At 41.7% G+C, this 288,358-nt stretch overlaps 5 protein-coding genes, 2 long non-coding RNA genes and 2 pseudogenes across 23 annotated transcripts in view; 7 read left to right on the plus strand and 2 right to left on the minus strand.

Moving 5' to 3' along the window:
- Window positions 1–1,662, plus strand: part of LOC147267559 (uncharacterized) — a 4,206-nt gene extending 2,544 nt beyond the window's left edge. The window contains exon 3 of the long non-coding RNA XR_015112258.1: window positions 1,522–1,662. This is a non-coding gene — a long non-coding RNA (uncharacterized LOC147267559). The remainder of the gene's footprint in view (window positions 1–1,521) is intronic.
- A 2,438-nt stretch (window positions 1,663–4,100) lies between these two features.
- Window positions 4,101–137,633, plus strand: itpr1b (inositol 1,4,5-trisphosphate receptor, type 1b). 14 transcript variants are annotated; one of them, XM_086198470.1, is made up of 64 exons: window positions 4,103–4,312; window positions 6,374–6,487; window positions 15,683–15,753; window positions 31,650–31,765; window positions 33,067–33,153; window positions 34,232–34,390; window positions 34,769–34,867; window positions 35,249–35,332; window positions 35,452–35,598; window positions 35,747–35,851; window positions 35,986–36,030; window positions 36,138–36,167; window positions 36,641–36,795; window positions 47,895–47,994; window positions 48,083–48,243; window positions 48,483–48,624; window positions 48,710–48,868; window positions 48,948–49,120; window positions 49,429–49,548; window positions 49,629–49,820; window positions 49,948–50,199; window positions 50,292–50,433; window positions 50,519–50,672; window positions 53,057–53,250; window positions 53,355–53,493; window positions 53,581–53,635; window positions 53,733–53,898; window positions 54,016–54,183; window positions 54,303–54,371; window positions 54,454–54,591; window positions 54,693–54,818; window positions 54,920–55,120; window positions 55,220–55,471; window positions 56,471–56,596; window positions 56,785–56,913; window positions 57,049–57,066; window positions 57,548–57,574; window positions 57,894–58,014; window positions 58,729–58,913; window positions 62,697–62,845; window positions 64,004–64,115; window positions 66,424–66,459; window positions 73,933–73,968; window positions 75,888–75,935; window positions 77,529–77,658; window positions 79,409–79,593; window positions 89,855–90,038; window positions 92,770–93,032; window positions 93,427–93,627; window positions 95,430–95,540; window positions 96,537–96,632; window positions 96,710–96,844; window positions 97,336–97,443; window positions 98,395–98,626; window positions 111,007–111,129; window positions 116,880–117,055; window positions 117,425–117,589; window positions 119,665–119,854; window positions 120,121–120,213; window positions 121,413–121,561; window positions 124,582–124,747; window positions 125,568–125,728; window positions 133,358–133,519; window positions 135,097–137,633. In XM_086198470.1, the coding sequence occupies exons 2-64, from the start codon at window positions 6,396–6,398 to the stop codon at window positions 135,181–135,183; spliced, it is 8,397 nt and encodes a 2,798-aa protein (XP_086054596.1). In that variant the 5' UTR covers window positions 4,103–4,312; window positions 6,374–6,395; the 3' UTR covers window positions 135,184–137,633. The 14 variants fall into 14 exon arrangements, 13 of the variants coding, with proteins under 13 accessions (XP_086054608.1, XP_086054596.1, XP_086054601.1 ...); XM_086198475.1 differs by having other exon boundaries at window positions 98,395–98,587; XM_086198471.1 differs by having other exon boundaries at window positions 53,355–53,481.
- LOC147267561 (uncharacterized) lies at window positions 9,880–12,003 on the minus strand. Its single transcript, XM_086200603.1, has 3 exons — window positions 11,656–12,003; window positions 11,455–11,547; window positions 9,880–10,869 (listed from the first exon to the last, which is right to left on the minus strand). Exons 1-3 carry the CDS (start codon window positions 11,713–11,715, stop codon window positions 10,561–10,563), a joined length of 462 nt encoding a protein of 153 aa, XP_086056729.1. The 5' UTR covers window positions 11,716–12,003; the 3' UTR covers window positions 9,880–10,560.
- A 907-nt stretch (window positions 137,634–138,540) lies between the features above and the next one.
- LOC147267562 (class E basic helix-loop-helix protein 40-like) lies at window positions 138,541–141,759 on the plus strand. Of its 2 annotated transcripts, XM_086198485.1 has the most exons (6): window positions 138,541–138,802; window positions 138,949–139,026; window positions 139,124–139,187; window positions 139,269–139,376; window positions 139,650–139,773; window positions 139,843–141,759. In XM_086198485.1, exons 2-6 carry the CDS (start codon window positions 138,950–138,952, stop codon window positions 140,691–140,693), a joined length of 1,224 nt encoding a protein of 407 aa, XP_086054611.1. In that variant the 5' UTR covers window positions 138,541–138,802; window position 138,949; the 3' UTR covers window positions 140,694–141,759. The 2 variants fall into 2 exon arrangements, with proteins under 2 accessions (XP_086054611.1, XP_086054610.1); XM_086198484.1 differs by having other exon boundaries at window positions 138,541–139,026.
- A 26,363-nt stretch (window positions 141,760–168,122) lies between these two features.
- Window positions 168,123–172,416, plus strand: LOC147267563 (N-acylethanolamine-hydrolyzing acid amidase-like). Of its 3 annotated transcripts, none has more exons than XM_086200604.1 (11): window positions 168,123–168,358; window positions 168,655–168,819; window positions 168,902–169,025; window positions 169,356–169,467; window positions 170,056–170,141; window positions 170,228–170,400; window positions 170,473–170,535; window positions 170,618–170,684; window positions 170,779–170,807; window positions 171,927–171,996; window positions 172,087–172,407. In XM_086200604.1, the coding sequence occupies exons 1-11, from the start codon at window positions 168,186–168,188 to the stop codon at window positions 172,156–172,158; spliced, it is 1,134 nt and encodes a 377-aa protein (XP_086056730.1). In that variant the 5' UTR covers window positions 168,123–168,185; the 3' UTR covers window positions 172,159–172,407. The 3 variants fall into 3 exon arrangements, with proteins under 3 accessions (XP_086056730.1, XP_086056731.1, XP_086056732.1); XM_086200605.1 differs by having other exon boundaries at window positions 169,377–169,467; window positions 172,087–172,284; XM_086200606.1 differs by lacking the exons at window positions 170,473–170,535; window positions 170,618–170,684; window positions 170,779–170,807 and having other exon boundaries at window positions 172,087–172,416.
- A 2,232-nt stretch (window positions 172,417–174,648) lies between these two features.
- Window positions 174,649–185,022, plus strand: arl8bb (ADP-ribosylation factor-like 8Bb). Its single transcript, XM_086198486.1, has 7 exons — window positions 174,649–174,896; window positions 177,833–177,913; window positions 178,034–178,107; window positions 179,005–179,098; window positions 180,826–180,893; window positions 183,278–183,348; window positions 183,447–185,022. The coding sequence occupies exons 1-7, from the start codon at window positions 174,774–174,776 to the stop codon at window positions 183,494–183,496; spliced, it is 561 nt and encodes a 186-aa protein (XP_086054612.1). The 5' UTR covers window positions 174,649–174,773; the 3' UTR covers window positions 183,497–185,022.
- Window positions 185,023–192,326: 7,304 nt separating this feature from the next.
- LOC147267565 (uncharacterized) lies at window positions 192,327–195,208 on the plus strand (annotated as a pseudogene).
- A 1,159-nt stretch (window positions 195,209–196,367) lies between these two features.
- Window positions 196,368–204,927, plus strand: LOC147267566 (uncharacterized; annotated as a pseudogene).
- Window positions 204,928–287,462: 82,535 nt separating this feature from the next.
- LOC147267567 (uncharacterized) overlaps window positions 287,463–288,358 on the minus strand; it is a 1,286-nt gene continuing 390 nt past the window's right edge. The window contains exons 1-3 of the long non-coding RNA XR_015112259.1: window positions 288,328–288,358; window positions 287,843–287,936; window positions 287,463–287,566 (exon numbers count right to left, since the gene is read on the minus strand). The exon at window positions 288,328–288,358 is cut by the window's right edge and continues 390 nt beyond it. This is a non-coding gene — a long non-coding RNA (uncharacterized LOC147267567). The remainder of the gene's footprint in view (window positions 287,567–287,842; window positions 287,937–288,327) is intronic.

Raw genomic sequence — 288,358 nt, forward strand, 5'->3', positions numbered from 1 at the left:
TAAACTTTATCTATTAATTTATTCACACATTTACCAAAATCTGATAGAATTGAAATATTTTGAATGATTGTCACTGGCAAAATTGATTTTTGTATTTCATTACACTAATTTATTTACAAATTATTTTTGCATAGTAGATTTCCAACTGTACCATTGCCTATGGAATGTTTTCAACTTGGCATTAAACCACTATTTCCCATCTGTGAAATGTGGCTTGCAACATCTGAGTCTTATGTGTCTTTTAACCACTTAAATGTACTTTTGTTGATGTCATTCTTCGCCCCCCCCATACGGTTTCACATTATCCTATTATTGGCTAAATGTGCAATTGGGTCACTTGTACCAGATGGTGTAAATATAACTACATTTTGATTTAAGACAAAATGTGAGGAACAAAAAAATAACAACTGTCTTTTTTTAACTGTCGTTGCTGCATACATACAAGTAGCCATTAACTGCTGATGTTAGACCAAAATAACTCGCCAATCTAAATAACCTGAACTTTTGTTTAAATGCTTTTATGCAGATGTCTCTGGATAATTCATTGACAGATAGTAGGCATCATATTTTGTTTTAAAGGAAGAAACAAATATTTGTATTCAAAAATACTAAGAAAATTTTGTAATTTTTGGCATTATTGTTAAATAAGTGCACAATGTGACCAAAGATCTGAAAAAAAATGGGTCGGACAAGCATTTTCCTTAAATGTTAAGACTCATCTATATAAAGCAAGGTGTCAAGTGAGAGTGAGGCTACCCATCGTACTGATCCTAATGGATTACTGGTTTAAAGCAGCTTACAGCACATGTTCTCTTGGTTAAATAGGTGACTTCAGACCACTCCCTCTTTGGAAATTACTCCCCCTTCAGTGAGATTAACTGAAATAGCTGAGCATTAAAGGAAACCCAGTGGAGAATTGTGCTTGCACCTGTTCTTACACCTGGCAGATTGTTGTCCTGGCTGTATGCACGGTTTGGCATATTTATGATCCTGTAACTAAGGGATGTGGTGAAAGGGTCGTCAGCTCTATCCATATTGTTTATGTGGAGGGTGACCTGTTGAATGCATCAATTCTGTTTTAAGCTTGTTGAAAATTCCTTTTTGAAACAACAAAAAATATTGTTACACAGTTTTCATGTAGACTGACACACAAGTTCCAGCCGAGTCCAAGATGCAGCTTGAAATGTGAAACTTAATTTCCTACATTGGTAACAAGTTATACAGAAAAATTCACAAGGCCTAATTAGCTATATCTGCAGCTAGTCTAATCAGTGTATTTCCACCGGGAATATGCAGGCCATTACAGCAGCATAATTGTCTTTTATTTTTAGTGAGTATCTACCTCACAGAAGATATCATGGTGTTTTGCAGGCAAGACAAGGGAAGTGACCTCTCTTTAGTAGGGGAGCACCAAAATGCAAATATCAGTTTTAAAAAACTGCAGATTTACAAACAAAAAAGTAAGCATGGGTTGTCCTTGATTGTTCAGGTGAATAATTCTCAATCCCACTTCTTTCACAGAAAGTGCAAGAGAAGAAAAGGAGCTCCATGATTTCTTGAGAAAGGCTCAAAATTTTGGCAAAGTGCTTGTTCATGTATGAGCATAAAGAAAGCTAAAACTCTTAAGCTTTAACAGTGCAACTGATGTGACTGCACAGGGACATTATGTACGGCTTGGCAACAATAAACTCTTCAGCTCTTGACTGAGCAACAAACATGACTCAATAGAGACACAATGTAATTCACAGTTGGTAAATGTCACAGACCACAAAGGCTGGCAAACAGAATATGACAGTTGTTTGTTTATTACTTTGACACGATGCTTGAGAGTCCTGTGTTCTGCATGTACTACCAGTGTGTGTTCGCATGCTCTGTAATGTATTGAACGTGATTACATCTCGACTCATTGTTCCTGTTTTGCCGTTGGCTCAACTCTCTAGTAAGAGTTGACCAGAGGAGCAATTGTCAGCTCAGACCATAATAAAAGTCAAATCAGTTCCCCAAATAGTATCCATACTTTACATTCATTTTGAAATACGTCTTTAGTCGGTCACATTATCAGCAGCAATCACATTGTTTATTTCTAAGCAGAGCTGTTCCAGACTGTAGCTTTATATCTTAGTCATGGACATATTTAGTTCTATTCTGACTCTGATGAATGTGAGGATACATTTACAAGCACTGCAAATACATAAAGTACCATCAAAGGCTCAGAAAAGAACTGATAGACAGATACTGTGCCCACGCTTCTGCTTCGGAAAGGCCTGAATCTGCACATGGGAACATTCACTCTAATGCATGCAAAGTCTCTCAATCTGTGCACCCACACAGATGGTTACTGCATTTTTCATCCCACTGTCTCTGCCGCTTTCCAATCATGCAGATGCTCTTTCTTTTGATTTCTTTCTCATCTGGTACATTTGTTGGAGGAAGAGGTTCACATAACACAGTTGAGAGCTTAAGTGACGATCAATCAGGATGAGTCACCCCTCCCTCCCACCTTGCTCATCACCTATTTTACAGTGCATGTGAAAGCAAACTGTCATCTCACCAACCTATCATTGTTCCATCTATCAAACAGGGGTTTTGTTGTGGCCATGTTCTGCAGTTCTCCAAGTTCAGGCAAGAGACACTAATAAAATAGTGACCCTAATCCTGGGAGAAAAAAGGAACATGTCTGTATGCCTAACTATAAATCAAACAACCTCTGACAAAAGAACTGTTAGAATTTACTAGCAGTTGTGTCCATTTTCATATACAACCGATTTTTTTTCGCTCTGTGGTAGAGAGGTAGTCATTTGTACTCTGTATCCATGACAACTGGGTACTCAGTGGTCTGTTCTCAACATCACTTGATGTCAAATTTGACTCAGGCTTCGAAATACTAGATATCACTTTGTTTTGAATGTGCTTCTCATGTAGTTTGATAATGATGACTGACATAAAGCCATTTTAATAAGAACATATTTCTATCCTGATGCCACAGCTGGATTTTACATCTTTCATGAGCTATACCTAAAAGATATGAATCACAGAGTAGGGTTTTGCACTTTTAGTCACTGTTTGACATTAAAATGTGTCCATTTACATCTTAAAGGAAATGGGAAATGCTTTCATTTGAAGCCAAAATAGATACCCTTCTCTCCTCTCTGCATCCATTATGGAGCTGAGACCAACGGAGACCTGCTAACTGCTAGTTAGCGTAACACGGTGAATAATAGTGGGAATTGTTTGCATACCTCCTTCAAAGTTAATCGAACACACTTTTCTGTAAAGAGGTCTTTACTTGCATTGATATAACTAGGGATGGTCAAAATTGTTACTATGAAATAACTTAAAAATGCAAGATTGTATAAGATACATAGCAAGAACTATTTGTCTGATGGGGCAAATTAATTAAATGCGGACCCTCAAAGCAAAATAGATCACTAGAGGACTGAGGTACTACTCACCATGACAATGTAACTTTGTCAGAAATAATGATTACTGAGCTGATCCTGAGCACAAGGTGTTCGTGACTGAATACACAGAGGAGGAAGTACAGGCTCTGGACACTGAAGTGTACGAACCTGCCCCTACTAACCTTCACTGTGCTAAACTAATTTGCTCTCAGCTTCTGTGGGTCTCAGCTCTCTGATGCAGCCATAGTGGAGAGGAGGAGTTGCTCTTGGGAGATAAGCCAGCCAAGAAAATAGATTCATATGACATCTAATGATGCAAAAGCAAAATAAGCACATTTCCCCAATAGTTAGTGTGTTCCTTTAGACCTCACTTTACATTTACTTTTGACATTTTTGTCCAATTTAATGCAAATAAACCAGATTGCTAAAGGGACATTATTACTTTAAGGACCTGACCAAAAACACTCAACACAGAAAAATAATGCAAAACCTTTTAATGAAACACACAGCAACACTAATACCTTGACAAACTATTCAGAAAAAAAGACAATGAGAAAATATCTATTACATTAAATTAGTTCCATAAATGGAATCTCTACAGTATAACAATTTATTTACAGAAAGAAATAACTTGGCATGGCGAACTGCATCTCCCAGAGAGCCTTGCTTCACGTTAAAGACTTAGCAAAGGGGCGTTCCTTCGGTGACATGAGGAGGAGGTGAGAAACGGATTGTTGTTGACGACGCGGTCGCTGCTCGCTCAGCTTTCAGACACAACACCGCTCCAACAGCTTGTTCTCACCTGGGTCTCACCGCCATGGACTTAACTGAAGATAGCGCTTGGGAAATGATCCTGCGCTGATCCATTTGGTACTCTCTCGGTCTCCACTGCCATCCCTCGTCTTTGTCAGGTAAGGTGTTCATATTTCTCTGGTTTTGCCTGGGAACTATTCCTGTCAAAGAAGTAGCCAGTTCTTTTCGTATCCTTCTCAAGGAGGAATTGATGATTTTGTCATTTGTTTGTTAATGATTGATTTTACGTATTTCATATCAGGATTCTCCTCAAACCCTCAAACTTGGAAGGTAATAATTATTGAGGGATGCTACATTTCGAGGACGAATCCAGTTTGTCCCTCCACTTATTTTGTGACTTTATCATTTATATCTCACGAAATGTTCTATTGATCTATATAAAGAAAAACTATCACATCAGTGATTATATCTATTGATATATTTTAGTGTGCATCCTGAAAAAAGAATCAGTGGAACAAAAGATATTTTGTTGTCATAATTTACTGCACAGATAAGTCTAAAAACTTGCGAATATACCCAGTTGTGTGATGATCATATCATAGAGATGTGTGCCTCTGATGCCTCCTGTTCTCCTGCAGGTATTTGTCATCTTGTAATCTTATTCTTCCAGCAGGAATATAATGACACATTTAGCATCAAATTATATATCATTACATTTTATGGCATCGCCAGAGGTAAGCACTGTTGCCTCACAGTGAGAACGTTCCAGGTTCAAGCCCCAGCACCCAGGCATTTTCTTACACTTATCCTGTTGGGGGTTGCGGGGGGTGGCCGATTCCAGCAGCTATTGGGCAAGAGACAGGGTTTGCCCTGGACAGGTCGCCAGTCCATCACAGGGCTAACATATATAGACAGACAACCATTCACACAATACAATCAATACAATCTAATCAGCTGTGCTGCAACTTCAGTACCATGAACCGAGAGTTACTTACTTACAAAGCCACATGAATTCAAACTCACATGTTCAATTTCTCACTGTATCAGGACTTTCCTGATAAACACAAACTTAGAATGCCAAGATTTAAAAAAGAATCTGACTTCTCTGTCAAGGCAGCGGCACCTCAGGAACCCGAGATTATCATGAACTGTTAAGTGACTTGAACTACCTACTACCCACAATCATACCTACAGTCAATTTAGAATATCCAATTAACCTAGTCCCCATTTGCATGTCTTTGGACTATGGGAGGAAGCCAGAGTACCTGGAGAGAACCCACACAGGCACAGGGAGAACATGCAAATTTCACACATAAAGATCCTGTGCCCGAGCCAGAACTCAAACCTGGAACCTTCTTGCTGTGAGGCAGCAGTGCTAAGCACTGCACCACCGTGCCGCCACCTTGTAAGATGATTTACATTATATCTTTTCATAAATTTATACAGTTCTGCTTCCTGTCTGCTTATGTTCCAGAGTAGAAATATGGTGGTTGAGTGCAATTAAGACAATTGTAGGCCCAAGCCAAGAGGGGCTTAGATCTAATCGGAAGGTGTCATGTGTACAAGTAGGGCTGAATATCAAACTTGACCCTTTTGTGACACCGAATAATTTCTTCATATACTCAACATCTTTATAGTAAGCGAGGTTTATTTTTCCAATGGTTCAATCCACTGTTGATGAATGCCCTGTAAAACTTTTTTCTAAAAAAACACAATTCTTTCAGAGACATTGTGTCAACTTTACTACAATAAGGGTGTCAGTTAGCTTGTTGGCTGGCAAGCATACATGCAGACTACCAGATAATATACTCAAAAAGTTGTTTTTTTTTCCCCAAGTACTCGCAAATAGGGGTCTTGGGGTTGTGAAGATGTTTTTGTATTTTTATCTCTGCATTCATTCTTTGTGACTTAAGAATGCAGAGAAGATCCTGCTATATATATTTAACTTGAAGCTTATGGTAGTTCACGCATAGCACAATGTTAGCTTTGGATTTCTAGCAATTGCATTAACGCTTAGAAACCATGAAAGTGCATTTTGTATGATGCTGAACCAAACATGGAAGTCTCATAAACCTGTGTTTGCCACATTGCTTATTTTCTGCAATAATCCAAAACCCTTTAATTTATTTGACTGATACTATTTCTCTGATTGATTCCTAACAATATGCCCATGTTTACGGAGGAGTGCCTACTTGACTTACATGTGTCACTCATGGCAGGAATTGTCAAGCCTGAGGAGCCATGTCGGACAAGATGTCCAGTTTCCTTCATATTGGGGATATTTGTTCCCTGTATGCAGAAGGCTCCACCAGTGGATTTATCAGCACTTTAGGGTAAGTTTGCTAGGTCCTTGCATCTCTTCCTGTCCTCAACTAACTCTAGTAGTATAAGACAATACACCCCAAAGTTGCAATGATTTAGAAAGTGTTGAGCCAAAGACATGTCTGAGCAGGAGAGTCAACATGACCCTTTTCTTCCTCCACATTTTATTGCAAACAATAAATGTGATTGTCAGTAACTACTACAGAAATTTCTTCTGTAAAAAATTGAATGTGCTAACCTTGACTTAATTTTTTTGTGAGGTCAAATCAGGTAAGTTTTATTTGTGTATCACCAAATCACAACAGTTATCTAATGACATCTTACAAGTTGAGTAGGTCTAGCATCACAATCCCTCAGTTAATTTACACCCAACAATTGTCCATGAGCAAGCATATCTTAACAGCAGCGATGAAAACCTTCCTTTTTATAGGCAGGAACTTTGAGCAGATCTCGGCTAAATGGGAACAGCCATCTGCTTTGACCGGTTGGGGGGAATGATAGCAGGAAGGCGGGGCAGAGACAAAGACTGTTCTGAAAAAGACATAAACAAGGAAAGAGAGAACGCAATTAAGTGAGAGAGAAAGAGGGAGAGTGAATAGGCTGGAAAAACAAAGACAAGTGGATAAGACGGGGGCATGGCAAAAGCCATCTTGAGGAGTTTATTTTCCCTCTTGCAAGGTGAAAACAAGCATTGCATGGGTTTTTTCACCTCTCGCCTGCTTAAGTGTTGTCGTCTAACTTCTCTTGCCAGGTCTATTCTATATGAATCTGTGTAGTTTGCTCTGCTCCAAAATGATTGTTGCTCTTTTAATTTTGCTTGTTTGCTTTGCACTGTTTTGCTATGTTTTGCACTGTTTGCCCTGTTTTTAACCTTGTACGGCGACCTTGAGTGTCCTGAAAGGCGCCTTAAATAAAATGTATTATTATTATTATTATTATTATTGCCCCTCACTAGAGGCCACACAGAGCCCCCCAAACCTCTCCAAATCCATGTGCTTTTAGTTGTGCATCACTCACCATGGCAACAGGTTTAAAGCCATGAAACATGCTATCCCACCAATTCTCATTTGTGAAATCTAGAAAAAATTTGTTTTATGCACAGTTATCATCCTCACCCCTCTACTGTGGCCAGGATTAGTTCCAACCAAAGAGATTCAAGTGGAGATGCAAGGATGTAATGATGAATAGCATTATTGTAGATGATGCTGTTACTCATCTGTGGTCAATATTAGCTGCTTTTACAGAGAGACCCTGTGTTAAAGCTGTAGTGGAAGGTCTGCAAATCACCCGCCTTTACCTTTTACACAGCCCTTGACAAATGTTTTGTCTGTGTGAGCTTTTTGTGGCTCAGAGGATTAGATGGTTAATGACATTAACCAGTTATTATGATAATAATATACAGTACATACAAGGACTGAATGAAAAGCACAGAAGATGTCAAATGGTGTCAGTTTATAATGGGCATTGTCATTCAACATTGTCATGCATAAAAAAATTAATCATTTGTTAATAAAATGTTAGAAGATATTTGAAAAGTACACATTTAAAAAGTAGTCATTTATTAAAATAATTCAGTACTCTTAATAATTTTCTCTGCATAAAGTATTTGCTTAATGATCCAGCTGTGTTGTGGAAGTAGGGGTGATTTTTGTGAACCAAAAAGAGCTAGAAATTTGGGAAAGTTATGGAAATTTGCTTCACAAATATACTGGAGTGTTTTTTTTGCACCGAGCATTAGCTGTTATGCTAGTGTATACTATCGGCAGCAGTTGTCAGTTGCAACACCGTGCGCTTAAAAGCAACCAAGTCAGCCATTTGGGAATATTTTTCATGAGCAAGTCCCCCCAGTAAAATGGCAACATGCATACTGTGCAAGGTTTTCCAGGGGTGGCACCAACCTGTGGAAATTAAAAACTGGTGATCTTGTTAGACATTTGAAGATATAATACACTAATTAACACAGCCAGTTCAACAAGGCTAATGAACTGCAGCATTAAACACTGGAAACTGCTTTAAAACAATGCAATAAATTCCACAAAGACAGTCATTTGTTAATATACTCATTCATTACTTTATTTTTCTTTTATCTTTGAAGTTTCTGTTGCAAACAGTTAAAAGTGACAGTACCTATATAAAAAAATCTTTGATTTGCCTAATGATTTTTCTTTCCCTGTATTACCCTTATTTTCATGACTATTTAAATAGTAGATTCTCACTCAAGGCATCACAACGATGAACACATATGGACTTAAAAAAAAAAGTGAAATAACTCAAAACATGTTTTATATTTTAGATTCTTCAAAATAGTCACCCTTTGCTTTGATTACTGCTTTGCACACTCTTGATGGGCTTCATGAGGTTGTCACCTGAAATGGTTTTCCAACAGTGGTGAAGGAGTTCCCAAAGATGCTGAGAACTTTTTGGCCCTTTTACCTTCACTCTGCGGTCCATCTCATCCCAAACCATCTTGATTGGATTTAGATCAGGGGATTGTAGAGGCCAGATCATCTGGGGCAGCACTCCATCACTCTCCTTCTTGGTCAAATAGCCCTTGCACAGCCTGGAGGTGTGTTTGGGGTCATTTTCCTGTTGAAAAATAAATGATGGTCCATCTAAATGCAAACTGGATGGGATGGCATGTCACTGCATGATGCTGTGGTCGCCATGCTGGTTCAGTGTGCCTTCAGTTTTGAATAAATCCCCAACAATGTCACTAGCATAGCACCCCCGACATCACATTTCCTCCTCCGTGCTTCCCGTTCCATGCATGTAGAGACCATCCGTTTACCTTTTCTGAGTTGCACAAAGACACGGTGGGTGGAACAAAAGATCTCAAATTTGGACTCATCAGACCAAAGCACTGATTTCCATTGGTCTGTTGTCCATTCCTTGTGTGTCTTGGCCCAAACAAATTTCTTCTACTTGTTGCTTTCCCTTTGTAATGGTTTCTTGGCAGCTATTTGACCAGAAAGGCCTGATTGGCGCAGTTTCCTCTGAACAGTTGATGTAGTGATGTGTCTGCTGTTGGAACTCTGCATGGCATTTATCTGGGCTCTACACTGAAAACCCGGATAAGTTGATTTTACTTACAATATTTGTGTCAAGTGATTGCCTCAAATAGTTTGAGTTACTGATCGATAGAAAAATTAAATTTTTTAAGTACAGTCTAATTAAATGTACAACATGCAGAATGTGGCATTTATAGTCATGTATACTTAATTGGTTTAAGTAATCAACAATAGAAAAACACTGTGGAGTCTACTTAAAACTACAATAGTCAGAACTCAGTAATGTGAGTGCAATGAACTTGAAATCCTAGTTAATTAAGAAAATTTGAATGCCTTAAAATTAAAATATTTGGAAAATTCCAATGACCACACAGTGCAGTACTTTCCATTCACTTTATTGAAAAACAATATATTTTACTATCCAGGAAATAAGGTAAACATTTCTTTGCAAATATACAGTTTTTTTCAGTCTATGAAAAGTTTTCAAGTTTAGGACAAACCCAACAGCAGCAATATCCAGTGAGAACCAGAGTTGGCAATAAAAACTGCAACATTCTAAAAAACTGGCACTGGAACTTCCTAAATTGTGTCCATTTATACGTCAAGTAAAAGGATAATCACATACAAAATAACTTCCTTCAAGAAGTTCAGTGCAATGTAATATTGAACCAATCCATCCATTGAAATAAAGAATTGTGCCATACATTTATCTTTAGCTACAAATACAAGGATAAAGACACGCACACACAGACAGACAGACAGACAGACAGACACACACACCATGTGGCAACATGTTCAGTAAGTGCAAAAAGAAAAACTGTTCTTTGTGAGCCACCAAACGAAGTAGGCATTAACAACTATCCTGTGAGGACCAGAGGTTGTACAAAAAGACAAAAAAAACCAACCCAGAAACGTTCTCAAATGTGTCCTCTTTGGAATAATGTCAAAAAAGTAATAGACACATCTAGTACAAAAACAATAATAAACAAAATGACTACTGAAAGATAATGTACTCCAGGCTGTGCAACAATCCAGACATGGACTTTAAGGAATTGTGTCATCAGCACAAATGTATCTCACAGTGCAAGGTCATTTTTCAGCTTTTGAAGCTTTGGAGGTAGGGCGCCTTGACCCAGGTTCAGCATTACCTGCTGAATGAAGGTGAAAGTGTTCTTCATGCACTTTGGGTACTGCAGATGGAGCACGTAGGTAAAGCCAAACATGAGACACAATGCTTGAGGTAGGCTGGTGAGTGTTTGCATGACAAGGCTGCCTTCTATGATGAAGCCCAGTCTTGATGGGTTCAGCTGAGATGATGCTGGGCTTGAAGCTGTGTTGTCCTCAAAGCAGATGATTCCCATTGGTATGTCCACAGACTCAAGATCCTACAGTGTGAGGAACAAGACAAAAAGAAAATATTGAGGTTAGCAGCAAATTATTGCATACAATCAGCTGTATGGCCTCTTTAATAGCCCACATAACAAAGCCCGTATGGACAGAAGCCACCGTGTAGACCCTTTTAATGTGTGCTGTGACTCTGTCTTCATGTGTGTTTCTTCTTTTTTTGTCTTTAACTGTCAGTAATATGTTAATTCACATTTCATGTTTTATTTCTGGTTTGTTTAGTTATACAGCATGTACAGCAGTGAGAACAAATTTCCCTCCTGGGACAATAAAGTCAAGTCAAATTATAATTCATTGCGTTTTAGGTCAGTTCTAGATAGGTGTTGTGTAAACAACAATTTTTTTAAAAGGACTCAGCACTATACAATTAATTTGGCATTATTTTCAGATTAAAATTTAATCAACATAACAGACTCGTTAACCCTAATAAATAAAACTAATTTGTTCTGGCTAACAATGAAAATACATTTTAAAGTTAAATAAACTGAGGTACAATGAAACATCTATATGAAGAGAACACAGAATGACAAAACTGATTCAAACACTGATCGTAAAACGTTACTCACCAAACTGCTCTTTAAGAACAAAGACGCATCATCCCCAAGAACGATTGGCAGTCCCCTCAGGACAAGGCATCGAACAGCTGTTGGCTCAGTGCTCTGCAAAGAGATATCACACATTTAAATGTAGAAAAAAAAATCATATTCTGTAATATGAATGAACTAACCATTCATATAATTTCAAGAAAAAAATAACTATCAACCCACCATTGTCTGTTGTAGCAGGTCAGTTAACTGAATTGCAATAGTTCTAATTCTACATTTCATATCGAAATCTATATTGGAAACACATGTAGAGAACTACTCTGGAAAACTAGAATCATCAAATAAGTCAAGCTCAAATTTATGCACACTCAAATGTACATGTTTCAAACAAGAGAAGTTTGGCCATTTCTAATGATAGTTAAAGAAAAATAGCTTCCCTCATTCTCACAGGAAATGGCATCCTTCTTACTGGACCACAAATTTGTAAAAAACAGAAAAATGCAGGCTGAAAATGTTTTGAGTGAGCAAATTTCTCTTCTCCGTGTGAAAGAAAATGGCGCAAAGTTGTCAGTAGCCTCCAACGGACAAGCCCAGACTTGTCTTGAATCATCAGCCAATCACAGCAGGCCACCACTGTGGCCTGAGGTAAAACTTAATAGTTTAAGTTTTTTAAACTAAAAAAACCAAAAACGAGTACACTCATTAACTGTCTCATATCCTACTTTTACACTCATATTATTTAAGTAATGCACCAAAACTTATCAAAACTAAATTTATTAAAGTTGTATGGACTCAAATTATTTGCTTGGAAAGGACTTTTGGGTTTACAGTGTAATCTAAAGGTGCTGTTAACTTGAAATTTCTGAGTTTGGTGACTCAGATGTTTGGTGACTCAGATGATATTATCCTCAGCAGCAGAGGTGACTCTTGGTCTTCCTTTCCTGGGGCGGTCCTCATGTGAGCCAGTTAGGTTGTAGCCAAAGTTTTTGTCATTTTCCAGACTGACTGACCTTCAGTTCTTAAAGTCATGATGGACTGTCATTTCTCTTGACTTAGATGATTGGTACTTGCCATAATATGAATTCCAATGGTTGTCAAAAATAGGGCTGCCAGCTGTGTACAAATCTGACTTCTGCACAACACAACTGATGGTCCAAACCCCATTAAGAAGACAAGAAATTCCACAAATGAACCCTGACATGGCAAACCTGTGAAGTGAAAACCATTTCAGGTGACTACATCATGAAGCTCATTAAGAGAAGTCCAAAGGTCTGCAGCACTGTCAACAAAGCAAGGGTGGCTTCTTTGATGAATCTAAAATATAAAACATAAAACATATTAAGTTATTCAGCAATTGTTTCTTTGCTACATATTTCTTGCTTCATGTATTTGATGTCTTCTGTATATATCTACAATGAAGAAAGTAGTAAAAATAAAGAAAAACATTGAATGAGGAGGTGTGTCCAAACGTTTGACTGGTGGTATATAATTTATACCATTTTGACCAGAAAGGTCAATAATATTCATATTATTATTTTTATATATATATATATATATATATATATATATATATATATATATATATATATATATATATATATATATATATATATATATATATATATATATATATATATATATATATATTTATATATATATATATATATATTATATATATATATATATATATATATATATAATGAATCCTGAATATATGGAGTGAAACTTTGAATATATGGAATGAAACTTTGAATATATGGAATGAAACTCTGAATATATATATGAAACTCGACTGACGTCAGACTTCATGGCAGCGCCTGCGGGCGGCCATGTTTTTCCTTCATAAAAAAGCAGAACTATTAACGGAACACTCTGCTGTGTGTAGAGGTCCATATTTAGATCTGTATGGTTATCTCGATATAGTTTTCAGGTGGTTCAATGAAGGTAAAACAGTGATCGTATTTAGATCTGTATGGTTCGCTTGATATAGTTTTCAGGTGGTTCAATGAAGGTAAAACAGTGATCGGCCGTGCGTAATGGCACTGCGCTCTGACGCGGCACTTCTCCGGGACTGGAGAAGCTGCTGCGGCTGCAGGGATTTCCTGAACTGAAAGGGTAGCTCTTCATATATTGTTCATATACAGTAAGAATCGCCCACATTCATAGACCAATGCAGGCTGAACGTAAGTTTAGTACTGAACATATTTGATGATCGGCGACACATTGTCAGCTTTGGACACGTTACTCACACAGCGGACTGTGGACAGACAGACAAATGCAAATGAGATTTGCCGAAACCTTGAATATATTGAATGAAACTGTGAATATATATGTATGAAACTCTGAATATATTGAATGAAACTCTGAATATATTGAATGAAACTCTGAATATATATAAATGAAACTCTGAATATATTGAATGAAACTCTGAATATATATAAATGAAACTCTGAATATATTGAATGAAACTCTGAATATATATAAATGAAACTCTGAATATATATAAATGAAACTCTGAATATATTGAATGAAACTCTGAATATATATATGAAACTCTGAATATATTGAATGAAAATCTGAATATATGGAATGAAACTCTGAATATATTTATTCAGAGTTTCATTCCATATATTCAAGGTTTCATTCAATATATTCAGAGTTTCATATATATATATATATATATATATATATTCAGAGTTTCATATATATATATATATATTCAGAGTTTCATATATATATATATTCAGAGTATCATTCCATATATTCAAGGTTTCATTCAGTATATTCAGAGTTTCATTCAATATATTCAGAGTTTCACTCCATATATTCAGGATTCATTATATATATATATTCAAAGTTTCATTCCATATATTCAAAGTTTCATTCCATATATTCAAAGTTTCATTCAATATATTCAGAGTTTCATATATATATTCAGAGTTTCATTCAATATATTCAGATTTTCATATATATATATTCAGAGTTTATTTCAATATATTCAGAGTTTCATATATATATATATTCAGAGTTTATTTCAATATATTCAGATTTTCATATATATATATATATTCAGAGTTTATTTCAATATATTCAGAGTTTCATATATATATTCAGAGTTTTGTATATATATTCAGAGTTTTGTATATATATTCAGAGTTTTGTATATATATTCAGAGTTTCATTCAATATATTCAGAGTTTCATATATATATATATTCAGAGTTTCATTCAATATATTCAGAGTTTCATATATATATATATATTCAGAGTTTCATTCAATATATTCAGAGGTTCACTCAATATATTCAAAGATTAATTTCCTGAACGGCATGCCATAATATATATATGTATATATATATGTACTGTAATATTTTAAATGCACTGTTCTTGGATTCTTGTTTTTCGGAGATTCTTAAAAAATTTCTAAAATAAAGACACTTTCTTAAGCATTTCTAGTTGCAGAAGGATAAGGAAATTACACTAGGCCATATTTTGATTTCCAGTAATTATTCAGTCCTGTCTATTAATCCTGATTTTTAATTAATTGCCCAGCCCTCCCATTTCCAATCGCTGCATCAGTGTGATCGCTGTTGTGGCACCTCATTGTCATTGAGATGAATCTTACATCATTAGCGTTCTTTGTCATGTTAGTGCTCCTGTGGTGCAGCGTCAGCTGCAACAAGATGCAGCTGTCTGGCTGGGCTGCACCATCCTATTAAGTCTGTTTTAATGCTTTTCCCAGTATTCAGGGCATAGTATTGGTATATTGCTTAATAAATGCAGTTTTATCAACTTGTTTTGTTGCTCTTGTATGTAGGGTTGCAATGTGACTTGACTCCACATTAGCAGTTGAAGATGGATGGGAGGATGGATATTGGCTGTTAGTTGAGTGATGGAGCTGCTGTATAGGACTGTGTATATGGCAACTTTTACAATACAATTTGCCCCCATTTGGAAACATCTGGGTTCATTCAGGAAATGTTTTCACACACTTTATGATTTTGTAACACTAAATTTGTTCTCACAGATAGGGAGCAAATCTTGATGGCTACTTGAAATTCATATTATTTTCCTCTCTTACCATAAACAACTCTCCAAACATGGCTGTTGAGCTATTGAAAGGGAAATGAAATTAATTTACATGCCCATGTTTATCAGAATGATCAGTATCAATTTGTTTGTGTATTACAGTTCTGTTTAGGTTGTATATGTCTTAAGTGATTGTTTTAAAATGGCGACTGCATCCCCAGGCTTGTGGATGACCGTTGTGTGGTACAACCAGACACAGGTGATCTCAACAACCCACCCAAGAAATTCAGAGGTAAGGCCTCCCACTATGTCTTGAATCTGAGGTACAGTGTAACATAACATTCAAGAGACTAAAATGTATCCTAATTTCACTGTAGTTACATATTACTGTCTATCCCTTGTAATATATCTAGCGTTGTGTTTGTGGTCTTTGCTAGTTGTAGTTAAGATGTTCGTGAAGCAGGCTTTGGGTGAATCTTTTGACTATCTAAAATTCAAGGAGAATGTAAAAAGTGAAGATAAGAAAAATGCTTCCGATTATCAGGCCTTCTGTGAGTCTTTTCAATTTCATGGTCAGGTATATCCAATTGGAATTCCCATCAGTTGCCTTTTATTGTCAGGACACCTTCCAAAAATATCCCTTTAATCTTAGTTATGGTCTTATTGAATTATTTTTAAAAATGCACTTACAAAATGAATCAATGACAGTACCTCATAGTACATAAAATGAATAAAAGCCTACATAAACAGCTACAAAGATGTGATTTAAGGATCAAAGGCTCCAACAGCAGCCATGACTGTTCTTGTAATGCAAGTCTTTTAATCATGCAGTTCTGTATTTTGTGCAAGGTTTTCTTTGCTTTTTTTGGAAGCAAACCAAATTGGGTTGTGCCAAATGATCTAGAGTAAATATCACATGGCACTAAAAAAGTAAAATAAAGCTGAGCAAAAACCTGCTCTTAACCTATCCTGCTTATAAAGGAAAGAAACCAAAGACCCAGAAGAAAGAGCTGGTTTCCAAATGAGTATACTCATTTATAAGAATCCTAGTAATTGGGGGGTTAGCTCACTTTCTTTCCTGTCAGTTGCCCCAACAGTGCTTCACTAAGGTGACATTCTCGTTCAGGTTTTTTGATGTTGATGATGGGACCCTCATTATGAAACACTAAAATGAAGCTGGTCATCCACAAAGTTGCTGGTGAGTCTTGCACTGATGTCTCACAGCTGCAGGCTATCATCATATCTTAGCTGCAAGAAGTTAAATTGATGCTGTGTGCCCACCTTAGGCTCCAGATGTTGCGTGCTTCAGACTTCTTGACATTAGAATTACCTCTGAGCAACAACCTACAGCTAGTCACCAACAGTCCTCAGTGGAAACCAGTTCAACAATAAGATGGAAAAGGAAAAAAACATTCCTACCGCTTTACAAAAAAATCCAAACACATTTGGATACCCCATTTTCTGTTTGGTTTTATCATTTTCTTTTTCATCATTTTCTCACTTATTAAAATAATAAAGACAACAGATATTATCTTATGACCCCAGGAAGAATAGGTACAGCTGTGCTACAGCTAGTGCAACTAAATTAATTTATCTACCCTAGGTTTAACTATCACTGTGAACGACTGAGTGCTAATTAGTCACCTGACTCCATCAATTCATGTAGATTCAATCAACAATACACTTCCAATTTAAAAAAACAAAAAAACAAGATGCCGATGCCCTTCTTCTGGCAAGGCAACAACAGTAGTCTCCTTGCTGGCCCAGCACCATCATCGTCACTTGTCTGTCAGACTGAGAGGGATGGTGCACAAAAGAGGTTTATTGATACTGGAGGCTTGAGACGGGGAGGCTTGAGACCGACGACTTGAGACTGACAACTGGAGGCTGGTGACTGGAGACTCGTGAAACTCGGTTAGTGACATACACTCGCCACAACAACATGCACGACACGCAAAGACACGCGTACAACACGCAATGGACCAACACCGAACAGGGGAAACACATGAGGGAAAACAAGACACAGCTGGTGCAGTCACCCAGGTGAGACACATAAGGTAATCACAGGAGGGAGGTCAGGAAGACAGGACATGACTACAATATAAAACAGGAAACATGAGACAGGGATCGTGACAGTACCCCCCCCCCCCCAAGGGCTGGCTCCCAGACAGCCCAACAACAAAAACAACAACAGGGTGTGTGAAGCGTGGCCAGGAGGCGGGAAAGCGTGAGAAAAAAAAACATAAACGAAGCAACAAAAAAAACTCACTCTTCACGCCCGGGGGCTGAGCCATGAGACAGAGTCACGGGGGCGGCCACGGGAGCGAGAGAGGCGTCAGCCTGGACCCTCTGAGCAGGAGCGAGAGTGGCGTCCGCCTGAACCCTCTGAGCAGGAGCGAGAGTGGCATCCGCCTGGACCCTCTGAGCGGGAGTGAGAGAGGCGTCTGCCTGGACCCTCTGAGCGGGAGTGGCGCCCGCCAGGACCCTCGGTGAAGCAGGAGTAGCGCCAGCCAGGACCCTTTGCGCCGGGACAACAGTCGCGCCCGCCAGGACCCTTGGTGGCGGGACAGGTGTAGCAGCTGCTGGGATTGGGGTGATGCCCGCCAGGACCCTCGGCGCCGGGACAGGAGTGGTGCCCGCCAGGACCCTTGGCGAAGCAGGATTAGCAACAGCCAGGACACCCAACCCCGAGACAGGAGTGCCGTCCGTGGGTGGCAGTTGTGTAGCTGGGGTGAGGGCTAGATCTGACCGCCATGGAGAACGAGAGCGGCCAGCCTTTCTATTTCCCTTAGGCTGGGAGCTCCTTGGTCTCCCGGATGAGGCCGAGCTGACCTGAGGGCTCGCTGCAGCCAGCGAGGGCCCCCCCAGGCCAGCCGGGTGACCGTGAAGTCCTTCACACTCCGTGACTCTCTCTCTTCGGTGAGTCATGCCATTCATTCATCATCTTCCGCTTATTCCTTTCTATTAAGGTCGCGGGGGGGGGGCTGGAGCCTATCCCAGCGTCTACGGGCGAGAGGCGGGGTACACCCTGGACAGGTCACCAGTCCATAGCAGGGCCAACACACAGAGACGAACAACCATTCACACTCACATTCATATCTACAGTCAATTTAGAGAATCCAATAAGCCTAGTCCCCAAATTGCCACTACAAACTACAAAATAAAACAGGAAACACGAGACAGGGATTGTGATATCGTCATTCTTCGCAGAGCGCCCATGTTAAATCTCAGGTCTAAATGGGCCAAGTATCAAGCTGTATGCAGCTGATCCTACAAGGATAATGCAAAACCCTACCTGGAGCCTCTGTTGACACAGCTAAAGCGAAAGCTGTTCCTTCACCATTTGAATGGCCCTCTAACTTGATGACCATAAACCAACTCATAAGGGCTAAATCCCATAGCCGCATTGACAGAGTCGCCGATAGCAAACAAAAGAAATGGCTTCATCTCAGTCGGTTGAGTAACCAACACAATAGTTCTTAATGGTATACTTCAAAGTCTGGTGGTACCGCCTGATTGCAGCATGTTGGGGGCATATTTAGCTTCATTTTGGTATTTAGAAGGCACTTAATCAGTGCACAAACCTGACACAAGTTGCTGAGAGGAAACCTGACACAAGTTGCTGAGAGGCAGTCATGAGACATCTAATTATTCATGTGTGTTTCGGGTGTGACATCACTCAAAACAATCTGAGTGCCTCCTGTCATTCCCTTTAAAGCTTAGGGTACACCAGGACTGGTGTGTTGCTATTTCAGTGGTACACACATTTCAATGGGGGAGAAGCGAGCTCTTCTCATCTGGAGAAATGGACCTTGTGCACCAGATGAAGATGCAGACACACATCATATGTTTATGGACAGATCACCTGGAATCCCCCAAAGCCATTGCAGGTTAAACAGTTCTCAGAGGAGGTGGTAGCCAGTGTTTCTATGTTGTATGTAAACAATAGAACCACATTGCCACATTGCACATCTGCTCATCTGATTAATGCACCCTTTGAATATCACTTGACACATAATGCCATTGACCAAAGTCCAGTCTCTTCTTGGTCTATGACTGAAACATTTTCTTGTGTTCCAAAATTGAAATGCGCCACCGTTGCACCAGAACACATTAACATACTAAAGCACCTGTCGACACAAGTGGAGCGCAAGCTCATTTGTTAGTTAAAGAGCGAGGGCTCCTGGCATGAAAACATCATATACACCAGGTACTAGCAATGATGCTTGCGCTTGACCTAGTCTTAGCTTTCACCATCTTTACATATTATCGGCCAATTATAGCCATTAGAGCATAATTGGTAATCAGCCAAAAGCTGCCCGATTGATGCTGATTTTAACATGTAATTTTCAGTCATAAAATGCCGTTGATATGGTGTTTTTCTTAGAAATTATGTCCTTGTTTTTCCAATGGAGTTTGCTCCAACTCCACTCATGTCACGCTCCACAGCTACCCTACAGAGGGAGAGTAAAGTAGTTTGGAACTGAAAAATCAACAGCCCACACTAGACTAAAACTGAGCAGTTTGCCTCAATGTTAAATTCATAACTAGTAACTAACTAGTTTGTGAAATAAAAAAATAACTTGATAAGTTTCCCATTTCCCATGATATGCCTCATTGCGTCTGTTACTCTTTACTGATATTATCAGTCGAGCATGACATGATATGTTAGCAAGCCAAAGAAAATTAGGATAACCTAGCCTAAATATTAGCTTTTACACATTTTGTAATGTAATGCGCACCAATAACAGCCCTAATATGAATTCTACTTCAATAAATGTTGACACTGTCAGAGGGACTGTTATATGTTTACTGAGATGACAGTGGGTGTTGCCCTTCAATTTAAATCTTTGTAACAAGTGTTTGAAACTATATTTAAGCCATCAGAAGCAGGTATTTTGTCTTTTTTTAATATGGCAAATGTAAAAATTTAATTGGCCAATATATTGGTTATCGTATTTATTTGTTCCCAAATATCAAAATTGGCTCCCAAAAAAACGACGTATAGGTTGGGCCCTACTCCTAGTATCAGATGATACAAATAGAGATAATGGTGTATTTGTTTATCCCAAGTAGAATGTTGGTACACCCACAAGAACTGAGAAGACAAACTAGTAAGCAGAAAGGAAAGCAGTCCCTTAAAAGACATTACTGGGGAGACCAGGGTGAGATGGAGCAATGGAGCTGTGCACATTGGAAAATTGGGGTTAGTTTAAGTTTTATCAAAATGTTGACATTTTTAAAACATTAAAATGTGTTTCCTGTTGTAATTGGAAGTCACTGCTTTAATATATATGTAAATAAACACCCATTATACTTCATGTATGGTGAGTGACATGCACATCTTTGTCAAGTATGGTATTCCAAAAAATACCCATACTAAATAATAGTCATTTGAATATCAGCTGAAATAATGTTTCTTAATTGGAGGGGCCCTTCTTTCTTCTAATCATTAGAATATTCCTTTTCAGCAGCACAAACATGAGATTGTGTCACTGCACATGCAATAAAAACCCCAGGGTGCTGTCTCTCCAAAGCAACATCTCATGGACATCATTTGGTTTTCTACTCACAACAGGTATTACACAAAGGAACTCACAGTTTTAAAGGCATTTAAAAAGGTCTCAGAAAGTAGGTTTATAACCCCCTCAACTAGTAATGACCAACTGGCACCTGAGTCCCTGAAGACAGTTATGGGGGGTCATTTTTATCATCTTACACAACAGAAATCCTAATTTTAATTAATTGTTAATTTTTAACATTCCGATTACCTCTTTTCTTTTGACACTAAGATAACTAGTCAAGTCAAGTCAATTTTAGTTTCTGTAGTGCCAAATCACAACACAAGTTATCTCATTACACTTGACAGGTTGCACTGCACTTCTTCAATTTATTAACTTCCAACAATTTTCCCTGAGCTATTACAGCTTGTGACAGCAGTGACAAAAGCCTTCCTTTTCACAGGCAGGAACATCGAATAGATCAAGGCTCAATGGAAATGGGATATGAACACGATGAGCAAAAAACAAGAGAAATGCTGAGGGAAACTGTTTTTAGACTACTCTTCCAGAACAAGTTGCCTCAGATCTCGGATTATATGGGTGTTCATGCCTGCTAACCAGCTGTCAAACACAACCTCCTGCTACCTTGACTCAACAGTTTGTTTGTTTTTTTGGTTTTGTTTTTGAAGCAGCCTGAACTTTTATCTCTCATACACTGCCAAAACTTCCTTTCCCTGGGCATCATTGCCTTTGTTGTGGTTAGCACCCAAAGCCATATATGCTTCCGAGAGTTAAAACACAAGAGGTAGTTTACAGGCTACCATTTCACAAACCCCAGCAGCAACTTGTGAACTCACATAACACTTGTGAAAACACTACACTCAAAATAGAAAAAAAGATACATGAGCCACGGACAAGTCACATACAACTCCTGATGATGCCACAGCACAAACCAACAAACAGCTTGCAAGATTCAACAGCCAAACTCAAACCATGACTAGCACCGGACATGAGCATAATAGTTAACCAGCCAAATCAAATTTTCATAATCAGCCACAGCTATATCCCTGTTATTTATATTTAATTGAAAGAGATGAACAGAAAGAGCTGGGTTCCAAATGAATAATATTTTGGTGGCCAGCTCACCTGCCTTTCGGTAACCTGGACTGTGCTTGACTACACTGATGCTCTGCCAGCAGCAAGCCCAGCAATCATCTTCTCCTTAAGGTTTTTTTGTTGGTGGTGGGATCCATGTTAAGGAGCAGCTTATGTGGTTTGCTGTAAAGACTTCCTGAGGGAACTTCAGTGCTCTTCTAAGAAGTCAGTCTTGTACTGATGTCTCGCAACTGCAGGTCCCTCTCATGCCTGAGCCACAAAATGTTAAAATGAGGCACTTTAGGCTTTAGAGGTGGTGTTTTTAAGACTTGTGGACATTCGAGTGACATCTTAGCAATAACTTGGAGCTTAGTAAGTAAGTAAGTAGGTAAAATTTTATTTGTATAGCGCTCTTCGCAGTACTAATACACAGAGTGCTTTACAATAAAAACAGATAAAACAGAAACAATGAGGTGACTAATATCACCGACACAAAACAAACATTAATAAAAACCATAGCCTTGTGACATAGGCCGTCCGACATTGGGTGTGAGTGCAGATTCCACCAGCAATAAATAAATAAGAAGACCATATAGCTGAGCAAAAAAAAACAAAAACACTGGTGCCCCAGAGAGGATGTAACCTCAGGCCTACGTTAGGAAGGCTTGCAGGAACAAATGGGTTTTTAGCTGTTTTTTGAAGCTGTCCACGGACTGGGCAGCTCTTAGCGCCTGAGGAAGCGAGTTCCAGAGACGTGGTGCCACTGCTGCAAAGGCCCATTCACCTTTAGTTTTTAATTTAGTGCGGGGCACTGCCAGGAGCCCCTGGTCAGCTGACCGCAGAGAGCGACTGGGGGTATGATGATGGATGAGGTCACAGAAGTAGCTGGGAACAGAACCATGGATAGCCTTGTAGGTGAACAGTAATAGTTTGAACTGGATCCTGAAAGTTAGAGGTAACCAATGTAGGGAAGCAAGTATTAGTGTGATATGACAAGATTTCTTAGACCTGGTGAGTAATCTGGTGGCTGCATTTTGGACCAGTTGGAGACGGTTTATGGATGCTTGGTTTAGGCAAGAAAAAAAGAGCGTTACAGTTGTCGAGTCTGGATGAAATGAAAGCATGTATGGCCATCTCCAGCTCTGAGCACGAGATGATGGAATGCAATTTGGCAATGTTTCTTAAATGAAAGAAGCAATTTCGACTCAGAGACTTTACATGAGTGTCCAGAAGCATTGAATAGTCAAAATGTACTCCAAGGGTCTTGATACTAGGACATGCGTTGTTTTTGAGAGGGCCCAGATGGTCTATTACCCCAGCTGTGACACTATCAGAGGCAATGACTAGCACCTTGGTCTTGGCTGCATTTAGCTGTAGGAGGTTGATGGCATCGTTTCAACCAGCTTATTGAACTCAGACGTGAGGTCTTTGTAGTACAGTCGATGGACTTCCAGATGAGATGCTTTCCAGTCTCTCTCTGTTCTGCGGCGTTTACGTCTGAGCACATAGATCTCCTCATTCATCCAGGGAGATGAGTTTGTGGGGCGGGCAGAGCGAGTGACGAGAGGCGCTACGTCATCTAGGATGGCTGCGCAGTGGGCATTAAAAACACGAACCAAACAGTCAACGTCATCATCCAGCGACATCAAAACATTGCCCTGGAAACTAGCTCTAAAGCTCTCCACTGCTGGGTTGTTTATGATGCGGGAGCTTTTCACACGTTTCTCCGGAACAAAGTCGTTGTCAAAAGATAAGCAAAACATTACACCTTTGTGGTCAGACAACATCAAGTCCACAATATGGACATCGCTAACAGTTAGACCGATAGTGAAAACAAGGTCCAATGTATTATCTCTCTCGTGAGTCGGACTAGACACATGCTGGATGAGATGGAAAGTGTCTGTGAGATTGTGGAAGTCCACAGCAAATGTGTCTGCGCACTTATTTATATGGATGTTAAAATCCCCAAGCATCAGGATTCTCTCGAAGCTGAGAATAGAGGCAAGCAAGCTTAGCAACCAACATTCCTAATTGGCAACTAGTTTGACGTTAAGATGGGAAAGGAAACAACAAAAATGAATAACCCTATATCACTTCTAACACAGAGTGAGTGTCTAACATTGAGTGATTGTCTCCACATAGTTGAAACACGAGTGCAGGAACAGAATAATTCACTCTCTAGATTAGTAGGTTGCACAAGCAGGTTTAATTCAGTTGTAATGGATGATCTGTGGAATCAGACAACAGAGGACAACAGAGGACAAGCTAATTAATTGCTCATCATTGTGTGTGTGCTAACTAGCAAGACTCAGCACTCATCAGCAGCCATGACCTCACAGAGTGAAAAGTCTACGGCAAACTTCTCAACATAAGGTCAAGAAATTTTTAGTATCATCAAGATAAAATCACCACAAATAAGATATAGGAACAAATTTAGTTCTGTCATTTCCCAACTACCAGAGCAGACAATAGCCAAATTAATTATTGTAAAGCTCAATGTAAACATTATAACCACCATGTTACTGAGATTGCTACACAACAAGGTATCCACTGGACCCACTCACTTTTATGTAATTGTATTATGTCGTTGTGATTAAATCCATTGCTATCTGCTCAAACGGAGGGTCTGTGCCCAACTGTGTGCCAGCTATACAGATCATAACACAAACACACATTAAGTTGCTAAGGTGTATGTAGTGCCAATATGCATATATATATATATATATATATATATATATATATATATATATATATATATATATATATATATATATATATATATATATGTGTGTGTGTGTGTGTGTGTGTATATATATGTATATGTGTATATATATATATATATATATATGTGTGTGTGTGTGTACATATATATATGTGTGTGTATATATATATGTGTGTATGTGTGTGTATATATATATATATATATATATATATTTAATCCCTCCCTCCAATCTTTACCATATTATTTAATGGTTCTCTTAAAGGGATCAATGGTTTTAACTAAGACTGCATACAAACAGTACTAGTAACACATATCATACATAGGGTACAGTAATCATCAACACATATTCAAATTACACAGATTTGGGTAAGCTTTAACTAGTCTTGCCTAGTCTTGTTTAACTATTCACCACTCCCCTTTTTTAGTGAAGGGCAGCTCTTTTTTCGCTGTATGATTGGGGTTGTATTTTATATTGTCATTTCAGCCTTTACTACACACATTTGAATATATTCTTGTCTTCGAAGTGCTATTTGAAGAGGGGCTACAACTAAATTATAGCATCCACCCCTATATAAATTGTGCTTCATAATATTCATGTGCTATACAAGGGTTGGCGTTTTTAAATATGTGGAAATTAATGCGATAAGGTCATTTTGATTTCAGCATCTCAATATTAAAAATGTTGAAAAAAACATGAAATGTAACATTTACATCACATCATTGAGATAGCCATAGATTCTATGAACATGAATATACAGTGGTTTATAGATAACTCATGCCAACAATTTGAATGGATTATTTTAAGAGATTTTGAAATCTAGAATCCCAAGATTTTGTAAATATATACATTTTTATATAAATATAGTGTTGTATAAATATGATTATATATGTAGTAGTGAAAGAAGAATAAGAAGGCAGTGATGGATGAATGCATTTCAAAAAAATAAAATAAATACATAGAATATATTCATCAACCTTCACAGCCATCTTTGCCTTCATTGTCATCTCTGCCTGATTTTAAAATGTAGTTACATTGGCCCCAAAATTAGGTACAGGATGTGCCTAAATGTTTACACACTGCATCAATAAAATAATTGAGCACTATTTTGATTTAGAATTAAGTTATTAATACTGGCTTTAGTTTTTCAGAGAGAATAAAAATGATGTTTTTGATGGTGTGGATAATCTTAATATAATCAGTACCTCAAGGTCATTTCTGAGAATGCACTGTATAAATGTAATATGTAGCTGCAAACATAAAAAAAAAACAGGATGGGTACTTTGTGCGTTTTCTATGGTTCATATTCTTTGGATTATAATTTGATTTTTTTTTACATACTCTCTTTAAGGGTGAATATCTGACACAGACTGCATTCATGATATGTTAGTGTTTGGAGGGTATAATCTCTTACATGCATCAGTCACATGATAGTAACTTTCTATAACATTTAATAGCACTCTGACTTGATGATGTTTTTTGCAGATAAACTTGCAGCTATGTGGCTAAGAATACAATATCTTTTGTAGTTCAGTTTGATTGTAGGTTCATTTCAGCATCCCCTCCCCTCTTTACAAACTACAAAAAACTACACTGTTTATCTCCTGTGATTATTCAGCATTAAGATTCTAATTAATGGCTTCTTTGAGACTAAGAGACTGTTCTGTAATGTAACCTATGTTACTGATAATGTGAGCAATGTCAGTCTTTTACTTTCATGTAATTTGTCATTTTTCACATCATAGTCAAGTAAAGTCAAGTCAAGTCAATTTTATTTTCTGTAGTGCCAAATCACAACAAAAGTTATCTCATGGCACTTTACAAGTAGAGCAGGTCTAGTACCACACCTTCGATGAATTTACCCCCAACAATTCTCCATGAGCAAGCACATCCTGCAACAGCAGCAACGAAAACCTTTCTTTGTAACAGGCAGGAATGTCAAGCAGATCCAGGCTCAATGGGGACAGCATTCTGCTTTGACCGATTGGGGGGAAAGACAGCAGGAGAGTGGGGGACAAAGACATAATGGAGGAAGACATATATACAGAAGGAATGAGAGGGACAGAGATCAGGAAGGAGAGAAATGGAAAGAGACTGATGGACAGATGGGGATGTGAGCAGGTGGTGCTACGGGTGACCGCTTGAGCCTCTCCAGGTCTGTAACCTCCTCCAGCAGCACCCGGGATCTGGGATGAGGGGAGTTCAAAGGCTCCGGAGAAGAAGATGAGTTAGTAACACATATGAGTATGATTTATGAATAACACATACTGGAGGACAGAGAGGAAAGAGAGAAGGAGAGAGAAGCCCAGTGCACCATGGGAGATCCCCCGGCAGTCTAAGCCTTTAGCAGCATATCTAAGGGCCAGCCGAAGCAGCCCAAACTATAAGCTTTATCAAAAAGGAAGGTCTTAAGTCTGCTCTTAAACATAGAGAGGGTGTCTGCATCCTAGACCGAAACTGGGAGACAGTTCCACAGGAGGGGTGCCTGATAGCTGAAGGCTCTGGCTTCCGTTCGACTTTTAGATTCTCTAGGAACCACAAGTAACCCTGCAACCTTGGAGCGAAGAGTTCTAGCTGGATAATAGAGGACTATGAGCTCTGTCAGGTATGAAGGAGCCTGACTGTTGAGGACTTTGTATGTTAGAAGAAGACTTTTAAATTCTATTCTGAATTTGACAGGGAGTCAATGCAGAAAATCCAGTACAGGAGAGACATGGTCTCTTTTACCAGTTCTCGTCAACATGCAGGCAGCAGCATTTTTGACCAACTGGAGAGTCTTTAGGGACTTATTGGTGCAGCCTGATAGGAAGGAATTGCAGTAATCCAGCCTGGAAGTGACAAAAACATGGACTAGTTTTTTCTGCATCTTTTTGAGACAGGATGTGCCTGATCTTCGCAATGTTACATAAATGAAAGAAACAGTCCTAGAAATTTGCTTAATGTGGGAGTTAAAGGACAGATCCTGATCGAAGGGAACTCCTGGGTTCCTTACAGTAGTGCTTGGGGCCAAGGTAATGCCATCCAGGGTACCTATCTCATTAGATAGGGTGTTTTGGTCCCAGCACAATAACCTCAGTTTTGTCAGCATTTAATAAAAGAAAATTTTGGGTCATCCATGTTTTTATTTCCTTTAGACAGGCCTTTAGTTTAGTCAGCTGATTTGTTTCATGTGGATGCATTGATAAGTACAGCTGCGTATCATTTGCATAACAGTGAAAATTAATCAAGTGTTTCCTTATATTGTGACCTAGAGGAAGCAGGTAAAGTGTAAAGAGGATAGGTCCAAGCACAGACCCTTATGGAACATGGAATCATTGTGATTGGGCAGCTGCATTTTTACCTTGAGGGACAGGATAACTTCTTCCATCAGCAAGTCTAGCAAGTTTCATGTCAGACAAGTGGACTCTTTCATTTGAAATATGTCCTTGATGGATGATGGATGTTAAATGTTCCATGTAGATGTGTGTGTGCTCTGCATTATGTTCATTAAGTTGAGCATCTCATTTATGAAATAGATTAAAAGGTTAGTCGTGGTAATATTAAACATTTTCTCTGATGGATTTAACTGATGGACATTATCAGCCCAACAGATTATCAGATCATCAGAACATGCCCTCCAGAAATACAACAAGCCACATCCAATATGTGTTTTGGAAATTGCCGTATTTGTTTTGTGTGCTGATTTAATAAAATTTTGTACATAAATTTTGTTTCTATACATGGCACAAATAGGTTTTGCATTCCCTATTTTATGACTTATAGAACGATAAAACATGAACTTCAAAGCCCACTTTGAATAAACAATATATGAAGATATCAAGCTACAGCAACACATCAACTTGGAGTGGTGACTGGCGGAAGTCAATGTTGCTTTTTTCTTTGATTCCTTGTTTCAACTGTCAGCTTTCCTACTGGACCTTGATTTCCCACAAAGTCTTATAATTGCCATCCTCTGCAATTTCAAGTTTCATCAAAGTATGGAGATATTCTGATTGAACTTGATCAAATGGATTTGTCGTTTGTCTCGAGCCCTTGTACACAAGTTTTATTTCTCCTTTTAAAACTAATTTTGTCACCCCATCACACAGATGTCCTTCCATTGCCCCGTTTTCTCTGTTGGAACTTGACCTTCTCTCATCCTGTCCCCCTTCCTCTGTCCTTGCTGCTTATCTATTTCTTTCCTCTACTGCATGCCCCACAATGTGTAATCCCTAGACACTTTTGTGTTGGCCGTGTTTCTGACAGAGGCAGCTTCCATGGCTATTTTTACCTCCATACTTAGAGCTTATTGGATTCCCTGTACCAGTTAAGATGTCGCTGAGTGAGAGAATGTACTGTGTTGTGACCTTTATGAATTTGAACTAGAATGTAGAGCTGGACACATTAGCATGCATAACGTTTTCTAGAAGAAACAAATTGCTGGTAATCTGTCCAAACAAGCCATGAAGATTTAAGGTCTTGAAGTGACTTTTATAATGTGCATGTGTGAATTTTGGCTATTGGTTTGGACTGAATGCATTTTGTATGAATTTGTGCCCCTACTTCTTAACAGTTCAGCTATTTAAAAAAAGATCTGGTCAAGTAGTTGTTGTATTACATCTTCTGTTTTTATGCAGTTTAGATGCCAAACTTAAACAGCGTTTCAAAGACAGATTTTAATATACTTCTCTTGTAATTGCTAAACTCAATTACTATGACTATTAAATGATTAAAAGATGATTAATGTAATTTTTAAGACATTTTCTAATTAATCTAAATTAATTCCATACATCAATCGTGGACATTAGCTATGAAGCATTTAAGATATTTCAATTATTTTAAATACCAGAAACTTTTGTGAGATCTTTTTTTTATTTCCAGCAGAATGCAAACAGATGCATTGCTGCCCTCCACTGATCCCGCACAGCTTGAAATCAGTGAGTGATCAGTGGAGCTTTTTACAAGCTACAGTAAATCCACTCATGGGATCAAGGAGCAAGGTTGTAATTAATTGGGTTAATTTTTTTTCAGGTTTATTTCTACAGTCAATTGAACTAAAGGTATGAGTTCTTCTGCCAACTTTATTGATAGCCTGAATTTTTTTTTTTTTTACAAATCTGTTTATATCTAGAAATGAGTTTCAGCAAGAATGTCCTCACTGCCCTCCGTTGTCAGATTATCCTGACAGCTTGGGCAGACATGTTCTATTTCCTCTACTTGAACAGACAAACCAAAGAAAGACAGGTGATTGTTATCACTGTTTTGTACTGTCTTCTGTTTGGGAAACAATAGAAGGCATATTCAGCTCCAGTTTTCCACCTTTACAGCTAAAACGCATTACGCCCATTCAGGTGAATGACAGAACCTGCATTTTTACTTCAGTGCTAGATTTAGTCTGACTTTAGCCCTAAGGATAAAGGAATTTAGACTTGCTTATTAAAGGTTGAATTCAGTTACCCATAATTATGGCCCCTGTGACAATCATGCTGAGCACAGGCCCCACAAGAGTGTGTGCTCAACTCGCTGCTCTTCACCGTGCTGATCCACGACTGCGCACCAACCTTCAGCACCAACTACATGAAGTTTGCGGACAGTGCAACTGGACCTCATCACTAACAATGATGAAGCCAACTTCAGAAAGAACGTGAGCCAATTGGTCCAGTGGTGTAAAGACAAAAATCTCTTCCTTAAAGTGGGGAAGACCAAAGAGATTGTTCCTGACTTCAGAAGAGGACATTCACAGCATCCTCCCATTGACCATCCACTGCTGTGGAGAGGGTGAGCAGCACCAAGTTCCTGGGTGTGCAAACCTCTGAAGACCTCTCCTGTGCCTACAAAACCACATTGCTGGCAAAGAAAGCTGAAACGTCCTACTTCCTCCACAAACTGAGGAGGGCACGAGTCTCACCATCCATCATGTGATCCTCCTGCGGGGGCACTATTGAGATTATCCTCACTTGCTGCATCCCTGTGTGGTATGGAGGTTGCACTGCCTCCTGCAGAAAGACTCTGCAATACATAGTGAATACAGCCAGCGATGTCATCGGTGCCCCTCTGTCCTCCTGCACAGACATTTATCCCATCTGCCTCAGCCGCAGAGCCATCAGTTTCGCAGGTGAAACCTCCCACCCCTCACACTCACTCTTCTTTTTCCTACCTATCTTTTACTATTTTAGTTTAGCAACCACGTATACTTAATATTAACTGTCTGTCGTAATTACACATGTTCTCATTTTGTCATTTGAGATCCAGTGAGATAGAACCATCTATCATAAGGTAGCATAAAGCTCTGCAGGGAGTGGTGGGTTCCCCCCTACCATAGGGGGGCAACTCTCTAACCTAGGGATATCTATATCAAGCAGTGCAAGGACAAGACCACCAAAATTCTGAGAGACCTCAGCCACCCAGATGGTATGTTGTACATGGTATGTTCTCTCTGCTCTGCTTGGGAAGCAGGTATTGCACACTGGCGGCAAGGACTGAGAAACTCAGAAAAAGTTTCTTCCTCCAAGCCGTCCAATTTCTAAATGGTACTGATGAAGCACTTTTTGAAAATATGCACAAGTAGTTATTATAATTGAGTTCACCAATTTCCCCTATCTGAAATAACCTCTTGACAACTTGAATGCATTGTTTTCTTGTCTTTGACTGTCTTCATGGGTTGTTTCTGTGTCTGTTGTGTTTTTACTTAGCATGGAGCCAACTCTAAAATTTCACTGCATTGTATGTATGTGACAAATAAAATCTGAATTCAAAACAGATGGTTAGTTTCGTTGATTTGATGTCTTGTGATCAATGAGATCTGGTAACCAGTGGTCTTTGTAGATAGACACTGATAGGTTGCCTGAGTAGGTTTTACTCATCACCTTATGTTTCATTGTGTTCTTTCCCAGATTGCCTTTTCAAACTATGTCCTATGAACAGATACTCTGCACAGAAACAGTTCTGGAAGGCGGCAAAACCCGGAGGCAATAGCACCACGGACACAGTCCTACTCAACAAACTCCATGTAAGGTCTCCTCCCCACCTTTGCTTGTGTCAGCTTTGACATTAAAGGTATAATCTGTAAGTGGCTCTTACCTGTTCCACTGATATTAGGGGCAGTTTTGAATCCAGTTTTAGGTATTTCATGTTTTTCATCCTATTACTTTTGCAAGCTGGTTATTACAAGAAAGTACGGGCATACTGAGTGTTTAGCAGTCTGTATCTGCAATGCTGTGTATGAGTGACTTTGTTATGCCATTGAAGCTGTTACTTCTGGACAATCCATTGATTTGAATGGCTCTTTTTAAATTCAAATTTCATCTAGCCTTTACAAATGTCACCTTTAATCAATGATAACTGGTTGGTAACTATGGTCCAGTACTTTTAGAAAGCTTTCATACCTTCCCCTTTGGTCTAGTTTTTGGACTAGAAATTTTGATTCAAACAAAAATCACAGGTGTGAAAATACATGTGGACCAAACATCTGGACAGTGGTTCTCGTACAAAATTTTGGCCTCCATCCATTACCAAGTGTATTTGAGGTGTGTGAAAGTGAAGCCCAATATAGGAAGCAAAGCATGAAACATGACTTTAATTGGCTCATACACACAGGTGATGATGCTGTGAGATGGCAAGGAGGTTGTTGTTTTTTATTTTTTTTATAGAAGTTTAAAAGCAAGTATATAAGCAAGGAATCACTGTTCTCTGTAGAATTACATTCCATTCAGATTGAACTCTATTCTATTCTGACCATTTGATGTATGTTTACAAAGTTATTTGCTTTTAAAGTGACAGTATGAAAGAAAACCAGACCAAATTAAAAATCCAAATTTATTGAAACTTCTCCATCATAAATCCATTGTACTAAAGTTATGAAAAATACCTTAGTATTTGAATCCATATTGGTATGACTACCTCTACTTTTGTACCAGGACTCAAAGGTACTATTTTTTTGTATTTTTTCCATAATAGCAAGATTAAAAATTCATTTTTCTTTTATCCTCAGGCCAAGATATAATGCAGATATTAATATTGTAGAGGCTGTTGTGAGGGTTTGACAAGTATATGCTAAAATGTGTCAGACCCAACATGATCTGTCTCTGTAAATCATCTTATACCGTCTAAAAATTCAGCACTGACTGATTTGGCAACCTTTACTTGGGAAAACAGATGAAATCCCTGTCTATACAGTCAAGTCAAGTCAAGTCATACAGCCATCATCTATCTTTATATGTATTCAATGTATGTGTTGTAACCAGAAACAATATTTTGGAAACAACGCTAAACCTTTATTGTCCATGTCCATCCCTGTTCTTTGTGTTGCAGCATGCTGCTGACCTTGAGAAGAAGCAGAATGAGTCTGAAAACCGGAAGTTGCTGGGAACTGTCATCCAGTATGGAAATGTCATCCAGGTATGTTCGGGAACCTGTGAGATAAGGTCTTTTGTTTGACAGAGAGGCAGCCTTTTTTAAGCACCATAAAACTCCTGAAAAATATTGACTTACTTTAAGAGAAATGTCTCTCCAAAATAGAAGTTTGCTTGAAGGACAGCTTTTTTCATTGCTCAGGGCACGCAGTTGCTATGCTACTGAAACACCTCATAAAGTTCTTGGACACACTCATTAGAATGTGCTTTACCATCAATCTGAAGAAAGCTCTGGCTCTGGTTATTCTGTGGAAATGAGCAGTGAAAAAGTGTCTATTCATCCTAAGGAAAACACAGGAGTTGAGTGTTTTTGTGTATTTCACCCTGAGCACCGCCAAAATGATCTTTCCCTTAATCACCATTGTTGTGCGCTATGAATCCCTCCTCTTACCTGCTATTGAGCTACTTGCGCATTAAATACTTGATTCGTGTGTTTTCTTTCAGCTCTGGGTATTTGGTTTGATTGAAATGTGCCATCTGAAGTGTGCTGGTTTAATCAATTCACTACTGATAACCTTACCACACACCACACACTGGGGCCTTGGCTCTTCCTCTGTGCAACTGAATCCCAATTGAAGATTATTTGAACCCTATTTCATCACCGTCTTGCCTTGTTTGTTGCTAACATTAGTATGTACAAGTACTGAGAATGATTCGGCTGCGCACTCTGGCTGCACAAACAAAGTGAAGGAATGTGATTATGTAACAATTTTTTTTACAAGAAACACAAAACTCAACAATTTGGTTAATGTATCTTCATTAGAAATTACTGTTTTGATTGTATTATTTGTTTTGAAATGTTTCTGACTCGGTCCATTTTCAAAAAAAAAATTCTGGGAGTCCTCCGCATACAGCAAAACAGAAATGTGAAAAGGGTGAGCAGACACTGAAAAAGAAGATATTTTTTTGGAGACTCCTCTTTTTTCCAGCAAGCAGATTTGGAGATAAATATTTTTAACTGAAGCGCTCCCTTGGGTCCTGTTTTCTGTGACATATTTTCATCCATTTAGCAACATTTAATTCTATCCACTGTCTGCATTATGGTATTTCTTGTTTTGCCAAAGCTGCTGCACTTGAAAAGCAATAAATACCTGACAGTGAACAAACGTCTACCTGCGCTGTTGGAAAAGAATGCCATGAGAGTGACTCTGGACTCGGCGGGGAATGAGGGATCCTGGTTCTACATCCAGCCCTTCTATAAGCTGCGGTCCCTTGGAGACAGTGTGGGTAGAGTGGGGTGTGGGACTTGCTTTAATTATGCTCAGTAGGGAAAATGAAGGAAATATTTTTAGACTTTTCAAAGAGTTTGAAAACAGAAGTCATATGAATTAACATGTACCTTTTATTAATAAGACAAGTGAGACTTAAACACTGATTTATGCTGATGTATAGTTTACAAGGTGAAAGTGATATACCTGTTGAGCAGAGCAGCAGCATTTTAGTGTGTTTCAATGATAAGATTTTCCTCATGGAGACTGCACTGTAAATGAAGATTTCAATTAGAAATTGATATGTAGTTTCCATGAGTGAATGTTTTCTTATGGAATCCTAGAGTGTTTTTACTTAGTTTATCTAATTATGAATTTATGCCACTACTCCAGGTTGTCATTGGAGATAAAGTGGTTCTTAACCCTGTGAATGCGGGACAGCCTCTTCATGCCAGCAGTCACCAACTAGTTGACAACCCAGGATGCAACGAGGTACATGAGCATTGTACATTATGCGTGATATTATTCAGGTTCTGCTTACGTTGACTCTAGACCAGATAACAAAACATATATTCACTTGCCAATGTATAAGGCTACACCTACTGTAGATTGTTTCTTTGTCAGCATAAGTACAAAATGACCATAAAAATTATATGAATGCATTCTTTAAAGAAAGTTATTGAAAATTATATTTATAATGCAGAAGAATTCCTTGTAAGGCGGTTGCATTTTTATTTAGGTTAGCCGAAGAAATTGTGGATGTGATTGTAGATGTTATAAATGTTGTCATAATACTGTGTTTCTCACTCTCTCATACTCTCTCTCTCTTGCTCTCTCGATCTCTCTCGCTTTTGCCCTCTTTTTTTCATTCAGGTCAATTCTGTAAACTGCAATACAAGCTGGAAAGTTGTTCTGTTCATGAAATGGAGCGACAACAAGGAGACGATACTCAAGGGGGTAGGTACCTTTGTGTGTCTGTATGACATGAACACCTTTTAAAAATACTTTCATAGAAGATATGATATGAACAACCTCACTTTCTAACATAATGTGTGTGTGTAATTTTGTAATGGCAGGGCGATGTAGTCCGGTTGTTCCATGCTGAGCAGGAGAAGTTCCTTACTTGTGATGACCACAGAAAGAAGCACTATGTATTTCTAAGAACAACAGGCCGTCAATCTGCCACTTCTGCCACCAGCAGCAAAGCCCTGTGGGAAGTAGAGGTCAGCATATCTTCACATAGAGCTTAATACTTTTATTGTTGTGCCTCATAGTCATTGCCGTAAACAACAGCGTCATTTACACTGATTACACTAAGCATTGTTACAGATGCTTTCATGTCTTCTTTTTTGAATATTGTATCATTACCAGGTGGTCCACCATGACCCATGCAGGGGAGGTGCAGGATACTGGAACAGCCTATTCAGGTTTAAACATTTGGCCACAGGCTGCTATTTGGCTGCAGAGATGGGTGAGGTGTGTGTCACCCTCTATATGTCTCACTCTATCTTAATATATGTGGCATTTTAGCTTAAATTCCAGTCTTATTGGGTATATAATCACATTCATTTGAGTGTGGGGAAGATTTGACACCTATGTGTGTTTCTCAGGTGAATCCAGATTTTGAGGAGGAGAGTGCTGAGCAGAGGTCTTCAGTAAGTCAGCCTGATCTCCTTACCTTTAGTCTAAATCATGCTGGTTTGGCTACGGCTGTTAATCCGATCTATTAATTTCTGTTCTGGATCTGTGCTGTCTGCTCCAGGTGGTGGACTTTACACCCTTTAATTTCCAGGTACTGTCACCCTCTTGGCTTCAGACCTACACACCAACTGATAGGCCATCACTAGAATCTGTACTTTGTCATATTTGGACATGTATCATGTGTGTAGTGGTTTGTTGAACAGTTCCTCCACATGGCTGGGTCAGTAGCAGTAGGATACCACTGGGTGTCACTATGCCATCATCACAGTTGATGCATGCCCAACTGGAAATCACCTTTAGTTGGCATAGTTGTACAAACAGCTTATGGTGTGTACATGTAGTTCTAACACTGAGTTAAGGTTTACACAACCTCAGGTCAGGCTGATCACTGGCAGCAGTTTAAACAAAACTTATGAATAAATGAATGAACTGGATACCCTTTGCTATCATTTTTGATCCAGATGGACAGTTTCTTTCTCTCAGTGTTCTCTGTTCAATCATAAACTTCACTGCTGTCTGTAACCAATCACTTGCTGCCTTACTCTGCACATTTTCTTTCTGTAGCTGGATGCAGATAATGAAGCACTCCGTGGTCGCCTGCGAGCGCCCCAGGAGAAAATTATGCACACCCTGGTGCCAGTCCCAGACGGCATGGATATCTCCTCCATCTTTGAGCTAGACCCTACAACTCTGAGAGGCGGGGACTCAATGGTGCCCAGGTATTCTATAAATAAACAAGCATTAATGTTCACAGGAGAAATAGTGGCAGCTTGCACATTCTTTTACAAATCACTCACAGTCACACACTGTCTCTCGAGATGACAGTAGAACATGTAAGTAGAGGAAGTTTAAATGATTGCTTTGGCTGTCAGTAACATTCTTTCTGAAACCAACAAGCATGGTTTAAACCCTTCTTTTCTTTTCTTTCTTCTTTTTTGAAATTTTATTGATTAAATTTATGAGTTATTAAAAACTGTACATGGTATCATTGAAAAGTTTGTTATAGAAAACCTTTTTAACAGCAGACAAGACAATTTCATAGAAAAACACAACTTACTCAGCAGTAGACAATATGGATTCAGATCAAACCACCCAACATCACTTGCTTTAACAGAACTTATAGCAGCTGTAACAAATCCATAGTTACTAAGCCATATGCAGCAGGAGTGTTCATTGATCTAAAAAAAAGCATTTGACATAATTAACCATGAAATATTTATTTACAAATTGGAGAATTATGGGATCAGGGGGGTTGTTTTAAATTGGGTGAAAGTTATTTAGGAAACAGACAGCAATATGTGAAGATGGATGACTATTCCACAGAATGTCTGAATATTGTGTGTGGTGTCCCCCAGGGGTCAGTGCTGGCACCAAAAGTATTTATCCTACATTTTCATCTTTGTCTTCGTCGTCCTCCGCTATATCTGGGTCTGGGTCGCGGGTAGAGCAACTTCAGTAAAGAAATCCAGACTGCCTTTTCCCCAGCCACTTCCACCAGCTTCCGGGGGAATCCCAAGGTGTTCCCAGGCCAGCCGAGAGATATAACCCCTCCAGCGTGTTCTGGGTAGGCCCCAAGGCCTTCTCCCACTTGGGCATGCCCGGAAAACCTCCTGAGGGACGCGTCAAGGAGGTATTCTGACCAGATGCCCAAACCACCTCAAATGACTCCTCTCGACATGGAGGGGCAGCGGCTTAACCGTGAGTCCCTCCCAAGTGACTGAGCTTCTTACCCTATCTCTAAGGGAGAGCCCAGCCACCCTGCGGAAGAAACTCATTTCGGCCGCTTGTATCTGCAATCTTGTTCTTTGTCATTACCCAAAGCTTTTGACCATAGGGGTTGGAATGAAGACTGACTGGTAAATCGAGAGCCTCGCATTTTGGCTTAGCTCCCTGTTTACCACAACAGACCAATTTAACACCTGCATTAGTGCAGACGCTGCCCCAATCCAATCTGCCGCTCCATCCTACCCTCACTTGTGAACAAGATCCTGAGATACTTAAACTCCTCCACCTAAGGCAGGACCTCCCCTGACCTGTAGTGGGCAGACCACTCTTTTCCGGCTGAGGGCCATGGCCTCAGACTTTGAGATTCATGGTCATAAGCCTTCACCAAATCCACAAAACACATGTGGACTTTTCTACCGCTTATCCTGTTGGGGGTCGCGGGGGTGCTGGAGCCTATTCCTGCAGCCTTTGGGCAAGAGGCGGGGTTCACCCTGGATGGGTCATCAGTCCATTAAAGGGCCAACACATACTGACAGACAACCATTTACACTCATAGCCGTGCCTACGGTCAATTTAGAGTATCCAATCAGCCTAGTCCCCTCTTGCATGACTTTGAACTCTGGGAGGAAGCCAGAGAACCTGGAGAGAACCCACGCAGATGTACAGGCAAAACATGCAAACTTCACACAGAAAGACACCCTGCTCGAGCCAGGGCTCAAACCCGGAACCACCATGCTGCCTAAAATCCTGACCAATAACCAAATGGTAAATGCAGTCTCAAAGGGTGTTCAACCAGAAATGTCAATATTTGGGAAAATGCTGATATTTCTTTGATGAACAGAAGGAGTGGAGGTCAGTATTGACTCTGTCAACAAGCATTTTTTAAAATCACAATATACAAGCAGAAACACAAGGATAACTTCTCTTTAAAGTACAAGATTTAACAACATCAATAAAATCCATTTTCAATTAGTATCAGTTCTGTCCAATAAATCCTATTATATTATGTGTGTGTGTGTATGTGTGTGTGTGTGTGTATGTGTGTGTGTGTGTGTGTGTATGTTTGTGTGCATGTGCATGTGGATGCCTTAGGGGAGGTGGAGCAACATGGTGGGCATGACTCGTCACGGCCATGTCACCTAGGGTCAGCCGGGATGAGGGCTGCAGAGTTCAATAGCGGTTCACCAGTAACACATGACTACAGTAAAGGTGAACAACTGAGCAGGAGATTTAAACTCTTTGGCACTCAGATGTATGCACATGTGTATGTGAGATTGAATGTTTATGTGTGTGTTAGTGGAGAGGAAGAGGTAGACATATTCAGCAGCAGTTCTCTGCCAATCGTGGTCAAGGAGCAGTGCCTCTCTGTGTTTCACAGAAACTCGCTCGGCTCAGCTGATGACCAGCATAAGTCTGGACCTATAACTAATGCAGCAGGTATTGCTCTTGACCACAAGTGCAGATTGACAGAAATCTGATCTGCTGCAGATGGATCAAGTCCTAGTTTACTTAAGTGTGGTGACACAAGCAAACAGTTGTAACAACAACATGAACAATATTTTAATATTGTTAACAGCAGCAGTGGATGTGGTAGTCAGAGCTACTTGCCTTCTTACTCTTGTGCAGGTGAAGCGATGAGTTTGGTCTGTCCTCAGTGGCCTTTGTGTTGCGAGGTGGCGTTGGTTAGTGGCTTTCAGTGGCTACCATGTATTCCTGGCGGGATGGCTAGTCTCTGGCGAGGCATCCAATTCTGGCTCACGGTGGGTAATCAGGGATCGGCTTTGAAGAAGTGAGGTCCTGGTTATCCTTATTCTTGAAATGATTAGGCCTTTGTTGGCTTCAGCGTTTTGCATCCGGGCAAGAGGGTCGCTCCGTGGACTTGGGCCAGGCTGGACTGTGTGTCTGTAACTCACAGGCTCCTCTATCGGTGATGGGTTTGCTGTCAGTAACAAGGTCCTGCATCAGAAGAGGGTGAGCTTCTGGGGTTTCAGTGTTGATCTTGCCTTTGGCAACATCACAGTTCTGGATGAAATGTGGCAAGTTTCATTCAATGGGAGTTGTGGAATTTGGGAGAGATAGACATTATCACCTGGCCCACATGTATTTTGTGTCACTCAGCTTGTTCTTTTGTCTTCTCTAGCTGGCAACGTGGTTTTTAGGCTTTGGAATGTGCATGTAGGCCCAAAGACATTCTGTTGTTCAAATGTAGGTCCCTTTGTCTTGAGCCTCTTGGTAAGGCATAACATTCCCCCCTATGCTCCGAAGATTGGGGTGCTGGTTGCAGTCTTTGGATCAATTTAGGGCCGAACAGTTCCGTAAGTTGTGTAACCTGGGTCTGAAAGAGATGATAGTCCATGTGCTCCTGAGAGCAAGACACTGTCCATGTGGTGCTAAGAGTTCAGAGGGCTTTAGCATCTGGGCAGTTCTGAGGCTAACTCTGGGCAGAGTTCTATTTATTTAAGCTACATTCCTAACATCCAATACAACATAAACAATTCATTTACGACTTTTGCATTCTTTGCAGCCTTTAGTTTGTCACGCTACTAAAAGGAAGAAAACAAAGAAAAAGAATGGAAAAAAGGAAGTCAAAAGGTTGTTAAATGGCTTACCCCTGGAAAATATTGGAGGTGAGCCTGTTGGATCAACACAGACTGTTGTGCGAATTGTGGAGGCACGAGATGAAGGATGTCCAGATCTTGTCAGAGCGGTTTGATGTGAATGTGCATGTTGCCTTTCCAGAATCTGACATTTAATACTGACTTAAGTCTGTGTATGTTTTGTCTCTCTGTAATGGGCAAGTAGGAGAAAGAGCTTGTTTCTAGGTTGAAAGGGTCTATGGAGATTAGAATTGTGCTGCCAAGACTGTATGCTAGTTATATTTCTGAGGGCTGCACAACCGTCATAGTAGCAGATCGCAAGACTTATTCCACCAGGTCTCTGTAGACCAGATATGCTGGGATCCTTCCACTTCTCAGACTGTTGACTGAGGAGAAGATCTCTCTGACAAGGTCTTGCATCAGATCCCTGACTATTCCCACGTGTGTCTCTCACTATACCTGATAGAGTCTTGAAGGAATGCCAAGTATTATTTTATGGTGACTATGGTACCCTGGAGAGTTTTACCCAGTCCCTGTTGGATTTCTGGCATTTGTAACAAAATCAGAATTTGGTTACTATTACCAGAAAGGGAAGAAGGGGTTACGAGTTAGTGGAGGCCAGCGCGGTTGAGTTGGGGCATGCAGCATCCTACAGAGCTATTGCATCATGTCTACTTCCCTCTGGGGTGGAGCTGGCTTGGCCCCTTCAGAGAGAGAAAATGGATTTAAGGGCTTGATTTGGCTAGCATGACCTTCCTGTGGTCAGTTGGGATGACCCAGTTGGCCAGGCCCTGGCTGTTACATTGGTGGATCAACAGACCTTTCCCAAACCTGAGGTGTGGCGGCTCCATGTGTGGATCCAACAAAGGGGATCCACAGAAGGGGGGGTCTTTGGTGCACCCTGAGTTGGAGGGTTCATAATGAGCAGTCAAGTGGCTTGGATGTCTTAAAGCATGTTCACACCAAATGCGACGCAAATTTTTTGCGCGACAAGTTTACATGTAAAGTCCATGTAGAGAGGTGATTAGACGTAAATTATAATGCAACACAAATTTTGCGTATTTGAGTCTACGCGCAACTTGAATATTTTCAACTTAAACTTGCACAACAAACTCACGTGACTTTGTGTTGAGAGAGCCTATCAGCATTGAGATTCACCTGACGTCAGTGAAGTCATGTCAACGGTCCTGGCTGTAGTTGATGCCCATCCATGATATCCTGGCACCGATCCTTGCTTACAGGTCATCAAAGTGGTCCCTCGTCAGCCTGAAGTACCGCTGGAAATGGCCATCATCCAGGTGCAGTTCCTGGAGAAAGCAGTGAAATTCTCCCAGCTGTGTGCTCCTCCAGATTCTGTCATGGATCCGGACACAGTGGCATTTTGTTTTCTGTCGTATGTGGGACTTCCACAACAGATACAAGACAGCAACGGTTGTGAGGTCAGCCATGGTTGATGATGGAAAGAAATGGCGGAGATAAATTCTCCTCACAGGGGAAAAAAGTTTGGACGAATGACGCAAATCAAAACATATGATCCAGACAAACATATGATAAAGTGACGCGAAAATTTGCGTCGCTTTATTCTCGCCTTAAGTCTTGTTCTTGCATGGTCACTAGGTCTGCATCCCCAGGTTTTTGACCCAGGTGCAAGGTTTGTGTGCAGGTCTGGAATTTTTCTCTTCATTCGCTTGCCTGCTGGCGGGGGATGGCAATTACTGGGCAAGCTTCTGGGCTTAGGGTGATTTTGCACCACTTGCCTCCCTGGTTCCCTTGTCTGGGCTTGCGCTCAAACAAGTTGGCTTTTCTGAAGCCTGGATTCTTAGGAACCTAGCATCGTCTTTATGTCCTGTAGTAGGACGGATGCACGTCTCCAATGCCAACTGCACCTTTAGACGTCCTGCATGCCGAGGCCATGGGTCCTGCAGTGCATTGTGACAGCATACTGCTGGCTTTTGTGGATGTTGTGGAGGAACAAGGACTAAAAAGCATGGTAATTATCCAGCCCTGGGGTGGTGCGCTGATAGAAGTATGCAGTCTTCAGCCGTCCCAGCTCATGCTTCTTTTGCAAGATTGCAAAGGTGCTAAGGGCGGCAGAGGCTTCGTCAGTATATGGCCAATATTGCTCACGCAGGGCCTGCTACAGTTTTGTGGCAACACAACCTGGCTCAGAGGCGGGACAAAAGATCAAGACCACACACGGCTTTAAACTATAAAATATGAATTCATTTAATTAAACCAAATTAAAGTTTGCCATGTATGTCAGTTCATCAGTAATGTATGGTTGTGTGTGAATGTGTGCAAATGTCAGATAAAACAAAACAACCAAACTCAAACAAATCCAGTAACTCAAACAAGAAAGAGAGAACCAGAGAGAATGCTCAGAGCTCTTTTTATATCAGAGCTTCCACACCAATTCAGGTGTTGCCCATCTGTCCTGATGAGCCACCTCCTGAATACCAGACAACAAACAGAAAGCTAGGTCAGAGGCCAGGAGGCCCTCACAGTGTCTAGTAGCGGTCTCGGGTGTCAGGTGGTAGCGTCTCCATGAACACATGGACGTTCCTTGCAGTGGTCTTCAAGATCAACTTAAGCTTTTCACATGACGTGGTGTTAGGCAATTCGATCAAGCAACATTCGACCTCTCAGAGATAGTCGTTGACATTGGCATCTGAGCCACTTGGGTCAAAGCGCTTTATGTCCTTGGCAAGGGACTCAATCTGCCGGGTGCACAAGCCTCATCTATGGTATGACCACTGACTGAGTGTGAGCTTCCCGAGTCGCAAAGGCTGTTGTGAAGATGACTTCTTCCCAGTGGTAGTGGAAAGGAAGTGTGATCGACACGCGGGTGCTTCGTGGATCAAATAGCTTGCAAGCTGGATTGTGCTCCTGGTCGAGCAGTGCAGAATTCTAAGCACAGGAGGTCAATATTCTCCTGTGCTTGGTCCAGCTCAGCCTGGGTAGTGTGGACTTCCTGCCACAGGCTAGCATTTTTCTTCTTCAGCTAAGCAATCTGTGCTTGATGATCTGTGGCCTGCAGAAGGGTTTGGCACTGATACACCAGGAACTGTTCACCTATATGGGGGAATAGGGGGGTCAGATTTAAAGAAGCAAGGTCCTGTTTATTCTTCTTCTTCTTGAAACAGGTAGGGCTTTGTCGGCTACCATGTTTCACATCCGGGAAAGAGGGTAACTCTGTGCTCTCAGGCCAGGCTATACTGTGTGGCTTTAACTCACAGGGTCTTCTATCGCTGACGGGTTTGCTGTCCGTAACGAGGTTCAGTGTCAGAGAAGGGTGAGCTCCTGGGGTTTCAGTGTTGATGATGACATCACAGTTCCAGACGAACTGTAGCGAGTTTCACCCAATGGGAGCCGTGGAATTTGGGGGAGTGCCAATTGTCCCTTGGTGCACACGTATGTGGGGGGTGTCACTCAGCTGGTTCTTTTGTCTTCTCCAGCTGGCAACACATTTTTTTTAGGCTTTAGGCCCAAAGACAGTCTATTGTTCAAATGTAGGCCCCTTTGTCTTGAGTCTGTTGGTGAGGCACGATAGGAACAAGCCAGAGTATAGCCACAGGCTAATTTTTTCCATCTGTTGTTGATGTTATATGGCCTAGCGAAAACTTCAAATATAGATAAAAATGTAATAATACTCTACATGGCTCAGAGGTAGAGCGGCCGTCTCGCAACCAAAGGGTCGCTGGTTCGATCCTCGACCCCGGTGACCATGTCGAAGTGTCCTTGAGCAAGATACTGAACCCATAATTGCTCCTGAGGAGTAGGTTGGTGCCTTGCATGGCAGCCTCCACCATCATTGTGTGAGTGTGTTTGTGAATGGGTGAATGAGATGACACTGTAAAGCGCTTTGAGTGCCGCTAAGGTAGAAAAGCGCTATATAAAATTGAGTCCATTTACCATATAGACAGACAACCATTCACACTCACAGCCACACCTACGGTCAATTTAGAGTGTTCAATTTAGCTCGTCCCCACTTGCATGTCTTGCAAGCCGGAGTACGCCGAGTGAACCCACGCAGGCACAGGGAGAACATGCAAACTCCACATAGAAATATCCTGTGCCTGAGCCGGGGTTCAAATCCGGAACTGCGAGGAAGCTGCGAGGCAGTGCTAACCACTGCATCACTGTGCCACCAAAGAGGAAACTAATTAGTTCTAAATAGACAGTCAGCATGACCAAGGGTCAGAAAGGGGAAAAAACTACATTTTACAATTCCATGTAAAAGTTTTGTAGTGAAATGAATGAGAGAGTGGATGAGGCCAAAATATTTGACATCACTAATATGCCTTGGAACTGGATGTGATATTTGATGCTTGTTTAAAACAGCTTCTGTCAGTCTGTTTGCTGGCCTTTTGACATCATTTTGCTCTTTTTTCATCCTTGGTGACATTACAGTGTTGTAGGGAATGAGCAAAGTTTAAAGTTGCAAGTAAGTACTTCTACTTGTGTGAAAAGCCTCAGTTGTGTCACACTGAGGTACATGCCTGTGAGCTGCAGGCTACTGTAATGCTAAAACCTTTCATACCTACCTGGAATAACCCTGCTCTTCTACCCTTAGCCAAGGGTGTATTAATGCCTGGGATAACTGGTACACAAAGGTAAGCCTGTTTCAGTTGGTGGTTATGTAATACCTGCCAAGAATATGGCTACTGTCTGCTGTCTTTGCTTAAGGCCTGGCAGGTTGTATATACACTTTGTCATGCACATGTGGAGCAAATACTGGGCTGCGACCTTACTATGTGTAAAGATTTAGAGCTTAACAGAGGACAGATGATGATGTACAGGTCACAACTGGCTAATCTGTTGACACTGTTGTAAGCATTCTCATTTTTACACGTCACTTTTACACGTCGCTTTGGACAAAAGCGTCTGCTAAATGAAATTGTAGAATTGTAGAAATGAAATTGTACTAGGCAGGTTGATTCATAAGTGACATGGTTACAAAAACTAATATGTTACTTTAACCCCTTTTTGGCACTCAAATATTCAAATTCTATAAACATTTATGAGGTATTAGTATTAAATAGAGGGCTAATAAAATGAAGCCAGAGCTGGGGCTCAAGCTGGAGTGAACTGATTGTTGTGCAGATACTTGCATTGTTCAAACTTGGAAACCGAGATTGAAACTTTGGCTGCAGCAATGGCAGTTTTTTCTTGAAGACTTTGCTAAATCTGTCAAGGAAGGTAGACTGTATGGAGGACCAAAACTGCCTAAATTAAAAATAAATAAATAAATAAAAGTGAAAATAAAAACAAAAATGAAAAAACATCCAAAAACTTATATAAATGGAAATAAAAACAAAAATAAAAAGGTCGTGGCCTGATGGAGCTAAGAGGATCACATCATCCATGAAAATTACAGACGAAATCCTCCCGCCACCAAACTCGACCCCCTCCACTACCTGAAATTCTGTCCATAAAGGTTATGAACAGAACCGGTGACAAAGGGCAGCCTTGGGAGCCTTTGTGGAGTCTAACCCTCCCCGGGAACAAGTCCGACTTAGTGCCGGCAATGCAGACCAGACTCTCACTACTCCGGTAGAAAGACGGAATGACCCTACTAAGGGCCATCCACCCCATACTCCCGAAGTACCCCCTGGAGCACTCTGCTCTCATATTTATTTATTTCATGCTGCAGACAATGTCAGCATGAAATGCAGAAGGAAATGTTATTCAAATGAGTGGGCGGTCCTAAGTGTGTCTGTGGTTGAACTGTTTGCCCATTGGTTGATCAACTTTTCATTTTTGTTTTGATTTTCACTTTTATTTATTTATGTATGTTTTATTTATTTATGTATGGTTAATTTTGGCAGTTTTGTTGCTCCATACACTATGTGTAATGCTCGCAAAAGCGCACTGAAAGAAACAGATTTTACCCTTCCAGAGGGAAAAACCATGGAGTAAAATTTTATGTTAATACATCGGAAATTTTCATGTAATGTGCTGTAGAGGCTACTGTCGTCCTAAATTAGCTTGTCTTGCTAATGTAGTGTAGTGGTAGATCCTGCAAGCCTGGTATTGCCAGCCTGTGTTCCCCATACCAAGAGTTGATAGATGCCAAAGATGATTGGTGAAAAGTTTGACCTCAGCCAACATCCAACACATTTTATTTTTGTAAATTGATGTTCATAGTTGTTCAGATTTACACTTTAAATTAATTGTTGGGTTATAGTTTGTTCACTAGTAGAGTTTTGCTCTAATAGATTATTTTGGTAAAGTGATACTAATTTGAATAAAGACAAACAATTGAGAAAACTAATGTACTTCATATTGTAATCTATATGCTACCTTTCTTTACAAACTGAGAGCTGAGGTATTTCTGATGATCTTTTCCACTAATAGTGAAGGAAAGTGTTGTTTCCTGTGATTCTGTTCTGTTGCCTTAAATTTTGATGGCTGTATATATATTATTCCTTGCACCCTCATGATTTTTTAACATCCTGTTACCTGTTAAGTAGCCTACAATGGGTCTGAATTGATCATTGTGTATCAGAAATTAGTTTGTTTTTGCAACTTGTGATATGATGACAGTTCTGTCTGGATGTGGCTTTGGAAGGTGGCGAGTTCAGTGCATTGTTGTAATTTTATCTTTTCTTCTTTTTGAGTAAAATATACCCTTTCTGCCTTTTCTTGGGCCAGAAGGTGCAGATTTGAAAAAATAACAGCACATTTCTACTATATAGGTGACCCAATCTTAATAGACCTTTCACCTCTTCGGTGGTAAAGTCCTTTAAGTGCTCAGAAAAATTTAACATATCATGTAGAGGTGGCATGATTATGATCAATCACTGAAGTTGGAAGATTCATCCTCATGGGAACATTAATGTGCTCATCAAATACCTTGAAAATAAGCTTATGGCCCACTCATCACTGCTTGTTCTACACTGGATTTGGTATGCACTCTGGGGTATTTGTGTCAAAGAGAATTACTGACCAACATTGGTGAGCCTCAGCATTTGCGTGGGTCTTTTATTTACATGAAATAGTGATGTTGTCCGTTTTCACCTCAGTGTCACCTCTCAACACATTTTTCCAATGTCCTAATCATACGCAGCACACCAAACTCCTGTAAAGCTACAGTTTAAATTAGAGTTAGGGAAATTTACTGCTGTTAGGTTCAGGAAGGTAGAGAGAATAGAGAAAATGAACTATAAAGGGATTTGTTGACTCAAAGAGTTAGTTCTATCTTTGTGTTGTCTCTATTCAGACTTTGATGTATCATGGTACCCTGTCCAAATCTAATTCCATTGTGCCTGCAAGTATAAATGCAGTGGGCAGACTCTCAACTGTACAGTTGCTCAGTATTGCATTGTAGTATTGTGGCTGTTTTGTGCTGAGTAGCATTCTTGCAAATATGCACATTTTTACTCCTCTATTTTGACTCAGACACATGGTTGAATAGCATTGAACAATACCAGAATTTCCTATACACTCTGCTTTCCTTCTTTTGATGATCATATATCTGCCGCTTTTACTTCCAGGAGTTCATATGTGAGGCTAAAACATTTGTGCACCAATACATGGGTTCACAGCACCAACAACCCCATTGACAAAGAGGAGGAGAAGCCTGTTATGTTACGGGTGAGTAGTTTGTGGGATGGTCATGTATAATACAGTGGAAATTGTCTGAACCAACACATTGTTTTTTATTGTGTTTGATGTTTTTAAGATCGGAACATCAGCAGTAAAAGAAGACAAGGAAGCTTTCGCCATTGTGCCAGTGCCACCAGCAGAAGTGCGTGATTTAGACTTTGCCAATGATGCAAGTAAAGTGTTGGCATCTATTGCTGGGAAGCTGGAAAAGGGTACAATTACACAGAATGAAAGAAGGTAAAAAAAATGTATGTATGTATGTGTGTGTGTGTGTGTGTGTGTGTGTGTGTGTGTATATGTGTGTGTGTGTGTGTGTGTGTGTGTATATATATATATATATATATATATATATATATATATATATATATACATATACTGTATATGTTTCATAATTATGTTATAAGTTGTTTGATATAGTTTGCCATATTAAGGTTGCAGTTTGCATTGCATTATGTGTTTGGCCCGTCTCTTAACAGGTTTGTGACCAAACTTCTGGAAGATCTAGTTTTCTTTGTGGTAGACATCCCCAACAGTGGGCAGGATGTTTTGGAGATCATGGTTAACAAACCTAACAGAGAGAGACAGAAACTCATGCGAGAGCAGAATATTCTGAAGCAGGTTGGTCATAAATCTGAGAAACGTTTTGTGGGCAGGAAGTTTAAATAATCTCTTTTCAACACTGACTACTTGTCTGTCTTGTCAGATTTTCAAACTTCTTCAAGCCCCTTTTACAGACAGTGGTGATGGTCCCATGCTTCGCCTGGAGGAGCTGGGAGACCAGCGGCATGCTCCTTTTAGACACATTTGCAGACTTTGTTACAGAGTGTTGCGCCATTCTCAGCAAGATTACAGAAAGAACCAGGTAGGTGGATGCAACAGCTCAACTCTAGGTACCAAGTGCCCCTTTCTTGCCGTTAATATTATCTGTTCTCTTTTTTTAGGAATACATTGCCAAACAATTCCGCTTCATGCAGAAACAAATTGGATATGATGTGCTGGCCGAAGACACAATAACGGCTCTACTCCACAACAACAGGAAGTTGTTGGAGAAACATATCACTGCTGCTGAGATTGACACATTTGTCACTCTTGTGAGGAAGAACCGGGAGCCACGGTGAGCCGTGAGGGTTGCTGTTTGTGTCAGATTTGTTTGTTCAAGAAGCTCCTAAGGAAAGCAAATACATGTAAATGTAGTCAAATGTGTGCGCAAAAATATGAGTGGAACTCTTTGTGCATGACATTGACAGTACTTGTAGTTTACTGACAGTGTGTGGTTCTGTTGAGTTTATAAGTCCTGTCAAGTTTTATTGGTGATGTTATGAAGCAGAATGAAACAGAGGTTGAAGTAAAGGAGTTGGTACAAAATTTTTGCTCCCAGTACCTACAAAAAAGAATGTAATGTGCAATGTATTGTGCACACAGGTTTCTGGACTACCTGTCAGATCTCTGTGTGTCCATGAACAAGTCTATACCTGTGACACAGGAGCTCATTTGCAATGCAGTGCTGGACCCTTCAAATGCTGACATACTCATTGAAACCAAGTTAGTTCCACATTTTGCTGAATTCACTGGATTTTTACTAAATTGAACATGGTTTTAGAAATCATTATGATGCTTCCTAGATTGGTGCTGTCAAGGTTTGAGATTGAGATCACAACAAATGGCGACAATCCATTGGAGGCTGAGGATGAGGAGGAAGTGTGGTTGTTCTGGAAAGATAACTGCAAAGAGATTCGAAGTAAGAGCATTCGAGACTTGGCCCAAGATGCAAAGGAGGGCCAGAAGGAGGATCAGGAGGTGGTCAGTTACTACAGGTCAGACATCTTTGTACACTTATAAGATGTTGGCAGTATATAACCACAATATAATTCTAGGGAAAGTGTTCGCCTTGATTGTGATGACAAAGACACAATTCTTATATGTGCATAATATTCCCAACAGGTGCCAGTTGAACCTCTTTGCCCGGATGTGTTTAGACAGACAGTACTTAGCTATCAACAAGATTTCTGGTCAACTAGATGTGGATTTGATCCTGCGCTGTATGTCTGATGAGGACCTTCCCTATGACTTGCGAGCCTCGTTCTGCCGCCTCATGCTGCACATGCATGTGGACCGTGACCCCCAAGAGCAGGTCACACCTGTCAAATATGCTCGTCTTTGGTCTGAGATTCCTTCTCAGATAGCAATTGATGAGTGAGTTCTTTATATTAATTAATTTAATTTGATTATTCTTCCATTCCTGAGACAGTTAGATCTTAGATGTTCTTCTCTGCAAATTTTTCAAGCTATGACAATGATGGAACCACAAGAGACGAAATCAAAGAGCGATTTTGCCTCACCATGGATTTTGTGGAGAATTATCTGAGAGAAGTGGTGTCACAAAACATTCCTTTCTCTGACAAAGAGAAAAACAGGCTTACTTTTGAGGTATTACCCCTTTTGAAATCAAATAACATCAATTTCTCATTGTTTAAAATAAAATGTTAATATGGTTCTGACTTTTTTCCTATAGGTAGTGAATCTGGCAAGGAACCTCATATACTTCGGTTTCTACAACTTTAGTGACCTTCTTCGACTGACAAAGATACTACTGAATATTTTAGATTGTGTCCACGTCAGCACAATATATCCTATCAACAAAATTGAGAAGGGAGAGGAAAACAAAGGTAATAAATCTTGTTGATATCAAGGAAAATAAAGTTTTATTTCAGATAATATCTCAACTTTTTTAGCTGGGAATGTCTTCACTGGTGCAAATTGTTCGTTAGTGTTTTCTTGGATGAATCTAAATGAAATAGATGTGAACTATGAATAAAAGCATTTCAGAGAAGCCAATTACCCAACAATATCTGTAATTGAGACTGTATTTTATATTCATCCAAAGCCACTTAATAAATCAAATAAATTAACTAAAATACTTGTGCTTATGTTGAAACTACAGACAGGTAACCAATGGACAAAAGCATCAACATAATGTCCAGATGCAATGTTTGCCACCAGAAAAGCTTCGGTGCCCCTTGTCAAAGATTGCCACAGGTTTCTATACTTGATTGATAAATGAAGGCCGATGACCTTTGGCCAGAAAGACAACTGGAATGCAGTATCAATATTGTCACAAAACAACATAAAGGAGGGGAGCACAATCAAAGCATGCATATTGCCCTCTTGGCTGAAGTGAGGGCAACAAAATGCATCTTCTTGATGATGAGCATTGATGATGGCTTTTAACCACGAAGCAAACAGAAACCACTGCAGCAGATACTCCTTAAGTGGATGCAGCGTGACCACCTGAAGGGTCCTGCAGAGTCCTGCAGGGAGTCTCAGACCTCCTCATAAGTGGGCTTAAGCATCAGTTTAGATCACGGAATGAAAAAGATTTGTCTTCTTCATCATAATAATAATAATAATAATAATAATAAAATGTGCCCTGAACTTGCATGCTCTGATTCATTGAGACCCCAGTGACTGGAATGGAGAAGAGTAGATCGCACATCCTGGCCATCACAGGGTTTTAGTCACATCTGGGACTGGTGGTAGACTGCGGTGGCCCTGAGGGGCAAAACACAATGACATTTCCCAAAACAATGACATTTGACAAAACACAAAAGCATTTCACGAAATACAGCATTTCACAAAACAAAATAACATTTCACAAAGCACAACGACATTTCAAAAAACACAACATTTCACAAAACACAACAACATTTCAGATTACGGAAAGGATAGGGACAACATTCTTGTTTGTGATTTGACGAACCCAAGTTTGGCGACAGTTCAATTATGTCATTTCCTGTGCCTTTTGCGTACTACTATCAGCAGTGTCCTTGCGCAAATATTAAACTGAGTTTGAAAGGATGGAAGACGATATTGAAATCATAAGGGAATATTTTAAGAAAGGACATTCATAGGACATCATTTTTTATATGCTTTCAACATATCACGACATTAAAATGTCCCGTGGAACTCTGAAACAAGTTTGAAAAATTTAGGACTGAGGAGGTGGGGTGGCTACTCTTCAGCATGTCACATCAGAAGGGCAATTTTATCAGAGCGGCACAAACCTGGACAGATGTTTAAAAACAGGACTATGTGGTTGACTTTAAAGCAGAAATATTTTGTTAAAAGGGACATGGTAATGCAGATGCTGCGAGAACTGAACCCATGCGGGTCCTTGTCGCGGACACAGAGTAGGTTCATTAGACGCATGTACTATTCTATGGGTCCAAATTACTTGCGGCATGTAGACGAGTTTGACAAATTAAAACCATTTGGCATGGCGTTACCTGGCTGCATAGACGGGTTGTCCCGCAGAATCATGTAGCTTAAATGTGGACCTACAAACAACAACCCTGAAGTAATTAAAGAAAACAACTTAATCAATTGTATTAGAAGTGTCGGCGTTATTCCCATGAGACTGCGCACAGACTGTGGAACAGAGAACGGGACAATAGCCACCAACGATTGGCCAGTTGGCCACCCCTCGTTGGTTATCAACGGTTTTAAAATGGTCCCTTATGATTTCAATATCCATCCATCCTTTCAAGTTCAGTTTAAAATTTGTGGAACGATGCTGCTTAGAGTAGTATGCAAAAAGAACAGGAAATGAAATACTTGAATTGTCGCCAAAATTGTGTTCGTCCAATCACAAACAAGTCCAATCACAAACAAGAATGTTGTCCCTACCCTTTCTGTAAAGATTCCGTAATCTTTTGTGAAATGTCTTTTTGTTTTGTGAAATGTTATTTTGTTTTGTGAAATGTCGTTTTGTTTTGTGTAATGTTGTGTTTTGTGAAATATTATTTTGTTTTTTTGAAATGTTGTGTTTTGGAAATGTCGTTGTGTTTTGCCCCTCAGGACCACCGTAGTAGAGTAGTAGTGTGGTAACTGAGCAGAAATTATGCCTCACCCATTTTGATGTTTAGTCTACCTCCTGACTGAGTTGTGAGTAAAAAGGTATTTTCTTAATCAGAGACTTAACCAGTAACAAAGTTACTTTCTAGGTGAAGCATATTTGGCACAGAACTAAAGTGTTGTTTGTCTGTTTCTATAGCTGGTAGTAATGTGATGAAGTCCATTCATGGAGTTGGGGAGTTAATGACCCAGGTAGTGCTACGAGGAGGTGGCTTGTTGCCCACCACACCAACTCATCAGCCAGAGGGAGATGTAGTTAAAACCCAGATTGAGCCAGAGCGAGAGGACATCATGGTCATGGACACAAAGCTCAAGATCATTGAAATTCTACAGGTAGGACATCTGAAGACTTGTTCTTGTTTGAACCCAAACAGCCAGCCCCATTATCTATTTTAAGTTGAGGTTTATGATATGATATTCATTTTTTCTTTTTTCAGTTTATTCTAAATGTACGGCTAGACTACAGGATCTCCTGCCTTCTCTGTATTTTCAAACGTGAGTTTGATGAGAACAACTCACAGATGGATAATGCTGTATGTCAGAATGGAAGCAATTATGTCACAGGTCAGATGCCAGGTATGATGTCACTTGATTTAATGATAATCTAAAATTTGATATTTTACAGAAATTCTACATTTCAAAAACCTTTTTTGTTAACTTCAGGAAATCTTGACTTTGAAAACATTGAGGAACAAGCAGAAGGAATCTTTGGCGGAAGGCAATATAATGCTGTCATCTCTACAATTGATTTTAACAATTGCCAAGCTAAATTAAGGATTGTGTTTATGAAGTTTTTGTTTGACTGCCCTTTATAGTGAAGAGAACACTCCATTAGACCTGGATGAACATGGTGGTCGTACCTTCCTAAGGGTCCTGTTACACTTGACCATGCATGACTACCCCCCACTCGTATCTGGAGCGCTTCATCTGCTCTTCAGACACTTCAGCCAGAGGCAGGAAGTCCTCATGGCATTCAAACAAGTATGGAGCAACCAATTTTTTTAACTTTTTTTTTTTTTTTACTATTGTACATTGCACATATCTGCGTAGAAATTAGGATTTGTGAGAGAAGTTAATCCACAATGCAACTTAAATTAGGTCCAGCTGCTGGTGACCAGTCAGGATGTTGATAACTACAAGCAGATCAAATCAGACCTTGATCAACTGCGTTCTATTGTGGAGAAATCTGAACTGTGGGTTTACAAGAGGCAGGGGGAAGATGGAATGGATGGAGATGGACCTTCAGAGTCTGATAACAAAAAGAAGGTACAGTAGGCTGTCAAACTGTACATACATATTAGTTTAATAGACACATTTTTTTAATTATGTTTTTAATCTGACAGAGGGACAAATACATTACATTTTTTTCATTGATTGTATGACAGGGGGATTCTTTTGGCTCAGACAAAAGTACAGAAGGAACCAGCAATTACAACTACAGGGTTGTAAAAGAGGTATGGTCATTTGTGTTTTAATCTTTTATGCTGGTCTTTGTGATGTGCCAAGAATTAGAATTCTCCTCTTGTTTGTGTCCAGGTCCTGCTGCGTCTTAGTAAGCTTTGTGTCCAGGAGGGCAGCTCGGGGAAGAAGACAAAGAAGCAGCAGCAGAGGTTGCTGAGGAACATGGGAGCTCACAGTGTTGTGCTGGAGCTTCTGCAGATCCCCTATGAGAAGGTGCAATTCTGGGATGGAATATTATCATGCATGCATTTTACACATTTACATAAAATGCAATGTACATACAAAAATAAATCTGTCTTTGTTCTCTGCAACAGGGTGAGGATGTCCGAATGCAGGAGATCATGAAACTTGCTCATGAGTTCTTGCAGAATTTTTGTGCAGGCAACCAACAGAACCAAGCTCTTCTCCACAAACATATCAACTTGTTTCTTAACCCAGGGGTGAATAGAACACATATTCATGGATTAAGGAATTGATTTCTTGAAGTCTATTTGCGTTTCTGCTGCTCAAACTGACAGGGAGGTTCCTTTACCTTCTGCAGATTCTGGAGGCCATCACCATGCAGCACATTTTCATGAATAACTTCCAGCTGTGCAGTGAGATCAATGAACGTGTGGTTCAACACTTTGTCCACTGCACTGAGACTCACAGTCGTCACGTCCAGTATCTCAAGTTTCTGCAGACCATTGTGAAGGCTGAGAACAAGTTCATCAAGAAGTGTCAGGACATTGTCATGGCTGAGGTTGAATCTATGATTTTTCAACCTTAAAAGCAGAAATGTTGAATGCACTTTCACACTGTTTTGTTAATAACCCTCTACTGCTGACTCTCACCCATTCAGCTTGTGAACTCGGGGGAGGACGTCCTGGTCTTCTACAATGATCGGGCATCCTTCCAAACATTAGTGCAAATGATGCGTTCAGAGAGGGATCGTATGGACGAAAACAGCCCTCTAATGTACCACATCCACCTCGTAGAACTGTTAGCTGTCTGCACTGAGGGGAAGAATGTTTACACTGAGATCAAGTGCAACTCCCTGTTGCCTCTGGATGACATTGTGAGGATCGTCACCAATGAAGACTGCATTCCTGAAGTATGACACATAATTTTTAGTCATGTATTTAGATGTTATTATTCACGATGTATTTTGTAACTGGAACAATAGAAACATGGGATGCCAGAAATGTTTGTGTGTGTTGATGTATGATAAAGCTAACATTAAAATCTATAGAAGAATGAAAGACAATGTGTCAAGTGTTGTAATGCCTTCATGGGCAACTGGAAAGAGGGAAAGTTCCAACCAAGATGATAGATATACTTGCTTCATGTAAAAATCCTCTTTTTCTATCTCACATCATTGTCATAAGTGCAAGTGATTCTACGGTGAAGAAAACCTGTCTTTGACATGTAGCTGGTTTTGGTTTAGCTGATAAAATATTAGCCCCTTGGTCAGCTAGTTAACTTTACATGTGAAGACTGTTTACTGACAGTTGTCAAATTCAATATCCAGGTGTACTTTGCGTTTTTAGAACTGTCAGAGAATCCAAATTATATCAGCTAACATGCAAGAAATACAAGAGATATGCAAGAAAAGGTAGAAGAAATATGTACTCTATTCCTTTACGTACTTTTTTGCTATGCCCAAGACAGATCTAACCAATAATCACTGAAAAATAACATGTTCTTTTGGTTTCTGGGCAGTTGGCAAACCAACTTATACTGTAGATACATTGCCACCATTTATTTAGTGATATTATTTGGCTTGCTTTGATTTTTCTCTATGTTTACACAAACCACATATTGAGGAGGAAATACTCCAAGATGAGAGTCATCGCCTGAAGTGTATCATAGCAAAAAACTGCAATTGTTAGAAAAACACAAAATTTGGGAACTTATCCAATCCCCAGCTGCTTGAATGCACTGACATTTCATATTTATCTTTGAATGTACCAGGTTCTGACCTTGTAATTAAAATTATTTCAAGTTCAGGTAACTGAGTGGTTTGTTTAAACATAAAGGGTGAGTCATTTGTGAAAGAATCACTCTCCTTTTATGATGAAAGTGCCTTATAAGGTTTAATTGCACCTTATAGATGAAGATTGCCTATATCAACTTCCTGAACCACTGCTATGTTGACACCGAGGTGGAAATGAAGGAGATTTATACATCCAACCATATGTGGAAGCTGTTTGAGAACTTCCTTGTGGACATATGTAGGGTAAGCCAATGAGTGTTTGATACTTCAGACTGTTACATCATACTGGATTAAAAATGATATCCTGTGTTTATGGAATGCCAAGGATGTAAATGATGAAGTGTGCAATTAACACATGCCTGTCATCTACAGGCACCAAGTATGATACAGTGGCTGCACATTAAGCTAATATCATTTCTCTTTATGTGTAGGTGTGCAACAACACAAGTGACAGGAAGCATGCTGATACCATGCTGGAACGTTATGTAACTGAAACCGTCATGAGCATTGTCACATGTTTCTTCAGCTCTCCCTTCTCTGATCAGAGCACAAGCCTGCAGGTAATCTGGACAATATAGTGTAGAATTGACATGCAAACAGTCACACACATTTGTAGTGCATGTTGGCATATTGTTGTTTTAAAGAGAAATAGTCCTTACAGACACGTAAAACAAGGCATTCTTCCTTCTGCATAGATGGCCCGCCATATGTATGTAAGTAAAAGAGATTCCTCCCAAAATTATGTCTCTCAGCCTTTCCTATTTTCCACTCCATCCCTTAAGCAAGTGTGTGTTTGAGGTATCGGGTGACACTGAATTCTACTCTTGCTTCATTTTGAGGGTTTTCATACTTTCAGCGCTTATTTTGCACACAGACTGTATTGTTCCCAGATTTGAGGGTGTGTTACACAAGGGTTCCCTGGAAATCGGAGCAGATAATGCCCTGATGTAATGTGGAGTTTACATGGTTTCTAAGAGACTGATTTACTGCTGTCTTGCCACCCCTAACAATAGTTGTCCAAATCCTTTGTAAAGTTACTTTGTTGCACAAAGTTACCCATTTTTACTACTTGTTGTGTTTTCTGTACATTTTAACTCCAGCATAAATCATCTTTTATGTAACCCTTAGCAGACTCTGATAATTCATTTTGATGAGGTTACTTATGACATAATAATCGTCTTTCTCTTGCAACAGGCCACCATTCTTGGAAAGATAACAGAGGTATTTATTGTACCCTAAGTGCTGTGGCCAGCTTCTTTCATCGTGATGGTAGAGGCCAGCTGTGCTCTGTTACAGACTGATTAAGTGTGCTGCTATGTTGGGGGTGTACCTTTATCTCACCCAGATCTGTAGAGCCCTTCACCATAGGTGCATTAATATCCTTACACACTAGAACACAGTGAGTTATGAGTTAGACCTTGTAAGGGATGTAATAGTCAATTGGTAATTGAGGCTCACCTCCCCTCTCACCTTTAACGAGCTTTAAACATTTTTTTACTTAACCCAACCTTATGATATTTGTCTTTATAATGTTTTACAGACTCGTCAACCAGTGTTTGTACAACTGCTGCAGGGGGTATTTCGAGTATACCACTGTAACTGGCTTAATCCTGTGCAGAAGGCTTCAGTGGAGGCTTGCATTAAAGTACTCTCCGATGTGGGTAAGATATGAAACCAAAACGATGAGGACGGAAGTTAATGTTTTGGGAGATATGCTTATTGTCTGTCCTCCCCAGACAAGAACATAGATACCCTTCTCTGCTATGTGCTACATTAGGGAGCTCGGATCCCAAGAGACTGGCTTACTGCTAATTACAATGTGCAGCGAATGGTAGTGTTTTGGGAGTTGTCGTATACCTCTGTCAAAAGTCATCAAATACATAAGGTTCAGTATTTTGATTTATCCAGAAGTAATCCTCCAAATACCTCTCTTAAAAAGCCAGCCACTGAGTCATGATAGTGCTTTTGAAGTTCTCTGAAAAGTCACTATACTTGTCAGGAAAGAAGCTTTGATTTTTTTTTTGTCTTAGTCTAAAATTGCTATGTCTCACAGTTGTTATTTCATAGAGAATATTAAGTAAAGCTCTAGTTATATGAATGCTGGCAAAAACCATTTAGAGAAAAGTGTATTAGGTTACTTTTGAAAGACATATGTTACAGATGTCATCCAGCAAGATTCATGACACTAACCGAACTAGCAGTCAGCAATATCCCAGCTCCTTAAGTGCAGCCCAGAGGAGAAAACGCTATATATCTTCTTGTCTGGCATGCTTCTTTAAGCTTTTTTTTTTGCTTTTTGTTTTTAATATTGGGAATGAAATTTTCAAATGTAGAAAGAATTAAATGCATATGTTTTAAATATTATGTCTACATAGCAAAAAGCAGAGCCATTGCCATCCCAGTGGACCTTGACAGTCAGGTGAACAACTTATTTGTCAAGTCAAATAATGTTGTACAGAAGAGCATCCTTAACTGGAGACTATCAGCTAAGAACACTTCCAGGCGAGACTCTGGCCTGACTTCCTCCAAAGACTACAGAAACATCATTGAAAGACTACAGGTAAGTAGACTGACTTGTAATTTGACTAATTTGACTATTAAGTGTACACTCCTCATTTAATAAATGTAATCTATTCAATATGTATTTTGATTTACATTAATTTAATTCAACAATTATAAAAACTAGTTAAGCATCAGCAGTGGGAAAATGCTTATGGAATGCATTTCCACTCCATGTCCTAATTTTTTATGGCATGATATGCTCACTTATTTGCATATGTGTAATACAAACACACACACACACACACACACACACACACACACACACACACACATATATATATATATATATATATATATATATATATATGTGTGTGTGTGTGTCTGTGTGTGTTTGTGCGTGTGTATTTATACATATATACATACACATTTATACACACACATTTATACACACACATATATACATACATACACACACATATATATGTATATGTGTGTGTATATACATACATACATATATACACGTGTGTGTGTGTGTGTGTGTGCATCCCGGGGGCGAAACTGGGAGACAGTTTCACAGGAGGGGAGCTTAATAGCTGAAGGTTCTGGCTCTCATTCTACTTTTAGAAACTCTAGGAACCACCAGTAACCCTGCATCCTGGGAGCGAAGGGTTGTTGCTGGATAATAGGAGACTATGAGGTTTGTCAAATACGAAGGTGCCTGATTGTTGAGGACTTTGTATATTAGACTGCAATGGTTGTGAATGCTCTGTTTTGTTGAGTTATCATGCAGTGCCCTATCTTGCACATGGAGCAAAGCTGTGCTTGTGACTCAATTGGCAAAGCTACGGTATCTTACACCTGTTTAGTTGCAATTTCTGACAGATCTGCAATATAGCTAATGCAATGCACCTGGTCTAGGTGGATGGTTCAAAAATCAAGAGAAACTAGAGGCATGTGTATCTCACATTTGGTTGAGGAGCACATCTCCGCAGTCACAAAAATAAATTCATTCATAATGCATTTTTTCAGACAGGAGTATGAGTTAGTAAAACGTAAATAAGTTATATCTAAGAGGTCCGCCTGACCTGTGCAGAGACACACACACTGGTGCACACACACACACACACTGCTCCCTATCTTAAGTTTGTATGCAAGAAAGTGTGTTCACAACAAACAAATTTTTTGTGATGCAATGAAATTACATACAAAGTGTGAGGATGCAAAATATGGCTCCAAATGCAACAGAGTCAGTAGGCACAAAGCAGAGATGACAGTATCAGTTGTGGCTCTCAAGAAATGGTGATGTGAATTCTGAATTCTGAATATGGACAGGGAATAAGCTTGGCCTGACCAGAAGGGCATTAGATTAATTGGATCATGTGACATAGTCACACAATCATTGCTTAAATTTTTTTTTTACACTCGAGTGTGAACACAGCTTTATGGTGATTAAACGCACAAGCCGCCATGGATTTCATTTGTACAAAATGTGTTGAATCATCATGCACCAGCAGCAGGACTACCATCCAGGCCTGTTCCCTCTTCTGGGCTTCTGACGCAAAGCGAAATTCCCCTGTCAGCTGTGCCCATATGCCTTCACCATTTCATGGACATGTTTTGGCCAAATATGCAACTAACCAATCAGAAAGTCTCTCATCACCTAAGAGGCAGCAGTGCCAATTGTACAACCCTTTTCAGCATAAAGTGGAGCTGAAGCATGAAAAGGAGAAAGAAGACAGTTTAAGATCCAGGAGATACAGTAAATATCAAGTTAAATGGTCAGATATAAGATCTTTATCATCTTTATGTAATGGATTTTTGTTTTTTTTGGGGGGATCTCAATGGACAGACACAAACACTACAATTTACCAGGTGCTATGTTGACTGATCAGTTAAAAAAAAAACCTTGGCAGCTGTGATCCTGTCCTGTATGTTATAGATTGATGTGATTATTATGATAATTATTATGATTTCTATATTTTTAAAAGATATGAGCGATAATGATGTTAGATAGACACACATGCATCTGTGCATGTTGTTTATTTTGATATTTTTATTTTTCCTCCCCTAGAAAATATTAAGGATGGACATTTTACTTATTTTATTCAAAAACTAAATTAAAGGTGCAAGGGTGATTTTGGAAATGTCTGTGTGTGTGTGTCTCATGCTTGGTCTTTTACACCCTGTGCCTGCATTTAGGTGAGGGGCCTGCAGGTCAGAGGCCAGATGCTTTTGGCTAAACATTCTGGGTAATGGTGGTGACTAATACATGTCAGTGCAATAGAGGGTTGCTGGGCAGCAGGACCAACATCAGGGCTGTCATTCATAGACAGCTGATTTGCCATCAGGATGGGGCAATTGTGAATCAGGCTAATCATTGAGCAGGTGAACAGCTCATAGACAAATATCATTTCACATGTTCGTGGTTTGGGTTGCACGGTGGTGCAGTGGTTAACACTGTTGCCTCACAGCAAGAAGATTCCGGGTTCAAGCCCAGGGGATCTTTCTGTGTGGAGTTCGCATGATCTGCCTGGGTTCTCTCTGGGTACTCGGATTTCCTCCCACAGTCCAAAACCATGCAAATGTGGAATAGGCTAATGGCATATTCTAAATTGAGGCTGAGTGTGAATGGTTGTCTGTCTATATATATATTGGCCCTGCAAGTGACTGGTGACCCGTCCAGGGTGTACCCTGCCTCTCACCTGAAAGCTGCTGGGATAGGCTCCAGCCCCCCTAGTTTAACAGGATAAGTGGAAGAAAATGGATGGATGGATGGATGGACTTTTGTGGTTTGGTTTGTCATGAACCTTTTAAAGAATGGATGTGCAGGTGACCTGTGCATATCTGGTATTACTATCACTAGTGGTCAGCCTTAATATCAGGTGTGAACACTCAAGGTTTCTTGAGATAAAATCAATGAAACCACATTTAGAGGTGTTAGTAAAAAGTCTGATCATGTGAAAAGCTCATAGAGAGATATTATTATGGCTGCTTCAACATCTTTGGTGGTGTGATTTGTTGAGAACATGCTGAGAAACAGACCCAGTCTGTATTTGCTGTTTTTTCACATCTGCTTCTAATTTTTGAGGGAACACAGTGAAAGCCACTGGCACTCACTGTCACTCTCTGGTTTAAGAGCTAATGGACGTCATTTTAAGCATGGCAAAAGCTAGCGCTTGTTCAGCCAAGCTTCATTGTTAGTTTCAAGCTGGCGCAAATTACGTTTTCATGCCAAACAGCCTCGCCCTTTAACTGGCACATAGACTTGCACTCCCCTCTGTGCCAGCAGATGCTTTAATATGTTCATGAGGCTTGGTCTAGCGCAGTCTTGGTGCATTGCTGTGCACAAGGAGATCTGTTCCTTCAGATGAAAAGCACTTGCATCTTGAAATTGGTGGGCCACTGAAATAGCAAGGGCGACCTGGGCCTTAAAGGGAATGACACTTGGCACTCTAAATGGTTTGATTGAGGTCACATCCAAAACACACCGAAACATGTTTCATCCATTGATTATTGGAGTGACATTATCAGATGTACTGCTTGTAATGAATTGTACATTGATTAAAACCTTTGCAAGCTGAAGTTATCATTGTGTTTTTTTGTATAATGAGTATACAAAAAAGCACTATGTTTTTTGTGAGGAAAAGGTTACTGATGCCAATGAATAAAATTCTCACAGTAAAGTCTTTCGATTAATTATTGGAATTAGACTCCAATGCATGAAAGTAAGCAATCTCAAAATTAAAATGATTCACAAGAGTAACCCTAAATTAATCACCCAACAACATTAATAAACTATCACAGCAGAGTCATCTCAAACCTTGCTTGTATGTCTTCATAGGACATAGTGTCAGCCCTGGAAGACCGTCTTCGCCCTCTTGTCCAAGCAGAGCTCTCAGTACTTGTCGATGTCCTGCATCGTCCAGAGCTGCTCTTTCCTGAGAACACCGAGGCTCGCAAGAAATGTGAAAGTGGAGGATTCATATCAAAGTAAGGCTGACCAACCTGCTGGCAAACCAGCTATGTCTGCACCTAGTACAGGTCATTTTTATGTTGAAGATGAATCAAAGAGAACAAATGATCTATACAAACAAGTGCGATGATATGTAAAATGCTTGACTGAAATGTGCATCTGTTAAAGAGAGTATATTCAAACCTGAATGGAATGAAATAAATGACACAGGTATTGCTTGAAATAAATAAAAATGCTTATGTATATAAGATGATCGTCAGAGTGGAAATACAAAAAATAAATCATACAATTTTAGCTTGTGATGCTGAAACCTGCACATTACTACAATTATATTTGAGATGTACAATCAAGGTATATGTTTGTGATTATGTTGATATGAAAATTTAAAATAAAGCTGTTCTGCCACAAGTTACATCATGGAAAGCAGTCTAAACAAAAAACATTGATACAAAAAGTATTTCTAAATATCATTAAATCATCAAACACCAAGGAATAGAAATACATTTTTGGTTAAAATCATAGAATTAGGATCACAGATCAATATTCCAGTAAAAAATGTAAACACAAGTACTCTCAAGATTCATCGTCTAATCCCAGGATAAACAAGTGGAAATTTATGAATAAAATCATATGTCATGCCTATAGTGGCAGAATACTGATGAAATGAAAAAAAAAGTATGATTGGAAGGATTTCACTGATTATAATGGCAGCAAACATGGAGACATTGTTTTTACAGGGATTATGTTGTTCCTTACATATATATCTCTAAGTAGTTTGTAGAAAAGTGTCTACCTTCACTTGCCTTGGAGAATTTGAGTTATATATGGGTCTTGGGTACATATTTGGAATCCAAATAAAAACTACAGTTCATATTATACTTATAACAATGATCAATTACAATGTATCTAAGTTCTAAAATTGTATTGCAAAATAATTCATTGTGTTTGTTTGACATTTCCATGTGTGCTCAAGTCTTGTAATACATTTTTCTGACTGGAACATTTCCTCCAACTCTGTTGGATAGAAGATACAATAAAACCACTTGGGATTAGAAATCAGAAAATATGTTTAAATCTGACTTGTCATTTGTTCAGTTGTCTACTGTAGTTATGTTGTTAAGTAACAATAATACATGTAGATATTTGTGCTTCGGATTTTTTCTTCTCATGACCAGACTGATAAAACACACCAAACAGTTGCTGGAAGAGAATGAGGAGCGTCTGTGTATCAAAGTACTGCAGACATTGAGGGAGATGATGACTAAAGACCGGGGCTACGGGGAGAAGGTACTCTGTTGTTTTTTTCTCATTATCATGGTCAAGATCCACCCACATGAGTCAGACAATGGCATCTCAGCATACAGTTGACCTGTCCTACCACACTGGATTCACTGAGGGACATGAGATTATAAAGAGGCAGGAGTTTCCTTGATTGCCTAGATGGCTCTTGAGTTTCATGCTTATGTTTATATTCAACACACACGCATGCGCACACACACACACACACACACACACACACACACACACACACACACACACACACACACACACACACAAACAAATCAACTTTTGTAACACCATTCACAACATGCATGTACAGACTTAATTCAAGTACTGTACTACCATCCATTTGCTGCTGTTGTCATCTGATACTAATCTGTAACAGCCACCTTGACACTGTCTACTTGTTTTCATGTTAGTGGGTAAATTAACAAACTCTGACCAGAGGATAAAACCTGTAATTACAATTTAACTTTTAGTCATAAAATGGAATGCGTTATTTCAGTTTTACTGCAACAAAAATGTTGGACCCTATGAAGTCTGTATCCTCTGTACTTTCTCCTCCCAGATTTCAGAATTTTTATTTTCCCCAAATTCAGTGCAATTTTTCATGATTTCAGTTTATTTTGGAGACTTTGTGAGGAAAGCACTGTTTTCACTGGAGAAACAAGAACAGAATAGGGTACTGAAGCTATTTTTAGAATCAATAAATAAATTTCTTGCTCTGACTTCAGGATATGGATCAGGGTGGTTGAGCACACACTTGTAGCTGTATGCACAACTGCTATTAGCATGTGACTCTAAAAAAGGAACAAAATATCAACATCTGTTACTAATCAAGAATTCCATGACACAAATAAAACACTCACAGAAACAAAATAAACAAGAATGGGGGATGGTGACTGTTATTCATCATTGTACCTAATAATTTATGTGGTCTAGCATTGGGCTTAAACGTCATGTTCTTTTCAGGGCCCAGTCTTAATGCTGGCCCTGCACACTGTTTGCACATTGACACCAAGCGCTGCACTGTGCACACAGTGTGCACAGTGCACACTGTGTGCACGGTGCAGCGCTTGGTGTCAATGTTGGTTTCTGACCAATGGAAAATATATTTGATCACAAGTGCATGCACCCATCAATGTATTGATCTTAAAATGAGATGCAATCCTATAATGGGCGCATTCCTACATTGAGGCAAACCAAAGTGAGAACTTTGACCAAAATAAAAAAAACAAGGGTGGATAAATAACACATTTCACTCCGTTTGTTGTTGTTACACATACGTGGAAGCGCAGCAGTACAAACATCACAACGAAAACACACCAATAGTTAAAGATTAATGTGTATATCGTGCTTGGGTGGATTGAGTGGCATCTTAATTACCTTTGTAAAGGTGGGCCTCTGTAAAGGACCCAACTTGTATTCTAAGAGAATAAAAACAATATTCAATTGATAACTGTTAAAAACATTCAGTGAAATAGGTGTGTCTCCACATTAAAAGAGACGTGCGAACATTTTCACAAGGCACTACAGGTGATTTCTTTATTATGTGTTGTATTGTTGAGAGATTAGAGAGGCTGCTTTTAATAGGTATAATTTATGAACCTAACAGGACAGAAGAAAATCACAATTAAATTAAAGAGAAAAAAGAGATTTGTTTTTTTAGACAGACAAGAAAGTTGTTTCTCCTCAGCAGAATACAAGCATAAGTTTGTCAAATTTGCTGAATCTGTCATTTAGAAATGTGCCAGTATACAAGTGCCCCAGGGTCCTTTAGGGAATGGGTGGTAACATTTTAATTGGTATTTATGTTTAAAGGGATACCCTAGCACACTCTGATCACTTGATGTATTTTCATAAATGTATATGCTCTTTACATGAAAAATTAGTCAGAAGATATCATTTAATTATTTATATGAAACTAAACATTTTGGCCCAAAACAGACCTATAATTAATTTCCCAAACTTATGTACATGGATTCCTAAGTGTACACAGTTATCAGGAGGTAGGCCAAGTAATTTACAATCCTAGCTACTCGTGGTGCTCGCGCCATCATAGGAAATAAAGGGCACACAGCAGGAGGTTGAATATTTCAGGGGTTAGAACAGGACTTATGGACATCCCAGGATTTTGGGAGGCACTGGATCTTGGGAGGCACCAATCTAACTAGTTTAAATTGATCAAACATGTCTAAAAGAATGTCACTATCACATGTCTCTTTTACCATATTGCGTGTGAGTGCTTGTGTGACTGTGCTTGAATTTACTAATCTCGCTGTACTAACTATGCACCCTACTTCTTCTCTTCCAGCTGATTGCCTTTGATGATGAAATGGATGTGGCTGAGGTTGATCATTTTACTTATTACTATTGTGATATACTCTTCACTTGTCACCCACTAACAACACATACTGTATGTGCTTTTAGCATCCCATTCGCATTTGTGAAAGCTGCTTAGTCCATCCTACCTTGTCGTGTGCCTGTGAGATTTCCTCCCAATCTCCAGAAGTGAAGCATACTGCTAGTCTGTCTTAAATGCAACATGCTTATTTTGTTGGACATGTACATCTATATTGCTGTTCCATTTGTAATCTTGATTTACACATCTGAGTGATTATATTGAAAGAGGACAGTGGTGACTGTGGGATTGGCAAATAATTTGTAATACCATTATCTCAAGATCCTGAGTTATTATTACATCATTTCAAGATAATTAAATTCTTTTTCTTTCGATAACAGGTTTAACACTAGAAACCAACCTTTGTTATTTTGATATTTAAAAAAAACCAATTCTGTCACTTACTGGGTCATGGTTCTACTTTTGGATCATAGAGGTATTACATTGGAATGCAATAATGCATTTAGTTCCTAAAAATAAATGGTTAAGTCAATGGAGAGAACAAAAAAGTTGACTTACTGTATCTGTAGAATAAGAATAATACACCACACGCATCCCACGCCTGTCTGAAAAAGTGGATCTGATACATTTTGTAAATTCTAGAACTTTGTGTGTTTGTAAGGTTTTAATTTCCCAAAATTGTGGGAGGTAAGTTAAAAGCCAAAATGTATAGATTTACACACATGTTTAATACTCAAGCTGATCATAATAAATAAATAAAAGATTCAAGAACACATGGAGACATCTTATTTGATTTCACAGTCCACTCCATTTTACTAATACAATTCTGGACACAAAATCATCCATTCCTCCTTTAATTTGACTTGTTTATTTTGCTCTGAAATTATTTTGCTGAATAAGATTGCTAAAACTTAACACATGTAAAACAAAGATAGTATATTCAGAATATATATATATATATATATATATATATATATATATATATATATATATATATATATATATATATATATATATATATATATATATATATAATACAAGAAGGATGCCCTGTCCTGCCCAAGTTGTAATCTGAATATATTTCATGGCCCACTTGAACCTTCTATTGCAACTGTAAAAAAATGGAACTAAGATGAAGTGTTTCCCTGTTTAAACTGGGACCAAGCAAGCAAGAAGAACCAACCAAAAGAACTTTTGAGTACTCTAGATAAGGAACTAAAGAAATGAAGCCCTTTTTTTAACACATAATATTAACACTCACGGTTAAATAAAGACAGAAATAATGCCAAATGTAAGCATGCAAAATAAATAGATTAATTCATTATTTCATATTCTTGCTCAGTAGGCTGAGTAAAATGGAAGCTAAGCAACTGAAAGGACAATCTGTATTCTTTTTTATCAACTCTAACCATCTCTAATTTTTGTAACAAGTTTGGTTAAACAGTGTAGTGTGAGGGAAAGGAAGTTAACATTGATGTAACTGACGAAATGGAGAAATTCTGTAAAAGAGTCTGTCCAGACTTTATGCAAAGTGTTTCCACGTATCCCTCCTTAACATGCATGCTACTGAAAAATGGAAATCCCCAGCTTCAGTGAAAACAAGCCTGAACAGAGGATTTTTGTTTCATCCGCTCCACCTATATCAACCCAGTCTCATGTCAAAACATAAAAATACTATGTTTGTCCACAGTGCAAAACATATCAGTTCTACGATAAAGGCCTAAAAATTGTGAAATGTGTACGTTTTTTTCCCCCGATTCTTTTCTATTGGAGCGCCGGTAGGTCATGTGACTCTTTCATGCGGGCCTCTCCAAACAAAGATATGCCGGCCGCTCCCATCATTTTTGGAGGACAGTGCCTTATTCCAAGATAATTTTGATTTAATAAAGCATTCTGATGACATTTCTAGCGAGGTATATGCATTTTGTTTTCATAATCTTCGCTCAATTATTGTGTATAATCTTTGGTTTGTTCGTTATTACGATGAATCTTTCACCTCTTGGAAGAGAGTCGTTACAGTGTCATGTTTCTGCTGTTGCTATGGTGGTTGCTAAGGACTCTACTAGCGTCATTCCAAGTTTTTTGCCGATGTTATGGTTCAAACCACGGAAACCTAAATGGCGTTTATGTTATTGTATTTTGTCGTTACATTGCGTCGTTATCTGAGTTGATAATATATTTGTGGGATTGTTGACTAATAAAAATAATATAAAACATATTGCCCAGGAATTACCATCAAAATATAAAATAGCTACGCTTGTTTGTTGTTGTTTGTGTGATTGTTTACTACAGCTGTTCAATAAAAATAATTCCATATATCTGCTTCCATGGAAGTCGGCCCCCCGTTCTTCTGTGAGAAAATCCAGAAGTTATCGCTCACTCTGAGGAAAAACAAACAAACATTTTTAATACTTTATCTTTTGATTAATAAGACAATCTACAATTCATTTAATTTCTGGATGTTTATTCTACCTACAAAGTACATTTGTAACCATTATAGATCTAACAATCAGCATTAAGAATATAAACAATGATTCAAAATAATGGGCGCGGTCTGCTGACGTCACATCCGTCACAGAGGCTAACTAATGCACTCAGAGGTGGCCTTTTAGTTCTACCATTTCACGCTATATTTACAGATTTATTATTGAGTGGAACAAACCACACTGATGTCTGGGTTAATCAAGGATATCATTAAAGAAATCCAAACTATTTGGCAAGTTAAATTTATCCTAACTGTTCTTCATATATTGTGCTGGTAATGTCATGTCATTTCTTTTCAAATGTAATTTTTTTTCGTTCCGACATGTATATTTTTACTGCTCCAACAAAGCTGTTCCTCTTCATGGGTAACTCAATCATTCAGGCAATCAATAACTGAATGTCTCTGATGCTGTGTAGTAGGTATTGCAGTACAACAACACCGTGATCCTTCCTTTTCAAATGTTTTTATTGTGTTTCTCTTATCAAGTGTTCAAAATGATGACAATAAAAAAAATAATTTATATTAAGCTTTGTTTCAAACAATAATTGATCAGGAAATGAGGGCTGATGGGCTGAAATAGCAGGCTTTGTGCTGTTCAGTGACACCTGCTATAAAAAGGAGTCAAGGCGGTCTTAAAGATGTGAAAATGTTCCAAAGATCCTTCTTCATGTTTGTCTTGGAACAAGATTGGTGTCTGGCCTTTTTTCAAAGGAGCTCCAAAAGGCTCACTTAACCCTTTGAGGCCTGGCTGAGACATGAGGCCTATTGACCCTTTGACCCTGTTGCTCTTTTGCTCTCATTTGGCCTCTACAGTAGATACAGACCTGAAACTTGAACTGTGAGGCCTCTAAAATTTATAAAATCATAATCTGGTGGAATAATTCTATAATCCCCTCCCAAACAGGAAGTAGCTTCAGGAAGGAGGGAGGGCTTCAAAATTTTAAATATTGGTTTCTGGTAGATGTGTGAACTCATCCTAGAAATCTCATCTCATTTGGAGCAACTTAGACCAGTTATGATGCTTAATCTAAAGACTTTGCTAGACTTTGCCACGCCCTTTACGGACAGCAGAAAGGACTTAGGGGGGGTCAAACCACCACAGATGAGATCCTTATGGAGGACAGAACAATATACTTCAACTTCCTAGGTTAAAAGAGAAAAAAACTACCCCCTTGTGAAACTGGGCAAAATTAGGGTCTGTGACTGCTGTACTCCGAGAGCCTTTTGGAGCAAAATTGAGGATCAAATCTGGGTTCTGGTGTTTCTACTTGGGCTACATACACCAAACTTTACACTCATAGTATAATGCCCAAAAACACAAGCCCAAAGACAGCAGCAGTTTTTTTTTTTTTTCATAAAGGAGGTGCACTGTCATTACTTCTATATCTCTGGCAACAAACATGGAAGGGGCTTTTGGGGTCTTGTGTTTCAGCTCTATAACTTCTAGATGGCTGAAAATGTCAGAATCAGTCCTCTCACTGACATCAATCATTGGTGGCACTTTTGGTGGCTTCAGCTCAAATGAAACCAGGGAAGCAGGGCCAGACTTTGACGAGCCCCTTAGGGTTAGTGGATTCCCCGGGACCGTGCTTGGGCCCCTTAGCACCTAGATGGCTGAAATTCACAGCACATGCTACTCTGGGGCATTATATTATGTGTGTAAAGTTTGGTGTATGTAACCCAAGTAGAAATACCAGAACCCAGATTTGATCCTCAATTTTGCTCCAAAAGGCTCTCGGAGTACAGCAGTCACAGACCCTAATTTTGCCCAGTTTCACAAGGGGGTAGTTTTTTTCTCTTTTAACCTAGGAAGTTGAAGTATATTGTTCTGTCCTCCATAAGGATCTCATCTGTGGTGGTTTGACCCCCCCTAAGTCCTTTCTGCTGTCCGTAAAGGGTGTGGCAAAGTCTAGCAAAGTCTTTAGATTAAGCATCATAACTGGTCTAAGTTGCTCCAAATGAGATGAGATTTCTAGGATGAGTTCACACATCTACCAGAAACCAATATTTAAAATTTTGAAGCCCTCCCTCCTTCCTGAAGCTACTTCCTGTTTGGGAGGGGATTATAGAATTATTCCACCAGATTATGATTTTATAAATTTTAGAGGCCTCACAGTTCAAGTTTCAGGTCTGTATCTACTGTAGAGGCCAAATGAGAGCAAAAGAGCAACAGGGTCAAAGGGTCAATAGGCCTCATGTCTCAGCCAGGCCTCAAAGGGTTAAGTGAGCCTTTTGGAGCTCCTTTGAAAAAAGGCCAGACACCAATCTTGTTCCAAGACAAACATGAAGAAGGATCTTTGGAACATTTTCACATCTTTAAGACCGCCTTGACTCCTTTTTATAGCAGGTGTCACTGAACAGCACAAAGCCTGCTATTTCAGCCCATCAGCCCTCATTTCCTGATCAATTATTGTTTGAAACAAAGCTTAATATAAATTATTTTTTTTATTGTCATCATTTTGAACACTTGATAAGAGAAACACAATAAAAACATTTGAAAAGGAAGGATCACGGTGTTGTTGTACTGCAATACCTACTACACAGCATCAGAGACATTCAGTTATTGATTGCCTGAATGATTGAGTTACCCATGAAGAGGAACAGCTTTGTTGGAGCAGTAAAAATATACATGTCGGAACGAAAAAAAATTACATTTGAAAAGAAATGACATGACATTACCAGCACAATATATGAAGAACAGTTAGGATAAATTTAACTTGCCAAATAGTTTGGATTTCTTTAATGATATCCTTGATTAACCCAGACATCAGTGTGGTTTGTTCCACTCAATAATAAATCTGTAAATATAGCGTGAAATGGTAGAACTAAAAGGCCACCTCTGAGTGCATTAGTTAGCCTCTGTGACGGATGTGACGTCAGCAGACCGCGCCCATTATTTTGAATCATTGTTTATATTCTTAATGCTGATTGTTAGATCTATAATGGTTACAAATGTACTTTGTAGGTAGAATAAACATCCAGAAATTAAATGAATTGTAGATTGTCTTATTAATCAAAAGAGAAAGTATTAAAAATATGTTTGATTTTTTTTCCTCAGAGTGAGCGATAACTTCCGGATTTTCTCACAGAAGAACGGGGGGCCGACTTCCATGGAAGCGGATATATGGAATTATTTTTATTGAACAGCTGTAGTAAACAATCACACAAACAACAACAAACAAGCGTAGCTATTTTATATTTTGATGGTAATTCCTGGGGCAATATGTTTTATATTATTTTTATTATTCAACAATCCCTCAAATATATTATCAACTCAGATAACGACGCAATGTAACGACAAAATACAATAACATAAACGCCATTTAGGTTTCCGTGGTTTAAACCGTAACAACGGCAGAAAACTTGGAATGACGCTAGTAGCGTCCTTAGCAACCAACATAGCAACAGTAGAAAACGTAACACTGTAACGACTCTCTTCCGACAGGTGAAAGATTCATTGTAATAACGAACAAACCAAAGATTATACACAAGAATTGAGCGAAGATTATGAAAAAAATGCATATTTCTCGCTAGAAATGTCATCAGAATGCTTTATTAAATCAAAACTATCTTGGAATAAGGCACTTTCCTCCGAAAATGACAGGAGCAGCCGTCATGTTTTTGTTTTGAAAGGCCCGCATGAAAGAGTCACATGACCTACCAGTGCTCCAATGGAAAAGAATCGGGGAAAAACAACGTACACATTTCACAATTTTTAGGCCTTTATCATAGAACTGATACGTTTTGCACTGTGGACAAACGTAGCCTTTTTACGTTTTGACATGAGACTGGGTTGCCTATATGCTGTATCTAAAGAATGTACATACATTCCTCCTCACCACCATAGCACACATCACCCTCATCATCATGTGCGTTTCAGCTCACTCTTACTCTCTGAACTCCCCCAACACCCTCTGCCCACAACACAGGTTAGCTGTCAACTACACAACTCCAGTTAGTCTGGTGCATGGGCTGTTTTATTTTATTGTGTGTGTGTGTGTGTGTGTGTGTGTGTGTGTGTGTGTGTGTGTGTGTGTGTGTGTGTGTGTGTTTGTGTGTGTGTGTGTGTGTGTGTGTGTGTGCCCACGCACACTTATCCAGAGATAGTGATGACAGAGTAGGAGAAAGTAAAGTGATGTTTTACCCATTAGCAGAGATTATCTCATTCCTCCAGAAATAGAAATGTGATCAGATGCAAATAAGGGGAACATAAGACATGACAAGCCCACCACAGCTACAGTTGAGTCCGATCATGTTATTCACTGCACAGTTTTGTTCATCACATGTAAGGTTAAATGGGGGTTACATGGAGATGATGTCACTGTCTGGTGATGTTATTCAGTTGGTGGTCAGTACACAACCCATGCATGTAGGTTACATAAGGCTCTAGTTGGAAATTGTTTCTGTTTCCTCATAATAGTGCTTTAGACTCTTAGCTCTTTTGTTACCACCGACGTGTATCTTATTCGGCAGCACCTCTCGCATGCCCAAAACTTTTGTTATGCCCTGCCTGCTATGGTGGGTCTGTTCATTTTTGTTTTAGATGACAGAGAGTGTTTCGGATGTTCCTCAGCAACGCATAGCACTGTCCCAGTTTCCTTAACTTAATGATGCATGATTATTGGGCTCTAGCCAGCTCTTAAGTAGCAGCAGTTACATAAAAGCATTTTTCTTTCTTTTTTTCCTGTCTTTCGCTTTCCTGGAATTTTAATGTCTTAATTGATGTATGACCTTCAGTGGTAATTGGCAATAAAGACACTATCAGTAGTGTCTGGGAGATGGCGAAGTCACTTCAATAACTAAACAAAACAAATCTTGAATCTCAGTGAGATAAGGTCAACCAAGACAGGATTTTAGGGGATACATGAATTTACATCTGTATGTTGTTGACATGGAGTTGCTTTTGAGTTTTAGAGGCAAAAGCAACATAACTAACTTCAAACCTTGACTAACATCATCCTCTTATTTCTAACCAGCTAGCACCTCCACCTGAGCCAGAAGTCCCTGCTGAGGTGTGTTTAAGACTTATATTGTCCCCTATTAAAGGTGACTGTCATATTGATATATTATGCCTCATTTCTACATTGCTGGATTCCAAAATTTTGATATAGTGTGTAAAGTATGCCTCTGCAAGGTGATAAAAATGTCTTTGATAAAGATAATTTGGACTGTTTTTCAAGCTCCATTTTTGCAACGCACTCTGGGCAAATACCAGACTGAAAACGAACAAGGTGGAGGACTTTTGTAAACACATTGGGGATCATGGTAGTTTCCTTAGTGAATGAACTGACTTCCAAGTTTATTAATGTATATATGGACTCCAGACATCGCGATGTGGAAATTAGGCATAAACCCCACCCCATTAGTCTTGTTTGTCTTTAAGAATAATCCTACTCCTTTAAAATTTTCATCATACCCATTGTTATGTATACTCCAATTGTTCTTTCTCTGTGTTCTTTTTGGCCCTGTGCACACCTTTTATTAAGATCTGTTTTGATGTAATCAAATCACAATTGGATAACACTGCTGTGTGTTCAAACTTGACTTTTAACATGCAATCTCACAAGACATTTCCAAGTTGAATTTAAATAATCATACCATACTCCCTATTGCATTGTTATTAATCTGCATATTTACTGACAGCGGTACATGATTTGTTTTTTTTACAAGAGCAATTGGTGAGTATGTTGCTCAGGAAGCACAGAGATGAATAATATTTATTTGTTCCTGTCGATTGTGTTGATCAACCCATCCACTTATGTCTGTCATTGACATATTTAAAAAGAAAGGAACTACCGTCTTGTTTAGGATGATGTCTGATGTTTGAACAAAGATAGATGGAGAGACATAAAGAGAGGGGGGGGGGATCAGCACCAGTGGTGATACCTACCCAATGTAAATCAGTCAGAAAATAAATGCAAAGAAGAGAGGAATCACAATGATCCAGACAAGGTCTGTTTCACAGCATGTTCTCAATAATCAAAGATTCTAATATCTATATGGGCTTTTCATGATCAGACTTTGCAATGGATACTCTGCCATTCACATGCAGATCAGTGTGTATTTCTACTCCACAAGGACATCAGCTTATGAGTTGGTCCTTCAATGTGGCTCAGGATGCATTTGCTTACACACGACTGAAATAATATGGCCGCATGTGGCACAGACCATGTTGGAATGTGGTTTCGATGACTGGATCTCACAACGCATTGAATGTGTCCACACCTGACTCCTGACTAACTCCTTATGATCCCAATGGATCTTTATCCCATTTGTGCACCTGGCCTTCCTCCACCTCTTCTGTCAGACCAGAACACCTGACACTCTTTCAGTTTGGTGGGGAGAGGCGTTTTAAATCATGAATGAGGGGTTGTTCCCATGCCAGAGTGGTGCTTATCCTGAGTGTGTGTGTGTGTGTGTGTGTGGGGGGGGGGGGGGGGGGGTCAGTCCCTAAATTTTCCCCTCACTGTCTTGAGTACAGTATGTGTGTTTCTCCACCTCAGGCACTTTGTCAGTTTCTTACATGATTAATATAATATATTAGGCTATTTAGCAATTGTGTCTGAGGGAGTGTGCAACCGTTTCAGATGTAGAAAATCTTGTGTAGGATCTTAACTTTGCTAAAAATGAGAAGCGAAAATTGGTTTTATATTATACTTATAAGTTTAAAAGTTAGCAATAAAATTATTTCTTTGTTTTAATTTTAAAAGGAATATCAATCCTCTCCTGCATGAAGCCTTGCCTAGCTCAAGTCTTCCATGAAACAAACACTTCTCTGTTAAATGAATGATCTAATTTGCACTTAATTCCCAGCATGCTAGTAAAATAACTAATTTGCATTGGGATAACACCCTTATTTTTCATTTCTTCAAAACCATTTATTTTGTATTTTATTTTATTGCTTTTTTGCTTACTCACTTCACTATGTAAGGAGCTTGATCCCAGCCAGCCACAGAAGCAACTGGAGGATCAAAGGAGGGTAGGTACTGACTTTGTGGTCTGTCAGGCTTCCATCTTATCAATGGTCGACAACAAAGTGCCCTCACTGTAACTCTACCTCAACAACATGACACTCATCCTTTTCCTCTAAGTTCTCATTTTCAAGTTCAGTTTTATTGTCATTCATCCCTATACAAGTCAAGTTCACAGCTGCAGAAAATGTTGTTCCTTATGCCTCAGGGTGCTAATACTGATAGACATTAAATTTATCAGACACATACAAACTTCAGACAAATTTAAATTATGTGTTGTAGAGAATGCCAGGCTGACAATCTCTTGAGGTCTGTGACCATCTGCTTGGTTTTATCCACAATGAGAGAGAAGTTGTTGTCACACCAGCTCACCAGTTGCTCCACCTTTGCTCTGTACGCTTTTTTGTGATTATTGCTGCAAAGTAATTGCAGAGGAAGGTGTGAAGACCCAGCTGGGAGAGTTTGTCTGTGAGGTTCTGAGGCAAATAATATCAGTGAATAGGGTCTTCGTACTTAGTGTGTCAGGGAGGTGGCAGTCACTGTCATAGACATGTGGTTGAGCCCGTAATCTGTTTTGGCAACATGCATGTGGTGTTTCTGGTTTTACAGGAATTATTTTGTATCCTCTACGTATACTGGCATTTTGTTTTCTTTGTGGCATGAGAAAGCTCAGCCCTTGCTGACCTGAGAGCCAGTCCACCCCCCATTCTAACAGCATTGTCACATGCTTTCCATGTGGCACAGACTTAAGCTGTCAGCCACAGTTGCAGGTTGGCACACGTAGTAATGGGCTTCACAATAGCAATGCCCCCAATGCACTTCCCTATGTATACTCTTACAGAGTCTGTAGCTCATAAAAAATGCTTTGTGTGAGTCGTTTCTTGATAGCTGATGGAACTATATAGCTGGCACCAACGTCACCTCAATGATTGCAATAAATTTCAATGGTAAATATAGACAGTCCTCCAGATGGATGTCAAGCTTTGATGTTCAACTCCTCTTGGATGGCTCTTGACATATTTGGTAGCAGAGAATAGGCATCTTTCGCACTGGTTTTTCGCTGCAAATTTGATATTTTGTTGGCCCAGAAGGCCCATGTAGATGACCAAAGCAATGAATAACACCACAGCATCATAAGGCCTTTCTTATCACCACTTACTGTATTTCAGTAACAAATGTGTAATGTGGTGTGGGGTGTGAGTTCATCCATGGGTGTCATCATACTAAGCTTTGGTACTGTGGCACTTTGAACGTATGTTTTTATTTTATTTTACATGTATGCTTCCTTTAAATTGGAGTCATTTTTACTATGTATCATTCACGTGACTTGAATACAAGGACGGAAAACAAATATTTCAGCTCAGCTGATGAGACTCAAGTGCAGTCTTATAAGGAGAAAATGTACTGTAGTTATGTACTATGACTTATAACATATAGAGCCTTAAATTTCTTCCCATGTTACCATGTAACCCTCCAAATGACCTGTTCAAACTGGTACTGCCGTATTGGCACATTATGTTTACTTTGGGTTTAATCTTATTTGTGGCATGGTAGCTACAACAGGAAAATGTCTCTTACCTCCATGTTTACACTCATGATAGGGAGAAGCTCTGCGACAGATCTTGGTCAATCGATACTATGGGAATATCAAACCTGGACAAAGGAGAGACAGCCACACCACCTTCAGCAATGGTCCACTCCCTCCTGGAGCACAGGGGAAATCACCAGCAGGTGTGACAAAACACAAAATTGCACTGCTAATTCAAAAAAGCACATCATTAAGATATGTTGCAGCCTCAACAATTAAAAACAGTGTATCCAGAGGACACCTAGAGTAGGAAACCTAGGAATGTCTGGAATAACACTTGTTGTTGATTCATTTCCTTTCATAGCCATAGATGTCTCTCGTGATGACTGATTTCTCACCACCACTTCCCTGAGCGGCTGTAATTGCCAGCAGCAGAAGTTTCAGTTAAAATACTCTGTGCTTTACAGTTACATATCTTATTTCTTCATCATAATTTAAAGAATAAAAAAAAATGTGGTTGTGTCCATGCATCACAAATATCATCCTTTATCACTGTTATATACTCAAACTGCAGTCTCTTGCTAAAGTCTTTGCCTGCACTGTTTATATTATCAAAGCACCTTTCAGATTATTCTGGGAATATAAATTTGGACATGACATGCAAATTATCAACTTAAGTTTCATCTCTGTGTCCCTGTTCAGACTCATTGGTGAGAGGGAATGACTAACAAACAGTAGCATACTCAAATCCAGTTAAGAATAAAGAGAAAAGCAGATAAATTGAAGTAGCAGCAGTTAAATGTTTAACAGTATGAAGAACATATGCATCAGTAATTACAGTATAGAAACAAGTAAAGGAAACTGGGTTATCTCATTGGTAAATTATCACATTGCTAATATTTTCATCATTAGAGGGTGCCACATGTGGAATAGTGGTTTGGTGCATCAACTTGGTCAGATGTAATGTCATTTTTTATATGCAGAGTATAGGTTAACTTATTCTTTTTAAAATGTTGAGTTCATGTTTTCATTCAAAATAAATCAACAAACTATTCAACAACTATTTAACATTCATTTCATTTAAAAAAATATTTCACTGAATTTATAAAAATGTATCCCCATTAGCAGTCAAGATGTCATATGATGTGGGTGAGGTGTCACATGACATGTTGTAACAAATAATTAAAAAAACAAAAAAAAAAGACTTTAAATTCAATATTTAAAACAGCAATGGAAAATAACACTGATTTATCATTGAATTTGACTCGACCCTGGAGAATGGTTAATTATTCCCAGTACAATATGTGAAAAGTAATCTCAAACAAAAAAGCAACAAAAAAAAAAGCCTTTGCAATACATCTCAAACCAGTTCTTAAAATGTAATTTGTGTGCATGTTAAAAAAGTTAGAGATCACAGAATTTGGCCAAAGGAACAGAGAAGTTGTTTGAGTCTGCTTGAAATGAGCTCTTCTGCCTCTGTAGTGCGTCATAGAGGAGCTGGAATGGGTGGTCCGCTTGTTGTCCTCACTGACTCAAACCTTTCTGGGTCAAGGCCAGCCAGTAATGGTTTGTTTTGCTGTTACTCAACCACTAGGAGGCTCCAATGTTACAATCTTCAAATTCCTTTTTTTTATGCCCAAAATGTGTGTTTTGTTTTCCTCCTTGATTTTTTGCAAGATAATAACCACTTGTATTGTGGCTTGACATGCAGCTGATAAGCCCATCAAATGCTTGATATTATGTGCCATATAGTCAAACATGCTGTCTTTTACATTTTCAAATGACATAAATTACTTTTTTCTCTTTCAGATATCATGAATTATGATATGTTCACTGCAATGAATCATCACTCATGTACAGAATATGTCTATTTTTAGATATTTATGTTTTGACAGAAATCTGAAAATGTCTAAATGAACATAGGTGATGATGAAGTCTTTTCTGTGATTGTAGTTGTCAGCTCTGGTGTTGGAGGTCGAGGCGAGCTGAGTTTGGCAGAGGTCCAATGCCACCTGGACAAAGAAGGGGCCTCTGATCTGGTTATTGACCTCATCATGAATGCTACCAGTGACCGCATCTTCCAAGAGAGCATACTCTTAGCAATCGCTTTGCTGGAGGGTGGGAACACAGTCATCCAGGTGAATAGAAGTTACTGGGTTCAGGTGATAAAGAATGGGAAGCATTAATGAGGGCCAACAGGTCCATGGCTCAGCAGGCAATCACTCTAAACTACAACCAACATTCCTCTGAGAAAGGCATGAGCAGAATCTCAACAAGTAGATGTTATCTCAGGGTTCAAACCTGAGGTTGTCAAGAATTTCAGTTACTGGCCTCCTTTGCTGTCAGTCATTTTAAAATGTAAACAGGAAAGATACTCAGTTGTTAAGGTATTAAATTTGGTACATTTGGAAAGAAAGACCTGACAGATACAGATGGCATCTTGATGTATTTGAACTCATTGGCTATGGGAACACACCTTGTTTCAGCTCTCATAGCAAAGAGATTGTAGAGCTGCTGCATGTGCAACTGTATTATTTGGCTTTGCAGGGTGGTGCTGTGTCTGCCTACACTTACTAGAATAGGTGTATCTGTTTGATAAGGTGCACCCTGCTAGATGTCTGTGTAGGTTCTCATTCATCCAGGTCATCGTAGATCGAAGCGAAGTAAAATCTGGTCAACTGGACGTAAGTTTATCTTGAAGACGTTTCACCTCTCATCCGAGAGGCTTCTTCAGTTCTAGTGAAGAGTGTGGAAACTCCAGCTTATAAACCTATGTGGGAGTGGTCAGTGCTATTGTGGTGGAAACGACCCTCCCGAGACTCACCTGGCCTCCCCAAACGACAGTCGTTGTGCGGTGTCAGGGAGTTTCAGGGGTGGTCGTTAGGGAGTTTCACCGACCACTCAGATGCTAATGGGCTGTGCTGGCATCAGCCGTTCCACATGGGTCTTTCAGCTGAGCTCTTTGGGGAAGTTTTGAAAGGACTTGGTTGTAAATAGGTGAAAGGAAATGTCGCAGTCCACCTCCTCTGTTCAAAGATGGTTTCTCTATCCTGACGTGGATGGCTTCTTTAACTCCTCTTTCAAACCATCTGTCCTCTCTGTCGAGGATTTGGACATGGTCGTCCTGGAAGGAGTGGCTTTCCTCCTTGAGGTGGAGGAAAACCGCTGAGTCCTGTCCTCCAGAGTTGGCTCTTCTATGTTGGGCCATGCGCTTGTTGAGGGGCTGTTTGGTTTCCCCTATGTAGAGATCCGTGCAGGCCTCACTGCATCTGACAGCGTATACCAGATTGCTTTTCTGGCTGTGAGGGGTGGGATCTTTGGGGTGAACCAGTCTTTGTCTCAGAGAGACAAAGACTGGTTCAAGCGCATGGCCCAACATAGAAGAGCCAACTCTTCTATGTTTCTTCTAGGTTTGAAAGAGGAGTTAAAGAAGCCATCCACGTCAGGATAGAGAAACCATCTTTGAACAGAGGAGGTGGACTGCGACATTTCCTTTCACCTATTTACAACCAAGTCCTTTCAAAACTTCCCCAAAGAGCTCAGCTGAAAGACCCATGTGGAACGGCTGATGCCAGCACAGCCCATTAGCATCTGAGTGGTCGGTGAAACTCCCTAACGACCACCCCTGAAACTCCCTGACACCGCACAACGACTGTCGTTTGGGGAGGCCAGGTGAGTCTCAGGAGGGTCGTTTCCACCACAATAGCACTGACCACTCCCACATAGGTTTATAAGCTGGAGTTTCCACACTCTTCACTAGAACTGAAGAAGCCTCTCGGATGAGAGGTGAAACGTCTTCAAGATAAACTTACGTCCAGTTGACCAGATTTTACTTCGCTTCGGTGCACCCTGCTAGTCTAACTGTAGTCCTGCTTTTGAGGTTGAAGTATGTGTGCTCTTTTGTATTGTCTTGCTTAAACAGGCCTGTTGCATAATCCTCTCCTATTTGCATAGTATCATTACCTGACAAGGCCTGACTAACCAGAGTGTACACAAAGCCATTCACATGACTCCGTTTACATAAGTGGCTACCTCCCTGGATGAATGATGCTCAGTGCCTTAGACCTCCTGGTGTTCCAACTGGACCCTCTAAATTAAGTTATTCGTGGCTACTAGAAACAAGACAGTAAAAAGCTCTCAGAGACCTCAGTAAAGGCCTAATAGGGTTCAGTAGCGGCATTTCTACCTGAGGAGCAGATCAGAATATTAGACCTCTTCACTGTGCTTGTGCTTCATGTGCTCTTGCTCTTTTTGAGGTTGGGACACAATGATTCACCTCAGTGTCATCTGCAGAAAGTAGCCAGTGACGTGCATTTGTATTAGTTCTTTACACACTTGACTAATATAAATGTTCCATGTCACATGAGGGATTGCTTAGGTTACAAATTGCAGCCTTGTTTTAAATCACTTTCAACTTTCATTCAGTTAATTTACAGCAAATGTCTGTGACAATCCAGTTGTCCTCATTTACATCTGCTTGTGAAAGAAGCCTTTTACTGAACTTGATAAACATAGTAGTTCATTTGTTTTAACTTGGAGGAACATTTATAAAGGAACCGCTTGTTCAAAATAAAATGTAGGTGTTTTTTTGTCTTGTCATGTCATGGTCAGGGGACAAGTGAGCTTTGTAGAGTGATCATGTATGGTCCAGAGTGAATCTACAGCACATCAGCAGATGTATCACATTTCCTTGTCTTACATAATGATGAGAAGCCTGCCCTGTTTTGAGGACAAAAGGCCTCTTGTTGTCTAAATGAAATACAGGACAAAAACATGCCCACTGATTTTTCCAAGGAGTCATTTTTTTATTTGATTGTGGGATGATCCGGGGTCACATCCTAGCCAACAACATTTCTGAAAAAAAAAAGAATAAAAGAATATGGAGAGATGTCTTCAGGAGGAATTCACCCTGGGCTCTCTGTATGTTGGACTTGATAAAACAGCCAAGAAGGGAATGGGTAAGTGTGTAATACCCTTTTCACACTGAAAAATGCGTGTCAATGCAGGTTTTTGGACCCGCATTTGCTCTGCATTAGGGTGCATTCAAGCTTCCAGAAGTCCCGCGTCTGAACTCCTGCTGTGAGGGCTGCGTGCCTGTGTTTTTCTCTCTCGTACGTCATCACGCTGACAACATCATCATTACACATAAACGTGCGCCGGAGCTCTGAGAGGTAAACAAACTACGACATGGACGTCTCCAAGTCGAACGTTAGCGTTGTCGTTGCGTGCATTGCAATGTTGTCTCTTTTGCAAAGCATGCAAACTCGGCGCAGATTGGAAAATGTCCGAGCACTAATGCAGTGAAGGAAGATGGAGTTTTTGGCTAGTCTGGAAGGGAGCCGAAGAAGCTACAGGCAAAGCCTGACAGGTGGCACAGTAACAAAATCAGGATGCAACAGGAAGGTTGCGTGAAACCTGATACGACGGGGGTTGCCTTTTTCACACTGCAGGCGAGCCGGGCCAAGCCCCTAAACACCCAGGTCGCTTGGCGAGTCAGTTGACACGGGTCGAAATGCTGAGTCGACCCTTTCAGAGTGCCCAAAAACCCGCGTTTCTGGTGCAGTGTGAAAGGGGCTTTAGTGAGCTCAAAAAGAAAAGGGCTAGAATACCGTCAGCCTTATCCTGGCCATCCTCTATATGACCTTGTTCTGATCCGGTATCAAGATGCATCCTGAGTGATCACAAGCAGCCAGATGTAAATCCAGGTGTGAATTCACTTCGGACGTATTGTGATCTGATCACTGTGACCACATTTAGCAGCGGTCTGGAACACAGTTGTTTAGCAGTGTAAACCTACATGTGTCCTTTGTCATGCTGAGCCTGTGCCATTGAATGGATGTCCTGTGTTGAAGCGGAAATATGTTAATCAGGGTTCAAGCACCAAACAGTGCAAGAGCCCTATTGAAATGCAAGCAAATGGCACATATCTGATAAACATTCTGCCACAAATACAGGTTAATTTTGACTCTGAGCCAAATTTATACCGGGCACAGCTGCATCACGTTTTGGCTATGGTGCCAATCACCTCTTATCTCCACACAGCTGCAATTTCCACTAGTAGCTGTCAGCCACATTGCAATTGATTTGCACTGCTTTGTCAGAGTTAGGTCATTGCCTCTTAGTTTATGCGTTTGTATCCTGTGTATTTTATGGTGGCCCTGAGGAGCAAATCACAACAATATTTCCCAAAACAAAATAATATTTCACAAAACAAAACATTTCACAAAACACGACATTTCACAAAACACAACGACATTTCAGATGACAGAAAGGTTAGGGACAACATTCTTGTTTGTGATTGGACGAACACAAGTTTGGCGACAGTTCAATTATGTCATTTCCTGATTCTTTTGCGTACTACTCTCAGCAGTGTTTTTGCTTGAATTTTAAACTGAGTTTGAAAGGATGGAAGAGAATATTGAAATCGTAAGAGAATATTTTAAGAAAGGACATTCAAATGATGCAATTGTCGATGTGCTTTCTACATATCATGACATTAAAATGTCCCGTGGAACTCTGAAAGCACGTTTGAAAGATTTAGGACTGAGGAGACGGGGCAGCTACTCTTCAGAAGTCACATCAGAAGGGCTATTTTATCAGAGCGGCGTGGACCTGGACAGATGTCTGGATACAGGACTATGTGGTTGACTTTAAAGCAGAAATATGGCCACTGTGTAAAAGGGACATGGTAATGTGGATGCTTTGAGAACTGAACCCATGCGGGACCTTGTCGCAGACATGTCGTAGGTTCATTAGATGCACAAACTATTCTATGGGTCCAAATTAATTGTGGCATGTTGCCATTCAATAGTTGACTCCCTGTCTGGACTGATCGGCTTGGTGCAGGTTGATGCACCTTCTGTCACAAGCTTGGTATTCTATGTCTGAACTGCTACACACCCTAACAGGTGCAAATGCAAGTGCCTACTAATCACATCTTGCATCTTTTTCTAGGCATGCATCTGATCATCAGGAAAAAGAGACACCTCTTATGAAGACCTTATATTTAATTGATTTCTATGGTATCACATTGGATCTGTATGTTTTTCTGAAATCACATACAGTCAACATAGTGCTTTTTTATTCAGTTTCATGAAAGCCTTTCATTAATTATCCAGAGCAGTTACAGTCACAGAAATACCTAGGCTAAATATAGTTGCTGTGTGGACATGCAAAAACTAAAAAAAAACTGCAAATTACTCTTTTCATGCAACCTCCGAGTACCATCCAATTGTCACTATGCTCCTTCACACAACCATCATGCAACATAATTGTCTCTGGTTTGAACCTCATTTCCCCTGATGATCACGTTGAAGTGTCCTTGAGCGAAATTCGGAACCCTTATTTGCTCCTGATGAGTAGGTTGACATCTTGCAGAGCAGTCTCCACCATCAGTGAAGAAATATGTGTGTAAATGGGTGGATGAGATGACTCTGTAAAGCAGGGGTGTCCAAACTGGTCCAGTAAGGGCCGGTGTGGCTGCAGGTTTTCATTCCACCCGAGCAAAAGCAACACCTGATTCTACTTAAATCAACTAAGCTGTGTCCACACAGCTCATTTGTTGGATCAGGTGTTGCTTTTGCTCGGTTGGAATGAAAACCTGCAGCCACACCGGCCCTTACTGGACCAGTTTGGACACCCCTGCTGTAAAGCATTTCGAGTACCATTGAGATAGAAAGGCGCTATATAAGCATGAGTCCAAAAATGAGTCCGTCTTGCATTTAGTGCTCACTCAATACTTTTATGTCTTCATTTGTCATAAAAATAGACTTAAAACAGTAGCTGTCAGCACAGAAAAACACAGCTTTAGAATATAGAGATACCAACTCTTACTCCAGTAAACATGCACACCTTTCACTTCCCATGTAATGTCACAGAAACCTGTCAAACATTAGACATTGTCCCACATAACTGACGTAAATAACCTCAGCCTGTGCTCATTTGACAAGAGAACATGAGATATGCATACTGGCACCTCTCAGGTTCTTATTAAGTGCAGCTGATAAGCAGCCTGCTGGTATAACAGTAACAGACAAGTAGCAAATATATTATAGCATACAACAATAACTCATGCGTACACCCTGTCAGCAAATGCACATACACACACCACTGCAGAATGTACTTCAAGGCTAGAGGCTTAATCCAAAATGTCAAGAGACGTTCAGTCCAGAGCACAATTCATTGACACAATTGTTCAATTCACAGTCACATTGTGTATGTGTGTGTGTGTGTGTGTGTGTGTGTGTGTGTGTGTGTGTGTGTGCATAAGAGAGAGACAGACAGACAGAAATTAGACCTAGAGTCCTAATGTGGCACTGCATAATTTCTTAGTTCCTGGTTAATGGTAGAGGTAAAGTTTGAATTGAGTTTAGGTTCAGGTTTGTGTGAGGCATCAATTCGCTGGGAGGATCAGGGCTTGCATTGGGTGTTACATGAATGGAAGTGTGTGTGTGTGTGTATGTGTGTGTGTGTGTGTGTGTGTGTGTGTGTGCGCGTGTATGTATGTGTATATAGGTGCGTGTGTGTGTGTTATGTAAGAACAGAAGTGTTGTCTGCTTGTCCCATATCATCTCATCACTCTTTTCCTGACCTCAGATTCTGTCACAGGAGAAAACAGGTGCCTCCACACTTACTCAATAGACTTTTTGTGGCTTCCCTCAGCCTTCCAAGCAGGATTTCTCCCCTTCCCTTATCTCTGCATGCGTCAAGTTATATTTACAGCTACCTCTTGGAAAGCTTTAAAAAGCTCTTACAAACTGACTGTCCAGGCATCCATGTCATTGACGTATAAGGTCTCGTTTAACTGCCAGAGGGGCCAGGGGATTCTTTCTGTAAAACCCCATTTATAGTGCATGAATATCTTCTATACCAGTTCTCTGCATCTCAATTTTAGTCATTGGATACTTTGTGCAGATTCTTTTCACACTCGGGTGTCATATTTGCATCTTTGGTTACCAGCCACAAAAGCCCTCCAGTCAGCACAGAATTATAACTCACTGAGATGTGTTGCTAGCAGGGAGCAGACAGACACATAGCAGCCCACATAAATAGGCCTTACATAACTGGCCCGTCTTCACACGAAGAGCTTTGGTGGCTGCTGATCAGGAATGGAGAATCACAGGTTTAGCAGAGGAGAGGCCCTTCTGTGCCACCATACTGAATGTTTAGCAAATCAAGATAACCTGCTGCACTGAACATAACTGGTAGCTGCAGGATCAGCGGAGCTCCCTGGAGGCTTAAAAGCTCAGTAGTGGGACTTGTAGAAGGCAAAGCTGCCTCAGGAGGAAAAGCTGAGGGCGGCCTGCTGACTTTCTTCAGGAATGACTCAGCAGACAATAGAGAGTAGTGGCAACTAAATTTGGAACAAATTGCTCAAAGCAACTGTTGCCAAAGTCCTCATCTGAACCTGTTTCCTATCTTAAAGGGATAGTTCACCTAAGAATGGATAATAGAAATGCTGTCATCATCTACTCAATGCCATGCCAATGGAAGGTTGGATGAAAGTTTTGGAAGCTTGGTAGTGGGATATATAGAAGATAAAGCTGCCGCAGGGTGAAAAAAGCCAAGAGTGGCTGGCTCACACTTTAATCAAAGAATGAGTCAGCAGTCAGTGGGGAATAGTGGCGTGCAAATTTAGAACAAATTTCTCAAAGCTGCTGTTGTCAAAGTCATCATTTGAACCTGTTTCTCATCTTAAAGGGATAGTTCACCCAGCAATGAAAATGCAGTCATCATTTACTCACCGTCATGTGGACTGAAGGTCCATAAAACACTGCTGGAGTTTCACAGGAAAAAGGTGAAGCAGTAATCTTACAAATGATGGATATAATATCAAATAAAATCAAACCATAAAAGGCCTCCATGCTCCTCATTCAAAGTTATCTAAGTGTCCTGGAGTGTTTACATGCCAAGTCTTCAAAGAAAACATCCCTTATATGCTGTTTTGAGCCTCACTAGAAATGTGTCACCATTGCTGAGAGCTCCATGCTACAGTGAGCAGGGAGGCTAAATATATGGTGCCAGTGATATTTTTCCAAACAACTTGTCAAGGTTGAGGCTTCAGGATGTTTAGATTACTGCAGACAAGGAGTATGGAGACATTTTATGGATTAATTATATATTTTCTGTATGTTTAAAAGTTGGACACCTTTCACTTCCATTGTTTGGAGATGAGGACAGTGACTTTTCTTGTTAAATTCCAGTAGTGTTTTGTCAACTAAAACATTTCTTCTGAAATTCCATCAGCATGAGGGCGAGTAGATAAGACAGAATTTTCATTTATTGGTGAATTATCCCTTAAAGGAAGAAGTCTTGGATTGTTACACCATGTGATCTCCTGTCATTCCTGCTAGTAAATAGTCACTGACAAACCAAACACAAAGCAAACTGTTTTGTTTGGTAGTGGGAAAATTCTCAAAAATGATCAAATTAGGCAACTGGACTCACCTCTTGTGGGAAAAAACAAAACAAAACACAACTGAACATTTCACTACCTTGTTAAGTCCAGATCTTCAGACTTTTAAGTTCGGTCCGAAAGATGAATGCAGGTGTGAAAGATGCCTTGCACTACAGCCTAGATCAAAGGACAAACATTTGGGGGCCTGCAGCAAACTGAACCTTGGTGCACTTTTGGACCAAGTGTAGGAAGTCACCATGTTGGACATGAGCAGCAGAAGCACATGGTCATACATGATAAGAAAAGGAAATCAGTCTTGCAAAACACCAAGAAACCATAAAATTGTGCCTAGGAAACACTTAATACTGCTTGTCTGCCCTTTCAGTCAGTTTTTCAATGATTTTGCAGTATTTCAGTTACCAGAAAAGTGTTGATATTTAATTGCCAAGTTTAATCAACCAGACAGAGCAGAGGGTATCAGTAACATGTCTTTCTTTTCATTCCTTGGTATGTATGACACTCACGTGTTGACAGAATTATTTCCTTTGTGTCAGTGAACAATTGGCTTTTAGGCAAACAGTCATAAAGTCTATTTTATATTGTAATCTTGTAAAGCTGCTATTTTGGAGCTGTCTGGAAATGTCTCCTGGGCATATAAGTCTTCTGCTGACTTCTAATTAGATCACTACCGATGTATGGTCCTTTCTTGCACATTAAATGATGTTAACAGCTTTAAAAACAAGCAAGTAGAAAAAGAGGAGGGAAACAAGTATTAATCATTTAGAGTTCTGCAGTTCCCAGAACTTGAGTCAAATGACCCTGTACAGATTCTCGCTGAATAGGTTTTTCTGTTTTGTTTTGTTTTTCATGCTGATGACGTGTTTTGTCCTTAGCACACCATTCGCAAGCTGTGTTTCTCTGCTCTCTTGGAAACTTAATCAGGTTTAACCTGGAAAGAGCCTTATGTAACACATCTATGTATGCGATGCACATACACCCCCCTCCCTCCACCCAAACCCACCAACCCCCCCACACACACGCACACAAACACACACACACACACACACACACACACACTCCACATTTCAACATTTTATGCTGTTGAAAGTAGGGCATTTTCCTGTTCCTTTCCTCCTTTCCTTCTCTCCACCTCTCATCCTTTGTGGGCTGATGTAACAATGGTAAAACTGAGGCGCTATGTGCCCTTACTGTAACCACTCAGCTGATTACTGGCCTTATGTAAGGAGGGATTGTTGGATGAAAATAGGACAGAACATTGTTGCAGTCTAGTATAGGAAAAACAAGTCTATGCACACAAGGCCTACAAACAAGGTGGATCTTTGTCAAGTTAGCTAAAAGTAGAGCACTTCCTCTCTTAATTGGATTTCACAGATCTCTTACTCATGAGACAGGAAACACTGCTGTTGTATAGTTGCAAGCTATATCAAGGCGGGAATCTGTCTTTTGCAAACACACAAATGAGATTAATTGTAATGTCTGCACCTGTCCACCTGTGCACGCTGATATAGCACATGCATGTGCAGTAGAACGCCATCAGCAGGTAACAGGATTTATAGCTGCATCTTTTTGTGTGTGTTTATTTCGGATGCTTTATGTTGCAGCATGCAATCTTGTCTTTGTTTTCTCTGTTGCCCATATGTAGTTAGCCTGTAGTTTTTAGGGTGTTGATGTTCCCTGAGGGGGAGCAGATGGTGTGGAATCAGGTGAGCACTATGTATGTAAGTAGTATGTTTTCCTGGCATTGTTAGAGGAGTGTAACTGCCTCTAACCAAAGCTGGGAGAAATAAAATCACAACAAAGACGTGGATGATTTCTGATCACTTTGAATTATAGTTGTGGTAATACAAGTAAGAGGGTGGAAAGTGGTGTCTGAGTCCCTCAATTTTGAACAATAACTTATTTTAAACTCAGAAGACTTTAACATATAACTGAAAGTGGAGAATATATCTCACACCTTATTCTCATTCTTAAAATGTCTGCAGCGATCATTCTTTCATCGTTTAACGGGGGACAACAAGTCAGAGAAATTCTTCAAGGTGTTTTATGAACGGATGAAGCTGGCACAGCAAGAGATCAAAGCCACTGTGACTGTCAACACAAGCGACTTGGGCAGTAAGAAGAAGGATGAGGAACCACCAGATAAAGACACACCAGCACGCAAAAAAGGTTAGGGGTCAGAGTTTTGGGTCCAAAAAACTACATGTTGGGAAGTTATACAGTTGAAACCAGATGTTTACATACACTGTGCAAAAAGACACATAACTATTTTTTTTTCTCACTGGCTGCAGCTAAATCAGACTAAACTTCCTCTGTTTCAGGTCAGGTAGGATTACCAAAATTATTTATTTTTGCTAAATGCCACAATAATGAGAGAGAGTATATTTTAGACAATTTTTTATTACCATAAATTCTGGACTATAAGCTGCGACTTTTTTTCAAGGCTTCATGCCCTGCGGCTTATACTCTGGTGCGTCTTATACGCGGATTTTACCTTCACCCTGGGGTGTGGCGGGCAGTGGCAGCCGGCAGTAATTCCCTATTGTTCCTGATGGCAGCTCCAAGTACCGTACTTAGGGAAATTCCTGGCCAAATGTTATGGTAATTTCTCTAAGTACTGTACTTGGAGCATCCAGTCCATGCCGCGGTGCAGTGGAGAAGGAGCAGTACGCTAAATTTTCAGCAGCTCCAAGTACCGTACTTAGAGAAATTTCTGGCCAAATGTTATGGTAATTTCTCTAAGTACCGTCCAGTCCATGCTGCGGTGCAGTGTAAAAAGAGCATCACACGATATTTTCAGTCATTTGTACTCACCCTCAAGATGGAGAGCAGAAGAAGGAATGCTTATGATGCAGCTTTCAAGTTAAAGGCAATCAATCTGGAGATTAAAGATGGAAATAGAGCTGCAGCACGTAAATTTGGCATAAACGAATCGATGGTGAGACGCTGGAGACATGACGAACTGACCCAATGCAAAAAGACTACAAAAGCTTTCAGAGGTCATAATAGCAGATTTCCCGAACTGGAAAATGCTCTGGAAGACTGGGTCAACACGCAGAGAACGGGCGGCCGAGGTGTTTCCACCGTGCACCGCGGCTTATTTACCGGTGCGGCTTATACATGTACAAAGTTGATTTTTCCCTAAAATAAGCATCTGCGGCTTACATAACGGTGCGCTCTATCGTCCGGAATTTATGGTTCTTTCTTCAAGGTCAAAAGTTTACATCCATCCATCTTCCTCCGCTTATCCTGTTAAGGGTCGTGGGGGGCTGGAGCCCATCCCAGTGGCTTTCGGGCAAGTTGCCAGTCCATCACAGGGCTAACACATATAGACAGACAACCATTCACACTCACAGTCATACCTACGATCAATTCAGGCATACCCAGAGAGAACCCACGCAGGCACAGGGAGAACATGCAAACTCTACACAGAAAGCTCTCGTGCCCGAGCCATGACTCGAACCCAGGACCTTCTTGCTGTGAGGCGACAGTGCTAACCACTGCACCCCTGTGCTACTGTTTACATACATTCCCTTAGTATTGAGTAGTATTGCTTTTGTACTGCATGACTTGGGTCAAACGTTTTGGGTATCCTTCCACAAGCTTCTCAAAGTACTTTGCTGGAATTCTGGCCCATTCCTCCTGACAGAACTGGTGTAACTGAGTCAGGTTTGTTGCTTGCCTCGCTTGCCTTTTCAGATCTGCCCACAAATTTTCAATGAGCTTCAGATCGGGGCTTTGTGATGGCCACTCCTAGACATTGACTTTGTTGTCTTCAAGCCACTTTGTAACTATTTTGGCAATATGCTTCGGGTCATTGTCCATTTGGAGGACCCATTTGTGCCCACGTTTTAGCTTCCTGGCTGATGTCTTGAGATGTTGCCTTAATATTTCCATGTAATGTTCTTTCTTCATTATGCTGTCTATTTTTTGAAGAGCCCCAGTTCCTGCTGCAGCAAAACAGCCCCACAACATGATGCCACCTCCGTGCTTCACAGTTGGTATGGTGTTCTCAAGTTTACAAGCTTCCCCCCTTTTCCTCCAAATGCAACAATGGTCATCATGGCCAAACAGGTGTCTTTTTGCAAACTGTATTCTGGCTTTTTTATGTTTCTTTAGGAGGAATGACTTCCTTCTTGCTGAGTAGCCTTTCAGCCCATGTCGGTGCAGGACTTCACTGTGGATAATGACACTTTCTTAACAGTTTCAGCCAGCATCTTCACAAGGTCTTTAGCTTTTGTTCTGGGGTTGATTTGCACGTCAGACCAAAACACTTTCATCTCTGGGACACAGAGCCCGTGTCCTTCCTGAGCGGTGTGATGGCTGGACAGTCCCATGATGTTTATACTTGCATATAAGTGTTTGAACAGATCAGTGTGCCACCTTCAAGTATTTGGAAATTGCACGCGGGCATGAACCAGACTTGTGGAGCTCCACCATTCTCTCCCTGATTTCTTGGCTGATTTCTTTTGACTTTCCTATGATTTCAAACAAGGGCGCAGAGTGTTTGTGGTGTGGCCTTAATATACATCCCCAGGTGTTCCTTCAATAAACTCCCATGTTGTCAGTTAACATACAGTATCAGGAGCTTCAAAACCCATGAAATCATCATCTGGGCTTTCCCACATTATTTAAAGACAGTACTTTTTGTGTATGTAAACTTTTGACCTCGAAGAAAGTAATATAAAATTCTCTGTGAAATTCCCTCATTATTGTAGCATTTAGCAAAATTAAATAATTTTGGTAATCCTAACTGACCTGAAACAGGAGAGGTTTAGTCTGATTTAACTTCAGACAGTGAGTAAAAAAGTTTTGTGTCTTTTTGCACAGTGTATGTAAACTTCTGGTTTCATCTGTATGACCCCATAAACTGTCTGCATAAATCTCTCTCTATTTGTAGTCAAAGATTTGCCAGTGATGGGGGTGGTTACCGAAGATGCAAAGGAGCAGCTGGTGGAGGCCTCTGCTGTCACCAAGAAGGCCTTTACAACATACCGCCGTGAGACTGAAGCTGAGGAGCACCAAGCAGCCACTGATGGCTCCTCTATACCCATTGCTGACAAGGGCCAGGAGGAGGGCGAGATGAGCGTTGTCATTACCATCATGCAGCCTATATTACGCCTCATGCAGCTGCTCTGTGAGAACCACAACAGAGATCTGCAGGTCTGCTATTGACTTTTAGATTTTATCACTTATACCCACACCTATGTTCTCCATTCATTTATATATATAAATACAACTCTCCCTTAATATTGATTAGATAGGACAGGTAGCCATGCAGATCAAATGATCAATTAAGTGAAATGTTTCTGTTCTTCTCTGCACAGCACAGCATTTGCTGAGCTGCTGGATTGGCTCTAAAAGGACAAAAAATCACATTACTTTCTATGCTTCATTCACTGACAGAGAAATTGTTGGTAAAAGCTCTAAGGAGCATATCTGTTGTAATGTAACCTCCACAATTTCTGCCTTTTAGGTATTTCAAATATTATTTCTTGATGGTTTGGTGAAAAATGAATGTGTAAAGAGTCTATATCTCAGCTATATCTTCCCTCAGAACTTTCTGCGTAACCAGAACAACAAGAACAACTATAATCTGGTATGTGAGACCCTGCAGTTCTTGGACTGTATCTGCGGCAGCACCACAGGTGGTCTGGGGCTGCTTGGACTGTACATCAATGAGAAGAATGTCGGACTCATCAACCAGACTGTGGAAAGTCTGACTGAATACTGCCAGGGTCCCTGTCATGAGAACCAGGTGATGTAGTTAGTCACAGATCTCTCCCTCTCTCTCTCTCTCTCTCTCTCTCTCTCTCTCTCTCTCTCTCTCTCTCTCTCTCTCTCTCTCTCTATATATATATATATATACAGTATATAGATATATGTAGATATAGATAGACATATAGATAGATATATAAATAGATATAGATCAATAGATAGATCGATAGATAGATAGATATGTAGTATATTAGTGTATTTGGTGAAAGTGTGTTGTGTTCTAATGAGACCAAGACTGAATTTTTTTTCAGTGATTCCCAAAAGGGGCAGTGAACAAGTTTAACAAACTTGAAACCGTCACCAATGAAGCATCATGTCTTCGGGCTGCATTAAACCAGAAGTATCTGTTTAGTCAAAGTGAAATAAAACATGAATAGCTCCAAACCTTTTAAATTGATTTTGGTCCTATTTTTACAACTTCTGCAAGAATAGAATTGCATCTAAATGAGATGAAGTTCAACTTTTGGCATGACAGGGACCTCATAAACCGTACAAATCCAAACTAAAGGAGTGGCCCCAGATGCAGTGTTCAGCCTATATGCTGCACCTACAGTACATACAGTAGGCTCGTTACACATATGCGAAGGTGGAAATCACAACTGAAACATAAAGTATGATTCAACTTGTTTCATAACATGGTCAATACATATAGAAGATGTATTGATTATATGTCTACAGCAGAATTAATAAGTTTGTCTCCCACACAGCAGCCCAATTAAGTCAAAGTAGTGTTTTGTGTTCTTCGCACCTTACAGTGTACGCATACACCCAGTCTAGTTTCCTTCTTGCCGTACAATAGTTTGGAGTAAAGTCACCATCCTCCTGATGAAGCCAGAGCCCCAGGTTTTTTGTGTCATTGTGAATGTTTCCATGTACCCAGCAATGGTGCTGCAGTATGTTTTGTGGAACATTGTCACAATAACACAATGAAGTTTAGATATCAGCTTAACAGGACAAGGGAAGCTTGTGAAGGGATTTAGCTGTTTAATTTACTTTTTTTAACAGATAAGTGAAAACTATCCACTACACAAATATGTTCCTCAAACTTGTTGAATCCATTAAAAGCAGAGACACGGATGATTTGTTACAACCATGTCTCACCTAAGCCACACCTTTTACTAGAGTGGACTATTCTTAGTTTTTGATGTGTACACCATCATTAGCTCTGTTTGGCCAGCTGTTTAAAGTCTCGTGAAAACACCAGGAGTTCACTTTTTGAGGCAGCCTGAAATTAATACAGTTTTATGAGTAGAGCAAACATTAAGATTACAATTTCGGTTACAATTTCAATAGACATTATTGTGATGTGTTAGGGGGCATCATATCTGAATAGCTCAATGAATCACAAGAGTACATTGTAAGCCAGGGCACCTTAAAATGACTGGGTTTTCTTATTTAGTCTTTGTGATTTAGTAGGCACATCTGAAGCCCAAATATATGCTGTATATGCAATACCAATGAAAAAAAGTTTTTTTTTATTGCCCCTTGATTTTTTTTTAAATTTAGAGTCTCCTTTTGTCCAACTTATATATCATTTAACTGATTTAAACTTATTGCACATCCCTAATACACCAGCATCATGTGTTTAAGACCTTCCACTTCATTTGAATGTAGAGTGTTGTGCATCGAGGCAATTATAATTTTTATCTTGAATTCAATTGGAAAATATGTAAATATATTGCGGGTTCAGACATTATATATCCATCAGTCAATCAGGACTTGTCTGTTGGTATTGTTTCAAATTGATTAAGCTGATCCATATTTACACTATTTTCCCCACAGAACTGTATTGCTACACATGAATGCAATGGTATTGACATCATCATTGCTCTTATCCTCAATGATATCAATCCACTCGGCAAGAAGAGGATGGACCTGGTGTTGGAGCTCAAAGTGAGTGGTTATCAATGAATTCTGTGTTTCTCACACAGAATCAGAGTTGCATGACTTTCTCTTTCTTTTTGATGTAATGTGACAAAATAAAACTTTCTACCAAACAGAATTTAGTGGGATGGACTGAATATAATGACTTTAAAGACATAAACATCATGTGGTGTTTGAGGCAGGACCCAGAGGCAGAGAATGGAGGGCAGGCAGGACTTGAAATAAATGAAGAGGTTTATTTACAAAGAAAGACTCTGAGAGACACTGGCATATGTAAAGTGACACATAAAGGATCCAACAACAACTGACAAGACAACCAAACTCAAATACACACAGCGAAAGACAAACCAAAAACAGAACACAAGGGCAGGGAAGGAGCTGATAGGGTAAGAGACACTAGGAGCAGGGCTGTGACTGACTAGGACTAATTAACTGAAAAATCACAGATGAAGCACTTAAAAAGGAAACTAAAGTGATAAGCACCCAAAGATAGAGTGGTAGAGCTGACACAATAAAACAGAAACTTCACAGGAGAACAAAAACACAGGATGAAGCCAAAACAAGAAACACTTGAGAACTTAGAAACTAAACAGCTCAAAACTTTCAGTCCATTATAAAACTGGAAATGGTCAAGATGGGACAGTTACAATAGATACATCAATAAAACAAAGTCAGTCAGGCAAAGGGAATCCCTGAATTGCAATTGACTTTGTTAAGATAATAATCAAAGTCACATCCCATTTTCTGAACACTTTGGCTTGACTGAGTTAAGTAAGCCATTCTATGACATGTCAACTTCCCAAAAATTAAAAAAAGATGGAAAACGTGTTGTAACACTGCATCACAAAGTCATCCTGCTGCATGTGCAATATGACCACATACCTAACCATTATAAAGAAAAATACAAGCTTGACTTTCTTGGTTGTGTACATGTTTAATACTGTGAATCAGGAAGAAAACCCCACCTGATTGTTTTTTCTCGTCTACTGTGTCATCCTCCTTTAGAATAATGCCTCCAAGCTGCTTCTTGCCATCATGGAGAGTCGTCATGACAGTGAGAATGCTGAGAGGATACTGTACAATATGAGACCCAAAGAGCTGGTTTGTCTGACAATGCAAAAATTGATAAGTATTATGTAGTAGCCAACTTTTCTGAAACTAAGTTGACATTCTTGCAGGTGGAAGTGATCAAAAAGGCCTACATGCAGGGTGAGATTGAGATAGAGGAGCCACAGGAGAATGAGGATGGAGAGGAGGAGCACTCAGCATCTCCACGCAATGTTGGCCATAATATCTACATCTTGGCACATCAAGTAAGCCATCAAATATCCAGAACACCAGTGGGGAGACAGACTTGCCTGAGAGAAGGTCATCATTGACGGCCAATAGATTTTAAGCAGTCTTACATTTAAAGTGTGTCTTTATTTTAGTCTCCCTTTTTATGAACCTTAGGCAAGCAGCAATAGCAATAGCAGTCTGTTGTCAAGTTTAATGACAACTATACGAGTTTTTTTTTAACATCCCTGCCCTGCAGCCTTGTGGTGAACGAACAGAACATATTGGATTTAAAGAAACAATAAATACCGTACCCCGCCTCTCGCCCGAAGGCTGCTGGGATAAGACCCTTAACATGATAAGTGGTAGAAAATGGATGGATGGAATAAATAGCATGTGCTGCACCCAACTGCTCGATACCAAGAATGTTTACGTTAATTGGGAATAAGGTGCAAATTTTAAATTTGACAATAATAGAACACTTGATAAATATGTGTGACCAATCCATCGTTGATCATTGTCATTTCAGCTAGCTCGTCACAACAAGGAACTGCAGGCCATGTTGAAACCAGGTGGAACGTATGGAGAGGGGGATGAGGCCCTGGAGTTTTACGCCAAACACACAGCTCAGATTGAGGTCTGTCATTAGCCCTCTTTAGACAGAAATTCACCATTAGCAACATTAAAATGGACCCACTATTATTACACAGAACCAACCAGTGGAACACTGTCCCATTTTGATTTAATTTAGCAGCTTTCTGGCTATTCCCTTTACACAAATGTCAATTTGCCACTTTCACTATCCCTGCTGCCCGCTCAAAGGCAAAATGATGCAACATGTTCATCCACTTTCCACAGTGGTGTAAAAGGGGCTATAGGTTCACTTAACAGCTAAATTTTGCCTTTTTCTGCATGTTTATTGATTTTTTTCAACTGAAACTGCAAGTTCCTCAGACAAGGCATACTTCTGCCAAGGTGAGCTGAGCCCAGCAAGGAGGGAACTCTCTCATCCCTGTACACGTGTGTGTGTTTGTGTGTTTGACTGTTCTGTAGAGAGAGGGAGATGAAACCTGATAATATGTAGACTTTCATAACAAGTTGCCTAATATGTGCATTAAACAGCCACAAAATTTTAATTTCCTTGACACATTTTGCACTGCCAGAATTTTGATGAAAACTGGCCTCATTTAGGTTTTGCGTAACCCTTTCCAGGCAACCTCAACTAAAAACTATCATAAGGCATATGTGTCACTTACATGTGAGGGGATTGAGAGCAGTTTTGAATGACAGCTGCGTTGAGAGGTATGATACTGTTTTTCTTGGCATGCTCTTTGGTCTTGACAGAATGACAAGCACCTTTGGCATGTAAGCTTGTTGTCCTAAATGCACACAAGGAGAAGGAATGCTTAGTGTTCACAGTGTTCTATTCTTGAGGTGTTGGTTCAATCACCCTCATATGCTGACATGCATATTACTTATTATTATAAACTTAAATTATTATTACAAAAACAGATTCCCATAAACCATGACTCAAGGTTTACTTGCCAGCTGCAGTGCGATCAGTGGCTGCTGTTGTGCTTCTGTTCAGATTGTGCGACTGGATCGCACCATGGAGCAGATTGTCTTCCCTGTGCCCAACATCTGTGAGTTCCTCACTCAAGAGTCCAAGTTGCGTGTCTACTACACCACAGAGCGTGATGAGCAAGGCAGCAAGATCAATGACTTCTTCCTGCGTTCTGAGGACCTCTTTAATGAGATGAACTGGCAGAAGAAGCTGCGAGGTACTCAAGAGGCCACTGGAAACACAAACACAGTACCCTGTGCGTCTTTTTCCTCAAATCTTTATCTGTTAGTTTCTGGTTTATATGCTCTCCTCTTGGTTCACCTGCAGACTCCTTGTCTTCACTTAAACACGTTGGAGATCCCCTTCACACATACACTGGTCATGTGCAAACAAACTATTTTCACTTCATTTTGACTTATCTCTGAAGATCTCATAAGATTTGGAATAATAAAAATTCAAAATGTGAAGGCAGCAGGTATAAACATTATATCACACCCTTGATGGTGGTGTGCTGATATCCTTATTCTACATAATATCCTCAAACACAATAGTTTTTTCTTTAAACATTTTTAGCAGAATATCCCGTACCAGTTATATAGGATATGTGTGAAAGGGTCTGCCATCTGCTCTTTGAGCTCTGATGCATGGAGAGATGCAAGTGGAGAGAATTAAAACTTTTATAAGGAAGTTATAGTAATTATGGTATAGAATAGGTTTATAGTTAAGATGCTGTTGTGATATACACTTTATTGTCAATTTATTAGATGCACTTTATCACCATTATCAATTAATTTATTAAAAAACATGTATTGTTTCTTTTCATTTATTTATTCTTTATAAATGGGGATGGAGCATTTGTGATGTGTGCAATTTTTGGGGGGAAATTTTGAACATTAACAAGATTTAATTAGAATAAAGTTATGACATGTTGTCATAATGGCCCTCATTTATCAAACGAGCGTACAAACCAGCGCAAATATGAGTGGAGATATCAGCGTATGACAGGACTCACAAGAGATTTACGAAACATGCATATCACACCAATCCCAGAGTAAGAACAAGAGGCTGTTGATAAATTTGGCTGCTGAAATCTATCATCATTATCATATTCAGCCCTCTATAAATGCACAGTTTAGAAGCCACATCCCTAGAGTTTACGATATGGAGAGACGCAAGAAGAAAAACATGGAGAAAAAAAACTTTCAGCGGCTGAAGTAGAGACACTCATGAGTCCGGCATTTAGTATTGTTTGGTAGGTTTGGTTGGTTTGAAATCAGGTATGAAGGGCAAGCAAAAAAAATGCGGTGTGGAGAGAAATTACAGCTGTGATCATGTAAGGGAAATTCTCCTTGTAGATCGTTGAGAGTTGCTAATTCTCTGAAGAATTACAGACTCGGTGTGATGAATCAAGTCTCTTTAATACATGCAGCATGGAGAGAAGACTGCTGAGTATTCTCTGCTGATCTGTACAATGATCCTACCTTTTATACCATTCAACAACAAAGGGGCAGATGATTTCCACATCAAAGCAATGACTATAGGGTATAGGAAATAACACCTGTTAAATATTTGCTTCTCAACTCCCCCCTTCATCCTGTTCGATTGCCCTTTTGTGCCTTGAGGTCAGGGTGGCCACAGGAACTCATAAAATACTTCCTGAGACTACTACCTCTGACCTGTGACCTATCTATTAAGTCAATTCCTACATTCCTCCCTTTTGACACAACGTGTCAACAACACATATTTAGGAATTACATTAAATCTTAATTCTGACAAATCATTGATCACAGACCCAAGGAGGGAAGAAAACAAAAAACAAAAAACAAAACCAGAACAAAAACAAAACCAAAGCAAACCATAGTTACACAAACTCATGCCTGTTTTGATGTCATCTTCTCTTGGGGTCTCCTGATGCTGTACTGGTGGCATACCAATGCCACTCCTCCCTTTTGTGTGTCCTTGCGCCCTCGATGATAAGTGTCCATTGACATCATTAGGAGGAAAAAATGTTATTCTAGATAGGTAAGGGTAGTTGCAACATGGGGGAGACAGGTGAGAGAGCAGCAGATTTTGAAACAGTGCTGTATCTGCGGCTGCATTATCCTGTGACACTGGGTCAGCTGACCCTGTGTGAGCTGGACATTTGCATACTGCTATTGAGGCTGGTAGCAGTAATGCAGACAGAAAATTAAAAATTTACTTTTAAAGTGGTGAGTGTGACTTCGAAACATAATAGGGTCTTCGCCAGGGACTGGCTCAGGCCCTAATAATAAGAGATCTGTGAGCGATGAGTTTACCTGTAGAGGTAAGGAAAACACGGTTTTTCCACAATGCATGGAAGTTATGGCAAACATTAAATGCATATTGAAAATGAGAATGTAGACTGTCATAGCTTGTCCTTTACCTGGAATGAAAGCCAAGGTTAGTGCAAACAATTCACATCCAAGTTTAACGTTTACCATTGAAAGTGAAAGCAAACCATAATTGTGAGTCAGGGTGAACAGGAATGAAACCAACAAGAATCTGCCAGAACCTGTGACTTTAGCGTTGACAGTTGGAGCTGGATGTTGAACAGCTTTATTTACTTCCCTCAAATCTTGGACTGGTCTCCAACTTCCATTTGGTGTCTTTACAGGCTAGATGGGGGTGTTACATGGTGAATCAGGGCATCCCACAATGGCACTTTGATTTATGACCCTCAGGTGTGTGCATGTGTCCAGATTTAACAACTACCTCCTTGATTCTTAAGGTTCAGGAATCAATTTAGGTGGTGGTTTAGCTTCTAATGTTAATTGCATGCATTGATGATATGTGATAACTGGTTTATCATCATTGCTATGAGTGTCAGGGTGTGTACTTATGTCAATGTGCTACTCAATGCTCTGACCTACTTCCGCTGTTTCCTATGGTTGTGTCACTGGGAGTCCGGGAGAATGGACAGACAGTTCTTCAGGTAGTGCATGCAGCCAGGAGTCGTCTTGCTGGAAGTTGTGTGGGGTAGCACAGTTACTTGAGATGTGCCCATAGCCTTCGCATTTATCGCATCCCAACCTGCCATCCGTTCGACTTGGACCTACAGGCTGTGGATTCATTCTTTTCCTTCCTCTGCCTGTCTGGTGAGACCATTGTCCTGGTACACGATGCTGTTGACCCCCCTGCTGGTAGAACATTAACTGAGCCGTCTGGAGTTTTCTTGCCTGCTTGAAATCTAGCTCCACCTTATTTCTTTTGGCATGCAGAATATGTGTCCACACAGTTGCCATTGGCTCAGTTTCCCAGCCGACACAGGTAGCCATGACTCGGTTCTTAAGATCACCTTGGAGACCATTCACCAGTGCAGTCTTCAACAGGTCGCTGTATGCCTCATTGTCTGCATCTATACCAGAGTGAGCTGCAAAGACAGTTTCCAGGCGTGCACGATAATCAGCAGCTGACTCACCCTCCTTCTGTTTGGTTGTGAATTTCAGGCCAGCATATTCTGAGGGGGTATGCTGCACGCACTGCAGTATACAGCGTATTCATCATTCTGGCAAAGTCCCGTGTTCCAACTGCAGGGCTTGTGGACCACTGTGCAGGTCGAATGTTGGCCCATCGGAGCTTGAAACATTTGAGACAAACTGCCTCGACTTCCTGCAGGGTTGGATTGTACATTGACTACAACTGATGCAGAGCTGTGATCCATTTCTCACCTCCAGTCTTTTGTTGATCAGGTAGCTCCTCAGCAATTTCCTTCAGTTCATCTGGATGCCATGGCCTGTACACAAACACCTCTGGATCCCAATGTGCATGTGCATCATCCCCCATTGGTCGTGGTTGGGGGTTGGGAAACATCATCATAGGCATTTAGGGTACACCCCCTTTATCTTCTTGACTCCGTAACCAGTAGTTGAAAGATGCTGCTATAGGTTTCTTGGGAGAAACAATGTCAGTCTGCTGAGTTTTTGGAGTCAGAGAGAGAGAACAGACACGTCAGGGTACAAATCTCTGTGCTCCTCCTTTCCTTAAGAAGTTCCTTGTTGAGGGTCAGTTGCCGCTGTGGTCCCCTGTGGGGGAGTGTTTTCTGGAGGAGGGGCTGCAGACGTGGAGACAGCATATGGAGGAGGCAGAGCCATTTCTTCATTTCTAACCCTACATTTTTTCCTCTTTCTTTCACACGTACTCTCTCCTTTCATTTCTTGCTTCAACATCAATCCTGTTACCGACTTAGCTTCTCTTATCTCTGCTTCTCTTTCCCACTTTTGGTAAGCTTGCCAGTCCATCTTTTTCTTCCCTACTTTCTCTCCCTTCATGTGTTCTTCTAACAATACCCTACACCTTCTTAAACAATCAGGGCTCAATGTGCCTATCAATGGAAACACCTCCTGAGTAACATAGTGCCAAAGTGGAACATCCTCAACCACATTTATTCCCCATTTTTCTGCCATTATTTTATCAGGACCAGTAAGAGGGTCAGGTTTTAGTTTCCCCGTTTTGTTCCCCATAATTCTACCCGACTCACTACTGGGACAGGAGTGCTTTAGACTCTCAATGGGCTTATCAGTCACACAGATTTATTCCACAATCACACTGATCTTCCCATACAAGTATGGTTGGATCTTGTCATCCACACACTACCTTTGAGTAACTCGTTCAGCCGGGTATTTTGTATGACCAAGTCCGAGCAACGTACCCCTTTAGTATGAGAACATACTAGACACTGAATGAGTCCCAACAAAGTTTATTTTTTATTATTCTCATAGGTTCTTCACTCATACACCCATTTTATTGTGATGGGACATCCTATATTATGATATATAATGTTAGTATATCATTACTTTATATATTTAATGACCTTAGCATCAACCGCTCTTCTTTTCACCTCAGGTTATATCTATAAGGATTATCTAGAACTCCTTACTATTTCTTAATAACACACAACACATAACACATACGTAGACAAACACACAACGTTGTAAACACACACACACACACACACACACACATATATATATATATATATATATATATATATATATATACATATATATATATATATATATATATATAGAGAGAGAGAGAGAGATCCTCTTGCTGCATAGATATCTCTCGTCTTTTTTAGTTTTTTGTTTTTCTTTCTTTTTACCTCCAACATCCAAGACTACACAAGAATTGCTTGGAAGTTGTCCCAAGAATACACAAGAATTACATGGGAAACTTAAACTCAGCTTTTTACCTCCAACTTCCAAGACTACACAAGAATTACATGGGAAACTTAAACTCAGCTTTTTACCTCCAACTTCCAAGACTACACAAGAATTATATGGAAGTTGTCCCAAGACTACACAAGAATTACATGGGAACTCGCGGTTGCGACCACACAGGAATTACACAACTCGTGTAGAGATTGATTCATAACACGTACTTACTCATGATAAATAGATGGAGCGTCTGTTGTCCGCCACCCGCTCCTGACCTCAGGCGGGATCCTGTCCTCCATTTGTCGGAGCGGAACTTTCCCTTAGTCGTATGAGACTCCTGCCAGCAGTTGACCCTCAGTCCAGGTGCAGGCGTAAGTCAGCAGAGCGTCCATCCCATCCTCATCGCCAAATATGTAAGGGAAATTCTCCTTGTAGATCGTTGAGAGTTGTTAATTCTCTGAAGAATTACAGACTCGGTGTGATGAATCAAGTCTCTTTAATACATGCAGCATGGAGAGAAGACTGCTGAGTATTCTCTGCTGATCTGTACAATGACCCTACCTTTTATACCATTCAACAACAAAGGGGCAGATGATTTCCACATCAAAGCAATGACTATAGAGTATAGGACATAACACCTGTTAAATATTTGCTTCTCAACTCCCCCTTCATCCTGTTCGATTGCCCTTTTGTGCCTTGAGGTCAGGGTGGCCACAGGAACTCATAAAATACTTCCTGAGACTACTACCTCTGACCTGTGACCTATCTATTAAGTCAGTTCCTACATTCAACCGCATTTCTACACTCAGATATGGAATATTTAAATTTCTACATCTGTGATAGTTAATCAGAATCAGAATACTTGATTCATCCCCAAGGGAAATTCTGTTTGTAACAGTGCTCCACTCAACTAATAAACAGGGAATGAAAAAGAACAAGGCTATGCAAGATTATAAAACATTTAATGGTTAAACATTTGATATGACGTAGTTTTCCCACTAAGAATAAAAAAAAATCCTGAAATGGTCTGATCTAAATGAATCACATCGAATTGTTCGAGCTATGTGTCCAACAAATAAAATAATAATTGTGTGCGTAACTCACCGATGAGATCACTCCGACCATGCAGTGCGCCCTCCTGTAACCAAGTACCTACGCTGCTGTTTTGAAAAATTAACGAGTGGGCTACCATATTCAGAATACTCATTCTGGCATCACTGATTACTTACTCATTCAGAGATGGTGGCATCAGATGCACATGGGTGCTATCAATCGCTCCAATCACATTTGGAAATCTCATAAAATTCCCTTTTAATCACAGTTTGCTGAGCACCATGATACAGGAATTGAATATTCTCAGCAGAGAGGGAACTTATCGCCCTCAAAACTGCTGGCATAGTTCAGCTGATTGACAGCTGGGTTATGCCAGACCTATCACCCATCTCCCGCTGAAAGGACCCAGTGAACAAAAACCCCAAGATGGATAGCACCTGCACTGGCACAGGTATGGTGTTGGAACGCCTTAATTGGGGTTCTAGGTTGTGGCATAACTCCAGGAGGAGACGCCAAGGGAGACAAAAACGACTCATGGGCCACTCAACACTGTCCTGGAATAGATCTTGGTGGTCCGAAAAACCCTCTTGTCTGATGTGCGAGTTAGGATCCTCTAACAGAGCCAGATCTGCCATCCCTGAGCCGTAACCATCTCAGACAAAGCTGTCATTTAGGTGGCTGACTAAAGTTTCATCTATCACATCACAGATCTGTTACTATCGTAATTGCTTTCAACTACGGGATTGTTTGTCGACCTAATTAAAGTGGCGTTCCATGCACCTATTCAAATTGAAAGGGTAATCGGTTTCACAATTATATATTTAAAGATTATTTTTTTAATTAATAGACCACATATTTAAGTCAAGTCAATTTTATTTATATAGCGCCTAATCACAACAAAAGTTATCTCATGACACTTTACAAGTAAATCAAGTCTAGTACCACACTCCTTCAATGAATTTACACCCAACAATTCTCCATCAGCAAACACATCAGGCAACAGGGCGGATGAAAACCTTCCTTTTAACAGGCAGGAACGTCAAGCAGATCCAGGCTCAATGGGGACGGCCTTCTGCTTTGATCGGTAGGGGGAAAAGAGAGCAGGAGAGCAGGTCAGAGACAGGGACAGATAATGGAGGAAGACCGATATACAGAAGGAAAGAGAGGGACAGAGAAAAAGAGAGAGAGAAAAGGAAGAGACTGACATGACATTCAAGTTATAAAAGTTATAACCAATCTACTTCATGCACATTGCCATAGACAGACAGAGGAAGTGTTGTGTAGCTTTGCAACATTGCAACAGCAGGGCAGAGATAAAGAGAGATCATGGCAGATATACAGAAGGAAAGAGAGGGACAGAGAAAAAGAGAGAGAAAGGGAAGAGACTGATGGGCAGACAGGGATGTGAGCAGGTGGTGCTACGGGTGGCTGCTTGAGCCTCTTCAGGTCTGTAGCCTCCTCCAGCAGCACCCGGGATCTGGGATGTGGGGAGCCTGAAGGCTCTGGAGAAGAAGACGAGTTAGTAACAGAAATGAGTATGATTTATACATGACACATATAGGAGGACAGAGAGGAAAGATAGGAAGAGAGAGAAGCCCAGTGCACCATGGGAGATCCCCCGGCAGTCTAAGCTTATAGCAGCATATCTAAAAGCCAGCCTAAGCAGCCCTAACTATATGATTTATCAAAAAGGAAGGTCTTAAGTCTGCTCTTACAGGTAGAGAGGATGTCTGCATCCTGGACCGAAACTGGGGGACGGTTCCACAGGAGGGGAGCCTGATAGCTGAAGGCTCTGGTTCCCATTCTACTTTTAGAAACTCTAGGAACCATAAGTAACCCTGCATCCTAGGAGCAAAGAGTTCTAGCTTGGTAATAAGAGACTATAAGCTCTGTCCAATATGAAGGTGCCTGACTGTTGAGGACTTTGTATGTTAGAAGGAGCAATTTGAATTCTATTCTGAATTTGACAGGGAGCCAATGCAGAGAAGCCAGTACAGGAGAGACATGGTCTCTTCTACTAGTTCTCGTCAACACGCAGGCAGCAGCGTTTTGGACCAGCTGGAGAGTCTTTAGGGATTTACTGGTACAGCCTGATTGAAGGGAATTGCAGTCATCCAGCCTGGAAGTGACAAGAGCATGGACTAATTTTTCTGCATCTTTTTGAGACAGGATGTGCCTGATCTTAGCGATGTTATGTAAATGAAAGAAAGCAGTCTTAGAGATTTGCTTAATGTGGGAGTTAAAGGACAAATCCTGATCAAAGAGAACTCCTAGGTTCCTTACAGTTGTGCTGGGGGCCAAAGTAATGCCATCCAGGGTACCTACAGTATCTCATAAGATAGGGTGTCTCTAAGATGTTTTGGGCCCAGCACAATAACATCTGTTTTATCAGAGTTTTATAAAAGGAAATTATGTGTCATCCAAGTTTTTATCTCATTTAGACTGGCCTCCAGTTTAGTCAGCTGATTTGTTTCATGTGGTTGCATTGATAAGTACAGTTGCGTATCGTCTGCATAGCAGTGAAAATTAATTGAGTGTTTCCTAATAATGTGACCTAGAGAAAGCATGTATAGGGTGAAGAGGATTGGTCCAAGCACAGAGCCTTGTGGAACACCATAACTGACTACAGTTGTTTCAGAGAGGTTATCGTTAGTTTGTACAAACTGAGATCGACCTAGTAAATATGACCTAAACCAATTTAGTGCAGTTCCTTTAATGGCAATGATATGTTCCAGTCACTGTAGAAGGATATGGTGGTCAATGGTATCAAAAGCTGCACTAAGATCTAATTGGATGAGCACAGAGACGAGTCCCTCATCTGATGCTAGTAGGAGGTCACTGGTAACTTTAACTAGTGCTGTTTCTGTGCTATGATGAATCCTGAAACCTGACTGGAAATCCTCTAATTGGCTGTTGCTGTGGAGAAAGTCACACAGCTGTTTAGCAACTGCTTTCTAAAGAGTCTCCAGCTGGTCCAGAACGCTGCAGCGAGGGTTTTGACGGGAGTTAAGAAGAGAGAACACATCTCTCCCACTTTAGCTTCTCTCCACTGGCTTCCTGTAGGATCTAGAATCGACTTCAAAGTCCTTCTGCTAACTTATAAGGCTCTCAATGATAAAGCTCCATCCTATTTGAAAGAGCTCATTAGTCCCTACTGTCCGACCAGAGCACTCCGCTCCCAGAATGCAGGTCTTTTAGTGACTCCCAGTATCAATACAAACAGACTGGGAGGTAGAGCTTTTAGTTACTGGGCTCCTCTACTTTGGAACCAGCTCTCTCCATGGGTCAGAGAGGCAGACACTTTAACTACGTTTAAGTCCAGGCTTAAGACCTTCCTCTATGACAGAGCCTTCAGTTAGGACTGGTTCAGGTAGCTCTGAACCATTGATAGCTATGCTGCTATAGGCTTAGACTGCTGGGGGACACATCAGGTTACATTGAGCCCTTCCCTCCTCTCCTCTCCTCTCCCCCTCTCTCCTCCTCTCCTCCCTGCACATTTTACTTGTTGCACTTTGTAGTTTGGCCTTGGTGTCTCGCAGTCTCTCTGTGTTTCCACAGATCCACCGGAGCCCCAACCGCCGCCTGCATCGCCCCCCCCCCCCCTTATTCCCTACTGTTACACCGGCCTGCGCTCCCCTTCCATGAACAAGTCTGCCATCCAGTCCCCCATCAAGCTGGCTTGCTCTCCCTGCCTCCCCTACCAGAAGCTTCCTTCTTCAGCTGTTATTAACATTTCCGTGTTTCCCACATTTTGTATTGTAAACTGTTTTCTTGTCCGTAACAACATCTACTGCACGTCTGTCCGTCCTGGGTGAGGGATCCCTCCTCTGTTGCTCACCCTGAGGTTTCTCAGATTTTTCCCTGTTAAAAGGGTTTTCTATGGAGTTTTTCCTCAGTCGATGTGAGGGTCTAAGGGCAGAGGATGTTGTTATGATGCCATGTGAAGCCCTTTGAGACAAACTGTTTGTGAAAACGGGCTATACAAATAAAATTGCCTTGCCTTGCCTTGCCTTTCTCCAGAATTTTGGAGAGAAAAGGAAGATTTGATATTGGTCTGTAGTTGGGCAAAACTTCTGGATCCAGGGTTGCTTTTTTGAGAAGGGGTCTAATTACTGCTACTTTAAAGGACTGAGGGACGTAACCAGATAACAAGGACACATTGAATATGTCTGAGAGACATACCCTAACCCTAACCCTAATGGGAGAAAAACTATCAAAATGTATGTCTGGTCCTCCAGCTGCCTCTCAGGTTTCTGAGGTTATAGTTGCATTTTGTTGGCATATGGCAGGAGGAGATGAATTTTCTCTCTAATAAGTACAATTTTGTCATTGAATAAGTCCATGAAGTCTTTGCTACCCAGGGAAACAGGAATACTTGGTTCAATAGAGCTGTGGCTCTCTGTCAGTCTGGCTACAGTACTGAAGAGGAACCTGGGGTTGTTCTTCTGCTCCTCGATTAGTGCCAAGTAGTAGGCTGCTCTAGCTATATGGAGGGCTTTCTTATAGATTTTAAGGCTAGCTTGCCAGACTATATGTGACTCCTCCAGTTTGGAGAAGCGCCATATTCTCTCTAGTTTCTGGGTTTTTTGTTGAAGCTGTCTGGTTTCTGAATTGTACCAAGGTGCTTGTTTCCTTGGATTTATAGATTTCTTTTTTAGTGGGTCAATTGACTCCATATTTACCATAGAGATTTGTCGTGACGTACACATCTTCATCAGAGACACGACTGATGTTCTGATCTCATCTGATCTGCTGTTCAAACAACTCTCCGACTTCTGTCCATGAACCACAAGTCAACTCATGTCAAATCTAAATTTGCATACACAAACTCAGACCTGGCATAATATTTCATCACAGAATACGCTCACACTCAAATTGATAAATGCCACAGCTTGCGTAAAAATGAACGTATGCACATTTTATGCTTATTTTCGGTCTTATTGGGTCGGTTTGATAAATGAAGGCCATATCTTCAGCATCAACTCATATGGATTTGAAGGACAAAATATTGGGAGCACCCTCAAGAATACCCCTGCAGTTCAAGGGCACCACTAAATTGCATTAAACAGATTCAATCAAAAAACAATAGGGATACAGGATTTATTGGCCAAATTCCCCCATATTAAATTGTCATAGCAGGAGTATTGACCCTGAATTTCAAAAATTGCTGCATCCCATCATACTAAACATTATACCTCTAAGGAAGGGAAATTGTTCTATACTGTACCACTTTCATGAAAGGTGAACCTAATAAATTTGGCAGTCAATTGTTGTTTGAAGAGAGTACTGTTAGCCATGTGAGTGTGACTTAATGGATGATGAAACAATCATTTGGAAAATATAGTGTCAGACTTTCTTATATTTCCACAGAGCGCAATTAAACAAAAAATATTAAAGATGATGTCAATCTTCCATTCTTTTTGGTCTCAAGTGACCACCAATTTTACAGGATTGTTCTCCTGCTGAGGAGAGAATATAATCTGTCTTGTTTTTAGCCTTGACTGAATTGATGCCTTGTCGTCTTTATTTGTTTTTCTCTTTTATTAAAAGAGGTGGCTATGACATGCGATCAAAGTCCTGGCCATAATTCACACCCCTCATAATGCGTCTTTGCAAACTAAGTTAGCAGTATGCTCCAAGTCTTGGGGCATGGGATTCAAGGTTTTAACTTGCTTCATCTAACTGCCAGTTTGAGAATGTATTCTGTTTCACAATATTCCCTTCTGATATACAAATCTAAGTCAGGGGATAGGTTTCATTAGTGAAGGCTGAAACACTATTTCCAGTTTCTCTTTGAGCAGGGTCAGTCCCTGTTGACCCCTTGGCCAAAGACCAAAGCAATAAAGTGACTGCTTCCTGTTTTGGAAGAGAAGCATGCCTTGCCTTGTGGGGCAGCTAGTTTTGTGAGATCCATATTATCATGTTTTCTCATGAACAGTGCTACTCCAAGTAGTGATAATACTGACCTCCTGACCAAGTTATAAGGAGGCTACATTTGTTCATTTCTTTACAAGCTACTTTATGCATGAAGGTTCAATGTTTCACACAGCTAGACAATCAATATCACTATATAAAATGTGTGTTATGTTTGGTTTTGTGTACTTCAGTGGATTTAAGTTTTGCCTGTCAAAGTGAATCCTTTGGGTGCTTAAAAGACTGGACTCTTTCTTATCATTAATGGGTTTTGCATCATTTCTCAAACCACATATTGAGGTACTGAACTTATACTGTTCTGAATCACAAAATCTTTGTGCATTGCTTCTCCAGTGTTTGAAGATGTCTTTGTTGGCAGGAAACTAAAAATGATCTATGTGTTGTAAAGTATTCATATTTAGGTATGAATGCTTTGTGATGTCATAAAACCTTCATTCATTTGTTAATGAGCTTCATTTATTCTATCCTCCAGCCCAGCCCATACTGTACTGGTGTTCCAGGAACATGTCATTCTGGAGCAGCATCTCCTTCAACCTAGCTGTTCTCATGAATCTACTTGTGGCCTTCTTCTACCCTCTGGGGGGTGTTCGTGGAGGTTAGTCATTACCTGTCATGTGTTTAATGGATTAAAGGTGGATATAGAAAATCTGGTTCAGAGGCTAGTGTGAGGGATATTTCACTGTTATGATCTACACTACTTAATAATTTTGTGATTAGTAATATGGTTCATCATCATTATTATTATTAGTAGTAGTAGTAGTAGTAGTATTTCTGATTGCTTTAGTTCTGATATTGAATGAATGGATGAATGGTTCATTTTGGTTACATACAACTTAAAGAATAAAGATATTTTAACACAGGGTTAATAAATCAATAACCAAAAAAGGAATAAGCTCATGCATTATTGGTGGCAATCTCTACTATTAAATGAAATCCCAGATAATACCCAGCAACAGAGAAACAATTGAACAAATACTATCTTATAGTCTGAAAAGCAATACTTAATTAATAGACAATTTAATACATTTACACCGTAATCATTATTATTTGACATTTCAAAGTTTTTTTGAAACCCTAAGATAGAGCTGTGCAGTTTCAACTCCTTATTAAGAGGTCCATTGCATAATTAAACTCCCAAAACTGAAACGCATCTGTATTCAACACTTATTCTCACCTTGTTTATTTCAAAGAAAAACAATCTGCCTAAACTATAATTTTTTTCTTTTCTCTTTAAAACAAACTGTTTGAACACAAACTAGAAGGCTATTACTCACTACTTGAGAAGGTAATTCCAGTGTTTTTAAATACACAATATACAGAAATTTCAAGGATCTGATGAAGAATTGATTAGTAGATTCATGGTACTTAGTTCTATATATTAACCTGCTGGCTCTTCGTCTGGAGTTTAATTACAGTGTCTATATTCAATATTTTATATGTATTACCCCTTAATTCAGCACGTTATGACAAAAAAGATATTACAATTGAAGAGTACAATATATGCAGGAAGTTCCTATTCAAAAATCCTTCATTGTATTGAGTGTAGCTACAGATTTAGATCATTTCAGTTGTTATGTGGTTTCCTGCAGACTTTATAATCTCTAATTACTCCCCAAAAATTTTCCATAAACTCTTTGAATTCACTCCATTTATATTTAGTTTTAGTTTGAGAACAAAAAAATTGTGTCATCTGCAAACATTACAAATCGTAATACCATAAATGCTGTGCAAGTATCATTTGAATAAAGTACAAATAATTGAGGTCTCAACACCCAATCTTGAGGAGGTTACTCTTCTAAGATGTGATTCATTATAATTTATTTTTACAAATTGAAACCTATTGAATAAATAACTTCTTATCCAATTTTGGTAAACAACTCTTATACCATAGTGTTCACATTCTGCAGAATTAAGGAGTGGTCAACTGTACCAAATGCCTTCTGTAAAGCCATAAACATTTATATTGTGTGCTGTTTCTTTTCTACTGCTATTGCGACACAAGAGATGATGTCCCTCCTTAGTTCAGCCCCCACCTACTATACATCTGAAGGACAATGGCTGATCTTTCAGGGCAAAGAATAATGGTTTGACAAAGGAATGCAATAATCCACTTATGACAAACCATCACCACAGAGAGGTGCTGGTCCGTCAGCCACTGACAATGCAGTCCTGAGACCAGAAGCCTAACACCAAGCCACACCTTGACACATGTGAACCAATGACTTATATGATGGGTCAGCAACTCACATGTGATCTCAACTATGCTTGCCAACCCTTTAAATGCATGCAGTTAGAAACAAAATAAGTTTTTTCAGATGATACTGAGGAGTCCTCCAGAACCTCAATCAAGTTCTGTTCAGGACACTCAAGACTGCCGTCCTGTAGTCATATTATACTAAGAATCCATACCATGTCCAGCTTTAAAACCTGAACTTAGCTCTAACATGCCAATAACATCTGGATTTCCTTTTAAATTTTTAACTAAATACATTTTTAATAATTTACCAAACCTGAAGCCATTTAGATATCAGATATGTGATCACACATATATACTCACTTGCCAGTTTGTATGGAACAGGTTCTTAACAAATCAGCCCTGCAGGTAGGGCTAAATAATTGTGCATTTTAATGGGTATTCCAGCAGTAACTTTTGTTAATGTTTCACTTGATTATGTTATACTGAGAGTTTAGCACCAATGCATATGAATGGGATGGTTGAAATATTAAAAAGATTTAAGAGTAGGCAATGAGCTAGTCCCAATATGAGGACAGCATCACAAATTACAGCCTCCAAAATGAGTATTAAAATTAATGAACAAATCCTCAAGTAAAATATTAGAGACTGAATAGAATTCTTGTAGTGAAATTGGTTTAAATCAACGTACAAATGTCCAGTCCTATACCCTTTCATTCCTGGTTAGTCAGGCTTAGATATTTGGCCTAATTAAGGTAGGAACATCTCTCTGGTTTGGGGTCAAGAGGTGACAGACACATGACTTCAGTGATATGATTAATTGTAGATGGATGGTCAACTAAAAATCACTACATCTCTGTTTTACTTTCCCTCATTCCTTTTTCTTTCATGTGTCCTTGAGGACAATGTTTGTAGAGAAAAAACACAGCCATTAAGGCATTCATTGTTCCAGAGCAGAGTAGTGGAGAGAAGACACACATTGTGATTCACATAAACTTTCAATTGTTCTCCTCTGGGGTCAAATGGTGAGGTCCCTTTTGTTTGAACTTCCTTGCAGCGGTCTAAAAGAGATTTTAAAAAAGGTTGTTAGTCCAGCTCTTGAAACTTCGTGTGGGTTTTCAGTGTCAAAGGTCTTGGGAGAGATCAAAAGTTCATTCCAGGACTTGTCAATTAGGGCGAGATTGTTGATCAAACTGAAGCTGATCATCAAATTAAAAAAAAAAAAAGAAGAAGAAATAGGCTGTATTTTTATGGTCTAGATGGATTAATAAAATCACAGTATTTACACATTTAATTTCAATGAATTTTTTTTCATAATCATTTAGGGTTATGGTTAGGGTTAGGTCAAAGACAGATGTGTAGTTTTAAAACACATTAACCTGATATTTTAAACATAAATTTGTCAGATAAATGACTCTATTCCTGTATTGAAGACAAATTGTGATCAGACACATATTGCCAGTAGTGGAAGACAATGAAGTCTTAGAGATAAGCATCAGTATGTGTTTGTTTTAGCCATACAAACAGTTTATATTATTAAGTACACAAAAGTATAAATATCCTTAGTATACCTTTTATAACAAGTATATTAATAGTGATCACAATGTACCAGTAGTATAATTGTATCATCTTAAAGGTTCAATAGACATGAACTTTTCAATCATTATCAATTCACTCACTCTTGCCATGATAATTTATTCAAGAGGTTGCCAGGTTGACAAAATACCAACGGGATTTGGCATGGCAGTATTAAGATAGATAATTCATGTGGTCTATCTCGTTGAGATACATTTTATGATGTTGTCACACACTAACAATAACAAAATGAGGTAAATAAACAAAATGAGGCTGATAAGGCTAAAGTTGCCAACATGAGCAATTGCTATTGTTACTTAGCAATGTTAGCTAAGCTGTCCAGGAGAAAAAAGCATGGCATGGCTTTTCAGCCCCTTTTGGTCATTCCAAAACCAATATTGACCCTCATCTTGCTCTTTTGTTCGACGACAGTATTTGAGATGGATAAGGGAATTAACCCTTTTGTTTCCATGCAATTTCTCTGGTTTATCCAACACCTGCCAAGTCCTGAACTATTCCTGTTGTTGCCAACACAAAGATAACACATGATATTAACCAGCTTATGCTATTGGCTCAGAGATCCTTAATGGTTTGTCATAATATAAATATTATGGACATTTTGGACTTGGTGAAGTTGTTTTAATAATTATTTCACCACTACAATATTTTTTTCAGGTCAGTTTTTACTTTCATTCTGCACCTCTTAAAAAGATCTGTGGATGCATTTTTTATTTGTCTTTTTCAATTGTTGTCTCTTGCACCTTTAATACTGTTATTGAAGTATATTTATATAAGTGTAAAGAAAGGAAATTGTTCAAGTATTTATCAGTTTAAATATCATATCATATACTGTTAGATTATGAAAGTACACTTCTGAAATCCAGTTACTTAAATGGTAAAATGGTAAATGGACTCAATTTTATATAAATTTAAATTGAGTCCATTTTACTTATTGCTCGGGGCACATATGGTATGCACCTTGACCACTTGGCTATAGAGTCAATCTTAATGTACCAATTTGTTCCGCAAATATTAGGAGCTATTCTTCTACTTCTCTTATGTTCTTATTTTCAAGATATTAATTGGTACACCAATCAGTCAGACCACTAAAACCACTGACGGATTAAAATCTGGCTTGTATTTATGTGGTTAGTCTAGTTTGTAGTGTATGCATGTGGACTACACCATTGCAAGCTTTTATAGGTCTGTCATCGTGTGAAATGCTAATAAATAGTTGTCAGAGCATGAGGCCTTTACTGTATGTCACAGTGTTGAGTTTCATAGTGAACCTCACTATGGTGGCTGAAACAGATCAAATATGTTTGGAGCTCATAAATGTCAAATCAAACATTTACAGAAATAATATCAATGCACAAAAGAGTTGAGAGGAAGGAGGTTTCAGAAGGGAGGACATGGAGGGAGACATCAGCCCCTTTTTGCACAGTTAGAGGCAGCAATGTTACATTATTTTGGATAAAACTACAGAATGGGGGGGGGGGCATTCTTGTTCAAACTGCAGTGGAAGTTATCAACTTTCCATGATGTGAAAACTGGCTTTCCAATCCAGGCGCTGCAGTGTCAAAGGTACACATCACATGAGACATCAAATGCTGGCATGCCATCCAAAATCACACTCTTTGGCAGCAATTGTTGGCTCTGTTTGTTTCAGTGTGAACAAACTAAATCAGCATAATGGTAATATACCTGGATCTATGTTTAAAAGGGGCTGTAGACAGTGGTCAACTGAATGACTTTAGTTGGCCTCATTTTAAAATTGATAAACACATCCATGTGTTAACACAGAGAAATTAAATGATTTAACAGGAACAAAACAATCTAGCCTCTCCGCTATATGCCAGTCAGCAGGGGAGCTGGTGAGGCCATGCTAATGCTTTGCTGACCTACAGTGACTGATGTTGCACACATAAATGCTTTGTAACCCCCCCCCCCACACACACACACACACACACACACACACACACGCACACACACAGAGTCAGAGAGCTCTGCTTTGGTCTCTGTACAAGCTTGAATGCATCTTTGCAAGTTGTTGGGAGGATGAATGCAGAAGCTCAGGCTTATGTTGCACTTGAAATTGTCACTAAAACATGCTTCACTTGGCTTTTAACTACTTCTGTTAACTTCTGTTAACTTCTTTGTCAAAAATTGTAATGACATTAGTGCATTTTGTATAGTTGAGGTCAGCTGAAAATGACATGTCATGAATTTAATTTTTCTTCTTTTATGCTTTTGTGTTGTTATATAAGAGACAAAGACAGTGACCAGCCACTGCTATTCATTTGTCTGTTTCCCTTCTTTTCTGATGTTGTCATATTTGTATTCTTTTAAATTTTTAGAATAATGTCTTGAGGAAAGTGCAGTCTTCACAAAATCAGGAATTTTTGATCACAACAATTACAAAAAAACTAAAAGATCCTGTAAGGATTTTTAAATTTGTTTGTTTAAACCTTATGTCTCTTCTGGCCTCAAATTGTCCCCTGAGGGATATATAAAGTATTTCATATTGAACTTCATGGGTTCGTATTTTGATCAAAGGTGTCCCATATTTCCCTCAGGTACCTTGGAGCCCCATCTATCTGCATTGCTGTGGGTGGCCATGCTGGTTTCACTCTCTATTGTCATCATCTTGCCCCAGCCTCATGGTATCCGAGCACTCATTGCCTCCACCATTCTGCGACTGATTTTCTCTGTGGGCCTGGAGCCCACGTTGCTCCTACTGGGGGGTTTCAATGTAAGCAATGTATAAAATAGGAGGTAGACTTTTATACAGTACTTGTGTACAGTCAGATCATTTATACTTTATTTATCAGTAGGTTGGTGAATTTAATTCATCCATGCCACACTAATCCCTGATGATAGTAAGACAAAGATTAGTGTATAAACATCAGGCGTTCAACCTAAATTCCCAGTAGCTGCTAATTACAATGTCCTTCATAACTGCTCAAGGTGAGGAGATTCCACACCACTGTGGGAGTAAGTGGTCAGAACAATGAGTAATTAAAGTATTCCTGAAGATGAACAACAATCCTACTTGGGTATGAAAGCCTTGCAATCTTCTTTAACATTATCATGGTCTGTCCCTACATGTTGTGTTTATCAGTTATGTAATAAGGTCATCTTCTTGATGAGCTTCGTCGGGAACCGTGGAACATTCACAAGAGGCTACAAAGCCATGATTATGGATGTGGAGTTCCTGTACCACTTGCTCTATCTGATCATCTGCTCCCTTGGGGTCTTCGTCCATGTCTTCTTTTACAGCCTGCTAGTGCGTGAGCACATTTACAACACAGTCAATCTACTGAACAAACACAAGAATACAGACACACAATGCACAATGTCCAACTAGTCCAGAGTGGAAAACTAGACAGCTTAATTTACCAATAATCTTATCATGGATCCAAGCCTGAGGGGGCTAAGAATGATGTTTGCAAAGCAAAATTTTTCCCAGAAGCAGAAGTGGTTTTGGAACGACACAGAATTTCATTTTTTCAACATTAATTTTTTTCAATGATAAATAGAAAACTGCAGCCTAAACTGTTAGAGCTAAAGATGTGAAGCTTTCATGTCTGGAGTAATTTTCACATACTTCAGAAGCTAGAAATTGCATGTGCCCATCATTTTGTGGTACACCCAAGACACATGAATTATTCGCATGCGAATTGCAGAAGTTATAAAGGAACAACTTCTTGTGTGATGCAGTATCAACAGGAAGTGGTCTAATATCTTGGTAACAGAAAGTCCTTTCATCACCAAACTGTAGATTATTTGTCCCATGCATCACTGAACTTTTATTAAACTGACGCCACAATTGACCACACCAAAAGGTGGTGCCAAAGCTACAAATAAATAATATCTCAATCACAATTACAATCAGCAACAGATTTGGTGCAGTAGTTCACTTCTCCACATTGATTGTCAAGAATAAAAATTACATGGCTAGGTTGTACTTGAAAAGACTATGTTTTCCAACAGAAACATTTTCACAGACACGAAACTGGGGGTCAGTGTAGAGTAGGCCATCATTGACAGAAACTCAAAATAACGCATTTCTGTATTGGCCTGTAACATCTACATGCGACATCGCACATCACAAGTCTTTTATTCACCTATTTCCTGAAGTGAGCTGAATCTGATGATATATGACTCATAATTTTTTGACGAAATTGCAAAAATGGAAAACCTACTTTTACAAACTCCTCTTCAGGTCTGCATCCGATAAGCACAACACATTGCAATTGCAGTCTATTGACACTCACGAAAAAAAGTTGTCATAAGAATTTTGATATCATTAAGTCAAGTCAAGTCAATTAAATTTTATTTATATAGCGCCAAACCACAACAAAAGTTATCTCATGACACTTTACAAGTAGAGCAGGTCTACTACCACACTCCAATGAATTTACGCCCAACAATTCTCCATCAGTAAGCACATCAGACAACAGCGGTGACGAAAACCTTCCTTTTAACAGGCAGGAACATTGAGCAGATACAGGCTCAATGGGGACGGCCTTCTGCTTTGACCAGTTGGGGGAAAGAGAGCAGGAGAGCAGGGCAGAGACAGGGACAGATAATGGAGGAAGACCGATATACAGAAGGAAAGAGAAGGACAGAGAAAAGGAGAGAGAGAAAAGGAAGAAACTGACATGACATTAAAGTTATAAAAGTTATCACCAATCTACTTCATGCACATTGCCATAGACAGACAGAGGAAGTGTTGTGTAGCTTTGCAACATTTTGTCCAATTATCATGAACATTGGTCCAGGCATTTCAGATGATGCCCAAATTTGGTGCTGAACAGGAACAAATTTGCAAGTGATTGACAAAAACACACTTCAAACTTTTTTAGGCTGTTCATCCATTTTAGACAAAAAAATGCACACATAATGTTATAACACTGCAGATTAAAAGTTGTCAAAAGAATTTTGGTAATATAAAAATGTAAAGGTTTTAAACAAACAATGTTTTAGTCAAAACAGGAAGTGCTGTGTATCTCAACTAAAGATGCTTTGACTAGAATGTAACTTGCCCCAAATGTTAGTCATGTGCCCTTGAACATCTATGCCAATTTTGGTTCAAACTGTCAACACATTGCTCTGTGGCACAAAGTTAACATATTTTTTAATAACTTTTCTTACACTGTTGTCTCATAGTTGCTTGCAAGTCTAGTCACTAAAATGGTATTTAGACAAAATATGATAAATGAGCCACCAGCATTTAATCTTGTCATTTTGGCAGATTGAAACAAGGGTAATGATCCATAAATTTCACATTTCAACACAAATTCTGATTCCATTACAAAATCAGACTCTAACTTAACTCTTTATGCATCTTCCTTCCAGCTCTTTGATCTGGTGTACAGAGAAGAGACCTTGCTGAACGTCATAAAGAGTGTGACCCGCAATGGCCGCTCCATTGTTCTCACAGCTGTACTGGCTCTTATACTTGTGTATCTTTTCTCCATTGTGGGCTACATCTTCTTCAAAGACGATTTCATCCTGGCAGTCGACAGGATACCCAACAAAACACTAGGTGTACAGGAGTACAAATTTCTTCTCATGCCCTCACAACATAAATCACTTGATCTGCATGACCTAGATGGAGAAACAATCAGTATGTTTTTCGGCTGTACAAGTACATGATGAATGTTGGTGAGAATGTATATGGTCAAAGAACATGTATAAATACAAAATGAAGGCTAGCTATGTTGTTGTGTCAACATAAAGGACACCACCAATTATATGAAATACTTGCCATTTATGAACTGCACAATACAACTATTCCTTGTTTGTGAACAGATCAGGGAGCCAGTATGGTGGGAGAGTTCTTCTCTGGAAGATCGTGTGAGAAAGGAAACGAGGAGAACTGTTCAACAGAGGCAATGTTGGATGGTAAGGAGAGAGTTTTTATTTTTATCAAAGATATATACGTGTGTGTGTGTGTGTGCGTGTGTGTGTGCGTGCGTGCGTGTCTGTCTGTCTGTCTGTCTGTCAGGGGATACACTTAGGGGTTTAGACTTCTTATGTGTCTAAACCTTAAATACTCTTCAGGGGCTTGGGTTGAAAGGTCAGGGATTAATTACCATCAGCTATAAGTAGGTCAATGGGTCTGCTCAGTGATGGCGCAGGAAGCTCGTCTCCTAAAACTGGGAGTTCTTACAAACCCTTCTGACCTTTATGGGAAAAGCCTCCAATTTTAGATTAAAATGCCCTCAAACTGGTGGGGACCTTGTCTTGTCTACGGAATGAAATAAGGACTTATATTTTAACAATTCAACTGGAGGAATATTCTGTAAAGAACAGACCTCCACCAAGGACAAAAAGCAGTTTTTCAAACATAGTATTGGTAGTTTTCACATATTTCTGCTGAGAGACCAGCAAACCAACAGACTCTGGTGAAAACATTAACATTGTGCCAGAGGTAATTAGGGCTACATTTTCTTTTTATAAATTTATGTTCAAAGGCTTCATTGGTAGGTCATAGCAATGTATTTTTTACTTTTCAAGGCATGAATATTATAAATCAATCAGTCATTATTTATACAGCGCCAAATCACAACAAAGGCCATCTCAAGGCACTTTACACAAAGAGCAGGTTGCGGACCTTACTCTTTAATTCAGATGAAAGAGACCCAACGTTTCCCACATGAGCAAGCACTCAGCAACAGTGGTGAGAAAAAACTCCCTTATAACAGGAAGAATCCTCAGGCAGAATTGGGCTTAGAGTGCGTGGCTATCCGCCTCAACCAGTTAGGGTTAAGAGTGGGTGGAGAGAGATGGGGTTGGGGGTGGAGAGAAGAGAGAGGGTTGGGGGGCAGGGGGATAAGAGGAGAGAGAGATGGAGGGGTAGAAAGGAGAGAGAAACAGGGCCGCACAGCTAAGTCTCACCATCTGTATCAAAGTAGATGAAAACAAACAGGTGGAACATGGTATTACATCTATGAACTGGAATGCTATATGAATTCACACAGAGGCTGTTATTACAGCAGGTTGTTTTTACTGTGATGTGGTACATTGTACATTACAGACTATGTAAAAGCTTCTTCAGTTTAAACAAGGAATGGCAACTTAACTCCTGTATTTCCCCATAGCGCCACTTGCCACCCAGCCACCAGCGGTGGTGATCGAGGACAAGGAGCGGACATGTGACTCCTTACTCATGTGCATTGTCACAGTACTAAGCCATGGCCTGAGGAGTGGAGGTGGTGTTGGTGATGTCCTGCGGAAGCCATCTAAAGAGGTACAAGAACAGAATCTCAATGGAAAGGAAGAATCACACCAAAGTGAAGTCTGATATCGAGTGCTCTATCCTATGTCTGGAACAAACTCATATGATTAAGGAAATGTACTTGAGCTTGTGCTCATTGTTGTGTTAGTAGAAAAGAATGTGATCAGCTGCAGTGTTGATGCATCACTGTCCTCAAGCAGCACATAGTGTCTGTGTCATTAACAACAAGGTCTGAAGTTTGTGGCACTGTATGTAGGGCTGGGAATTTTATTATTTGATAATCGAAATTGACAGTAAGAAAGGTTAATATAACTGAGATAGGGCTGTACAGTTAATCAAAATTGTATTAAAATGACCTTTGATAAAGTCAGAATGTGTGTTTAAAAGTACTGTGGTGGTACAGATCCCTGCAAAAAAGCACCCAATCAGTATTGTTTTCCATATGTTTAGGTTTTTTTTTTTATTTCAAATGTGACTCATGACACAAGTATGATGATTCTGTCTGATATTATGAATCATATCACATTTGCAATATCAGTCAAGAAAATTGATTAAACCAATATTGTTGTTGGGAGGATCGCCATAAAGTTTATTTGATATTCTCAAATTTTTGTGTTACATGTTCATGCAGAAACCAGACAACAATGACCATTCAATATTGTTGGCTAATTCATTCTCGGATGGATGAGGATCTCCACAAAAAGTGCAGTGAAGAATACATTAGACACTATATGAAACATTAGCTTTGCAAAATGGACAAAGAGGTCACACATACAGCTTTCTTAACTCCAAATCTGGCCAAAACAGCATTAAGAGCACTAATCCAGGGTGCGGATGAGTACGTACATTATCAGAATATGTGTTAGATCCACAGCTTGCCCCAGAATTTGGGTGTTAAGATTCGTTTTTAACAATGATTCTATTCATATCACAATTTTTTTGGTTACCAATACGATTCAAAGATAACATTTATTCATCCCTCAGTGGGGAATTTGGAAATTGGTTCATTTAGAACGATACCATCCAAAAAGATTCAGTGACTTGAAATCGATTCAGTATCTTTTTAGCCAAAAATTCTACCAGTTTGACTTTGAAATAAATACTTGATTACTGGACAGTGCATGTGAAGTTTCCTAGATCCATGTTGTTCCTGGTATGCGGATCAGACATAAATTAATTATGGATACAAACAAACAACAAGTAAACAACAATTAATGGAAAATAGATTCACATTTTGTTTGAATAAAGTGCAACCAACACTTCAGGTTGAATTAACAGGAGGTTAAACTTTTCTGCTCTCATTTTCAATATTGAACACATTTTCAATAAAAGTACAGTAAGTGCAACCACTGCACTTACTACTGCTTTTGTTTTGCAATATAAAAATAGTACAATATTTACAATCAACCAACATCTCTTTAGGTTGATTTGACAGTATGATTCCCTGCCACTTTTGCTTTTGTTTTTGAATATAAAAATTATACAATATTTAATATCAAAATAAAAGTGCAACCAACACCTCTTCAGGTTGATTTAACTGTGGTAAACCTTTACTTTTACATATCCTACAAACAGCCAGCAACTTATTTACAACAGCTCTGTCTTTGCGAAAGCCAAAGTGTTTCCACACACTGGACTGCAATTGTGGCTTGATAATTTCTCACGCGCCAGTTTCTCCTTTTTATTAGCCATTTTACATTTTTTTGTCCAGAAATTCATAATTAATGAATACACTATTTTAGATAGGGGCTGCACGGTGGTGCAGTGGTTAGCACTGTCGCCTCACAGCAAGAAGGTTCCGGGTTTGAGTCCTGGCTCGGGCACGGGATCTTCCTTTGTGGGGTTTGCATGTTCTCCCTGTGCCTGCGTGGGTTCTCTCTGGGTACTGCGGCTTCCTCCCACCATCCAAAGACATGCAATTGGGGACTGGGCTAATTGAATACTCTAAATTGACCGTAGGTATGAATGTGATTGTGACTGGTTGTTTGTCTCTGTATGTTGGCCCTGCGATGGACTGGCAACCTGTCCAGGGTGAACCCCGCCTCTCGCCGTTGGCGCTGGGATAGGCTCCAGCCCCCCCACGACCCTTAATGTAGGAATAAGTGAAAGACAATGGATGGATAGATGGACTGTTGTAGATAAATGATTTGATAGAAGATAGACTTTTAGAATCTCAATTTTCCAAATTACTCAACAAATCAGTGCCTGTGTATGATCACCTTTAAAACTTAGATACTGAATACACATAAAATAAAAATGACATGGTATGATCAATAAAATGATGTATGTATAATGACAAATACAACCTTAACCAGCTTCCAATGAAAAACGTATCAATATTATGATCAGGATTGATGAGGCTACATTCATTTTATCTTGTAAGACAGCTGGTTTCACAAGGTTACAGGACCATCCTTCTTGCGAGGCTTACATTTATGTGTTTGTGTTCGCTCTTGAAGTGGTTCAGCAGGTTGGTCTCTTGTCTGGTTTTGGTGAGACAAAAGTGAGAAAGATCCATGTAAGTGATGCTATAGCATCAGCTCAATCAGAGTATTAATTCTTTGCAACAACAGTAACCCCTGATGTGGGTGACTTCTCAAATGACTCTGTGAAACAAACCACCTGACATTTCATGATCGGCATCTATAATTGTTATTTTAAAGCATACAACTTTTGCTAAGTTTTTGCTGTACACTACTTCAGCGTTTTCAAAATCCTGAAACAGAGACCATACAGAAAACTGGTGAACACATTTGTGTGGATGGGCATCTGAAAATGATAATGCAGTAACTGACATCTACAACCTGATCGGGTCTTATCAGTCAATACGAGTCATTTTTCTTACCTGATTCATCAAAAACACTAAAAATGTGATCCATTCCCAAGGGACATTAGCCTATAATCAGTTATTACTTCAAAATGGATAAACTACAGGCATTGCTGTCCCTGGAGATTTGGAGATTCTCCTTGAAATGGCACTTCAGCAGTTCAGACTGTGAAATCTTACATTTTCTTCCTCTTTATGTCAACAGGAGCCCCTTTTTGCAGCCAGAGTGATCTATGATCTGCTCTTCTTCTTCATGGTTATCATCATTGTCCTCAACCTAATCTTTGGTGTCATCATTGATACATTTGCTGACCTAAGAAGTGAGAAACAGAAGAAAGAAGAAATCCTCAAGACAACATGTTTTATTTGCGGTGAGGAGTTCAATCGAAACATTTACTGTTATTTGTCACCATAGCAATTCTGCCCACTCAGCAGCTGACACACACTCTAGTTTGTCAACATGATGAGAACATGACCCATGACCTTTGACATGTCTTCCATCTTCATTTTACAGAAGTAATCCTCACTTCTTCAAAGTGAATCAAGTGGAAATGCTTTGTAGTGACATTGAAGTCACTGTGTGAAAACAGAGGCTTGCAAGTGATGGTGAAATCACGTGATTCAAACCAGAGGTCTTGTATTAGCTTGTTCTGGTGTGAGCGTGAAACTTCAACTGCAGCATCACATTAGGCCTATTTGCAAAATGACAGTTGAGTTTTCTGGGTGGAATAAAAATCATAATGCCTTTTTTAAGAATTAGTGGTTACTCATATCAGGTACTGCTGTTGAGGAGGGGTGTTGACGGATCTTGACCATGTCAGAGACTGTCCCTCCTCCGTTAGTAATCAGTGACTTCTGGGGCGTTGAACCACAACAATCCTTGGTTCTTCTAGCTTTGTATTGAGCAATCTCAAGGGATATTCCTGATTAGCCAAACAATGTGAAAAGACAATATGAATGATAGCACTCAATTCAGTGCAACAAACATCAGTAGTTCTATCTGTTCATTTCCTTGTGACCACATTTCCTCTTGTTTTTCCCCCTCTTAATTTTGGTCACAAGAAAAATTTATGTCATGTTACCACACAAAAGTAGTATTTCTTCACTTCTCCAAAGAAGTTAGATAACTTTTTTTTAATATGGGTTGTTTGTGGTTGTCTATGTGGGCTGTCTTTTGTGTTTGGCATTTAGGTTTGGAGAGAGACAAATTTGACAATAAGACCGTAACCTTTGAAGAACACATCAAAGTGGAGCACAACATGTGGCATTACCTGTTCTTCATCGTCCTGGTGAAAGTCAAGGATTCAACGGAGTACACTGGCCCAGAGAGCTATGTCGCTGAAATGATCCGGGTAAAAAAGTTGTCTTGTCAAAATGTCTACACTGTCGGGACTGTTTTATTATTCTGAGAGAGGGCTGTGTTTGGATACTTTGATGAAATCTTTAACTCTTTCAGCTCCACCTCACATTGTTTGCTGTCACAAGGGACAATTCATGTCCCTTATAAAGAACTCAACAGAACTGCAGTTTCATAAAGCAATACTTCTGTTTGGCTGTGGAAACTTGGCCAAAGCACTTTGTTCCTTACTTCATCACTGTTGTTGATGTGATGATAGAGGAGCACCCTTGAGTGTATTATTCTGATTATACAACAATATACAGCAAAATAATTATGTGGCGATAGTATCTCAGAATATAAGACTTGCATCGTGATCCTTTTTGCTTGATAATACATGTGGTGTGAGTAATACCTGAAAACAAAGTGAACAGAAAGTTGACGCCTATAAACCTATTTTAGTACTTCAGCAAGAAGGTCGATCCGTAGCAACAGCATTAAAACAGAGATGAGAAATTAAAGTCACCCTTTGCTAGTCTTAAACCTTGATGGCCAAAGCAATGCTCACTCACCCCAAATGACTAGTGCTCGTGAGCATGGTTTGTAATTTGTGGATCTGAGTTCAAGCTGGTATGAGTGGCTACTTTTCTTTTCACTACAAGGACATTAAATAATCACTCTTCACTTAGCTAGCTAACTTAAGCTAATGTTTTCAAGAGTTTGTGATTGCCCAAACACTACACATATAAACATAAACTGCTTGGTTAGCAAAGGTTTTTTTGTTTTTCCATGGATAGATTTATCCACGCATCTTCAAATTTAGCAACAATTACAATTACAATTTTAAGATCCGAGCACTGGTCTTGGTCAGCGGCTCAGCTGATACTGTTATGCTTATCCAAGTGACTGGTGGGGTAACAACAAATATACACTCGAGAGTAAAGGTTGAATCTTGTATGGGTGTCCTGATTATTGACATATTAACATTTATCTTGTAGACAGCTGGTTTTACTAGATTGTGATATCACAAAATCACATCAGAATCATCTATTTAGGCTTAAAGTTATGCATTTTTTTTTCAGAACCACCCCTTGTTCTGACCAATCTCTGTCCTTTGAGAACATATAGTTGTGGTTTAGGCATGACAACAAAACAACAACGGCAGCTTCTGGAGAGGGTAACATAGATTTCCCTTAGAGTATTTCATCATTGCAAGAAGAGCAGAGAATGTTGCAAAAGACTTTTTTTTTCTTTTTTTCTCCGACTAGCTTCAGCTTCTGTTGTTGATCTCACTGATTGACTTTGGGTAATTTTTTTGTCCAATTACGTGTGAAATATTTTTGAGTAATAGTAAAATGTGACTCAAGTGTTATCGTGTGTGTGTGTGTGTGTGTGTGTGTGTGTGTGTGTGTGTGTGAGAGAGAGAGAGAGACTGAGTTTTGCTTCATCTACATATCAATTCAGTTTTACAACTTACAAAGTTTGATCAACAAATACAATTTATATGTAAGTTGTGTCGTCTGTATATCTATGTACAATTTATGTAAGAGTGCATTATACAATCCTGTCCTTCATGAACTCGGATTCTTCCAGTGTTTTCACATCAGTCAGCTTTGTGAATGGAGAATTAACATTCAGGCAGTCTGCTGGCTGAGGTTGGCACACACACACATACACACACAAACACACACACATGCACACACACAAACACACACAAAAACATTGACACTGATCTCACCCAGCACATTGTTTAATGATTGGCACTTTTTTAGGCAGAAGCCTTATGATTTTTGTATTTTTTTTTCAGTAGTGTAAGTGTGGTTGTGAGGGACCATTCTGATTCAATTGAGGCTATAAAAAAAATTCAAACTTATCAAACAAGATGACCAAAAAGGAGGACATAGGATTGTAACGGATATGGAAAGAAAAGGCGTGCTACTCATTAAATTGCTTAAAAAAAAAAAACGTAATATTTAAAAGCAATGAAAAAATTACTTGGAATATGACAAAATGTGAAAATATTTGTTTTTACATGAAGAATTTGAAATTGTTACTTTTAAAAGCATGATTAAAATGATTTTAAAATGTATATAAGAATTTATCTATAATTTCTTTTTATTTAATTTTTTTAATTATGCATGAGAACTTTTTGTTGGCTTGGCAATGACTTTATAGATACACACATTTTTTAAGCTGCACTGGGCTCTTTACAGTGCAATTAGATTAGCAACAGGAGGTCAATGAACATCTTCCATTAAAAAAAAACAACTAGAAAGGTCAGTGATTGCTTTGATTGTTGCATCAGAATCATAGAAGCAGTTTTTAACTGCTGTAGGAAAGCCCCTCCCTCTGAAGTGGTTGCTTCCCTGACACACTAGTACTGCTGTCGGTTTCTGACACATTCTCATCAGATGCTTGCTAGGATTATTATGCACTGGGGATTTTTAAAGTTGTGTTTTCATCACATTCTTTTATGCAAGTAGCTTGCTCTGTTAAGTAATAACTTGTGCAGTTGAGACAATGTGTGTGGAGTTAGCAGTAATGTTCTTGCTGTTCATCTAGCACTCTGTCTATTTGTTTGAGCATAAGTACTTCTTCAAGACCCCTGGGTAAGGTGAACTGTTCTTAAAGTAGATTAAGAATGCTGTTGTAAAAAATGCTGTTGGCTGCTGAGGGAACAGGGACTGGCGGGAACCCTGCTCAGTCTTGTGAGGAACCACGTGATTTGGGATTAACCCCCATCCTCTCCTCCATTAACCTTCCACCTTCCCAAAGGAAAGGGAGTTTGTCAAAAGTGCATTCCCGATCAGACAGGATAAGATGAGAACAGACCTGGGACACATTGTGAAAGAACCTATTGACCCTTGTCACCTGACTCAGTCATCCTTAACATCAGGTCTCAGGTTCAAATGCTTGTGTTTGATGCAGGGCCTCCATGTGGTTTTGTCTCTTTTGCCATGTTATCCATGGAGATTAGCATTTTTCGTTAAGTAGACGTTTTATTTTAGAAACAAAAAAGTTAAAGTGCAACAAATGCAATTGAACATTAGAAATCTATTTTATACCATTAAAAAAAAGAAGTAAACCTACTACTGCAGAGAAGTATGTGTTTTACCTTTCTGTACACTCAGCAGTAGCTCATGTACTGTGTTATTCATTGAATATAATTCATACTGTTTGTGTTAGCAGGCCATACTTTCCCCCATTTTTTGACAATAAACTTTACACTTACTTTGTAAAACAGTGTTTCCTACTGAGAAAAGTAACCTGTACATATTTTATCATCCATGTCAAGTTCATCGCCAAATCTACTACAAAGTTGATATTGGCCACGACTGAAGTTGACCGCCCCACACGCGAATGATGCGAAATTTTCAGTCTGGCGGCGCGAATGACGTGAGGGTGAAATATTCGTGAGGTGAAATATTCGAGCCGCAAAATTCCCGAGGTGAAATATTCGCCATTCGCGCAAGTTGAAAATATTGAACTTTGGCGAAAAATTCGCGTCAAGACAGCCAATCAGCGTTGAGGATGTCCCGACGTCACAGCTGACTGACTGTGACTGACAAGATGGTGGACAAGTTGATTGTGGCTATGTGTGGAAACCCGGTGCTATATGACACTACATGTCAAAATTACAAGAACCGGTTGAATAAATTAGTGTCCATTCGTTACATTCTGTCACCGATCCTAGCTAGCAGGTCATTAAACTGGCCAGTCGTCATCCGAAAATACTGCTTAAAGCGGCAGTTATCCAGACGGAGCCCTTGGAGGAGCTTGGTTCACCCAGCGGGGAAATTCACCGAGCTGAGCTTGCCTCTAGATGGTGTTGATAACCCAGATACGACGGCGTTTAGTTTTCCGACGTATTTCTGCCTTCCACGGCAGGTACAACACAACAGTTATGTGAATATTCATGGTGAAATGGCGGAAGGAAACGTTGCCGGAAATACTCGCTACTCGGGCAGTTGAGCGAATTTGCGTATTCGCGCGAATGACACAAATGGACACTCAAATGATCCGGCGTCAAATTCGCGCGAATGACGCGACGCAAAATTCATGTTGGCGTCCGGTGTGAACACACAGTAAGATGACAACTGGCCTTTCTTCCACACAACTGTCTTAAAAATGGGCTGTCTTTTAGACACAGTTACATGCACCCAGTGAAAACAAATATACACACATAGTTATAGGAACATTTGTAGGCTAAATACAGATAATACTGTAACTTTGGCCGAGGAAGTGTCATGTGGACACACATGAGTATCTAGTATGTCACTCAGGCAAGCCCCATCAGGTGGTCGCAAACTCATGTCTTATTGCAATAATGGCCAAAGGTTCAGAAGTACGATTGTGTAGTTGATTACAAAGGTCAATTCCACATGATACAATATTATAAGCTGACTGCTGACCAGCATGGAAATACGTATATTTCCAATTTACAAAAACGTAATGTTCATGGTGTCCCTGTAAAGTCTGGTTCAACTGATGCCAGTCCTGCTTCTGTATATGGTTTTGATTGTAGTTAATTTCAGAGACGTTCTCTCACACAGATTTGTTGATTTGAAATGTTAACTTTTTAACGGCCTGATGTGTCTCCTGTCTTCGGCTAATGGCAGACACCTGCTCGCTGAATTTGTGCAACTAGCCGGCTTTCTCTTTGTGGAGGCTGCCACAGTGCAAGGCTTCCTGTGCCATTGCTGCTGGTGTATCACATGTTTGAAGCGCAAAAATTCCAGCATTTTGTCTTTCAGCCCTGGGTGTTTGATTAAAAAGTGTCATCTGAGGTGCACTGGTTTCATGGATTCACTGCCATGAACTTTACCAACACTACACACTATAGCCTCAGCTTAATCCAAACTCAATCCAACTGAATCCAAATTGGTGATTATTTTTCCATCTTGATTTGATTGTTTGTTTGTTGCTAACATTGGCACAAACCATGAACCAGCTGCACATTCTGGCTTTGTGCTCCAGCTGCATGCTCACAATATGAATGAACATGACCACGCAGCAGTCTGCACTATCTCCTCACTGTATTTGATTCTGAATTAAAGTTGAAGGAGCACCAGGACAGAGGGGGTGTATAAATCAGACTACTCTGACAATGACTGCAATTGACGTCAGTGTTGAAGGGCTCTGGGTAAGTGTCACGTATACAGTGTACAAAGACTTCTCTCTCTCTCTCCCTCACACACACGCACACACACACAGGCGCACACACACACACACGCATGCGTGCCTGCACACATGCACATACACACCCATTGCCCCAATTCATATCGCATTTATTGCCTGAAGACATGGCAGTATAGTACTGTAGTGCTCCTGCATCTGTTCAATTGTGTGAGAAATTTTTTGCTTTTTTTTTTTTTTTTTTTACATTTGTTGAGTTCGTTGGCGGCCAACACAGTGGCCTGTGGGATGACGGTGATGTTTTGTGTTCCTCTTTTAACCACAAAGCATCCTTTTTCTCAGTCATGGCCTGTGCGGTTTTAATAATGAAAAATGTACATCCGTCATCTCCAATGAAGCACTGTGATGCAGAGTCTTAAGTCTTTTGCTTTACTTCTCAGTTTACTGTAAGGGTTGTCTTTTGCAAACACTAGTGATGAAACCAGAGGGGCCGCTAATGATAAAGTCATCCAAAAAAGGCACACATGTGCCTTTGGCTTCAAGGCAGAATATAAAATGGGGAAATGACCTCTGTCATGTTTAGCTTTTGTCTCTCAGAATGCATGCAGAGCTAAGTGTGGGAAAATGTAATGGAAAGATATATTTAAGAAATTCAAATTTTAATTGTTAAAGCTTTGGCAAACACTTCAATTTAAAACCCCTTACTTTTTTACTGATATTGCAAATTATGTGTGTATTTTGGAACAAGCCTACTCAAGCTGGGCAGTGTGTGATGGGGGATTAAAACACAGGTAAAATGCCTTTCCTTTTCATTCAGGAAGTGGAACTTGCTCACAACAGTTCTGCGCTTCTTTCACAATGAGTGTATGTTACTCATTATTTTAGTGTTGTGTGATTCCCCTCAGCCTGCCATCTGACCCAGACCTTGTTTTGCTGGTTGGATGGCCACCTCACTTGCCCCTATCTCAAAAACAGACTGCTCTAACCAAGGGACTTTTTCAGCCCTCTGTTCCTCAACACTTATTCTGTATTCTGGCTTGTGACCTCAGTGGTAACACATTGCCTTCCCACTCATTCATGATACATAGGTCTGCTCATTGAGACCTCATGACAGTGGTATGAGTGTGTGGGATAGTTATTTTTGTTGGGAGGAGTTTAACATGGATGCTTTGACATGTTTTAGGCTAATTTGGAAGCAGTTTCAGATTGTGCACAATTGCACTGGCATGTGATACTCAAGTGCCAACGGCAAAAGAAGCTTGAAGGAATGTAATCAAGTGGCCTTTGCTCTGTTTTGAATTCAGCAGCTGGCCATTTTACAAAATAAAAATGTAGTACACCATGTAACTTATCATACTTGTGCTATATCTTCTTTAAGTATATTAAAAGTTTAGCGCCCCTCCGAACTGTGTTAGGTGAAATTAGTTCTTTCAGCAAATGTACTTTAATGTTACAGATTCAACTTATTCTTGAACGATGTCTTTCTGTTGAAATATATCAGAGGGGTACCTGTTAGTAGCTCGCCCAAACCAATGCAACAGTTAAGTGAGGTCTATCGATGAGATTAAAATCAGCACCTATGGATGACTCGCAAACATAGTTTTGTGTGTGTTGAGGCAATTTGTATTCAGTTAAGGACTGCTGGATTGATAAACCATTTAGAACAACAACGTCCTTAACCATGAGCATTTTCTGAAAAATAGATAGATACAATTGTCAACATCCAATAAAACCTTGATTTTTTGGCTTCTGTAGCCGATATAAACACAAAATAAAAACGAAAAAGTTTTGATTTTTGGCTCCAATATAAAATGACCTTCCTTTGCCTTCGTATTCACTTAACATCTATAAAAAGTCAACAAACGCCTAAAATGGTGAGGATCTCACATCAGGTCTTAAACTGAGAACAACCTTATTGTTGCATCAGATTTATGGGATAAAGAGATGTACCAATCAAATTAACGATATACGATATGAAGTCTCAAAAACAGCATCTCATGAAATTTACATGAAAAAAAGTTTAACTTGTCCACTTTTTTTGCACAGCTATGTCGTTTAAATAGTGACACTATTCATGATGGAAAAACATTTCCTCCCTAACAAGTAAAGTGCCTGTTAAAAGTCATTTCAAGAATGGCCTCATATCCCATGTGATTGTAACTTGGAAAGTCCCTGCTGATTAGTTTTATTCTACTTTTCAAGTAGGTTTTAAATCACCATACACATGCACATAGACACAACATGGTCTACAGCAAAAAAAACAAAAAATGCAAATACAAATGATAACGGCTGGGTACACTTAAATACTTATTGTCAGTTATGTTTTAACATGTGAAATATTGTTATGCTTGTAAAGATAAACATTGCATAAGCTTACTTCAGGTATTGATTTTTGAAAAAAGTCCTGGTGAATTACAAACAACAGCATATGTTCAAAGTATCACAGTGTCATAAATCCTTGTCCTTTTTTGTTGTTGTGCTGGCCTTAATCCAGATCTCTGTTTCCCAGGAGCACAACTTGGACTGGTTCCCACGAATGCGGGCCATGTCCTTGGTCAGCAGTGATGCAGACGGGGAGCAGAATGAAATCAGAAACCTTCAGGAGAAACTGGAGTCCACCATGAAATTGGTGTCAAACCTCTCGGGCCAGCTGACTGAGCTCAAAGAGCAGGTCAGATAGCCAGAACCCTGACAGAGCCAGAGACTTTGCCATTAATGTGAAGTCACTTCACTGGAAATGCAGACAGCAGGTGTTGTTTGTTTGTTTGTGGTGGACTGACTTTTAGATGAGGAGCTTACTAAAAGCAAAAGCGTATGACTCATTGTTCACAACACAGTTTGTGAAACTGCACTACGTCTGTAGTTTCCACTGATTTCATCATTGGCCTGTTGGCCAAAATTGTACTTTTGTTTTATTTCCTACTGCTTTCTGATAAAACCTTTAAGTGTTAAGGAGTGTACAGATGATAAAGCTCATAAATGGTTAAGAGCTACAATAATTTATCAGTTCGTTGAACAAAACAAAATTAACTGCCAGTTATGCTGATCATCAATGAATTAATTATTTAAGCCTTCTTTTGAGCAAAATGTCAAACATTTGCTTGTTCTATACTCTTAAACATAAGAATTTGCAGATTTTTGTCTCTTATGATAGAAAATGATGAGTCTTTGAATTTTGGACTGTTGGATTGGGCAAAAGAAGCTATTTAAACGTGTCACTTTTAGCTTGACACTATAGACTATTTAAGAAATCACATTAATAATCATTCAGTTAATTGATGACAGAAGTTGCAGTCCTTGTTGCCATTAGAGTGGTTAGGGGAATGATTATTTTGTAAAAGAGGGACTCCTTTAAATATTTAAAGAGTAATAAAACTCTCCAAATCACTGATTTGTGTGAGAATATACACCGCTGCCAAAACTCAAGGATGAAAATTGTATAATAGTTGCAATCTTGAGTTTCTAGTACACAGAATTGTAAAAATATCTTTACCCTTGAAATGAGAACTATCTGAGGAAATGTATTCAACCGAGAAATTTTGACCCAGACAGGAGGAAATGAAAGTGATAGTAGCATCATTTGTTTTTAAAGCTACTTTTAAAAGCTACTAACTACCTATTTCAATCAGAAAAAAGCTGGATGTAAAATTGCACAGAAACCAGAAACAGTGTTTATGAATATAAATTCTCCCCTTCCTCAATGAAGATTTAGCCCTGTGGCTTTCTTTCTGTCACTGCGGAGCACATAACAAGGAAACTGTGCAACAAGGCTTCTCTGTATTGAATTCCAAGGAAATTTGGCTTGATTTTAAAATTAGAATACTGGCATCCGCTGCTGAATGTAAACCCTCTTCCTGCTGTGTTTAAATGACTAACACACCCTTCCACAACAAATCATTTCCCCTGGAACACTCAATACAAAACATTGTGTTGATTCAGTGTTGAGGTTCAAGCAATTGCCTTCAGTTAATGGGATTTGTTCATTTGAAAGCTATTGGTATAAATATTAAAACCTGTGTAAGTGTAGCTTGAGCTCTGATTTCTTTTGACTGAGTTTCAGTTATTAGTAATGTGTATTCTGATGCTTTTGTCAGAGGACTGTTTTGGGGAGGTGAGCAGTTAAACAGTGTGCAGCTTGTGCAGCATTTCTGTAACATGGAGCAAATAAATGAAACAATCAAGACAATGTTGATGCCAAGATGATTAATGAGGGTGATTTTTGAAAATCTGCCTTCTTGTGGTCTCTAGATGACAGAGCAGAGGAAGCAGAAGCAGCGGATCGGGCTTTTGGGACATCCTCAACACATGAATGTTAATCCCCAGCAGCCTGCATAATGATGCAGCCCTGAAGCAGCTAGGCATCTGCCTGTTGTCAGGATGCTCCAACTGATGTATCCTGCAACGAGCGTGAGTGTAACCTGCAACTGTAGAGAAAAACTATAACATAGGTAGTAGATGTGTAGCTGAACCCCTTGCGCAGATGTTTCTGCTATCAGTGACATTTGCCCAGCTTGTTTTTTTCAATCCATTTGGTGCCAAATGTTTTCCATGTATACATGGAATAGATCAATACATGGCCTTGACTGGTTTCACTTGAAAGCACCTCAAAACTGGCCCAACAGGAGGAGTTCATTTTATTCCCCTCATTTACATATTTCTATTTATGTCAAAAGAGGTATCAGATTTCTTTTTGTATTTTGTGCAATATATAAACCTAAATATGCAACTTCACTGGTGTGTGGATTTAAGTCCCATAAATCATGTCTTACTGGGGACAGTGCTTTAGTTTGTATTTTTATTGTCACTGGATAAAATAGGGAGTTGTCTTGATGGCCACTGCAATTATAGAGATAATATTTAATAAGCTGGGCTTCAGTTGACTTTTTACTTATTAGAAATGCACATACTTGACTCACTAGAAATAGTAGATCGTGTTAACAATATATAGTTTTCTTTCACCTGTATGAATCTGATTCTCTATGATCATCTTTAAAAAAAAATTCCTTTTGAGGCTAAAATTCATGTACAATCTTATTGCATCATTTCTTTGACCTCCATGCTGTTATAGTTTGCTAAGGAGTTGTCAACAAGGATGTTTCTACTGGTTTTCAGCAAACTTGTTCCATTTGTGCCTGTTTTCGTCCACATTTTCTGTTTGCATATAAAATCACTAGAATGTCATTATGCTACTGTTAGAATTATTCCTTTTTTATTACAATTGTATTTACAGTTGAGAAAAAAGATATGCTAAATGAATGTTAAGATTAAATACAAATTTAAGCCCTGTCAGTTTGTACATTAAAGTATAATTATTTATTAAATTGATGTAATTATACTTGAATCTGCATACTGTCTTTAATTATAAGATAAGGAGTTTTTACACAGTAAAGTAAATAGAGTCTTAGCAAAAATGTTACCAAACTGTTTACTTTAAAGTCTGTTCACACTCCACACTTTACCTAATAGGACTAGATTCTGGGGTCATACTGTGTTCAGGTCAGTGGCTTTATAAGCTGAAACAATTAGTTAAGAAGTCACTGTTGTATAATCCTGGTGAACGTCACAGTTTCACAAATGCAGACATTGTTTTGAGGAATCAGCGAGGGGTACAATTTACACATTTAGAAGATGTTTCACAGATGAAAAATGAAACATCCATGTTCTTAATCATTGTTTTGGATTTCAGGGAAAAGGTGTGTTAAATACAAATGTGTCTGAAACCCCTTAATTGCCATTTCACCAGTGGAATGTACCTAATTATGAAATTGACTTCAGAACACATAAATTAGTATCAGAATCAGAATACTTTATTCATCCCCAAGGGAAATTCTGTATCCTCATCATTCAGGCTTTGTAAGAAATAATAGCAACTGGATCCATTTTGCTTCCTTCTCAAAGTCATGCAACACTGTGTTTTAGGCTTTATGCTATCAGAACAAAAACATTCCAAGAGCTATTTGGTCCCAGGTGTTGTAAGTCCAGTGGTCTTTACAGTACAACAAAAATTATAACCATGATTATTTGGTCATCATAGGGATTGTGATTTTTTTTAACATGAACATGAATTATTTTACATCACACATTTATTAAAGTGGATTATGAAATGCTACATGGGATAAATAAATAAAATGAATAATATATTGGCCGCACTATTTTGAGCTTTTGGGACCAAAATGAGTCCGTCATTACACAATAAACCGTGCCACATAAGGATTTCATCAATATTATCCTGTTTTTATCATTTTCAGAGGCTTAAATTCAAATTCAAATTAGAATGTGAGAGAATTAGCATCAGGTGTTAACTGTTTCCATTGCTAGCATGGATGATTATAGACAGGGGAGAAGGGACAAGAAACAGAAAAAAACACATATAAAATACAATCATTGTCATAAAGTACCCTCAGCAAATAACATTATGTTTAATAATTCTATTCTACATCATAAGTAGGCCTATTTTCCATATTTAGGAAAAAAAATGTGTAATGTCCTCCTCTACTGACCTGGAAGCTGTTCTTGACGTTCAGCTCACTGGAGTGATAGCTGGTGTGGGCCCTTTACTGCTGTCAATAAAAATTCCAATAATAAATTTTTTATGTCTTGGCTGTTATTTGTTTTGTTTCCCTGTTTATTGAAGCTGGGTTCACTTTTGAGTGAACTCAGGAGCTTTTACTTCATGTTTTGTTCATAAATGCAATGGCAAAGCATTTTTAATCCTTTTCCACATTGTGGGCTTCTAATTGATGGCAATAGCATCTGAGACAGATTGGTAGCCATAATCTACCATGGGGAATTACATTACTCTGAGACAAAGTAATGAAACATACTGGGATGTAAAAAGCCTACCACTTGCCTTTCCTTTGCATGTATAGTCAACAGCTGCATGATTCTAGCGTATCGTGGGAGGATTGTCCCCAAACAGGCGGATTTGAACCGGCAACCCCCATGAGAGTAAGCAATGTGATAAAACGGTAAACCACTGGACTCCCTTATTGGAAAATATATTGAAATCACCCGAGTGCAATATTTAAATTGCAGAAGAAGGTTTCAGTGTATTCTAAATGATAATATTGTGGTGCTACAGAGATTTGGAGGCTGGTATAGATCCCTACAAAAAATTATACCGTTTTCTATTTCAGTTTCAATGACAAGAATTATTGTGCCATTGTTACATAACAACAACAACAATAATAATAATAATAATAATAATAATAATAATGAAGGAGGGCAGTTTTGATGCTGTCCAGGATATAGATAAATGTTTTTTTCCTTAGTTACAGTAAGGAATTACATCGCAATTGCACTAAAATTATCACAATTAGATCTTTTTCTAAATTTCCAACTATTCCAATGACTACAAGAATGAATACTTCTTGTATATTTCTTATGCTAATAGAATGCCTCTCATGTCCTGAAGCTCGTTTATCATTTCGTTGTGGTTAGCCCAATATAAAATGACACCATTCCGTGGAATTTTGTAGTGTATGGGCCCGATGCTGTAAATAATCATCTGAGATGTAGAGGTCTTTAAAACTTCGCCTTCATTAAATGTGCTATCTTTTTCATCTGCTCATTCTGTGATACAATGCCATCATTGTTATAATTACACAAAGCAAACAAGCATTGCGTCGCTCCGTCAACGTTGACGAGGGAACTACTGTTCTACTTTCAGTCGCTGTAAACAAGGTCGGCTCGCACACTCAGTCCCGAGAGCCGGAGCGTGGTGGTACACGGGACCCGGCCATCTCCGGTAGCTACTACAGTGTGTGTGTGTGTGTGTGTGTGTGTGTGTATTGCAGGGTGGAGCAGGCTTGAAAGCACCGTCCAACACGTGAGGCTCATGTGACGGAGTCTCTAGCTGAGAGACGTGCTCGCAGTCACAGGGTTTATTCAACACGTAGTCATAAACCCTCCCAGCTTTCACACACGCTCAGCTAGACACACACACCACGGAGGAGTGAGTACGCTGGCGGAGCGCACGCATCCAGCCACTTTAACTTTATTTGTCCAATATTACAGATGTTTTTCCTCGTTAAAACGGCGAGGCACATTTGTAAATTTGAAGGCGTTTGAAGTATTTTATTCGGGTTTTTTTCTGTGAAGCATGGAAGGAATTACCAGAACGCAACCACCTCCCTGTGTGCCAAAACACCCGTCGCTGGATATAGCTGGCATGCAAGGGTAAAGGAACTATTATATAATTTAGGCTATTAGTCCAATGCACTTTAAACTGAATCAGAGCAAAATAAAAGCTAATCTTTTTTAAATTTCTCCTTAGAATGGATTTTCCTATTTATGTTTATAAATCCAGGAGGGGAACAAAGGGTGGAGATGAGAGTAAGGTAAGTCAAAGTTAAATTACATCTCAAAGCTGGGCTAAATTGAAACTTTGATATCACTAACAACATTTCTATCATCTCCAGGAGACGTATAAACTGCCACATAGACTAATAGAAAAGAAAAGACGTGACAGAATCAATGAATGCATTGCCCAGCTGAAAGATTTGTTACCAGAACACCTTAAACTAACAGTGAGTAGTATCTTTACATTTTGACATCACAAGTGAGGAGTTTGGATTCAGTTAAAAAATTATATTGATTTTATGTGGAGCTTAGAGATGAATTCATTTTTTTTTTTTAATAATTGTGTTATTTTTGGATTGGATTTAAATTTTGCCATTTAGAGTTTAACATGAGCATGCCTCGCATGACTTTATGGGTGTTCAAGCCCTGTCCTCTGTTGAGTTGCAGAATGTGTTACATAAGAATGATCAACATACTTATCGGAGGTCTTCCTGTTTTAGACGCTCGGTCATTTAGAGAAAGCGGTGGTGCTGGAACTCACTCTAAAGCATGTGAAAGCTTTGAATGCTGTGCTGGAGCAGCAGCAGCAGAAAATAACTGAGCTGCAGAAGGACCTGCAAACTAGTAAGTTTCTTTTTGATCAAACATCATTCAAGATGATTCAGTTCTAACCATGTGCCTTTAATCATTCAGGTGATCATGGTGGTGACAGTACAGAGAGCGGCAAGATGTTCCGCTCAGGCTTTCACTTGTGTGCCAAAGAGGTGCTCCTCTACCTAACCAACCAAGACAGCAGCAGGGACCTGACACCTTCCCATGTCGTTAGCCACATCCACAAAGTTGCTGCTGAAGTACTTCAGCATCACAGTAGTATACACACAGGCGAATTCATATGTCAAGGTTCACAGAAACGGAAAAACCAAGTTGAACAACCTCCAAGAGTCACTGAGGGCCTGGCAAAGAACTGTGTTCCTGTAATTCAAAGGACTTACCCCCATGGGATTGGGGACCAGAGCGGCAGTGACACAGACACTGACAGTGGGTATGGTGGGGAACACGAGAAGCGTGAACCCAAAGCCCAGTGGTCAGAAAGCCACATGAGGGACGGAGAAATGAAGCACACAATATCTGATGCCATCAAGCATGAGGGTGATGAGCCTCAGGCCAAGAAGTCACGGTCAGACTCCTCAGAGGATGAGATCCTGTCTGGTCATGCGACAGGAAACCCTGGAGGCTATATTAATTTCCCCCCTAATCAACACCCATTCTGCCTTCCCTTCTACCTCATCCCCCCTGCAGCTGCAGCTGCAGCAGCATATCTGCCCATGCTGGAGAAATGCTGGTACCCTGGAGGCATGCCAATCATGTACCCAGGAATGAACAGCTCTGCAGCGAGCTTGCCACAAGAGACACTCTCATCTTTGGTAATGTCCCCAAGGTTAAAGTCTCCAGTTGCCCACCAGACCCCTTTGGACTCCTCTGCTCCTCACAAAGTTTTAAAGCAACCCCCCCCCCCCCCTTTGAACTTGGAAAAAAGAGACTAAACAAACCTGAAATCTTGCCCTCTGAATAGTTAATAGGGTTGAACAGTTTCCTCACTGAAAACATAGTGAAAACACCCTTTGAGCCATTGTTGTCTAAATCGATCAGAATAAGCCCCCAGTTTATATTATCAACTGTTTACACACTGAAACCTGAGGTGGTGATGTCAAGGGTCACCTACCACATGGCTCTGGAACACTGTGAACCAATCAGCTGAAAGACGATGCAAGAGATTGTGAGAGGGCTTTTTTTTCCCTTTTTTTTTTTTTAAGTGAGGATGGTTTCTGCAGTAACCACTGACCGTCAGAGTCAAACTCCGACTGTAAAGCACAGAGAAGCCAACCAAATAATTTTGGAGCTATGTTTTTGCACACATACACACACACACCAGTCTGTAATGAATGTAAGGATTTAACAAAAGCCCCTTGAAGATGCTGCTCAGACCTGCTGTCGATCTGTGATCGGAGGATCTTTACCCCTGAGTATTTGCCACTCATGTAGCTGCAATAAAACACCAATTAACCTAGAATGTTACCAAAAATGTCTGGTTAATATTGACTGCAGACATCAGAAAACCTCCCCCTTCAGTTACCTTAGTGCTACATGAACACAAGTGGTCACAGGGTTCAGAGAATTGAGGGCGTTGTCACTGTACGATGCACACTACTCTTGTCTGTTGAATGACATATGTATGAGCATGACACCTGACCATTTGTGCATCTGGAATTCTGTGAAGTAATATGCTTTTTCTGTTTATACAACTTATACATCTCTATTTTTGATACATGACCCAATGAGTGTAATTTGCATCTGTACCAGAGGATGATTTAGGAGTTGTTTTTGACCTGATCTGGTCTGCCCACAAATTCCTTATCAAGTTGAGGCCTGATCTAGGCTAATGTTGCCTTTTCTCTCTTTTCCTCACAAGGGCAGATGGTTTTTTTTCTGTAAATGGAGTGTCTGTGGAAAAGAGAGTGAATGTCAAACAAAAATTACAAAGTTATAGTTTTTATAGTAAGAGGTACCTGGGATTTTTATTTTGAAATGTAACACAAGGTTGTTTGGTGTACATATATATTTTGTTTTGTTCATATATATATATATATATATATATATATATATATATATATATATATATATATATATATATATAGTATTAATAAAGCTTTTTCCAACCCACATCTTTTTTGTGTTTCACTGCCTGCTACTTTATCATGTTGTAGCCAACTGTCGGGGGAGTTCCTCATAACGAAACATGCTTACATAACACTTACATAACCCATAAAGCTGCAAAGCCTATGTAAATCAATAGCATGTCTTAGTTTACAGGCTGTAAAAATTTGTATGCAAGTGTGTGGTGAGTGTCTCGCCAAAAGTTGAGATTAAATAAGTAACATTTTTCTAAATTTAATGGTCTATTAATATCTGATTTTCTGTTTTTTTTGTTATTTTTTACAAATAATAACACAAAATAATCTGTGTCTTGCTCAGCATCAACATTGAAAGTGTGATTACAGGGAGCAGAAACTGTGTTTGGCATAACGACACCATAGTCAATGGAAATTGTAGCCAGTTCAAATCTCTTGGGGAAAGTTCACTGATTTCTTTTCAGATTCAATAATATGGAAGTCCAGTCCCCCATACTATGCCTCTGCTTCCTATTTTGTGCTGTTTCCTGTATCATAGTTATAGAAATAGTTAGAAAAGAATATGATGCAACCACCCCCACAGAAATTATTTTTCTTCCTGTCATCAAATATGTTTTTCTTTTGTTTTGATTTTAAATTTGGAGTATTCCAAATTCCACAATATCATTAGTTTTACTGCTCAGTATGTATTGCAATGCAATACTAGCACCATCTTGTGGAAAAGGTGCTTCATACCACATTGGCCACGGTTCTCATCAGTTCCAATGACTACGGGAAAACAATCTTGTATTGATTGTTTTAGCCAGTGGTGAGAATGTACTTCACTGACTATGTCACAGCAGAGCTATGTTGACAAACTGCTTGAAAGGTTTGACATGCAAGATTGTGAACCCAGGTTGGCCCCTTGTGAATCAAAGTTGAATTACGCTGATGATGATGAAAAGCTGAGTGACCCCGGAAAATACAGAGTGGCAGTGGGTAGCCTAATCTACCTAACCACATGCACTAGACCTGATCTGCGTTGTGTTGTTAGCAAACTGTCACAGTATTTCAGTGAGCCAACAGAAGAGCTGTGGACAACTGTAAAGCATGGACTGAAAAATCTGAAAAGTACAAATGACAGGATGCTCTGTTTCTGGAAATATGATGAGGGGTTAAGGTTATTGGCTTACAGTGAGGCAGATTGGGGCAGGTGATGCAACTGACCAACGTAGTGCATGTGGTTATTGTGTTAGCCGAAGTGAGAATGGTCCTCTGATTTCCTAGAAGAGTAGCATCCAACTGTAGCACTTTCAACATGTGAGGCTGAGCACATGGCATTGGCTGCCACGACACAAGAGTGTCTGTACTTATCTCAATTGCTAGAACTTGTTGATAATTATCAGTATGGTGTACCTAAGATCTATGAAGACAACCAAAGTACTATTGCATTGGCTAAGAATCCTGTTTACCGACAGCGATGTAAGCATATTGATGTCGAATACCATTTTGTGAGATCAACTGTAAATAATATATTTGTGTATATTCTCAGTCATCCAGGTCATCGTAATTCTCAAGAATAATCAATTTAGGCAACTGGACTCACCTCTTGTAGGTGAAGACTTGTCACCTCTCATCCAAGAAGCTCCTTCAGTTCTAAATTTCTGGTGGGAAGTATCAGGTACATATATCCACCCAGGTGGGTAGTGGCAAAAAACAAGTGGTCGTAAGGCCAGAACTAGTCTCGTTAGGTGGTCAGGTGAGTCACTGGTCTCAGTTTTGGGTCGTTACCCCTCCCAGCCCTCTTGGAGGGGTCGTTTTGTGTGAACTGAGTGAAGGTGTGAATGCTGGCTGCACCTCCTGGGGAGGTATCTAAGGGCAGCATTGTAGGTGGGTGAAAGATGGTGTCTGAGGCCCCCTCCTCTGTTCAAAGATGGTCGTTCTAGTTTGACATGAATGGCTTCTTTTACCCCTCTTTCCAACCATCTGTCTTCTCTGGCTTAAATGCGCACCTTGTGATCTTCAAAGGAGTGCCCTTTCTCCTTGAGGTGGACTGTTGAGTCCTGGCATATGGTTGTGGCACTTCTGTGTTCTGCAGTTGTTGTTTTGTCTCCCCTATGTACAGGTCAGAGCACTCCTCATCACACTGTACTGTATAAACAATAAACAACATTTCTCTCTTAGTGTCTTGGAACCTTGTCTTTAGGCTGGACAAGTTTTTGCAACAGGCTGTTGCTGGGCTTAAAGTGCATGGGGATCTGATGTGTGTTAAAGATCCATCTGAGTTTCTCTGAAACCCCTCCCACATATGGGATGACAATGCTCTTCTTCTTCTGGGCATCATTTTTATTATCCTCCCTGGGCTTCTTGGCTGTTTAAATGAAAGCCCAGTTTGGATATCCACAAGTTTGGAGAGCCGAGTGTATGTGATTATTTTCCCTTTTTCCCATCTCTTTTAGAAGGGATATTTTGTGCTCTGTGTTTGATAGTTCAGATCACCCCCAGTTTGTGCTTGAGTGGGTGGTGTGAGTCAAACAGGAGATACTGATCTGTGTGGGTGGGTTTCCCATAGACCCCAATGTTAAGTTCCCCATTGATTTCAGTGGGCACCACACAGTCTAGAAAAGCCAGAGAGTTGTCTTTGACATCCTCTCTTGGGAATGTGATGTTCCTGTCCACTGAGTTAAGGTGTTCAGTGAAAGGCTCAACTTCACCTTTTCTGATGGTGACCCTAGTGTCATCTACGTACGTGGCCTCTGAATGTTCTCAGGGCTTCATTCTCTATCTCTTCCATGTACAGGTTTGCTACTATGGGGAATACTGGAGATCCCATGGCACAGCCATATTTTTGTTTGTAGAAAGTAGGAGAAAGTAGGAGGAGGAAGTAGGTGGTGTTGAGGAAAAGGTCGAGAAGGTCACAACTGTTCAAGTGAGAGGTTGGTCCTTTCTGTTAAACTCTGTTCTTCTTCCATTCATGAAGATTACAGAGTTTCTTGTTTAGACCAAACTCGGTCATAGTTTATTGCTAAACAGACAGACAGACTCACACATTACAGCAACGGTGTTACTACATGGTGTCTCACTCAACTAGGTCCCTGTTGCAACAACATGTTTTGGTTCAGCAGCTCTGGTGTAACATAAACAATAGTTCCTCTGAAATGTATAACTTAATAATAGTTCCTATACATCCTTTCTCTTTTGAGAGTTTACTCTTTTCTTAACAGTTACAACACATTATTATTTGACTTGTGTCTTGTAAATAATAGAATAAAAAATATCCTTCTTAACAACAAAAATCTTCACTTTAAAGGTAAAGTGCCTTCCATGTGCCTTTGTGTCAGCTACTGTAAACAAGAGTGTTAGAATTTCTCCTTAAGCTAGTTTGAAGTTCTATAGCTCATAGTTAAGCATTTCACGAACATTAGCTAAGTAAATATTCCTGAAAATTGCACATAACCATTTGAGCATGAACATACATTAACATTTCTAAGAACTTAAGTGCAAGTTGTAATTTTTTCAGTCCAAATAGTTTTGACTATTCCCCTTTTCCCCCCAAAGTCCGTTACTGCCACACAGTTATTTCTAAGCCACAAAGTCTTTGAAGTGTTGTGGCTTTACCACTGTGTGACCTGATCTTGTGGTTATAGGTGTCATACTGTCGCCAGTGACAGTGGTTTTGTTTCTCTCAGAGGGAGTTTGCTGAGGTGCTGCCTCTGTGTGATCAGGGTCTTCAGTCTTAATGTCCATAGGCTCGCTGGGAGCCCTGTCTGGAGCACGTCTGAGGTGTCTCCGGTTTCTCCTTAGAACATTACCAGAATGTAACTGGGTTTCGTAGGACCTCAAGGCAACCTGCTTCAGCACTCTGCCTTTTCTCCAAGAAGTGTGAGGTGCGAGTGGCTGTATTCTCACAGAGTCTCTTGGTTTCAGTGTGTCAAGGTCTTTCGCTGATCGGTTGGAGAAGGCAGACTGACGTTGTTGGTTGTTTCTAAGTCCATGCTGTGCCTGTTCAACTTTTGGCTGAAGACGACTTGATTTAGTGGGCAGCAGCATTCTGGTACAACGACTGAAAAGTCTCTGTGCTGGACTAGAGCCCAGGCCTTGTGATGGTGTGTTGCGGTGGTCTAGCATCGCGAGATAAGGGTCCTGTCCAGCAGCTTTTGCTTTGAGCATGAGTCTCTTTGCGGTCTTGACGGCTGACTCCGCCTTGCCATTGCTCCGCGGGTAACCTGGTGATGAAGTCTTGTGCTGGAATTCCCACAGTCTGCTGAATCTCTGGAACTCCTGCAATGCATATTGAGGTCCGTTGTCTGAAATGACAATATCAGGGATACCTTGGCGAGCAAAGTGAGCTTTAAGTTTCTTTATCACTGTGGTGGACTTTGTGTTGGGCAGATAGTCTATCTCCCAGAAATTGGAGTAGTAATCCACGGTGATCAAGTATTCTTTGTTGTCAAACGTGAACAGATCTGTGCCCACTTTTGCCCATGGTCTGTTTGGCATTTCATGTGAGTGTAGTGTTTCTTTCGGTTGTTTATTGTCCACCGATCTGCAGATGTCACAGCTTGCTATATATGTTTTGATCTGGTCATTCATGTCAAGCCAGAAAACACACTCTCTAGCTTTCCGTAGGCATCCTTCCACACCCAGATGTGTGGAGTGTAAGCGGTGTGTGATCTCTCTCCTCAGTGCAACAGGTATGAGAGCACGTTCACCTTTAAACACTATTCCTTCTTGATAGCACAGCTCCTCCTGGAATGAGAAGTATGGCCAGATTTCACTTGGTGCTTGTTTCTTGTCATTCAGCCATCCCTGGTTCATTGTTTTGATAAGAATCTGCAGTGTTTTATCCTCTTTTGTTGCAGAACGAATGGCGTTGAGGCTGTCTCCAGAAATACGTAAATGCTGTACCATATTAACAGTTTCTATTTCAGCTTCCACAGAGCCATAGGATGAACACTCAGGAAAGTACGCTCTGCTTAAGGTGTCCGCTAGCAGCATGTCTTTTCCTGGAACATACACTACTTCCAGATCGTACTTCTGAATGCGCATCATCATTCTCTGAAGTCTTTTGGGTGCATTTAACATAGGTTTTCTCACAATGGTCTCTAACGGCTTGTGATCACTTTGAACAGTCACTTTGCAGCCGTAGGTGGACTGGTGGAACTTCTCCATGCTGAATACCATAGCTAGAAACTCTTTCTCTATTTGGGCATAACCCTGTTCCGTCTGCGTGAGTGCTCTGCTTGCAAATGCGACCGCCTTACCATTCTGCATGAGTGCTGCGCTCAACCCTGTGTCTGAGGCGTCGCACTGTATCGTCAATTCCTCCTCCGGGTTGTAATATTTTAACACTGGAGCATTTGCAATAGTCTCTTTCGGTTTGAGGAACACCTTATCATGCTGCTTCTTCCAGTTCCACTCACAGTTCTTGTGCGTCAGTTGTCTCAACACCTGACACTGGTCAGAGAGATGAGGGCAAAACTTGGCAAGATAATTTACCATACCAAGTAGCCTCTGGACAGCTTTCACGTCTGCTGGTTTTGGCATCTGTTTGACTGCACGCACCTTTTCAGGATCTATTTTCAGTCCATCCGCCGTCAGGAGGTGTCCAATGTATGCAGCCTCCCTTTGTCTCAGTTTGAACTTTCTGCGTTCAGTTTAATGCCTTTTTGTCTGCATCGGTTCAGAAAAAGTCTCAACTTTTCATCATGATCACACTTAGCTGCCTCTTGTGTCTCTCCTTGTCCCGTGATCAGCACATCGTCTGCGATAATGTACAGACCATGCAGATCCTCTAGCGCTTGTGTAAGCTTTCGCTGAAAGATTTCGCTGGACTTATCCTCATTGGCATTCTGAGCCATCTGTAACGTCCAAATGGGGTGGCAAATGTTGTCAGGTAACTAGACTCGTCCTCTAGCTTGACATGCCAGAAGCCACTTTTGACATCACACACTGTAAACACTTTGGCTTTGGACAGGTCCGGAAGTATGTCTTCAATGGTTGGTAATGGGAAATGGCTGCGTTTCAGCGCTTTGTTCAGAGGTTTAGGATCAATACATACTCTTGGCTTCCCATTCTGCTTTTGTACAACAACCATCCCGCTTATCCAGTCCGTGCTGCATTCCACTGGTGCAATGATTTTTGTGTTGTAGTTCCTGAAGCTCATCTTTTAGCGGCTTCATCATGGCGACTGTAACGCGTCTCTTTGGCAGCTGCACCGGCTTTACTGTTTCATCGATCTCCATTTTGTATTCTCCTTCAAGACAGCAGTCTCCAGTGAACACATCAGCATACTCTGCTTTTATCTGTCCCATTGTCAATTGTGTACTGGTGGGCTTCTCTGAGGTAACTATGCTGTCTCTTGCCAGAATGTTTTCATAGTGCACCTTTATCAGTTTCATGGCCTCACTAGCTCATTTACCAAGTAGCGGCACAGTACAGTCTTTATCCACCACCTGGAACTCCAACTGATACAGTTTTTGGTTTCTTGGGTTCCTTAATTTTACCTTGCATTTTCCAAGTGGTCTCAGTTTGCTTTTGTTGTACATTACTAGTACAGTTTTTGTGTCCTCAAGTTTTGTGTCAGGATTAAGCATATTAACTGGGATGACACTGCATGTAGCGCCACAGTCAATCTGGAATTTCACAACATCTTTGCCCAGGAGCATCCCAGCAAAGAGCTGAGTGTCATTCCCTTTGTTTGCGTCCCCCTCTTCATTCACATCTCTTGCCCCTGCTTCAGTAACACAGAGAATGTCTTCGTACTCATCACTCTCATATTGTGCTACACTGTGTACATGTCTCCTTTTTTTTTGTTCTGGGTTTGGCACATTAACTTTTTTTCTTTGGTCTGGGCCTGCTCTACATTTCACAGCAAAATGGTTCTCTCTGTCACACTTTTTGCATTTCTTACCGTAAGCTGGGCATTTCAGTTTGCTTTTTTCATGCTTTCTCCAACAAAACTTGCAATCCACTATGTTCTCAGCTTGTCTTTGGCGCATTGCTCCTTGCAGTACATGCACCTCCTCCACCATCGGTCCAGAGACAGCTCTCTCAACTCTGCGGCCCTGCAAAGCTGTACGCATGTGTCCAGTGTCATGTTTTTCTCACGACGTAGTCTCTCTCTCATGCCTGCATTATTGTGTCCACAGACAATCCGATCTCGAATAGGAGAGTCCCTCAGTGTCTCAAAGTTGCATGTTTTAGCCAACAGTTTCAGTTCTGTGATACAACTGTCAATAGCTTCACTGACACCTTGATTTCTTGAAAAGAAACGATATCATTCCACAGTCTCATTAACACTGGGGTTACAATGGGCATCAAACTTTTCAATGATGTCATCAAGCTTCCATGTATCTCTGGCTGTATCACCTATTAGCGTATCCAAAAGTTCCCTGCCACTCTCACCGACGAGATAGCTGAAAAGTTTCACCTTTTTGTTTTCATCCTCTTCCTCACTCGACAGTGACAAGTCCACATACAGCACAAACTCGTCCCTCCATGTCTTCCATGTTTTCGAAAGGTTGCTGGAGTCCAGGCACAAAACTTTGCAGAGGTTTTAATTCATCCATGTTGCTCCACTCCGCAGGTACAGTCTGTGCTCGGCAGGCTAGCCCGGTGTTAGCTCGTCAGCTAATTACAGCTACAGCATCTCTCCATTGCGCTGGCTCCACAGGCTGAGTCCACCACCGCTGCCACTATGTTAAACTCTGTTCTTTTTCCATACATGAAGAAAACAGAGTTTCTTGTTTAGACCAAACTTGGTCATAGTTTATTGCTAAACTCCGGCAGACCGGCTCGCACATTACAGCAACGGTGTTACTACATGGTGTCTTGCTCAATTAGGTCCCTTTTGCAACAACATGTTTCTTCTTCTTCGGTTTTTACGGCGGTTGGCAACCAACAAGATGGAGCGTTACCTCCCTCTTCTGTCTCATCGCGGAACACCATCTTTCCCTACTTCTAACCCCTACAACGAAATCCTACCTCTAAATCCTAAACATAATCCCTATACCTAAATCCTATCATACAGTCCTGTATCCCTCAAATAATCTAAAAGAACCCAAACACTCTCCCTATCCTCCATCCTCAGAACTCCCTCCAGACTGATCTCACCCCTCCCCATGTTCCTCCACCTGTCCCTCATCACCCTCCTCTCCACCTCATACCTGCCACACCTCAGGAGTACGTGCTCTACTGACTCTTCCTAACCACAGCCCTCACACAGCCCAGTGTCGTGCTTCCCTAACACCATCAAAGTCCCGTTCAGCCCAAAATGTCCCAGCCTCAGCTTCACCATCACTACTTCCCCCCTCCTCTGCCCACCTCCACCCCTACCCCTTCTAGCCCGCACACTCCTCTGAACCCTATAAAAGTGCCTTCCCTTCTTCTCTTTGTCCCACCTTCCCTGCCACATGTCCATCACCCTCTCCCTCACTATCACTTTCACCTCAGCCCTACTCACCCTCACATTCATCTCCACCGTCCTCTTCACCAACTTTGCCAACTCATCCGCCTTCTCATTCCCCTCCACCCCCACATGTGCTGGTACCCATAAAAACCTAACCTGACCCCCCCGCTAAACTACCCTCGTGACTGCCTGAAGAACCTGGTACAAAACATCCTGACGACTACCCGTGTGAAATGACCTGATGCTAGTTAGGACTGCTGCTGAATCTGAGCAGACCACCACCCTCCCCACCTGTGTACACTCCACCCACCTCAGTGCCACCAGCACCGCTACCATCTCCACTGTGTAAAGCCCAAGCCCATCTGTCGTGCGCCTACTAATCCCTATCCCTCTCCCTCTCCCCAGTACTGCCACCCCAAATCCTGTCTCCCCAGACTACGCCCTCGATCCATCAGTATATACCTTCTCCCATCCACCATACACCCTTCTCCTACACCTGTTGTGAGCCCTAACCAAGTCCTTCCCCTCCCCCTTCCTCCTCAACTCCAACAAACACCAGTCCACCTCTGGCCACTCCATCCACTCTGAACACATCCGATCTCGTCCGATCTCAGAAGCTAAGCAGGGTCGGGCCTGGTTAGTACTTGGATAGGAGACCGCTTGGGAATACCAGGTGCTGTAAGCTCCATAGAGCCTTCAGTTACCGGGCTCCTGTACTGTGGAACCAGCTCTCTCCATGGGTCAGAGAGGCAGATACTCTTACTACTTTTAAGTCTAGGCTTAAGATCTTCCTCTATGACTGAGCTTTCAGTTAGGGCTGGTTCAGGTAGCTCTGAACCATTTATACCTATGCTGCTATAGGCTTAGACTACTGGGGGACACATCAGGTTACACTGAGCCCTCTCCTCTCTCCTCCCCACACATTTTGGAACTGTCATTACCATTACTTGTTGCACTTTGTAGTCTGGCCTTGGTGTCTCACAGTCTCTCTGTTTCCACAGATCCACCGGAGCTCCATCTGTCTGCACCAACCACTGCCTGCATTGCTCCCCTACCCCCCCTTTTTTTCCCTGCTGTTACACCGGCCTGTGCTCCCTTCCCATGAACCAGTCTGCCATCCAGCCCCCTATCAAGCTGGCTTGCTCTCCCTACCTTCCCTACCAGAAGCTTCCTTCTTCGACTGTTATTAACATTTCCATGTTTCCCACATTTTGTATTGTAAACTGTTTTCTTCTCTGTAACATCTACTGCACGTCCGTCCGTCCTGGGTGAAGTATCCCTCCTCTGTTGCTCACCCTGAGGTTTCTCAGATTTTTCCCTGTTAAAAGGGTTTTCTATGGAGTTTTTCCTCAGTTGATGTGAGGGTCTAAGGGTAGAGGATGTTGTTATGATGCCATGTAAAGCCCTTTTAGACAAACTGTTTGTGAAAATGAGCTATACAAATTAAATTGCCTTGCCTTGCCTATCTCTGAGCTCTGAACTGGTTGAACCCAAGATGGGAAACTCTGAGTTGTAGGTTCCCGAACAGCTGATCTGTGTTAGTTCAATCAACTCTGAGTATGTTCAGCTTGAGCTAAATGCGTGCATGATGACAATAAAAAGCCATCATCAATGGAGCATCGAAACCAGAGGCAGCTAGTCAGTAGAAGGCACCGCCCCTCCTGTGAAATCTGAACTCTTTATTATTTATAAATTCCATAACTTCACTTTTCCTGATAGTGACCCAGGTGTCCAGTGTCTCAGAGGCCACCCGCCAAGACATTGGCATAGATACGTAGACGATACCTGGGTCACTATCAGAAAAAGTGAAGTTGAGCCTTCACTGAACACCTTAACTCGGTGGACAAGAACATCACATATACGAAGGAAGATGTCAAAGACAACTGTTTGGCTTTTCTAGACTGTGTGGTACATGTTGAAAACAATGGGGAACTTAACATTCGGGTCTACAGGAAACCCACCCACACAGATCAGTATCTCCTACTTGACTCACACCACCCACTCGAGCACAAACTGGGGGTGATCCGAACTCTCAAACACAGAGCACGAAATATCCCTTCCAAAACAGATGGGAAAAGAAGGGAACACAACCACATCCACACAGCTCTCCAAAATTGTGGTTATCCGAACTGGGCTTTCATTAAAACTGCCAAGGAGCCCAGGGAGGATAAAGCCCAGAAGAAGAGGAGCATCGTCATCCAATACGTGGCAGGAGTTTCAGAGAAACTCAGAAGGATCTTTAACACACATCAGATTCCCATGCACTATAAGCCCAGCAATACCCTGAGGCAAAAACTTGTCCATCCTAAAGAGAGGTTCCAAGGCATAAACAGAGTAATGTTGTCAATGCAGTCCAGTGTAACAAGGAGTGCTCTGACCTGTACATAGGGGAGACAAAACAACAACTGCACAAATGCATGGTGCAACACAGGAGGGCCACAACCACAGGCCAGGACTCAGCAGTCCACCTCCACCTCAAGGAGAAGGGGCACTCCTTTGAAGACCACAAGGTACACGTTCAAGCCAGGGAAGACAGATGGTTTGAAAGAGGGATGAAAGAAGCCATTCATGTCAAACTAGAACGTCCATCTTTTAACAGAGGAGGGTAAATCAGCCACCACTTATTACCCACCTACAATGCTGTCCTTAGATCCCTCCCCAGGTGGTGCAGCCAGCTTTCACGCCTTCATTCAGGTGACCTGAATGACCCTCCTAAGAGGGCTGGGAGGGTCGAAACTGAGGCCAACGACTCACATCACCACCTCATGAGCCGATTGTTCTGGCCTGACGACCACTTGTTTTTTGCCACCACCCGCTTGGGTGGTTATATACCTGATACTTCCCACCAGAATTTTAGAACTGAAGAAGCTTCTTGGTTGACAGGCGAAACGTCTTCACTTACAAGAGGTTGAGTCCAGTTGCCTAGTTTGATCATTTTTTGAGAATTTAATCTTAGTGTGATTGGACAGTTCATCATGTCCATCAGCAAGCATTTGTGCTACAGCTGTGAGAAGATTCTATTACTGGAGAAGAGATGGCTAGCAGAGACTCACCAATTTGTGGAGGAAGGATGGTTACTGTGGAGAAGGAAAACTCGATTGTTTCTCTAAATGAAACTTTATTTTTTTGTCAGTCGGATGTAGAAAAGAAAAGGGTGAAGGATTTGGGACTTAAATCATTTTACCACGAAATTCCAAGAAACACGAGTGCAGCTGCAGCCACCTTGATAGTAGCTTGAAACAAATTCTTTTGGAAGGCTTAGCACTGCAGAGCAGCTCAACAAAGGCTACAGAAGTGGCATTAGAAAGCACAACGAAAAGGTGACAAGAAACAGACACAGCCTTTCCAGAGTTATAGACTACCCTTTTTTCTGAATATCTGTACATTTTGTAACAGAATTCAACATTCAGAACCACCATCACTACTATTATGTAGTAGTGGAAAGCAATAGTAGAAATTACCAGTGATGTTTTGGTTACCTGTGTATTTATTACGCATTTCATTTTAATTTATCATACACAGGTGCCATCTACTGGCCATTAATAGTAGTAGACTAATACATAGATTTTCTTGTATTATAAGAAGATTTATGAAGTAGTTTTAAGTTATTCATATTTGTATATCATTAATTTAGGTGATGCTTTTCCCTTAAAATAATGACTTTAAGAGTCATATTTTGTTTAGTTTTTTGTATGAAACTGTTGTCTGCCAATGTAGGTGATGGGACATGTCAAAGTATTTTTCTTAAAATAAAATCCCTCTTCCTCTATGTCTGTCTATGTACGTGTGTGATACTATAGTGGAACACACAAAAGAACGTTTCGCTCTCCTCATCTCCACCTCATCAGTGCCACCTTACTGCAGGCCAACAGGTTTGATTATGAGTACCTGTTACAGACGGCGCCCTGTGACGTCCCTGCGCGGTCACCTCCTTCTCCCTTGCCTGCTTCTGCTGGCCCCCGGAGACAATCCTGAGCCCTGATTGGCCTCCTCCCCAGCCAATCCAGTCAGCTAGTGGCACCCGGGAGGAGTTAAAATGAGAGCCGGGCCAGACGCCGGTGGCGACTCTGCACGGTGACGTACGTTGTCCCTCGCGTGGCTTCATTAAATTATAGAGAAGCAGCTTAAGCCTGATTAATGCTTCTGCGTAAATATAGTGGTGAGGTTTGTTGAGGTGGGTGGTGTGAGCAAGAAGAATCCGTTTGGATTGACAGGGGCACTGAAAGGCTGACTAGGGGAGATTAAATTTGCACGGGTTCTGGGGGATGGGAACTTACTGGTGGGGTGCAAGAACCTGGGGCAGGTGGAGAAAGCAATTCAAGGAGGGAATGGAAGGAAGATAGTGGGGTACACAGTGGAGAGGGTAGTGCAGGTGGGGTTGAAGAGGACAGCAGGAGGGGGTGTAGAGGGGTGATTACAGGGGTTCCAATGGAGGTGGAGGAGGAGGAGATAAAGGAGAGAATAGACACTAAGGGAGGTCCAAGGGTGGTAAAGGTGACAAGGATGAAGAGGAGTCCACAGAGGGAGATTAGTGAAACGGTGGTGGTGGAGCTTGAGGGTGAAGTTCTTCCGGCTTGGGTATTTCTGGGGTGTATGTGTTTTTTTGTGAGGGCCTTCATTTCCCTGCCACTGAGGTGTTTAATTGTCAGTCTTTTGGGCATACTGCACAGGGTTGTAAGGGGAAGAGGAGATGTCCACGGTGCGCAGGGGAGTACAAGTTTGAAGTCTGGAGAGTGTCTTGAGGATGCCCAGCCCCGATGTTGTAGCTGTGGGCTGTGTGTGTGTGTGTGTGGGGGGGGGGGGGTGTAGCTTTTGGAGGATGTCAGGTGATGAAGCGGGAGGTTGAGGTTCAGAGGGTGAGGGTGTTAGAGAAGGTGTCGTATGCTGAGGCGGTGAAGGTGGTCAGGCAGAGGGAGGAAGGGCAGAGTGCAGTAGAAGGGTCGGGAGCAGTGGGTGGGGCAGGCTTGGGAGGGTGGACAGGTGTAGTAGGGCAGATGGTTTGGGGTAGGGAACAGCCGGGCATGGAGGGTCGGGAAAACAGGAGTGGAGAGCTGGGGTGTCAGTGTAGGGAGAAGGGGTGGGTGGCTCGTGAGCAGGTTGTAGCGTTTGTGGCGGCAGCTATTACCTCCACTATGAAGGTTTCCTCAAAGACCGAGAGGATTAAGATCATAGTGAGACAAGCTGGGTGCCTGTTAGGGATAGAGGAAGTAAGTTTTGAGAAGGTCATAGCCAGGATAGTTGAAGGGAATAGATCGGGGGCAGGGAAGGGTGGACACACTTGAGTATGGTGGTGATCCTTCAGTGGAATGTGAGGAGCTTGTTAGCAAATGGTCAGGAGTTCAAGGTCTACTTAGAGGGAATAGGGGTGCAACCACATGTGGTGTGTGTTCAGGAAACATGGCTTAAGCCTGGGTTAGATTTTGTGGTGCAGGGATATGTAATTGTGAGGCTAGATAGGATATGAGGTGGGGGAAGAAGGTGTGCTATGTTGGTTAGGAGGGGTGTTTCATTTAGGGAGCTAGATAGAGGGGTAGAACAGGAGTACATAGTGGTGGAGGTTTGGGAGGGGGGGAAAGGGGTTGTCATAGTTAATTCCTATAACCCCCGTGTCAGGTTAGAGGTAGAAAAATTAGTTAGTATCCAGAGGGAGAGGTGGCAGAGGGTAGCATGGTGCGCAGATTTTAATGCTCATTGTGTAGTGTAGGGTGGAGGGCATACAGATGGTAATTGGAGGACAGTAGAGGAATTAATGGAGGTTAGGGCACTAGTATGTATGAATGATGGTAGGGGGACAAGGATAGATGTCAGGACAGGGAATGAGTCAGCTTTAGATCTAACGCTGGTGTCAAGCGGCTTGGCAGGGGTAAGCAGATGGGAGGTGCTGAATGGGTCGACTGTAGGGAGTGATCATTATCCCGTGTTGTGTGCAGAGGGTGAGAAGGTGCAAGTTGTGTCAGGTGAGGGGGTGGAGAGGTGGGTGTTTGGTAAAGCTGACTGGGTGGTGTTTCAGGAAGTGGTGGAGGAGAAGGTGGCTGGGCTTGATATGGAGGGGAGTGTAGATGAGGTATATGATAGGCTGACATCAGCAATAATTGTAGCTGCAACTGAGAGTATACCGAGGAGTAGAGGGAGGGGAGGCAGGAAGATGGTACCGTGGTGGACAGAGGAGTGTAGTCAGGCAGTGAGGGCAAGGAATGGAGTATTTAGGCAGTTGAAGAGGAGTCATAACATGAATAGTCTAGTGAGTTATTAGAGGGCACAAGCAGTGGTGAGGAGGGTGGTTTGGCAGGCTAAGAGGGATAGTTGGAGACAGTTTAGTAGTAGCATAGGGAAGACAACCCCAGGGGGAGAGGTATGGGGAATAATTAGGAAAATGGGAGGGGATAAGAGGGAGTGGGACTACCCAGTGATGACAGCAGGGGGGGAGATAGCAGTGACAGATAGGGAAAAGGTGGAGATGATGGCGGGGGCATTTGCGAGGATATATAGTGAGGATAACTTAACAGAAGAGGAGAGGAGGGGGAGGGAGGCTACTTTGGGCAAGCATTTGGGGGTGTTGGACAGGAGGGAGGATACGGGTGGGATTATGGATGATAGGTTCACGATGGCAGAGTTGGTGAGGACTATAGGTAGGGCTAAGCACACGGCTCCAGGGGCAGATCAGGTGGGGTATGTTATGTTGAAGCACTTGGGTGAAGGGGCACTGGAGGCACTGCTGGGGCTGTACAATAGGGTCTGGGAGGAGGGCAGGATACCAAGGGTGTGGAAAGAGGCAGTGGTGATTCCGGTTAGCAAGCCAGGGAAGGATGCCACTCAACCTTCAGGGCATAGGCCCATAGCCCTTACCTCCAACCTGGGTAAGGTTATGGAGCAGTTAGTGTGTGATAGGTTAACGTATGTGTTGGAGAGGGGAGGGGGGTTAGCTGGGTATCAGAGTGGCTTTAGGAAGGGTAGGAGCACTATGGATGCAGTGAGGAGTTTGGAGAATGAGGTTAGGAAGGCACAGGTGAATAAGGATTCAGTTGTGGTGGTGTTCTTTGATATTGAGAAGGCATATGATATGATGTGGAAGGAGGGGATGTTAATTAAACTGCACATGCTGGGGGTAAGAGGTAGGGTGTTTAACTGGGTGAAAGATTTCCTGTCCAAGAGGGTAATATGGGTTAGGATAGGGTCTGAGGTGTCAGGTGAATACACAGTGAGTAATGGCACACCACAGGGCAGTGTAATTAGACCGCTGTTGTATAGTGTTATGATTAATGATGTGTTTTCACGGGTAGGTGGGGATGTAGGGAGAGCACTGTTTGCTGATGATGGGGCGCTATGGAAGAGGGGTAGGGACTTAGCACATGTAGTGGATAAAGTACAGGAGGCTATAGATGTGGTGGTTGAGTGGGGCTATGAGTGGGGGAGCAGGTTCTCAGTAGATAAGACGCAGACAGTGTTCTTTAGGAAGAGGGATGTGGGTTGTGAAAAGCTTAGGATGTAAGGTAGGGAGTTAGAGAGAGTGGGGTCCTTTAAGTATTGGGGAGTAGTTTTTGATAGTAAGTTGACTTGGGTGGAGCACATTAGGAGGGTTGAGGGCAGGTGTAGGAAAGTGATAAATGTGATGATGTGTTGGGCTGTCGATAGTGAGGGCGGCACTAGATTATGGGTGTATAGTGTATGGGTCGGCTGCTAAGTGTCACTTGCGGGTTCTGGATGTGGTATACAATAAGGCACTGAGGTTGTGTTGTGGGGCACTTGGGACGACACCGGTGGCAGCACTGCAGGTGGAGATGGGTGAGATGCCCCTTGAGCGAATAAAGAAGCAGTTAATAGTGAGGTATTGGGCTAACCTGCAGGGTCACTCAAGGGTGCATCTGACCAAGAGTGTGTTGGATGAGTGTTGGGAGTAGGGGGGGGGGGGACACAGGGAGCACTTTGGGAGGATAGAGAATGTACTGGCAAGGGAGCTAGGAATAGGGCACATTAGGGTGAGTCAATCAGTGGTGTACCCAGAGATGGCACCGTGGAGGATGGAGTGGCCAGAGGTGGACTGGTGTTTGTTGGAGTTGAGGAGGAAGGGGGAGGGGAAGGACTTGGTTAGGGCTCACAACAGGTGTAGGAGAAGGGTGTATGGTGGATGGGAGAAGGTATGTACTGATGGATCAAGGGCGTAGTCTGGGGAGACAGGATTTGGGGTGGCAGTACTGGGGAGAGGGATAGTGATTAGTAGGCGCACGACAGATGGGCTGGGGGTTTACACAGTGAAGATGGTAGCGATGCTGGTGGCACTGAGGTGGGTGGAGTGTACACAGGTGGGGAGGGTGGTGGTCTGCTCAGATTCAGCAGCAGTCCTAACTAGCATCAGGTCATTTCACACGGGTACTCGTCAGGATGTTTAGTACCAGGTTCTTCAGGCAGTCACGAGGGTAGTTTAGCGGGGGGGTCAGGTTAGGTTTTTATGGGTACCAGCACATGTGGGGGTGGAGGGGAATGAGAAGGCGGATGAGTTGGCAAAGTTGGTGAAGAGGATGGTGGAGATGAATATGAGGGTGAGTAGGGCTGAGGTGAAGGTGATAGTGAGGGAGAGGGTGATGGACATGTGGCAGGGAAGGTGGGACAAAGAGAAGAAGGGTAGGCACTTTTATAGGGTTCAGAGGAGTGTGCAGGCGAGAGGGGGTAGGGGTGGAGGTGGGCAGAGGAGGGAGGAAGTAGTGATGGTGAGGCTGAGGCTGGGACACTGTGGACTGAATGGGACTTTGAAGGTGTTAGGGAAGCACGATACTGGGCTGTGTGAGGGCTGTGGTGAGGAAGAGTCAGTGGAGCACGTACTCCTGAGGTGTGGCAGGTATGAGGTAGAGAGGAGGGTGATGAGGGACAGGTGGAGGAACATGGGGAGGGGTGAGATCAGTCTGGAGGGAGTTCTGAGAATGGAGGATAGGGAGAGTGTTTGGGTTCTTTTAGATTATTTGAGGGATACAGGACTGTATGATAGGATTTAGGTATAGGGATTATGTTTAGGATTTAGAGGTAGGATTTCGTTGTAGGGGTTAGAAGTAGGGAAAGATGGTGTTCCGCGATGAGACAGAAGAGGGAGGTAACGCTCCATCTTGTTGGTTGCCAACCGCCGTAAAAACCGAACAAGAAGAAGAACCATTTTCAAAGTTCCTGTGGTGAAAACTCCAAGAAATGGACCAAGCCGAAGACAGGATTATCGTGGAGGTGCGCAAGTACGACCACCTCTGCAACTCCTCCTCGCGGCACTATAAAGACTGCGACCCCCCTCGCGGCTTAGTGGTGAATTGCAGAGCAACGCGTTCCTTCGACGCAGAACTATAAATGCTCAGTGACGGCGTCGACACGACACAGACCAGGCTTTAGCGTGATCTGTGTGATCGAGTGCTGTGGTGGTGGCGGTTGAGGCGAGGCTGGTGAGCCCCTCCCGTTCATTTTGGTTTTGCTTACGCTTTTGTTCCTTTTCTGTGTTGCCCTGCGTGGCTGGTCGCTCCGGTGGAGCCGTTTTGTCTTATCGTTTTCCATCCGTGTCGCATTTCTGTTCGTTTGCCCTGCGTGGCGGGGTTGCTCCGGTGGAGTTGTTTTATTTTATTGTGGTTCCGGGTTTTCATTTTGGCCCTGCGTGGCTGAATTTACTTTCATTTTCTGTTACCCTGACAATGCATGTGGCATGCCTTTGACATTTGGGAGTAAAACTGCCCGCTATAATAGCACCGGATCATCCCGTGTTCTCCTTGTCCCTAACCGAGTGGTAAAAGTAACACAACCCATTCTTTGAAATTGCACTATGATGAGCTTTTCTCTATCGCCAGTGGAGTGGAAGAAAAGTCAGAGGCTGTTCAGTGCACCATTTTTCTGCACGTTGTGGGAGAAGAAGCAATTAAAGTGAGTAACACATTTGTCTTCGTGGATGGAGAGAGGAACAACATTGCTGTTTTAAAACAGAAGTTCAAAGAGTACTGTGAGCCACGGAAGAACCTGACATACATAAAACACATGTTTTTCACCCGTTTACAAGGTCCATCAGAAACAATAGATGCCAATGTCACGGACCTAAAAAATAAAGCAAGAGACTGCGAATTTGGCGACCTATGCAACTCATTGATATGTGACAGAATTGTCTGTGGGATACGTGATGATCAAGTGAGAGCCAGATTGCTCAGAGAGGGTATCTCACTTTAGATAAGGCACTTGACGTGTGCCGTGCCAGTGAAATAACGTTCATGCAGATGAAAGCTATGCATGAAGAAGTGGAAGTGCCAGATAAGTACAGCGAGAGCTAACAAAAAAGAGCCCAATGATCAGTGACAAGAAAGTTTACTGTGATCGATGTGGCTACAAGCATGAGCAAAGGAAGTGCCCGGCCTTTGGACAAACATGCAGGAGATGTGATAAGAAAAATCACTTTGCAAAAATGTGTCGTGCAAACAGTAAACCCAAGAACAAGAAAATGCATGCTGTGGAAAAGACACAGGACAGCGAAAACAGTGATGCAGAGGATATGTGCATTGGAACAATAGAGATGAGAAGCATCAAAGCAGTGGAAAATGCAAAAAGTGACCAAGACAGATGGTCTGAAGAGCTGTTAATAAACAAGAAAAAGGTCACATTTCGTATTGACACTGGAACAGACTATAACGTTATGTCAGCCAAAACGTTTCACATGTTAAATGTCGGTGGCAAGCTCCATGCATCCAGTTGCAACTTAGTGGCATACTCTGGCCACAAGATAGAGCCCTTGGGCAAAACGTCAGTCATGCGTGTACAAAGGTAGAAAACACAACATTGACTTTGAGATCATAGAGAGATGCTCCCGCGATACTAGGAAGAGAAACAAGCACCAAACTGAAAATGGTGAAAAGGCTGTACAGCATGGGAAAAGAAATCAAAATGCTGAATGAATATGAGCATCTATTCTCTGGACTGGGTTGCTTACCAGGTGAGCACAACATCAAGATTGACCCTGATATAAAGCCAGTGATACATGCACCGAGGAGAATCCCAGTTGCTCTGAGGTACAGAGTGATTAAACAGCTTCACAAAATGGAGCAGGCAGATGTAATCACAAGGCAACATGAACCAACACAGTGGGTGAACAGCATGGTGACAGTAGTCACACCTAACAAGATAAGGATTTGTATGGATCCCAAAGATCTGAACACAGCAATAAGAAGAGAGCACTATCCACTCCTCACAGTGGAGGAAGTGGTGGCACACATTTTGAATGCAAAATATTTCTCTGTGTTGGATGCTAACCAGAGGCTGCACGGTGGTGCAGTGGTTAGCACTGTGGCCTCATAGCAAGAAGGTTCCGGGTTTGAGTCCCGGCTCGGGCACGGGATCTTTCTGTGTGGAGTTTGCATGTTATCCCCGTGTCTGCGTGGGTTCTCTCCGGGTACTCCGGCTTCTTCCCACCATCCAAAAACATGCAATTGGGGACTAGGCTGATTGAATACTCTAAATTGAGTGTGAGTGTGAATGGTTGTTCGTCTCTCTATGTTGGCCCTGTGATGGACTGGCGACCTGTCCAGGGTGTACCCCGCCTCTCGCCCGTTGACGCTGGGATAAGCTCCAGCCCCCCCGCGACCCTTAATGTGTAGGAATAAGCGGAAGATGACGATGGATGGATGCTAACCAGGGATTTTATCAAATAAATTTGGATGAGGAGAGCTCCAAGCTGTGCACCTTCAACACACCCATCGGACGATACTGTTTCAAGAGGCTTCCTTTTGGCATCTCATCAGCGAGTGAGGTTTTTCAGTGAGCTGTGGCCCAGATGATTGAGGGGTTAGATGGTGTGGTGAACATCATTGATGATCTGCTGGTGTGGGGGGACACATTGGAGCAACATGATGAGAGACTGATAAAGCTGCTGCAGAAAGCAGATGAGAATGGATTGAGATTCAACCAAAGCAAGTGCAAATTCAGAATGACAGAGGTCAAGTACTTTGGCCATACACTCAGTGAAGAGGGACTGAAGCCTGATGACGAAAAGATAAGAGCCATTGTTCAAATACCCCCACCAGCTGACAAGCCTGCATTATTGAGGTTCATGGGAATGATTCAATATCTAGCAAAATTCATTCCTAATCTGTCTGAAATATCTGCCCCTCTAAGGACACTGTTGCAAGGAGAGACTGAATGGCATTGGGACGAGCCTTAACGAGTAAGCTTTGAAACTCTGAAGCAGCTGATCACAGGAGCTCCTACTCTAAAATACTATGATGTCAACAAGGCTGTGACGCTGTCTGTGGATGCCAGCTTGGAGGGCATTGGGCTGTCATCCTGCAGGATGAACGACCTGTGGCATATGGCTCAAGGGCACTCACAGATTGTCAATGAAGGTACGCTCAGATTGAATAAGAGCTCCTAGCCATAGTATAGGGATGCGAGAAATTTCATGAGTACCTACATGACAGAGAGATCCGGGTCGAAAGCGATCACAAGCCATTAATAAGCATCTTCAAGAAGCCACTGCATCAGGCCCCGTTGAGACTGCAAGGAATGCTGCTGCGGCTTCAAAAGTACAACATTGCAGTGTCATACAAGCCAGGAAAAGAGCTTCACATTGCAAATGCCTTGAGCCGTGCTTATCCGCGTGTGCAGAAATAGGATCCCCTGGATGAGGAGCTGCAGGTGAACTGGATCACGCCACAGTTGCCTATATCAGAGGAAAAGCAGGAGATGTTCAGAAACGCCACTGCACAGGACCCAGTACTGCAGGAATTAAAGAACATGACAATGCGTGGGTGGCCGAAGGACAGGTCTGCTGTGCCAGACAGTGTGCAGTCATTCTGGACATTCAGAGAGGAGATCAGTTTTGCCTCAGGTCTGTTATTCAAATCAGATAAGCTTATTGTGCCACTGCAGCTGAGACCGGAGATGCTTGAGAAGATACATGAGTCACATTTGGGAGTGGTCAAATGTAAAGAAAGGGCTAGAGATGTGCTTTATTGGCCAGGCATGTCTGCCCAAATTGAGCAAGTTGTTGCAGTGTGCTGTCTGCAATGAGCACAGGAGGAGCAATAAAAAAGAGCCACTTACCTCCCATCCATTGCCAGATAGACCATGGGAGACGATTGGCACCGACATGTTTCACTGCAATGGCTCTGAGTATCTGCTATGTGTTGATTACTTCTCAAAATACCCTGAGATAATGACGCTGAGCGACACCACCAGTAAGGGTGTTATAACTGCCACGAAGTCCATATTTGCCAGGCACGGAATTGCTAATATTTTGTTCAGTGATAATGCTCCTCAGTATGCCAGTGCAGAATTCAAAAGTTTTGCTAAGAGCTGAGAATTCAGTCATGTCACCTCAAGTCCACATTATGCACACAAATGGACTGGCAGAAAAAGCTGTGCAGACTGTTGCTCAAAAAGTCTGGTGACCCTTACATGCGCTCCGAGAATACAGAAATACACCACTGGAGGGTGTGGGCCTGTCACCCGCCCAGATGCTGATGGGGCAGTGGTTAAGGACAAAACTGCCAGCATCCACCTCACTCCTCACCCCTGAAGGTGCACTCAGGGTTCACAACAAGCTGAAAGACAAGCAAGCTAAACAGAATAGCTACTATGATCGTCATGCCAAAAACCTGCCGGAGCTGCATGCTGGTGAAAATGTGAGGATGCAGTCGGGAAACAGTTGGAAGCCAGCTGTAGTTCTGAAGGAGCACGAACAGCCACGGTCCTATGTGGTTCGAACGCCTGAGGGCAAAATGTTCAGAAGGAACAGGAGATATCTCAGGGAGACCGCTGAGAGAGAGTTTCCATCTTCAGCAGATGAGCAAGACACAAATATGGATATGGACTGTGAAAACCCAAGCCTCACTACTCAGAAAAATGCACACGCACAGACCTCTACACACACACTCCACAAGGACGGAGTGGCACCACTGACTCTTTCTCACAGCCTTTCCACACTAGATCAGGGAGACTGGTCAAAACCCCTTTCGAGATTTAGAGAGTAGGGACGCTATGTGGACTCTGCTGAGTTATGTTGCACTGTAACTGATTTAATGTTTTATGTTTGAAGTTGATTACCGGGATTGTATTCTTTTGTGTATTTTGCTTTTGTTATTTAAAGTCTTGTTACCTCGCTGTCTGTTTTTCTTCGATGGTGAAAAAAAAAAAGCTTAAGAGGGAGGATGTAACGTATTGAGCGAGTGGGTACCCAAAGTGAGCGGGACCAGGAAGTGGTTATGTCAGGTGATCTAACGGTGTCGGGGGGGGGGGGTATGTTATGTTATGCTAAGGAGTGAACACAGTAAATGATTGACTCGTTGATATTCTCAATCTGGTCCTCCTGTCAAGTTATTTTACAACCATAGACATACACTACAGTCACACTTCTAAGGATTATTATCACCATACCCATGTCCACTGCAGAGCCTGAGAGGTGTTTTTCAATGTTGAGGAGGGTCAAAACCTCAAATGAATGATTTTTTTTTGTCTTTGTTTAGGTGGAATCTCACAGGCATTAAACACCATGAAGGCTGCAGCAAGGGCTGTGGCTAAGGCTGTGGTCAAAGGGCAGGGGCGAACACATGGGAACAAAACACACTGGCACAAGACAAAGGGAGACGCAGACAAAATATACACAGAGTAATGGGGAAAAGGTGAAAACACTTAACAATCAGACCAAGACACATGAGGAAGGGCAAGTGAAATGAGAGGAGAGTTGAAAAAAAACAAAAAAACAGGAAATGACTGGACAAAACATGGGCAGGAAAAAAACCCAACTAGAGTTCACTGTGTTGTGACTATATATATATATGTGTGTGTGTGTGTGTGTATATATATTTGTATGTATATATATATATATATTGTTGTTGTTTTTGTTTGTCATATTTGTTTGACACTAAAATAGAAAGCGTGCTCATACCCAAACAGCCATATTTTTTATTGAATCATTATTATTATTATTATTGAGGCAGCACAGCGGTGCAGTGGTTAGCACTGTTGCCTAAAAGCAAGAAGGTTCCAGTCCATGGGATCTTTCTGTGTGCAGTTTGCACGTTCTCCCTGTGCCTGCATGGGTTCTCTTTCCTCCCACAGTCCGAAGACATGCAAATGGAAAGTAGGCTAATTGAATACTCTAAATTGACCGTAGGTGTGACTGTGAGAGTGAATAGTTGTCTGTCTGTATGTGTTGGCCTTGTGATGGACTGGCGACATGTCCAGGGTGAATCCCGCCTCTCGCACCGCCCCATAGCCATACCCATAACAGGATAAGTGGAAGGAAATGGATGGATGGATAATTGTTTTGGGTGTTTCATTTTTCCTAACAGTTACTGATGGTACTTCTTCATCAGGATGGTGATGGTGATGAAGACATGGTGTCTGCTGCCACAGAGAGGGATTCAGAGAAGCCTGCAGAGGTAGACATCCTAATATCATATATGGTAGCCAATGAGAGTTCTCTACGTATTCACATCTTTTTACATTCTTGTGTGGAAGTTGCAGTATGACATGGACACTGAAGTAATGTGAATACATAATGACAGAACGGATAACCTGCACATTCTTAGCCTTTTTAACAAAGTGCATCTGGCCATTATTAGGAGGAGGGGCCATCAACCGCCGCAGCACAGACTGACACAGTGAGATGTTCAGTAAATATACCAGGTTTATGCTGCATGTAGAATTGTAGAATTCAGTGTCATCCATATGTTTCCAGTTAAGGACTTATATAGAATGCATCTAATAAAAAAGATGAAAAAAACAGATCAGGAAATTGTTTACTTGGAGTGACACGAGGGCGGATCTGGAAATAGAAATATTGAAACATAAATTACAAGTGGGTGCAAGGTCACTGGTGAAATATGTTGATTAATGGAACAATATGAGCCTAGGAATACTGACTGTTGCATTTGTAGGAAATAAAGAACAAGTGAAATATGAATGATTTGTCTTTAATTGAGAGAGGGCAGTGGGTTAAAAGAGGGTGTTGCACAGTCTCTCCCAGACAGTTCTTCCATCTGGAACATCCGTATCGTTGATTGGACGGTCTTCCTCAGGGTCATTCATTTATATGGCAGGGTGTTGCTCTCTTCTAATTGTGGCAATAGTATGGAGAACAACACGTGCCACTATGATGTCACAAGACCTCTCTAGGGTTACCCTGAGTTTATGCAACTACCGGAGCTGGGATTTTCGCTTGCCTACTGTCATTTCAACCCGTGTTCTCGTCCTGCAGTGGGCTGCATAGAACAGTTGTTGGGGGCCCGGCTCCAGGTCAGGGTAAGGGGGTCACCAGCGAGGGAAGGCATGGGTACCTGCTGTCACCCAGCAGTTAGCCATCAAAGTCTCCTGTAATTACATAGTGGATACATTTTGAGTGTGTTAAAATGCAGAGACAAGGTATATTTGATCAAAGCTATACCTAACGAGCAAATCTGTTGCTCAGGTACACTCAGGATAGATCCGTGAGTCATGCACAGAGCCGGGCCTCAACATCTGGGATGAGGGACACTGCATCACATGATCTTGACAGTGCAGATAATGAGATGTGTAAGTTGCAGTATATTGTGATGTGTAGTGTCTGTTATTGTTAGACAGTAGACAGTGTACCGGCACATTAATTCTGGGGAAAGAATTTCTATTTACAGTCTCGCTCATGTGGAGGAGCAGTGATGGGAATATGTGTGCCATTGATGCACCCAAGCTCTACAAAATAAAACCGAGTTACTGATCCAAGTCAGAGGTTACAACAGAATGTCATTCACAGAATAGCATTTAAAATATAGTCGTTCACTTCAACAGAATGATTGCTACATCAGTCACCTGCAATCCTGTGGAATTCCTCGTTAATTGTCCTTATGGGTTTGTGCCCAGGGAACACTGCAAACACATGGAGCAAGCATTTGAGTGAGAGCTATAATAAAAATAAAAATAATCAATTTTCTTCTGCTTATTCCCGTTAAGGGTCGTAGGTGAGCTGGAGCCTATTCCAGCGGCAACAGGCGAGAGGCGGGGTACACCCTGGACAAGTCGCCAGTCTATTACAGAGCCAACATGTATAGATAGACAACCATTCACACTCACAGTCATACCTACAGTCAATTCAGAGTGTCCAATCAGCCTAGTCCCCAGGACAGTGGGAAGAAGCCAGCGTACCCGGAGAACCCACACAGGCACAGGGAGAACATGCAAACTCTACACAGAAAGATCCCATGCCTGAGCCGGCACTGGAACCTGGAACCTTCTTGCTGTGAGGCCACACTGCACCACCGTGCTGTCTCAATAATAATAACAATAATAAAAACATAATAGGGTCTTCGCCTGAAGTAACTTCAGGCTCAGGCCCTAATAATATAGTGGCCCTTTGTCACTATTGGCGCATGCTGGTGGTTTAAAGGGCTTTACCCGTGCCAGTGTACGGTAGGTAGGTATAGGTGCATGCAGGTGTTAAGTGCATAACACAGCAACTGTCCAGACATTACTCTTTGCAGATTTATTTAGGATACACAGAAAACTCAAAAATACTGATTAAAACAACACACACATGCTCTGACCTGCAGCATGGCACGATCAGAGACCGTATGAGTTCCCCAGCGTGAGCGCCTGCGCTGATGAACCTGCTTACATTTATAGAATTCTATCAACACCTTTAACAGACCGCCACCTAATGACACAAATGGGTATAACACTCCAGAACAAAGAACATGACCAATCTAGCTCCTACAAATAATAATAATAATAATAATAATAATAATAATAATAATAATAATAATAATAATAATAATAATAATAATAATAATAAAGCAATACAAATATGGCCGTTTGATTATAATGAGCACGTATTCTCTTTCAGTGTCAATCATTTTTTTTGCTTTAATTCTGAAAGTCTCACAGCGGAAGTCTCGTTGTCGTTCGTTCTTGCAGATCACTGCTGTCCAGAAAGTTTTTCCGCATTGGTCTTATGGCACTGTATCTCTCGGGCTGGACCTAGCATGGCGGTGTGGGGAGTACTGTTCCTTTTTGGGCTAGTGGTATGGTGTCGAGCGGACGTCAATCCTCCCTCACTCCATATCAATCTCGACGAAGATCCGGAGTTGCGATGGGCGTCTCTTGTCAAAGTATTTGACAAAGAATACCTCAAGAAAGCTGCCGCAGAGATTATTGAGTAAGTTGCAAAGAAACTAAACAAACGGATCACATGTCATAATTTTATAAAGATGAAAATTCGAATGAGGTTTACCACAGAGTATATACTTTACTTTCTTGGTATTATCAGCACTTGTGAACAAAAGAGCATTTTACCTTTAACTTTGCAGCCCAAAGAGTGAAATGAACATATGTTTTCAAAACATCTCATTATGTGCATACATAATATATTAGATATTAAACTTTTGATGACTGGTTTGCTGTCCCGCTCAGCCGAATTGATTGTGTTTTTGCTGTTGTTTTTTATTTTTTCAGCTCAACAGTTCCAAAATGGGTGCATTGTGCTGTTAAACCTATTGTAAATGCCTTGGAAAAGTATATTCCTCAGCCCTACGCAGGAGAGATTCGTGGCCTGGCCTCACACTTAGACGGAAGCCTTTCAGATGTCATCATTCTCAATTTTGCTTACGAAATATCTGCGTGTGTATGCTTCTAAATTCACTTTGGTAATGGAATTGATTGCAGTATGGCATAAATCTAAACAAATTTCATGCGTTTTTAGATTTTGTACAAGCATTGTAGCTCAGGATAACAATGGGCACATGTACCACGGCAGGAATCTTGATTATCCACACCCTATTTTGAGGAATCTTACTCTCAACGTGTATTTCCTCAAGAATGGAGAGGTATAGTAATTGTTCATAACTTTTGCACTTCTTAATATGCAGAAAACTGCTGTGTTTTTACTTAGTTTTTATTGGCATTATTTTGGGGATAATGAGCTTCTTCCAAGCCATTTACTTTCAATACTGGATTAATGTATGTTATCATGCAAAAATAGCTTTTGTTTTCTCAAGATAATAGATTACAGAACTTGAAGATAATGACTTATGATGATGATGACTTACCATGACTTAATTAACTGGAAATAACCGTGTGCAATCTGTACAGAATTGCTGGCAAGTCACATGTACCTTCAAAATGAGAAAAATGTTTTTTTTTTCTTTTTTTTCTAGCTATGTTTTTTTCTTTTCCAGGTGGTGTACCATGGAACTTCTTTTGCTGGCTATGTTGGACTCTGGACAGGACAGAGTCCGTACAAGTTTACCATCTCTGGTGACCAGCGAGGTAAGATCCCCACATATGTTGCAGCAGTCTTTTGTCCAGACAGGCTAAAAGATTTGGGGTGTGTGTCCACTGGCTCACTTCAGCTGGGGTCGGATTGTTTCAGGTCGTTTTGGCCCTGTTTCCATTGGCCCTAACACTGTACTAACCGTTACCATTTTAGTCCCTGCTCCGCTGGGGTTCCAAGCAAGCCGAGTGTAGGGGCACATAGTGGGGCGCTGATTGGGTAATTAACCCGCTTACATTGTCTACTTTGTACCATCTTAGCCTTGGCATAATACTTTTATACTTTTCTCGGGTGTTCTGTTTTGCCGCTTGAAGCCTTGCCTGTCTGTCATCCCTTACTTTCAGTTTCAGCCAAAACCACAGACCGAACAACAGGCATAACGCTGTCTCTATGTCATCCATTGTTGTTGTTGTGCTGTACACAAATTACACAAGAGAACTCAGCCGGTGAGTCCACCCACGCTGTGGTACCTGGTGCTTATGGAAACACATCCACCCTGAGCCGTACCAACTCGACCCCACCCGACCCGAGCCGAAGTGAGCCAGTGGAAACATGCAATTAGTCTTTGTTTGTGTGATGACCAGGTGCTGACCACTGGTGGAACTGGTGGAAGAATATGGTCTCTGCTCTCCTGTTGAGGAGATCTCCGGTCAGCTGGCTTGTGAGGGAGGTGAGTGCAACAAGCACGACTATATAGGCAAGTCAAATTGCTGCAATAATCTGTTTACCAATTTTTGTTTAATTTGAATTATGCAGACTCTAGAAAATGCAGAAAACTTCCAAGATGCAGTGATCCGGCTTTCCAAAATCCCCATCATCACAGGTGTATATTATATTGTGGGGGGAGTCCGAGCAGGGGAGGGGGCCGTCATCACCAGAGACCGAATGGGCCCCACAGACATCTGGCCATTGGATCCAGTGAACGGAGGGTAGGAAAAATACAGGGTCACCCTTGAATTGATCCCCCTTGTTTGAAGTGAATCCAGATGTGTTTGATTTAGATGGTTCAGAGTAGAGACAAACTTTGACCACTGGCTACCTCCCCCAGCCAGGGATCATCGTAGGTGAGCCCTTTCACATGATCTATAATATTGTTGACGTATACAAAACACACACACTTACTATTGTCACTTATTCCTTTCTTAGAGATGCAGCCAACAAAGCTTTGAATGCGACTGGTCAAGATCATATAAACATGGACACATTTTATCAGGCAAGAATGTACTTGGGGATCAAAGTACTTGTGATCCCAAGGCAAATGGCATGCAATGAGATGAAATATTGTGTAACAGACTCTCCCTCTCCAGGTTTTGTCTCTGTATCCAGTGTGTAATGGGTAAGGAGCACTTTTTATGTGTTTCCCATGACTGGTCATGTCACTGAGATGGTGCATGTCAGTTTCCCCTACCTTTGCTCCTCCTTTGCAACAATGTCAGTAGGTCTTTGTTGACCAGATACTTCAGTACATAGTAAGAAGCAAATAGAACAGAAATAGCTGAGCCTATGTCATATAGTTAGACAGATTTGATATATATTTTTTAAGATATCTGTACACACTGTATGAAAGTGAGGAAGTAATTGCTGTTCATTGTCCTCTGAGCCAGAAAAAAGGAAAATTCCCTTCTCTCCTTGAGTGTGTATGAAGAAACTGGAGTCCACAGAAATCAGCTGATTGCTATTGCTAAGCACAATAATGGTATTGGGTAGAAGAGTCAAAAGTCATTTTATACATTTAATTCCAAAATTGGCTTTGTCTGCATGAATATAATAAGGACGATAGATATTATTCATTACACACTTACAATTTGAAATTAGAAGACACTTCTATTTTAACATCAGACATATATTGTGCACTCTTCTGACTGGGTGGACCTAAAAACTAGCTAAAAACTATCAACAATGAAAATAAAGTGCTTGTTAATGACTATGTAAGAGCAAAAATATATTCATTTAGATCTTGTTATTTCTCATAAATGTGCCACTTCTGAGAATTGACACATGGGTGTAGTTCCATGGTGTTTGATTTTTTTTTTTTTAAACACGGGTCTAGACGGACACAACAGGGTTTTTAGTGAGCTCTGATAATTTTCTGTTGATCGTTTCATGCATCTCTACCATCATTTCATCATGTCACCTTTCATTTGTATGCAATTGTTTGGACCTGGATAAGTACAATGGCCTTTAAGTTTTCTTCTTTTTTTGTGAATAATAAATTATTTCTAAACACTCAAATGGACTGAATGATCTGATCTACTGTTCATTGTGCTAAGCTAATTGGCTGTCAACGGGAATCTTGATCCCTACTGTCCATACAGAGGAGAGAAAGGTATCTATCTTCGTGTCTGGCTCTTGGATGATGATATATTAGAATATTTCCCAAAAGGTGTATTTTTTTCGTTAAAGTTGATGTATTCATTTGCATTAGATGACTTACTACTGCCTATTAATTTCCCAGAATTACAATTTACACAACAACGATGACTGCAGCACACCCTGAGAAGTATCACACACTTATAAGACTGCAGGTTTGTTTTTTTTTTATTATTTCAGTTTCTCTTTCATTTATTTTGTCCCAGAATAATAACCCCTCTAACACAGTTCTTCTTCTCTTTCAGGGCTGCCCAAACACTGAACTGAAAGCCATCAGTAGCAAACCAGTTTTGTCTGCAGCTGACATGTTTGTCTAAACTTCAGAAATAGAGTAATATAGAAATTGTAAACAATCAATGATATTGGAAGGGAAGAAACATTTTAGGGACACTGCTTTACCTCCTTGAATAAAACAATATTTGTGTTGATTTTGTTTTGGTCATAGTATTTGTTTCAGAAAATATGTGGGACTCTGTTGATGTAGAGAAAATAGACTAGATACTAGGTCACAAATGTGTCTTACACGATCCACAAGTTGTACACATTCCATGAGTTACAATGTGTATGATTTATTTGTTCTAAACCACACACATATCCCAAGCTATTTGAAATCACCTACAAATTAACAAAAGCAAAAATCACAACCTAAATTCATATTAATTGTGTGGTTATTTTTTTAAACTTCAACTTTACAGATGGCAAGGCAAGGCAAGGCAAGGCAATTTTATTTGTATAGCCCGTTTTCACAGTTTGTCTCAAAGGGCTTCACATGGCATCATAACAACATCCTCTGCCCTGAGACCCTCACATCGACTGAGGAAAAACTCCATAGAAAACCCTTTTAACAGGGAAAAATCTGAGAAACCTCAGGGTGAGCAACAGAGGAGGGATCCCTCACCCAGGACGGACAGACGTGCAGTAGATGTTACAGACAAGAAAACAGTTTACAATGCAGAATGTGAGAAACATGGAAATGTTAATTACAGCTGAAGAAGGAAGCATCTGGAAGGGGAGGCAGGGAGAGCAAGCCAGCTTGATGGGGGACTGGATGGCAGACTGGTTCATGGAAGGGGAGCACAGGCTGGTGTAACAGTAGGGAATAAGGGGGGGGGGGGGCCATGCAGGCGGCGGTTGGGGCTCTGGTGGATCTGTGGAAACACAGAGAGACTGCGAGACACCAAGGCCAAACTACAAAGTGCAACAAGTAGTGGTAATGACAGTTCCAAAAATGTGCAGGGAGGAGAGAGGGGGAGAGGAGAGGAGAGGAGAGGAGAGGAGAGGTGAGGAGAGGAGGGAAGGGCTCCATGTAACCTGATGTGTCCCCCAGCAGTCTAAGCCTGTAGCAGCATAGCTATCAATGGTTCAGAGCTACCTGAACCAGTCCTAACTGAAGGCTCTGTCATAGAGAAAGGTCTTAAGCCTGGACTTAAACGTAGTTAAAGTGTCTGCCTCTCTGACCCATGGAGAGAGCTGGTTCCACAGTCGAGGAGCCCGGTAACTAAAGGCTCTACCTCCCAGTCTGTTTTTATTGATACTGGGAATCACTAAAAGACCTGCATTCTGGGAGCGGAGTGCTCTGGTGGGACAGTAGGGACTAATGAGCTCTTTCAAATAGGATGGAGCTTTATCATTGAGAGCCTTATAAGTCAGCAGAAGGATTTTGAAGTCGATTCTAGATCCTACAGGAAGCCAGTGGAGAGAAGCTAAAGTGGGAGAGATGTGTTCTCTCTTCTTAACTCCCGTCAAAACCCTCGCTGCAGCGTTCTGGACCAGCTGGAGACTCTTTAGGGAGTATTTAGGACATCCTGACAGGAGAGAGTTGCAGTAGTCCAGCCGAGAAGTGATAAATGCATGCACCAGTTTTTCAGCATCACTCTGGGAAAGGATATAATGTGATGTGATCACTTTTCAAAAAAGCCTTCTGTGCATCAAAATTTGTAAAAGTATTTGTGACATTTTCTCTTGTTTTTATAGATTGTGACATGACCACTTGTTGCGTGATCTACATACAGTGTATCATTTGCATGTGGATTTTTGAGAATCTTCACTTTCTCCAGCTCCAGGCAGAGCCTTACATTGAATGCTGCATGTAAAGTGTATTTGGAAAACCGAGGTGTGTGAGCTTTCAGTGAAGTGTAATTAAGTATGAAAGAGGTTTTATATGCAGCAGAGACAGCTCTTGGCCATTGACATTAGGTTTTCAGTTGCCTATCCCATTCTGCATCTCTGGGATGCCTTGAGGGAATATATATTAATTTGGCCCAGAAGTCCACTGAGACTGAAGGATTAATTCAGTTCGTTAAAAAATATGCGTGTAAAATGCTGTGTGATGTTGTAATGCATGTGGGAGGAGGATCTACTTTTAAGATGGTGTGGAGACAATCTTTGTGTGTGTGTGTGTGTGTGGGGGGGGGGGGGGGGGGCTTATCTTACAATGACTCTGTCACCTCGAAAACATGCCGAAGCACAAGAGGTACAATGACTTGTACCTAAGGAAATTTCTATCGTGAAGGAGCTGTTAGGTGGAAAGTAAGAGCCTTGAGCAACTATCACCATAAATAATACGAGGATCTGAAAAAATATGTAAATTAAAGTCCTGTTCCAGTATGCGGTAAATCTGCGCCTCATTTTTCCATCGCTGGGGTGTAATAATTACAAAGACATATTCGTAATATGTTTGAATGGTTGAAAATTTGAATATTGGCAGTGTTTTGATGTTTTTTCTTTTATTATATCTGATGTTATTCTTACATAACTCAGTCTTGACTGCACCGCCTCCCCCGGTTTCCAGCAGCAGTCAGGCACAACCCATAGCGCTTGTCTGAATATCACATGATCTCACGAAGCCGCTCGATACTTCCTGTATTGACTGCTAGTTAAACCAACTCATATTCAGATAGCCGTAGTGACTACGACGAGTGTCTCATCCAAGATGCTGGCCCTCATAAACAGGCTTCTGGACTGGTTTCGCTCCCTCTTCTGGAAAGAGGAGATGGAACTGACGTTAGTGGGACTACAGTACTCCGGGAAAACCACATTCGTCAATGTGATTGCTGTAAGTTGCTAACGGTACCCGTGTGGGCCTAAGCTTTTATCTTGAAGTGGGTTATACCGAAATTAAATTAAAACAAAAGCTATGGTAATTTTTCTAAAATATTGTGGACGTGGATTGTGTCGTGGACACAAGGTTAATAGCATATTCTGTGTGTTTTTGTTTGCAAGCTAGAATGACGAAGTTGTTTGTATGACTATGCGCTTACTCATGAAACCGGTCATGTGAACGGAACTGTGCAACAGCTACCCCGAGTGTCAACAATGACGACACGCAAGGTAAAGTTGTAAACGGTCTGTCTTATGGTGTAGGGTACTAAAGCAGACGAGGCCTGTTACCATGACTACTACAGGCTTGCTGTGAATCGCTGTATAAAAATGAAATGATTTGATGAATAGAACATAGATTTGCTAGAATATCATATTTTATGCACGTGAGTCCACTTGGCTCCTGTGAATACTAGATTCCAACAGCAATATGTTGACTCCAGATTTGAAAGTCACACGTCTAGGCGTCTAACAAGGTCATAATAATATGTGATTATTTCCCTCTTTGGTGGCCTTTTTCTCTGCTATATCCACCTTGCTCAGTCTGAACACACCAAACACAAATCTAATCATTTTTTCCCACTGGCTTGAGAATTGTGCAATCTTTGTTTCATTCAAAATTTACTTATAATGTATGTCATCGTCAGTGTTGACATTTGGATAGCTGTGGCACAGTTATGTTCACATGACTGGAATGGCTTAGACAATGGTTGTAAGCAGAAAATTGACTTGACAAGGGCAGCATGGTGGTGCAGTGGTTGGCACTGTCACCTAACAGCAAGAAGGTTCAGGGTTCAAGTCCTGGCTTGGGCACGGGATCTTTCTGTGTGGAGTTTGCATGTTCTCTCCGGGCACTTCGGCTTCCTCCCACAGTCTAAAGACATGCAAATGAAAACGAGGCTAATTGAATACTCTAAATTGACCGTAGGTATGATTGTTAGGGTGAATGGTTGTCTGTCTGTATGTTGGCCCTGCGATGAACTGGTGACCTGTCCAGGGTGTACCCTGCCTCACGCCCAAAACCTGCTGGGACAAACCTCCCGCAACCCTTAACAGGAATAAGCGGAACAAAATGGATGGATGGATGGATTGCGTGCTGCTGCACTGATGGCATTATCTTTACAATATGCATGCATTTAAGAGCAAGTTCAATACAGATTTGATGCTTTGAGCAGCAAGAAATGACCACTGTTGTCAATTAGATATTAATTTACTCCGACCCCTGAAACCAAAATGATTCACATCCACTGTGCTTTTCTTGTGACTGTTGAATAAGATTAACCTGTTAGGGCTGAAATTCAGTGACACAAAAGATAAAGACTTTTCATTTGATTCAAGATAGAAAACTGAGGGGTACACGTGTTTTTGCTATATTTCTATGCCTACTGTTTCTCTTGGTGTGTGTGACATGTAAAGCAGTGGTTGGCAATCAGCATCCTATGCACCAAAACTGGCCCCCCAGCAATGACATCTGGCCTTTCAGATTATTTTGAAAATCGGACTTAAAATGATTCGTTTTATTTCTCTGCTCATCTACAAAACCAAAACCAAAAAAAAACTAAAAAATTCCGGGTGATTTAAAACTCAAAAGCACAGAATGAGATTCAAAACATTAAGTAGTTTGGAATGGGTCAGGGTGTCTGGTTTGAAAGCCATTTGGCAGCGCCTTTGTGTGGTGGATAGCAAACCTTGTACAAAGAGGGACCAGTTTCCCTGAAGTAATGACACCATCCCTTAACTTGTCAGTAGCCAGGTCCTCCAAAACTGTCAGCTCTACCTGTCAGTCAGTTGCCTGTTGTGCTGCTTTCAGCGACCCACTGATAACTATATGTTGAGATGTGACATTTTGTACTGGGATATTGATCCACTGTTCGTAGCTTGCTGCCAGTGCTTAAATTTTGCGCATTTGTGCTTCTTTGCTATGCTGATGAACAGACACAGTCTGTCATGTTGTGATATTTCTATCTTCTGTTGTTAATTTCAAACTCGTAAACACCGGAAAGTATTGCAGGAGTCACCACTTGCTCTCTTTAAGAGCTTATGTCTCGTCCATCAGCTGATCTCTTTATCACTCTCTCCTCATCAAACAATAAACCAGAAAGATCATTCAAAACACCACAGTAGTTCATTAAGGCTTTAAATATCAGTGATAGACATGAATGGCTGTGTTGATCAACACCATCCACAGTAATAATAATCATGTTTAACCTTGGACAGATTGAGCAACATGGAACCAGATAGGATGAATATAGTTGTCTTTCCACTCTTCTTCTATTTTTTTGTCTAATTTCTACAGCTTACCCTGTTAAGGGTCGTAGGGGGCTGGAGACTATCCCAGCTGCCTTTTGGTGAGAGGCGGGGTTCACCAGTCACCAGTCCGTCACAGGACCAGCACAGACCGACAGACAACCATTCACACTCAGCCACATCTATGGTCAATTTAGAGTATCTGATTAACCTAGTCCCCTCTTGCATGAGAGGAAGTCAGAGTAACTGGAGAAAACCCGCACAGGGAGAACACGCAAACTCTTCACAGAAGATGCCGTGCTTGAGCTGTCGAACCATCTTGCTTGTGAGGCATCAGTGCTAACCACTGGACCACTATGGTGCCCTCCACTCTTCTTTAAATGGCTTTTGACTGTCAACTTTCCCCTTCAGACCTTTTAATAGTGAAATATTTCTCTTGTTTATCACCATTGTTCTCTTAACAGTATTTTATCAATCAATTTACCATTTTAGCCTTTGATTAAGCCTATTTTGTTAATCCAACTTCCTGGCCTGCCATCTAATGGCTTAAAAAATGGCAAAAGGCCAAACTTAATTGCCAACCTCTGATGTAAAGCAATGTACAGTATCATCTGTTCAAAGACATTTTATGTTTTTCTCCTGTAGTCAGGCCAGTTCAGTGAAGACATGATTCCCACAGTCGGTTTCAACATGCGGAAGGTCACTAAAGGCAATGTGACAATAAAGGTAGGCCTGCAGCACCATGCTTCCACTGTGAAACCAAAGTCTGTTTCAAATGGATCAGTGCCAGCTGGATTTTTGTCTGTTTATTTCATAAAGTTAACAAAATGTGTTTACTCCATTCAGATATGGGACATAGGTGGACAGCCCCGCTTCAGAAGCATGTGGGAGCGCTACTGTAGAGGAGTCAATGCTATTGTGTAAGTTTGTGGAGCTGGGCGGATGGATTCTTAACTGCAGATTTGCTATTAAACTTATAAAGGTCACTACAAACTAGAGAAGGAACAGAAATCTGACACATAATTAATGCAGTGCTTTTGATCTTTCCTATCAAAATTAGATGTTTGAGTAAAAAAATTTCATTTTCAATCATAATGATACTTTGTTGTGCTGTAGCCAACAGACAAACTGAGTACAGTTAAGTAATTATTATTTGTCATCTTTAACAGTGGTGCTTTTGGAGATGGAGAGATACTGTATAATGCTGTGAAACTGAAATAACCATTGCACTCGCATTCCATGTGGCAACAAAAACCACAGACTCAGTTGAAGCTTTAAAATTCTTCAAGACTTTGATCTTCAATGTTGTACTATGGATTAGCTAAAACCCTTAAGGACTTTTTTTAATTTCAAAAGTGAAATTTTTTATAAAAAAAAAAGGGACCCGTAATGAGAAGATGTATAGCATTTTCATACATCCGCACTCATTTGGCTAATCTTTATGGGTCTTTAGACAGTGGTCAAAATGCAGACAACAATGGGCTTAAGAAACCTTTTTAGTTCCTGGACAAAAAGTTTCTGGGGGTTCAAAAAGGGTCTTCCGTTGATACCATTAACCAATAAATTGCTATTTTGCAATGGAGGTACAAGGGTGTCTTGGTTCAATCTCTGGCTTGTTTAAAACTTGTCTTAACTCACCTTGTTAACTACATTATATTTTTGAAAATATTCATGATTTTTTCCCCACTTTAACCTTGCAAGAGAGGTTTTTTTTTTTTTTAGACATGCATTGGCATAGGGATGTGCTATCCAGAATGTCCTTCTAGTTTTGTGAATGTTATTGACTTGGGTACAACCAAATTCTTTTTCCTTGACAGTTACATGGTGGATGCAGCAGACCGAGAGAAGATAGAAGCTTCCAGAAATGAATTGCACAACCTCCTGGACAAACCACAATTACAAGGAATTCCTGTAAGCATCTGATTGTGCTCTGTGGACCCCAAGGTCACAATGTTACTACCTCGTCTTTGTTCAAGACAGTGATTCTGAGGTCCAGTGACTCCATGATGTTGGTGGGGTGTCATTTTCCATGGTGAGTGTGTGACAGAATAGCAAAGCACTTGTTGAAGCAGAGTGGGGTTCCTGGCACAACTTCATTCTCTTCGAAGGTGCATGAAGAAAGAAAGAAAAAAATTGTGGTCAAAAAGCTCTGGAAGCACTTCCAATGTTGTGCACTTGTCACAAACAGTGACTGGAATTAATCTGAGATTAAACTGCAAACACTGCAGTTATTGATGCGGTAATGAGTAAGGTTAACCATGCTAAATCATTGAAGCTCTGCGTAGATTTTTAATGAAGTATCCATGATGACAGGAACATTTATTTTAATGGATTTGACATGTTCACCAGATGCTGTGACTTAACAATATCCTAGCAGTTTGTTCTATCAAGTGAAGAAGAGTTATTTTGGAGGAAAAGAGGATTTTGTGTTGGCTGAAGTGGTGGCAGGGAACCCCCCAATGGGACCTGGAACCCCCCCCCAAAATTCAAGTTAATTGTCCATCCATCCATCCATCCATTTTCTACCGCTTATCCTGTTAAGGGTCGTGAGGGGTGTGGGACCCAGCTGCCTTCAGGCGAGAGACGGGGTTCACCCTGGATGGGTTGACAGTCCATCGCAGGGCCAACATATATAGACAGACAACCATTTGCTCTCACAGCCACATCTATGGTCTATTTAGAGTATCGGGTTAACCTAGTCCCCTCTTGCATATCTTGGGACTGTGGGAGGAAGCCGGAGTACCTGCAGAGAACCCACGCAGGCACAGGGAGAACATGCGAACTCCGCACAGAAAGACCCCATGCTCAAGCTGGGGCTCGAAACCCAGAACCTTCTTGCTGTGAGGCGACAGTGCTAACCACTGCACTACCGTGCCTCCCCCTAGTTAATTGTATTTTATCTTATTGTTTTTTATATATTGTGCCATATCACAACAGAAGTCATTTAAGGTCACTTTTCCCTTAGAATGGGTCTAGATCTTGTTCTTTATTAAAAGACTAACTAACTAGACTTCTGTTATTAATCCAACTTATGCAAAGGCACTTCATTTGACTGTCTTCATAGCTGCATAGCTGAACACACACATATTCTTCTCTGTCAGTTTTGCAAAGACTCTGCCTCTACGTGCATTGCATATATACAAACTTGTGCATGTACCGACAACCAGACAGTGAATGTCAAGAACATGTCACATCAACCTCAACCACCTGAAAAATATCTGCGTCTTTTTTAAATGCATTCAAGTGCAATGAAGGACTGGTGAGGAGGCTACCAGTAGCTCTGCTGCTAATCACAGCCAGAGTAGCTCTTCTGCTGCTGGTTCAAACAGAGAACAGAGTGGTTGCTCACCTACTGTATCCCCTCCTGCCGACAAGTAGCACTTGTTGAGTCACCATAGGATGACAGGTTTAGACCCAACTTGGCTGTCAGAGAGGAAATATTCCTCCTGATGGTACAAGACTGATCTTGGTAAGTAAGTAAGATAATAATAAATAAAGTTAGTTAGGAAATGATAAATAAATAAAAGTAAGTATGTTGGTAGATAGCTTATTATTATCGCTAGATCATTATTATTTACTAAAACCTTAAGACTATAGATATGATTCCTTTAACTGACTGCCTTTCTCTTATTTTTCAGGTTTTAGTCCTGGGTAACAAACGAGACCTATCCAATGCACTTGATGAGAAGCAGCTCATTGAAAAGATGTGAGACACTCAGACACTTAGATTATTTGTTTTTGCACATAAATCTGTCCTAAATTATAAACCGAAGCTAATGGATGCAAAATTGTATGTGTCCTTTTCAATCACTGCTACGGCTTTTAGATGTAAGGTAGTTTTTACTAATGAAGATGAATCCATGTTTGGTGTTGGTCTTAAGGCTGGATAATACTACATGAATTAAGCTAGGTTTTGGCTTGATTGCATGTGTCACAGATGGCCGTCATGCAGCAGTATGAATGATGTGAATGACAAATATTATAACAGTATGACATAATACACAATTCATCCAAGATGTACCACGACCTCAATTTAACAAGGCGAGCAAGTTAGAAATTTTCACATTTGCCTTCTAGTCTGACACCAATGAAAACCACGTATATGTTGACGCTGACCAAACACAATGTTCCCCAGTGCTCATAATGGCCAACGGCACAAGGACTGATGCTGTTGCTTCAAGGTAGAGCAGTGAAACTAAACAAAAGTTTGTTGACCTGTTTAGTGCTGTCACATTCTTATCTCAAGTTCTTTGTGAAGGAAAGACAACCCATCTGTTTGTTATACAATTGTTTTTCTTTCTTTTTATTTTCTGAATGCAAGACTGCTAGCATCACAGACAGTGCTACGGCTATATTAGTCATGATTGATACTCCATGAATCAACCCATCAACCACGTAGTACTTGTGCACCATCACAACAACTACAGATGTGCCTTGATGAAAGCGTATGATGATTTGACGAGACCATACATCTAGTGTTGCCAGTCAGTTTTCCAAACAGGAAAAGTGTTGTAGAGCATAGTCTGAAATACTGTCATTGTGAGAGACTTAAAAAAAATCATTAGAAAGATTCAGACATGACTTAATGGTCTCTTGACTCAAAAAAAGCAGCTGTAAAGTGTACCAGCCCTTTTTTTTTGGATGGAGGTTTCTATTGGAGGGATACCTGCTGGTTGACATGCGTTTGAGGATGGGTTTGAATTCCCTGGAACCAGAGTTTGAAGTCTCTTATCCACAATTGGAGGCAATCAGGTCTGGATCGATGGACCGCGGACATTCTGCATTTCCTACTATAAGTTGGTCAATGCATTAAGTCCCAATGGCTTTTTCAGAATTTTTGATATTTGTTAAGTGTTAAAGTACACAGCTACAATATTGTCTGCTCCATTTCTTTGGTGGCTGGATTTCAGTTGAATGTGAGAGGTGTGAGAAAATGGGAATGTGGACTGGCGACCAGCTCAAGAGGGGTTAATCCCTTTAGAATAGTGGCAGTTAATGGCAGTATATTAATAACTATGGTCATACATGTTGCCAGGGGAAACCAATTGGACAGGAGTCTGACTAAAAGTGTGTTAAATCATACGGTAGGTACAACAGTATTTAAGATTCATTCAAAGTGATATGAACTTTGGGTGGGGCTCTGCACCTTTTGCATTATGGCTGTCATGTGAAATGCAAAATTTTGGGGTTCTGAGACCAAATTCTTATTCATCATTATCTTCTATTAAAAGAAGGAAGCATACATCAATGACAATTATAACATGCCAAGTATTTTTGATGACATTTTCTCGCTAAGTCAGTGTCCAGTGTAGTTTGAGTAAATGTGAACCATGGTTGCGCCAACCTAACTTATTGCCAATTTTTGGGGGGGATTATTGAGCATATGGTGTATAAAGAAAATTTTGATCATACCTTCTTGTTTAAGTGGGACTTTTGGACATTTTTGGGATGAACTATACATTTATTAATGATGTTGTGTCAAACACTGTAGCTGATCCCTATTCAGAATTCGTGGTTTGTGGCTATATTGCGGAAACAATTTTCACAAATTGGCCAAATGATGTAGTTGTTCAGGCATTGTTTAGATAATTCATTGCAAATAAACCACAACAAAAAAAGTAGTATGGGGCAATCATTCAAAAATTTCCTAAAGACAGCTATGAACCTACCCAAGCTGTTTCTCCTTGCATTGTTTCTATTGCTGTTCACAGTGAATCACATCAATTTCATAATTGTAACAGCCATCTGGATAATGTTATAGACCTAGGCATGACAGAATTTCATTTTTTGACTTTACTTCCATGGATACAATATTAAACACATTGCAGTCATGGTTGATGAAGGGGGGAAAAAAGAGAGGGACTGAACTGCATCTTCAATGTGCAGTATACCCAATAAACATCTCATGGTGAAAGATTAACTTAATTTGTATCAAAGATTGACCAGGTATTCATAATTGTCAGGTTGGTGTCTGCTTATTCTGTTATATCACTAGATTAATTGGTAGTTTAGTATCTCTGCTAAGATTTCATGCTCTTAAGTGTCTTGTTTCTAATGGAAAATTTCCTGTTTGCTACTTCCCTTCAACAGGAACCTGTCTGCCATTCAGGATCGAGAAATCTGTTGCTACTCTGTCTCCTGCAAAGAGAAAGACAACATAGGTATTAGTTTAAATAAATTTTTTTTAACTGTTAGTAAACCAGAGTGCTGTTCTGTATTTTTTTATACAATGGTGTTAAAGTCCTACCCTCCCTTGCAGATATCACACTGCAGTGGCTCATTCAGCATTCAAAGTCACGGAGAAGCTGAAAGTGCAGACCTGTCAGCCCCTAATGGTCAATGGGTCCGCAGCAGTCATCCCTTCCACTGCCTCTATGAAATAAACTCAGCTCTGTCTGCTCACCAACGCCACCACCCACACCACCTAGTGCACTACCATAGCTATGTCACCCCTGTAAAGTACGACCACCACGACTATCTGGAATGTTGAAATGTTGTTTGCGCTATTGCCTGTCATTGCAGCCATGCTTTGTGTGCTCACGACAGCGTTCTTGCCACTTGACAGGAATCAAATGATATTGCCATGTACTGCTCCCTCCATTCCCACGATCAAACGTTCATCCTGTCACCTGTTAACACATGGCATTTACATGACATTGTGCAATTGTAGTTTTTAAAAATATTTTCCAAATGATGTTTGCTTGTGCTTATGCCTTCTGTTACTGATAAACTAAACAATTTAGCCTTTATTTCATTTACAGCATATGGAAGTATCCATTTTATGTTGTGACTTCGATTCTAGTTTACATACCGAATGATATTAGGTGAACAGTGAGTAGTTGTTGTGTCTTAGGGGAAATCCAAAAAAGCCAGTAGAGTTTCAAGTGCCTTCTGCTGAGTGAGTGTTCTTACAGAATGTAACGTTTAACCCAATTATAACAGTCCGGACAGGGCAGAAGTCCCTTGATTTTGTAACCCTTGACAATCTTACAGCACGTTGTGTAATGACAAACACACTCCACTGATTGAGGAAAGACAGTGCAGTACTAAACACAAAAAAATTATCTTAACATTACATTGGGTGGTGGGTAATTTTGTTTCCCTTGAAGTTTTTTGTTTTTGAAATGCAAGCAAACTATTTGCATGATAAACTCAGGCTGTTGAAGGATTTGAACTATCTGAACATAGCATGGGTCTGCCCAAATATCTGCTTCGCAATCCCTTTTTTGCTCAGTTTGGCGAATGTCATGCTGTCATGATGACTGAGTGTACAGTGAAAGTGAGACAATACATAGATTCAAAGCACTGGATGCTTGATGTAAGATGACATGATGTCTGATCCAGTTTGTGAAGCTTCTAAAAACATGGCACTTATTTTGAGTGCAAGGTAAGTGTTTTGTCAACCATGGTTCTCTGATGAATACTTTAATCATGCATATTAATCTGCTCTGTGAATGGCCAGTGCATTTTATTGTCTCTATTCTTCTTTAGTATGTTGGCCTGCAGGGCTTCCACTTCATTTCACCACATTGTTGTCCACAAATCTGTTGTCTCACATGTCCTGTGTCAATTGGCATTCATTGTAGTAAATATATATTGTTGGGACCATAGCAGCAGTGAGGGGCTGCAAACTTGGGGACTGTGGGGAAAGCTTAACCTGTGTAATATTATAGCCTCTTTGCAATTTGTATGTGCATGTGCTAAACGTATTCACATTCAATTGCAGACTTTGTAAATAAGAAGTTTGAATTTTTATTCCAACAAATGCTCCTGTAGGTGTCATGCATTATTTCCATGTGATTGCTAATAAATTTGTTTTTATTTTTAAGGATTAAGAGCCTGCCATTTAAATTTATTTGAAATGCGTTGCCACTAGGGGGAAGTAGAGGACTTTGCATGATCAAATAAAGTCTCCACAGCTTCCTGTTATAAGATTGTGCTGGCAATATCATAAACCTGTTGTTCAAGTCTGGATCACAGTGTACTTGAGGTCTTAGGCAAATTTAGCATCATGCCTACTAACCTTTGAGGATTAATATGCTTTCTGATAAGCAGGTGGTGCTACTTACATGTCCCTTAATGATAAAACACTGAGTTGTCTTATTATTTTTGAATTTTTGGACTGAAAATAACTAAATTGTCAGAAGAACTTACATCTTGTGGCCAAAAACAAAAGTTGTTTCTCTGTGTGCCCACTACCGGATCTGAACTGTAAAAGAATTAAAGTTAAGGGCGTTACATTGGATTTATGAAACCTACCAAAGACCATCACCATTGTCTCTACTTTGAATGATAGCCTCATCTCCTTATCCTTGAGACAATATGAAATTGTGTGACTATGGCAACTACCTATAAAAGCATCCAAATACAGATGCCTCCTCTTGCCTGGAAAACCTCAGCCTGTTCTGAGTGACAAGAGATGGTAAAGGTCATTGTTTGATCTCATAGATCCTGTCAAATTCCTTTGTCTATAAACATACAGAATACTCCACATTTCTGGCTCTCTTGAAATGTTCCTGTGCTTAAGTAAAATTACAAGAGGCAACCTATATTTCCAGTGTAGAAATAATATTCACTATTGCTTTGGAGTATGAAGTTCCCAAATGTTGGCTGCCATTGAAAAAGTTAAACGTTGCATATCTGCTGTACAAGGAAAAATGCAATAAAATGTGGATAGAAATACTGGATGAAGCAAAATTAAATAAAAATATGTATGACCTTTATTTTATATATTTATATTTTATATTTCAGTATAGTCAGGTGGCATGGTGGGTGCAGTAGTTAGCACTGTCGCTTCACAGCAAGAAGGTTCCAGGTTTGAGTCCTGGCTCGGGCACGGGACCTTTCTGTGTGGAGTTTGCATGTTCTCCCCGTGCCTGTGTGGGTTCTCTCCGGGTACTCTGGCTTCCTCCCACCATACAAAGACATGCAATTGGCGACTAGGCTGATTGGATTCTCTAAATTGACCGTATGTATGACTGTGAGTGTGAATGGTTGTTTGTCTTTGTATGTTGTCCAGGGTGTACCCGCGTCTCGCCCGTTGATGATAGGCTCCAGCCCCCGCGACCCTTAATGTAGGAATAAGTGGAAGACAATGGATGGATGGATGGACATCCAGTAATACCAGATGTATTGCTTTATAGTCTCTCACTCATGTGTCTTGTAACCTTAAAAAAAAATTGCTGTATTTTTGCTCTATATAGGAAAAAAATATACAGAATAAGATTAAATGAAAAGAGGTTTGTCCAATATTTGTATTATTCTCCCTTACCCCCTGGAGTCCTGAGGTCTAATGGATGAAGTGCTGAATTTTTACGGTATTGTATAGGAACAAATGTTGAATTCTATAATATGTGATATGCCTTTTGTACTGAATATTGATATAAAATATCATAGGCATTAACATAAAAACGTGTGCCCTATACTTACAATCTAGTAATAAGATACGGTCCTGATCTTGAGTCACTGGGTCCTAGATATGGGGGGGGGGGGGAACCAAAAAGTTTTCTTTCTTTGAAAAATGCATTTTTCACTAAAATATTCATATAAAATGTTATGCATGTTAAAATGTCCTATACTTGCTTTGTTATACTAATATCTGGGAATGATGTGAAGGTTTTGCAGTCTGACATTTAATTCAGTAGTCCAGTGACTAAAATGATTATGAAATATATTTTTTCATGAATTATACTGCACAGTGAATATTTCAACTACTAAGATAAGATAAGATAATCCTTAATTGTCTGTTATACAGGTGTTACAGAAAAATTGTCTTTGACATTGCTCCAGTCACAAATTAACATTCACACAGACATAAAAAAAGACAAGGCATGGGTTTTGAATTATCAGGTGGTGATCCCTGGTGGTGTTCATTTTGAGCTGCTCAGTAAGGCTATTGTAGAGGGGATGAAGGATTTCTTGTAGATGTTTTTAAGAGTCAGTGGTACATTGAAACACCTGCATGATGGTAGCAGTTGGAAGGAGCAATGGAGGAGTGAGAGGGGTTCTCTGTGATCAGGTTGGCTTTCCTGATCACTGCATGGCTATACAGCTCAGATAGGGGGAGTTGAGGGGAGCCAATTATTTTGGCAGCCTGATTTACTATGCATGTGAGACTAGTTGTGTGTTTGGTGGTGTGTTGGTCGTACCAGGAAGTGATATTAAAAGTGAGAAGTGATTCAATAAGTGAGAGGTAATCCAAAGTTAGAATGTCTTTGCTGACCTGAAATGCTGAGTTTCCTGAGAAATGGAGGTGTTGTTGTGCTTATGTTGTATCTGTGTGTTTTGAGAATGACAGGTAAGTGTCCATTTCTATGCCCAGGTATCTAAAAACCTGCACTTGTTCCACTGTCTGGCCCTGGATGGTAAGTGGCGGGAAGAGAAGTGATGCCTTGTCTCTGCCCCCAAAGCATAGCTCCTTGGTCAAACTAAGGCAATGTCATCAGCATATTTAAAAAGTGCCATACCTTCACTGTAACACAGGATGTTGTTGTGGACACAGAGAAGAGGATTGGGGATAAAATGCAACCCTTGGGGAGTCCAGTATTTAAATTTAGCTTAGTTGATTTAACACAATTAAAATACACCTGTTGTGGTCTGTCCAGCAGAAAACTTCACTGTTGGGTGAACCTGAAGATCAGAGAGGCTCTGTAAAGGTTTACCAATGCTCACAGTGTTAAAGGCTGAAGAAAAGTCCATGAATAAAATCTTAATGGGTGGATGTGTTGAGTCCAAGTTATGGGCAATAGTGTCTAAAAGTGAGAGGCTTGCATCCTCCACGCCACATCTTGCCCTGTAGGTAAACTGGGCAGAGTCATAGAGCAGCCCCCCATGACCCTTAATAGGAACAAGTGTAAGAAAATGGATGGATGGTTAGCCGTTCGAAACCTGGCAGTCTTACGATTAAGTGGCACCCAAACATGTTGAATAAAGTTACTTGCCGGAGCTGTGTTAGAATGTTGCTAGACACACAGCATTCAAAGGAAAATACCGACATACCAATTTTGTATTCCCAATGCTGTCATAGCCTGAACTTTAAAACAGATGGCTTTTCAATAAGTCAGTAAGTATCCATAAATGTGAAAAATTAAAGAAAGCAAAGACATCACACACAAGCCAATCAGTGCCTGGGTGTTTGAGCTACAGCACTGAAACACCAGTCAGGCATCAGTTTACAGAACAGACCATGGGTATGGTGTCAAGTTTGGTAGGCACCAACAAGGCGCCTGCGTACTTGCTGTGAATAAAGTTAGCTTAGCTGTACAAAGCAGTAGTAGATGCTGGTGAAGCGAGAGTGAGAGAAAAGATGGTCAGTAAGTGATTTTCAGCAGAGGAAGTGATTGAAATAGTGCTTCAGATGTCCGACTCAGACACTTGGACACTCGGACAAGGAGCCTGCGGTTGACTGTGAAGACATCGAGCAATTTTTTGCGGGAGTGGACCCAGACATAGAGCTGTACTGACTGATCCAGTTGTACCCCATGCACATTCATGTACAAATGATGACAAATAGGCATTTTATTGTTTACTTCTCTTTACTTATGCCAGCCAGTCAGCAGCCTAATTTGCACAAGGAATGTGTGAATTAGCTGCGTGAAAGGGGGGATTGGCACGTTTATCTACAGTAAGTCAGAGTGTGTGAGTGGGATAGAGAGGGTGGAATAGCCTCACATAAGCCACGCAGTTATTACTGTCAGTCATATTCAATTTCAATTCAGAATACAGAACAATTTATGAACACTTTTACAGTGATGTATATAGTTTTTTGATGTTGCTGATGATGATTTGCTCTATTGTTCACTCTTGGTTCTATTATTGTTATATATTGTTATTGTTGCACTATGAGCTGCCTGCATGCTCCAGCAAAACCAAGATTGTGTTTGTTAGGCAAAGGGATCTTGTTTTATTGTGTTTGGATATCCAGATGTCCTTTTGGAGTCTCAAAAATGGGACCAAGGACAATGCTTAGGACTTTATGTGTACCAAACACTGTATACAGGTAATTTTTTTTGACATTTTGACTTCAGATTTGGACTGTATGAAGTCAGGACCTGGGTCTGTGGACTGGTGATGCCTGTTCACCCCTAGAAGGTCATGGACCTAGTTTTTCCTAGTCAACATTCAGACAAATTAGTTGGGCAGAACATAAAACCTTTTATTCTAACCACTGTATCTCTTTGTCAGTAAATCACAGAATCAAATGGACACTTCTGCAAGACACCTGAGAATGTTACCTTTCCAAAGAGACCAAGAACACACCTGAGTCTTGAACGATGCGGTAATTGTGACGCTTTACATGTTAGCATGGCGTTAAAAAAACAAAACAAAACAACACTGAAAAATGCAGTGATCCTTAAGGGGTATCCAGTTGTTTATATATCAGACACACAGACAACGGTAGTGACAACTGTTTAACATTCACTTTAACAATTAAAAACTCTGACCATACACATTTGATCTAATGTTGTAAGACAAGTTCAAATTAGCGTCTCCAGATCCTTTTTTTTTAATAAAAATGTTTGTTTCACATATAGTGGTTAGCACTGTCACCTCAAAGCAAGAAGATTCTGAGTTCGAGCCGTGATTCGGGCACAGGGCTTTTCTCTGTGACGTTTGCATGTTTACCCTGTGCCTGCATGGGTTCTGTCTGGGTACTACAGCTTCCTCCCACAGTCCAAAGGTGTGCAAGTTAGGTTAATTGACCGTAGGTGTGGCTTTGAGTGTGAATGGCTGTTTGTCTACATGTGTTGGCCCTGCAATGGATTGGCAAGTCAGCTGGGATAGCAACCCCCCCCCCCCCGCAACCCTTGATAGATAAGTGGTATAGAAAATGGATAGAAAATGGATGGATGGATATAAATCACAGTATTTCCATGAATGGTTGAGACCACTAATCACTATCTACCCTTACCAAAAATCCAGCTTCTCCACTATACTTAATGTTTGCTTTTTCTTTTCAGTGTTTTCAACTATCACAGAACACAAATTATGCAAGGTTTAACTATGACTTTATTTTCTTTTTTAGTGTTTGTGGGAGTGCATAAAAAGCTGTGAAGGCCACAAAAATATAGTAATTCCTTTTCCACTCTGTAATCTTTCAAGTCCATTCTGTTATCCAGCCTCCTATGAGATAGCAGGTTCCCCTGTAGACGCTTTTATACCCTCAACTCCCTGCCTCAGCTCTGACACTCTTCTTTCCTCACAATCCATTAAATCCATAACTGTAGCTCCTGGGGCTCTGATCAAATAGGGTGGCTAATGTATTTTCACTGTGTTTTGATTTTTTTCCCCCCAATGGGCCCCATATTTACATATAGATTGAGTATTTATCAGTCAGTCATTTTAAAGCAGATTAGCTGTGGTCCACTTTATTAAACCATATTGGATTTATGCATATTTAATGAAAAGTTGATGTAGGGAGTGTAAATTTTGAAAATGTGTATACTTGGTGTGTGGGGGGAATACTATTAGAGGAATAACTTTGCTGGATGTTTCTGTTAGTCATTACTCATGAACAGTGTTCCACAAACATTGTGTTGTTTAAGATAGGAAATTTTCTATTTCCTATCCAGTTGTTGAAGTGTGATCTAAGTCAAACAAAGTAGAGGGGCTTCAAATAATTCATAATCTTCAGTGATGTCAAACACACAACCAGGAAAAAAAGTTCACAAGCTCATGATGAAACTGGATGCACGGAAACAGACACGGAAGATCGAATATGAAGCTTATTAGTTTGCCTGAAGGGACTATGGCAGGAAATACAGTGTCATTGAACAGGGTAATGAACAGGGATGGCCAAAAAGGAAAAGTGATGTTCCGTAACCACCATTTTATGGTATTCCCAGAAATTCCCACCGAGGTAGAGAAACAATAGAGACAATATTACAAGGTGAAGCAAGTTCAGGTGTTGCTTAGCCAATGTGTTGTCAGTCCCCTGATGAACTGAGGGGGGAGGAGTACATGGTCCAGAGAGAGATTCAGTGCTCTCTGTTGCTGTACTGTGTTCAGAGGAAAACAGGAGGATGCTGATCGCTCCTTTGTTCTCAAAGTCAAGTTAGCAACTTTGTGCAAACTTGGTGCTCCTGTGCAGGAACAATTTGAGTCAGCCAGCAGGCAGTGTTTTACGGAGCCCCTAAGGGGACATGGGGAAAAAAAAAATTAAACTTTTCAGGTGTGCACCTGAAATTTTCAAGTGCGCACTTGAAACTATTAGGTGCGCACCTAAAACTTTTAAGTGTGCACCTGAAACTCTTAGGCGCGCACCTAAAACTTTTAAGTGCGCACCTGAAATGCAAAATCACATTTGTATGTATGATAATGACAGTACAGGAGTTAGTTCGCTTGTATTTTGACCTGGGACTGCATTATAATGACATTGCTGCTTTGCTTGCAAGTCGTCATCTTTATGTTGTGTCTGAAGACATTTAAAATGAATTTTAAAGTCATGTAGTCTGTTGCGCCGCAAAGGATACACTGCTTTGGATCGTGTGGTCAGTTTCATTCAAGACTCAGGTCTGCTCCAATCACAGTGGGCGGCTCAGATTAATTTCCCTTAGTATTTTGGTTGGTTTATTGCATGTTTCCTTTTTTTGAGTGTATTATAACTTGATTTGCTTTCTTGTGTTAACGAGTTCATTTGATTGGTTTATTTGGTTGCTATGTTTTGATTGTTTCTTTGAGCCTACCACTTGTGTACTCACCTTATTAGTGAGTCTGTGGTTATGCAGCTGATTGTTGTCTTTTACCAAACAATTGAGAGAAGAGAGAGAATATTTTTATACTACAAAAATCCATGTCTGTCTGAGTGCATCTGGAAATGCGTCCCTCATCAAATTCCTGGGGCTAAAGTTCCCCCAGGTGGTGGTGTTCAAGCGTAAAAGGAATCTAGAGCTTAATCCATTCCTTCACCCCCCCCCCTTGCAATGCCACACTATTTTTGGTTTTAAATATTGCCAGAAATACTGAGACATGGATCCGCCCAGAAAACACAGCGACCCCAGCTGCACTCTCTGAGTGTGGCGAACTCAGAGTGCAGCTGGGGTAGCTGTGTTTTTAAAGACCTGCGAGTCTACCTGCGCGAGTCCATCGAGCTAGGACACCGACTACCGCTGCCGCCTGTCTGACTTAAGTTTATCGCACAATGTGTCCCACACACATCCCGGTCATTGTTGGCAATCAGAAAAAACGCACAGTCTACCGCAAACGCAATCCACAAAACCTGTCCGCACTCCCAGAAAGTGGTCCCAGCCCACACTTGGTCACGTTTGGTCTTCAGAACTGTCAGTCCGCAGTCAATAAGACAGAATTCATCAGTTCACTGATGAAACTCTCAGACATTCAGGTCCTAGCCCTGACTGAGACATGGATCTGCCCAGAAAACACAGCTACCCCAGCTACACTCTCTGAGTCCGCCACACTAAGCCACACCCCTCGCTCTACTGGACGAGGAGGCGGTGCTGGCATACTCATTCCTGAGAACTGGTCTTTTTCTGCACTACGCCCGTCGAACAGCGAGACAACATTTGAATATCATGCTTTAAGTGTCACTGCTCCCATCAAAGCATATGTTCTGGTTGTGTACCGCCCACCAGGGGGTAATCTGGATGGCTTTGTCTCTGAGATGGACATGTTACTCTCTGACATCCCTGATGATGGCACACCACTGTCATGGGAGACATGAACATTCACCTTGACAGAACTCTGGCAAACGACTTCCTGGCACTCATCTTTGCACTTGAACTAGCTCCTTCTCCTCCCACCCACAAAGCTGGTAAAGTCCTTGACTTGGTGCTGACTCGTAACTGCTCCATAACAGATGTGACAGTTACCCCACTCCACCTGTCAGACCATTTCTTTGTCAAATTTGCGGCTGCCTTTCCGCAATTGCAGACACCCACACAGACGGTTTCCTTCCGCAGAAACCTGAAGTCCCTCACAGCAGCACAGCTGTCTAATGAGGTGAACTCCGTCGTGCCTGACCACTCGCACTTCTCCTCACTTTCTGTTCATGAGGCTACAGAAACACTCTGTTCCTCTTTGGCATCCACTCTGGACAAACTCTGCCCCCTGGTGTCCAAACCAGCCAAGAAAAAACAACAACCAAGTCCATGGCTCTCTGAAGTTCTGAGAGAACAAAGACCTGGATTCAGGGCAGCAGAAAGAAAGTGGCGTGAATCCCAAGAACCCACTGACTTGTCCTTATACAAACAGAAACTTGCTTCCTTCACCTCATGCTTACAGTCCGCTAAGAAAGCCTTCTATCAGAACAATATCTGTGCCACTTCTGATTCCAGAAAACTGTTTATGGCGTTTAACTCCTTGCTTTCTCCTCCAGTTACTCAGCCTTCCACTGCGCTTACTTCAGACATGTTTGCCTCCTTTTTTACTGAAAAGGTTGCTGCAATCAGCAACCAGTTCTCTGAGCCTGACCAGTCCAGTCAGCACCAACCTGCCACTGCTGCTTCACTCTTCTCCTTTGCTCCTCTGAGCAAAGATGAGGTCTCCAGACTTCTCCTGAGCTCAAAACCTACAACTTGTCCTCTCGATCCAATACCCACCAGCATCCTGCAGACCATTTTGCCCACTATCAAACCTGCAGTCACACACATTGTCAATTCCTCCCTGGAAACTGGCATTTTTCCCTACTACTTTTAAGCAAGCCCGTGTCACCCCACTGCTCAAAAAGCCTAATCCCAACCCTGCCAAGGTTGAAAACTACAGGCCAGTATCACTTCTGCCATTCCTGTCAAAAATACTGGAGCGCTCAGTATTTAACCAGGTCTCTGAACAACAACCTACTTGACTCTTTTCAGTCTGGCTTCAGGTGTGACCACTCCACTGAGACTGCACTCCTGTCAGTCACTGAGTCACTGAGACGAGCTCGAGCTGCTGGTCAGTGCTCTGTCCTACTTCTGCTGGACCTGTCTGCTGCCTTCGACACGGTGAACCATCAGATTCTCCTCTCCACACTCTCTGAGCTCGGCATATCTGGTTCTGCCTTGTTGTGGTTCAAGTCCTACCTCACAGGCAGATCCTTCAGAGTGTCATAGCGAGGAAAGGTGTCTAGGTCACATGGCCTATCGACTGGGGTTCCTCAGGGGTCAGTGTTTGGTCCCCTTCTCTTCTCTCTGTACACCACCTCACTTGGTGCAGTGATCCGCTCCCATGGCTTCTCCTACCACTGTTATGCTGACGACACTCAGCTTTTCCTCTTTTCCACCTGATGACAGAACGGTCACAGATCGTATATCAGCGTGTCTGGCTGATATCTCCACATGGATGAAGGAACGCCACCTTCAACTGAATCTGTCTATGACTGAACTTATGGTCTTTCCAGCTTGTCCATCTGTTCAGCCTCAGGTCAGTGTCCAACTTGACTCGAGCCTACTTGTCCCCACAAACTCAGCCAGTAACCTGGGTGTCATGATTGATGACCAGCTGACCTTTAAGGTTCATGTGGCCTCAATTTCTCGGTCTTACCGTTATGCCCTCAACAACATCAGGAAGATCAGACCCTTCCTGACCCAACAGACCACACAGATTCTGGTTCAGGCTCTTGTCATCTCACACATTGACTACTGCAACTCTCTTCTGGCAGGCCTCCCTGCATGCTCATTCAAGCCTCTGCAGATGATCCAGAATGCAGCAGCATGTCTGGTCTTCAACCAGCCAAAAAGGGCACATGTCACCCCGCTGCTGGTTTCTCTTCACTGGCTTCCAGTGGCAGCCAGGATCAAATTCAAGGCACTTCTCTTGGCTTACAAAACAATCACAAGAATGGCTCCAGACTACCTGGAATCCCTGATCCAGGTCTACTCTCCTTTTCGCCCACTATGCTCTGCATGCGAAAGACGCCTGGTGCTTCCAGCCCAGCGCTGCTCCAAATCTCTAGCCAGACTCTTCTCTTCAGTTGTTCCCAAATGGTGAAACGAACTACCGAACTCTGTGCATTCTGCTGAGTCCCTTTCTACTTTTAAGAGACAATTGAAGACTCAACTGTTCAGAGAGCACCTAGGCACTTAACCTGACTCTTCTCCTCTTTGTCCTGTGGGGTAGAATAAGTCAGAGGGTCCAAGACCCAGCACTTAGTGATTATGTAGCACTAACTGTGTCGTGTGATGTTGTATGTTTGTCAAAAAAAAAAAAAAAAAAGAGGGGGGGGCGACACTTCTTCTGCCACTAGATGGCAATACCTGTGACCAAATCATAACTGAAGCACTTTTGCACTTCCTATGGGTTTTTCCTTAATTAAGTCTGAATTCTTGCTTGTGTTGTACGTCGCTTTGGACAAAAGCGTCTGCTAAATGAAATTGTAGAATTGTAGAATAAAGGTTTCCATTGAAAAGCATTCATTAAAACATCCAAATCTTTCAAACAGAGGCCTCAGCCTCACACATTACATGAATGCATGAAAAATGGTTTCTCTCAGTGCAAAAAGGACACTGACTCTCACCAGGGTTTAAAACTGAAATAAAAGAATTAACCACCACTGCCCCATGCAGAATTCTCTATTGCAAATCCTCACATTTCTTAGGTAATGGTGACTTCTGAAAAACTTGTGATTTAACTGCTCTATTTGTAAAACTGCACGCCAAGGTGTATTAACTCTTATCAAGCTTTTTTTGTTCAACACCATAACACAGTCTGTATAATTCCTTACCAGAGGCAAGGTTGGGACCAAGAAAAACTACAAGACTTGAGTAAAATGCTTGAGTCATCTACATCTGCAGACACAGTAAAACTAGAAACTGGATCAGAATCATTTGGTACAATCAAACCTGAGGAAAAATAAGAAATTCATTGCATCTTCATTAAACAAACTGTCATTTTCCAAGAAGATGTGATACCATCCGGTTTGACCTTACTCCTAAATGTTAAGCCACTGGATCAGTATTCTGAAACAAAGGACCTGCTAACTTGAGTAAGTCTTTCAGGGTGAGAACCTTAGCCTTGCAAAAAACTTCTGTGAGAGTAAGAAAAGACTTTACTCATGTGAGATCCAAGATGGAACCATAGATCAAGGGCTCTTGCAAAATCCAAAACAAAGTTTTCCCAATCTTTAAAAGACTCCATACCTTAAAAAGATTATGATTAAAAAATAGGAAATTTGTTCACGTTCAGAGTTTTAGGGTCCATCCAGAACAGAGTCTTGTCTAGGCCCAGCCCCTCAAAAGTCTGAAGGATGGCACAAGCTACAGCTTTCCAACTGCAGTTCACTGTTCCATAAAGTAACCTCTGCATGAATTGTAAGCGAAAAGCAGCTGTCCTACTTTGTAAATTAACCAGTCCGTGTCCCCCTTCCTCTCTCGGTAAAAACAGAACACTCTGTGAAACCCAGTGCAGGCTATCCCAAAAGAAATTAAGCAAAATTGACTGGATTTTTAAAATTACATTTGCTGGAGGGTCTATACATGCCAACCAGTGCCAGACGGATGATGCTACCAGGTTGTTTATGATCAGCACTCGACAATTTATTCATTAAACATTCCATACAGTAAGATGGCCCTTAACTTTTTCAATACGACCTTCAAATTTTTCTGCATAAAATTGTCATTTCCAAAAAACACCCCCAAGTGCTCAACGTCCCCACGTTGTGGGGTGAAGCTCAGCCACCAGGCCAACTCGGGAGCAGACACCAGCAGTGGGCAGCAGCCAGCTACCTAGCCAACCCAGAAACAGCCACCAGCAGCGGGCGGAGCTAGCAGGCCCGGGAGCAGATACCACCAGCTGGTGGCAGCTAGCCAGCAGCGGGCGACAGCCAGCCAGCAGCGAGCGGCAGCCAGCCAGCAGCGAGAGGCAGCCAGCCAGCAGCGAGAGGCAAATAGCGGCAGCTAGCCCCAGGCCAGGCCACAACGATGCCATCAAAAGGGTCAAACAAGATGGAGGCGAAGACCGAAGAGGAGTATGTATCATTAGCTCACGTGAACGAGCAACAACAACAACAAAAAGAAATGTTCACGGCATTGATAAAACAACAACAGGACAATTTCATAGGATTTGTTAAAGTCATCATGGACTCAACAAACACCAGACTCGATACACTCTCAAAAGAACTGCAGGATATAAAATCTAGCTTGCAATATACACAAAAAGATGTGGATGAGATCAAAGCCAGCATGTCAACACAATCTGACCGCTGCAACTCACTACAGTCTGATGTGTTCAAAGTTTGCGACAGCCTTTTGGCCGTCATGGACAAAATTGAACACTTAGAGGGTCAATCCAGGAGGAACAACCTGGTCATTGACGGAATTTGACAGTCACCTGGGGAAACCTGGGCAGACACTGAAGACACTGCACTGACTGTACATTAAAAAATAAGAACTAATAACACAACCACATGACATCAAACACAATACATAGTCATCTTGGACAGAGTTATTTAACACATGAGATTGCAGATCAAGAAGAAACCAGCCGTACATTCCAACATACTGATCACCACCTACTGGACTTTGAAAATGACACTGATCCTGAAAACAACTTTTTCCACAACATTGACAATGATTGCCGTTACTACAATGAGGATCAATTCAACAGGGTCATCAATTCTCAAGATAATATATCAATAATACACTTCAACAGTCAAAGCATGTATGCCAACTTTCAAAGTATCAAATATTATCTGAGTCACTTCTCACAACCCTTTAACATAATTGCTATCTCTGAAACTTGGTTGAATAGTGACAGAGGTACTGACTTTGAAATGGACGGCTATGAAATGACATATAAAAATAGAGAGAACAAGAGCGGAGGTGGTGTGGCTTTATATGTAGACAAAAAAACTAAACTATAGGGTGATAGAAAAATTAACAACAGTGGTGGATAATGTGTTGGAATGTGTCACAATAGAAATCCTAATGGAAAAAACTAAAAATATCAGAGTGAGCTATGTATAGAACACCGAGCTCAAATATGGATTTATTTAAGGAATGGGTAGAAGTAAATTTCACCAATACAAATCAAAAAGTCATGTATATCTGTGGTGACACCAACATTGATCTTCTAAAAATACACAAACATAAAAAGACTGAAGAATTATACAATTATACAATACCCTGTACAGTCTCAGCTTATATCCCAAAATCACCAGACCCACCCGAATTACTGTCCAAGGAGCATCATTAATTGACAACATATTCACAAATGTAATTACGAACAACTCTGTGAGCGGGGTATTAATAAATGATATCAGTGACCACTTACCAATTTTCACAATCCACCACTGTAGCATCAAAAAAACCCATCAAGACAATGGTCCACATCACAGACAGACTAGAACTGAAGAGACAATGGAGTCTTTCAAAAATGATCTCATTGCGTATGACTGGGATCTAATCTACAAAGAAAAGGATGTTGATAAAGCCTATGATGAATTTACACGAATTTCTAGATTATTATATGATAAAAACTGCCCAATCAAACTGTTCTATAGAAATTGTAAACAAAACCACAATCAATGGATCACAAAAAGGTTTACAAAATGCCTGCAAGAAGAAAAATACATTATATAGAGAATTTCTAAAACAGAGAACGAAAGAAGCTGAAGATAAATACAAGAAATATAAAAATAAACTAACCAATATTATGAGAATATGTAAAAAGGAATATTATGACAAAATACTAGAGATTAACAAAAATAACTTAAAGGGATATGGAAAATTCTAAATACTGTTAAGAACAAGCCCAGACATAATGAGTATCCGAAGGACTTTACTGAAAATGAAAAAAGGATAAATAATATGGATGAAGTAGTAAACAAATTCAGTAATTTCTTTGCAAAGGTTGGACCAAACCTCGCAGCAGAAATACCTGATACAATACCAGCAAACACAGCTGAGAATCTTATAGACTCAAATCCCAGTTCAATGTTTTTAAAAGCCATAGACGAGTATGAAATTATTGACATTGTCAACAATTTTAAAAATAAAACTTCAAAGGACTTTGATGAAATCGACATGAAGATAGTGAAAAGAGTAATTGGGGGGATATCTAAACCGCTCACACACATCTGCAACTTATCATTCAAAAACGGTTAAGTTCCAAATAGAATGAAAATAGCAAAAATCATACCTATGTTCAAAGATGGTGACAAATCCCACTTCACAAACTACAGACCTGTCTCTCTTCTTCCACAATTCTCAAAAATTCTAGAAAAAGTATTTAATAACAAATTGTGCAACTTCATAGATAAACACAATCTACTTTCCGATAGTCAGTATGGTTTCCGTTCCAATAGATCAACCTCATTAGCTTTAATAGAACTCATTGAAATAATAACTAATTCCATGGATAAAAAGAAATTTACTGTTGGAGTGTTCATAGATTTAAAAAAAAGCCTTTGACACAATTAATCACGATATACTTATAAAAAAATTAGATCGATATGGAATCCGGGGTCCTGTATTGAATTGGGTGGAAAGCTATTTAAAGAACAGGAAGCAACTTGTGAAGATGGGTGAATTTAAATCAAAATATGTTGACACCGTGTGTGGTGTCCCTCAAGGGTCAATTTTAGGGCCGATATTATTTAATTTATACATCGACCTCTGCAAAGTGTCTGATATATTGAAATGTGTATTGTTTGCTGATGACACAAACATCTTGGGAACAGGTGAGAACTTGCAGCTACTTTTGGACGTGATCACCTCAGAAATGAACAAAATGAAAAAATGGTTTGACCAAAAAAAGTTATCATTAAACATAAGTAAAACTAAGTTTATGGTATTTGGAAATTACAAATTACGTAATCAAATCCAATTGCAGATAAATGGAATTCAAATAGAAAGAGTCAAGACAATAAAATTCCTCCGCGTGATCATTGAAGAAAAAATCAGCTGGAAGTCTCACATCAAACATGTTCAAACCAAACTGTCAAGAAGTATTTCAGTATTATCAAAGGCAAAGCATTTCCTGAACTCTAGATCACTACTCATCCTACACAACTCACTGGTTCTACCCTATCTAAGCTACTGCTCGGAGGTCTGGGGGAACACATACAGAAGCTCACTTCATTCCTTGTGCATCATTCAAAAAAGAGCAATGAGAATAATTCATAATGCAGGTTATCAGGATCACACAAATCAATTATTTCTACATTCTAAATCATTAAAACTCCCAGATCTGATCAACTTCAAAACTGCACAAATAATGTTTAAAGCAAAAAAATAACTCATTACTGGCTCATATACAGGGTTAACCTTAGGGGCCAGTCTAATTTTAAAATCATAAATAGACGCACAGCCCTGAAGAGCTTCTGCATGTCAACCTATGGAGTTAAACTTTGGAACAGCCTGAGCATGGATCTAAAACAAAGTCAAAATATATCACAATTCAAAAATAAATATAAAGGAACGTTTTTCACAAATTACAGGTGTGAATAAACCATATGTCCATCTAGACTCATAAATGTATAAATAAATTGATGTATATGATATATGTATAGTGGGTAACGGTCGGTATAAGAATCTGAGCAATATTATATTCATTATAATACTTCTGCATAGTCCTAACAAAGTGGTAATAAAATGTTATAGTGATAAAAGTGTATAATATCTATAGTACATATATAGCAGCTTTGCTGTGAAATAGAGATGGGGTAGGACCACATAAGTTTTACTTCTTCCTACTCCTTTTCGAGCATGACGATTAATGTTCTAATGTTGTTTTTTCCTTTTTGTTCTGTTTTATTGATGCTTAATTCGAATTTTATTTTGTGTTTTATTTATTTTCTTACTCTTGTTATTATATGCTCGAAATAAAGATTTCAAAATCCAAAAAAGCAAAATACTTAAAGCCACCTCTGGACCAAGACAAATCCTCAGGTAATTTTGGTGCACCATTGTTCCCGTTCCCCATCAACAAAGCCACACTCTTTCCCCAGTTAACTTTAGCAGAGGATAGGGTTCTAAAATCATTAAATAATCCCAACATAGCATCTACATCCCTCTGGCTCTGAACAACAATGGCCACATCATCAGCATAAGCAGATAGTTTAAAAGAAAAAGAGCAGTTTTGAATCATTACACCTTCAACTTCATTTCTCAGTTTAGTGTGGCTCGATCGCCAAAGAGTATACTGTAACATGCCAGACAAGGGACAGCCTTGTCTAATGCCTCTGAAAACCCTAAATGGAGCACACAACCTTTAGTATGCTTTCAATGTCACGGTATAAGACTCTTATGCAATTAACAAAGTCAGGATTAAAACCAAATGTAGCCAAAAGATTCCATAAATAATTATGTTCTACCCTATAGAGACTTATTCCTGATCAGTTGAGACAAGGCCAAAATCTAAGTTCATACCCCTCCCAGTGTCCACAATGTCTCTAATGAAGCTAATGTTGTCATAAATTAATCTGCCCAGCATGCAGTAGGTCTGGTCAGGATGAAATGACCTCTTCCACAACCTTGCTAAGCCTATTGGCCAGAACTTTGGAGAGCAAATGGTATTGCCATCGTCGGCCTACAAAGATTGCATAAGCCTTTTCTGGCCATTCTTTTTCTTCACATTAAAAAAGAATTTAGTAGGTACATTCATAAGCTCAATAGACTGGAAATGTGACCTGACCAGAGCTCCCTGCACCTTGACTCCCAATAACTCAGCCAGTAGGTTCTTTTTAGTCTTTAATTTCTCCAATAGATTACGTGCAGTATAGTTTTCATATGATTGGAGATGTCCCTCATGACATTGAAACTATACTGTTGACACATTTTTATTTTAACTTTAGCACAATCCCACCACTGCTGTATTAACCTAAAGGACAACTTTGTAGTCTTACACTGACTAAAAAAACAACAACAACCTAAAAACATCTTTTAAATGATTATCTTGCAACAAACTGGTATTAAAATGCCAGTAGGCACTATTTCGTTTAAAAGTGCGAATGAATATCAAATACCCCTTTCACACTGCACCAAAAACGCGGGTCAACGCGGGTTTTTCAGCACTCTGAAAGGGTCGACTTGGCATTTCGACCCGCATCGACTGACTCTCCAAGCGACCCAGGTGTTTCGCAGTTCAGCTCAGCTTACCTGCAGTGTGAAAAAGGCAACCCCCGTCATCTCAGGTTTCACATGTCCTTTCTGTCACATCCTGATTTTGTCACTGTGCCACCTGTCAGGCTTCGCCTGTAGCTTCTTCGGCTCCCTTCTGGACGAGCCAAAAACTCCATCCTCCTTCACTGCATTAGTGCTCGGACATTTTCCAATCTTCGCTGAGTTTGTATGCTTTGCAAAAGAGACAACATTGCAACGCACACAATGAAAACGCTAACGTCCGACTCTGCGACATCCATGTTGTCGTTTGTTTACATCTCAGTGTTCATCTCAGTGTTTATGTGAAATGATGACGTCAGCATGGTGATGTACGAGAGAGAAAAACACAGGCACGCAGCACTCACAGCGGGAGTTTAGACCCATGTCTTCTGGAAGCTTGTATGCGCCCTGATGCCGAGCAAACGCGGGTCCAACAACCCACATTGACACACATTTTTCAGTGTGAAAGGGTTATTACATGTTACCATACAGTGATCAGAAAACCCCACTGGGACAATATTACTGCTTCTAAATAAGTTGAGCTGATGCTTGAACCCATAAAATCTATCTAGCCTTGCCAATGACAGTCTGTTATTATAGGAGTGGACCCATGTGTACTGTCTGTCTGTTAAATGGAAGTTTCTCCAAATATCTACAAGATATTTAAGATGTGTAACTTTACAGTTTCAACTACTTTTCTTTTTTTTTTTTTGACACTCAGAAGGGCCTTTATTCTATACAAAGGAAGCTAATTGCCAGTAAAAAAGAAAGAAAAAATCAAGGGCAGGAAGTAAAAGACACATCTTACACACGAATGAAAGCTTCAAAATAGAACAGGAAATGACTAAAAGAATAAATATCCAAGCAGGTGTGATGTATTTTCTCCTTATAATTGAACTTTTTTCCTTATTGAACTAAATTGCATTTTACAAGTTGAGGGTTTGAGCAGCTTTCTTGTCCTCACAGTTCTTTCCCAAATGCAGCGCACATTCTAAGGTCTCCACCCCCAAAAACTGGTCGCTGGCCCTCGGCCAAGGAGGCTATGGGATTGGTTTGTCTGTTTTATAGCAGAATTGCACAAAAGGTCACAGGCAGATTTTTTGTTATTTTAACCAAAAGTCAATGGATGTCTGTGCTCTCTGAATGCAATTCTAGTTTCTAATTTCAGGTAATTTCCGTTTTTTTGGTAATTTGGTCCCAAAGTTCAAAATGCGCAGACAGAATATGACACAAATACCTTTTAAGAAAATATAAACTAAACTTGTCTTTTGGGTGCTCAAACCAGAATGCTTCACTTTATTCATCGTACAAAAGCATGCCCTTGTGATGACTTTAACTTATTCTTTTCTTGGAGATGAAGCTTACATATCAAAAAGCTGACTGAGGGGTGACCACATCAGCAACTTGTGGAATTATTATTGACGACCTCTCTGTCGACCTTGGATTACAGCAAAAACTTGAACAAGAGAAGTGTCTCATTATGATGGCAGGTCAAAAATCACGAGACCAAACAAGTATTAAGCAGGATTCATCATGGACATGGTGCACATGCTCACTCAGGTAAAACTGCTGTTCCCTTGAAAAAGATGCTATTTTAGAGAACATGAATCAATAATCATAGCAGGGCTAAACTTTTACAATCATAGATACATTCGATCTATCTTCCAAGGACAACATGGTGCTTACAAGCTGAGGTGTTCAACAACAGAGTGCACAGAGTAACCCAGCACCATTTGATTGAGTGTTCAACTTCTTAAGGGGAATTTCACGCACTATAAATAGAACTGTAAAAACAGTGTTTACTGCATTTTTTGCTGACCATCTTGTAATGAATGGCATTGTAATTTAGAAGTATGAAAATGCTTGCTGTGAGACTTTCCCCCTGTGTGATTCGTACGTGTAGATTAACAGCTCGTTATCTAGCATATAACATTTACGTAAAGAGCAATGGATGTCTGTCAAGTGGTCATTAGATTAATAGTTTGGTTCACTGTTTTTAAGACTGGAATACATTTTGATTCGTGGCATACAGTACAGACAGCTGCAGGGATGATGTATTTTGTAGGCCAACCTAGAAGTTAGCATCAGTGTGGGTTCCCTCTGCTGAAAGCTAATGGGATTTTTACATTGGGTGGTAGCAGAAAATATGATCTTAGGCACATAAAGGTTTAAGAGATTTACACACCTGCCAAAGCAAGTTAATTTTCACAAAAGATCACCACTTTTATTGTCTGAAGCATAAATGCAATGGTTGGAGTAAAGAGCCGATGTTAAGCTATAAGCTATGAGCTATGTCCCTTTTCTAGTAATATAATTCCTTTTGCCATAAAAATAAGTCCAAATGTTATTTACCACTAATTTCCAGGTGTGTTGGTTAATGTAATCCATCAAATTGGGTAAACTCTTCAGTTTCTAGACAAATTGGGTCCTATTTAAGAGATCTATGACGGCAGGCGGTTGGCGGATTGTACAGTGTGTGTGCCTTGCATTTGGTGGTGTTCAGTGTCATTTTGGTATTTAGAGGGCGTGTAATCAGAGTGCAAACGTTGGTGCCAAGAGGCTGTCATTAGGCACTAGATTATTCATTCATGTGTTTCAGGTGTGACATCAGCCAAACCAATCAAACTACTTTTCTACGAGAGGGCATGTGAGGCTCCATGTGAGGCTCCATGTGAGTATGATCCACGCCATCCTCAGTGCAATTGAAGTCTCCCCCAATAATTAATGTGTCTTCGCAATCACAGGTCTTAAGTACATTATCCAGAATATGAAGAAAAAGCATGTGCTCTGTTGCATCAGTTGATGCATAAACACAAACAAAAAAGACCTGTTTTCATATATGGCTTTTACTTTAAAAAGCTGGCCTTTAATGATTTCATTAATGTCTTAAGAACATGGAATAGAATTACGGCTAAATGGAATACCAACACCCCCACTATTTGAGGTGTTATGACTTAAAATTGCTTCACCATTGAACTCACTCTCCTTGTCAGCACAGTTCCTTGTATCTGTGTTAGTTTCTTGGACAAAAACAATGTCAATTTTCTTTTGTTTAAAAGTTTTGAATACAACAGCTCTCTTATTACATTCTCTTGCTCCATTTAAATTTAACGAAGCAATTAGAATTTCACACATAAGGAAGAATAAAAAATAAGTCCTGATAAACATGATGAACATAACTGATAGGGAAATTACGACTGACTTCGAGCGTCACTATCACCTAAATTGATGTTAAACTTAGTTAATATATTCTGTAGACGGTAACCCTCCTAATCAGTAAACCCTCCTTCTGACATAAACAGCCTCATCTTTGCAATGAACTGTTCAACATCTGGGAAAAAAATCATCAATCGATTTATAAACCCAGTACAACAGAGCTATGTGTGTCTTTCCAACCACAAGATTTGACTTCAAACCTCACAAACTGGCTGATCATATGATATTGCCTTGAAGAGCCTGCAGGGTGATGTGTGAACGGCACCGTTGGAGGTCATAACACAATCCGGGATCTAACAAAATGACCATCCTTCACATTTTATAGCCTGACAACATTTCTTTATCACAGTAAAATCTTCAACCCATAAAATCTTAACAGGACACGCATTTCTCACCTGCTTAGTTTTGCTCAGAAAACTCTGAATATCCTTGACACCATAACTCTTCTGGGAGAAGCCACTTGCACATACACTACAGGTAACACTACAGTCTGACACATAATCAGACACTTCCACTGACAGATTTTTCTTCTTATTGTATTTGAACATGAGCGACCCCTTTTCTTAGACGGTACTTTAAAGACAGTTTCGGATTCCATAAGAGGATTCTGTTCCCCAATAACTTCATTAAAAATCTGCTCCGCTAACTCTGAATAACTACCCTGCGAATCTGTAGACATTTCACACTCAGGCCTTGAATCCATTGAGCCACCACCCTCCGGTTTCTCAGCCTGAAGGGAAGTCTCTGCCTCTTCTTGCATCATATCTAGTGATGCAAGGAGCCCTCTTCACTAGTAGCTGTCTCATCATTGTTAGTACCCAGTGCCTCCTCAGACTGTTCGTCACTGGGGATGCCTTCATTTGTATTAACATTATCTGCATTAAACTTTTCTGGACAATCCCGCACCAGGTGCCCCAGCTGACCACATCCAAAACATTTCATTGTGTTTGTGGTTACGTAAATCATGTAATTGAACTCATCCGCTTTAACATTAAGGGAAAGCTCTAGTTCTCTCCTGTCTTTCAAAATAATGTAGGCAAACCGTCAGAACGAGACGACATGCTTTAAAAGCGGAGATTTAGTTGCCATTGGGATCATTTTCAGAGAAGAAACTAATTTTCCATAACCCAATAGGGATGCAAGTACATCATTACTAATGAATGGGGGGACATTGAAGATAATTACCTTCCTTGAAGGGCTTGACAAAAGTAAAATGGGGAGGAAAACCCCTTCAATTTCCACCCCCGATTCCACCATATCATTTACAAAATCAACCGATGCAAGGAACAAAACCACAGCTCTGTTCATATGAGACGCAGTCGAATGCTATCATGACCAATTATTTCACTAATAGCTAAGCTGATCTTTTCAACAGAAAGAAGAGAAATTAACTTAATACAATGCCTCCTTGTGAGGAAGCCACAACGCTCCTCATATGCCACGTCAGCATCCATGTTTCCAAATGGAAGGCAGACGCCTCTGTAACCAAACAAACCTAAATACAACACGACAACAACCCACAAATTAACATACAAAGATTAGAAAAAGACAGAAAAAAGACAGAAGTTATGGCACAGCAACCACAAACTCCAGCACACTCACTCACACACACTCTACCTCGACCCACACGCACCGCACACGCAGAGAGAGAGAGAGAGAGAGAGAGAGAATTTAAATTTTGAAAAACGCTTTATTACCATTATCATATAACAAAGAAAAAGACTAATAACCAAAATCCATCCATTGTCTTCCGCTTATTCCTACACATTAAGGGTCGTGGGGGGGCTGGAGCCTATCCCAGAGTCAACGGGCAGGAGGGTACACCCTGGACAGGTCGCCAGTCCATCGCAGGGCCAACATAGAGAGACAAACAACCTTTCACACTCACATTCATACCTACAGTCAATTTAGAGTATTCAATCAGCCTAGTCCCCACTTGCATGTTTTTGGATGGTGGGAAGAAGCCGGAGTACCCGGAGAGAACCCACGGAGACATGGGGAGAACATGCAAACTCCACACAGAAAGATCCCGTGCCTGAGCCGGGACTCGAACCCGGAAACTTCTTGCTGTGAGGGGACAGTGCTAACCACTGCACCACCATGCAGCCTAATAACCTAAATAAATAAATAAAATAAAATAAATAATCCACAAAAGAATAGAAACCAACACAATCACAACAGTGCATCTCCAAACACGAGGGAGTCCTCCGTGACGAAGCAGAGGACCTGCTGGAACCCCCAGACCTGCTGGAAGGAATCTAGATCTCCACCTGCCCTGTAAAAGTTTATATCAATGAGGAGCCTGGACTTGATCATGTTGATGCACAGTGTCACAGGCTTCACCTCCTCGCTGTCTTACACTTTCTTCCTCCGGCTTAGGTACACAGCCATCTTGGCCTGCCCCAAAATAAAGTTTAAAAGCTGGCACTTTTCCTTTTGTTGATGTGTGTATCTAAAACCAAGGATAAAAGACTGTTTGTTAAAAAATTCCCCACACCGGGCAAAGACCAAAACCATACAGAGGTAAAAGACACTGGCACTCATAAAAACAGTGGAAAATAGTTTTTCTCTGTTGGCAGAAGGGGCACTTGTCCTCCACTGCCTCGTTGAGCTTGGACACAAAGGATTTGACGGGGACGATGGCATGCAGGACCCTCCAGTGGAGGTCAGCATGTCTCTTTGAGAGTGGTAGTTTGTACAGCACCCTCCACTGGGGCCTGCAGGTCACAGGTAGGGCCAGGTAGCTCCTCCACGGCGTGTCAGCCCTCTGGTGCAATTTTTGCTGGTTCTTGGTCTTGACCAACATCCTGTAAAAAGTTTTTCCAGATGTTCCCGCCAACGGTGCGGGCATGGCCTCTCCAAGCAGGGGGCCTGAAGAGTCTTTAAAATCTGCAGCCAGGAGAATGGCGGGAAACGGTTCCTTCTGCGTCTCTGCGTAGGCCAGAGAGGTCAGGAGCTGGTGGTCGGGATCAGGGAGTCTGGACCTCCAGTGATCCAGCAGTCTCTGGACGGTCCTCAGGGAGGTGAGTCCCAGTCATGCAGCAAGTTCCAGTGGGTTATTCATTTGTGGGCCGGCCAGCGCCACCACCTGGCCCAGCGTGACCACTCTAGCCCTGACCATCCTCCTGACTGTCGCTTCTCCTGCCCAGCTGGGAAGGTCCAGCCTGGTCCCTCACAGAACCGACTCTCGTTGGAGCCAATAGGCAGAGTCCGCCTGTCTGTGGGGGGCGGGTCGACACAGGCCAAGCGGTGCCACAGGGACGAGGAGACCAAGTTGTTGGCGATCAAGGTTCGGCCTCTGTATGATATCTTGGGCAGAATCCAGCACCACTACTCCAGCCGACATTTGACCTTCTCCAGGGCATCTTCCCAGTTCTTTTTCTCATGGTCTGCGTCCCCAATGAAAATGCCCAGGTATCGCAGGCCTCCTGTCTTCCACTGCAGTCCCCCGGGGAGCCTGAGCCGACCCCCCCCCCTAGTAATCACAGCTTCACTCTTCCCCCAGTTGACCTTGGCTGACGAGAGCAAACCAAAGTCACTGATAGTGTCCATTAAAATGTTGATGTCTTTTTGTGAGTTTGTTAAAACAATAAGATCATCAGCATAAGCAGACAACTTAAAACACATGGAACAGTGAGGAAAACAAACACCTGTGAGTTTTTCCCACAGATTGTTTAAAAGGGGCTCAATGGCGACACATTCCCGAGAGAGAGTAGCCCTTCCTCTTCCCTCGCTGGATGGGGATTGGAGCGCTCAGTCCACCGTTGATTTTCAGCTTGCTCTTGATGCCACTATAGAGCGCCCGGACCTTGGCCGTCACCATGTGCGTGCATGGTCACACGACTTGGGGGCGTGATGACGTCGCTTTGCGCGTGTGATCACAAGACTTTGTCTGTGCGATGACGTTACTTTGCACGTGCGATCACATGATTTTGAGCATGTGACCACGCCCCCATGTCATTGAGTTTCATATCTAATGCGAGATATTTTATACAACTATTAAAGTATGATTTTATTTGGCACAATCTGATCAATTTATGCAGAGCCTGCCGCTGCGGCGTTGTCGCAAAAGATTATGGGAGTGGAAAAGTTCGCCACTGTTTGAGCGTAACTTGGTCATTTGTTGTTACCGTTGTGGTAGCGAGCGTGTGTGTGTGTGAGTGTGAGTGCAGCTGCGCAATTGGACTCCTTGCGTTGGAGCGCAGACCGGCTGCCGCGAACAGAGCGGTATGATAAAATCAATTTTAAAACGCTGAAGCATGTCTTTGCTTCCTGCAGACACTTTCTCATTAGGGGTGTTGTATTTTGTCAACTCATCCTGACAGAAAAACTTATGTACAGAGTGAAAGCACAGATTTAGACAACTAAATTATTTAATATATATGATCCTCCAATGTTTCAAACAGATGATTTTAATTGACCTTGCTGTAACAAAATGAGAGTTTCGATGATGCTTTTATTCTTTACTTAATGTGGTGACCATGTCATTAAACAAATAAACATCTGCTTTAGTAAAACTTTTAGCCCATGACCTGCAGAAAAAACGTATATACATACATGCTCAGACATGTCCTCTCTAGCCTCAAACAGACCATATGGTTGTGTTTGGTGTTAAGCCTGATTTATGCTTCTGCGTCGTGGCGATGCCGTACCTACGCCGTACCTACGCCGTACCTGAAACGCATGCTCATCTGTCCTGCTAAAATTGAGGGCGCTGCTGAGACACTGTTGGCGACACGAGCGCAACCAGGTGTGGCAACAAAAGCAATTGATGACTATTTTTAAAAGTATACAGGTAGGTGACCTCTACTGGAACATTTATGTTGAACAACGCATGATCTCAAACGCTTGGTATTCTAATTAGGTGTAGCTACAGTGTTGTTTGTATTAATTTGATTACTCTGACTGCCCTGTTTTTTTTCCCTGTGGGCTCTGGTGTGATAAATAAAACCACAAAAACCAAGGTGTTTGTGGGATTGTTAAAACTTTAAAAGTAAAAGAGAAGGAGGAGGTGTTCTGTATCAGATTGAGCGCAATGCCCCCACATGCTGGTCAGCCTATGAGGACACAGGCCCAGTCCATGGACCCTAGATTGAAGGTATAAGAGACATGGTGCATCGCTCTTTTCACCGGCATCACCCCAAACAACATGACCAGACCAGACCGGCATATTATCGGTACCAGGAAGGTGACTCATCAGCATGCATCCCGATAGAGAATTGGATTCCAGCCTCGTTCTTGAGGGTATGTCTGAGCAGCATGTAGACCAAACGCAAAAAGAAGCGGGTAGATGAGAGCGCATCGCTAAAGTATGAGGAGACTGTTGCAGGGGTTTTTCGGTATGTGTATAAAGTTAAATATGTAGATGGTAAAGTTTATCTGAGTGTGGGCAGTGCATGCGTGGACTCGTGGTTGGCGCCATGCATGGCATGTCTGTTCGTGATTGGGCTAATTTTTTTGACATATTACACTCAAAGTTCCACAGTACCCCGATAACGAGCTACAGTGAGTGGTATATATCCCGATGGCACAGCTCATCAGGGTCTGAATCATACAGAGCTTATCACGATGGTGCTATGCTTTACCTGACAGCATGTCTCGATAGAACAAAAAAGGCCCAAAAGAATTTGAAGACTTTTTTTTTGTACAGTGGTGTGACAGACCAGCTTTGTGCAAGGTGTTTAATGCCCCACAAGAAGTCATTGAGAAGGACACATTTGCCAAAGAGCAAAGACGCCTTATTTTTGATAATTTGTGGAATCTTGAGGGGTTGCATGTGATGGCTTCCTGCATCCGTCCGAGGAACACAAAGGCTTGACGCCTTCCTTCATCTGATAAGAAATGGTAGGTATGTTCGAGTACTGTATAGCCCAGGGGAGGGAGACAGAATGTCTACGCGTGATTCAGATGTGAACTCCCTACTGTCATTTCTTTATTTACAGACGTCCAGATGGCACCGCCAACCCAACACCCCCCCGGAGAATATTCACCACAACTCATGCTGATGCCATTCACCCCCTCAGTATCAAACAGCCACCCATATCGGGACTTTTCATCCACGCGTTCCAAATCACCCCTGGAAGATGCTACCACTCACAGTGGTGTGTGTGTGCAGACAGTGTAAAGTCATTTATGCATTAGGGGCCCGTTTTGTGCAGCATATGAAATTTGCCTTCTACCACCTGCTCACCATGGTGGTGAATATACTATGGAAAGATGAGTGTTACGGGTGTCACGTTGACCATGGGAATCAGCATAAACACTCCTGACGGGAAGAAATCCCAGATCATTATCTTGAAGCCAATTACAAGCCATTTTGAAAAAATTGTGGAGCGACAATTTCACGACATCCATCCATTGTGTTCTGCTTATTCCTGTTAAGGGTCGGGGGGGGGGGGGGCTGGAGCCTATCCCAGTGGCTACGGGTGAGAGGTGGGGTACACCCACACAGAACCCAGAGAAGGGACTCGAGCCCGGGACTTCTTGCGACAGTGCTTACCACTGCACCACCATGCCGCCTAATTTCATGACAACAATCAGAAATGACCTGTTAGTAGTAATAATACTGCACGTTAGCGCGTGCATGTGGAAACCTTTGCACATGCATGTGAAAACACGTGCGCGTGCATCGCCGCGCTAAAAGGGGGCGTGTCCGTTTCCTTCCGGAGACCTCAAACAATGGGATTCTCTAGGAACACCTAAACATGCCCCGACATGTTCCGGCATACGCCTGGAGTTTGCTGGCTGTATCATAAGCAGGGGTGCACATAAGTGGTCCGCATGCGCGCATGCGTAAGGAACCTGGACAAATGCGCTCGGCTTCAAAGGCTTTTATACGCTTTTGCGTACCGACTGCTACCGACCGCGGGGAAAAGCACTTCTCAAAATGTCAAAGAGACAGGCCCCGCTAAGTAATTATTTTCGTGTTCCCCCACCCCCTTCACAAATAAATCAGACAGAGTCGTCACCGGAGCCACCGAAAAAAAGAGCTTTTGCTGAAAAATGGCTGCAGGAGGTGCCATGGCTACAAACAAATGACGAACGCACGGAAATGTGGTGTAAGATTTGCCGTGAAAATCCCAATGTGGCTGATAAGAGCAACGCATTTTATGTGGGAACAAAGAATTTCAGCCATCCAAACTTTGACAAGCACGAAAAGAGCAGAGAGCATGCGACAATTGAGCAAGCTATCGAAGGGAGCCAGGAGCACACTCGCCCAATGGACAAGTGGCGGGATAAAATCAATGATGAACAGCGCCAGGCACTGACAAACATGTTTTTGCTCGCTTTTCACAAAGCCAAACATGCACGTCCTATGCGTTCTTATGAAGAGGACGTGCCACTTGCGTGCCACAAGACTTGGAGTTCAGGTGGGAACCGCGTGTCACTCACGCGAAGGTGGAGCCAGACTCATGCATACAATCGCTCAAACAATCAGCTCAGATCTGCATGAAAAATTAAAGGCTGCAGACTTTTGGGGGCTGCTCTTTGACGGTTTCGAGGACATAAACAAAATGGAACAGGAAATCGTGTACATTGTGTCCATATCAAGCCAGGGAGAATACTGCTCAGATTTCCTTGGATTGATCAATCTGGGCGCCCAGCGAAGCGCACAGGACATTCACGATGGACTTGTGCAACTTTTCCAAAGATGTGGATTAACAGACGAGTGGAGGACAAAGTTGGTCTCAGTGTGCACAGACGGAGCTCCTGTCAATGTGGGAAAATACAGCGGCGTTATTCCTAAACTACGTGAGAGTGTCGTCATCGGGGATTTCCTTGTGCACATACTATGCACCGCCCACACGCTGGATGCTTAGCTTCTATTTACAGAAGGGGGGTGCAAAGAGAACAGCACAACTAAAGAAATTGTGTGTCGAGCATGGCATTGCTTTTGTGAAATTAGGCAAATTTCACAACATTAGATGGTCTGCGTGGAGACAGGAGACTCTATTGAAAATATGGAGGCTGTTGCCTGCCATAAAAGTCCAGCTTGCTTCAAGTGATGATCATGACCTGAAACATGCATGCACAGAGCAGTTTCCGTGTTTCCTTGCCATGCTTGACACAGGGAAAGTCTTGCAGTCCCTCTCGCTTAAGTTTCAGCAAGATAAACTCACTCTAGGTGAATGCAAAGATGAGCTCATGGTAGCTGTCGGGCAGTTGACTCTTTTAATTGATTGTGATGACCAGCAGTACAGGAAACAGACCAATGCAAATGCAGCTGCTGACATGGACAAAAATAACATACTGCGATGTCTCATTGAGGAGTTTGAAACTAGGTATGAATCACTCAAGTCCTGTGACAAGTTTTTAATATTTGATCCTTCAACGTGGCCACAGAAAATGACAGACCTCCACAGTTTTGGCAACACCACACTCTCTGGCATTCTGCAGAGTTATGAGGCCATCATGTCTGTAGACAAAGACTCCACTCTGAGAGAGTGGATGAGGTTAAAGCAATCAGCAAAACGCTGAGCATCTTCCTCTGTATATGACTTGGTGAAAATCGTGAAGACAAGCAACCCAGAAACTTACAGCGACATTTGGAAAGTCATTTTGTTGTCCTTAACACTGCCCCTAAGTAGTGCTGCATGTGAGAGAGGATTTTCACACATGAATATAATAAAAAACGAATACAGAACCCGCCTCTCAGATGTTCACCTCTCATCCCTGATGCACATCCACATATCCAAGATGACAACAGAGACTTTCGATCCAAAACCTGCTGTAGACTTGTGGATGCAAACAGCTGATCGCAGACTCAACCAAAAGAGAAGTAGGCCTACTGCTACCAAGACAACCACTGAGATTGAGGACAGTACCAGCAGTGAAAGTGAGGATGAGGAGGAGAGTGTACAATTTATACCCTAGGCTTGAATAGAACAGAACAGTGAGAGCATTTTATTTCATTTTTTATAAAAATTACATTTGTTGATGCATAGAGAATGCACTTTTTTTTAATTTAGTGATTTTATGTTTTATTTTACATTTCACTTCAAAGTTATGGCAATTTTGTTGTGCCAGTTTACATACTTAAGAATGTTAATAAAGCATTGATTATTAATATAATCATTAAAAGTAATTTGCTCTAAGTAAAGCTTGTATCATTATTTTATCATGTCAGGCGGGTTGGCTCGCAAGCTCAATGAGGACCAAGTCACATCTCCAGGTCCTCCTCTGAGAACATGGGCAAAAAAGTTATGTGCACCCCTGATCATAAGCGTTTCCGACCCAGGGTGTAGACCGGTGGACTCCAACACGTGTTTTTTCCGGCGAAATCATGGACATGGCTCAGGTTAACGGTAAGTTTTTCCCCAATACCTATTTGTTTGTGTTTTTTCTGATATTTATGTGTGCACAAACGTGTCTGTTTCCTCTTCCGCACCAATGTGTGATATTATTAAACGTGTTTGATGTAGACGTAATTAGGGTTTTTGAGGTGCCCTGCATGTTGTGTGCGAGCGTGTGTGTGTGCGCGCAAGCGTGTGTGTGTTTGAGTTCCTTCTGATTGATTAATGATGACTTGTTGAAAAATTCCCACAGTGAAACTTGGTGACCCTGACGTGATTTGAAGGAAGGACATCGGTAACTTGGTCGATTGAGGACCACCCCAAGTGACTTCGGACTTCTCAATTCTCTGATGGCGCTGATAAAATAAGGTAAGCAGTCACCTGTTGTATCACAGAAAAGTGGAACAAGTGGGTTTTAATGGACAGCCAACTGCCATCCCATTTACCTACCCTCCTCCGAACGGCAGTCAGTGGACAAACTTTGCAGCATCAGTTTGTGCACTCTCCATCCTGTCCTATTCCCCTGATGGGAAGAGACTTGTTGACTAAAAGCAATGCTTCTATTTTGTGTGGTGAAACGGGACTGGAAATATCTTTCCCGAATGGAATAAAGATGACACCTACCAACTTGGTGCTGGCCTCCTCAGTGACTGGACAATGGTTGATGCATGAACCTGAAGTTAAAGAGAATGTTAACGCCACTATCTACTGGGCAGAACTGTGTCTAGATGAACCTGGTCCCCAAAGTCTGATGACTCTTTTCCATCAATGGTGCCCATGGATTAACTCCATGCACCCCTATGATCCATCTACTGATACGACGCTGAAGTTAGCTTCCGATTCAGCAGCTTCCAAGGTGGCGCTTAAGGGGAAAGTTAAGGGGAAATTGACTTCATGTGCAGTGCGACTGTTTGTCCCCTGATTGTCTGCTTTTGGTGGCATGTATTGATGTGAAAACATTGTAGACATTTTAGGAGAGACATTAACTTTGCCTGACACCCACGGTCGTATTTGTGAACATTTTATTCTGTTTGTGAAAAAGCTAAAGGGGAGATTTCACCGTTTTTGTTTTATACCTAAACCTCATTAGACCAGGTCCAGATCAAAATCACAGCACCTAGACTTCTCAAATCTGGACTGGATTATCCTACAGACCCTGAAGTTTCATAAAAACATAGTCTCTGATTTGTGAAACATTCACTCAATTTGTGAAAATGCAATAAAGGTGCTTTTCGCAGTTTTTTCAGCATACAGACCACTTTGGGCCAGGTCCAGATCAAAAACCACTATGCCTAGACTTCTCAAATCTGGACTGGATTAACCTACAGACCCTGGAGATTCATTCAGACACAGTCTGTGATTTGTGAAACCTTCTCTCTATTTGTGAAAATGCAATAAAGGTGCTTTTCGCAGTTTTTTCAGCATACAGACCACTTCGGACAAGGTCCAGATCCAAAACCACTATGCCTAGACTTCTCAAATCTGGACTGGGTTAATCTACAGACCCTGAATATTTATTAAGACACATTTTCTGATTTGTGAAATCTGTATTTTATTTGTGAAAATGCAATAAATGTGCTTTTCTGTGTTCTATCAGCAGATACACCACTTTGGACAAGCCCCAAATAAAAAAACCAGTACATCTGGACTTCTCAAATCTGGACTTGATTAATATACAGAATGTGAAGATTCATAGAAATACAGTATCTGAAAAATTTTCTTTATTCATGAAAATGACATAAACGGGACATCTCCATTTTTTAAACAACTTTTATTCACCTCAAAGCACGCCTCTCCATCCCATTCCTGATGGACATAACGATGTCCTCCTTCTCACTACAAAACAGGAAAGAGGAACATCAAACACATCTTCATCAACTAGTCAATTGGGAAATATCCTATAAAAATCATGATTTGCGCTTACCTCTCTTCCATCTGGCCATGGTCTACTTTTGCCACAGCTACTGTCATCGTCATTTTGTAGACCTCTTCCAAAGCCTTTACTGTTGCCTATATTAGAACGTCTTTAGCTATTATTTGTCATTTGAACAATACGATTACAGTAATTATCACAATTGTGAATACTGCATCAATTAAAATTGTTTGTTGGCTTTCATTTCAGACCCTGTTCTTGTTCTCCCGGCCACCAGTTGTCCTGTTTGTGTTCTTCCCGTTCCTCATCACCTGATCTACCACCCTCCCCCCCACCCTATCCCCTGCAGACATGATCCTTCTGACCCTACCCAATTATTCAGGGTTTAAATATTAGCTGCTGAGCATTTGTCATATTGTATATTGTATCTCCTACAGATATACTTTACAAAAATGAAGCTAATTCAAGTGTTATACTGATTTACTATTAATTATTCAGATGTGCTATAAGTACATCCAGAATACATTGATTTTGGTAGGGCTGTAGCCACTCTATTTAGTATGAACTGCCTTTCCGCAATAAGTCGTAATTACTTTCCTGCTCAACCCTTTATTTTTTCAGTCTGTTGGTGTCTTGTACCAAATTAACAACAAATTAAATTTAAATTAACAAACAACAAATTAAACCTGTGTCCCTAATTCCCCAATTTTCCTGAGTTTCTGATTTATCTTTTTTGTTAAAGGAAACATTTCAAAGTTTCCTTTATTTATTACATCACTGTCAAATCACATTTAAGTGGTTCTCTGACTTCATTGGCTTGGGTGTTGTCCTATTTCACTGTTCCCCTTCTATTTCAGCTTTCCTTTTGTTAAATGATTATTATTAGAGCACACTTAGAGATATTATTTCTTTCTTCTAAGAAAAATGTGTTTACCACAATAAGAACTCACTTTGCATAACTTATTTGAAAATGTACTGCACTATAAGCAGAAGGTTAAAGATTGACATTAGAAATGTTTGATCTTCATGGAACAGAAAAGTACACATCTTCTGAGGTCAAACGCTTCTCTTAATTGTACTATGCACAATTAACAGGAATACTGTCAATCATTTACAGTATATAACTTCATAAGTTTTAGTCAAATAGCTGCTGACCTACCTCTGACAGCATCACATTCAGCATGTATTTGATCCTGTCTGAAGACACCATGGTGCTGACTTCTGGAGAGATGTTGTCACAGCTGTCAAGGAAGTCTGAGAGGTACTTGATTATCTTGTCCAGCTGAACGTCATCATCAAAGAGGATTGGAACCCACCTATCTTCAAAAGAAAAGTGGGGCTCCTCCTCACTGGACAGAATGGCCTGACAAATATTAATTTGAATTTAGGGTTAGTAATTCAACATGAATATATATATATATATATATAACTTTACATTTAGCCTTTAGTTTTTTTTTTCACGAATGTGTCAGTGATGACAACATCGCCCTTGCCAGGGTTGAGCAGCTCCTCACTGCTCAGTTTGTGGAATGCCACAAAATGATTCTTTGTACCCAGGTGGTACGTAACTGCAGCTGGCTCATACCTGTGTGGGTGTTGACAGTAAAGCAGAAAAGTGTGATGATTGCTCAGAAATTAATTCAAACTACATTAGAATAACAATGTAAACAAATCAAATTTGTGACAATTACATGTACAAGTGTGACACGTTGAAGTGTTCAGTCTTGACTTACTTCCCACCAAGAATTGCCACCAGTTGTGGCAAGGCTGTAGGATGCAGCTTGTGGCTGAGGTTGGCTTGGTGTATCACTGAGACCAGTAATACACATGGCTGTCCATTCATGAACACACGCTGCACTGTCATCTCACTCTCAGTACAAGGGGTAGGACCTCTGTTGAGATAAGAGTTGGAAAAGATAAAATGTTATGGGACTATGAAAATGACAGCCTAAACTGACAACTAGGCAGGAGAGCTGTATTAATGCATTCAAGAGAATGGTCTGTATGATTGAAACACTTGTTTGCAAACTGTATACTTAACTTTTGCATGGGGCTGTAAGGGACGCATTCATCCACCTGTCAATATCTTTCTGCAAAGTACTGAAATCTTCACACCTTAAAATAAATAAATCATATGTAAGATATATTGATTAACATAAATAAGACTTCATCTTTTTAAACTTATATGAATCAGTATTGTATCATTGTATGTATAATTATGTACAAATACTGTACATAATTATCCACGTTCTCACAAGTACAGTCATTAGATTAACAAAAAACATGCATCGAATTTAATTTTATAGAATTAAATAATCCTTACAAGATTTCAAGGCTGCTGACTCGTCTTCTTACAACAGGGCAAGCTGCATTCTTGCACTTTTGGATGATTTCTGTGGTCATGAGATGGTCGAGACGACATGCGACCATGTCTTCCTCAGTCCCATCGGCATCCCATAAAGTCCCTTTGAAGCGCCCAATGGTGTCCAGCCACAATAATTTTCCTTGCGCCCACTCCTTCTTCTCAAAATGTTTGTGGACCTGAAGGAGGGTGGAAATCCAACTATTGGAACTTGCATCAAGGTCACTTTTGATTCCAGGTCTTCTCTTTATAGCCATATGAAGCATGTATTGCAAGTTGTCCACTGTACATGTATTTCGGAGTGACACTTTTTGCTGCCGTATCAGTCCTTCTCCTCCCCAATATGGACAGCATCCCTGAGTTTGTGGCTGGGGTACTGCTGTACCTGTGATTTGGCTCTTGGTGTTTTGAGGTTTTTGGCTTGTAGATTTTTCTACAAGCCACTTTTTAGTTGGAGGCGGTGAGTTGAAGTACTTGGACTTTCTCTTTTGACTTGCTCGCTTCTTCCATTTCTCCTCTTGAGAGTCTCGGCCATCGGTTTCCTCTCCATCTTCATTGTTGTTTGTCTGTTTTTTGACCAGCATGCCTTTCAGTCTTCCCACAACAAACTCATGCTGTAGCTGCAGAAAATCTCCTGCTCTTCTATGCAGCTTGGATGATAGAACAACATTTTTAGTTGTGCGGAACCAATTCTCGACCATTGCATTGCTGTCCCTTGTTTTGCAAAGATGTTTTATCATGATACCTGACCAGAGGGGAACTGTACCAGCATAACGTAAAAGAATATACAACAAAGGCTCACAGAAATTAGTGTTTCTTTGTGGTGCACCCTCTGCCTCATCTTCCTTTCTGGCTTCAGCACTTGTATCTTTTACGACAGCTTCTACGGGAGCAAAGAATGGTGAAGACTTTCTTATTGAAGTATGCTGTTCCTCTGAGAGACTTATTTCTTCATCATCTGCATTAGTTATGTTGATTTTGACTGTCTTCTGTGTCTGCATGGCTTCCTGCAGCGTTGACAGATGGTCCTGGCATGTTTTTGTCTCAGTCCTTGCTGAGAAAATAAATGCGAGGGACTTTATAATTTTCAGGACCGAAGAAAAATCTGTGGCATTTTGTAGCAGTGCAAAGCTGTATAGGAAAAGATCTTTGGTTTCCTTTTTGCACTGCACCTTGCTCAATTTCATGCTTATAAGTTTAAGCATATGAGCAGCACAGAGGTGTATCACAGTCATTTGCACTGTCTGCTGCTCTTGGCACACCTGAAAACAAAGTCGTAAGTATTGCTGAATGGTGATATTGTTGAATGCCTGAACTACTATGTGGATCATGGCCCAACTGAAATCCGTTTCGATTTTTTGTGGCTTCAAGTCTTTCAGGAACACCTTGTAATAATCCCGACGCAGGCAAACCAACCAGTGTAGAATTGTTGCAGTGGTTTGGTCTGATGTCAGCATTTCTGCCACTGGAACCACAGTTTGCGTTGTGGACTGGCATGCTGTGCATAATATAGTACTGACTGGCTGGAGGGGTGAGATTTTGTAACTACACTGCCAGTTGCATCCAATTGGATAACAGACAAACATTCTTCTTCTGTTGTTCGTGAAGAATATGTAACTGTGACTCTGAATAACTGTGAACAACAAAGGGAGACATTGCAACATATTGAATGGCACTGTGTTTTAACTTAGAGCTTGGTTCTTCCACATCCTGCTTTTCCTGAATTTTAAAACACTCCATGAAAGCATCACAATCCAAACGATTATCAAGATTTTTCTCACTTGATATCTTTTGCAAGACTGGGACAGACTTAACATCATTAAGGTTTCCTGGAAGCATTTTCTCTTCGTCCACAGATGCCAGTTGTTTTATGTGGACCAACATGGGAGAACATTCGCCAAGTTGTCCTCTGAGTGTGTGGCGCTTAGGTTTGCGGCAGTGTCGGCTATGTTGTTCGTGGCAACTGTGATGAATTTTTCCCTGTGCTTTTATCTTAACAGGTACATCACCTTCAGTATCATTTGGGTCTTCTTACAAAGATAGGAAGTAAGTTGTGCAACCAGCAAATTTGCATACAGCCTTACCCCTCCAGTATGCATTTTTATTTTTGCGACTTTGACTGCATTTTATTTTGTTACACTTGAAGGAAAGAACACAAAATTTGTTTATGCTTCCGATTTTGTCACTCAGAAGATCCGTCCAGCCTTTCTTCAAGACTCTGTATCCTTTTCTTTGATCTGGCTGAATTGCAGCCCATTCAGCCCTTGTTACGCTCACTGTAAATTCTTGAGGGCAGGATGGAATTTCTTGACCAAAGAATAACCTCCTCTTCACCTGGTCCTTATCTCCAGACTGTATTTTTTGGCTATGTCTGGTACATGAAGGACAGTCCCATGGGGATATGGCAGCAATGTCTTGAATACTTTGGAATCCCACACAAACAGTATGAAACCAGTCATCGCAGAGGCTGCACTGGGCATATGGCTTGTTGGGGTTGTTTGGTTGTTTACACACACAAAATAAGGTTTCATCATGGTACACAATGCTGTCAGTCTGAATGCAGTCTCCACTGGCTTCAGCATTAACTATTGTGTCTTCATGTGTTTTGTCTATCTTTTCTTCCATTTCCAATGTTTTCTTCTCTTCTTTACTAACTAGATCCTCTGTATCAAGCTGAACTTCCCCCTCACAATACAATCTGTCTCCACAATGAGGATTTTGTTCTTCTTCGAGAATTTCTGGACTTTGATTCTGCTCACATGCCGGAGAAATATCTTCTACAACAGCACTCAGATCAGATCCTGTGTCTCTTTTGTCTTCATCTTTGTTTTGTTCACATCTTTGAGAGGCACACTCAATCTTTTTCTTCTGCCTCAACAAAACTCTTGTTCGGATGAACTTTCTGTTACTGCCCCATACAGCGTACAGCCACTTTCTTTTTTTGACATTCTGCTCTTTGAATATCTTAGCTGTCAACATGTCCCACATGTGGCTGTTCCAACTTATTTTTTTATTAAGATTTTCAAAATCGGACAGTTCTCTAACTATCTTGTCGTCTCCTCCTGACTCTGTCCATAAATCTGGACAGCCATGTCTCTGACCTCTGCTCAATTTCTCCATTTTAAAGCCTAAGAAATGAAAGACATACAATTATATATAATGAATACTTTACTTTGAAAACTTGATTTTTTTTAGCACTTAGGAGCCCTTATACTTTAATCAGGAAATCAAGGAAATAAAAATAAGAAAATTTGGGGTATTGACAAGCATTTTAGAGATAAAGTTATTATTTATTATTTTGCATAATAACTACGATTGGTTGCCTTCACGACGGATAGATTGGGTTTTTCTATTTTACTTTAAAAACCCTTTGGTTTTCAGGACATGTACACTGAAAGAAATAATTTGTTAAATGAACTTAAAAAAATCATGGAAATCATTTCCACACAATCAAATTGATCTTTTTCAACATAAAACAATTTGTTGTTCCAATCCAATATACTTTATTTGGGTCAACTTAATTTATTTGAGTTTGTTCAACTTAGTTGAATTGTGACTAATGATTGATTTAAACTAATACTTAAGGTTAATTCAACTTAATTTCCACAGGTAAGATTAACCAAAGGGTATTGTGTAATCTCAACTCATTGGAATTTAGATAAAGAGACCTATCTAAATAGGATCAAACTAAACCATCAAGAATAAGTTTGATTAACACGGATATATTTGGTTGACCCAAACCAAGGATATTTGGTTTAAACAACTAAAATGCTTAATGTTGAAAATAAATTAATTCTTTAGGTGGAAATGATTTCCATGATTTCTTCAAGTTCATTCTACAAAATAAAAATATCAAAACAATGTGTGGTGCCAAAAATAGAAGTACACACAGTTTTTAGAATGTTTTAACCAAATTATTTTAACAATTTATTTTTGCAAAATGTTTACTCTGGCTTACAAAAACTGAGTAAGTGCATTATAAAAACATTAGATATTCTCAGTTTCCTAAGTGTAAGCACTTTTTTTTATTTTTGCTTACGCCTCAAAAAAAAAGGTCTGACAAAGGTAAAAAAAAAACAAAACATAACCATAAACAAGGTTGACATTCTTAAAATAAATTATCAAATCATTTTAAGTCTGACTTTGTGGTAGATATGCAACACATCCTTACAAACTGTCTACAGAAAAGGGACAAAAGATATGTCTAGAAGCATATTAACTACGGTACTTAGTATTTTACATTGCTGATGAGGTATTGAGGCTAACGCTTAAATCTATACAGCACACTAAAAGCTAAAAGCTTTTGGCTGGCATGTTACAAAACTAAAAAAGTTCAAAATAAATAAGACTACTTCTCAGAAAGTCAGACTTGATTTCCGCTCATAAGTAGAACATGAAACTTAAACATCAAGAACAGAGGGTTGGGCAGCCACTAAAATGCCCTTTTTTTAGTGATTAACGTGCCAGCAGTGTTTTTAGATTTTGTACTTTGGCTGACAATCTGTTTCCTTCCATTTCCATGATAATTTTCTGCACAGCCTCAAATGTGTATTTTAGCTCAGGAGGGTAACTAATGTTCAGAGCGTACACAAGTCCCAGAAACATTGCAAAAGGGACACTTCTCAAACCACTCAGTACAATCCACCCCCTCCAAAATGACTCCTATATCCTCAGGGCGGTCATCAGGATCTGCCCCCTCCTGTCGGATGACATAGATCCCGAAGACCTTTTCTGCCAGTTCTCTCTCAATGCAGTCATTATCAGTCTGTAAGAGAACAATTAAAAAGGTTAAACTCATTAAAAAATATTAGAGATCACTCTTGTGTCAAGCCTATCATTGACCCTAAAAAATACATAATGTGACTTGTAGATTACAAAATAAATTGATGGAATCACCAGCCTTAGAGGAATCTTCTATTTAATTTTGTAGAAAACAAGGAGATCTGACATGCCACAAAACTAAAAAAGTTAGACGCATCAGTGTAACCAATGCTAAAAGTTGGTCTGGAGCCCTGAGCAGATCAGACTGGTGTCATCATGTATGCTGTGGTGTGCTGGGGGAGCAGCATCAACTCCAGGGATGCCAGCAGGATCAATAAACTGATTCATATGGCTGTATGGTCATTGGACATATCCTTGTGACTGTAAGACAGGAGGTCTCTGACCAATTTTGTCTCCATCATGGACAATCCTTTACACCCATTACATTGTTTACTGGAGGGGCAGCAGAACTCTTTCTCAAGCAGAGAGCTAGAGCTCTGCTGTCAGATTTTTAATTAAAAAAAACATTCCTCCCATTTACATTTGTACAATAAAACCTCTATGACTGATTACCACATCTTTTATATTGTATAATTGCTCTTTCATTTATGTTACGTTTGATGCCTGTTGAACTTACCTTGTAGTCTTTGACAAACTTTTGTGGATCCTCATTTAGGTAGACGCTCAGGCTTCTCAGGATGCACTGTCGTCTAACTTCAATGCTGTCAACCTAAGAGAAATTTAGAAAGGATGTTCATACACACTAAAACATTTGGAACAAAACCAATCAGCAGAGAACATTTCTATAAAACTAACCTAGATGCAGCTTTAAGAGGCAACTTTAAGTAAAACTACAGTATATAATTAGACCAAGATGCTCTAAACTATATTCATTCAGCAGTTCAAGTGTGTCATTTTCTGTTTTTGCCTATGAAGACACTGATAACCTGTCATGGGTGCACCCTTTTACCAATCTATTTTAGGTTTGAGTTTACAAGGTCCACAATAAAATTCCTGTTGGGTACTATTGGCATTGTCAACTCTCAATGCAACTGTGTGTATAAAAAAAACACCTGTAAATCCTCTATTGAAATCAAGCTGGAGCCAAAGATGTGTAATGGCAGCTGTGAAATTAGTGCTCCCATTATTAGTTGAGGCAACTAAATCTCTTCCACTATGAATTTTAGGTTTCATATATATATTTACATTAGCAGCTTGTGCATCTGTTTTTTGTTGTTATTCTATGTTCAATATTATTTGTTTATCTTAAAGGACAAGAAGTGCAAGCACACGTTAAATGGATTTAACATGATTGGATGACATTAAACTTGAAATTTTCAATTAGTAATAGTTATGGTATCTTTTCTCTTTGTTTAAATACCTATGATACTTGCATTATCATTACTTTCAATTTGTTTCTAGAGTTCAAAACCTAACAATTTCCTGGCCAGGTTATCTTACCCGAGTCATTGGAACCATCATTGCCTTCAGCTTTTTGCCGAGGACCCCTCCTTTTCTGGCGAAAACCTTCATCAAGTTTTCAGAGTGTGCATCTAGTTGTGAGAAGTACTTGGACTGCAGCTCTACTGTGGTTATCTTCTTGAATTCTGCGTTCACCTGAAATTGAACAAGAGAAAAAAACAATGTATTATGGTTATTCACTGTAAGAAACAAAGTCTTCACATTTTATTTACTTACCTCCCTCACACTGAAGAGACCTGGCCACCTTGCTTTGAAATCTGCTACCATGGGTGCATCTTGAACTACCTCAAGGCGTCTAAGTGAAAAAGTTTTGTCCATCATGGCAGCTACTTTGTCTTCATTGTTTCGGATTGTTATCTCAGACAGAAGCTTCACTCTTATTTGTTCCAAAGTCTCGGCTGATTCACCTGCCGGACGTGGTGGACAGTAATTCACTTCAGCCTTTTTAGGTTTCTTAATACTGTAGGCAGGACTGCGCCGGCCATCAGGTTTTTGTTGCAGAGAATTCACACTCACTTCTGGACATCCAAGTCGCCTGAGCTTTGATCTGTAGTTCCGAAGTTTATATTTTAAACTTGTCTTCCAACCACCGAATCCACTGGTGGAGCCTGGCTCTTTCAAGCAAGGATGTGCTGTTATAAGAGCTTCTGCAATCTCACTGAACTCTGCATCAGATAGGTAGACTTTGTACTTAATCATTTCCATCAAACCATCCATGATAGCTGATTTAAGTTTTACATCAGGATTCAACAAGGTTCCATTCTCTCTAAATGCAGTGTTAGCTTTTTCAAGCTGCAGCTCAGCTTCATAAGAAAACCGAGGAATGTTGAAAACAAGGGGCCAACTGGAGGTCCTTGAGGAGGTTGATTTAGGAGAAGACAAGATATACAGTATGTGTCAGATGAGCTGCCAGATGCAAATGAAGAGCTATTATCTAGAGACTGGGAGGCTGCAGCCGCTGAATAAGATGGTGGTGGAGATCCAGTGAGGTGAGGTGATTCTGAATTAAAGACTACTCTGAGAGTACCTTTATCCAGGACATCTGAAATTGAGTCCAAGTTAGTGAACTCATTGCCAAAATCGGCATCCATGTACTGAAGTCTGAAGTTTCCTTCTATTTCACACTGCTTCTTTATAACATCTGCAAGTTCTCCAACAGATTCTGGAATTCCATCTGGTAGAGTCAATTTTTGTGAGTTCTTCTCTACTAAGATTATTCGGAGCTTTGCTGGTTGAGACATCTTCCAACAATCTAAATATGTAAAACAGAGACATGTTACAACAAGAACAATTTCAATATGTGTCAATATAAGCACATTAACACATTTTACAAGTTGATGAGTCTTTTTAGTGCCACCATTCGGGTGGGTCCAACAAAATAATCTGCCAAAGGGTAGTCATCAACCAGTTCATCAATCCTAATCAAGAGAATTTCAAAGGCTGAAGATGACGTCAGCTCAAAGGCTCTGAAATGTTCTCTATACCACCCATAAAGTCTCTTCACAATAAAACATGGTTTGTCATTGACAATGTAAATCTGAAGAATCTCAGCAAAGTCTGGCAATCCACTTGTGGAGCCATGAACAACTAGCATTCCTTTTTTGAAATTCACCCCATTACTTGTCACACTGTTAACAAGGTGAACTTCTGTTGTTCCAGGGAAGTTCTGATCAATTGCCTGAACTATTTCTTGTTTTAAAACAGCGACCGGAAGTGTGGAGACACTTGTGACCTTTGGAACAGATTTGTTCAGACTTGTCAATCTCATGTGATATCCCATCACGAGCTGATGCTTATTTGCCAGAGTTAGAGGCACATTTTTGAAGCAGTTGATGTGTCGGACAACTTGTTTGAAATAACTGTGCTTTGCCTCAAAGCGCATTGTCCAGAGCTCAACAAGAGGACCAAACATCCTTACTAGTTGAGGGTAGTGCTCTATGTAATGATGTTTTGGGATTAGCTGTACATCTGGGAAGAGTTCTTGGAACTTCTGTCTGTATCCTGAAATTTTCACCTCAAGATAGGCTATTGACTCATCTGTATTTGTTGGAGCAACCACAAGCTCCATTATGTCTTTTAAGTCCAATAGAACTTCCCATGCTGGTTCGCCTTCAGGAACCAAATGCCCAATAATAAATGGAAGTAGTCTTAAAAGGCACCAGTTTTCATGGGCATTCCCACCGATTGTTTTTCGAGTAGAAAAAGTAAGTGGGATTGCATGTGGCTTGTTTCTTTTGTCTCCCCACTTATAAGGGAAATGCAAGATGGCTCTGTTGAGTGTTTCAAGACTGAAAATTTTCTTTTTTACAAGGACACCCAAGCAATATGCAAGCTCTACTGGCACAACACCTTCAAAAACATCATGCATGACATCTGGAGGATAGCCTGTGTGAATGCTAAAGTGGGTGAGAGTTTTAGTTATAATGCAATGATTTTTCACTCCAAAAGAACTTGCACCATTTTCAGTAGCTGTTTTTACATGAAAGGCATGGAGCTCTTTTCTCCTAAGACTGAATGCACCCGACTTCACTTCATTTGTCTGAATGTCCACTTTTGTTCCAGTGCAAAATCTGCAAATATAACCACTGGAGAAGCTCTCATTTAAACCTGATAAACTGTGAGCTCCCAGGTTATCAGCCACAACAAACTGGATTATTCCTTTAAGACATTTTCCAAGCAGTGGAATGTGAAGTCCATCTTGCTCTAGAGTTTTTACATCTTGAAGAAGAGGATGCAAAATAGGTTCATAACCATACTTCTTCAAATCATCACTTTTGCACAGTATGGCCAGACAAATTGAGGGCAGTGAGGAATGTAAGCATGCAGGTAAGTTATTTAAAGTCCAGTAGATGCCACAAAGTTTGTGCTTTCTGCGAGATGTTCCCAGTGGATTACAAATCTCGAATTCATCTATGTATAATTTTAACAAAATTCTCAACTCGCCACCTGACAGAAAGATATTTTCTTTAAAGTGTGAACCATCTTGAGAAGATCTGTAAGCATGCTGCTTGACAGACACCTTACTTTGCTGTACATTGTGATTTTCTACTACCTTGTCCACAACATCTTTTCTTTCAAGCATCTGCTGCAGTGATTTCAGTACAGGCACATACTGAAAAGTCTTCTTTTCTTTGGCATCAAGTGTATACTCAATAGGCTGTATCACATTGAATTTGTTTTTGTAAAAATGGTTGCGGAGATAAGATGTGCTTAAGGCACCACTCTTTCCTATAGCTTTGAGCAAAGGATTAGACTCACAGACCACAGACGCTACTTCTGTTATCAAAGATTCATCAGTTATTATACTATGTTTTTTAAATAATCCCTCAAGGATCTTAATGGAGAATGGCAACGTTGTTGATCTTAACAAGTAGTTAAGTTCCTCCAGAAACTCATCAAGTTTTGATCCCGGGACATGGGAAAAATGCTCCAACTTGAGCAACGCTGCAGCAAAATTTTGCTCAAATACATCAAGCAAGTTCTTAGTCATGTCTGGATCACAGCTTGTAGATGTACTGGGTGCCTCAGGGTCATTTTGATTATCTGCAATCTCTCCAGGACTTTCAGAGTCTTCTGGTAAAACTTGGGTGTTTGCAACTATACCTGGCTTGAAATGTTTCAGTGTGTGTGGGTTGTGCTTTCTATTCTTATGTGAGTGGAATGTTCCATACATGTTGGTTTGAAAAGTACAACCTTCAAACATACATCTAACAGTTTCATTATTCTTTAAATGAGTCCCAATATGAACAAAGTACTCTCTCTCTGTAGGAAGGCTGCTACATGGACACAAATGACAACTGAAGGTGGACAATTCCTGAATCACTGGAGGGCTTGGTTTCGGATGAATTCTACTCAAATGAATACGCAAAGCATTCCATGTCTTAAAAGAACAACGGCAATTTGTATGAGGACACGGATAGCGTTGTCTCAGATAGTGCTGTAATCTGAAATGTTTTAGAAGTTCAGGTCTACTAGATACAGACAAACAACATTCCTTACACCTCCACATTTCTTCAGAAATTGTAGTTTAAAAAGAACTGAGCTGATTGAGATTTGTTGGACCAAAGTACTAAATAAATTCAAACATTTTAAGCAGAAAAAACTGACAATGTTAGCAAAAATCACCTTTTAAGAGTATCTGTAGGTCAAAACTGATTTAATCTTCTACTTAGCACATCACAGGTGTCACTGGTGTGGCAGATTTAGGCAAGATTAGTGGGGTTGGTCAGGAAACAAAAGGACACATTCACCGTCACAAAATCCTGTAATGCAGAGAGAACAACAAATTGAAGTTAAACCAGCAAGTAATCAATCATATTAAAAAAAACAAAACAAAACAGGTCAAATCTCTAATGTATTCACAAACAGCTCAAATTATGTAGCCTCACTATTACAACATTGCAGTGTGAATATGACATTATATTGATAAGATAATTTATACACCAGTTGTTCTTTTGTTTGTTTGTTTTAAACCTCAGGTCGCACGTCATGCACGAGTGTCGCGTTTCCGCCCGTGCAGCAACGTTTTATTCAAGTCTATGTGGCAGCTTCAACTGGCTGTTGAGCATAGACTGCATAAAAGAGATGGACAACGACACCCGGACCTGAACCACTGCGGAGTGCAACTCACACGCAGCCACACGAGTTGAAAAAAAAAAAAAAAAGCGACTCACCCGTACGGCCGGAGACGAGGAAAAAAAATTATGCCATACTTAGTGTGCGCCAGTCAGTTGCCTCACTCACACTGCGCGATATTAAATATAAGAATTAAAGCTGAATGGAAGCTGAAACGACTAGACTTTTAGCTAAACGACTTCATATGGTCTGTTTTGCGATACATTTTAGGTCTCAATAAGAGGACATGTAGGACAAAAGGAGACGAAGGCACCTAGACGAAGCCTTCTGATTGGCTAAAATCAGCGGCTTGTTGGGACAGTTAACTACTGGTCGTGGGGCGCTAGCTACAGCAGTGAAAAATTAACTTCTTACTTTCTCGTTTTTGCACATTACAAATATGTAAATGTCATCAATATGGAAAAATTACCGAACCACAAACACCAGCTGACATAAACTGCAGTAACAAACTTGTCTAATTAGGCTAAATGAGCCCTTACATCTTATCGTTAGCCACGTGGGGGCCGATAGTTAGCATAATTCGGCTCTTAACAAAGTAATAATTCGATAAATGAAATATTTAAATGTGGGTGCATGTAAATAGCAAAATATAAATAAATAAAAACATCTAAGAAAAATGTACAGGTTATAAATTTACCTTAATCCTTTCATGTGCTCCTCTCCTCGTGTACACCGTTATCTCTTCCCTCCTGAAATTGTAGTCTCGCGATAGGGTCAGAGATTTTCTCACATCTGCATTTGACCTTGACTGCTTCATGTTAGCTCAACGTGATTTAATCAAGTAATATAAGAGTTGTAAGGTTTTAAGTAAAATATACACAAATTAAATATGTAAATCTTACCACATATTTTATTTTAGGAGAAACTACATGTTTGAATTTAAAAACTTGGACTAACAGGCAGTTTCTCTTTTTTGAGTGTAGGCCTAATCCTAAAGTTGATGACGATAGGACTGTGAATGTTATCACACTGAGGTCTTTTATGTAAAATATCATAAAACTGTTTTGATGACTTCAATTTGACAAGCGAATTAAATTAACGTTTTTCTGTGATGAGTTTACTATCACGTAACCAAATGTCCTGCATGGGTCCCGCACCATCCTGAGGGAAATGCGCCTACTGGGCCGGTCAGCACCGTGGAGAGCTCCCTAAATAACGCGACAGAGACGCCGGTGTCTTAATACGCGCTGCAATGTAAATTAGTCTGACAAACGGAACATTATTCCTCTGTTTTATCGGCGTTGGTTGTCGCCTTATGTAGGGACAGTGGGGGGACAGATCGGGGTCACCATGAATCTGACGGAGTCATGCCGATCATGCCTACCTAGCCGTGGACCTCATTGCACATTACACAATACCCCACGCTGGTTATCATAGCAAAATTTGGGAATTTGTGCATAGCTTACCAAACACATTTAATTAGTTTTGCCATGTTTAATAAAATATCGTCGATGAGCACATTTCTGGTTGTTATAAGTCATTTTGAAGTTGTAGGAAAACTTCAGGCTACATCAAACTTACCTGACTGCATTGTAGGACTCCGCTGTTAAGACTACCTTTGTAATTAGTGATCAACTATAACCACTTCTGTGAAAAAAAAGAAAAAATAGAGCCACATTTTCAGCAGTTTATAACCGGAATATGTGCTATGAAAAAAAAAACAAATAGCAACAGTCACTGGAAGAAAGGACACATTTTCATTATGACTATTTTGTTCATGGTTAGTCATAGGCCTACATAATGGTCAACAGAAAGCCACAACCTTACAAAAACAGAGTTGAGACTATAAAAACTAAAAGAAAAAAACACAAAAAAAAACAGAAATTGCAGAATTTTTGACAGACTGTGCTTTTTGAACAACTTCTTTGTGTAGTCTAATCATGTGTTGTCTAATAATCAAAGAAAAAAATGAGGGAAAAGAAACATGGGTCTATATTGACTGTCAAACAAAGATTTATTCTCCAAAATATTTAGCACATTGTTAACATAGATAAAAATTGTAACTCTTTCTCCAATAAATTCTCCGGAGGACTGTAAAATGAGCAAACATAAAAAACTGTTAAACATCCCAAAATTCAAAGCTAAACATATTTTCTATATGCTATGTCTGCGGTGGCTGTGGCTCCTGAGGTAGAACAGGTCATCCAACCTGATCCCTTCTTGCATTTTCATTAATACAACAATTTTTTCACATCTCCAGGGTCTGTAGGTTAATCCAGTCGAGATTTGAGAAGTCTGGGCATGGTGGTTTTGGATCTGGACCTGGTCCAAAGTGGTCTATATGCTGAAAAAACTATGAAAAGCACCTTTATTGCATTTTCACAAATAGAGAGAAGGTTTCACAAATCAGAGACTGTGTCTGAATGAATCTCCAGGGTCTGTAGGTTAATCCAGTCCAGATTTGAGTAGTGTAGGCATAGTGGTTTTTGATCTGGACCTGGCCCAAAGTGGTCTGTATGCTGAAAAAACTGCGAAAAGCAGCTTTGTTGCATTTTCAAAAATAAAATACAGGTTTCACAAATCAGAGACTATATTTTTATGAAACTTCAGGGTCTGTATGATAATTCAGTCCAGATTTGAGAAGTCTAGGCATAGTGGTTTTGGATCTGGACCTGGTCCAAAGTGGTCTATATGCTGAAAAAACTATGAAAAGCACCTTTATTTCATTTTCAAAAATAGAGAGAAGGTTTCACAAATCAGAGACTGTGTCTAAATGAATCTCCAGGGCCTGTAGGTTAATCCAGTCGAGATTTGAGAAGTCTGGGCATAGTGGTTTTGGATCTGGACCTGGTCCAAAGTGGTCTGTATGCTGAAAAAACTATGAAAAGCACCTTTATTGCATTTTCACAAATAGAGAGAAGGTTTCACAAATCAGAGACTGTGTCTGAATGAATCTCCAGGGTCTGTAGGTTAATCCAGTCCAGATTTGAGTAGTGTAGGCATAGTGGTTTTTGATCTGGACCTGGCCCAAATTGGTCTTTATGCTGAAAAAACTGCGAAAAGCAGCTTTGTTGCATTTTCAAAAATAAAATACAGGTTTCACAAATCAGAGACTATATTTTTATGAAACTTCAGGGTCTGTACGATAATTCAGTCCAGATCTGAGAAGTCTAGGCATAGTGGTTTTGGATCTGGACCTGGTCCAAAGTGGTCTATATGCTTAAAAAACTATGAAAAGCACCTTTATTTCATTCTCAAAAATAGAGAGAAGGTTTCACAAATCAGAGACTGTGTCTGAATGAATCTCCTGGGTCTGTAGGTTAATCCAGTCGAGATTTGAGAAGTCTAGGCGTAGTGGTTTTTTTATTTGGACCTGGTCCAAAGTGGTCTATATGATGAAATAACTGGAAAAAGCACCTTTATTTCATTTTCACAAATAGAGAGAAGGTTTCACAAATCAGAGATTGTGTCTTAATGAATCTCCAGGGTCTGTAGGTTGATCCAGTCGAGATTTGAGAAGTCTAGGCATAGTGTTTTTTTTATCTTGACCTGGACCAAAGTGGTCTGTATGTTGCGGCTCGATCTGCCGTTCGGCCCCCTCTGCGTGGGCACGCTGCTTCTCCAGAGACATCTCAGCGCGCCGCTGCGGAGTTGCGTAACCGGCAACAAGGGCAGGCAAAGCACACGTCATGACACACCTGCAGCGCATCCGCTCGTTACTCACCTGCATCTAATCAGCTCCCTCTGGCTAGTATAAATGTGTTCACCTCCCAGTCCTCAGATGCGAGTTTGTCCTGAAAGAACACAGACTAGTTTCCTCAGTCTTCGCTAGTTCCCTCAGTCTTCGCTGTCCTATATCGTTCTTTGGTGTCGATCCCCTTATTTCTGTTAGTGCTGTTTGAGTTCAGACCCCAAAGGAACCGTTTTGAGTTTTTGTTCCCTAAAGGGTACATTGAAATATTAAACCCTCGCCAGATAGGCAATCTCATCTTTTGTCTTGTGCTATTGGGTTCAGTCTACAAACCCTAACAGTACAAACTCGCCATGTTGAACCCAGCCGACACAGACAATGTAGCGGCCAACCCCATTCAGGCTGCCCTTGTTAGACAAGTCCAGCTTACAGCCACCCACAGCCAGCAACTGCAGGAGGCCTCTGTTGCCATGCAGAGCCTCCAGGCTCAGGTGCAACCCCTCCAGGCCTCGGTGGAGTTCCTTTTTGCCCAGCAGGCTGCCCTCGCGAGCCAACAAGCTGAGATCCTTCAGCAGTTGCGGACTCTTATGGCGGCGCTCACCATCCAGCAACCTGCCCAGCAAGCTGTTGCTGACCCTGCTCCACCGGTGCCCGTGACCGCTGCCCCAGACAACCCTGTCGGGTATGTTCCAGAGTCCCCAGAACCCTGTATTGCCAATCCCTTTTGATGGCAACTTTGAGATCTGCGCCACGTTCCTCACGCAGTGTGTGTTGGTCTTTGCTCATCATTCCAGGAGGTTCACCACAGATGCTGCCCGTGTTGCTTACGTTACCAACCTGCTAACAGGCCGCGCAGCTCAGTGGGCCACTGCTTCCTGGTCCACGGGGGCCAGTTTCTGTTTCTCCTACGCGGACTTCGTGGCTGAGCTTCGGAAGGTATTCCATCATCCCTCCTACGGTCAGGATCCTGGTACTCGGTTGAGTAGGATCCAGCAGGGCAGTGGCAGTGTCACGGATTACTCGGTCGAGTTCAGGCTGGCTGCGGCGGAGAGCGGCTGGAATGACCAGGCACTTCAGGTAACCTTCCGTAGGGGCCTCAGCGATGCTGTCAAGGATCAGCTAGCCACCCGAGAGGACCCTACCTCCCTCGACGACCTGATCAGTCTTGCCATCCGCATTGATGGACGACTCTGGGAGAGGAGGCGTGAGCGAGCCCTACGTGGATCCATGGCTACCGCTAAGCCATCCAGGACTTCCGAGGGGGGCCCATCTCCGGCACACTCCACTCCCCCTGTGGCAGGCCTCTCCGCCCCCCAGATGACGATGGAGGAGGAACCTATGCAGCTTGGACGCACACGACTGACGGTAGCTGAATGTGAGCTCCGGTTTAAAGCAGGCCTTTGTCTCTATTCTGGTCTTAAGGGACACCGGATCAGTTAACTGTCCCACGCAGCCAAAAGACAAGGCTCACTAGGACCCTGGGAGATCCTGGTGAGCCGTTTTTCCTGTTCCCGCCATCCAACTCCAGCTAACCACCTTGTGAGCGTCACCCTGGCGTGGGCAGACCAGCGGCTCACTGTAGGCGCACTCATCGATTCGGGGGCTGATGGGTGCTTCCTGGATTCTACATTTGCGGCGCAAGCCAACATCCCACAGGAGAGATTGGGGAGGCCAGTGGAGGCTTTCGCTCTGGATGAGCGCTGTCTGGCCAGTGTAACCCAACAATCCTGCCCTGTGTCTCTCACTATTGCTGGGAATCATGTGGAGAGTCTCCAGTTCTTCATCATCCACTCTCCGTCAGTTCCGGTGATCCTTGGGCATCCCTGGTTAGCTCAGCATGAGCCACACATTCACCTCTGGCAATATCCTGGAGTGGAGCTCCCTCTGTCACGCCCGATGTCTTCAGACTACACCTTGCCCAGCTGTCCGGACAGTCCCCAGTGCCTCTCCCCCCGATCTTTCCTCTGTCCCTCCCGTGTATCATGATCTTGGGGAGGTCTTCAGCAAGACGCGGGCTCAGTCTCTTCCTCCACATCGGCCTTATGACTGTGCCATCAACCTCAGCCCGGGGGCCCCTCTTCCTAGCAGTCGTCTGTACAGCCTTTCTGTCCTCGAGAGGACGGCTATGGATGATTACATTTCAGAGTCATTGGAAGCAGGGCTCATCCGACCTTCATCCTCCCCGGTGGCAGCGGGTTTCTTTTTCGTAAAGAAGGAGGATGGTGGTCTCCGGCCATGCATAGACTATCGCCAACTCAACGACATCACCATCAAGAACAAATATCCCCTACCTCTGATGAGCTCCACCCTCGAACCTCTCACCCAGGCTACCGTCTTCACAAAACTGGACCTCCGGAATGCCTACCATCTCGTCCGGATCCGGGAAGGGGATGAGTGGAAGACAGCCTTTAAGACTCCCCGTGGTCATTATGAGTACCTGGTAATGCCGTTCGGCCTCACCAACGCCCCGGCGGTGTTCCAGGCACTCGTGAATGACATCCTCTGCGACATGCTGGACCGATTTGTTGTGGTCTACCTCGACGACATCCTCATCTTCTCCAGGTCCGTCAAGGAGCATGTCCAGCACGTGCAGCAGGTTCTCGAACGCCTCCTTCATAACCGGCTCTTCGTAAAGGCTGAGAAATGCCGGTTCCACTCTGATTCCGTGGAGTACCTGGGCTTCATCGTAGAGGGGGGCAAGACGCGAGCTGATCCTCGCAAGATTCAGGCGGTGGTGGATTGGCCGGATCCTAAGTCTCGAAGGGAACTGCAGAGCTTCCTCGGGTTCGCTAATTTCTACAGGAGGTTCATCCGGAACTATAGCTCTGTAGCGGAACCCCTCACCCGGCTAACCACCCCTCTCAGCCATTTGTCTGGTCCCCAGCTGCACGCTCTGCATTCCTGTCCCTCAAGGAGAGATTCACCAGTGCCCCTGTCCTACTCCATCCCGACCCCAAGAGGCAGTTAATTGTGGAGGTGGACATACACCCCTGTGCTTTCTTCTCCCGCCGATTTCTGCCTGCTGAGGAGAACTATGATATCGGAAACCGGGAGCTGCTCGCTGTTGTGGCGTCATTGGCGGGATGGGGCAGAGCAGCCATTTACCATCTGGACAGACCATAAGAACTTGACGTTCATCCGGGCTACCAAACGCCTCAATGGTCGGCAGGCAAGGTGGGCAAGCTTCCTCAGTCGGTTCAACTTCACACTGACCTATCGCCCCGGCTCCCGCAATACCAAGGCAGACGCTCTTTCTGTTACGGAGGAGCCAATCCCTGTCCTCCCTGAGACAAAGGTGATTGGTGCGGTGACCTGGGGCCTGGAGACTGTCGTCAGGCACGCTCTACGCTCCCATCCAGCCCTGAGCAACGTACCTCCTCGCCGGCTATTTGTTCCTGACTCGGTCAGATCTCGGGTTCTCCAATGGGGTCATGCCAGTCAGTTTGCTTGCCACCCTGGAGTCCATCGCACCTTCACCTTCCTGGCTTGGAGGTTCTGGTGGCCTACCATGAGGAGGGATGTCAAGGAGTTTGTCATGGCCTGCACCATCTGCGCCCGCAGCAAGGCCTCTCACCAAGCACCCGCTGGTCTGCTGCAGCCCCTTCCAACTCCCAGTCGGCCCTGGTCCCATGTGGCATTGGATTTTGTCTCTGGACTCCATCCCTCCCAGGGCAACACAGTGATCCTGACAGTGGTGGACCGCTTCAGTAACGGAGTTCACCTGGTGGCTTTGCCCAAGCTCCCTTCGGCTTCAGAAACCGCTGACCTCCTGATATGCCACGTGTTCCGTTTGCATGGCCTTCCCAAGGACATTGTCTCAGATCGAGGGCCTCAATTTGTCTCCCGGGTGTGGCGGGCCTTCTGCAAGGGTTTGGGCGCCTCTGTCAGTCTCTCGTCAGGATATCATCCCCAGACAAATGGACAAACTGAGGATGAACCAGAGTGTGGAGTCTGCTCTCCGTTGCGTAGCCGCCAAGAAGCCCACCTCCTGGAGCTGGTTTCTCCCCTGGGTCGAGTATACGGTCAACTCCCTGGTCAGCTCCGCCACCGGTCTCTCACCCTTTGAGGTATCTCTTGGGTACCAGCTACCCATCTTTTCGGCGCAGGAGTCTGAAGTGGCTGTTCCCTCCCTTCAGGATCGTTGTGTCTGGGAGATCACCAGAGCCGCCCTGCTCGGTGCTACAGAACGTACCAGACGAGGAGCTAACCGTCGCCGATCTGCAGCACCGGCTTACCAACCCAGGCAGAGAGTCTGGTTATCCTCCAAGGATCTCCCGCTTCAGCCCACTGCCAAGAAGCTGAATCCCTGGTTCATTGGACCCTTTGAGATCCAGCAAGTGCCTAGCCCTGCAGTTGTGCGTCTTAAGCTTCCGGCCTCCATGTGTGTCCCGAGTGAAGCCAGTCTCCTACAGCCCGCTAATGCCTCCAGCCCCTGCCCCCCCCCGAGATTGTGGATGGGCACCCACAGTGGAAGATTCATCGATTGGTTGACGTCCGGCGCCGGGGATGGGGGTTCCAGTATTTGGTGGACTGGGAGGGGTACGGTGTGTAGGAACGGAGCTGGGTGTCCCGCCAGCTCATCATGTACCTTGGCCTACTCGCTGAGTTCTACCACCGCCACCCAGACAAGCCTGGCAAGTCACCTGGTGGCTCCCATAGGAGGGGGGGTACTGTTGCGGCTCGATCTGCCGTTCGGCCCCCTCTGCATGGGCACGCTGCTTCTCCAGAGACATCTCAGCGCGCCGCTGTGGAGTTGCGTAACCTGCAACAAGGGCGGGCAAAGCGTACGTCATGACACACCTGCAGCTCATCCGCTCATTACTCACCTGCATCTGATCAGCTCCCTCTGGCTAGTATAAATGTGTTCGCCTCCCAGTCCTCAGATGCGAGTTTGTCCTGAAAGAACACAGACTAGTTTCCTCATTCTTCGCTAGTTCCCTCAGTCTTCGCTGTCCTATGTCGTTCCTTGGTGTCGATCCCCTTATTTCTGTTAGTGCTGTTTGAGTTCAGACCCCAAAGGAACCGTTTTGAGTTTTTGTTCCCTAAAGGGAAAATTGAAATATTAAACCCTCGGCAGTTAGGCACTCTCATCTTTTGTCTTGTGTTGTGCTATTTGGTTCAGTCTACAAACCCTAACACTGAATGCTGAAAAAACTGCGAAAAGCACATTTATTGCATTTTCACAAATAAAATACAGGTTTCACAAATCAGAGACTGTTTTTATGAAACTTCAGGGTCTGTAGGTTAATCCAGTCCAGATTTGAGAAGCCTAGGTGCTGTGGTTTTTGATCTGGACCTGGTCTAATGAGGTTTAGGTATAAAACAAAAAACAGTGAAATCTCACCTTTTAGCTTTTTCACAAACAGAATAAAGTGTTCACAAATACAACCGTGGGTGTCAGGCAAAGTTAATGTCTCTCCTAAAATGTCAACAATGTTTTCACATCAATACATGCCACCAAAAGCAGACAATCAGTGGACAAACAGTCGCACTGCACATGAAGTCAATTTTCCCTTAACTTTCCCCTTAAGTGCTGAATCGGAAGCTGCTGAATCGGAGGCTAACTTCAGCGTTGTTCTACTGATCTGTATCATTGTACTGTCCTTTATGATTGATATCAGACTAATGAGGTATATGAAGAGGCGTTTGGTCAAGTGAATGGTTCACACTGGATGCTTCAGTCAGATTGTATATATGTAAATAAAACAGGAGTGGCAGCCCGTGTGGTGTTGACCCCCGAACAAGATGAATGGTTTCAAATGTCAGATACCTCAGTCCCACATATCTCACTGTTGGTGGGAGCTAGAGTGGATGCTAAGGATATCGGACAAATGACCAAAGCGGCCCATTTAGCGACCGACTGGAAACAGACATATTTAGCCTCCTCGTATGTCTGAGACGCATGCACAAGCCTGCTCATGTGACAGTCTACAAGACAAACTTGTTGGATAACGGTAGGTCATCGTTCTTCAAACCCTGCTGCAGCACCATTCATGTCAAAGAAACCTTGTCTGGTCATGCAACACAGCCAAGCCATCTTCACCATCACCCTAATGACAGCCTAGTACAGGAAGAGGCTACCGACAGTCTTGGCTCGTCAGTTTTCGGCGGGACAAAGGATGATGATCGGCTTGCTTTATCTGTAGAAGATGAGACGTTTCTTGACATTATGGATAAGGAGGTTGTCAGGGACATTTCATACACCTGGACTGCTCCCTTACCCTTCCGCATACCCCGCTGCCGCCTTCCAAATAACAGAGGCCAAGCACTAAAACGACTCAACACTCTCAGGTGCACACTGGACAAGAAGCCTGATATGCAGGAGCACTTCATCAGTTTTATGCAAAAAATGCTTGACAACCAGCATGCAGAACCAGCACCACCTCTGCAGAGTGATCAGGAATGTTGGCTTGCCCATCTTCGCAGTGTACCACCCACAAAAACCTGGACAAATCAGGGTCGTTTTTGACTCAAGTGCAAAACAGGAAGGTGTTTCCTTGAACGATGTCCTGCTAAGCAGCCCTGATCTCAACAACATGCTGGTAGGAGTGCTCATGCATTTCCGAAGAGAAGCCATAGCCATGACGGCAGACGTACAACAGATGTTTTACTCCTTCAACGTCCGCGAAGATCATCGAGATTGCCTGAGGTTCCTTTGGTACCAGGATAACGATCTCCAGAAGGACATCATGGAGTATAGGATGAACGTTCATGTGTTCGGAAACAGTCCTTCACCAGCAGTAGCGATCTATGCATTGCGGAGAGCTACCCAGGCTGGTGAGGAGGAATATGGCATGGATGCAAATGAGTTTGTCAACAGAAACTTTTACGTCGATGATGAGTTAACCTCTGTTCCCACTGAAGAAGAGGCAGTTGACCTTCTGAAGAGAACAAAGGAAATGTTGGCTGAGTCCAACATACATCTTCATAAGATAGCGTCAAACAGCTACAAAGTCATGGCATCCTTTTTTCCGGAAGATCTCGCAAAAAATCTCAAGGACCTAGATCTCGGAGGAGAACCTTTACCTGTCCAGAGGAGTCTTAGACTCGAGGTTCCAACACAGTCCGACAGTTTCATTTTCAAGGTGTCCAAAGTAGAGAGACCATACACCAAGAGGGGCGTGTTGTCCACAGTTAACAGCCTCTATGACCCTCTAGGATTCGTTGCTCCCATTACTGTGCAGGGAAAAGCTCTGATCCGAGAGCTATCCTCCGAGCCATGTGAGTTGGATGACCCACTTCCTCTGGAAAAAGAGCAGCACTGGCGAGCTTGGAAGGAGTCTCTTAATGACTTGGAACAGCTGTCTATCCCTAGACCCTATGTCACAGTTCCTCTATGTTCAACACAACAGAGAGAGATCTGTGTCTTCTCTGACGCCTCTACTGTTGCCATAGCAGCAGTGGCATACCTACAAGTAGTGGATTCTTCAGGACAGTGTCACCTTGGATTTTTGATGGGGAAAGCCAAAGTAGCACCAAGACCAGCTTGGAGTTATGTGCTGCTGTTCTTGCTGTCGAAATGGCAGAGCTGATTTCACAGGAGTTGGACCTTGACATCCAAGCTGTGAAGTTCTATACTGACAGCAACATCGTCCTTGTCGAGTACGGGGTTTGTGGGATGGTGAGACCCAAGTGCAGACAGTAGGGATGGTGCAAAAAGAGGTTTATTAGGAGCTGGAGGCTTGAGGCGGGGAGCGAGGCTGGAGGCTTGAGACGTGGCGTGAGGCCGGAGGCTTGAAACGTGGCGAGAGGCTGGAGGCTTGAGACGTGGCGAGAGGCCGGAGGCTTGAGACGTGGCGAGAGGCCGGAGGCTTGAGACGTGGCGAGAGGCCGGAGGCTTGAGACGTGGCGAGAGGCCGGAGGCTTTGACGAGACGAGACTAGACAAAACTTTAACTGTGACTGTGACGACGACAAATGATGACAATGACCCAACCAGGAACTAAGGAGACACACAGGTTAAATACAAGAAGGGAAACGAGACACAGGTGGTGCAATCACCCAGGTGAGACATGAGGTAATCACAGGAGGGAGGTTAGGAAGACAGGACATGACTACAAAATAAAACAGGAAACACAAGACAGGGATCGTGACAGTCCTGGGCTACATCAATAAGACCTCTAGAAGGTTCTACGTCTGTGTTGCTAACTGGGTCATAAGGATCAGAAAATCCACGCACCCAGGTCAGTGGCATTATGTGGCAACTGACCACAATCCAGCAGACCATGCCACCAGACCTATTCCTGCAGGTCTTTTGGAGCACACTACTTGGTTCCGGGGTCCTACATTCCTCAAGCAAGCTGAAACAGGAGAATCCATGTTTGAGACTACAAGGAACTTTGAGCTCGTGGATCCTGAGAAAGATAAAGAGATACGGCCACAAGTCAAGGCCCTCTCAACCAAAGCTGAAGGAGAATGTCTCAGTACACAACGCTTCAAGCGTTTTTCAGTTTGGAAATTGATGATTCGAGGCATATCAAGACTCATCCACCGAATCAGAGTCTACTCCAAATCCCCCAAACAGGATGCGCAAGATGTACAATCACATGCAAAAGTCATGGTCATCAGATGTGTTCAGAGAGAGGTCTTCAAGGAGGACATCAGCAGACTGGAAAAGGGACAGAAGGTCTACAAGAGCAGCCAGCTGTACAAATTGAACCCCATCCTCGACCAGGATGGTCTCTTAAGAGTTGGAGGCCGTCTAACTTTAGCTGACTTGCCAAGAGATGAGAAGCATCCATACATCCTCCCAAGGGGACATCATGTATCAACACTACTGGTGCGTCATTACGGAAGGGGCCCTCCGTTCTTGAAGCTCGTCTCCAGTGTGATTCATGGATGTATCATCTGTCGAAAGCTGAGAGGAAAGACAGAAGAGCAAATAATGGCAGACCTACCAGCAGATGGATTTACCAGTGAGCCAGCTTTCACCTGGGTGGGGTTAGACATCTTTGGACCATGGAACATCACGACACACCGCACCAGGGGTGGAAGTGCTGACAGCAAGAGATGGGCAGTGCTGGGGTCCAGAGCTGTCCATATAGAGGTAATAGAGAGCATGTCTACATCAAGCTTTATTAATGCTTTGAGAAGATTCTTTGCTGTCCGTGGTCCCACCAAGCTGCTCAGGTCTGACCGTGGGACTAACTTCATCGGCGCTTGCAGGGAGCTGAAGATCCAGACGGATGACCCTGAGATAAAAAACTATCTCCTAGGTGAAGGATGCACCTGGACCTTCAACCCTCCCCACTCATCACACATGGGCGGATGCTGGGAGAGGTTGATACAGGCAGGACCTACTCGTCTGACCCATGAGGTCCTTACTACGCTGATGGCAGAGGTAATGGCAATTATGAATGCCAGGCCGCTGGTTCCTCTGTCATATGACCCAGAGTCACCCACTATCTTGACACCAGCAATGCTCCTAACTAGAAAGAAAGATCCAACATCAGCTACACATGGTGAGTTTGATCTCACAAACCACTACAAACAACAGTGGAGGCATGTTCAGTGTCTCGCAAACACATTCTGGAAGCGCTGGAGGCAAGAATACTTGGCTACCCTTCAACCTCGCAGAAAATGTACTGAGGAGAAACGCAATATCCAAGTAGGGGATGTTGTGTTGGTCAAGGACAGCCAAACCAAGCGAAACGAGTGGCCCACTGGTCTGATCACAAAGACCATTCAAAGTCGAGACAAGAAAGTCAGGAAGGTGGAAGTCAAAGTGGTGAAGGAGGGAACTGTTAAGGTTTACTCAAGGCCAGTTTCGGAACTCATCCTCTTCTTCAAAAGAAACCATGAGGAAATGGCCTTATTTTTTGAGTAGAATAGTGGTGATGATTATACCAGGTGGGGAGTGTACTGGAACTATAGTTTGTTTGAGTTAAATAGCCTAATTTCAGTTCATTTTTAGCACTTCCTCAAAATTAGTCATGTACAGATATTAGCCTGTCCTTTGTCGCCACCCAGTGGTCATTTGTGGTACGTTCACTGTTGGTCTCTAAATCGTACTCGTTGCATCAGACTGGAGATTGTGTGTGCAGTTCAGCGTCTTGTTTATGGCTATGTGTTTGTAAGTACATGCTGATACAGTTGTTTGTTTTCTAAGAATGTCCAAATTATAGCAGAGTGCTTGTGTTAATGTTTCATAAAGATATGATTATTTTTACATTTCCTGTCAGAGTTTGCTAAGTAGCTAGCTTGCTAGTTGCTATGTGGAGGATTAGCTACCTACAATAGTGTCTATAATTAATCCGATACAGCCTGGCTGTGCTCTTTTGAGTGAATTATGTTTAATTTACATTTGAATTATATGGATATATGGATGAATATGATAATGATGATATTTCATTTGCATGTTTCATTACAGTTTTACAAAAAGGAAAGTTGAGAATGGATTCAATCACACTGTTCAAAATGGAAAATTGAGGATTCAGTAAACGTCTTAAAAACTTCCAAGCTACAGTTTTCATTGGATCATCTCACATGTTAGCTATCTGTCTAGTTTGACCACACAATACGTCAAGTGAGGACAGAATAACGCAGGTTTTTGTACCCGCGTTTGCTCGGCATTAGGGCGCATTCAAGCTTCCAGCAGACGCGGGTCTGAGCTCTGGCTGTGAGGGCTGCGTGCCTGTGTTTTTCTTTTTTAACCTGTCCTGTTCAGCAGCTGGGGCGAGCAGCATCAATGTTCCTGGTGCCTTATTGTACTGAAGCAGTTTTACTCTGCATAGGAGGAATCTGCTAAACTCCTCCAATTGCCATTTATGCTTAATTTTATTTGGAATGGTTTTGGTTCAGTGATAAAGCTACCGGACTGAGGCTCAGGAGTGGATAGAAAGAGAGAACAGGGACAGGATAGGGAAGACAAGGTGGGGGGACAAAAACAGCAACAACAATAGCAGAAAAAAACAAAACCAAACAAACAAAGAAAAAGTAACAAAAACAACAGAGAGGAGAAAAGAAAAAAAAAGGAAAAAAACATTGGTTGCAGAATTTCCAGTGCAGGCCTACCATCCATCCATCCATTGTCATCTTCCGCTTATTCCTTACTAGCAAGGGTTGCGGGGGGCTGGAGCCTATCCCAGCATCTGCGGGCAAGAGGCGGGAAGCACCCTGGACAGGTCGCCAGTCCATCGCAGGGCCAACATACAGAGACGAACAACCATTCACACTCACATCATACCTACGGTCAATTTAGAGTATTCAATCAGCCTAGTCCCCAACTCTCGATCCCCATCTCCTCCACCCATCCCCTGTTCTCCCCGCCCCCCCCCCCCAGAGCAGGCGGGCTCTGGGGGGGGAACCCATGCAGGCACGGGGAGAACATGCAAACTCCACAAAGAAAGATCCCGCGCCCGAGCTGGGACTCGAACCCGGGACCTTCTTGCTGTGAGGCCACAGTGCTAACCACTGCACCACCGTGCAGCCCTGCAGGCTTACCATCCATCCATCCATCGTCATCTTCCGCTTATTCCTACACATTAAGGGTTGCGGGGGGGCTGGAGCCGATCCCAGCGTCAACGGGCGAGAGGCGGGGTACACCCTGGACAGGTCGCCAGTCCATTGCAGGGCCAACATAGAGAGACGAACAACCATTCACACTCACATCATACCTATGGTCAATTTAGAGAATCCAATCAGCCTAGTCCCCAAATTGCATGTCTTTGGACGGTGGGAGGAAGCCGGAGTACCCGGAGAGAACCCATGCAGGCACAGGGAGAACATGCAAACTCCACACAGAAAGATCCCGCGCCCGAGCTGGGACTCGAACCCGGAACCTTCTTGCTGTGAGGCCACAGTGCTAACCACTGCACCACCGTGCAGCCCTGCAGGCTTACCATCCATCCATCCATCGTCATCTTCCGCTTATTCCTACACATTCAGGGTCGCGGGGGGGCTGGAGCCGATCCCAGCGTCAACGGGCGAGAGGCGGGGTACACCCTGGACAGGTCGCCAGTCCATCGCAGGGCCAACACAGAGAGACGAACAACCATTCACACTCACATTCATACCTACGGTCAATTTAGACAATTCAATCAGCCTAATCCCCAACTCTCGATCCCCATCTCCTCCACCCATTCCCTGTTCCCCCCCCCCCCCCCCCCCCCAGAGCAGGCGGGCTTCAGGCTATAGGGCACCACCAGCCAGCCAGCCAGCCAGCCAGGACCCCCCACTCCCCCGAGAGGCCCAGCCCGCCTGCCGGGGTGAACCGAAGGCACGCACGCCCAGGACCGCCACCCCCGGACAAAACAATCATACCCTCATCTCCATAGATGCTGATACAGTCCAGGGCACCTCAGACTTAGTGACACCGCCAGCAAGCGATCCACCACACAACAGCAAGGCCCGCGACCAACCCCAGCCCAACCACCATGCCGGGAGGAGGTCCATACCCCCCCCCCCCAAGAGCACTGGCCAGGCCCCCAGGCCTGCAATGGTGCAGTTAGCAAAGGAGGCAGCACTGGACCCACTCCCCGCCCCAGCTGCCCCCCATCCCAACATGGGTGCAGGGTGCGTGTTGTGCGTGGGAATGTAGATGTGATGATGTGGATGACTAGAATGTAGTTAAAATTGGGGGAGGCACCCAGGGCATGGGAGCCCCGCCGGTTGCAGACGGCAGAGTCTCCCAGTACATCCTCATGCACTCTCCCAAGCCCTAAATGTCGATGATGTGATTAAAATTGGGGGGTCCAGTCCCTCAAGGCCCAGTGTCACATGAGATGTGATGTGATGGGAAAGAGAGGCAATGAGAGGGGCTGAGGAATGGGCCAGACCTGTGGGGCCAACTTCCAGACTGGCCCCGCTGACCACCCCATCACCACTGCAACCAGCCGACAGCGAGTCTAGCCTACCTGGTCCAGGGGTCAAATTGGAGCACCAAGGGGCACTGTCCGGAGATCAGGGCAGAGGGTCCACCACCGCGCAGTCAGAGGGCAGGGAGGGCCCAGGCCCCCGGTGCACAGCAGAACCCCCAGCCAGCAGCCCATGGTCAGGGCCCCCAGTTCGATCAGCATCAAGGATGTCAGCCCCCATCCCTCAGACGTCCCCCAGCATCCTCCCATTGTCCGAGAGTGGCAGCAGTCAAGGACATCGCACAAGGGCCCAGCCCGCCCGAGGATGGGCCGAGGTTAGCAAACCCCTCCCAAATGTGGGTGCGACCCCCCAGGGGAGCGGCAGGGTCCCAGGCTAGCAAGTCCCAGGTACCAAACAATCCACCTCTACCTCCCTCCCTCCTGTGTCCCACAGGAAGGGGACAACAGACCCACCAGGTCCACGTTGACATGATCGAACTTCCTCTCCGGAACGAAAAACGGCCCCAGGGGTGCCTTCGTATAACGATGTACTTTGGCCCGCCCACTTCCTGACATCTTTCCTGAGGCCCGGCCAAACGAACCTGGCCCCCACGAGCTTAACTAATGCCCTCACCCCTGGGTGTGACAGGGAGTGAATGGCATCAAAAACCTCTCCGGTTCTCCACTTCGGACCTCGAGCAGGCAGTGCAGCGACGACAGAGACTCCGCAAAGGACACCTCTCTCCCTCCTGTCTACGCGTCCAGAGAAGCCAACGTCGAGCCACGCAATCCGTGTGAACTGGTCCCTGGTGAAAGAAAGTCCATTCCAGCTTCTTCACCTTTCCACGGGTAACTCCAGCAGACCCTGCAGGCTACCCCGCCGCTGCTCTGCTGCCCTCCGAGTCGAGCCGAACTGCACTCTGGATCACGGAGATCGAATCTCTGACTGCTCCACTGGACCAAGTAAGGATTCCTTTAACTAGGCATTTTCTGGGCAGAGAAATGGCTTAGTTTGTGTTTGTACAACGTCTATGAATGTTCTGTTTATGTGACGGAAGTCCTGTAATTAGCAGAAATTACATAGCATTATACGTTATTTATTGACATAAGTTATTAATAACCGTGACATCTCAAGAAGGTGTTACCTGTTATTATTACTGCACAAGTGTGTTAACACACACATTTTTGGGTTTACCTTTGTCCTTTCCTCTCTCTTTCCTCTCTTCCGCTAAGCGCTCCGCTTAGTTATTAACATTCCACAAGTTCTCCCTCCACGGTGCTAACTAGCGGCTAGCTAGCCTCAGCTAACTAGCCTACCTGCTAGCCCTGCTGCGATGCTAACTGGTTGCTAGGCAACCAGACCCCCCCTTCCATACTCTCTCCTCCATATACACACTCCCTCACTCACACGTTTACACACATATGCACACACACACACATTATCACTTTTGTCTTTTGGTTGGATAACTATTATACCAACATGTTGCTGATTGATTGATGCACTGTTAATAAATATATTTTTATTATAAGAGAGAAGTCGTAGTGTCTTTTGTATACAAAACTTGTGGTCACGTGTCTAAGCAATAGCCAGTGCTCAGATCTCATCTTTCAAACATCAGAGCTGTCCCTAGGTAGTTAATGTCACAGAATATTGACTGTTTCGTAGATAAACTCTGTTCAAGACTGATAACTTTTACAAGTTTGGTTGTATTTTAGTTTCCCTGAACTCATCAGGGTGGTGCCCTGAATAATTAATATTTAATATTAATTAGTAATTTATTTCATAATCGATAATTACATCCATAATTATCGATTATCATTATTTTTGACCAATTCGCTCTTCAGTGCACAACATAATTGGTGCCCCGTGTGAGGCTATTCCAAGACATTTGACCACATTTTTACACAAATAAAATAATTATTAATAGTTTCATAATTCATAGGTTTTTTGGGGGATTTTGGCCTTCTGCGCTTGTCTCCACAGACAGAGATCAGTTAATGGCCTAATCATTACAAATTATTAATTTAATAATTTTAGAATTATCTATTTTAGTAATTTTCCAATTTTTTCCAAATTCAAACTTTGAATTTTTCCCTTTTTTTCTCTCAATTTTCAGTCTGGTTTTTAATTTGGCTTTCATTTACAGAACTGTCACCCCTTTTCTTCTGCGATCTGCCAAACAATATCCAGCGTGTTGAGAGTTGCACCAGTGCTTCACAGAGAGAGAACCGATACAGCCACCGCTCTTTGGTACCAATCCCTAATTAGCGCCGCGTATAGGCTTGAATCAGGGAAAGACATCCTAGGAAGATACCCACTCGTAAGCCACAGGCCCACCTGTGCACCTTTTTCTTATCAAAGCAGTTTGATAATTTACCAAATAACATCAATATGGCTGAGAGGAGTTCAGATAAGCCCACTGCCTGTAAGGGAAATTCTCTTTGTAGATCGTTGAGAGTTGCTAATTCTCTGAAGAATTACAGACTCGGTGTGATGAATCAAGTCTCTTTAATACATGCAGCACGGAGAAAAGACTGCTGAGTGTTCTCTCCCGATCTTTACAATGTCTCAACCTTTATACCTTTCAACAACAAAGGGAAGATGGTTTCCCCATCCCAGCAATGACTGTATCACCTGTTCATCAGCTGCTTCTCACCTCCCCCAATTCATCCTGTCTGCGACTGTTGTCCATTTGTTCCTTGAGGTCAGGAGATGGTCACAGAAGCTCATGTGATTGACAAAATGCTTTCTGAGACTAATACTCCTAATCCACAGTATCTGTTAATTTAATTCCTACATGCCCTCCTCGGCCGCGACCTACGCAAAGTGGTCGCCCGGCTCATCGCACTCTCTGAAAGTGATGAGCAAACACTAGCTGACTACAGAATCAGCGACTGTGACGTAAATCTGCAGCGCTTGGTGGGTGAACTCAATGAATCACCCAAGCTAAACACGTCAAGTGCTAAAGCAATGGGCGAGATGCTCTTGTTGCTCTGCCAGAGATCCGAGCAACAAGTGCTTGAATTTAGGGGCCACATGGAGACGGCCGCCAGGGATACACGTGCCCTGGAGGAGGATCTTAGTCACAGCAGCAAAAAAACACTGAACTGTGGGCAGAAGTGAAAGCCCGACTGGAAGAGTCGGAATCACTCGCACAGTCTCTCCACAGGAAGCACTTGCGAGTGAAAGAGCAGGTTTCACAGCTGCAGGCGACGAATGACCAAGACATAAGACACCAGGCCGGGCCAGATTCCTCTGGTCCTGAAGCAGATGTGCAGGTGAAAGAACCCAGTGAGGATGGCGAGGCGGAGGAATATGCCCTGCCTGACAACTGTCCCACTCCCAGGTTCACCTCCGCCAACCGCACGCCCGACTATAACCGCTCGATCGCTTTCGATGCTCCGCCTTCCTCCGGAGCATTGCATTCCTTCCCTTCCCGCCGCCCCTTCTCCCTTCAGGAAAAGGGAGGTGGAACCATTAGTTTATGTGGGGTACCCACACACAGGGGGCTTGGGCCAGAAGCCACGCCCCCGAGAGTGGTACAAGTCCACCCCAACCTATGTAAGGGAACCTTCTGTAAGGGAAATTCTCCTTGTAGACCGTTGAGCGTTGCTAATTCTCTGAAGAATTACAGACTCGGTGTGATGAATCAAGTCTCTTTAATGCATGCAGCATGGAGAGAAGACTGCTGAGGGTTCTCTCCCGATCTGTACAATGACCCAACCTTTCATACCATTAACAACAAAGGGGCAGATGATTTCCACATCAAAACAATGACTATAGGGTATAGGAAATAACACCTGTTAAATATTTGCTTCTCAACTCCCCCCTTCATCCTGGTCTATTGCCCTTTTGTGCCTTGAGGTCAGGGTGGCCACAGGAACTTGTAAAATACTTCCTGAGACTCCTACCTCTATTACCTCTGACCTCTCTATTAAGTCAATTCCTACACTTCCCAGCCTTCAATCCTCACAATGACCTGTATCTAGCTAATCCGTGGGCAGAGTTGATGCACGCCCATCAGCTTGAAAGCCTCGCCAAGGACATTGACCGTTTTGATCCTAACGCACGTGGAGCGGACATCGATGCGTACCTTTGGGAGGTCGACTTCTGCTTGAGGAGCGTCCCCCAGGCTTCTGCCTATAAGAAGACCAGGCTTGTGTGGAGAACCACAACTCGACAGGTGAGGGACTTTATTGAAACGCTTGCCCCAGACGTACGGGCAAGCTATCCGAGGTTGTGCTCTGCATTGTGGGAAGAGTACGGCCTGTACACAGACCAGACGTCAGCCGTTCTCGACGCCGTCGCCATGAAGCAGAAAAGAGAGGAGTCGCCACGGGCATTCTTCAACCGCCTGAGGGCTGCTTACTTCCAGGGCCGCTATCAAGCAGGGCTGGAAAAAGAAGACTAGGGGTTCAAGTCCCTCTTCCTCTTCAACCTGCATGACAGCATATGATACGATGTGTCTATGCGTAGCAGGACGGGCAACTTCACCGCTGTGCAAGCTAAAAAGTATGCACAGATGGCGTGGGAAACGCAAAACCCCGCCCATCGGAGGTTTGAAAACACTCCATGCGTCTTGGGGATCCAGGCTTCCAATCATGACGACCTGGGCCTCGAAGGCAACGAGGTATCGCAGGCTTGCCAAGCCGCGAAGACTGGGGCCCAAGGGCGCTGGCAACCTCGGCAGCAGAGTAAACAGCCAACCCAAGGGAGCGGAGCCTGCACGGCTCTGACAGAGTCCAGCAAGCCCAGGTGGTCAAATCGCCCACCTCCGAAGAAAAGAACCCAACCTAAGGCTAAGGGGCATGACGATAGGTTCAGAAATAAAGCTCCGATCAATCCAGCTCCCAGAGGGAAAGATCAGACCTGGAGGCTTTAATTATGAGGTGTATTTCGAAGGCGATGAAACAGTTTGGGAGTCCTTCATGCCCACCGGACCTGCTGAGGTCTAAGGAGGAGCCAGACCCAAAAGCTTCATCGTCCAGACTAAGCCAGGAATTTTCCCCTGCCACCGTCAAAGTTTACTTTGTAGGGTTGGGGAAGGGGCAAAGCTCCCTGCCTGACATGAAAGCACCTGACACACCTAACCCACCATCCATGACATGCCTTGGCAACCTTGCCCAGCAGGGCAACGCTCGAGGCATCTATACCCCAGTAGAGGTGGGGGGGTTGTATCAACACCCCCGCCCTGCTAGATACAGGTTTGGAAACTAGCCTGATGAGCGCTAGCATGTTTGAAGAGCTCCTCAATGAGACACATCACCTTAGGAAGACTCTAAAGATCCAACCCTGTGACATGAATATCACCAGCTACACGCAGGATAGTTCATGTATCACACAGCGGGTATGGATCGACATTGCTTTCCAGGCCATGTACTTGGTAAACCCCATTTATGTCTGTACATCTGACACCGAACCGCTTCTCATCGGCCAGGATCTCCTGGATCGGTTGACGCCCCTCATTGACTACAGACAGGGACTCATTTGGGCACAGGTGAAAACACCGACGCCCCTTTACACAGGTTACGGTCCGACAGCTTACAGTGGACAGGTCGCCACTATCGAGGATGCCGCTCCAAGGGCGTGACGCTGGCACCGACCCCATAGCGGCGCTCGCTGATCATCGACCGCCACCGACCATCGATAACAAACCATTGCATGCCTTAGCGACATTATCGCAGGTTGTCAAGGAGGACATCACCTATCTGTAGATAGTCAAAGACTTAAAGCAGGGCCTCCACAGAGGAATTAGCCTGAGCGGTGGTATGATTTCCTCGTCCATGGTCTCTTCAGGATTGGAAGGAAAAGCTTTCCAATCCGCTAAGACCACTGTGATGCAATCCTCCCAACTCCACCTGGCATATAGTCTTGGCAGCGCAATCCCTATTTTTGTTGATCCCAAATACCTAAAAATAGGGCTCACACTAAGTCTACGAATACTCTCCTACCACGAGACGAATGTAGGAAGAGCGTACAGTCGACGGCTAAACACACTTACGTCCTCGATGTTAACACCTTACAACCGCCATGACACAGCCACTAGTTTGACTCTGCCCCAGCAACCAGTGTTTCTGACAGTTCCTCAGGGAGCCACCATACACATCAGCAATATGATCCTCCACCATCTCAATCCTGACAGAGATCGCTCTAAGATTGAGATCCTGGATGCGTTCAGAGGTCACAACCTCACCATCGATGGTGCCCTTCAAAAGCAATGGCTCTTTGAAGGCACCAAGCCGCTGAAGTTTGGTCTAACAGAAACTGACGTCACCACCACGTTCCACACTCATCCCAAAACACGATTTTCCTTGGAGCCAATCGGTACTTGGGTTATCATCAGTCTCCTCCTCAGTGGTTGGGTCATGACGGCAATCAGGTCGTTTATCATGGACAAACACATTAAGAAACTCCAGGCCCTACTGGACGTCTCCATCAGGTCCATTCCACTCTTTGCACCGAGGTCAGGAACCCTTCTCTGGAAAGAGATAACATAGCCTCTGACCTCTGTCCTTCCTTTCTCTACCTCTTTGCTCTCACTGTCTACTCAGGTATACAATGAATGTCATATTGATTTAAATATCGATAATCCAAAGGTAGCGAAGGAATACACAATGGTTAGTGCCTCATGCAAGTGCCTTAATGTATTGTATCCATGTTTGTTTTGTTTCTGTACTAGTTAATAGTTCGCAGTTCTCTGCCCAGAGATGTCAAGCTCTGCCCAGGAATGCCTAGCATGCTAGCCTCCAGCTATGAACTGTACGAACTATATGGACTGTACACACCCCTTTAAATCCCTAGGATGTGGCTTGGACTATTCATCTCTTTTTCCCAGAAACCCATGGACCGGTTCTCCCCTTCGGAACTCACACGGGCAGTGCAGCGACGACAGAGACTCCGCAAAGGACACCTCTCTCCCTCCTGTCTACGCATCCAGAGAAGCCACCGTTGAGCCACGCAATCCGCGTGAACTGGTCCCTGGTGAAAGAAAGCCCATTCCAGCTTCTTCACCTTTCCACTGGTAACTCCAGCAGACCCTGCAGGCTGGCCTGCCGCTGCTCTGCTGCCCTCCGAGTCGAGCCGAATCGCGCTCTGGATCACGGAGATCGAATCTCTTACTGCTCCACCGGACCAAGTAAGGATTCCTTTAACTAGGCATTTTCTGGGCAGAGAAATGGCTTAGTTTGTGTTTGTATAATGTCTATGAATGTTTTGTTCATGTGATGTAATTAGCAGATATTACATAGCATTATACGTTATTTATTGACGTTAATTATTAATAACCGTGACATCTCAAGAAGGTGTTACCTGTTATTGTTTCTGCACAAGTGTGTTAACACACACATTTTTGGGTTTACCTTTGTCCTTTCCTCTCTCTCTCTCTCTCTCTCTCTCTCTCTCTCTCTTCCGCTAAGTGCTCCGCTTAGTTATTAACATTCCACAAGTTCTCCCTCCACGGTGCTAACTAGCGGCTAGCTAGCCTCAGCTAACTAACCTAGCTGCTAGCCCTGCTGCGACGCTAACTGGTTGCTAGGCAACCAGACCCCCCTTCCATACTCTCTCTTCCATATACACACACTCTCTCACTCACACGTTTACACACATACGCGCACACACACACATTATCACTTGTGTCTTTTGGTTGGATAACTATTATACCAACGTGTTGCTGATTGATTGATGCACTGAGTTAATAAATATATTTTTATGATAAGAGAGAAGTCGTAGTGTCTTTTGTGTACAAAATTTGTGGTCACGTGTCTAAGCAATAGCCAGTGCTTGGATCTCATCCTTCAAACATCAGAGCTGTCCCTAGGTAGTTAATGTCACAGAATATTGACTGTTTAGTAGATAAACTCTGTTCGAGACTGATAACTTTAACAAGTTTGGTCGTATTTTAGTTTCCCTGAACTCATCAGGATGGTGCCCCGAATAATTTATATTTAATATTAATTAGTAATTTATTTATTTAATCGATAATTATATCCATAAATATCAATAATCATTATTTTTGACCAATTCGCTCTTCAGGGCACAACAACGTTTGCATATTTCTTAATTTTATCTATACTTTGTGCTTACATATCCATATACTTTCTATCCATTTAAGTATTATCATTTTGTCGTATGTGGGTCTCTTTTGTATACTTGCTTTCAGCATCATGTAATCTGCATCAGTTGATCATTTGAGATGTATCTTAGTGTTTTTTTTGTCTGATGATGAGCAGTTGGGCTTGAAACATCACTTGTGGTTCATCCAATAAATAATTGATATCGTGTGTGAGCTGCTTCGTTTTTCTTTTCCCGTCACATATTTTCACATCATCCCTGTTCTGTTTACTCTGTAACTTGTGAAAGACTAAAATGACCATGGTTATTCTGGAGTTGTAGGAGCAATCATTGTATGGTTTGTTTAAAAGTTTTGTTTTTTTCTGTTTTTTCTTATCTTTCAAAATAAAATGATATTACAATAAGATTGGCTACCAGAATTTGGATATTTAGACACTTAATTGATAAACTTTCCCATCCTTTCTGAGCAAGATTTTGGTTCAGTAGTTAAATGCCTGTTCCAAATATAAGCTGATAAGAAAGTTTGGGATATTAATTAGTTTTACAGTAATTCAAGTTGATTTTTATCTATATTGAGAGACATTTTCTGTAGCAGGTTACGATAATATAAGAAATTAGTGATAAGGATGTTAACAATTTTGAGATTTGCATTGAGTTATTCTCACAGTAGATGTTGTGAAAAAAGCCAATCTAATCATTTTGATAAACTCCAGCTGTTTCTCATTCTTTCTGATTAGAAAAACAAAATACTAGACACATTAGTGAAGTTGCATTGTTTATGAAGGATGTTGTCGATGAGTGTAAAAAATGGACTGCTGTCCATATTTTCAGTTAGAGCCAAATTTTTCAAGAATGTTGGAGCAAAGATAAGACTACAAGCCTGCAACAAACTGTTACAACCCAGTTAAAAAAAACAAACAAAACAAAACTTGAACCCTAAAAGAAAATGTGGAAGATGCTAACATTAATTGGGGCTCCTTGTAATTTAACATTCACTGACAAGAATGCAGGTTAATACAGCAACCCTTGCCTTGCATAAAATGTCCCCTGAGCTATTTTGGGTCAAGGTTCCAAGCACATCTGGTTCCCAGATGTGGGTCCTGGTATAAATGCAACCAGGCTTGTGGGTGGTTTGAAAGGAAAACACTTGGTACAGAGACAACCATAATCTCCATTAAGGGACAATTTTATTTAAAAGGACTGTAAAGTTACCCACATCAGGAAATATGACTCAAACCAAGAAGCTGTGTCATGTTCAATCAACATGAATAGAGGATACATTTAAACCTGGTTGGAACATCTTTTAAGTAATGAGTGATTTTTTTTCTCTGTGAATGTATACATGTACATACCCTTAAAAGCTGCATAACATGTCCTAAGTGGAGCTGCTACAGACCAGTCATCCCAGGAAAAAAAAAAATGTAAGACCCTGAAATTATCTCCAGACCTAATTGCCAGGCAGAATGTTTTTAAGAAAGCAGTTGACCAATAAGGAAGGTGCAAGAAAGGAGAACAACTTCATTCACACAAGATTCCAAAACAGAGGAAACCTTTCTCTGATGGTAAATGGTTACAAGATTGTATGATGGAGACAGCTAGCACACTGGTCACTGATACGCGTTTTTATTATAACCTCAGAGTCCATCAGACTGAAACCCACAGCTGAAAAATATGATCAAATTCATTAACACATTCCAGCACTATGTGTTTCAGGTTTCCTTTTGATTGCCCAATGTGTGGCCCCTCTCTTACTTTATCTAATTCAGTTAGTCAACAAATGATGGCACTATTGTTGATCCCAGGGTCATTTCATTCTTACATGGAACTGTGCAGCTAAAATTTGAACTAAATTAATGAATCTGGAGTCAATAATTTTGTACAAGAGGACTGCTGCCTGTTCCATCATGAGTTTGTGGATAGAGGATATACTTACAGATAAAACATACCAGAAAAATGGTTAAAGGTAAAAAAAAAAAAAAAAAGTGATAGCACAAAGGAGCAGTAAAGAATTATTATTATTGAGAAGGGAGCTGTCGACCATTTAGGTTTTTTGGGAGCCTACCTGTTGGTAATCTTGCTGCATGTTCTGTAACACATTTGTTCCCATGCTATGATACATTTATATATTATTTATTTAAGCATGCTCCAGGTGTAAAAAAAAAAAAAAAAAGCATGCTAAAATTATTCCCGCACTGAGAGCATGAACAGCTCGAGCTCTTTCCTTTCTTTTACCAAACTTTTGAGTTTGGACAAGTGGACAGCACACTTGTCACAGTGTGCACCTTTGTTTGATCATATCATAGAGCTTTTGCTAACACTGCAAGGAGATATCCTCCACATGAGTGCATTCCTGCTTCAGAGAGAAAAGTGCACATATCTCTGATCTCTGCAGCTATCCCCAGAGACAAGGTTTTCATCCTTATTCCTGATAAATCTCTGAGCAAAAACAAGAGATTCTGATATTCTTCAAAGGCAGCTGAGAAAATCTATACCCCCGTATGGACGGAATCTTTCATCAATATCTCATGAGGATCTCACATTTTTCTCAAGTGAAGCCGGCAAAAGGATTTTGGATTTCAATGGAGTTATGACTACAGAAAAAGGCTCTTTGTTTGGCCTGAGGCAATGTGACACTAATATGGACAAAGTAGGTCTTAACAGGTCAAGCAGTATTGTCTCTTGCTAAATAGTCAAGGTTGCTTGAGCAGACTCTCCAAGAAAAAGTAAAACATTACAAACATCTCTTGATATTAGGAGGATGGACAGACAAAAAATATAATCAGGTTGGACTAGACCTAGTCCTAGACTGCAAGGGAATTATCATCTCCAATGATATACTAAGCTTCTCTCTCTTCCACTCTGTCTTCATGTAGTCATTCACAACTTTTGAGTCCCCCCCCCCCCCCCACACACACACACAGGTCAAAACAGATGACTGTTCCCACTAAGCCTGTTTTGAGCCTAACTTTTAAAAGGAAGGTTTTTGGTGCCGCTGTTGCAAGATTTGCTTGCCTATAAGTGCCCGCCAAGACCCTTTGGGGCAGAGCAGGATTGGCATTTGCCAGGACAGATTGTAGACCAAGAACCACAAGCTCAGACACACCAGAGCTTCAGGGTTGTGTCCTTGCCTCCTCCTTCTTGGTACCCTGACCTCCACTGCAGAGCTAGGTGCTGTATCCCTCAACGCCGGAAAGGGAATGGCATCCGCGGGGACCCCCAACACGGAGCTTTTTGATACAACCTTGCCAATGTACAGAAACTGTCCAGTGTAAATTAATTGAAAGAGGTTAGCTCTAGACCTGTGCCATTATAAAAAGTCATCAGATTGACAGTTAGGTTGCAAGAGACTCAGCAGTCTTTGTGCTTCAGAACACGTCCTGAGTATAATCTATACGCTCTGTTATGTGCATTGTCATTTGGCAGGTTAAGCACAGAAAGAATAGCAGAACCTGATCACACATGACACATTTGTGTTTTTATTACTCCCTAAATATTCTGTCCTTTGAGTGGAGAGATGAGGTCAGCAGAGTGCATTGGACCTGGTATGGATGATCACATCAACACAACACAAAAAACAAGAAAAACAAAAAAATGTGACTCAGGAGGGTGGCCTGGGGCTGAGCAGAGAGGCACAGAGAGTCTGGGGTACGGACCAAAGGCCTTGCTGAAGACCACAGAGAGTCTGGGCCTGGAGGCCAGAGTTGAGAAGCATGGATAAGGAGCGATGACTGCAGGAGCATGACAATGGAGCAATGGCCACAGGAACAAGAGTGGTGTCTGACGAGACCCTCGAAGATAGATAGATAGATAGATAGATAGATAGATAGACCGACAGACAGAACATTATTGATCCCAAAGTGGGGAAATTTGTGTGAGCAGGGTCCCACGAGACTCCTGGAGCAGGAACAGGAGCGGTGCCAGCCAGGACCCTCGGCATTGGAACAGGAGCAGTGCCCACCAGGACCCTTGGTGGCAAAACAGGAGTGGCGTCCACCAAGACAGGTGGGATGCCCGCCAGGTTCCTCAGCCCTTTAACAGGAGTGACGCCCGCCAGGACAGGTTGGAGATCAGAAGCCACGAGCTCAGACACACCAGAGCTTGAGGATCGGTGTCCTCACCTCCTCCTTCTTGGTGCCCTGACCTCCACTGCAGAGCTAGGTGCTGTATCCCTCAATGCCGTAACAGGAATGGCATCCGCGGGGACCCCCAACACAGGATCTTTTTGATACAACCTCGCCAATGTTCAGAGACCGGAACAAAAACGCAATGCCTGGGGGAAAGTCAGTGAGGAGATCAGACTAGCGGGTAAGTTTTGAAAATATGTGTCTCGTACTTCATTCCAGGTATCTGTTGTACTTTACTATGGACCAAGGTAGCACTAGCTAACCCAGTTAGCATCCGTTCTGAGCTGACTTTTCCAGCATAAGTTATTTGTCTCGCTCACTTCTCATTTAGATTGAATCGTTCCTGTTTACGTGTGTTGAAAGAGATGGAAGGGCCTGAGGGGCACCTATTTGAGAGAGAGAGGAGGAAAGAGAAGGAAAGGAAGAGCGGGTCAGCAGCTGGGCCAGTGAGGAGGTTGAAGTTCTCTACAGTCCTGTCTTTCCTCGACCCCTTTATAACCCAAAGGGACACAGTAACATGGTGCGGGTGGTCGAGGAAGACAGGACCACAGAAAACCAGGACCAGGCGTCCGACTTAGCAGCAGGGCCATCATTTATTGATGTTGGAGAGAGAGAGACCCCCCCCCCCACACCCATTATGTATCAATATTGTTGTATTTGTAAAATGTTTTATGTGCTGTAAATGACACTGAAAGCTAGAATGGATAGACAATCATGTCTACAAAACAAAAGCCTAAACATTCTTATTATTCACAAGAGACAAGTCAGATCAGTCCTCCGACGTCAGTGTGGCAGAGCTGAGTGCTGCTGCAGCTGCTGCTGCAACACCACCCACATGTATTTATTTCAGAAAAGTCAAGTTGCATTTTTTTAATGGTATGAGTATGATTTCTGCATGAGTGATATGTTTTTCACCACTGTATTCATTTCATGTTAGAGTCATTTTTTGTTGCCTTCTCTCTTTGAAGTATTACATTGATGGTGTTTTGACTTCATAGAGTGACCCAGGAGAGAACCAGAGGGAATGACAGAGAGAGGGAGGTACAGCTGCTCCTCCGCAGGGGTCTCAAACTGGTCCAGTAAAGGGCCGCTGTGGCTGCAGGTTTTCATTCCAACCCAGCAAAAGCAACACCTGATTCTACTTAAATCAATCAAGCTGTGTCCACACAGCTCATTTGTTGGATCAGGTGTTGCTTTTGCTGGGTTGGAATAAAAACCTGCAGCCACAGCGGCCCTTTACTGGACCAGTTTGAGACCCCTGTGACCTCGAGGCTCTGAATAGGCTAGATCCACCTGCTCCACCTTCCCCCTCAGAGGACGAGCTGTTCTTGAAAAGCCTGGTTCCTTCCCTGCAGAGACTGTTGCCCCAGAGGAAGGAATTTGTTAAATTTCAAATTCATAAATTAATTTGTGAGTCAAGCACCTTAACACTTAATTTGGAACCTGCAGAATAAATTAACAGGGCAACAGTCTTTGCAGGGAATGAACCAGGAATTGTTGTTGTTTTTGTTGTTGTTGACGTTGTGTTACTTTAAAAAAAAATCAACAAAAAAAATCAAAAAATATAAGCTGCTAAATCTGTTCACACTTCCAGTCTCAATGTCTACACTGGATATACTTAAAGACGACTTATCACAGTGATGTCTTTTTTTAATGTTATTGTGTTGTAATGTTGTGCGGACATGCTAAATCACAGCTCTTTTACCTCACAATAATCACATAATATAATAATCAATAATCATGGATATGAATAAAATTAGACACACTGTTCTCTATAATATGAATATAAATTGATGACCTAAGAGATATTGGCATATAGTTTGGTGTTGATAGACAATAATATTGGATGAATTTTGCTCAATGGAGAGGAAAGGTCTCATCAGCAACAAAGACATGTGGCTGGGGTCCTTGATGGTCAGCTCCAGGTAGTGGCATGTCAGCAGGCAAAAAACTGCAACTCACCGGAGACAGATGGACAGGCGCTCCATCCCCGCTGTGGAGCGCCTGTAGTTGGTGTCCATCCGTGATATACTGGGATCGATCCTCGCCAACAGGTCATCGAACTGGGCCCTCGTCAGCCTGAAGTACAGCTGGAAACGGCCATCGTCCAGGCGCAGTTCTTGGAGAAAGCAGTGAAATTCACCCAGCTGTGTGCACCTCCAGATTGTGTCATGGATACAGATACGGTGGCGTTTGGTTTTCCGCCGTATCTGGGACTTCCACAATAGGTACAATGCAGCAACGGTTCTAATGTCAGGCATGCTTGATGGTTGATGATAGAAAGAAACAGAGGAAATAAATTCTCCTTGCAGAGAAAAAAAGTTTGAGCGAATGATGTGAATATTTCATGGAATGTTTGGTGTGAACACAAATTCATTAAATCCTGGACAAGTACAAAGTAACAACAAAACCAATGTAAAAAAAAAAAAGGCTGAAAACTAAATTTACTGGACACACTGAGGAGCTGGGAACATGACATGGTAGCATGACCTGACCTGACCTGACCATGACCATGACCATGACAAAACCAAGCACAAACTCAATGATCCCACAAGAGACAATTGGAAACACTGTAGCATGGATAACGCATTTTTACCTCGTTTTTTGCTTGCCCCCATCACAACTGATATATGCACATCAGATACACATTCTTGTTTGAGCCAGATCCCTTTTAGAAACAACCCACATCTTTTCTCATCTGTAATATTGAGGATTAACTAGTTTGCCACATACAGTGACCAGCATAATTGATCAAGATTGTGTTCAGGGTCTTGTTTTGCTTTAGGTTTTTGACTGATTCAAAAGTAATTTTGTGTTTTGTGCTGCATTTTTGTATTAAGAATTCAATTTTTATTAAACATCCTCCAACAATTGTGTTCTCTTCGTGTTGGCTTCGATTGAGCCTGGGTTGTAACAATATAAAATTTGAAAAGAACTAAAATATGCACTCCCATTACAAATTTATGCTTAAAAAGTTTGATCCTAACTGCATACATATTACTTTTCTAACAGTGGAAATAGCAGATTAGTGTGTTTTAATTTGCCTTTGTCTCTGTGAATGCTTACAGTGAGATAAAGAAAGTTTCTGTGATTCAGCTTATGCTGCTTTAGTTCTGCTTGCCAAAGTAACTGCCCAAAACATAGTGACAATGCAATGCAATGATATAAGTCAGACATAAGAAACAAATTAGCAATGTGTCAATAATACCGATATAGAGGTGTCCAGTATCAAGACTGTAGTTTATAGACTGACTGTTGAGGTAGACAGAAAAACAAAAATCTGTTTTCATTCCTGAATTTACACTCATATCTTATTAGTTTAACCTGAGACAGGTCATCCAACAATGATGGCATCCCATCACATTTATATAGGATTAGAAGTATGTATTTGTTAAACAAATAAAAAAAAACTGTACATATACATATATTTTTGTTAAATTCACTGTTATCTGTCATTCAGTACTCATTGTCTTCAGTTCTCAGGTTCAGATATTAGAATCAGCATAAAGAAGGGAAAATTGGTTTCCCAATTGCCATCTACATTTAATATGAAGAGTGTTGGAGTTTGAGGAGTCTTGAAAACTTTTGTATAATCTAGATATTAATTTCTTTCCACTCCCAGGTTTGTAAATTGAAACAAAAATCTTCAGAATATCACTTGTCAAGTCCTCTGTCAAGTATTACACACAGTATATGTATTTAATCAGTGCCTTACTTTAAGACATCTGAAAAAATCTTGCCTCTCCAAACCATATTCCTTTTTGAGATTGTCAAAACTTTTCACTGATCCATTGTCCATGAAGCAGGAATAAGCCGAAAGGCCCCTTTTCCATCCATATTTTAAATCTACTGTCTGTCCTATTTGGAACCAAATCCATATCATATGTACACCAACGTAATATGTTTTCAGCACCCTTTAAATTGTATTTCCTAACTACTTTGTGCCATGTTTTTAGTGTCGTCTTCATCCAGGGGTTATTTTTATTTGTCAGACTGTCCTCAAGTTTTTTGTCTGCCATTGCAGCCTGAATAGGTGGATCAACAGATCCTCCCTGTTCTATTTCCTTCCACCTGGCCCTGTACTGTGGGTCACAGAGATTCCCCAGGATTCTTATCTGAGCCGCACAGTAGTAATCTTTCAAATCTGGCAGTGCCATTCCTCCTTTATCTTTTGGCAATTACATTATTTTAAATTTTATCCTTGTTTTTTTTCCCCATCCAGATATATCAAGAAATTAGTTTCTGACATTCAATGAACTATCCATCACTTATTTCAATTGGCAGCGATTGGAAGAGCTATACCAGGGGGGCAATATCACCATTTTGACTGATACAATCCTTGAGTTTAGGCTGAGGAAGGGTAAATTATTCCATTTTGAGATGTCAGACTTAATTTTAAGGTTGAGAGGAATATACCTGGCTTAAAACAATTTTGCAAGTCATCTGGTGGAGTTAAATTAAGGGTCATAACCTGGGTTTTCTGGATTTTTTTTTATAGTCTGATAATTTACCAAACATATCCAGCGACAACATTAAAGTTGGTAGAGATGTGGATGGATGTGATAAATAAATTAACATGTCATCCGAGAACAAAGATAGTTTGTGTTCCTGTCCTGCTATATTTACACCCTTAATTCATTTTTTTTGCCTAATATATTGACTGAGAGGTTCTATAAAGAGGACAAACAAAAGTGGATAACAGGGACAGCCCTGTCTACAAGAATGCTCCAAAATAAAAGAGTTTGAGAGGCTGCCATTAATTTTAATTCTTGCTGTTGGGTAAATATATACTACTTTGAAGGCCTCTATAACAGTATGATGAAAACCAAATTTTTCTAACACCTTATACAAAAAGGCCATCTTACTGCATCCAATCCCATTAACATAGCTTGTGTCTTGTTTTGCTGTATATACCACATAATATGTAGTTTCCTTCTCAAGCTGTCTTGGGTCCATCTCTCATCCAGTCTGATCCAAATGGATAAGAGATGGCAAGAGTCCCTCAATTCTCCTAGCCAATTTTGACATATAAATTTTATAATCTAAATTTAACACTGAAATGGGTTGAAATTGTATACAGTCTAATGAATCTTTACCTTCCTTTGGAATCTCTGAAATTATGGCTTGCTTCCACAAAGGGGGGATTTCCCCTTTTTTAATTTTTTTTTTTTAAACCTGTCCTGTTCAGTTGATGAGGCAAGCAGAATCAATGTTCCTGGTGCCTTGTTGTACTGAAGCAGTTTTATTTTGCATAGGAGGAATCTGATAAACTCCTCCTATTGCCATTTATGTTTAATTTTATTAGGAATGGTATTGGTTCATTGATAAAGCGACCGGATTGAGGCTCAGGAGTGGACAGGAAGACAGAGCAGGGACAGGACAGCGAAGACAAGGGGGAGGGGGGAGACAAAACAACAACAACAACAGCAGAAAACAACAACAATAAAAAACACACAAAAAACACAAAAACAAACAAACAAAAAACAAATAAACAAACAAAGAAAAAGTAACAGCAACAAAAGAAAAAGAAAGAAAAAACACATTGGTTGCAGAATTTCCGGTGCAGGCTTACCATTTGGTTTAATATAATTTTAAGATAAATGTCTGAGTGTGTGTTTATGGGTCAGTTGTGCGCCCCATGTATGTGTGTATACGCGTGTGTATGTGTATGTGTGTGTGCTATGGTTTGTCTTGGATGCTGTGCGTAGCTGGCTGTAGCTGATGTGGGGGACCAGGACATCGCACCCCCAGTCCAGGATAGCAGGTAGGTCAAGACCAGGTCACCAGAGCACCCCGAAACCCCCAGGACACGGGGAGCCCCAGGCCACCCCTCCCCCCAGGAAACAGCCACAGGCCCAACCCATGCCAGGACCCATAGGAAAGCATAGGAGCAGCAACCCCCACCCAGAAGCAACCCATAGAGAGACGGGGCAGAGATGACCCTAGTCCCGCCGGGCACCCCCCCCCCCCCCCCACAGCATGAGCAGAGCCCAGGGGCACAGGGCCCCTCTGGCCCGAGACCCGACCAGAGCCCCCCAAGGGGTCCACCAGCGGCGAGGCTGACACCCACCCACACCCCACACCCAGGCGGGGCAGCCACAGCCCACCACAACGACCAGGTCCACCACCCCCGAACAGAGCTACCCCCCCCCCCAACCCACGATCCCCATCCCCTCTACTCATCCCCTGTTCTCCCCCTTCCCCCAGAGCAGGCGGCCTTCAGGCTATAGGGCACCACCAGCCAGCCAGCCGGGACTCCCCACTCCCCGGAGAGGCCCAGCCCACCCGCCGGGGTGAGCCGAAGGCACGCACGCCCAGGACCGCCACCCCCGGACGAAACAATCATACTCTCATCTTCTTCCATACAGGGGCTGAGAACTCCATAGATGCTGATACAGTCCAGGGCACCTCAGACTTAGTGAAACCGCCAGCGAGCGATCCACCGCACAACAGCGGGGCCCGTGACCAACCCCAGCCCAACCACCACGCCGGGAAGAGGACCACCCCCCCCCCCAAGAGCCCCGGCCAGGCCCCCAGGCCTGCAATGGTGCAGTTAGCAAAGGAGGCAGCACTGGACCCACTCCCTGCCCCAGCTGCCCCCCCATCCCAACATAGTGCAGGGTGCATGTTGTGCATGGGAATGTAGATGTGATGATGTGGATGACTAGAATGTAGTTAAAATTGGCGGAGGCACCCAGGGCATGGGAGCCCCGCCGGTTGCAGACGGCAGAGTTTCCCAGTACATCCTCATGCACTCCACCAAGCCCTAAATGTCTATGATGTGATTAAAATTGGGGAGTCCAGCCCCTCAAGGCCTAGTGATACATAAGATGTGATGTGATGGGACAGAGAGGCAATGAGAAGGGCTGAGGAATGGGCCAGACCTGTGGGGCCAACTTCCAGACTGGCCCCGCTGACCACCCTGTCAACACTGCAACCAGCTGACAGGGAGTCTAGCCTCCCTGGTTCAGGGGTCTGATGGGAGCACCAAGAGGCACTGTCCAGAGATCCGGGCAGAGGGCCCACCACCGTGCAGTCAGAGGGCAGGGAGGGCCCAGGCCCCCAGTGCACAGCGGAACCCCCAGCCAGCAGCCCGTGGTCAGGGCCCCCAGTTCGATCAGCATCAAGGAGGTCAGCCCCCATCCCTCAGACATCCCCCAGCATCCTCCCTTTGTCCGGTATGGCGGCAGTCCAGGACACCACGCCAGGGCCCAGCCCACCCGAGGATGGGCCGAGGCTAGCAAACCCCTCCCAGATGTGGGTGCGACCCCCCCGGGGTAGCGGCAGGGCCCCACGCCAGCAAGTCCCAGGCGCCAAGCAATCCACCTCTACCTCACTCTCCAGCCCCTACCCCCCTCCCTCTCCAACCCCACCTAACCTTCCTTCCCCACCCTCCTCCCATCGTCCGGGGGCAAATATGCCCCAGCCGCCACGGCAGGCCCCAGCACGCCCTGCCGGTGCCCAGGAACCGGGCAACCAAAGCCCCCCCACCGGGGGACCGGCGCGAATCCCCGGCAGCAGAGCACAGGGCCCCCGACCCCCCCCCCCATGCCGGGTGGAGGCCCCAACCCAGCCCAAGGACCCCCAACCCCCATTCCCACCGGGTGCCGCCATGTTAGGGGAAGCCGCCCCCACGCCCCCCACACCGTCCCTCAACAGGCGAGACCCAAAGCCGCCCCAGAAGGCAGTAACCCCAGGCCCACCAGCCCAGCGAGCCACCGGACACCCAAGGCAGCCAGCGTCCATAGCCACCCACCCCGGGGCCAGAGCCACGAAGCCCAGCCCCCCCCCCCCCCCCCATCAAAACTATGTGATGGATTTAATTATCGGGGACCAGATTTGTTCGAACTCTGACGATCGACTTTCCTCCCAAGCAGACATTCTCTCCATGGAAATGTGGTCTAATAAAAGGTTTCTATATTGAGTAATGCTTAGGTTGTTCTTGGATTTCCAATTATTCAGGATGGCCTTCTTTGCGATGCTTAGAGCAGTGAGAAGCATGCAGGATTTGTTTACTTCCATATTAACATTAGTGAGGTCACCTAGCAGACAAAGTGAGGGGGAGATGGGGATGGGGTACCCTAACCACCGTGATAGGTCTTTACAAACCCTCTGCCAAAAATTGTTAACAGGTGTACAAAGCCATATAGCATGCAGATAGCAGTACGGTGAGCCAGTCGCACAATATGGACAAATGTTTGTTTGTGTGAGGCCCATCTGGAACATCCTTTGTCCTGTGTAGTGTGTTCTGTGGAGAACCTTGTAATTTATTAATTGTAGGTTACCACTGCGAATCAATCTAAATGTGTTGGAGCAGATTTGTATCCAAAAGTTAGGGTGTGGGTTGATCGATAGATCTTTCTCCCATTTGGATGAAGGAATAGAGATTATAAGTTCTGTTGTTGAAACTATTGAGTTAATTTTTGACAGTAGCTTAGGGGGTGAAATTTGTAAAAAATCTGTTATTCTAGGTGGAAGCTCTAAGTCTAACTGGGTAAGGTCAAACCGTGCCTGTATTGTAGATTTGAGCTGAAGATATTCCAGAAATTTGTTTTTGTTGATACCATAATTTGCTGTAATTTGGTTAAATTCTATGAATTCTTTGTCTTGGAAGATATGCTCTAGATTTTTAATCCCTTTATTGGCCCATGCAGCAAAATGTATTGTTTTTTTTATTTTGCAGGATGTCAGGATTGCTCCAGATAGGTGTGAGCCTGCAAGGGGTGTTCAAGAGCCCATTGCTTTTGAGAAATTCCCACCAGGCTGGCTATGAGGGTGTTGCTGATGCTAATGTATTTAAAGCAGCTGTGATGCTTGATAACAGGGCTGATAAAAGGGAGATCAGAGATTTGGATTTCATTGCAGAATGTTTGTTCAATATCGCGCCATGCTTGGTCTAATGAGTTTGGCTTTAACCATTTTAGTATGTATTGTAATCTATTGGCCAAGTAGTAATTATAAAAAATTGGTAGTTCCAAGCCACCATAGTCTTTACTCTTTTGTAAAGTCTTTAAGCTTATACGTGGTGGCTTAGCTTTCCAGAGAAATTTTGAGATGTTAGAGTCGAGTGTTTTGAACCAAGTCCGGGGAGGTTGGGTCGGAACCATCGAGAAAACATAGTTGATTTTTGGCAAGATCATCATTTTCACTGTTGCTATTCTTCCCATAAGTGATATGGGTAGTGTGCGCCACCGGATGAGGTAATCCTCTATTTCTTTGATGAGGGCGGTATGATTTAGCCGTGTCAAGTCAGACAATTTGGCAGAGATGTTGATGCCCAGGTATTTAATGTTTCCTGGCTGTAGTGGTGCGGCGAGCGTACTCTGGAAACCTGAGTTGATGGGAAGAACAGTTGACTTGCTCCAATTAATTGAGTCGTCAGAAATGGTTGAGAATTTATCAATGAGTGCTATTGTTTCAGGGAGAGATGATTGTGCATTCCGTAGGAAAAGTAATACATCATCAGCATAAAGGCTTATCTTATGGTTCACATTTATAGCGTCAATTCCATTGATGTAGTTGTTTTGCCGGACTGCAGCTGCGAGTGGCTCGATGAATATAGCAAAAAGGGAAGGGCAAAGTGGACAACCCTGTCTGGTTCCTCTTTGGAGAGAGAAGCTTGGAGAAGTTTGATCATTTGTTCTGACACAAGCACTGGGAGCGCGGTAAAATGTTTTGATCCAGTGCACAAAGTTATCTCCAAACCCAAACTTTTGTAATGTGGTGAGGAGAAAGTTCCAATTTACCCTGTCGAAAGCTTTTTCTGCATCTGGGGAGACAATTATGGCATCCTTGCTCTGGTTGTTACAATAGTCTATCAGGTTGATAAGTCTACGTGTGTTGTTGGTAGAGACCCGTCCTTTAATACACCCGGTCTGGTCAGGATGTATTATGTGAGGTGTTACTTTTTCGAGCCTTCTAGCTAGTGCCTTGCTGATGACTTTAATATCTGCATTTATCAGTGATATTGGACGATAGCTTGATGGAAGTGCTGGGTCTTTGTCCGGTTTAAGCAGAAGGCTAATAATCACACGGTTCATGTTGGGTGGCATGGTCAAGGTTTCCTGTATTTCAGTGAACATTTTGTAGAATATTGGTGCAAGCTCAGGCCAGAGCTCTTTGTAGAATTCTGCAGGAAAGCCATCTGGTTCCGGGGCTTTCTTGTCTGGCATATGTTTAAGGGCTTCTTGAAGTTCCTTGATAGAAATAGGTGACTCCAGAGCCATTATTTGGTCTTGATTTAATTTTGGCAAGTCAATTGTGCTTAGAAAGGTTTCAATGCAAGATTTGGATGGGTTAATCTCAGGTGAGTAAAGTTTTTTATAGAATTCCCTAAAAATGTAATTGATTTCTTCTGGGTCACAGGTTGTTTCCCCATTGGAGTCCTTAATGGAGGATATTGTTGCTCTTTCTTTGTTCCGTTTTAGTTGGTTTGCTAAAAATCTGCTGGATTTATTGTTATGTTCAAAGTTCTCCAAGCGTAGTCTCTGCAGCTGAAATTGTGTTTTTATGTCGAATCATTTAGTTTCAGTTTTAATTCCCTTAATTCTCTCAGTAGGTGTTCCTCTTGGGAGGCAGCATAAGTTGTCTCCTAGGCTTTGATTTTTTCATTTAATTCTGTTTCAAGAGCTTTCTCCTGTTTTTTCTTATATGTAGAGTAAGATATTATTTCGCCCCGCATGACTGCTTTTGCCGCCTGCCACAGCACACAAGCTGAGACATCAGGCTGGTCATTTATCTCATAGAATATTTTCCATTCCTCCTTAAAGAATTTAATAAAATTGGGGTCCTTGAGCAATGATGTATTAAATCTCCATTGTTTAGAAAGCGGTGTTCTAGTTTTTTTTGTGAATGTCAGAGTGACTGGTGTATGGTCGCTAATGGCAATGGGGTGAATCTTGGTGTCAAAGACATCCTTCACAATTGAGTTACTAATTAAAAAGTGGTCCAACCGAGAGTAGGAGTGGTACACTGGCGAGTAGTAGGTGTATTCCTTAAGCGTGGGGTGGCGTGAGCGCCAAGCATCACAAAGACCTAAATCACTCATGTACTGCTTTATTATATCGGATGATTGGCAATTGCGTTGACTAGCTGCTCTACTGATTCTGTCCACTTGAGGGTTGAATACCAGGTTGAAGTCCCCTCCTACTATGAGTATTGTGTCTGAGTGGGCTGAAAGTGCAGTGAAGAAGCTGTGGAAGAAGGAGGGGTCATCAACATTTGGACCATATATACTGGGAATACATACCTCTGTGTTGTGTGTGGATATGTTGACTATTACAAACCTACCTTCCGGGTCTACGATGGTGTTTTTACAAGTGAACCTGACGTTTTTGTGAATCAGAATGGCTACGCCTCTTTGCTTGGTGTTATAACTAGCTGTGTATGTGTGTGGGAACTGTGGGCTTAACATATGATTACCTGTTTTAGGTAGATGGGTTTCCTGTAATAGGACAATGTCTGCGTGTAAATTTTGTAGGTGTGTTAAAATTTTAAGCCGTTTTTCACGTGAGCCAATTCCACGTACATTCCAAGTGACAAACCGTAGTTTGTTCGTATCTAAACTAATCTACTGAGTGTAAATTGTAACAAGTAGGTGAGTGAGAGAGAGAATGTGTACCTATATCTTTGTGCACGCGCGTGTGGTGGCGCCAGAAAGGATGAAAGTGCATGTGTGTAGCGAATGTAACAATATTATATCCCTGCACTACAAACCATATAAACATCACATTTAAAAATAACATGTAACACAAAACAACGAAAGAAAAGACAAAGGGGAGACATAAATACACACATAAATATACACTCGTGACACTCGTGAGTAAACTCATGTAGCAGTCTAACACGTGCGTTTTTATGTTTTAGTCTTAACACAGTATTGAAAGAGAAAGAAGAAAAAAAAAACAAAATAAAAAAACCAACGAATGAGAGAAACTGGTGTTACCTTAATCCATGACCTTCATCATGCTAATACCATTCTCGGCTGAATCTGGTGAGTTCCGGGTGGAGAGAGGAGACGCGCTTTAGTAGAGCCAAGGGGTGATCTCCTGATCACGAAACAACTGGCCGTTAACGTACAATTTATCCACCGCGATGACAGCGCGTGATCCTCCGTCGATGAACCTCTTCCTGACAGGGAACGGGCGTTTGCGGCGCTCCAGCATCTCCTTAGGGAATTGATCGTCCACGCTGATCCGTTCCTCTCAGCTCCCTGCCCCGGCTCTTCACCAGCTCATTCTGCTTGAAGTGTTCGAACTTCGCAATGATGGGGCCGCCAGTTCTCTGGCCTCTTCCCTCCAAGGCGATGCACCCATTGGAAGGTGATGTTCTTCACGGTCTCCATTGGAAGTTTCAGCTGTTTGTGGAGGAAGTCTTTGATGGACATCTCAGGGTCTTCCTCCGTCTGCTCAGGTATGCCGGAGAATACCAGGTTTTCCCGCATGCTCCTAGCTTGGATGTCGAGGATAGCCTCTTTCATCCGCTTGTTCTCCGCAGTAATCTCCGTCGCCCCCTCGGTAAGTGTTTTAATGGAGGCTTTAAGGGCTTGATTTTCAGCGGCCATTGAAGCCACCTGTTGCTGCCTAAATTCCAGCGACTCACGGAGAGCCTGGAACTCTCTGTGGAGGATTTCCACTAGAGAGAGTCTTGCGTCGAAACTTGTCAGTTTTTTGTCTATTGATTCCAGGATGTCTCCGAAATCCTTATCGGGCGATGAGGGTGCACTGGACGGTCGGCTTCTTTTAGGAAGTGGGGTCGTCGCGTTGTCAGTCTTGCCCATGACGAGTCGGTGGTAGCACTCGTCGATGTACTCCTGCAGACTTTCCACTGTCTCTTCTTCCAGATTTATTTTGAGGATTGTTTGTGGATGAGAGAGTTGAAAATCTCTCACCGTGGTTTGAGTTTCCGATTGATCTAACTTTGTAAATCGGCGTTAAGGAGTTAGCTTGTTCTTGTATCTTCAGATGTGTGCCGCCATGTTGAATCACGCACAAGTGTGACATTCACTCTGACATGCTCCGTCTCACCAAGGATTTCCCCTTTTTTGAGTGCTCCATTACATAACTGGCACCGTTTTGGAATTAACCGTTCCTTGAAAGACTTATACCATTCGGCTGTGAAGCCGACTGAACAGGGTTCGAATTAAGGGGGGGCCAGTGGGGGCACCCATAGATGAGACCCCCTGTGGGTCTTTTTTTCCAGATTTCTTTTTTTTTTTGTGGCGTGATTGTTTTTTTAGTCTGATTCCTACTGCCCATAAATTGTTTCATGTGTTTTTACTTTTTTTTAATTTTAGTACAGCATTTAACTTCATAATATTTTCCTTCCCCATTCACTTCCATTTAGCGCGAGTGCTCCATTCAATGCAATGAAGCTTTATTGACACAATTTGTCAGACCACATTAGCGATCGATAGCTAGTAGACGGAATGCCACAAAAATGACCGCGACCAAAAGGGACAGCAACAAGCCTTGAAAATTTTGGCTTCACAAAAAAAAATTAAACTAACAGCATCCAGCACGGCGACAGCTGACAACACTGGCTGCGGGCTGGGCACCAGTGCTGCTCCTGGACCCAAAAGAGCAGACTTAAATAACAACATTAGCTCGGCTAACGTTACCAGTGCCACCAATGATGAAGGTAAAAACCTTTTCGGCAAAGATTGATTGATTGATTGAATCACAGTTTGCATCGGAAAAGCTACAGTTTCATTGTGACAGTACTGTACAGGTCACTCACTAGTACACTGGTTTATTTTTTTAAATTGGGGTCCATTTTTAAACTCTCATAACATTGAATGGCATATCCTCTAAAACTGGCTTCAAATGGTGACAATTTCGGGAGAAAAAGGTTTTTAAAAAGGGACCCCAATTTAGACACCAAATGGGGAGCTGTGGGCGCCAATTTTTTCCGGCGGCCCCCATAGCTCACTGGGTATAATTCGACCCCTGCGTCTTAACCTGGGCTCTTATGTGGTTTGAGTCTTGATATTGTGATGTCCGCAGTCAGGACTTTGTTTTGTTCTTGTGTGAAGATTAAAGGAATCCAGTAAACCCTTCATCTCTTCTTTATTATCTAGTTTTGGCTGTGAATATCGTTCTTTTTAATAATTTTCAAAATTTTGTTGAATTCGGTCTCGTCGATGTTGTACTTTCTTAGTTTGAGGGCATCTTATCGTATTACAATTCAACAATTCTACAATTTCATTTAGCAGACGCTTTTGTCCAAAGCAACGTACAACACAAGCAAGAATTTAGACTTAATTAAGGAAAAGCCCATAGGAAGCGCAAAAGTGTTTCAGTTGTGATTTGGTCACAGGTACTGCCATCTAGTGGCAGAAGAAGTGTCGCCCCCCCCTTTTTTTTTTTTTGACAAACATACAACATCACACAACACAGTTAGTGCTACATAATCACTAAGTGCTGGGTCTTGGACCCTCTGACTTATTCTACCCTGGCCTGATGATGCCTCACTGCAGCTGCAGGACTGCTTTAATAGGACAAACTGGGATGTTTTCGAACATCACGACCTGGATGTGTTCACTGACAGTGTTCTGTGTTACATCAAGAACTGCACAGACAATGTCACAGTGGACAAACGCATTCGGGTCTATCCCAACCAGAAGCCCTGGATGACTCGGGAGGTCCGGCGGTTGCTGAGAGTGAGGAACACCGCTTTTAGGTCTGGTGACAGGGCTCAGTACAACATAGCCCAAACGAACCTGACAAGAGGCATCAGTATAACATAGCCCGAACGAACCTGACAAGAGGCATCAGAGAGGCCAAGTCCAACTACAGGAGGAAGATAGAGGACCAGCTGGACAGCAATAACAGCAGGCAGGTGTGGCAGGGAGTCCAACATCTCACCAACTTCAGGACAACCATCGGAGCTGTCGAAGGTGACTCCTCGCTAGCAGAGGAGTTAAACAACTTCTTTGCCCGTTTCGAGGCAGAGCCACCAGAGGCAGCCACGTCACACCCCTCGGTCCACAACAGCTTCACCTTCACAGTCGGGGAACATGAGGTGAGGCGCACGCTGCGGGCCATCAACACAAGGAAGGCAGCGGGTCCCGACGATCTCGGGACGGTCCCCAAGATCTTCAACCAGTCCCTTGCCCAGTTTTCTGTCCCATCTTGTCTCAAATCCTCCACTATAGTCCCCCTTCCCAAAAAAACGCCACATCTCCAGTCTAAATGACTACCGACCTGTCGCTCTTACCCCAGTGGTAATGAAGTGTTTTGAGAAGCTAGTCCGGGGGCACATCACATCACTCCTGCCCCGAGGCTTTGACCCCCACCAGTTTGCCAACAGGGCAAACAGGTCCACAGAGGACGCCGTAGCCACAGCCCTCCATGCTGCACTTTCCCACCTCGAGCAGCCAGAGAGCTATGTGAGGATGCTCTTTGTGGATTTTAGCTCTGCTTTTAATACCATCCTTCCCAACAGACTGGTGGACGTACTGGGGGACTTGGGATTCCCCCACAACACCTGCATGTGGATTAAGAGCTTCCTGTCCGGACGCAGCCAGAGAGTGAGAGTGGGTTGTCACACATCCACCTCCCTTAGCCTCAGTACTGGCTCCCCACAGGGTTGTGTGCTGAGCCCGCTGCTTTACACCCTCTATACACACAACTGCACCCCCGTCCACCACAGCAACACCTTGGTCAAGTTTGCTGATGACACCACAATAGTAGGGCTCATCTCCAAAGGGAATGAGTCTGCCTACAGGGACGAGGTGGTGCAGCTGTCAGAGTGGTGCAGAGAGAACAACTTGCTTCTGAACACATCGAAGACCCAGGAACTGGTCATAGACTTCAGGAGGAACAGGTCAGACATTGCACCTCTGATCATAAATGGCGAGTGTGTGGAGAGAGTGGCCTCTTTCCGTTTCCTGGGAGTTCACATTGAGGAGGGCTTGACTTGGGGCATGAACACCTCTGAGCTGCTCAAGAAGGCCCAACAGAGACTGTACTTCCTGAGGGTGCTCAGGGGGAACAACATCACTCAGAGACTGCTGGTGACCTTCTATCCGTGCTCCATTAGGAGCATACTGACGTACTGTATATGTGTGTGGTACACAAGCTGCACAGCAGAACAGAGGAAAAAGCTCCAGAGGGTCATTAACACCGCACAGAAAATTGTTGGGTGCCCCCTTCCCCCCCTGGATGAGCTATACAGATCCCGCTCATCCAAAAAAACACAGAACATTATAAAGGACACTTCCCACCCCGGTCACTCCCTGTTTGAACTGTTGCCGTCAGGCAGACGGTACAGATCAATCAAGACAAGGACCAGCAGACTCAGGAATAGCTTCTACCCCACTGCGGTAGTCGCACTAAACGCTGCTATGTAAATGTAATAAGGGTCCTGTGCAATACCAGTCCTTTTAGCTCTTTAGGTTTTTATGTTTTATGTTTTTATGCTTTTAGTTCTCTTAGCTCTTTTTAGTTTTTATGATTGTTGCACTGATTGGTCGGCACTTTTAATTTCGTTGTACATGTTACAATGACAAAATAAAGATCTATCTATCTACCCCACAGGACAAAGAGGAGAAGAGTCAGGTTAAGTGCCTAGGTGCTCTCTGAACAATTGAGTCTTCAATTGTCTCTTAAAAGTCGTAGTATTAGTAGTGGCATCTGCCTGTTGTTTCCTCAGTTTATATGATAGCAGTTTCATTGCCTTACTTCCTGCCTCATAGTGCCCCTGTTTCAAGAATACCAGTTTATTTTTAACCTCTTCTGAGTATATTTCATCTATCTTGTTATGTAGTTTTTTAATTGATACTTCTTTATTAGTCCCTGGTCTAGTTTTATGGTCTTTTTGTAATTCTCTGAGTTTGGCGTGTAGAGAACTGAGCTTCTCCTGTCTCCACTTTTTTAGTGATGAGGAAATAGAAATTATTTTCCCCCTCAGGACTGCCTTGAATGCATCCCACACTATAGGACGAGACACTTCTCCATTGTTGTTTTCGTAAAAATAGGTCTCTATTTCCTTTTCCATGTCTCCTTTTACCTGATGGATATTCAGTAAACTCGAGTTCAATTTCCATAGTGTAGCTTTTGGGTTATTACCAATTTTTATTGTCATTACTATTGCTGAAAGATCAGACAAATCAATTGTTCCAATTTCACATGACTGATTCTGAATCGTTCCCTCTATTTGTGAACTCCCTTACCTTAACAAAAGCCTCCCCCAAAGACAAAACAAAACACCAAAACCAAAACCAAACAAAACAAAAAATACAGTCAGTGTGCGAAATAGTACAAACAACTAAATTAGCTACTTGGAGTAAGAGATGTACTGATATGGTCTAAATATGGCTGCCAAATTTTCAAAAACATGTATCGATTTCTGAGACAATATGTGATTTTTTCCAGGGGGATGCAACTATTCATCTCAAAAGACCACCTGTCAATACAAAGAGTGGAATCAGATTTCCATGACACTGCAATGCACTTCCTGGCCACACATAGAGCAACCTCCATAAACTTGAGTTGTGCATTGTTTAGAGACTCGCCAATACATGTAAAGTTCCCCAATAAACACAGTTCTGGGTCCGGTGGAACACTAACTCCTGTGATCCTGTTTAAAATAGAACAGATATCATGCCAGAAAGGCCTCACTTTGTTACAGTGCCAGGTACAATGTAGAAAGGAACCAACTTCAGTGTCACATCTGAAGCACATCTCTGACAGGTCAGATTTGAATGAGTGTAATTTTTCTGGAGTATGGTATAACTGATGTAGAATATTATAATTAATCAGTCTATACCGGGCATTGATGGTAGTTGACAAGCCCTTCTGACATAAATCTGCCCAAAACTGTTCATCAATTGTGACATTAAAGTCCGACTCCCATCTTATTCTAGACTTATGCAAACCTTGTTTTGGGCATTCGTTCATCAACAGGCGATACATTTTAGAAATGAATTTACATGTGTCCCCCTCATAAAGAAATCTCTCAATATCATTCATGACAGGCAAGGTCATTTCAGGACCAAGATGAGTTCTCAGAAAGGATCTTATCTGGAGATAACAGAAAAAGGTCTGATTGGACAAGTTATATTTTCTCTTCAGGTGTTCAAATGGCATGAAAAGTCTTTTGTCAAAGCAGTCCTCCAGGTGTTGGATTCCTTTATGATGCCATATATCCAGAATCTTATTGTCAAGAGTCAAGGTTATAAGTTCATTTTGTTTTAAAGGTGTTTTAGGTGACAATCCAACCTTCAATCCAAGACTTTTGTGAACCTCATACCAAATTTTAATCAGATGCCTCAATATAGGGTTATCTGTCCTCTTGTTTATAGTTCCAGAATTATGTTTATAAAAGAAGTCACTGTGGACCTTTTCTTGCAGGGGATTCAGCGTGACCTGTGTCCAAGAGGGGGGGGTCACTGCCCTCAAAAAAGGGTGAAATGAACCTCATTTGAGCTGCCAAGTAGTAATTTTTAAAACTGGGTAGTCAAAGTCCCCCTGAACCATAGTCCCACATTAACTTTTTCATGGCTATCCGGGGCACCTTACAGTTCCATATGAATTGTCTAACATATCTATTGAGAGTTTTAAAAAATGATTGTGGTAATGGAATGGGCAGGGATTGAAACAAATATTGCAGTCTTGGTTGTACATTCATTTTAATACAATTAACTCTGCCAATTAAGGTAAGAGGCAGACCCATCCACCTACGTAAATCATCTTCAATCTTACTGAGCAATGGAAGGTAATTCAATTTATACAGATTTTTGAGGTTATTGTCTACAGTTATCCCAAGGTATTTTATACCATCAATAGGCCATCTAAATGGACTCACGCGTTGGAGGTTGGAGTGGTCGAAGTTTGTCAATGGAATAATTTCACTTTTTTCCAAATTCACCTTATAACCTGAAATACTACCATAGATATTTAATATAGTTTGTAATTTGGAAAGGGAGTTAACAGGGTCTTTTAAGTATAAAATAATGTCATCTGCTAGGAGATTAATTTTATGAACTGTCCTACCCACCTGAAAGCCCTTTACATCCGGATCTTGTCTAATTGCCTCAGCTAAGGGCTCAATCGCCAAGACAAAAAGTGCAGGAGACAAGGGGCATCCCTGTCAACTCGATCTACTTAAAGGGAATGTGGAAGAAATCTGTCCATTGGTGCTGAGTTTTGCCTGCGGTTTATGGTAGAGAGTTTGAACCCAATTAAAAAATAGTGGGCCGAGCCCAAACTCGGCTAAAACTTTAAATAAGTATGGCCATTCTAACCTATCAAAGGCTTTTTCAGCATCTAAAGCCACGGCTATGCTGGGCTCTTTTTCAGATTTTAAGTGAATAATATTAAAGAGTCTACATAGGTTGTTAGTTGAGGAGTGTTTTGAAATAAAGCCACTTTGGTCTGGATTTATTAGTTGTGGCAGGTATTGGCCAAATCTGTTAGCCAGGGCCTTGGAAATCAGTTTATAATCTGTATTTAACAATGAAATTGGCTGATATGAAGAGCATTTCAATGGATCTCAATTTTTTTTGGAGATCACAGTGACTATAGCTGTAGAGAATGATTCAGGGAGTGTTTGAGTCTCAGAGGCAAAGTTGATGAAATCCATGAGAAGTGGGAGGAGTAAATCCTTAAATTCCCTGTAAAAATCTGGAGGAAAACCATCCTCTCCCGGTGACCTGCCTGCCTGCAATGAGCTCAAAGCTTTTTCAATTTCTTTTAGTGTGAAGGGTAGGTCAAGACTATTTGATCTTCCTGACCAAGCTTGGGCAGTTCAATCGTGGACAAGAATTCATCAATATTAGTCAGGTTTTCTGGTGGTTCTGATGTATATAGATGTGTGTAAAACTCTTTAAATGAATCATTAATTTCTGTTGGGTTATATGATATAGAACCTGTTTCAGTTCGAATTGAATTAATCGTCCTAGAGCTTTCTTCTTTTCTTAGTTGCCAAGACAGAATTTTATGTGCCTTTTCTCCCAATTCGTAATATTTTTGTTTGCTTCTCAAAATGTTCTTTTCAATTTTATAATTATGTAATTATGATATCGAAGTTTTTTTTATTTATTAATATCTGCTGTATTTTTTTAGATCTGGATTTTTGAAACTCCTTTTCCAGGTCCAAAATGTCTGTTTCCAATTCTTCTATTTCAGCCATGTATTTCTTTTTGATACCTTTGGTGTAAGAGATTATTTGTCCCCTTAAAAAGGCTTTAAGTGTATCCCATAATATAAAACTATTGGGAGCAGAGGCATAGTTTGTCTCACAGAACAGCCCAATCTGATCCCTTATGAATGTGCAGAAATCTGGCTTTTGAAGGAGAGTAGCGTTCAAACGCCATCTATATGTATTTGTAGCTTTTTCTGGCATATAAATGGACAGGATCAGAGGTGAGTGGTCTGACAGTGTTCTGGATAAGTACTCAGACTCTACTGCTCTGTGAATCAACTGTGTTGACAACAGGAAAAGATCAGTCCGAGTAAAAGAGTTGTGGCGAACCAGAATAAAAGGAATAATCTCGGGTTTGGGGGTGCATTTGTCTCCATACATCAATTAAATTTAATTCCTTCATGAATTCAATGGTGATTTTAGCTGCTTTAGGTTTGGATACCGATAGAGCTGACTTATCCAGAAGAGGATCAACACAGAAATTAAAATCACCTCCTATAAGAATGTTTTGCTGCCCTCCCGACACCTTCAAGAATATGTCTTGAACAAATGATTCGTCATCATAAATGGGTGCATAAAAATTCAAGAGAGTCCAGGGTTCTGAGTAAATCTGACAATTCACCAAAACATATCTCCCCATTGTATCAACAACTGTTTCGCCAATTGTTACGGGGGTATTCTTATTTATTAAAACAGCCACTCCCCTGGCTTTAGAATTAAAGGATGATGATATTACATGTCCCACCCAATCCCTTTTCAATTTTCTATGCTCCAATGGTGTCAAAAGGGTTTCTTGTATAAAAGCAATGTCTATTTTCACCTTCTTCAAAAATGTTAGGACTCTCTTTCGCTTGACAGGTCTGTTCACATTAAAGCTCACAAACTTTACTACTCTGCTCATCAACAGTGAATAATTTTACAGAGATATTGCCCCTTCCATTAGACAGAGGTGTTCCATACAACCAAGTAGTATAAAGTAAAGCACTGACCATATAAAAGGAGTGAACGAAAGAAAAAAACAAAAACAAAAAAAAAACACACACACACACACACACAACATCCCTCCCTCCCATCCCGCCCTGTACCTGCCCGAACCTGGTACAAGGCATCCCATATTTATCTCAAAGGAGCTACTGGGCAAGTAACGAAACTATTACCACTAGGCCCCTCCCCGCGACATTATAATAACCTGAACTATATGATACCGCGAATTAAAGCTATCAGAGCAAGGAAAGTATAAACAGTATCAGAACCATAGGCTGTGTGAATATGGCAGCAGTTCAAAATGGGCCATTGTGATAACACATGCATATAAAGTTTATACAGAGGTCCCAATGCTGAAAGCGGCTGTTCAGCTGCTTTGAATAAACAGTTGCCTCACCTCGGCACAAACATGAATTAAGTGAAGAATGTCAGTGTATGGATTTACTCCCCTTCCCGTGCATTATTCCTTCCCAGGGACCCCGCCGCCTCCTTCGGGTCCGCGAAGATCCTGGTGGAGCTTGGTGGGAGAATTGCGGGTAGGGCTACAGCCACTGGTGGCGCCAGGCCTAGCTCCGGTAGCTTGGCTGTCGATGGTTTTGGCTTTTCTGGAGATGTTTGGCTCCGGCATGTTGAATTCTCAGTTCAATAGAGTTCTTATGGAGATCTATATGCATACACTTCTGGTCTATGTGCAGAAAAGATGCAGTATAAAGATAATTTGTAATTCGCGGAGAGGAGCACTGATTAAACACGTTTACATTGCTCGCATGCGCATATCGTTCCCTCTTAAACACGTGAACAAAACAACAACCAGTAAGGTTTGGAACTCTAAGAAACTGAAAATGTTCATTACTGTATGTTCACACCAAACGTGAATTCGCACATTCGCGCAAACAGTTTCCATACAAAGTCTATGCAAACGCATGAATGAGGCAAATTTTCAGTTGGGTGACGCGAATGAGGTGATTTTGCGACACGAAATTTCGCCATTCGCACAATTCAACTTTGGTGAAAAATTCGCCAATTTGCGTTGAGGTTGTCCTGACGTCACAGCTGACTGTATCATAAGATGGAGGACAAGTTGATTGTGGCTGTGTGTGGGAACCCGGTGCTATATGACACTACGTGTCAAAATTACAAGAACTGGTTGAATAAATTGGTGTCCATTCGTGAAATTATGTCACCGATCCTAGCTTGCAGGTCGTGAAACTGGCCAGTCGTCATCCGAAAATACCGCTGGATTCGGCAGATATCCAGACGCAGCCCCTGAGGAGCTCGGTGAATTTCACCACTGTGCTCACCTCTAGATGGTGCTGTTAATCCAGATATGACGGCGTTTAGTTTTCTGACATAATTCGGTCTTCCACAGCAGGTACAACACAATAGTTCTTTGAATATCCATGGTGAAATGGCGGAAAGAAACGTTGCCGGAAATAGTCGCTACTCGGGCAAGTGAGCGAATTTGCATATTCACGCGAATGACACAAATGGACACTAAAATAATCCGGTGGTCAAATTTGCGTAAACAACGCAACGTGAAATTCGCGAATGTCATATAGCACCAGGTTCCCACACACAGCCACAATCAACTTGTCCTCCATCTTGTGACACAGTCAGCCGTGACGTTGGGACAACCTCAATGCTGATTGGCTGTTGTAACGCAAATTTTTCGCCAAAGTTGAATATTTTCAACTTGCGCGAATGGCGAAATTTCGTGTCGCAAATTTAAATTCGCGCTGCGAAATTTGCCATGCGAATTCACGTCATTCGCCTCATTTGCGCCGCCCGACTGAAAATTCGCCTCATTCACGCCTTTGCATAGACTTTGTATGGAAACTGTTTGCGCGAATTCGTGTTTGGTGTGAACACACAGTTAGGGTTTCCAAAGGTGGGGTTAAAAGAAAAACCCAGTGTTAGGTGTTTGAGTGTGGTCCCAGAGAGGGAAAGCCTCTCTTTTAAAAGAGGGCCCTCATTTGTAATGGATTCAGCAGAAATCTCATCCATAATAGAAAAAAGAAAAATAACATACTGATAATCCTCAATTAGGCTCTTTGATAACTGAATGAATTAAATTAATTAATTAAAAGAAAAAGAAAAAGACTTTGCACAGAAAGCATGTCCCATAAATAATAACAATAATAATAATAATAATAATAATAATAATAATAATAATAATAGAAAAACCTTTTTAACAGAATCGAGCCTCTTCCACCTAAATATTTAACTTTAAGATAGAAGTTAGAAGTCTCTGTTACATATAGATAGATTTGAAAAGCATTTCTATCTCTTCTGCGCAACTCAGACAGCCATGAAGTTCTACTTTGGGAAGAAAATAGTGACTGGGAAGATGTCCCTCTAACACAAAGTTGTTCTAGCGGTGATAACATGCCCAGGACTCAAAGTAGTTCAAACAGCGGTCGTATTCCTGAATTCCTGGATTGGTCCGATTTTGGTACAGACAAGGAATATTGGTCTGCCGACTCAGAAACAGAACAACATAATAAGGGGCATGAGGGTGTCAGCTTTGAAGAGGACTTGAGACAATGGGCTGTGCATAACAAAACAACACACAAATCACTCAATGAGTTACTGTCAATACAACAAAAGCAAGGACACCTATTTCCTCTAGATGCCAGGACACTTGTAGCTACACCACAATGTAATAAAACAGAAGATAAATGTGGGGGGCAGTACACTTATTATGGTCTGGAAAAGGGGATTGGCCGTTATTTAAGTCAAGCTGTAGCCAGAGATGTAAATCTCACTGTTAACATTGATGGCATCCCATTCTTCAAGAGTAGCAGTGTACAATTCTGGCCTACACTAGCAAAACTTGAACATTCAGATCCATTTATTGTGGCTATATTTATTTATTTATTTACTTGAGGATTGTAAATAAATGTAAATAGTTGGAAATATGTGTGTAAATACTTTTACTTATTTCCTAGAATTCTTTGTTCGCTTTTTTCCTGAATGGGAGTCTATGGCTGCTCCTAGAACCCTTTGGTGAAAAGTTCTGAAATTTGGAAAACATGTAACTGTATTCGCATAGTTCACATGGTAAAATTTTCGTCATTTTAGCATTCTGTGCTATAATCAATAAAATACATTGTTTTTTAAAAGCTTCAGTGGCAATTTAAATTGCAATATGCTATTTCTGCATTCAAGCTTAAATGGACAGGTTTGTGTGCTGTGAAGTTTCAAAGTTATATTTGCAGAAGTGATTAACAATCATGGACTTGGTCAATTTTTATTCCACTTTTTTCCAGTTGTTTTTTTTTTTAAATGTTAATTGAAGAGATGGAAAATGCAAGTAGGTTGAAGTTGTGATTGTATATAAAAACCTCTGTGCATAACTATAGTCCCCTTGTTGGAACCCAATTTGATGGAATGAAAGATAAAAGGTAAACCTTTACATTTTACCTTTCATCAAATTGGGTTATTGAAACAAAACAAAAAGTAAAAAATTTAAATGGATGTGGAAGATGTCAGGATGTAAAAGTTCTTATCTAGATGTCCTGTGGACATCAAAATTGGGTTGATTAGATGTCGTTCAAATATAATCTAAAGGTAATGTGGACGTCACGATCGGACGTCCAGACCACATCAGAACAAACAAAAAAAACAACAACAAAAAAAACCTGCAGAGGACCTGATTTTGCACGTCATGTTAACGTGTGATTTGGAGGTCCACAAGACATCAGAATTGGACGTCCAAATGACGTCCGAAAAAGACGTTAATTTTTTTTTAATTCAGCACCCGCAGGAGACCTGATTTAGATGTCGAAAAAGAAAGTTTGCTGAAATGTATCAGCACAGATACTGCCTGTCTGTATATTAAAAATGTTTAGTAGCATTTTTAAAGAAATATTGACAATCAACTATTAGGTATGCAGTGATCTGACATTTCTTGTGTGTTTCAGTTTGATTTAAGCAGACTTATTTTTCCAGCTTGAACAGATCTGTTCTCCAACATTTTCAGAAAGGCCTGCCTGGACATAGCTGGTGCTGTCACCTTCATATGCTAAATAGTAGTGAAGACATCGAATTTGAACAAGGTCTGGCAGCTGGTGGTAGCATACCAGTTGCAATTTCAGCAAGTCTTTAACCACAGGGGTCCCTTCTGAGGAATAGGATGGACAGGATTTCTGGGGCAAACAGACAAAGTTTTCCCGTGAACAAGAGGACATAGTAAAGACTTAAGATATTTCAGTAATCAAATTGCACATCATCATATTGTATTTTACACAGACTTTGGGAGTTGCCTGAAAATGACCAGGGGCCTCATGTATCAATACTTGCATGGATCTCATTCTAAAAAACTGCGGTCGCAAGAATCGCGAAAGTTGCGTACGCACAAAAAAATCCGGATGTATCAATGGCTGCGTCCGAACTGCCAAGTGGCAACCTACGACCTACTGCTACAACCTACCGCTACAGCCTACTCCTACAACCTAAACACGGCGGCACAATTCAGACACCCTAGAAGATTGGTGGTGAAGCACGACCTCTGCTGGCATAGCACAGATACCGCAATTAGGTAGACAGCACCAACGAAAGAGGACTGCACGGCAATGCCAGGCCAGGGCCCGCAGATGGCTCATGTTTCAGGGTTTATTTAATTTCTTTGCAGAGGCAAGCTATGACATGAAGTGCAACATTTGAGAGCTTTAAAGTCCTCCTGTTATATCTGTCCTTTCACTGGTATGTTTTTGTGGTTTATGTACACACCTACAGAGATACACTGACACAGCAGTAACAAATCAGTACTATTTGTCATATAGACCTGTAATACAGCCTATCCATGTTTCTTGTTCACCCAAGGGAGTAAAAAAAAAAAAAAAAAACATATGTAGTGTTTAGGATGTGTTGGAGTGTCTGAGGTTTGGCACCTGCAAACCAGATGTTGTCATCAACGTCAGCCGATGTAATGACTTTACAACATTCACTCAATATAATGATATTATTCCTTGCCACTGACATTCCAGCGTGGACCCCGCGGCCCATACTGCCAGCTGAACACCACCGTGCCCATCATTCGGCAATTTTTGGATGACACAGTGTACCTGCGCCCCAACCTTCGCCTCTCTCGTCAGTCCCTTGCTGCATTGACTGCTGCCCTTGACCTCAACGTGACTCGTGACTGGACAAAGGACACTGAAGTTCTTGTTTTTGTTTTTTGGCTGGCCCATGCCACATCCTATAGGTTGGTGTGTGCGGCCTTTGACATTCCCAAATCTACTGTGCACGACATTGTCCACAGGGTCAGCAAGGCTGTCATTGCCATCCTGGGCTACACCATCCACTTCCCCACTCCCAACCAGCTGGAGAACATCGGCGCTGGATTCAGTTACCTTGCTGGTTGTCCAGCTTTTGGGACAGAAGCCGGGGCAATTGATGGCTGCCATGTGCGAGTCAAGCCACCAGCTGCACATCGGCAGGACTACCTGAACCGCAAGCTGTTCTATTCGATCCAGCTCCAGGTCATCTGCGACCACCAGGGGAGGTTTTTGGATGTGTGTGTGGGCTTCCCTGGGTCTGCACATGATGCCCGTGTGCTGCGGAACATCCCGGTGTACTACAGGCAGCTGTACCCTCCGGAGGGCTGGTGCATTCTGGGGGATGGAGGCTACCACTGCTTGGCAGTGCCATCTGCCTCCTGACTCCTTACCGGGAGCCTGTGGCAAACCCAATGCAGGCAAGGTTCAACGGCACACATGGGAAGGCCAGGAATGTCATAGAACGGGCATTTGGAATGCTGAAGGCCCATTTTCGGTCCATGTTCCTCAGGGCCCTTGAGGTGAAGCCAGCGTTTGCATCGGAGGTGGTCACCTGTAGCGCCATCCTCCACAACATCTGCATGGACAACGGTGACCTCTTCGAGGCTGATCCTCCCCCTGAGGAAGATGGACCGTCACCCTGTACTGATGCGGCGTCGGGGGAGAACCTGCGGGACAGACTGGCTGCAGCAGTTTCTGCCCCAATCGTTGCAGTGGCTGTCCTGCAGGATCATGATTATTGTTAATTTTGTCTTTTTGTTCTATGTCTTTTGACCAGTCATGGGTCATGTTGAGGTCGAGGGCAGCAGTTGAGGTAGCAAGAGAGAGATGCTAGAGGCGACCCTTGGGGTTCAGGTTCACTGGGTCATCCGCTAACTGCCGAATGTTGGGCATGGTGGTGTTCAACTTGCCATTTTATGATTGAATTCTTTGCGGTTGGTGTTTTACTTTTTTTTCTTGTAATAAATAAGCTGTGAAGTAAAATTGTATCTGACAGTATTGTTTCTTTCTCACGCATGTTTCCTAACAAGGTTCTAATGTTGGGTTCCTTTCTTGGCGTTACACAAACTCTTCAGAGAATCTCAGTTCCACAAGTATACAGAGGTTTATTCAGGTCAAAGGTAAACTGTTGGCATCGCTGGACTCAGGCTGACAGGAGCATTGCGGAGCCATAGTCACAATGAGCGAAGATGCATGGAGACGTAATAATGCGACCGTTCACATCATCTTGGTGGCCTGGTATTGCCCTGTACATTTGCATTTTACATTTGTATAAGCATGTTTAATTTTGCCATTTATCTTTAGACTGCTTACTGATGTATGAAAGTAAAATTGACATAACGAATCTGCCATATAGTGCTTTTCTCAGAACTAGTGCACAGAACGCATTTCAAGAGTCACAAAGTGAAAAACATGAAGGTGGAGGCTGGTGTGGAGGTGGAGGGTTGTGTGGATGTGGAGGGCATAGGGGAGCTGGAGGGTACAGCAACATTCTGGCCAGCTGAGGTGATGAGGCATGGTGGTGTGATGTTGGGCCTCTCCCCCAATGCCTCATCCATCAGCGTGGACCATGGCCAGGATGCTGCCGTATCCTCACCTCCCTCAGTGCTGACACCTGTCCTGGGAGCCTTCAGTCTCTGTAGGACATTAGTACATGGATATTAACCTCAGTGATTAACAGGACAGCAGACTGTTAATGACAAATGTTGGCCCAACATACCCTATATTTCTCCCGTAGGTTGTCCCATTTTTTTTTGGCCATCTCAGCAGTTAAGTGCCTTGGTAGGCTGGGGCTGTCCTGCAAGAACTTCCTAAGGCCAGAGAAGTTATCACAATTATTGCAGGTTTGTAGATGATGCACATGGTTGTAAATATTCATGACATGATCAAGAGCAAATTGCCTGTAAAGACCCACAATTTCAGGTGGGATGGAAAAACCATATACAACACACCACGGATGACATCACACGACACCTCTGATGAAGGCTGCAGAATCAAGGTAGCCAAAACTGTTAGGTAAAAACCTTTCATATTTCAGGCAAGGCAAGGCAATTTTATTTGTAGAGCCCGTTTTCACAAACAGTTTGTCTCAAAGGGCTTCACATGGCATCATAACAACATCCTCTGCCCTTAGACCAGGGGTGTCCAAACTGGTCCAGTAAGGGCCGGTGTGGCTGCAGGTTTTCATTCCAACCGAGCAAAAGCAACACCTGATCCAACAAATGAGCAGTGTGGACACAGCTTAGTTGATTTAAGTAGAATCAGGTGTTGCTTTTGCTCGGGTGGAATGAAAACCTGCAGCCACACCGGCCCTTACTGGGCCAGTTTGGACACCCCTGCCTTAGACCCTCACATCGACTGAGGAAAAACTCCATAGAAAACCCTTTTAACAGGGAAAAATCTGAGAAACCTCAGGGTGAGCAACAGAGGAGGGATCCCTCACCCAGGACGGACAGACGTGCAGTAGATGTTTTTACAGACAAGAAAACAGTTTACAATACAAAATGTGGGAAACATGGAAATGTTAATAACAGTTGAAGAAGGAAGCTTCTGGAAGGGGAGGCAGGCAGAGCAAGCCAGCTTGATGGGGGACTGGATGGTAGACTGGTTCATGGAAGGGGAGTGCGGGCCGGTGTAATAGTAGGGAATAAAAGGGGGGGGGGGGCGATGCAGGCGGCGGTTGGAACTCTGGTGGCCTTAAGAGAAGGGAAAACAAACTGTTTTAATGCCTGTCAAGACCTTTGACCCTTGTGGGGCCTACCTCAGTGTGGGCAACAGTGCATATTTGTGGCAGCATTTATCTTTTTCCATTAGAAATGAAACTGATAGTGTTTGGTCAGTACATCTGTGATTTACACTTTCCTCCATCCAAAATACACAAGGTAGCAAGGAAATGGGTATGAATGAGCACGTCACATTCAGCTTGTACAGAATTAGACTGTTCATCATGATACAAACTTAATTTGACTCACTCATATCCTTTTTTGGCTGTATTCCGTCTTCCTGTGAAGAGACGCTCATGACTGATGCGCCACCTCATCAGGTGCTCAGTCTGTTCATCTGTCCCTAAGAAACACACACATAACTGGAATTGATAACTTTGTAAAAAGGTGGTGCAGGTAGTGACCCGACTGTTGTTTGGGTCTGTCCCCCAAGTCATTTTACAAAAAAGGTTGTTGGCTGGAAAATTGGAATGTCATTTATAAGGGTTATGGATTGTTTATCATTAGCTTTCTGTAGTGCTATTCAAGGATGCCAAGTGGCAGTACAATTATATTTTACATTGTTACCTCATGTGGTGATCAAAAAGCATGGTAGTTGTGCTACCAAGCACTGGCGTGCACTAAGTAGGCATATATCTACCCAAGTTAGTTGACTCTTGACTTATGTATTTATGACAACCAGTAATTGTCAAATTACTGCAGATTGATGAGGGAGTGAATTCGTTGCAACTTACATCTGTACTGTAGCGGTCCTGCCTGCTCCTG

This window comes from Aulostomus chinensis, chromosome 3 (genome assembly GCF_037954235.1).
Source record: "Aulostomus chinensis isolate RoL2024-O1b breed Wild chromosome 3, RoL_Achi_v1.0, whole genome shotgun sequence".
Classification (NCBI taxonomy): Eukaryota; Metazoa; Chordata; class Actinopteri; order Syngnathiformes; family Aulostomidae; genus Aulostomus; species Aulostomus chinensis.

Coding starts and splice junctions, on each gene's coding strand:
- LOC147267562 (XM_086198484.1), top strand. CDS start 138,950: ATGGAAGGAATTACCAGAACGCAACCACCTCCCTGTGTGCCAAAACAC. Junction 139,377..139,649: donor CAGAACACCTTAAACTAACA/GTGAGTAGTATC, acceptor TTCCTGTTTTAG/ACGCTCGGTCATTTAGAGAA. Junction 139,774..139,842: donor GCAGAAGGACCTGCAAACTA/GTAAGTTTCTTT, acceptor TTAATCATTCAG/GTGATCATGGTGGTGACAGT.
- LOC147267563 (XM_086200604.1), top strand. CDS start 168,186: ATGGCGGTGTGGGGAGTACTGTTCCTTTTTGGGCTAGTGGTATGGTGT. Junction 170,685..170,778: donor ACATGGACACATTTTATCAG/GCAAGAATGTAC, acceptor CTCCCTCTCCAG/GTTTTGTCTCTGTATCCAGT. Junction 171,997..172,086: donor ACACACTTATAAGACTGCAG/GTTTGTTTTTTT, acceptor CTTCTCTTTCAG/GGCTGCCCAAACACTGAACT.
- itpr1b (XM_086198470.1), top strand. CDS start 6,396: ATGTCGGACAAGATGTCCAGTTTCCTTCATATTGGGGATATTTGTTCC. Junction 64,116..66,423: donor ACCGGGGCTACGGGGAGAAG/GTACTCTGTTGT, acceptor CTTCTCTTCCAG/CTGATTGCCTTTGATGATGA. Junction 75,936..77,528: donor AACTGGAGGATCAAAGGAGG/GTAGGTACTGAC, acceptor CACTCATGATAG/GGAGAAGCTCTGCGACAGAT.
- arl8bb (XM_086198486.1), top strand. CDS start 174,774: ATGCTGGCCCTCATAAACAGGCTTCTGGACTGGTTTCGCTCCCTCTTC. Junction 178,108..179,004: donor AGAGGAGTCAATGCTATTGT/GTAAGTTTGTGG, acceptor TTTCCTTGACAG/TTACATGGTGGATGCAGCAG. Junction 180,894..183,277: donor AAGCAGCTCATTGAAAAGAT/GTGAGACACTCA, acceptor TCCCTTCAACAG/GAACCTGTCTGCCATTCAGG.
- LOC147267561 (XM_086200603.1), bottom strand. CDS start 11,715: ATGAAATGTAGAATTAGAACTATTGCAATTCAGTTAACTGACCTGCTA. Junction 11,548..11,655: donor ACCTGCTACAACAGACAATG/GTGGGTTGATAG, acceptor ATCTCTTTGCAG/AGCACTGAGCCAACAGCTGT. Junction 10,870..11,454: donor TGTTCTTAAAGAGCAGTTTG/GTGAGTAACGTT, acceptor CTCACACTGTAG/GATCTTGAGTCTGTGGACAT.